This window comes from Platalea leucorodia (assembly GCF_965183815.1).
Source record: "Platalea leucorodia genome assembly, chromosome: 8".
In the NCBI taxonomy this organism is placed as follows: domain Eukaryota; kingdom Metazoa; phylum Chordata; class Aves; order Pelecaniformes; family Threskiornithidae; genus Platalea; species Platalea leucorodia.
Genome location: NC_138830.1, coordinates 20,251,379 through 20,488,602, shown reverse-complemented (window position 1 = coordinate 20,488,602; position 237,224 = coordinate 20,251,379). Strand labels below are relative to the sequence as shown.

Here is a 237,224-nt window from a genome sequence, read left to right as displayed (position 1 = left end):
TGGCTGCCTGGTATCAAACCTGCTCTGCACAGCTGGAAAAGGAAGGGCAGTTTATTCCTTTTCCTATTCCTTACTCTTTGAAGTCCCCCGGATGTCAGTTCTGCCACTCTGAGTCATGTCACGGGTAGGCGTATCCCTCCACGGAGGCTGACAGGATGGCGTGATGCAAGGCATTTTTATTTATTTACATTTTGTGTTTTCGTCGCAGTGCATGCCTGAGAAATGAGGGTGCCACCTGAGGCAACGCTTACATGAGCCCGGAGTTAAATATAGGTCATTCAGGAAAGGGCAATTGCTGTAAAAGGGAAGAATGTTTTGAAAATGTCAGATTCTGTAAGGTAGTAGCAGCGTAGTACCTCTGAAAGTTAGGCTGGTCAGCCAGAGACAATCTAGGTCCCGGTCGCCAGGGGACTGACTGAAAAGTTAGTGGATGAAATTGAAATCTGGGTCAAAACATGCCTTGCTCGAGGTCCCCCAGAGGAAGTACGTGGCATAGCCAGGAAGAGAATTTCTTTCAGGTGACTCTTAAACTGGACTCTGAATACCAAGACATCTTGTGATGCACATTTTGCATCTAGCTCCACTTACTTAACCTCTGTCATTACTGTTTTCCTACAGGTGCCTCTATGCAACACGTGCCCTCAGGGCATGGAAGCAACATACCTTCTCTGAGCTAGTTCGCCTTCCGTAAGAGTAATTTCACCGGTTTTGTCTTTTTGAGTTTGTTACAACCACTTCCCATAGGGACGATGCATGTTCATATACGACATAGTTTTTAATCTCCTGATCAGAATTAAGTATATACGCCTAGAGAAGATGTTATATAACAGCAACACAATAAACAATGATTGCAACATGACTATGCAATACGAACCAGTCCTTTTCAAAATTACAGTACAGTCAAAATGCAGATGAAACAAAGATGAGATGAGAAGGGAAAGATTGCCATTTGTTAATATGAAGAATACAGCTTCCACATTGTTTCAATATAATTTCAATCTTATTTCCCCTCCTAAGTACTTGCTTTGCCAAATGAGGACATCTCTTATCTTAATATTTTTTTTTCCATTCTGTGACAGTTAAGATCAAGTCATTTGAAAAGGTTTAGTTTTGACTCTTCTAAAAACAGTTTGCAAAACTAAAGTAAAAAGTAAATTTGTACTGAAACACAGAGTTTTTATTTTGAAAATGTTACAAGAGTACTTTTCAACAAATTTAGTGCTGTTTTCAAAAACCAAAACTTTCCCCACAAACTGTTTTTGAGGAACTGGTGTTTCTTCTTTCAAGAAAGAAGAAAAAGGACAACTTCTACTGTATACATTACTGCAGATTTCTCTAGATTAACTTCTCTAATTACTGCTTTTGTGCTTCCTCTGATACTGGCCTTATGCTTATGGCAGCCCCGGACCACCAGCCTCTTGCCTTCTCTTCATCTAAGTTGCTACTAATGCACATTTTTATCTAAAAGTTGGAAAAGTGCTGACTCACTCTTAGTTGCTGTTCAGTCTGGCACAGTACGCTCAACAAAAAATAAAATTCCTCTTCTACCAAGTGATCTCAGTTCTCATGTCAAGTAGCTTTATTTTACACTGTGAGCTTATAGCTACAACACACTAGCATAAATATACTGCAAGTTCTAACTTTGTTACTAAAAGCTGCATTTGCAGTTTCAGCCTTCTTTTTGTGCAGATTTATGACCCAGCGGGTATATCTGCTATACAGAAATTCACCTGTGGCTCCTCCCTTCATGTCTGACGTCTGTTCTGTGACTGTCCAAGGCAGAGACAATTACTGTTTTTTTAGTGCAAATTTTCTATTTCCATACATAATGTACAAAATGAAGTTTCACTAAAAATTAGCCTTTGAGCTTACACAAAGAACTAATTTAGAGGTTCGTTAAGGGCTTATAATGTTAATTCTAGGTGGGTCAAAGCCAGAAGGAAGACAGGTGGGTGGAGAAGGACAGATTAGCATGGGAAGAGTTAGCAACCCTGTTGCTTAACTGGGTCATCTCAGCTATCTCACATACATATCTTATGTATCTTCTGTTAGTCCGGCAGTGAAGTAACGGTTCCTGTGCAGAAGAATGGTCACCCTTGTTGGAAAGTTCACCTCTGTGCATTGTAGCAGCCTTAAACGCATCTTACACCAACCACAACAACATGCAGAGGTATGAAGGCCCCCAAAATAACAGGCTGTGCAGAGAAGAGCTCAGCATTACCCAAAGCAGTCATCCACTGTTTCTTTTTTTCTAAGGTCCTATCATCTGCTGTTTTTATAATCTGATTTAGCACTTACTTACTTACCTTAATCATGTGAGGGGTGGCAGGAATTTTAGAAGAATGTGAGGAGTACATTACATTAGAATCAATCTAAATTTACATTTTTATAATCAGGCCTTTAAAAGCAGAACATGGCTCTTGTTTAACTTACAGAAAAATATTCTCTATATACCTCTGAGAATATGATTTCTTTATTTCAAATGGTGACTTCTTCCTTGGTAAGGCTTGATTGTGCTCCACCAAAGCCAGGAACCAAGGGTGTTTTTTGAAAGTAAACATCACTTCCAAGGAATCATACATACATATTTTCAGGTCTTCCTTACATATTCCCTCACCCCCGCAACCATCAGTGCTATTTGACCATTGAAATACACAAACATAAAGAAAAAGAAGTATTTCTACAACAGCAGGAAACAGAATGACTGCATCCTGGTCCGCAGAGCACCTAAATGCCTGGCTGCAAACACAGGGGTAAGCATTTCACAGCTTGACCTCACTGTAAGGTCCTAGTGCAGAAAAAAAAAATTAAAATAGCATTTGCATATTGTGGTGGGAAAAACAGTGAGTTCTCTCCCTTTAAAGCCCAGAATCAGGGGGAGGGCTTTTTTTTTTGCCCTTTTTTTTTTTTTTCTTCAGTAAGTGCCTGCATCACTTTGCATATGATGGTTGCTTTCAGATTTGCATGAATGATATGTGACACAGTAACTGGATGTATAAGACAGTTCCCTCACTTTCCCATGTTATTATTTTGGGAGATACAGTAAATGAATCATTCTTTTCGTCACAATTTCTACAACGTGGGAGAAAAAAAATATTTTTTTGTGACAACACAGAGATATGCACCAGGAAAACAAGCATCCAATTAATTAACCACAGGATGTTTTTAAATAGATCGTATTGAGGATTCTGCCAAAAGTAGTTCTGCCAAAAGCAGAACTTTGCTCCAAATCACTGAAAGAACAAAGCTCAGGACAACCAGATAAATGTATACTTTTAGTGCCTTAATCCCTCCCTTGCAAATCAAAATGATAACTGAGTGATTTGTGTACAAGGTTCATAGATTACAATAGGTACAGGGACAATAGGGTTCTGTAAAAACCTGATAAATATTCAGAAACATGATTTACCAGGGCACTATTACATTTCTCTTCAAAGAAACAGAACAATTTCAAGGCACACTGTTTCACATTGTTTCTATCCAATTTGGGAATCTTTCTTTTCTTTCCTGCATGTCCTGGATAAAGAAAAAGCTTGTTTTTATCTTCCTCCATCACTGCTTCCGAGGACTTTATGGAGAGGTATAACTCAGCATAATAAAGCTACCAACATATTAGGTAGATCTGTAATTTTGGAGGGGTTTTTGCTCTCCTTTCTTCCTTCTATAGAAATAATGTCAATACTATCTTTTTTTTTTTATAAAAAAGGAGGACAATTGGGTTTTATTGTTTGCTTGGGTTTGGTTTTTTTTTCACATGATGGAAGCAGTGGCGGCAGCTGAGAGGCCTGGGGGTGCAGTGAAAGGCTGTGGAGGGGCAAGGCAAGATGGAAAACAGGCAGCATAAAGTTATTTGCTTGTTCCCTCATGGAAACTCGTTGCTTAGAACATTTGGCTGGGCTGTGTTCAAATTTAATTTCTGTTGCATTTAAATGCCACCACAAATAGAGTAAATGCTAAAATATGATAGTCTAAACAACAGTTTCAAAATTAAAACAGCCTAAAGTACTTTCAAATATTCTTGCAAGCAGGAAGAAAAAGAGATGTTGAGGTATTATCTCAACCCTATTTTCTCTGTTAGTGACTTGACTTAGCAGGCAAAACCCTTGCTGATGGGCATAGCTTAACCCAAGCTCTCCCTTAGAGCTCTGTGTATTGCTTTCCATCCCATCAGCCAACCCAAGAGCGGACTCCACCACCACCGTGTTGCACAAGATCTGCCCCTAGCGCCGGCGGACTCGGAGTGGACTGTTTACAGGCAGCGTGCTGAGGACTGGCAGGAGAGATGATGAGGTTGCTGTAATGAGTGTATCATGTAGTGGCACATTTTAAAAACAGGTCTAACCAGACAATGCACATAATAACCAAAATTAATGCTGTCCAACCAGCACTGGCTTCCCTTTCAGTACCTGACCCACTTCAAGACTGTTGGAATAATACATGGAATAATAATGAAGTCCTTAACAGACTAAGTCAAGTCTCAGTTCAAGTGCAAACTCATGTCTCTAATGCATGCCTTTGACAGTCATCTTGCACAATATGACTGCAAAATACACTGGCAAATTGATGGCCTGTAATTCATCAGCACTGCAGCTTCTCTTATGGCAGCAATTCCTGTAACTACTGTACCATCGGCTTCTTTCACACCCTACCTTGGTCTCTGTCAAACAAGAACTACAGCAGTACAATGTAACTGTATAAACGCCTGTGTCCTCACTACACTGCTACTGCTACAACAGGGGATGCTATCACGTTGAGAAAAGGCAGACTCTTATGTTACGCCCCATTTTCTAGCTGTGAGACCACTGCCTCACTGTCAAGTGGAGAGTTTTTACATGCTTTCAGTAGTGTGACAGGAGATTTCGTTGGAGCAAATCTTTTATGCAACGCTCACACTACAAAAAAAATTCGTGCTACAGCAGTTGCAACCAACAGTGAAAGCTGCAATGGTGTGGTTAGACAAATGGTTCAGGTTCAGAAATTTTTCCTACCACATCACAACAAGCTGGTCTTAGAGGGGAACAAGTGTGTACATAGTGTGTCAGAAGATGGCCTGAAAGAGCCAGATGCTTCAAAACACTCAAGGCAAATTTTCAGAAAAAAAAAAAAAGTTTCTGTTACAAACCATGGAAGAAAATATTGTGCACAAACTCAAGTGAAAGTTAAAAGGTTGCACCAGTACCATCATACTACCAAACACCTACCAAAAGGCTAGGGGTGACCTGATCTTGGTGTATAAAGCACCCACGTGGGAAAGTGGTTTCTGAGAGCACTGCCATTTGAATCAAGTAGGAAAAGACAGCTCGACAAAATTGTTGGAAAGTGAAGCAAGATCAAAAACAATGCAACACCAAAGGTAATTATTCCTTAAAACTATTTACCTACAGATGTGACAGATCCTTCATTATTCAACCTGTCAAATGAAGCTCAGTAACTTGCTAAATACCAAGTCAGAGTCCAAACGGGGCAAGTTTTGTCAGGACTAGCTAACGCCGCTTTCTTCCAAAACAGAAGCTCCGGACTTACTGAGGCACTCACTTCAGCAGTAATACCATCAGCAGCTCTCGGCACCATATACAGATGGGGGTGGGTAATACAGCTATTTGGTAGCATTCACCCATGGCTTTGCTGTGGCACACACGGTGCTGGTGGAGAATGTGTGCTCTGAGGCGGCTGACAAATTTTTATTCTTATGAGAGCTAGTTTTTTAGTATCAACTCAGTTTCTTTGGGACTGGAGGAAGTTGTTTTGAAAGTTGGGGGAAAAACACGTTTCAAAGTTTTCACAGTTAGACTCACCAGAGGTTACTTTGTTTGTGGCTGTTACTGACTTTCATGCCTCAGCTATTTTGACGTTTCCTGTTAGCTAAGTGACGGAGAATTGGTTGCCTTGCATACTTAAAATGCCTGTACATTTGTGGCCTTTCCACATTCAGGTAAAAACTCTAGGTTTCCCACGTGGGAATTTCCTCCTCCTAAAATATATGCATCATTTTAAAAGTTACTTCTGCACAGGAGGAGTCTCCAGCGAGCTGTAGTTTGCATACTTTCCAGGTCCTTTACACTGCCATGGAAAGCCTTGAGCAGCGAAGTGACTAATCTTCAGTCTCAGGTCAGGTATTTACTGAAGAAGCAGCTGTGCCAGTTTAAGATGTGACTGACATCCAGATGTTTGTCATCGCTCCGCAGCAGCTGTACAGTCAGCCCTATTGCATAGTGGAGAAGACTGTATAAAAAAATTGGTGTTTAAATTCCAGCGCAAGGTCAGGTGGGTAAACTGACATCGCTCCTACCAGCTTACTAACCTGCTGCCTTTGTGCTGAAACACATGAGGAGTGCCCAGATGATTTATTCTGACATCTGAACTGTACCAGGAAGAGGGTAATTTCCAGTTTACGGGTGGGAATGGACGTCTTCAAGTGCCATAAAGCCATTTCTACAATGACCGCGTGACTGTAGCCTCAGAAAACAGTCGTTATTTTAGAGACTGCTGGTAAACATCCTCTTCCAGACCTGGCTCTGCAGGCTAAAGATGCCAGGCATCTGGAATAGGCATTCCCAGAAATCAGGGCTCTTCCCATAGCCCCATAAATTGGAATTGTGCTGCTGCTGTTTTCCTAATCTGCCCAAGACAAAGCGTGCTGGTTAGTGCAAGCCTGCCTTTGTCAGCTGTTTGAACTAACCCAGCAGAACTTGCCTGAAGCAGAGTCGTGTGCATTTATTCCCCTGGCTACACCTTTTTGGCAAAGTTGTGCCGGTGGTAACTCCTGGCTATGGCAAAAATGCAAAATTGGAGGTAGAGGGAGGAAGACTTTCAGCAAAGGTGTTTGCGAAGTGTTAATGGCACATGACCACCGAGTATTTAAGCACGTTGCACAGTACAGCTGTCCATCTCTTTAGTTCTGTGTAAAAAATGGGAAACATCCATGAAAAACATAACTATCCTTCAGCCGTTAAACAGCTCTCAACTCACAAGGTTGAGTTCAATGCAAAAAGTGATCTTTTAACAGATTTTATACCATAACAATAAATTCAGACAAGATGCCTCTTTGAACCACAAGATTATTGCTACTATCTTTACTACACTGTTATCTAAGGTCCAACAAACAAGACTGATATCCAGCACCAGACAAGCACAAAAAAATAGATGGTCTTCTACAAAAAAGCTTGCAAATGATGTAGATACAGCAGGTTATGGGGAAGGTGTGGCAGGAACAAAGTGTGTTTTCACGAATGGGATTATGGTTCTTGGGCTTTCAGTCTGAAAGGAGGCCTAAAGCAAATGAGAAACAAAAAAATCACATACTCAATATCTTGAACCTGCTGTGAACATGCATGAGATCACCTATGTATGCATATGTCTCTTGTGCAGAGTCCAGTGGGCTTCGTAAATCAGGCCCACATGTGCCAAGCCTGGCTTTTTGAACAGTCATGACATGGATGCGAGGTAAGGATAAGCTTTTGATGCCAATGAGTTATTTGTTTTACCTTCAGGAAATACCTAAATAAATAATGTCCTGGTGAGAGGGCATGGTATGTTAATACTTGGTAGCACAGACCCACTCCCATGAAATGGCTACAGCTTCTCAAGACATTGAAAGACAAAGCACAGAAAAAACAAGATCATAATGGATGAAGAGCTACATACACTAGAATAAAAATCTATATGCAAGACCATTTTTCCCAGGATGGGCGTATCAGATGTATGGCAAAATCTTCCTAATGTAAATGCAGCGTATATTAACAAAAGTTCATCGTTACTGATGTACTTTACACGAGCCTGCTGTGCTGATAAAAAAAAATAAAGATATTTGAACAAACAGTAACAGGTTTTCCAGGTGGTACTACTCAGGTTGGCAATCGCATTTCTTAGTGTCTGTTTCTGACCCAGATTCTTTCTAGGGATTGAAATCAGTTGTGGCCAGATCTCAAGGCATATTTGGCTCCAGCTACCTGTTTAGGGGATGTTTTATTCATGTCATTACTAAAAACACTACTTTGATTTAAAATGCTGTTAGAGAGTCTACAGATTCTGCCCATATAGCATAAGGCAAGCAATATTCCTCAGATGAGCTACGTTGTGCCTAGCACTCTTGAAAATCATTTTTTATTGCACATACCCATGATATTCCTTAATTTGAGCAAACAGCAAGTTTGATACCACTGTAAAGAAAATCTGAATCTGTAAAACACTTCTGTTCAGTATGGAGAGAGAATACTGGTAGTAAATTTAAGACCAGCAATAAGAATTATTTCTGGAATATAATTTTCTTCTTAGTTCAGTGGGATCCTGCCATGTCTAGCTGGGAGTGGAGGGATAAAAGAAATCCTGCAAATTGCTTAGCTATAATCTCCCTTTCCTGCCTTTCTGTTTCTTCTAATTGAGGAGTTGTAACAACTAGGAATAGGTACGTGCTATCATCAGAAACCTTTTTCAACTGCTAATATGGATTCAGTTATATGCTTCATTACTTTCCATTGGTTTCAGGACTGTAATATAAAAACAGAAAGGAGGTGAAAATACAAAACAATTGCAATATTGTGACATTTTCAAAATGATACAATTTCATTTTTTGATCAATATTACTTAACAGTTCCTTCAATTTTAGTTTAAAGGCCATTGTAAGGGATATTTCTGATGTCTCCAATATGCAGGACAACTGTATGTATACACATATATTAGAAAGACTTCCCATTTGTTTGCCTGTGAAAAAAGAGTGTTTATTGCTAAGGATCCAGCCCCTGTTCCCTGAGTCACTGAGCAAATATTTCTTCCAAGTTCAAGAGGTGCAGCAGCAGGGCCGGTCCCCTCCCGGGAGGGCTGTCGAAGGAGCACCGGGACGGCGGCAGCACCCGTGGTCGCTGACTCGCCGGGAGGCAGCAGGGCTTCCTCTCCTGGCACCCCTCTGCCCCCGGAGCCTTGAGTCCTCTGGCAGGGTGCCAGGGGGGCTGGCACCCCCTGGGCAGAGGGGTCCGGCGCCCCTGTCTCTCAGCAGCAGGTTAGCAGAGGAAGGGCCACCTCCGCCTTCCCACGGCCCCGTGCAAATGCACCCAGCAGCAGCAGCCACCTGCGGGGAGAGGCCGAGCTCTGCCAGTGCCCTGGTTTGTCTGCCACCATCTCTGCTCTCTGGAGGGTCTGACCAAGACCAGGCTGACCTACAAGCCTGGGAGCCGGGTCTCAAACCTGACCATGTTTGAGCATGTCTAGTGCCAGATCCAGGCACCAAACGCTTTCCAGATATACACAGGTACTGAGCAGGGTTACATCTTTTTTTCCTTTCATTTTTTAGAACATAACCTTTGATCTAGGCATGCAGAGTTCCCCCCAAAAAAGTCCAGTGCCCTTTTGTGACTTTGCCATCAATCCGCCTGCCTTTAAGAAGGCTCTTCGTTAACTTGCAAGGGTTTGGGTTCACCTTAGCTAAAGACCTTCAAGAATTCTCCTCAAAGATTTCCAATTTTATTTTATTTTTTAAATCAAGTAGGCATGTTAGCAGAACAAGAATTTAACAAATGTGTGCATTAATGAAATACATGTGGGATGAACGTTAACTGCAAACCTTGTCTCTAGTATTGGATTGTTCAGAAAAATAAAAGCAAGTAAATTCTAGGGTAGTCCCGAGGTGTTTTAGAAATAACAGGAGCAACACTTGTGCTATTTTAGCCATTTCATTGTCGAAATGCTATCACAGTTTAGCAACTCCTAGACATCAGGCAATAGTTCAGCAAACCTCACTTAGTTTGCAGATTTCTTAAAACGAAGAATGCCAGGGATTCTTCTTCTGCCAAATTAGGTGAAGTCAGCCAAATGGAAAGGTGTAAATCCTCTCCTCTTGTGTACTCAGTGCCTCTAGCCGTTCTCAGGACCTGGCGGAGATTGAAGTTGCCTGCTATTAGCAACTAGAAAAAGCACAAGGCAGAATGCCAGCTTCTAAATTAAACAAACAAAAATCCTTTTCTTGTCAACTTTTAGAGACATGTATATTTCTTTCACACCTAGCGCTCAATACATGGTCAAGTTTAAGTGAGTGGCTGGAAAAGTACCAAAGACTTATATATACTTATATTGCTAAAAGAAAGACAGCATTTTTGAATGCATCCCAAGGAACTATGAAGACATCCCTCGCTCCATCTCCAGGCCAGCTGGACTGTTAGGAGTTGGGAAGATTTTTGATCAGAGTGGGAAGTCCTAAAGATCATTTCACAAGCCCCATCAATCAGCCTAATGCTGGCCCAGTTGCCGTAGCAGAAACATGTCTAAAGAATTTTTCAATTAGTTAAAAGGGTGATTCATTTCGTTGTAGATTTTCACTCAGGGAGAGTGGCATGGTTTGTTGTTGGGTTTTTTTGTAATTTTTTATTTAATGCTGCTTTCACATTTCAGGACTGCCCTGACTTCAAAGACTTATCCCAATGAACAGTCAGACATTAAAAAAAGCCCTTCTTCAAATACATCTGTTACCCTTAGTAACATATTCCAAACACTTCTTCACCATGGGTAAGAGAACACATGTATAAATGCACTTCTGAAAGGGGGAGAAATGATTAAAAGTGACTTGTTTATTGCAGTTTTGTGTAATGTATAGCTGGTACATCATATACAGGAGCTGTGGTGTTACTTACCACGTACACTCGGGTCCCAGTAAATATAGTACTGGGCTGTTTAAAGAGTGACATATGGTGCTTACTAACAAGAAAAGATGTATAGATGCCTATGAGAAGAAATGCTATGATATTCCAGAGTTCCTTTTTAGTATTTGTAGGAAAGCATCCAGAAAGAAAAGAGGAGCATCAAAGTCTGGCTCTGCATACCTTCTGCCAAACTCCTAAAAAACTCCCTAGGAAGCAAGTATGGTCTGAAGAGGGCTAAATAGCTGAATAAAACATGTGGTGAAATAGATGCAATTCTTTCCGTAGGGAAAATTAATTTTCTAGTCATATCTCTCCAGAGGCCAAACCATTAACATTCTCTGTCTCTCTCTTCATGTCCTCTTCCACCTCTCCTCTCTTTCCTAGATATTCGCCACCAAAAAAAAAAATCCAAGCCAGCCTTCCCTGCACAGAAATCTACACCATACCAATCAATCCTTTACATAACCCGCCCAAGCTCTTTCCACGTGTGTCAGCATTAGCTTATAACATTATTTTTAGGATTTTCCCTTCCAGTTGAAACTCTTTGCAGCAGCCTCTGTGACTGCCTCCTCCCGTGCACAGCTGCCCCAGCCATCAAGGTCTTCGAAACTGCCACAGCGCTGAACGCAAACCGCAGCAAGGCAGGAGGCCCTCATTGCTGCAAAGTCATTACTTGTGCCAGATGTCTTTCTTTAAAAATATACTTTTATATATATATACACATGCATATATATACATGTGTATATATATATTTTTTTATTCTCCGTAAAGAGTTTTACTTTGCTTACCAACAATACATAGCTTAAGACCTACCTCCTCATTCATAGTAGCATACCTATTACTAACACATATCTTAAGGAGGCCTTCTAAACTTGACACTTACACATTTTATTAAAAATTAATATGCCTTTCAGGCCTACTTGCACATGAAATCCATTGGAGCCCAGCTGCTGCATGCGGTGAGGTGGTGCCAAGCTGGCTGTCAGATGGACACAGTGCTTGATCAGACTCATTGCTGACAGTAGCCAAGGTCTCATTTCTGCAGCCATAAGGAAAAAACACATCTAATTTAGGTTGGCAGGAATTTAACCATTAGAGCAGGATTTTTACTCACAGTGTTTTCTCCTTGGTATTACGCGATGGGTGGAATGCAGAAGATTTTGCTCTGTGTTTTAATGGAGACCGGTGGTAATGGCAGAAATTGTCATTCAAGGATTTCCCATTCCCATGAGAATGACTTGGCTTGAAGGACTGTGTGTCCAAACACACAAATTACCCAATAAAATCTATTACTTTCCTGGTGCTCATCAGTCCTAGTCCTATGATCAAGAGCTCTGTTGGGTAATCCTGCGTCTTAATTATATTTTGGTGACATGCATGGATTTGAAAGATTCTTCAGGATTACTTTGACCACAGAGTGCTCTGGTGCCGGATAGCTGTTCAAACAGCTCTGCCTCATCTTCCCTTTGTTTAAGCATTGTGCAAGGAAATATTTCCAATGCACAAGAAGATGCAGGGGTCATAGGAACAACCCTGAACGTAGGACAGATTTTCAGACAGTTATACCATAAGCAGTACTTGTCAGAAGAGCCCAAAGCCTGGGCAACCCGCAGGACAGCAGCGACCTTGCTGCTCAGGGCCAGGCGCTGTTTTGGCATCAGGGTATTCCATTGCTATTCCCATCTCTTATCCCCAAAGCATGGGAACCAAGGCATAAAGGCACATAGCGGAGGGTGTTAGCCTATGTTAGGAAAACAGCCTCAAAAGGTAGTCTAATATTTCTTACTCAGTTAACAATTCTCTCACTTTTGGTGCGGAAGCAGGCAATGATATCTTCTCTTTAATGCCCATACTGACAGGTGAGGTGAGAGAAGACATGTTGCCCTAGAAGCCCCAGCAAGTTCCATACATAAAAGTGCATTACAATTTTTGGTAGCTGGATGTTGCCACAGGGCAAAAGGAGGAATGAAGCTGGTGGCTTAGGGGCAGCAAACGGATGTCTGGTAAGCAGTGGAAGCCAATGTAACTTAGAGTCTGTCATCCCCATGGCCAATCCTTTGAAAGACTTGTTGCTATAGATTTGGGTTGGCTTTACCTGTGGTATTCCTTCCTGTATCTCTGCTTTCAGCTGTAGTTAAGGTTGTAGTAACTAGCCTATACACGTTACTGGACAGCAGGATTACTGTTGTTTTTAATGTATTACACCATCAGGCAAGCTGTTGGGACAGAACACCTGGACAAGTTGGAGCTAGCCTCCTCCCAATTAGCTGCTTGGTGGTTCTGCTTCTCAGTTAGAAACTCGCATCTCTCCAGTTTTACATTTGTACTTGCTTATTTCAGCTAACAAAAGAAGGCCCAGAGTACAGATCTGATGGCCAGCAGCTCTGGAGTTATATGCTGGATCATCTCCCCTATACCCCGTTGCACGTTGCACTGCTTTTCTGTTTTCCCTTAGGGAAATGTGGACACCACCATTCACCTGCATTACAGGTATCACTTGTATGGGGCTTTGAAAAGGTGGTACAGCATACTCTGGTAACTGATGTTTACTTTATACAGTGTATAGGCCCATCAAGCAAAAATAAATTAACATTTTAAAACTAATTTACAAATTAGTTTTAATTTATTACTTACAAATGCTGCTACTGGCAAAGGACCGTGAGGATGCCTGGTCCTTCGGGCTCCTCACCAGCCTGGCAGTCTTTTCTAGCAGCTCGTGCACATTGCACGTTGTGATGGCTATGCTGTGTGGCACAGATTTTCCCAGTCAAGGTTCATTTGGAGCTCATTTGTTTGCATTGCAGTGCTTCAGAAATACTCAGCTTTCCCTTTCCCAGAAGGCTATTCCGTCAGAGTAGGAAAAAGAAGTGAGAAAAGAAAGGGGGAAACTAGCCACGCAGCAACAAAGGAGGCGAGCAAAGCCACAGCACGCACGCTCCTTCAGGGGCTGCAGGCACTGCTGGGCATGCAGCAGAGAGGACAAATTACTCCAGCAGCAGTGTGATCCTGCACCCTTTGAAACAGTTACATGCACACAAACAAATTACAGCATGCTTGCTGGCCACACAAACAAAACGCAGTGCGTTTGCTGTCTCCGTATTATTTCACGCAGCCAAAGTTAGCATTGCACCTCTGAGCTGTAATTCTTATTCTCTCCTGGTTTACATGTGCATATACACATCATCCCACCATCACTCATTCCACAGCCATGTCCATCCCACCCTTGCCCTTGTCCCCCCGCTCCATGAAAGACCAGGACTTGGATTTCCCTTACTTTCAGCAGTGAATGCAGCAGTCCTGGTCAGGAAAAAAAGGAGCAAAGCTGGCACACACACAGCAGTAAGGGGTTAGCTGCAGTTGCAAACAATTTTTTAAAAGGCCGATGACCTGTCCAGATTTGGGCAGCTTTCTGCGACGTCCATTGTGAGGACAATGCCAGTTTCCTCCAAGTGTGTGACAAATCTGCACTGGAGCGTGGGACCTGCGCACACTAACGGGCCAGTTCTGATCCTGCTAGCGGCCTAGAACTGAGCTCAAGCTATTTAGCCCGCTTCTTGGACAGCTTTTACAGTCTTTGTCAAGTTCTTTGTAGCTACAACTAAACTGCTTCATCCAGCTGGGGCAGAACAAGTTCAAACGAACTAGAGAGGGGCGCAGATACACATTCTTATTCTAAAGAAAATAGCCTTTCAACAAAATAATTCATCTTAAAATAAGAGAGAGACCTTTATTCCCTCGCCTCACTCAAAGACACACTATATAGAACCATTTTTGATGAAACCAAGATGGTCCAAGTCAAGAATGGAAAACACTGGGTTTGGCAAAACAAATTATCAGAGGAAAAATCAATCTCAAGGGGAATTGCTGGACATCTCAAATATATGTAGCTCCACATTTAATATTAAAAACCCCCTCAAAATCTCAGTTGTATTATATCTAGCATTCATATCAGTGCAAAACCAAGCACAAATCCAAAACCATAACAAAGACTGCTATTGTCCCTGAATTAACCCGTAAGAGCTATTGGATAGCCACAGTACATTATAAACAGACCAAAAAGGTGCCGTACATTTTCAGTAGCTAGTCTGGGCTAGTAAGGCTTTTCTTTTTACTATTGCTAGTTTACAGAAAGGTACTTTCTGTTCCTGAGGATTAGTGTAATCAGCCACAGAAGAAGTCAGACCAACAGTTTAAACCTTGGGGTGAATCTTTTTAAACATCTAATGCTAGCTGTTTTGGCTATATTGTCCTGATTTGTGGGGGAAGGACCTTCCTGCATATACAATGCATTGTATAGAGATACACAAGGAAGACAGAATACACAATAAACATCAGAAAGTGCATCAGAGGGATCATTCCTCAGGTTTTCTTGGTAGTGTAGAGCTTAGCTCTTCTCCACTCTGCACATCACCTCAGCAGACTGTGCCTTTCAAGTTTGTTCATCGTTGATTGGATGGAGGGGGTGGTTTAAGGCTGAAAGGAGAATTATGGAGATTTTGGGGTAATCCTCTGAAGGGGTTCACCAGGGTTACAGCCACTCCCCCATTGCACGATGCAGCCGCACTCGTCCCTACCCAGCCCTCCAAGGACAAATGGCTGGCGAGTCAGGTGCTGGTTAGATCATCAGCAACACCTACAGTTTCGAAAGGAGAGATCAAAAAGGAGATTACAGTTGTAGGTGGAGATGCAGAAAACACAAGGCTACCTTCAACTGCCTCTTACTACTTGCTATCAGCTAGTCTGTATCTGAGTTTCTTATCCCACCAACTCACCCTACCACAGACAGACGGGTCACTTTAATCCTCCAGCTAAGCCCTTATCCCTTGTAGAGCCCATTACAAAAAATAAAGCTGCTCTAACAACTAACCAGCACCTATCGCCTTCCTCATTCCTGATCACAGCATTTCTCCCTGTGCAGGAGGAATAGGAGCCTTCATGCCACTGTGCCTTTAAAGACCCACGGGCACACACTGGACACATGCTGGGCAAGCACTTAATCATAGAATCATAGAATGGTTTGGGTTGGAAGCGACCTTAAGGATCATCTGGTTGCAACCCCCCTGCCATGGGCAGGGACACCTTCCACTACACCAGGTTGCTCAAAGCCCCATCCAGCCTGGCCTTGAACACTGCCAGGGATGGGACATCCACAACTTCTCTGGGCAACCTGTTCACTTCCTTCTTTCAGTCTTCCTTTCGCTTCCACTTCACTAGAATCTAAATTTCTTCCTTAGAACTTACATTCTTTTAACTCGTTAGCCATCCTTGCTTGGACATTTGCAAATTCCTGGTTAATAGCCCTTCTACTTGACAAATCTACAGAGTTTCCTTAGAGCTCCTTAGCCGCCTCTCTCAGCCCTTTGGGCCTCTCTCATATTACCATCACAGATTTCCTCCTGGATCTTCCAGAAGAGTTTACTACTCCCTATTTAGCGCTCCCTAATTACTTACAAACTTTACTTCTCGTGCTTAAGCAAGGGAAATTTTTTGTATACCTCCTCCTTTTCCCAAAGGGCATCGCTGTCAAAGCTCAGGTTCAGTTCTTCTTGGGGATCATGGGAGCTGTAGTCCTCTGAAAACTGAGACCGTGCTGGGCTTGTGCCCCTTCTAAAGCTGTAGAACAGTTGGTCCCTATCGACAAAAAAGGATGTTAAACTTCACCTTTGCACAGAATGGATCCAAGTATTTTTCAGTCAAAGATACCACACGGAATATAGCTCACAGATTCAGTTCAAATGAGGAAAGCTAGAGTAAACATGTATTTGTTAATAATGGTATGAGAAATCTAACCATGCTGTATAATTAATACTATTGCAAAATATTACTCGGAGGAGTAAAAGCAGCAAGGAAGCTGAATGTTACATCTAAAGCACCAAGAGAGCAACTGTGGTAGGTGGTTTGGTGGGAAAGGGTAGCCAAGGAGAAAGCTCACTAGAAGAAAGAGCTATTTGATTTGAACAAGGCTGGATGTGATGGAGCTGGGGCAGAACTCAGACAAGAGGAAAGTAAAACCATCAGCATATTCAATAAGATTTGCAATTTAACAGTTACAGGTCTAATTAAGATCCACAGCCACAGGAATCCAGAGTCCACCTCTTAAGAACAAACCCCCAGATATTTAATATGCCACAATGGAGGATAGCTGGATTATGATTTCCAAGAGTAAAGCAGCAATTTCTCACAATATGAAAGCCAAATAAAGCTAGTGCCAGCATTTACTAGTTATTGGTTTGATATTATTGGGGATGTGCTGCTAAATTGCTAAATTGGGTTCTTGAACTGGGCCCTTGGAGTTTTTTGAGTTACATAGCAGATGATAGGTGACATGAATAGTACCTGAAAGGCCCTCTTTTCAAAGCACACAGAAGGGGCGCTGGTCGGATGGAAGAGAAATATACCACAGACCCCTCAGACACACCCTTGTTTAACAGCACAGCCTCCCCAGGCTGGTATTACGCTGTTTCTTCGTTTGACACGAGCACCTTAAAGTTTGTAGTTACTTTTCCAAAGGAACAAGACACCAGAAAGCAACCAAACAGCCCCATATGCTAATATGTTCGAGCTATATGGCTCAGAGTACAATACAGATGTAATAGCACAGCACCAAAGATTGATGAGCCTTGGCTTTTACCCATTTTTGCATTATTCTTGACTGCATTCTTCCAGTCTCCTGGATAACTGTGCCGCCTGTGAGCTGCAGAAGTGAGCCCGGCCCAGGCAGTCCAGACAAATGATTCTTTATAGCTCGTTGCAGTGATGTTAAAGCTGGAACAAATTTCATTAACTAGCAATCAGAGGCAAAAATACAAGTAATGAGCTATTTTCCATTTAGAAAACAAAGATATTGGATGCTAGCTCTTGAATGTAATCAAGAGCGATACAAGAGGCAAGCTAAAGAAAATACCCAGAGGAACATGCATAAAGACTTTAACCAGAAAGTTTCACGCAGCAAATGTACCCAGCAGGGCCTGTTTCTCCTTTGCATGACACGTATTTTCACGGATGCAGGCCTGACTTCCCCAGCTCAGAGCAGGTGAGCGCCTGGGAAGGGAGGCGCCAGGGCGGGTCGCGCACGGGGAGAGAGGAGCTCCGCGGCAGCACGCGTGGAAAGCTGGGGGAGAGGAGCGATGCCAAAGGCCATCCGGCTCTCAGAGCAAATCATTCATTTCTTCCATTCCCTCCCCATCAGTGTGGTAAAGGGCACTTGTGAATAGGTTTTGGACCCGAGCTGGTAACTCTTCCCAACAGTTTTGCAAAGCCCATTTAAATACTATTGACCCAGCCTCCCATCTCCAGCTCAGCTTAACAGATAACCAGGGGAGCTGGGGTTTTGAAAGCTTTCTTGAGGGTAAAGCCTGCCCTAGTCCAATTTCACTGCTGTTGAGTTAGTCTACATTAACGACATTTAAATTTTGCCCAGGGTCTTTAAGTATTCAAATATAACTGTTGGGGTTTTTAAATATATATTTCAAAAATTGGAGCCATCCAAACTATGCAGGGCAGCACATCTTCTGTGCTTATTTTTATTCCTAATCTAGACCCTACATCAGCTGTCCTCATGGTTTGGTAGCGGCAAGTACTGGAAGCCTACCAAGACGTATATATAAAACTTCCTTTTTGGTTCCCATTGGTAGAAGGACAGATTCTTTTTCTCTTTGTGTCACTAAAAAGTCACTGTGCAGGCTAATTCAAGGCAAATGTGAACACATGATATCTGAACAACGGATGTGAGGCTGCGTTTGAAGGAAGTATGCTAAAAAGGACTGCGTCCTCGGGGTCTTCAGTAGGAGAGAGTGCTGGCAACCACTTGGAGAAAGAATTCTGTTACTGCTGTGGTATTTTGGGCTCCAGACTGCAATGTTTAGAATGTGCTCTGCTCAGACGGTTATGGGAGCAGCCCCTCCACCATGGCAACTACCATATGGCTTTGCATTGTTGCTAATAATCACACAACAGAAAGAAAAAGAAGAAAAAAGGAGGACGGCCTTGCATACACAGACTATGAAAGTCTATGACTGCATTCTCCAAGGCTGTAACCAGAAGTTATAAATTGCTATATTGCATATTTTCAACTCTCATCTAATTGAAAAAATGGTATACAGTTTTTGCAGATAGCCCATTTATTTTGCTGAACTGCCTAGAGCCCAAGGATGCTGTTTAGTACTAGCGGGGTACAAGCATAACAAAAGGCCAGGGGAAATTGGCTCTTGATATAATTATTTTTGTCAGGTATGGATGAGTATCTTTTTTGCAAGGCCACACCACCCCCTTTCCGAATTAATGGATCTTTTGCCACAAAGGCAGAAGAAATGTAAGACACGCTTGCTCACAAACCGCTGGGAAGGTTGCAGAATTGTACAGGGTTAGCAGCACAGTCCTTAGGCTGCTGTTTGGCTTCCAAACACATCACTTTTAGCAATTTATAAGGGACCGATGCACTTGATCAGTAGTTGACCCCATCCTCAGCACTGGACACCGAGCTGGTTATGGCTGTGCACAGGTGAAGGCCACAGAGGACTTTTCAGACATACTTCAACTGAAGGTATCCTGTGCCCTTGCAACGAGGCTCAGCCTCACAGGGTGGAGCCCAGGAGAATACCAGTGCGCAGTTCTGTCTGAACTTACCCCCTTCCACCCTGTGCGTTCTGGGAAGCAAGAAACCCTCTGAAACTAAAGACATCCCGCTCCAGCCTCGCCTTTACATACCCAAATACACCTGCTCCCCTGCCCCTGCAGCAGGGGGCAATTTGTGTCAATGCCAGACCACGGCAATGGGGTCCCGTATAGACTGAGAGACCTGAATACACTGCGCAAGAGAGCCCATAATCACCGTCACTGGAGCACAGCAACAGATTGGGAAGGGGAGTATTGTTGTCTTCATTTTACACAGAGTGGGCCGAGATACAGAAACATGTAGGCTGTTCTGTCTTTGATTAAAGACTGGTGATTATACACGGAAATAGCTGCTGATCTCAAAAGTCTAGGAAGCACTGATTACATTGTGCCAAAGGAATAAAGAAATTTTAAAAAGAGTCACACCAGAAGTGTGCTATAATTTTTCTCTCTTGCTTTCTGTTCTCTTACTTGGAAGGCTTCTGTTATCCAGCTAGAGGTGACAGAGGTGGCTGAGGGCACATTGTGGGCCACGGACTGCGAAGGGTGAGCAGCCCAATGACCTGCACACAAACAATCCCGACTTGAAGATTCTTTATGCAGTTTTCTCTCATAACGACAAACTGACCTGAAAAAGTAGTAGGATCAATTCACTAACCAAAGAAGGGCTAAAGCAAGAACAATAAATTCAATTCCAGTATGAATTACCCTTGTGCAATATAGATTTAGTATACAGGTATTAATTTGAATTTTGGATAGCTTATCTGAATTGCATCTCCAAACCTTTTTACAGTTGCTAATCTTCGTTATTAGAAATCATTGGATTGCTTATTTAGGTGTCACGTGTACAATAAGAAAAAGATACCAAAGTACTAGAAGAGAGGTTACTAAAGTACTTGCTTTATTTGCAAATCCCTCCAGTGATTCAGGTTTTATAAATCTGAAAATCAGTTTTATTTATGTATAATAGATATTAATTTATAAATTGAAGGCAATAAGCAAACCCATACAATTCTTAGATTATGTGGTGTTTATTCCTCTTCCATTTCTTTTAGCTTTATCTTCCTGATTTGTCACTTCTGGTGTCAAATTATTTGCCTTCAAGTCAACAGCAGATTTACGCGGGTAAAATTTGCACACCAAAAAATCAGTAACCTCATAGTGAGTTACATTTGCATTGATGGCACTGGCAGTCATGAACTCCTAATCCGATTATTTTTAGTTCCTTCTGCAGCCTGCGAGCAAGCAGCGAGCCCGGCTGTGCAAGCGACACGCTATTTTTAAGGTAACTAAAATAAGGGTGTCTTCACCCTTTTAGGGGAGAGCCGTACGTCTGCACGGAAAGCAGCTCCGCTGCCGCGGGCCCGGCCCCGGCCGCGGCCCCGGCGAGGCCCCCCCAGGGGCGCCGGGCGGGCGGGCGGCGGGGCCGGCACCGCCGCCGGCGGAGCTGCCGGGGCAGGGACGGTGCTTCTTGCAGCGGCAGCACCCACGGCAAGCTGCGAGACGGGGCATCATCTGCCGCGCTGGCTGAGGTTTAAATGAATATTTGATATTGTCCAGGAAGTACAGAGGGGTTTGCATACATATGTCTATGCTAACATACACGCAGCTGCGGGAATAGGGCAGGTGTAGGGGCTTTCATTATTTCTCTTCTCCTGAGCCTGGCTCCCACCAGCACTTGGCTGAGAAGCCAGCGTTTGAGAAAAAAACGTGGTTTCTTGATCAGTGAGATCTCGTGAGAGTCACTAGCGCCTGCAGGATGGAAAGAGTGAGGGGAGCACAGGGGATGCGACGGGGCTGGCGGGAGGGCTGTGATCCTTAGGAAAGCGACACCCGTGCCCCGTGCCGGGCTGCTGCCGGGTCTGGATGTGCTTGCTGAACATGTATGGCACCTGTGAAGAGGACTGAGAGATCGGAGACAGAGCAACGTGCACCACATCTCAGAATCACCACAGCATGAGCAAAAGTCTCCCTGCCAGGCCAGCACAGTGCGTGGGCCCCGGAGCGTCCCACAGCCCCTGCACCGAGCAGCAGCAACAACCCGGGTGAAACAGGGCTTCCACCACCCCCAGGGCTGCGTGTGCGGCTGACAGAGACCGAAACTCGCCTTTACTGGGGGGAGAGTGTTTTTCCCCAAACAATTCTTCATCATGTCCTCTCAGGAGTCACTCTCAAAACTGACCTACAAATAATTCTTCCAAAAATAAACCTAGGAAATAAGATAACTCTGCCACCCACTAAAACTCATTAATTCATGGCATCTGAACCTGGTCACTGTATTCCTGCTAACATCCCCACTGCTGTGCTCTCCTCTCAGGCTGGTGGCTCCAAACACTGCCTGGATGATGGGCAGTTGTGTGCAAGTGGCTTCATCGCCTGCTTCTTGTCAGGCCTAGGGCAGCAACGCACAGCTCAGCAGCATCCACCAGCCAAACGGAAGATGCTTCTCCCAACAACCTTCCTATCCTTGGGCAAGCGTGGTTATTGACTCCACCGTTACTGTCCCTGCTCTGCTAAGCGCAGTTTTAAGAAAGCCTGGGAAACAGACACCCTCCTCTCTGGTCACCCTCCTGGCCACTCGCCCCAGCGAGGCCTCGGGAGGCTGGGACCCGGTGAGCCCGGCTGCACCGGGCAGCGTCCGGCCGGGTCTAACCGCACCGTGTCCCGCCTGGCTGCGCCGCAGGCTCCAGCAGCCATGACGGCCGTGACCTCCAATCGTGTCGCCGATGCCGTTTCACCGCGATGCTCTTCGGCATCACTCGCAATTCCCGCAACTACAGAAAACGCGCGTTTTCTGCCGAAAGCCGGGCCGGGCGGGCGCAGGGAGCCCCGCACCGCGCCCTGCTGGGCGGCTCCGGGCGCCCGGCAGCGCCTCTGCCCGCGGCCACCGGCCGCCGCCGCGCGGGCAGCCGCGGGCGGGAGCGGCGGGGCCGGGCCTGGCCGTGCCGCCGCCCCCGGGCAGGCAGCGCGGCGCGGCGCGGCGGGCGCGGCGGGAGCCGGCGGCGGCGCTGAGGCGGCTGCCGGCGGCGGGGCGGCGGCGGCGGCAGGATGGTGAGCGGGCGGCGGGGCGGCGGGAGCGGGGGGCGGCGGGGCCGGGCAGGTCGGACCCTCCTGCGGCCCCGGGCGGGGCCAGGCTGCCCGCGGGAGGGGAGCGGGGGCGAGTCGGGACGGACAGCGCCTGCCGGGGACAGACAGCCGGCTCCGGCCGTTCGGTCCTGGCCCGAGGGAGCAGCCGGCTGAGAGCCGCCCGCCTGCCGCGCCCGGCTCAGCAGCCCGCGTCGCTTTGCGGGATTTGGACCACGCCATCCTTAGGCTGCTGCTGCCGTGACGGCGCCGGTTACGGTTGTCCTTTTAACATTTCCCCCCATCTCGTTCGTCAGAGCTGGGGCAAACGGTAACAGGGCACAGCCCAACTCACCTGCCGGTGCTGCGGCCGTGCGGGGCTGCTCTCCCGCCGCCGCAGGGGACGTGCCCTAGGCTGCATCCCTGGCAGGACGGGTCCCCGGCCGGCCTCTCCGGGTCCTCACCCGCAAAACAAGAGGGAATGTGTTTGCTCTGTTTTGCGGAATGCTTGTGAAACGCCGAGGTAAAGGCTATGCTGTTTGCTGAAAGACATAATGGATGTCAAACATTATTACTTTCCTTTTTGCAATATAAAATTAGCAGTGGAATCTTAAATACAAAAAGGTGGCATTTGGGCTGCACTTTGAAAATCAGTATGTCTTTTCCATGTTCATGTATTTGCTTTTGCAGTATGGATTTATAAACACATGCCTGAAGTCTTTGGTGGTTGAAAAGTATGGTGAAGAAACATGGGAAAAATTAAGGTAATGTGTTCCCAATAAATGTGGTATACGGAGGGAGAACGCTCAGGAATTTAGCAGCAGAGGATTATAATTTCTCACTGGTAAATGGCAGCTGATGGGTATCTCAAGTAATTGTTAGAAGTAACTAGCAGGGCAAAAGCAAGAGTTTCTTACCTTGTAACACTTCATACTCTGATACTAATTTGTCCCAATTAATTTGTTATATCAGATAATTAAGGATGACATTTAGTCTTAAAGACAACTGTGCAATAGGCTCACTGTCTCACTGTGACAATATCGAAAAGTAATTACACTGAAAAGATGTCATCCTTGATATGAAAGCAGCTTAATTCCAGTACCTTCAGAAAAGCAGCTATATATATCATCTCTGTTTTTTCCTTACTTAATGAGCTTTGTGGCATTTCCCAAGAGAGAAAGATATAAAAATGGTGCTTACATACGTACATATAGTAGCCACTGAAGCCAGTATAAAAATTCAGCAAGTTTTTGGTCAAGCCTGTGGGGACCCAAGAGCTTGATATTGCGGCCACATTGAACGACAAGCCAGTAGACCAGAAGACAAAGTAAGACTCCACTTGCTCTAGCCCCCCGCAGTCTGACACCCTAATCCTTGAAAGGGTTTACCATAACACCATAATGTGAAACAGCAGAAATGGAGAGGTGGACAGCACCATTCAGCCATGTTAAAACAACACTCTGAAACCATTCGGGGAAGCAGTGTGTTCCATATAACACTTGCAGGAGGCTGAGGAGTGGATGAACAGCAAACAGTGCCTAATGAATGCCAGTTGGGTCACCCAAGCATGTTATATTTACAGCACTGCTGAGACAAGAATATTGTCTTCTCTGTTGCAGATTGCAGGCCGGAGTCCAGGATTCTTTCTTGACTTTTGAGGTTTACAAAGATGAGATCACAATGCAGCTTGTTGATAAAGCCTGCAAAATGTTAGGTATGTGTCACCGTGCCTCAAAAATGAACCGTCCTGGGTCAAGCCTGAGACTGCAGCCCAGGTTTTAGTCTCCTGTGCTCTATGGAATGCCCTCCCTACGTTGCAAATTTTCTGCGTTCACTCTTAATCCTCCTGACAGCATTTCAAGAACTTCCAAGCCTTTCTTATTCTTTAAGGTATCTTTATTTTGCTAGGTGTTCCTGCTGACGTGGTTCTGAGAGAGTTTGGAGAGTATTTCTTTGAATTCTGTAAACGCTCAGGCTATGACCACATGCTGAGGACACTGGGTGGAAATCTCTACGAGTTCATAGAGAACCTGGATGCATTGCACAGCTACCTGTCCCTTTCTTACCAGGCAAGTTCGAGTAGTAATTACTGAGCAGGTATGGGTGGACTCTGCCAGAGTTTGCAACAGAAGGAACAGCATCTCATAGGTGTGAACGAATAATAGAAAAAGATGCTATACCAGGCTCTCCTATGTTCTGAAATGAATTACTCCAAAATGTTAGGACAATTTTTTATAATCGTTTTTTTCTGAGTATTCCTCAACATTAGATATTATTTAGTACGTTGTCTCTAATGCATAGTAGATTTTCCTTCACAAATGAGCATATTTGATTTTCTGTATTTCAGCTTATTCAGATTACTGCTTCTTTTATTAAGACACGGGATGGTTTTGTGCAAGTGGAATTCACCAGCAAAAGATACTGAAGTTTTGTTTTTGTTTGTTTTTCCTCAGGAGATGAACGCCCCATCTTTTAGAGTAGAAAAGAATGAAGACGGGTCAATGCATTTACATTACTATTCAGATAGAAGAGGTCTGTGCCATATTGTGCCAGGTAATCAGATAGAATACAGAGTACAGATCAGCTGGTAATGCAATATATACGCAGGGTAATCATATATTTGCAGATATACTTTGCTCCGGTTTCAGAATCTTTTTTCAGATGAGGACTGGCCATGGAATTGAAGCCTGGTAGAGTTTAGTCACCAGACATCTGACCTCGGAATTTCCCTGACTGCCTGATCACTCCTAGCTCCCAGTGGCTTCATCAAGATTTACAATATGACAACCCAGGCCCTAAGTGTCTGTTCCTCCTATAGAATTCCTATAAAATTCCTTTCCTGGAAGGAGAATGAAAATTCGTGGTGTGTGTTGTGTCTACCTGTTGATTAGTTCTCGGTAACTCATGCTCCTTAAATTACAGTGAAGTACAAATTACAGTTGATTTGAAGACATCCATCCATTGTGTAATAAATACTCCTGCAGTACATGCAATCTGTAAAACTACTATTGAGCCCTGCGCCAAACTGATCTTTTTCCAGCATTTATAGGAATCTCCACAGTTGTACTCGTGCAAGGGTTAAACAGCTGTAAGTCCGTAAGAGATGATCATATTCCTTTCTTTCATAGGTGCTGCTGAATTTAGAAGTTTATCAAAACTTCCCCCTTTGTCAAAACTCATTTCATATTCCTATTGAAGCACAGAACTATGTGGAATTTCAGACAGAGCTTTTCATGTCATTGTCCAGAATTTCGCCTAAGCAGAAATGAGAGGACTGATTGTGCATCTTCATGAAAGATATTTCTTTCCTTTCAAAAGAAAATATTCTGCAATGACTGAAATAGATTGTTAGAGCAGAATCTCTTTAGACCCCCTGCATTTTTTGGGTTAATGGGAATTCATATTATTGCTATTTATGACTATTTGGACACATTCTTCAGGTATCCTGCTGAGCTTTTTCTAGTGAAAATAAGCATTGTCATCAGACAAGACAAAAGAAACAATAACTTTAAAGCTTATCTCCTATGCACATATTCTTATCATGGCAACGGTAGTAGGAATGACATAGGTAACAGCAGGTTGATTTCTTCTTCCAGAGTCCTTCAGAAAAGTGATTTCTGAAACAGTGAAATTCTACTGTGGGCCCTCTAAAAGGGAAAATGGAAAGGGTTTGTTCTTGGCAATACTTTGTCTTTCGTTTCTCCTTCAGGAATCATTGGTGCAGCAGCCCTGGATTTTTTTAACATTGAGATTTCAATGGAAATAGTCAATCAAACAGAGGAAGAAGAAAGAACTGGTAAAAAAGAACATATTGTTTTTCTTGTCACTCAAAACCCTGTATTTTCATACAAGGAAAGAAATAAATTTTCTTCCTCACCTCAATATCTTGCTGACTCTGAAAAACAAATTGAAAACCAACTGAATAAAGAGGTATTTTACTATTCATTATCACTATATCATTAAAATATGATTAAATTAGAAACACCTTTGAATTTCCCTTTGGATTTATTTCAACAGGACCTTGAAAAAGCCAAGAATACAATTAGAGACAGAGGAAGCTCTGTTTGTCCTGTCAAGAAAAGTCACTGGAAAACACTAAGAGGAATAATCACATTAGGAAAAGGTGAGAGATCATGCAGAGGGAGCTTGTCATCATTTCTGAGTCTCTTCAAGAAGAAAGTCAGTAAACCTCCCTATCTCCACCCACCCATCCATTTTGAAGTTACCATTCATATTTCCTCTGTGTCTTTTCAAAATGTTTCTGGTTACGTTTCTTTTGTTTAGACACTGGTAATCAAAGAAAAATTGCAGATAATAAGCATGCTTAGTAATGACAGATACTTAAATGGAATATGACCTGTCACTTTTGTCTCTTAAATAGAGTTTTCTTCTGAAAAGTATTCTTCTACAAAATGTCATTGTGTGGTACATTTGATACTTCCTTCTCATGTCACTTGGTCTAAGATGATGAATTTAAAAGAGTGGTTTTTAACTTGGTAGCTGCAACTCCTTTCCAAATTTATCAACTGTAGTAAATTCTGAAAGCCAAATGATACCCTCCACTACCAAAAAACTACTGCTAATCTAGCAATCTCTGTTTATATCTTTATATATTATATGTTTATAATCTCTGTTTATATATGTTTATAAAATGGAAGGATTTTTGCAGTTAGGATCTTTTGATTCCTCAAGAGGAGGAGAGTCCAGCTCAGTATCGCCAAGCTGTCTGGATTCTGGGAGGAATGAAAAAACGAACCTGATATCATCTGGTGCAATGCTGCATGCATTACAAGAGCAGATATATTAAGTAAGAAATTAATATAGATTCAAAATAAAATTTTAGAGTAGCATTACTACTTAAAAAAATATAATCCTTTAACAATAAATGCAAGAGTTATCAAGAGCCAGACTTTGAAAGATGAAAAACCCACACTGACTTCCCCTGAAGCAGTGAGAGGTCTAAAAGTTGGGTTCTAAATTTGTAATCTTTTTCAGCAGTCTCCTAAGTGACTTGAGCATTTGTTATCAAGCAGAATTTACTAGAGTAACTGTCATAGCCACCTTCTGGTGGAAGGAGATCACTTGAAATAATCATCCTTTTGATTATTGTGGGTTACTGGAGAATCCAAGCTTGTACTGGGAAGATCAAAGGCTTTGGGTGCTTCAGTCTTATGAGCGCTTTTGACTATTTTACCCATTTTATTCATTTTACAAAAATATCTGTTCGCTAGCAAGCACAACCTGCTCTGTAGATTTGTGACCATTCTGAAAAAAACTCAGGATAAGTAAAATGGAAACCAAACTGCAATTTGGTCTCTGTGCCATGGACTAGAGTTCTTTGTATAGGAGACTGAAACCCAGATCATGCTGGGTTTTTCTCCATAAGTGTTCCTTAGTAGCTGGCAAAATATATTAAATCCACTTCTGCGTACATTTTTGTGGGATATAGCTGTGTTATATTGCTATGACATCTGCAAATTCAGAGAGCAGAAACATCTACAGTTGTTCATCTATTCGTATTGTTTCCACATAATTTCATGCATCTAATGCTCTGTGCTTTTTGTGTGGTTAAGTTTTAAACTCTCAGCCAACTCAGTTGCTAATCAGCTGTGTATTAAACTGTGGAGCATTTAGCACAGATGTGTGCACATTTCTGGACCCACGCACTGTTTACTTTGTCTTCATTCATTATGATATAGGGTCCTGTCTCACTGAGTGCTAAAAAGTAATGCTGACTGCTTTATGAGGTGCAGCCTGATTAAAAACTACACATTTATCTTGCCACAGGTAAGCTGCTGAGAGGATTTGTTCCTGTTTATCCCAAGAGCCTCTGGATTGATACAAAAACATTTTGCAATGGACTTCCTTTTCATATGGTTTTTGACAAAGAGGTAGGACAAGCATGTGGTAAGGGCATTTACGTGCATAAACCATATAGTAATTTTCTTCTGTTTTGACTGTCCTACACTTCACGGCTGCGTGTGCTCTGTGTACAGTGCGCACTCATTTGTAGCAGTTACAGAAGTGCTCTGTACAGAGACATGCAATAAAAGTCACTCATACCAACTGGATCTGGATCATTTCAGATAGGAATCTCCTTTGAATTTATTGAGATTACCGTGTCTGAAACGGCTGCAGATATGCCAGCAAGGTTTATTGCAGCAGTCTATCTGTTACCAAACACAGAACAGAATTATCTGGGTTTCTGGCCACCTTCCTGTCTTTGGATGTGCCAGAGACACAACCCATCCTTTAAACTGATAGCTAATCACCCTCTCCTCCCAGTTACCAATCTAGCCAAAGGCTTTTGTAAAGCTTTGCTAGCAACTGAGGCTCCACATGCTTCCTGAGTCTACTCCTACACACTTCTGCTGGGAAAACCCAGCTACCTACTAAATCAGGCAGCATGCAACCCCATCTAGTAGGAACTAGACCCCCAAAACCGCTTTATCTTCCAGGGGAGGACTGAGTCTCCACTCCCGTGCACACGTACTCTGCAGCAACGGAATTGCCTTTCCCTTCGCAGGGACTGCTCTGTGGCTGGTTTCCAACTAGCCTGGGTTCCCACCAAGCTATAGTTCCTCTTGCTCCCAATTCTGTGCAGAGAATATTAGCCTATGACAGGAGCAAAGAAAGGAGAAGCTGAGAATGGGACAGCAGAAGAAAGCTGAACACAGCCACTCAGGGAATGTGTTCTGGCATCACACTGATAGAGATTCCGGAGCATGTAGTCTGCTTCGTGCCGCTGTCCACATTAGCCGAAGTTCAGAGTTTTAAACCTTTCAAGACATCCAGTCAGCATAATTTGATAAAATTACTAGTGTGGAAAAAGGGCAAGTCCTGCACCCATTATTGGTAGCTAGGTCAGAGCTTCAGTAACTCTGATGACAAGCAGCGAAGGCATGGTGGACATTTCTGCAGGAGTTAAGAGCTCATATATGGTCATTAAGCTAAAAGAGAATGACTAAACCTTTACACAGCAATGGTTAAGAGAAGGTAACCCACAGCATCCATTAGAAAATTAATATTTGCCAAGACCTTTTGTGCCACACCTATTTTCTTTTTGGAATGCAGGACATGCTCTCGTATCTCTAATTTTCTCTTGCAGCTACCCGTAAGGCTATTTGTTAGGCCTACACAAATGCAAGCAAGGATAATAGCAGATAGTTTTAGTTTATTTTAACAATTGATGGGAAGAGCATTTGGATAATAACATTCCTTTCTGGGGGCTTTATCTTGCTATGAAGGACACTCATTCAGAGCTTTGCAATAATATGCTAATAAGATAGAAACTTTGCTCAGAAATAAGCCATGTAGTATAGCAAGGCTAAGTGTGTGTACATGTATAAACAGTGATCAGCTATAGCTCGGCCTGAACCCAAACAGGATATGAATTATAACATGTTGTCCGTATTTTGTTTTTAAGCTCAGAGTGAAGCAAGCTGGGGTGAGCATTCAAAAGATTGTACCTGGCCTTCAGACCATGGGCATCTGCTTGGATCACTATTTCAGTATTGTTCACCCAGAAGTACCCTTCACCATCTCTAGCATTCAGAAATTCATCAACAGCCAATTTGTTTTCCAGACTAGAAGAGAGATGATGCCAGAGTCATGGAAAAAACGGCCAATGCTAGAGCTGAGAGGTACTTCACTGTTTTCAGTAGCATAAGTGTTCGTAGTAAATCAGGAATTATGCTAGAGTTGAACTAATGCCTTTCTGTGGACTCCTGGCTTCACGTAAGTCCTGTAAATGGCCTTGTCTTTGTGCTGTGAGGAGAGGATTTGATGGTTCTGTTTAGAGAAACAGTACTTTAAGATGCTTGTAGGCAAATTCTGCTATTACCTCACGAGATTTTGAAGGCTTTCAGTCAGAAATAACAACTGTGCTCCCATTTGAAAGGCTTGGAAAGACAGTGTTTTTCTAATGCTGCAAACCCCACATCTTTGCAGGTTTCCTGAGTAACAGGGGCAAGGCCAAGGGAGGATTAGATTGTTTTCTGAGCCACCTCTAGTCTCAGTTATTCACAGTGTCACAGAATTGACTCAACTCCAGTTGAGTTTGGAAGGGACCTCTGGAGATTGTCTAGTCCGTCCCCCTCAAAGCAGGGTCAACTAGAGCAGGTTACTCAGGACCATGTCTAGTTGGGTTTTGAGTATGTTCAAGGGTGGAGACTCCACAACCTCCCTGGGCAACCCATTCCAGTGTTTAACCACCCTTACCGTAAAAAGTTTTTTTCTTACATTTAAATGGAATTCCTCCATTTCAGTTAGTGCCCATTGTCTCTTGTCCTTTCATTGGATACCACTGAGAAAAGTATTTTTTACTCCCTCCTATCAGGTATTTATACACATTGGTAAGCTCCCCCTGATGCTTGTCTTCTCTAGGCTGAACAACCCCAGCTCTCTTAGCTTCTCCTTATATGACAGATGCTCCAAGCCTTCCCAGGTCCTCCATCCTTTACTTTGAAAATAGGAGTGACTTTTACTTTCTTCCAGTCCTCAGGAACCTCCCCCAGTCACCATGACCTTTCAAAACTAATTGAGAGTGGCCTCGCAATGACACTGGCCAGCTCCCTCAGCACTCCTGGATGCATCACATCAGGTCTTGTGGACTTCTCTCACATAAAAGACAGCTCCCCCTCCTTGCCTGCCTGTCCTTCTTAAAGAGTCTGTGTTCATCCTTTGCAGTAGTCCAGGTGTGTGAACTACCCCACCAAGCCTCTATGATCCCAATGGCATGGTAGCCCTGAAGCAGCACACAGACCTCTAGTTCCTCCTGGTTTTTTCCCCATGCTGTGCACACCTGTGTGCAGGCTCCTCAGAGAGGTGCCCAGTCATGCCTGTTTCCCAGAACAGGTATGAGAATTTTCCCTGTACTGCTGCCCTGTGTGTTTTTCTTTGCAGAGGTTAGAACCAAATATGTAATATGTAAGGCATTACTCTGGGGCAATTCCTGCAACATGGTTGTATCGTCACTCTTGGTTTTGGTTAGGATTCAATGCCAGTTGCTCTGTGAATCTCCCCAGCCCTCAGCTCCGGCCACCTGCTTCACTGGGGACCTGTGGAAGGGACACAGTGCCAGCCCTCAGAACCAGCTTCTGCTGACAGAGCCACCAGGCTCGGCATGGAGATGCACTGAGCTGTGTAAAAGTAACCGGCCATGGCTCACCTCCCCATAGCTCTGCACGTCAGCCTATGCACCCAACACAGAATCGCTTTGCACTGCTAAGAATTTTCTTGTCAAAGAAATTACTGCTTTGTACATGGCACAACATTTGAAACGCAGCCACCCAGCACAGGCAATCCCCGTTCACAGATCTTGGGTGGCATCTTTGGCACAGACAGACAATAACGAAAACGCGGGGTGAGCATTCCCGCAGTAACACACTGTGAGGATACTCCAGCCAGTACGCGCGTCCCGTCTGCCAGGCGAGGGGCGAGAAGGGCAGGGGACGAGGGAAGCGCTTAGAGACAAAGTCCTGATACCATTGCTACAGCTGGAGCAAAGAAATGGCTTCCCCTGTGCCTCCATGCATTTTGATTCCTAAAATGTGAATACATGATTCATTCTTAATTTATGCCTTTGAGGGGAGTTATTTGCTACTGGCTGGGTTTCAAATGGGGATAAAAATAGATTAGTTAGCTGTGCTTTTATTTTTTGTAGTCACATTTTCACATTCTGATTTCTGTCTTCACACCCCCCCCCCCTTACATAAGAGTTTACCAGTTAAAATTATTTCAGCAAAAAAGATATTTTAATTGCTTCATTTTTACTGGGAGGAATTAGTATGGAATGATTTTCTACTTCATGTAATTAACTATAATGACATTTGGTTTAAGTGTTCTGTGACCTCAATTTTGCTTCTCTGAACTATGTAATATGACCTAATTTTCCCTTCTCTCCTTTCACCTTTACATAATGAGTGTCAAATCTGGTATTCCTGAGATTCAGAAAAAATTAAGAGTTTAGGGATACCTTGAAAAAAGTGATGTTACCAAAACAAGGAACTTCCACTAGTCACAGGTACAATTTTACTTCCTCTTATGCTGTCAGGGTTAATTCACATGGTATCTCTGATATCCCAATCCTGTTAGTCTTCAAGCTGTTCATCCACTTGCCCTGGGGAGAGGGTGAGAGAAAAAGAAAGAAATAGGAATTCCTGGATTGCTGTTCAGAAACCAAGAATACTTATGAAGCAAATAAAGAATAATAATAATTTAAAAATCTTTGAAAAATCAAACCCACAACCAAATCTCAACAAAGGAAACAAAAACTCAATCCCCCTCCGCCCCCCCAGATCTCTTCTACCTTTCAGGCATTTTTGTACCTGCTTATTTAGATGATCATAGTGACTGAAAGCTGCAGCTTCCAGGATGGAAAGGTCCGTTGACTTTACTGGGCCCACATTTTACCCACTGTGAAATTAAACAGGAGGGACCTGAAGCATGGTTGGGCTCTGCCTAGCAGCTGCAATGAGCAAGTGACTGCTTTCTGGGTCCTGAAATTGTTTTATTTGCCTAGAGTACCTCATCCAAACAAGTCTACCTCTAATTCCAGGAAACAGAGTAATTGCTGTGATCACCCAGACCCTACAAAAAGCCACTGTCCTTAGAACTCATCCCCTAAAATTAACATCAGTAATACTGAGCATCACGTGAGAGTCCAAGCTGCTGAAAACGCTTACTGATGCTTGTTTCAAACAGGCCAGATGATCTGGATGGAGTCCCTGCAGTGCATGCTCTATCTCTGCTCACCTTTGCTTCGCACTTTGCATGAACTGGAGGAGCGACAGATGCATATTGCAGACATTGCACCTCATGACGTGACCAGGGATTTGATTCTTCTCAATCAGCAGCGACTGGCAGAGATGGAGCTCTCTAACCAGCTGGAGAGGAAGAAGGAAGAACTGCGGATACTCTCGAAGCATCTGGAGGAAGAGAAGAAAAAGACTGAAGCTCTGCTCTACGCCATGCTTCCTCAGCATGTGGCCAACCAGCTGAAAGAGGGGAAGCAAGTTGAGGCAGGTGAATGAACAGGATCCATTCATCATGCATGATTCGTGCTCCAGGTGATGATGATAGAGAGACTGGGGTGCTAGCTCTCTCTCGACTTGGTGACATTCATGGGAGGAGGACCACAGACCCTTCATCTCACTGATAACAAAGCTTAGACTATTCTTTCAAACAAAGCTGTTTGCCAGAGTTGTTCCCTAGGAGGTGAAAGGCGGTAGCAGGTGCCGATTCAGGGAACAAAATTCAGTGTTTCCACAGTAAACTAAGATTTTGTTTTTAACATGGGTATCCAGGGAAATGAGGGCTCAAAAATGAAAGGAATAAAGAAATTGGTCTTTCCTAGAAAATTCTCCTAATTCCTCTATGCTATCTATAAACCTAGAGTCATCGTGATTCCCATTTTTCTTAAGGATAGCAAGTAAGAACATGCTTAAATTCCCTTTAGTAAGCCCACATATAGAGTTAGGGGTACAGAGCTAAGTATATCCTGAACATGGGTGGACAAAGGGATGTATTGAGATGTCTGGATTGTTTGAGATGTGTGATGATTCTTATATTTGATATACTCCTATATCAACATCTCTCTTTCATATCAGCACCTGTATATGAGTATTGCAACTGATAGGTCATATGTCCTAAAAGAGTGACAAGAAAGAAATCTTTGCAAACAAATCTCAAACAGATGTCGTGATTGTCCATCCATTACAAGTACTTACTACTGGTCTTTCTGCTCACAGGAGAGTTCAAGGAGTGCACCATATTGTTCAGCGATGTTGTGACCTTTACCAACATTTGTGCCCAATGTGAGCCTATTCAGATAGTTCTCATGTTAAATTCAATGTACCTGCAATTTGACAGACTGACCACAGTGCATGATGTATACAAGGTATGTACTGATCGATAAAGGCTGTAGAAATAGTCTGGAAAAAGATTTTGTTGTTGCTGTTGTTGGTTTGGGTTTTTGTTTTTAAATGCACTTAAATCCTCTTCCCCCAGCATGATTTTTGATAAACCATAAAATATTGCGTATTTGTAGTGGCCACACAGAGAAACTAAAGAACAGGCAGAGGTGTGATTAAATATATTCAAAATTTTCGGACAGGAATGTAACTTCTATCACGGGCTAGAGTCTCTTTCCACAACACTTAACACCAGAATGACTGTTCTATCATACATCTCTCTCTCTCCTCTCTCAAATACCTACCTAACATGACAGGATATCCTAGTTTATGGACCAATTTGAATCATTTTCCTAGTTCTTTTGTTCCAACCTGTTGTAAATAGGTCACCATATCGTTACGTGTCTCCTTTAGTGGGAAATAACATTATAAACAATACCCAGATAATACCTAGACTTTGTTTTGCCTCATGGAGATCTCAGGCGGTGGTATAGATCTCCTGTTGACCCCAAAGAGCATTGATTAGATCTAGACTGTAATGTACGTGTTGCCTCCAAACCATGCTGGAAGGATCAGAGCCCTGCTTGACATATAATAATAGCGTTATTAACATCTCCAGAGCTACCCAGATTTGACGAGCTGAAGAGCAAGTCCTAAGTTTCTGTCTGTCCCCAGCACATTAAATATTTAGGAAGGCAGAAATAGTAAAGGGTGAAATCCAAATCTCATTCATTCCTTGCTCAGGGAAGGCATGCAGTTCATCCCACAATAAATTGTACTGGGAAATCAGAAGCGTTTCTGCCTTGGCAAGGAAACTGTATTCAATAATTGAAGCATCCAGGATATGGCCCACAGATTTTAGGATAAATTAGCATCATATTCCATCTAAATCATCCATCATGAGTAAATTATCTGTCACTATAATAATCTCCTTTTGATGCCTGTATATAACTGCTATTAATATTGAAGGAGGTTACTAGGGTACGAGAGGGAGGATGAGATTACTATTTCAGGGAATTGAGAAAGAAATGAAATATTGAAATTGATGAAAGAAACTTGGCCCAAGCTTATAAACATCTGAAGTTATGAATAAATCTTGTTAAATTAAATCTCTTACCACGGCCGAAAAATAATTAGGATATCTATTTGCATTAGTAGCTTTTTACAGTTGTTTTTAATTTGTTACAGAAAATTGCTGGCATTACTGTAGGGTTGGCTATCTGATAGAAGGCAGGTACAGGAACACATTTTTCGAGACTAATGTGCTGAACAGTTTTAAGTCATTATGTTAATGAACAAACCCAAAGATGAAATTATGTTCCCACTCTCCTATTGGTATTCATTTTTAGGAAATCCAAGTAATCTAATTTAAACTGATCTCTTATTTACTGATGGTGAATGTAACAATGAAACCTCATAAGAGCAGTTTAGAAAATTTCCTTACTGCTTAAGTCTTTTACCGTGAATTTTACACATTTGAGAATTCTCCGTTTCAAACAGGCCTATTCTATTCTCAGTGAAATCTCTGGTACAGGAACAAATCCCAAAGTAATTCTCAGGTGCCTTATCATGCACTTCAGGGAGACTGGATGCTTGAAAGAGGATGAACCCTTCAGCATTTGCCTCACAGGCTGCAGCATGTTGTGGGGAAACAGCTGGTTGTAAGGAAGGATGCTCCCAAACTGTTTAGTTCACACTTTGCATTCTCTGACATCCTGGAGATTGGAGGTTTCTTAATTTCATGTGAACCCCTTAATAATAATCACCAGTGAATAGACTCCCTTGGTTTATTGTGACTTTTTAAAAAAGAAATCTTTTTTAAAAAAAGAAATACGCTTTTAACACCAACTGTGAATTAGAGCTAATTAATAGCATTCAGCTATCCGATAACCTCCTGGCTCAGGAGTCTGTGCCTGGGGATAGCTCTTTGCATATAGGTCTGCCCTGGATAAGAGGAAGGCAAAAAGTCTGACACTTTCACAGCATCCCTTACTCCTTAGGGTCTCTCACACTGATATCTAAAATGGGTCGAGTAAGCAGGGACAGAATGCACTGAAATTTTTAGTGTGGAGCCAAGGAAAAGATCCCCATCTCAAGGAAACTCACAGGTGCTACAGCTTTTTAGTGATTGGAAACATCTTTTAGAAGAAGGGGGGAGTTGGTGCAGGTAAGAAGAGCCCCAAACAGCAAAGCACTAATGTAAGCAAGATATATATGGCATGCTCATATGCTTGTCCCTCTGAATTAAAGGTGGAGACAATTGGAGATGCCTATATGGTAGTAGGTGGGGTCCCCGTGCCTGTACCCACTCATGCTGAGCGAGTTGCTAACTTTGCCTTGGGGATGATAATAGCAGCTAAAGGAGTACAGAACCCAGTTTCTGGAAATCCTATCCAAGTAAGTTGTTAACACGGAGATGCATGTGTGTCTGTCTGCTTCTTGGGTTGGGCTTCTGGTTAATGTATAGCAGAAGGACATCAAAGAGCTTCTTCTGATTCCTCTGCGACTTTGGGCAAGGCCCACATGGGTACATTTTTCACGAAGAGCCTGTCTCTGTGGATATTTGATATTTTACTGGTGTCCAGTGTTGTGTTAGGATGAACTTTTACGTGGCTGGATAGCATTAAGAAAGATGTTAAATAACAAGAGACATTTTTGGGGGGTGTTTTATGTCTTTGTAAAGATTAGAGTTGGGATCCATACAGGTCCTGTCTTGGCTGGAGTTGTTGGAGAAAAGATGCCTCGCTATTGCTTGTTTGGAGACACAGTGAATATAGCTTCCCGGATGGAGAGTCATGGTGTCCCGAGTAAAATTCATCTAAGCTCCAGTGCCTATCAGTGAGTAACTGTGATGGAAACTTTGCCTGTTGAAAGCTGTGCTAAAAAGCATTGCCTTGACAGCTGCAGCTTTCAATGTAGATGATGCTGTCTTTAGTCACTGATTTATGCAGCTTACTTATAAAGAAAAATCACTGCTTGTGAAGAGTTTTATTTGCTCTGATTATTTCAAATGCACTTGTATATGGAGCCAGAGGTTTGAGAATCTCGATCCTACAGAGCAAAATATGGGAAAAAAAAATTGTGATAGCTTATTTGGAAGTACTGGTAGAGTGATATACATGCTAGAAAGACTGTCAGAACATTTAATTTGACATCCTGCATAACAAAAGCTTTAAAATCTCTCTGACTGAGCACAAAAATTTGTGGTGAAACAGTTTGAGTTGCACTTACTAAGGATTAACTGCATAAACCACTATCCTATTGATGCAGTGAGTAACATGCAAGAGGTGGAAGTGAAGACAAGCTGCAAAGCAGGAGTACAAAAACATTGTCTTGGCACACAGGAATGATATGAGGAAAGCCAGGGCCCAACTAGCATTGAAATGGGCAAGGCAGGCTCAAAGGCAGTAAGAGGAGCTTCTGCTACGTTAGCAGAAAAGTATAAATGGAAACATGGACCTGCTGTGGCAGGTGATTTGGTGACAGTGTCCTGAATAAAGGCTGAGTTACTCAAGGCCTCTCTTGCCTCAGTCTTCACTGACGAGGTCTTTAAGGTCCCTGCACATAGAGTCAGGGTTCAAGGAGTAGGTGAAGTACCAGTATTGGAAGAGGATCAGATCAGGGGTCTTTTGAGAAATCTCAATCTATAGCAGTGTAAGGGAGCAGATGAGATGCCTCCAAAGGTAATGAGAGAGCTGGGTGATGGCATTACAGTGCTGCTGACTGTCATCTTTGCAAGGTCATGAAGATCAGCACAGTAGCAACTGAAGAACACCAGATGTTACACCTATATTGAAAAATGGCGAGGAGGACAGGCTGGGGCACTATAGGCTGGTCAGCCTCATGTCAGTCCCAGTAAAAAGCAAATCCTCTTGGAAGCCATTGTTGGACACATGAAGAAGGCAATTGGGAACAGCCAGTCTGGATTTACCAGGAGTAAATCATGCTTGACAGGCCGTACTGCCTTCTCTGATGAAATGACTGGAGATAGTTCTGTCTAACTGATATCGGCTGCCTCAATTCTTAATTTCTATTTACTGGCCAATAAGAACCCTCCACCATACTGAAGTATTTGACTGTGTGATCCATTGATTTTTGATCAGGCTGTACGTGTAAAGCTATAAAAGCGCAGCAGGCTTGAACAAACAGTGGAAACAAATCCTCAGTTGTTCACGGATCAATACTGTTTTTACCAGACTGTTGTGATTTGATTACTTAGATTACAATAGCTCTTCTAAAACATCAGTGTCATTTTTGCTAATCTTGAATTTTCATGTGTCATTTTGCTTCTGATATTTTAGATGCCTAAAATACAAGAATTTTGAGATGACTGAAAGAGGAGAAATAGAAGTAAAAGGCAAAGGGAAAATGCACACATACTTCCTCATTAGAAATAAAACAGCGACTGAGAATGAGATTATGGGAAGGCCAATGAAAGACTTAGATTCTGGCCATGAATCGGTTCAGTCCTTCCAAGAAGGCAGGGCTGAAACAATACCAAGTTGTCATCAGCCAGGTAGAGTCAGCTTGACATATCTTTCCCTCCTTGAACAAAGGAACGTTAATACACCTCAATTCAATACCCTTTTCTGTTCTTCTTTCAGTTACTCAGGCTCAGCCAGAGAAGGACCAGACCCCAGCCATTGCAATGAAGTATATCGATGGCCCCACAGATGCACAAAACAGCCTCAAAAGAAGAAATAAAGAGAAAATTGCAGATTTAACAGGTAATTAATTAGTTACCATTAAGCAAAGACAACAGAACTAGGAAGTAACTGAGGCTTAATCTTGCAGCTTCGTGATATTCCTCTTCTGAATAACCATTGTTTGACTCAAGCCAGAAATTCATGCCAACATATCCATGTTGGTAAAACTAACCATTCTGCACACTGTTTAGGGCCAAACAAAATCACCTTCAGAGCAATCCCAGGTGCTAACTGTGCACTAGGGAGAAAGAAGCTGACATAGCTGTCAAACCCCAGAGCCCTTCTAGCAGTGCAAACAGAACAGGCAAATGTTAGACAGCTCTTCACATGGACAGACCCAATTGTTCATGTACACATCTTTTCCTAGAAAAGCTGGCATTATTTGTAGTTATGGGGAAGCCCTTATCGACTCGAGCCTGAGAAAGAGAGACCTCACTGGCTGTGCAGCCTGGCAGTCCTCAAGCCAGTCTCCTGCAGGAGTCAGAAGGATTTATTGCCATGCCTATATTCTGCGACGAAAGTTCATTCTCCTTTGAAGTAGCTGACACTGAAAGAGAGATAACTGATTTGATGCCATAACAGTCTAATCTAATGCAGCAAGTCTTGTAATTCTATTTATGTGTTTTGTGGATTTTATACAGACTGAATATGTTGTCCCTGATTACTAGAAAATATTTTACTCCCTTCCCTCCCACCTGCTTAGACGTGGTAGTTAATCTAGACTATGGTGTGCTGACAAACAGAAACCTGTATGGTCATTAAAAACTCGCACTGAAGGAGTGTTTCCTTTCAGGCAAAACTTACGATTCCAAAAGCGATGGGAGTCTCCATAGCAACCAGCATGCAGATGATGGTCCTTGTCCTCTAAACCGGGGAAGAGTCAAACCTGCTACCGAAGAGCCACAGATTAGAAATGTTCGCTCTAATTTTTGCACTTTACTCTAATTTTTACTTTTTACATTAAACAGAGCAATTTTGTTATGATTTAGTGCATTTTGCTGTTGTGGGACTGATTTTGTATATCAAGTACCACATGATTTTGTAAAAAAGAAAAAAAAAAAAGAAAGAATACAAAACCCCAAGGGAAAAAAAAAAAGAAAAAAGACATTTCATCACAGTTTTCAGCAAAAAGAAAACAATAGAGGATATTTTTTTTTAATCAATCTACATGTGCCATATAATCTCCCACAGGAGAAGGACACCACCGCAAGATGCTTTGAAGATGTATTTTTCACTCTGCCATGTCTTTGAACATCCCTATGTAAAAATCACTTTTTGGTATCTCATGCAGCAATTGAGAACGAGGTGACTCATCCAGCTAGAAATATTCCTACTCAAATGAGCACTTGCCATAAAAGAAACATTCCCTGAAGTGACCATCTGTCTTGACTTCAGCACAGCCAACAACTTCCCCATGTAAGGTTAGCAGAGTTCGATCTACATTTTAACTGCGATGACAGTTTAATCTCTTAACAGGTCTTTTGTTGGGTAAAGGCATTATGCAGTAGAAGTGCAGAATAGATCTAATACAACTTGTATTTTTCCATCCTGAAGAAGAAATACTGTGTACCTTATAGCACCCAACAGTAAAAAAAGCATCTGCAACCTTTGAACCAGCTGTCCACGCTGTGCTTAGATGATCATAGAAGGACATGCACATAGTGGAGTTACATAGCATCGAAGTCATCGTAACACTGAAGACTGTTCAAGGCCTGTGAACTATTTGAGACCTTCAAACAAGTTGCAAGTTTAATTCTCATATTCTCACCCCATCTAAACAAAAATAAAGTTTCAGGACTACTGAGGGAGCCTGTCAGTGCTGGAATTAATGTTGTTAACATCATGGAAAATAACAACTTTAAAGTCAACATCACTTACCTGGTGTCAGAGGCTCCTCAGCTGAATTACTTCCATGCTGCTATATTCTTAGATTACGCCTGATCAGAAATGGCAGAGAAAAATTGAAGTTCAGTTGTCAGAGCTTTAAGATGCAGGAGCAAAAATACAATGGATATAAAGGTTGTGAACAATTTGGCGCATCATAAATTGTGCTCTCACTCCTATAAACGGAGCTCGGAGTAGGTGGAATGTGCTTGTACTGGGTGACTTTGACAGGAGATGTGCCCTGCACCCCGATTTATTACCTTTGGGCGTGGATTCGTTGCCTAAGGATGCAAGCATGAGACCCATTTGTCCACACTGTAGGTATTTCAGAGGGCTTGCTAGTGTGGTCCCACGCACTGAATACCTGTTAGCTTTTGGAGCACCTTATAAGCCCATCCTCTGACTTAGTTTCATGCAGAAGACATCCTTTTGTGTGCTTTGAGACCACTCCACAATGTGAAACAAAGTACGGTAAGTGGGTTTGACCAGGAAATTCACTCAGGAGGGTACTCCTGACTCTGACTGAAACGCTGATGTAGACGCACCCTTTAAGATTAGCACTTCCCACGGTACGGCTGAGCAGCACCACTCTGGGAGAGGGCAGTTTTATGAATGGCAGGATTCATTTATTTATTTATTTGTAAGGATTTTGCTATCTAGGCACTGTTCATTATTTTGGCGAGGGCGAGATATACTGTAGGTTGAAGATGCATCTAAGGATTATTAAGTTGGATATCAAGATTTTAAACATTTGACTGTTGTCCTACCCTCAGACACACAACGTCTACATCTCACCTTCATCCTTAGTAACTCCTCCTGACCAGTCCAGTGCTCATGGCTTTGCGCTTCTGTACGATGACCATAGCTTTAAGAAAACTTTCCCAAAGAAAGATAATACCCAATTTCTCTCTCACTTACAATGATGTAAATGTGAAGTAACAGTTAAATCGGCACTATCCCACTGATGTAAGTAAGAATCAACTCTGACGAGACTTTTTTGTCTCCAGCCTAGAGACGCGTTTCACTACTCTTGACTAGTCGTGCTGATGGAACAGAGAACACATAGAATCATAGAATCCTTTAGGTTGGAAAAGACCTTTAAGATCATTGAGTCCAACCGTAAACCTAACCCTGCCAAGTCCACCACTAAAACGGTGTCCCTAAGCACCACATCTACACGTCTTTTGAATACTTCCAGGGATGGGGACCCAACCACTTCCCTGGGCAGCCTGTTCGAACGCTTGACGACCCTTTCAGTGAAGAAATGTTTCCTAATATCCAATCTAAAGCTCCCCTGGCGCAACTTGAGGCCATGTCATAAATAGCAGCAGTGAACTCCGTCTTTATCGGTATTTGCTATGGAGATAGAAAGCCACTTAGCCCCAAGCACAGGTGTGACACAGGCACGTACACCTCTCGGTGGCCAGTGCTAATGCAGGAGCGCACCTCTTGCTGTCTCAGCTGCTCTTGCAGTCCCGTACCTGCATGGCTGAATACCACTGACCACCTCTCTGAAAGGAAGAATTTCCAACTGGAATTGTCCAATAAGCCTGGCTATCAGTGAATAGGGTTTAGTATATATTCCAGGGTTTAATATAGATACATTCCAGAGTGGTTTGAGGTAGAAGCCCAGAACTCCTCTGAACTTGTATGGATCCTCTTGGGAAGGAGAAAGAAAAGGACCACGGCTTAATTGTTGCCTGCATCTCTGTCCAAATTTTAACACTCGCTTTGCTTATACCTGCCCTTTTTGCACTGAACAATCTATGAATGTTTAATATTGGAATGTTTTAATTGCCAGTAAGTGCTCCATGGTAAGTTACTTCATGCTGTACTGTGGTAAAACTGATGTGCTCAGTGGTTTCTCTGTCGCCTCTGCTACAATCTGGTGCTGCTGGAGATGCAGAGATAGGTCAAATCTGCACAACTGCTTTTAAAAATTAATGTGCCTGTGCATTACCATGTGTTCTTAAATCTGTGGGCACTGCTAAAGACTGCAAAAATATCATTCAGAAATAAATCTTTCCATTGATATACTGACTGCTGTTTGTCAATGACTAGTTTGATTCCTTTCCCTCCTTTCCCTTCCACCTTTTCTGTTCTTTTTCCTTGTAAGTATACAAAAGTTTAAGACCATTATACCTCTAATAAATGTCCAGGGAGTTTAATTTCTTGACCATACACAAAGTTATATGTATTTGTGTGACATCAGAATCAGCAGCCCACTACAACTGACATTGTCATATGCTTACTAATACGCAGTCTTAGTGTCAGTGACTTATCTACATTGAATTGACACAAAAAGGGTGGGAGAAGAGAATTCCCACTGCTGCTTCATGGAAGCTGAGGCTTAGAAAATTTAAAAGTTGAGACTTTTGGAAGCTGTCTGAAGCATATGGATTCCCAAATCCCATTAAATCTGGTGTTCAAACATGAATTGTCAAAAGCTTGGGTACCTTAAAGGTCTAGGGGCCAGATTTTCAAAGGTGATTGTTGTTACATTGCTAAGTGAAATCAACTGGATTTAGGTACTTAACTGAACACATATGCAGTGTCTAGTTTCTGACAATGCAGCTTTCTTTAAAACATTTAAAAAGCACTTCCCTGTAAATGCCTCCTAAAGCGAGCTGTTCAGTAAACTTTCCAAACTGTAACCTCATTTGGTGGAAGTCATCGAGTCATTGCTTCTGACATTACAATCAACTCTGTATGGACCCAAGCCGAACACAAAAATCCACAAATAAAATAGCAGTGAAACTGAAATTATTACTTCATTGGTGAGAATATATTAAAAATGTACTTGAATATACAAAACATGGTGAATTTCAAAATGAAAAAAAGGAGCACAGGTTTTTATGCAAGTATACAACATCACGGAAAATCCAGAAGGGATTTTTTTCCACCGGGTCTCTGCTTTCACTTTTGAAAGCTCAAGAGTTTAAGAGTAGACAATGAGATGAAAATCTTCCTTAAAGTTATTGGTACAAACATCTACTGCTCATGCATTCTCTGTACAATATTCAATCATCAGTGCGGCCTGTACATAAAGAAATAGCAATCTGCAGTATTTTGGTTCCATAAATACTTGTAATCAAAATAAACATGTGGGACCCTATCTTTACTCATATGGCTAGAACTAACAAGCACTTCTCATTTTTTACAAGCTGTTTGTAGTTCTCTCACGTTTGTTTTGCACCTGTTTTCTGAATTTCTGCTAATGATTTTTGATCCGAGCTGTGCTGAGAAGCCATTCCTGAAAAATTCTGATATTCACAATTCCTCCTCCTTTAACTTGGTGTACAGCCTTTAGTCCCCGGCTGCAGAAACAGATTTGTAGTCACGTTTTCATACTGATTAGTACCTACTCTCCCCTGCGCTCCCTTAGAGGTGAACCCCAAATGGACACAGTCATTGCCAAGCTGCAGAAATTCAGAGTAACATTAACTGACTCTGTAACGCCCTCGTAACTTTGCTGTATTAGTACTGTTAAGTTTTAAAGTTTTACATATAGAGAAAACCTCACAGGCTCTTTAATAGCTCTAATTTTGTCATTTGCATCAAATACCTTTCTGGCAAGGGAATCAGCAAACACAAGCGGTGGCATGGTTTCCACTTTTTGTGACAAACACATCAAAACCAGCTTCAAAACCTGTTTACAGCAGTCCTAAGGTAAGGGATCCTTGAGACATGTTGCGCAGAAGCTACTTTGTGGAGGTACCTTTGCTATCATGTGGCTTCATCATGGTGTATGGGCTTCCAGCCGGCTTTGTTGTGGCTTCCATTTCCATGCTAAACATCGGGCCAGTGACCCGAAACACAGGCTGGGTGATTCTCTGCAGGCATCCTGCCAAAGCGTTTTGCAGGAAAGGAACCTGAGACACAGCTATCATTTAAGGCCAATTTATCTTGAGAATCAATGGGCCTTTAAAAATTCACCAGCTCACATATCCTTTTCAGCGATGGTGGTTAACTGTTTTGTGCTCTGATTCTGTGGGCTTTTGAGGGAACCTTGCTTTTCAGCATATGATGACATATCCATTGGTAAGAAGAAACTAACGGCCTTTACTTTACCCCTGGAGAAAAATGAGAAAGCATTATAAGGATTACAAATGTATAAAACGTGCAAAGAAAGTAAAAAAATAAAACCCAGCAAGTAAAAGGCAAATGCTTTCAGCACTTGCACACTGCATGGAGGCAGGATTTCATGCCCTGCTGGGACAGGGTTCGTACGGTCTTCCCAAGGGACCAAGCATAGTGTTGTCTGCCTGTCTGCTGGAAGCATCTGCCTTTTTCCATCGAGCCTCGCATCTCTCTGTCGGTGCCCGATGCGTGTATATGTACGGAGCTACGCGCGTACAGAACCCTTAGGGTGCACGTGTGCCCACATGGACCCAGGGCGTCCTTCAGTGGCTTTATATTTGTATGCATCAGTACCCAGCTGCTGCAAGCGGGTGTGAGAACAGTGGCTTCCAGGCGGTGAGTGTGTACATGGTAAGTTACACCGGCTGCGAAAGCAGGGGGAGAAACGTGCTCTTTTATGTGTCCCAAAACTAGTTGGTTTGGCAAGTAAATGGATTGGGTTTTGCAGAGCTTTCGTTTTCGTTCTGACTGTCCTCTGCGGTTGCTGTCAGCTCACTCAGGCCCTTGAGGAGCATGAGAAAGGAAAATCATGAAACTATGAAAGTATTTATTGATGGTTACTGGGGGGTGTCCTGCAGGGCAGAGGACCGCCGCCATTTCCTTGCCCCTTCTCACCTGCCAATTAGACCTCTCCCACTGGAAGGTGGAACCATCAAGCCTGAACACCCCAATAGTGACATTCGTACCAAACAGGCCTTGTAGCTTTTACTATAATAGCCCTGAAAATAGTTCTCAGCCTCTCTTATCCTGCCTAATGAATTCAAATATTTAGTCTTCTTTTTCTTCACCGAAAAAGTAGGAATTGAGGTATATATAATGCTTTAGCATATACGAATCAAAATGTTGTAGTCATGCAAATTAGTGATGATTTGTTAGCAGTGCTGTTATTTTATTACTGGGATGCAACTGCACTCTAGACAAATCCAAGGTGATGCTTCTACAGAGTTAATTTTAAAGCAAAAATATTCAGCATCACATACAGGATTATAGCTTTGGAGCAAAATGTGAGAAAACTACAATAAACAAATAATAGGAGAACCTGACATGGACCAGCATGCTGGGAAGCAAAAATGTCATCGCTGTAAAAAATTGAGCTTAATTAGCTGCTGAACTCATTGCCGCAAATTATCCTACTAGTTAAAAGCTTACTAAGATTGCTGTCTGTGTTAGACCTTTGTGTATATAATGGAAACATCCACCATTATGACCAGAAAATATACTAAACTTTTTTTTGCTATAAGAAACACAAACCTTCATGCTTCAGGGTATCAGCCAGTCTACTGAGGGTTAGGTAAAAAGCTCTCTCCATAGCCATTTCTTCTCCTAAAGCAGCCAACACTGAGTGGACGTGAGTCACGGTGTCACGCTCGCTGCTGTTCAGAGCTGACAAAGCAGCTCTAAAGATAGCAATAAAATAATCATTACTGTTCCTTTGGCCGCTGGGTAACTGGTGCTTTTAAACCTGTAGGTCCCAAGGCATTAGCTGTATAGATCTACATTGCTATTTTGATTGCTTTGAAAGCTCTTTTCCCCTTATGAGAAAGCAGCAGCGTTTGCCGTTGCTGTCCCTGCTCCTGCACGCTGACCCTGTGTTTCCTAACACGCAGGCTTTCCATGCGAGCTGGCTTCAGGGCAAACCTCTCAGAAGCGTTTATGTGCACTGAGAGTCTTAAGTTTCCCTGAACCCAGCGGAGCATATGCTGAAATCCAGAGTTACAGGGTCAGGGTGCTTTTGAAAATGATACGAGTTCCCTACCAGGGACTAAATTTAGGTGTTTAAATGCTGTATAACATCTGACCCTCAAATGTCCTTACAAGAAAACCTAGGTACCTATGAAAACTTGACCCCGTTGTCCCCTCCAGCCTCTCAGTGAGGAGCTGGGCTCCTGACTGGGTTTGCAGGGGGAGCGCGAGGGGCTGCGCTCTGGTCTGCTCTGAGTACGCGCTGCTGCGCGAGGGGGGTACAGAGTAAAAGCTGCCGTGCCGTGCCATGCGGACGGGCACGTCAATGCAGGCAACACAACCCACTACAGCCGTGCAGCCCCTGAGCAGAGGCCGCTGGAGTCCTGCCCCGGGACACGCGCGGGCAGGCAGACCCATGGACTTGTCCCTGTTCTCCCTGCTCCCACGCTTTGGGGCCACTTGGACTCTTTTTCTTTTGAGCACGCCATGATCAGCACTAAAACCAGCAATCTACATGGATTCCCAGGGTGCAATATCAGCATGAGGAGGTGACTGGGGCATTAGTATATCAGTCTCATTATTGGTGCTTCTACCTTTGATTGTTGCCCCGTCTTGGAAAGCTTCTCATCAATGAGCAGAGACACTTGGGGCCTGTCCAGCAGCCCTTTCACTTAATTTAGAAGCCGTCCTGAGAATATTTTTCTCAAGGCTGAAAGCATTAACTTGTAATGCTTCAATTACAGGGGAAATATGATACAGTACATCTAAATCCATGAGCCATATTAATCACACTTTCAAAAGCACAGCTCAGAGTTCCTTGATATCTCCATGCTTTTCATTCAAAGTTTAAAAATCCTTTTCAAACTTAGCTTGTCAGAACAATGCATCAATCTGCACAACTTTGCCTGGCTTTAATGGAGAGAAGATTTCAACCCCCTTCCCTCTCCCCTCAGCCTCTCCTTTTGATAGTAAATTTAAACGGCTAACGCTGGCCATCCTCACACATTGCAAGGAGGAGCAGGACAACTTACCCAAAAGAGGTCTCATGCCTGCTCCACGTGCATATACATTCGAACAAAGATTTTACCAGTAACGAACTAAAACGCAAAGCAATGTCCATGTATGTTCTGAGGTGAAACCTGCAACCAGCCCAGGCCAGTGATGCTGTGAAGGCAAACTGAACCTACCTGCACTTGTAGACATGCTCCTGAAACAGCTTCATTTTGCTGGAATGACTGTAGGAGAGACAGTTGGCCGGGGTGTTTTCAAGCCCTTTCTCCTCTCCGCTGGCGAGCTGCGGTGCAGCAGGAGGGGCGGGTGGCGGGGCACTGCCCGGCGCGCCCGGGAGCCCATTGCTCGCAGGCCTCTTGCCGGCCCGGTGAGACCTCGCGCTGGAAGGAGCGGGCGCTGGTGAAGCGGTGGAGTAGCGCCGCACTGTCATGGTGGCATCTGAGTAGCAGAGACAAAAGCAGAGCTACGAACAATAACAATAATAAGGAGAATTCAGATATCCTCGATGTGTTTTTAATCACTTTCTTTTGGCTCAAAAAAGTTTTGTACGTGGGGAGGCTGAAAGGCAGAGGAGGCCAAACAGCCCCTTTGGATCCCACCCTTTCCACTAGAAGGCAGATGGAGAGGAAAAGCCACCAGGTTGGAAATCACCTTGCACATCTTTCATGCTCACCAAAAGACCAGTCAGCTATTCCCAAGCTGGCGATATCCATAGCCACCAGCAGCTCCAGTTTAAGAGACCCTCAGGTTGGTAACCTGACCACTGGGCGCAGGGGGCTTGGCAGTAGGCGTTATTCGACTGCAGCACTCATCTAGCTTCACGTGAATCCACTAGTACTGGTCAGCCTCTCATCTCGTTCACTTTCATAGACTTGTCTCTGTCAGAACTTGTGGGGGCATTTCTCCACGGCCCGGACCTCTCCAGGGGGCTGGCTCAGAGCTGAGGCTCGGTCAGCCATCAGACCTGTGGAGCACGTGGGCTGTAACGGCAGCTGCAACTCGTAACGCACACCATACTGATGCCAAGAAGCTGTGTTAGTGAAGCAGTTTTCCAGCAGACTGGACATGACAGACACCAGACAAGGAGGCGACAGGCCTCAAGCACAGACGATACCTAACAGCCTGATCCTGCCAATAACCGCATCCAATTCTAGATAACTACTTCTCACCAAACAACATTTTGCTCTAATTCCTGCTTCATTTAATCCTCCAGAAGTCCCAACCAGACTTCTATAACTGAGGAATATTTCCATTTTTTCCCTCCGATAAAACCATGAAGAGAGTGTATTCCTACACATTGCCCCCCTTCTCCCTCAGCCAAAACTAACTGCATTATCTGCAAAAAGAAACTGCACATCTGGTGTGAGGTATGCAACCCATCACTATTTGTTACTATTTGTAAAGATTTTCTCATCTTTTACTAAGGCAAGAGAGTTTACATCATGATTACAGCTGTTGGTCTTTTTCTGTCTGGAACAGACGGGGGACAGGCACGGGCAAGATGGTAGTCCTTGCCCATGAAAACTCAAAGCAGTAAGTCAGATTCGGCTTAAACAAAGGCAAACTGAACTCTTGGAGTTGAACTCTTCGCTTGAGCAGCAGTGAAATACTCCACTAAGCTCAGCTTGGGGGATGCAGGTACCCCTCCTAAAAAGATCACAGAGTGAGACACCCGGTTAAGGTCATTTTGGGTGTGGGCACTGCAGGAGGCCAGAGCACTTCCATCAAGTTAACCAGACAGACAGCTAGTGGCTCATCTCCCGTTCCCTGCAGACACATAACAGCCGGCTGGGAGATCCTGCACGGGCAGCACACGTGGGTGCCATGGACAGCCCTGGCTCTTCGGTACCTGTCTGCTCCTTTGGTGCCGGAGCAGGATTGGCCATGATGCTTCCATGCAGGAATGCTGGAGAGCCAGCTGGTCCTTCCCCATCATTGGCAAGGCTCCTCACGCCACCGTTCCCACCTCCTCGCGCTGCCTCTCTCTCTGGTGGCACAGCTCTCTGCCCGCAGACCTGCAGCTCTCCCCTCAGGGCCCTGTTTTCCCTCTCCAGCTTGTTGATTTGAGAACGCATCTTGCGGATGACCTGGAGGAGGTGCGCGTTTCCCTCCATGGTCCCACGCCGCGCAGCAAGGCTCCCCGCTCCCCCACCAAAGCGCCTGCCCTGCGGAGAAGCTCCTAAGCTGGCGGCGGGCAGACCCTGCCCTTAAAAGCCTCTGGACAATAGGAGTCCCTCCCCGCACGCAGGGCTCGGGCCAGCTCCCGCCACCGGGAGGGCTGGACTGAGTTGTCAGGTTACTAAGACAGGGCCCATGATTTATTCATTCAGGGTCTCGTTTTTCAGAGCAGAGCTGGCCTCTTACACGCTGCACAAATCACTGTCAACACAATATCACTGCATCATCGGAAAACCCTCCCGCCCCCTCGCTTGCCTCAGGCTTTGGTTTTCTCCAAAAGGACCAAGGAGGACAGAGCCCATTTCCTCTGGTTTACCCGAAAAGGCCAGCGATCGCCTCCGTGGCACAGAGGGAGGGGCTGCCCTTTGCTGGGCAGCAATTCATCTCTCCCTTAACACTGGCCGAATTACTCATTTTTGCTCTGCGCATCTGGAAGAGAATTAGCAATTTCTCAAAGGAAAATTAAATTTCCAAATGAAAGCTGATACAGTGCAAGACCCCTGCTATTAAAAAAGTACACCAACTGCTGTGATGGACGAGCAGGTAACCTAAAGCGCTCCTGAAAGGCCGCAGCAGAGCCTGCTGCCCCTTCCCAGGTGCCCAGGGAGGCTTGCTGGAGTGGAGCGCCTGCACCAGCATCCCAGGAGTGTAAGGAGAGACAGACCGGGCATGAATCTTGCATTAGGAAGGGAAACACAATCCTCTGTGCTGCTCTCATCACCTAGTCCCTAAAACCATCTTTCTGCTGGCAGTAAAATGCAAAAACCCATGGAACATCCTCCCCCCCTCCCTCAACTTACTTCAAAATACAAAACTGAGAATGCCAGAAAGCCAGCAGGAAAATAATTTAACACACCTTTTACTTTGAGACCATTCACTTTCCAGTAGCTCAACAGTGACTCGGGAATATCTTAGAAAAAAGGCCTTTCGGCTGCATGCACTTCACCGCTTTGCTGCCGGAGGCTGGGGGAAGAAAGGAAAGCTGGTGTGGGATGCTCAAAACAAGAGATGACTCAGTTTGTTTTTTCCAGAGGGTGTCAGAGGAGGGCTATCGTGAGGAAGCCATCGGGTCTGTGAGGAGGCATTGCTGCCCAAGCAGCTACCGGGAAGTTGGGCAGAAACTGCTGGAACTGAGAGAAAAACAGGGATGCAGGCAAGGAGCTTTGCCCTCGGGCATGTTCCCGTGTGGGCAATGCTGCCTTCTCAGGAGCAGCATCCTCAAAAAGTGCTTCATAAGGATGAAGTCGTTCCTGTAGTTCACGCTGTGCTCACTACCCCCCTCTGACCTACAGCAACACGCTGTGCCTAGCCAGGGCAGGTGGAACTTGCTGTAAGACCTGCAGGAATATGCAGCTATGCTGATTTTTCCAGTGACACAGGCACAAGTCTGGGGACCGGGAGCCGCAGGAGTCACAGGTAGCCCTGCTGTCACCTCCTGGGAGCCTCTCTCAATTCGGGCTGCATGCAGAGCGGTGAAATGAATTTGAGTTTTCAGGCTGCAAACAAAGCCCACAGCATCCATGATCTCTCATGAGATCACAGTGCAAGAGGAAGAGCACGTCAGGCCCTGCTGTGTTTCCCCTGCCCGCTGCGGGGCTGGCGGCAGCCTGGGCTTGATGTGCTGGCATTCATTTCGGCAAAGCTCCTGGTGGGTCGTGGCTGTACTCTCTCCAGCCCATCCTGATTGCATCAAGAAGCAGCAGCAGCTTATGCTGAGTTTTTTCCTTCCCTCCAGCGAGGTGCATGTTGCTGAGGGCCTAACAATGTACAAATGGGAAGGAGTGGGCAAAGCTGGGCTCAGAAATGGGCTTGGACCCAGGCTTAAATGTGCAGGTGTCCCCGTGCTGGGGACAATGTGTGGTGAGCAAAACTGCTGGAACCAAAATACAAATCCCCTCCATTTTGGAGTCAACCAAGGACTTAAAACATAGCAACAACCCTCCAGTGTTGGTTTCAAATTTATATTTCTGTTTCTCCAGCATGTGGATCAGGTACTGGAGCAGTGACAGCACTCGTGTAATTATAATATTGCTGCTGATCCCGCAGCTGGCAGGTTTGGATGGGCAGGGGCTGCTCGCCAGCTCAGCAATGAGCTTACCCCGGCTGCAACTGAAGACATCTGCTCCTCTGATCCCACGCCCGCCGCTCCACTGTAACCGGACCAGAGCGGGCACGGACCTTTTGTTGTAGCAGAGACTTCCGAGGAAACGGCGTTTGTCTTGTAACCTCGTACTGCTGCTCTTGCTGAGATTCCCTCCCAGAGACCGACAGGCAGGGGGAGGAGATGGGTCAAGAGTTTTGGACAATGAAAACCTGGCAAAGCTAAATTTGCTGGCTGTGCTGGTCACCATGTTCACCATATGCAGACAGAGCTCCATGCATGCAACTTTGTATTTGTAAATTTGGTGGGGTCCAAAACGTGTGCCTGCGCTGCCGGACCTGCAGGGCCACTAGCCCGGGGCAGGGCTGGGCAGCTCCCGGGTGCTGCCGCTCCGCCTGCCGCAGGTGGGAAACACGCTCCTGCCTCTTGGCTGCGGCACGCTCGCAGGCTGCAGATTTTGACTGGCCATATGTTCAGCGTACCTTCCTGTGCCTACAACAAACAACTATAGCTGTCTTGTTTTCGCTCTGAAATACTTCAGCTTAACGTCATTTAATAGAAAGGACAGAGCTTCTCACACCTGAGCTGCTTTGGCAAGTTGTGCTTTGTAGGATATTGAACGAGGTAAAGTTGTATTCACCTTCAGCCCTGCCCAAACCTTTTCACCAGGAAAAACACCCGGCCACAGAGGTGGGGTTCCTGGCAGCTGCCGGGCTCAAGCAGCCCCCCAGCAATACCTGCATGCGAGCGCCGGAGCACGTGCTGTGATTCAGTGGACCGTAGGAACTGCATACCAAGTAGCGCTGCAACACAAAACTTGTGAACAAAATGCAGAAGCCTTGTGGAGCAGCTTCATACAAAACCGGGAGGAGCTCAGCTCTTTATCCTGCCACTGCCTGGCATTCTGCAGCTCCCTCCCGCTGCCTGGCACGGCGACGTGGGACACTCGTGCCTGTATGTGGCTGCGGCAGGGGGTCCCTGGGGAAGGGGCTACGATGCGAGCAGAGAAGGCACGTTGTGAAACCTACCATCAGCAGAAAATAACACCTGCACAGCTACTGCCATTGCTGAACAGCTTTTCTAGCTGTCTCACTTGCCAAATCTGCTTTCTTGCTCCCCTGAAGGTCAGGGAGAAAAAAAAACAGAGAACTCGTTGCTACTCCAGTAAAACCAATTTTTTTTTTTTTTCTTTTTTTTCAAATCACAACATTTTGTCCTTGAAAATCCATCAGCAGTAAGTGCATGGATATTTTCTAGACATGCTGCAGCTGGATGTGTATCGTGCCTCCCAGTGACACAGGAGCCTCTCCGCCAGAAGACTGAGTCTCCCCTCTCTGCAGCTAAACCCGACTGGCAGAGCACAGGTACCAGGCTTCAGCTTCCCACAAAGCTGGGCAAACACAGCGCTGTAACATCCGCACCCTGCACTAGCACGGCGGGGGCTGCTGCCCCGAGCTGAGGCTGCCCCTTCCCACAACATGGGCTGCTCAGAGCGTGGCTGGGCTGCCACAGGTTTCAGTTTGGGGGAGGAGAAGACGGAGGCAGAGGACGAAGGCTGAATGTGCCTGGAGGTGGAAAGTCCCTTTCTGATAGTACTTTGCAATAAACCAACACCCTTCCTTTTTGCCTGGCATCATAACTCCTCCTAACCCATAGACTTCCATCCTTATGATGCTCTGCTCCCCCTCCGATGCACCTGCTAGCTGCTGCGCCATCACCCCTGCCTGCCGCGAGGCACCACATCACGTTGCTGAGGACCAGCAACGCTGCATCGCATCTCCAGCCTCGCTGGGAGGGGCTGGAGGAAAAGCACAGCAGCCTGCCCGCCCTGACGCGTCACTCGGGGTTACCTGGGGGTGAGCGCGGCTCGCAGCTCCATCATCCCTGCACCAAGCCCAGATCTCCATCAGGGCAGGAGTCTCCAGGGAAGGTTTGCTATTAGCAGCCACGAATGTCAGCAATGCTGGATTTATTCATCCTATAAAAATAACCAAGCGAAAGCGTAACAGCAGCACTACTCAGGGTCAATGCCCAATTCTTCCTGTTGCCACTGCGCAAGATCATTGCCATGCCCCGAGTCCTTGCTCGATTTCTGAAGGGACTCAACAGGTGTAATGTCAAAATTTTATCCCATATTGGCCTTCTCCTTATTTAATTCTCAGTGGCTGCCCCATTTTCAGCAAGAGGTAAACCTATCTTTTTCCCTGTTTTCGATTTTAATTTCTCCACTTTCACTCTGCTCAAACTTTAGACATTTAGACATCTAAATTGTCCATAGTCTATATATGCTTTACTTGGCCAGTCCTATTGCTTGAGGCTCAGCAGAAGGTTTGAAATCAATGCTCTGCTTGATTGATGCATTTTCTTCCCAGCACTTGAATAGCAGCTTGAACGCGGTGGGACATGCGACATGGGCTGCAAGGCTCTTGCTGACCCGAGTCCGGCGTGCTGGCAGCTGCTGTAGCTGGCATCAGTGTCCTGCAGGTGCTGCTCTGCCAGGCCAGGTCGCACCTTGCTTTGAATGAATTTCATCTGCAAATGCTCAGCCACGCAAAGAAATGCATCCTTGTTGTAACGGAAGGGTTCTATAGAGAGGATGTTGCAGCACAAATTGAGTGTGTTCCAATACTTGGACAAAACAGCTCAGCCTCTAAAGTTTGATGATAACATCTGTGATACAATTTCCTAACGTGCCCTGGCCATGCAGTCCCCGGGGAGAATGCTGCTGTCAGCCCCATCTTGCGTGCCCCCACCTGAGAGGTACGGTCCCGTGGGGCCGCCGCTCCTTCCTTGGGTCAGCCTAGGCTCCTCGCCAGGGCTGAGCTTCCAATGCGAAGGCAGGTACAGGAGCTCATACAGATTTCTACAGCAATGCCTCAGGCCTACACCACAGCAATCAGCTAATTACTGATTGGCTAAATTCACTGTGGGGCTGTTTGGAGTGCCCCCAGTTTTAGCTGTGGGAATACCTCCACCTCCTCCGAGCTGGCATCGCTGTGCAGCCGAACAGAGGAACCCAGAGGCCCATTTTGGTATGTTCCCACAACTACAAATGTTGAAAAATTTCCATACTTACTCTGAAAAGTGTGAATTTTGGCTCCAAGCTATTGCACAGTTGAAATCTGCTATTCCTAAGCCCCTTCTGAAGGACGAGGGCAAGGTATGCCGGTGCTGGGGCACCCATGTGAGTGGGGTGCCAGTGCTACCATGCCAGCAGGCAGGTGGCTGCCCTCCCTGCTTCGGGATGTCCCCCAGAACTGGAGCCCACCGGCACTGTGAAGGAACCCCCTTTTTCACCCATCCAAAAGGGCCAAGACGGTGCCCTCGCACACGCGGCTCTGCAGGGGCACAGCAGCAGCGCCCATAAAGCTGCCCCAGCCAAGGGTGAGATGCTCGGGCGCCCGCCGGCACATCTGCCGCCTGCGCTGCAGCCAGCCCCGCCACCCTGCGCGGGAGCCGCCTTCCCAGCCGCCGCATCTCGCCAGGCCGGGAACAGCAGCTGACACGTGTCGCTTCTGTACAAAGCTGTTTTTTTGAGCGCGCTTGGGCAGCAACTTCCCAGCAGAATGAAAATTACCCAGTGGATTGGCAGGATGAGCCCGAGAAGGTGACTGCAAGTCTGCATCAGCGCTCTCCTCTTGACATTGAAGTGGGGAGAAGTGCGGCAGCAAACGGTGTGGGAGGGGGACACGGGCGGCCTCCGGGGCATGGATGCGACCAGCAGTGTTTGGAGAGGAAGCGGAGAGCGGTGAGGACAGACCCCGTGGAAACGTTCACTGGCCTCACGTGTAGCCGGGCGTGAGAGAGTATAAAGCTGGCTGCTTTTTATGCTTGAATGAAATCTTGCCTTACACTCATGACTAATTAAACGCTCCCTTTCAACCACGTCTGAGCGGTGACTTTTGCTCACGCTGGGTGCAGCGAGGCAGTTGTGGGAAGCGAGCTGCACAAGTTCCCAGAAAGAAAACAAGACGGCAAAAATCAATTAATGTTTAAAGCATTCTCAGGTTTCATAATCTAATTAGATAACGATGGCACAAAGAAAGTTATTTGATTAGTCTATTTAACAGGTAATGGTTTAACTTGTTAATGCCCATTAAACGTCCTTTTTCTTTTGCAAGGACCATTTGCCTGACTGTGCCTTAACCCCACGTGTAGGCAGAAAATCCCACACAAGCCCTGTTAAAAGGAGCCCCCACGAGCACCCTGCTCGTTTCAGCGGCTGCAGGGAGCCAAGTCCCTCTGCAACACGCTGAACCTCTAGCTTGGCGTACACAGCCCAATAATCTTACTAGCGTTGCTTTGATTTTGAGTATTTGAGGTTTTTGAAAGGGGTCTGGTTTCCAGCAGGGGATGCTCAATACTTTCCAAAAACCAGGCTTAACCTGAACATGGGAAATAGAAACTCCGAGATACATGAGTCACATCCGAAAACCTTGGCTACGGTTTTGGACTGGGCTGGCAGTGAAGCAAGGCTATAGAAATGTTTCGAACGTTTCAGGGATCACTTCAGGCCTCCGTATTGCATTTCCAGGCCTCTGGGTCTCTCTCCCTTTAAATGGATCCTCAAGTTAGTCTGGAATAATCAGAATTAATCTGTTTTATGCCAGCTCCCTGCAAGCACAACATATGCTACAGAGTACAAAACCATGCCTCATGCAAGAAAATCTATATGCCCAGCTGGGGATTTTCATAACTAGGAGCATGCAGCTGGGCCCATAGTTACCTGCACAGAGCTTGCGATAGCTTTCAAATTAAAACAAGCCATCGCTCGTGGGAGATAGCCTCATGATTACGGAGCAGCTCCAAGCAGAAAATCCATCCTCAAATTAAAAATAATAATTATTTCATACTCAGTTTTCTTTTCTCAAACAAGACATACCATATAAAATGTATGTGAGGCTATTTGTATCTATGTAGCTGTAAGATGTCACACCATATGCAATCTGTGCAAATACATCTAAAACGTGACTCAGAACTATAGGAACACTACGTGGCATTTGCAGGTCATGAAAACATATTGCAGGGCAGGAAACACCCTCACAGCTGTTCTCCGACAAAAACGAACGATTATAGCTAACTGAAACAGCATATGGGGAGCACAGCTTAAAAAGCACACAGAAAATGCATCTTCTATAAAGCTGGGGAGTAATTAATCGGAAGAAAGGGAAACGTGCATTTCTTTGCTGCTCTTCAGGGAGAGATGTTCATACTGAGAACTTCACGATCACTTGCTTTCGTGAGTAGTTAAGAACCACATGAAGAACCTCAACAACCTGGACAGAAAAGTCAATAATTATGATTTCAGTTTTGCATTACTGAGAATTTTCCAAAAATACCTGTACATTGTCAACTTAATGAAGTGTTACAAGCAACCCCACACCTATCCCATGTGGACCACGACTCCTGGGCTGAAGGACACTCATTACTCTTAACTCCCACCCCGCCGGGCCTCAGGGGTGCTCCCGAGGGCATGGGACGTGGGTGGCTGCCCAGGATTGACCCCAAACCTCTGTTAGGCAACTTCCCCGCAGGGGCTGCAGCACCTCCTCCTGCAGTGCCATGAGCCTGAACTGCTCGGGTGCCAATGTTTTTGAATCTTGAGGCTATACATGTAGAAGAGACATAGGACCTACTAACTAGGAGACTCAAATGTGCTTTTTACCATTCTGCCTTAAAACCGCTCATACTCTTTTGTCCTGATAATCTAGACACTGTGACAACCTTCCCCTAACCCTGCTGGTTTCACTGTACTTTTTATTTTTTCCCATCCCCACATAGTCCAACACGTGCCTGTAGGTAGGAAAGTTACTTGGTATTTTTCATAGCTAATATTTCACCCAGGAACCGTGCTGGACTTCTCTTGAAAAGAATAATAATGTTCTCATTTCCTCCCCGAGCTGCCCTGCGAGCCGATGGCTGCCCCGAGCCGCTCTCTGCAGGCTGCAAACAAAAATGTGCTGGAAGGTCCCTGTGCAGGGGAGAGCGGCGGGTGCCCGGGCTGGGGTCTGCGTGCTCTGCCGCTGGCTGCAAGCCCACCCTGCCATGGTGGCTGCCTGAACCACCACCCCATCCACGCAGGGGCAAACCCCGTCCAGTGTCTGTTTTCCTTCTGATGTACCTGCTGCTGCATGCACTGGGAAGAGGAGGGCTGGATTTTGCAGCAAGCCTTGCTGGGGTGAGCATCGCCGTCGGGGGCTGCCGCAGCCCCGTCGGGTGCTGGTGTGCCCAGGGAGGGCACGGCCAGAGGGACCAGCCTCATTTGGAGCAAACTCCAGCACATTCCTGATTTTAGTCATTTTGAAAGGAAGGCATTTATTTGGTCTTTCCTAAGGTTTTCCCTGCTTTTCCCAACTAAAATTATTTATTCTGTTCAGTTTGAATTAGCAAATAATTTCAGTTGTGTTTTCCAGTAAGAAAGATTATATGTTTGAAGTACAGGAGAGATCTGACCCAGCCCCGAAGGAGCAGCGGGAGCAGAGCTGTATGAATTGCCACCACACAGGGTTTGTAATGAGGCAGGACCTAACGACCTTGCGATCCCAATGCCCTGGCCTTGGCAGGTGCTGAGCTTGGAAACCGGACTGCTCCAGCATGTCTGATCTCTGGGAAGCACCGACCCACTGTCCTCAGCTTCGGGCATCTTTACATCTGCATTCAAGCTTCGATCTCTCTCATGAGCCTTGTTCTGTCCTGCGCAGGCAGCCCTGCTGTTCCCATCAGAGAGCTCACCCGGGAGCAGAAGCCAAGCGGGTGCTCTCCTGCAGAGGAGCTACGGCAATTTTGGAGCCCGAAAGACTCACAGGCAGGCTTTCTCTCCGCTGTTGCACAGCATGTGCTCACCGGAGCGGGAGCTGTGCCCTTTGTTGTCAGGAGGTATGTACTTGGGGCCACCACAAAAGCAAAAAAAAAAACCCAAACAAAATAACAAAAAGAAAATAATAGCCAAGAACGCCAGATTTCCAATTGCTCTGTTTTGCCTCAGTGGGCTCTTACGTGTCGGTATAGCTTGCTGTCCCTTTCTGTCTCATGGCAGCAAAGCTCCAGGATTTTCTCGTAGGGTTCGCTGGGAGATCGCAGCTCGGCACACTGCCCACAGCTCTGCAGGCAGTCCCGAGAGCCCCGAGCTTCAATAGCTCCTGGTGCTTTCACACCTTCTGTTTGCTCCTTAGTTTCTGCTGCAATGACGAGTGCTTTGTTTCATTGTTATTGTCGGCAGCGTTTCCAGCTCCTGCGTCAAAACGGGTTGGAGGAAATAACGCATAGAAACGGACAACACAACCAGACCACTAATCCCTACAACTGCAGGCAGTGCTACACGGCCCAGCAGCCCTTTGCGCTTCCGCAGCGATGCCCTGAGCGTGACTGACACCCAGCAACCAACAGCCCCCCCGTCAACTGCCCACTGCGCACCCCGTGTGCGCCGCAGCTGCCCCGGGAGAGGCAGCAGCCCTCCTGCCTTCTGGTGCGTCCCGAGCGCGGCCACGTCAGGTCCTTTGGCAGCCCCTTACTGCAAGGAGAGGAGGCGGAGGAGAAGCTCTGCCTGCTCCGCGCCGCAGCCTCCAGAAAGCAAGGCGAGGACAGCAGGAGCAGGAAACCTGCGTGGGGCCGATGGGTCTGGGCCCAGTGGTTCCTGCTCGAGCAGCTCGTGCTAAAGCAGAGGGGATGCAGCGATGGTGAAGCTGAAGGTCCTTCCTGGTCATGATCATAGTTCTATGTGGGCTTTGTCTTTTGGATTAATTTTATTTATCTCAATGCAATTCTCTTAAATGAGAAATGCATTCTAGTTCTGGGTTTTTTTGGTTTTTGTTTTTTTTTTTTTTTTTTTTTTTTTTCCTTTCTTTTTCTACAACTTTGGATGCTTTTCTCAAAATCCCATTTCTCTGTTCTCATTTGATATTTGATTTTAACGTCCTGGGTTCAAAATTCACTTCACGGCTTTACTTTGCTCATTGTGAATGCATAGCTGATTATTTTTATGATAATCTAAATATTACAAGAAAAATCTTTCACATACATACCAAACTTGTTAAAAATTGGTGAATGCATTAAAATCCATAGCAGATGCTTTTAAGATATCCTTGATAGATCATCTGTCTTGAAGATTCACCCCCCCATATTAGTTACAGCTGAAATACTGAGTAGTCAATTGCCAGTTTTAAAAATGTTCAAAACTGAAGTAAAACATACATGCAGCCTGATGTTTCTCAGGACACATGGGACTACGTTTTTCACACAGAGATCCAAAAATCCACGTTCAAAGCTATGCATGAATGTAATTTCACTTTTTCCCAGATCCAGGCCCGTGGCTGGGCAGCACAGGGGCAGTGTGTCTGGAGTACGAATGGTACCGATCATCCTCCTGCTTCTCATTTGGAAATTATTAAAAAAAAAAAAAAAAAAAAAAATCATCCCTGTTCAGATCAACATTACATTGCCAACGTAACATCTTTCCAGTGAATGTTAAGATATAATTACCCTGTAAGGAATGATTCCTATTAAACATTTAATACATCTCCCTCTAATTGAAATTTAAGCCTTTGGTTGTGGTTGGGTGTCACTAAAGAAGTGATTAAACATAAAATATGTATAATGCTTAACTCCTTTCAGGGTGTTGGGATAGCTTCCACTAAGTAACAAACATAAATAATTTATTTTGCACTCTAAAAAGTTTTTAAAGTATCTCAATTTGAGGCTGGCGCAGGAAGATCTTCCTTAGATGAAAGGGAATCTTTCACCAGCTTCGCCTACAGCAGTGGGGGGATGAAAGCCTCCTCGAGCTCAGCTTCGCCCCCCGCCCTCCTGGCCCTTGTATCCCGTTCCCTCGCAGGGCTTTGTGCTGCCCCAAACCTCCCCCTCTGCCACCTGCCTCTCCTCTGGCTCTGGCTGCCTCGCAATATTCCTCTTCTCTGTCATAGCTTCTCAGCCTGCGCTTAGAAGTCTTCTTACGCAGAACTATTTGCCAGGAAGCTATAATGGAGAAAAAAATGTAGATATTCCTCTTACGCAAGTAATCTGAATGTAAGAGAGCTGAACATGCTGGAGCATCAGCAAGGATACCAACAGTAGTCCTAAATCAAGCACTTGCACATATGCATGATTTTTTTACCTATTGTTAATAATCTTGCTCATAGCCTTAAAAATCAGTCCTTGTCAAAGTTTCATCTGTAAAGGTAAACACCTATGCAATTCCACGTTATCAAGAAGTCAGACAAAGACTTGAAGAAGCACCGGCAGTTTCCCTGTCCATTTTTATTTCTTTTCTTCAAGCAGCACAATTTGACTGCAACATTTCTCACCACCACCTTTGCCCAGTCCCCTGGGACACCTGTGCTCAGGCCACCGAGGCCCTGCCCATCCTGCAGTAAAAATAAAACCTATGAATGTCAGCAGTGGGAAAGCGCATCTGCTCTTGTACTTGTTTCCCTCCCTAAACTGCTCTTCTCTGTGTGTTTTACCTGCCTTGAGCTGATTGTTTGCACATAAAATAAGTGATGGAAAGTTTGTTCTGTGGTTGTTTTAAAATTGTCCTAATATTTGAAATAAAGCAAGTCCAGAGAATCATTTTCAAAAGTGACTGAAAAATAAACCCAGTGAAATAATTTACTAGAGAAAACTTCAGCTCCGAGAACAGCCGACCATGTTTTTGTGGTTGCCTTAGACAGAAGGAGTCTCAGAGTGGAGCTTTTGGCAGAAAAAAATTGGTGTAGACCTCATGTAATCCTAAGAGTTTGAAAAGCAGTGATTGTATGAAAAGAGCCCTTTCTTACAGCGCCTGCCCTGTGGCATGCAATGCCCATCAGGCACCAGCGTTTGTAACAGCGTTCAGTTCTGTGAGGGCTTCATAGCCCACAGATGGGGGTGGATGCAGGATTCAGTGCTGACACATCTCTCCTCTGCAGTTTTGGTCACTGAATTTTATGGCGGTGAAGGGCCAAACCCCATCTTTGTAATAATCCCACAGCCTCACATGCCTTCTGCATTTCTCTCATTCTCTCCCCTCAAATACTAGGCCAATCCATGGTTTAATGCTTTGTTTTGTCTCCCTGTTACTGCCCTGGTTCAAAGCTACTGTTTGCTAATTGCTATCATGCGACTATGCTGAAAGCGCTTGAACACAGCAGGAGAGGAAGAGCCATCTGGAGTAAGGACCCAGCTATGCTCAAGCCTGAGCATCTCTAACACCAGCAATAAGGTAACAGCCAGAATATGAGCTGGATTTTCAAACCCCCAGGGCAGGCTGCAGAGCTGGTGGCCTAAAACAAACCAAACCCCACAGCCCTTAAGACTTACCGATGAAACTCATTTCATGTGCAAGCTATTGAGAAAACAATCCAGGGATCTCCTTACCTCTGCTTTACAGACCACAGCTTGGCTTCAGACCAGCCTGGTGTCAGCTTGAAACATTCCCTAGGTGCAAACCATGCTTTTGCAATCTAGTTATTCCCAAAGATGTCCAACAGACTTAGTTGCTCCATTCTTGTGAACATTAATTAGAAACAGTCTGTCTCCAAATCACCTTGATGGCTTCTGAAGTACCCATCCACAAACACAAATCATAGTAAATGCAAAACGAGTCCAGTGAGACCAACAAACCGAGGGACAAGAGGGCTCGATGCTCAGACTCACCTCTGTACTGCGGATTCCTGCTGTCACCACTGATGACTGGTTCCTCCCATATATAACTTCATCTACTGCTACATATAAAGTACAAAGCAGGTTAAAATTTGGGCCAGAAATCATTCCTTTTCAGCAGACTATTGGTTTTGAACAGTGCAGTGTCTGAAGAGCCGAGCTGGGCTTTTCCAGGCGAGGATGAGGAAGGCGCCTGGCTCCCTGTCCAGCCGTGCAGTCGATGCTGGTGTGCAGCGCATAGGTGAGAGCTTGCGCTATTTTCAGTCACAGGCGCGGGCTTACACTGCTACTGCACTAACGCTGGATCAGGGCCCATCCCAACCCATGGGGTGCCCATCCCAACTGCTCCCCTCCTTCCCCTGCCAGGAAAGAGCACCATGTGGGTTTCAACCCTTAACAAAGATTTGTTCTGAAAAATCCCACATGTGCTGTTAGGGAGACACGGCAGCAAGCGCTGGGAGCACGTGCAGCACCAGCAAGCAGGCAGAGACTGGATAATGGCACTTTTACCTTGCACATATAGATAGGGTGAATTTAGAGGCCACCCTTGGCTCTTGCCTGCAGGGCCAGGCTACAAGTCTTGAGACTCACCAGTTGTGAACTGGGGGTGTCAGGGGAAGAGATACAGGGAAAGGAGACAGTAGGGCAGAATGAAGCAATACACTGGAAGAACCCTCCTGGCATCCCCACATAGGAAGACATAGCACTGGCCTCTGACCTGACCGAACACTCGTGAACCTGTAGAGGCCGCAGGGGAATCACCAGGGTTTCTCCAGGCAAAATGAGCCACAGCTTCATGGAACTGTATGCATAGAAGAAAGGGATCCAAACATACACACACGACGAGCAAGGACCCCTGAAAGCAGGGATTTTCTATGGGCAAAGGAATGAACATGAAGGAGTGTGGGAGCGCCGAGGTTAAAGGGAACTCGTAAGAGCTGGCAGAACTGCGCCACCTCATCCCAACATGATGCAGACACTGAAACAAACATCTCACTAGAGACAAATGGTTTCCCAACACGCCTCGGGCAAAATCTGGGACTATGAACTTCAAAGGAAGAACAAAGCTTCCTTGGCCTCAAGGAGGAGGACTACACCGAGCCCCTGTTTCCCAGCATGGCCTCAGTCTGGGGCTGTGGAGACAATCTGAAGCCACGCTCTGCAGATGGTCATAAATGTCCCTATCAGCAACCGCAACACAGCAGACAGCCGGGATGATGCAAGGGACATCCTGATCTCCACCGCTCTGAAAAGTGCCGACATGGGAATGAACCAATGCACAGACCTTCAAAGAGAAAACGTTATGGACGCTTCTATACACATACACAAATATTTTAATAGAATGGTAACTGAAATGTTATCCATATTCTTAGTACTGTCATAATTAACTAAAAAGATATTTTTTAAATTTTGTAAAAATGACATATTTTACACATCTTCTATTTACAATTGCAATATACTTAAATGTTATAAAACATCCACTCTGATCTTTAAAATACATGTGTACTAGGACTTAGTATTAGATATATTATAATTTATAGCAAACTTAGGGTTTGCTGTGTACCTATCTGTTCAATGGGAATTTCATAATAAGCCTGGCTTAATAAAGGCTGCTCAAAACCAAAAATCAACAACAAAAAGAGACAGGGAATGTGCAAATATTGGGGCAGGCAAAAAAATAAAAAAATATCAAGCTTGCAGTTTTAAAAAATAACAGCGTGAAGACTTCCAATAAATTAAAATCATAACCCACAAATCCTTTTCCTGGCATTGTCCGTGATCAAATTAATTTTCAGTACTATTAATCTAAAAGGAAAAAAACCCCAAACAACACCCCCCTCAGCCACCCCAGGTCTTCCCAAGGCCGTGTGTTCCCCACGCCGCAGTCAAGCGTCAGGATTTGCCGGGGTGGTTGCTGCTGGCACAGACGAGCTGGCTCTATTGACGACTCGTGAATAAGTGCGCTCCATTCCTTGCTGTTTTACTGAGTCCTCCTTGTATGCAATCTTTTCATTAAAAAACAGAAAAAAATATGCAACAGTGAGAGAGAGATGAATAGTTTGGGGTCTGAAGTGTTCATTGTCTAACCAAGGACTTCCCATTTTTTATTTATTACACAATGATACCAAAGATCTGACAGAGGAAAAGGACCTTTGCCCAGGGACAGCAGCGACAGGAGGCTGCAGCGAGAGGGAGGATGTCCTCTGAGCTGGGGGGATAAATGGGGCTGGGGCCACCAGCTTCTGCCAGGTGTGCTTCATGGGGTTCCCTGAACGCTGCTTCTCTAACAACTCTCATACAAACACAACTGAGAAGTCACCTACATTTTATAAACTCAGCAGACACCTGCACTAAGGCCAACTGACCGTGGTACAGACTGGCCCCAGCTCTGCCCACGCAGTCATTCGGGGCACGCAGCATCCCCACCGAGCTTCACACACACAGCAGCTGAAAAAATATGTCCATTAGGTGGGGTTTGGACCAATTGCCAGGCTGAGGCTGTAGGCAGAGCTGCATTCTCGGGGAGGAGCAGTGGCAAAAGCTTGCTCTGCCCTGTCCTACATACAGGCTTTAGCGAGAAGGAAGATTTTTTTTTTTCTGAAGAAGTTCTTTTTAGCCTTGGTAATAGCTATTTTTACTACTTACTTCTATAAATACAGACTGAAAACCTGCCTTCTTCCATGGGGCACTATGTTGAAGCACCCACAGCAGAGACATGGGCCATCCCCACTGACCACGCAGCCATCAGCAGTGGAAAAGAAACCTCTCCCCTTCATAAAGCTCCAGGCAAATCTTACACCATCAACCCATAGTTATCCCTGGCTGGGGTTGCAGGTCAACCACACCACATTTATAACTCGGGCAGATATGACCATGCTGCCTCCACGTACAGCTTTAGTGCCTGAGCCAGCAACTTCGGCAGCTCTGGGAAGGAGCTGCTCCCACGCTGCGGGTGGGCGGAAGAGCACCAGGACTCAGGCACTCCCTGGCAGCGCCCAGCAAAGCCAGGGAAGCTGCAAGGAGAGCAGGGCAGCATGGCAGGGCAGTCCAGGCAGCCTGCTGACTTCACCCAGCCGTGACTCAAATCCAACGCTCTCCCCAGGGGTGTCAGAAGAAGAGAGCTTGGGGCGGCTGCTGTTGCGCTGGGCTGTACCAGTCCTTCTGAACCGCGCGCATCTGGGTTTGCACGCTCTCCACTGCACCCCAGTGCGGCCTCAGCCTGCGTCCCAGTGTACGGCCACGGGCGGCGTGGTGGGCAGGGCTGTGAGAAGGGGACCACACCCATGGGACAAGGGGGGCTTGGCTTAATCAGTACCTTTCTATGCCATTTGTCCCTAGCCTACTACTGTCTCATGCTTTTGCATTAGGAGGCTCTTGTCGAGCTGCCCCACTGACTTCCCCAAGTTCACAACTAGGATCCTAAAGAACATGCGTCTCAACACTGCTCATGGACAATACATCACACGTATATCTTGTCTTTTTTTTTTTTAACTCCCTGAGCAAGGGAGTCATTAGGCATGAAACTAAACAAACATACCAAGTAGAAAAACCGACAAGTGAGGAAAGTACATGACATTAAAAGAAAAAATAGATGTAAGAAAAAACGAACATACCACTTTTGGCTATAGTATTGAGGGAAATGTTAGACAGGGAAGAAGAGAAGCTGTATAAGCAAGGACCATGACAGAGCTGTCAGAAAAGAAAAACAAAACAAAACAAAAAAAGAGAAAAACATACGGTGATGAAAGAGTCACTGTCAGTGGGTGAGCAAACAAAACCCTCTTGAATACGACAATGGGAAAGATGGCAGATCTTACCGGTGTAAAGCACACAGCACAGTTACCACAGAGCCTCAAGCTTTCCAACTGTGAGATAAACGTTTCAGCCACAATTTACAGCATGTGATTTCTCTGAGGCAACACTCTGCTCAGAAGTAGGGAGTTCATGCATTCATTGCAAGAGGAGTAAAGTTTTCCCAAAAAGCCACGCTGCCTGGAAAACTGGGCTGTCACTTGTAAGGCTGCCCCACCGTGCTGTAAGTGGGAGACTGGTTTTCAGCGTGGACTTCCAAATTCAGATGGTTTTGGCTGAACAGATGACGATTTTGACTTTTGCTGGATGAACTCTTAACATTACGTATTAACTTATGTACATGTAATTTTGTACTATTTAGTCTTTTCATTTACATGAAGAAAACTCAGAGCTCTCTGATATAAATACAGGTGTGAGTATTTAATAGAACTCACCAAATATGTTATGAATGCTGAAACTCAGGCGCTGCTTATGCCTCATTTAAGTTGACCATACATTTTCCATTCTCGTGGGAAATGGTAGCTCACACGAGACATATGGTACTGCCTATGCACATTGACTGGCAAATAACTTCCATGGGAGAGGCATGAACATTGAGTAACAAATTATACCCTTAATACTTACATACTTAATATAACAAACAGTGATAAATATTAGATATGATAAACTTACTGGAATGATTGAGGTTCACAAATCTTTATACACCTGAACAGGAAGGGAGAACAGAACAGCAACTGCCACTGAGCTCGACCCCCACCTGGCATACACCAAGCCTTCAAAGCAATTACACAGCTTTATACTCTGTGAAAAACTAGCTCGATTCCACAATAAGAATAACAATGGGCCAAAAAGTCTGGTAAATTCTTATCCTCTTCACATGTGAAGATGATTAATAGAGCATCATCTAATGGGGTGCCAATTAGACACTTCTGTGAGATGCCATCACTGATACCAATGGTTAAACAAAGTAACTTCTGCACACAAACAGTGCTTATGTATGCTATAGGCAACTGAAAATGCAGTGCAACTGCTAGAGAGTAAGTATTTCTCAGGTGCAAGCTAAGGTGGCCTACACACAAGCATGCAGAGAAATAATTAAGCATGATTTAATTTGCACTTTAGTATGCAGAATCACTCAATATTTAAATTAAAACAGAAAAAATAATAAAACATATCTGCATAGACACAGCCATAGAATAGCTGCAAGTGTGCACTGAAGTCCAGTTCAGTGTTTTGGGATGCATTTCATATAATGTAGCCATGCACCCTCATCCTTCTGAAGCTGCTAACAGCTGAAATAAGAGTTTTAACATGGCATGTATTATGACAGTGTAGTTAAATATAAAAAAGAAAGAAAGAACTCTTGCTCTGAAAGCTGAATACAAATAGAAACTATAAAGATATCTCCTCCAGTTATAAGCTAGGTCTTAAAAGCAATTTACTGTTTTAATTAAATACATCACAGCTGTAGGATAAAGCAAGCAAAGCATAAAACACTAGTTTAACTGATTATCTTTCTACGCCTCTAGACCTCAGTCTGCATTTAGCCTCACGAACATTCAACTTTTCAGTATGTAGCAAGACAGGTAAGAAGACCAATCTTTGTTCATCAATCAGATTCATTATACCTAATACAGCTACATTAAAAAAAAGGGAGGGCGTGGGGAAAGGAGTAACCTATGTTTTCTTAGTGACTGTTGCACTGCCAGGTTTTGCTTCTAGTATTTTGCTCTACAGCTTCATTTGTCGCTAGAAGACATAATTAGCCACCCCGTTCAGCCCAACCAGCAGCAAAATAAATGAACTAACCTGTTCGTTCATAACCGCAGACAGCTCGCTGAGCATATCCTTATAATGAGACTTCATCTCTCCCTGATATTCAAATTGGTCCTCCTTGATAAGGCGTTCATTGACATCAAGAGCATGTCCACATGCTTCTGCAAATTGCCTACAAGCACAAAACCACAAAGAACAACCATACAAATTTTGTAGTAATGAAAAATATCTATCTATACATATACACATATGTATCTATCTATCTTTACATATACTACTGTACCTCTTCGCCCCCTTGCAAATTATACCTTGTTAGAAGTGAATTTCAGAACTCATCCTCAGATCAAGAGGAACATAGGCTACCAGGATAGCCCAAAACTTCAGTTAATATTTTCTTGGGAATGACTTGTAAGATAGGGTAAATGCAAACGTAAATTAGCCTGGTTCAATTCAGCCTGATTTCATGTCACACCTACTCATGCTACTCATACTATGCAGAGGGTGGAAAGTCTAAACATAATGTTTACCTGAAGATTTCCTTCAGAAGCTTAACTTGATTATCAGGATATCTCTTAGCATTTGTCTCTTCAAGAAAAGCTCGAGCATAGGCCATTGGTCCAGCATTTACCTGGGGGAACAATACACAGCTTAGGTGCAGAGAACAAGCAGTTTATTGTCATTTTCTCGTGTTCCATGGCTTGGGGACTGGCCTCAGGCAACCGAGCCTGTGTGAAGAGCATCACTCCCTTTGTCACCTGAATGAAACCTGAAAAGTTTCACTGAGGAAAAGGGAGTTGGTCAGTCTTGCACAAACTGCAGATCTCTGCTGGCCTTTGAAAGTCCTCAGCTAGTTAACCATCTAGAAAGCAATACATTTGAACACATTTTAATGAGGGCAGCAGAAATACATGCACCTCTCACCAATCCCAACTTCTCTAAATAGGAAATGACAGAATTAATCCTAACAAAACTCCCTTTAAAGCATCTGCATGCTTGGCTGTGTGATGGGCTGTATTCTCAAGTGACACATGATCGTCTTGTTAGAAAGGTCTTAACATTTATTTAGAGAAGATCTGACTGAAATAGTTATATTTCCACATAAATCCAGCAGTCATCAAAACTTTCCATTCCCTTACATTTTTTAGAGTGGGCTCCAACAGCACTGGAATACAAGATATGACCAGAAATATAAAACAGACAAAACATGTCTGGAATGATGAAAATCAGAATAAAAATTTAGGTAGATGCACTGGAAAAAAAGGCAAATTGTCATTACCTTGACACTGACACTTCCTTGGAGTTTGAGCTGCAGTCGGATCATGTCCACTTCTTCCATTGTGCAAAGCTGATTGAGCTCTGAGACTTTTTTGGACATCTCATCAATTGCTACTTCGATAGGGTTCAGCTCTGTGCTGGTTTGGCTTATGACTTGAATACGCTTCTTCACATAGGGGAACAAGTGACTGGCTACTCGAAAGCAAGAAATGTATCAGAGAAACTCACCCAACAAGAATAGTATTTAAGAAAGCAAAACACTTAAGTCAAAGTATGAACTTTTGACTTTGTCAATCTCTTTATCAATCTATAGAAATTAAGTCTTAATCACCAAATAAGTGAAAGTGACACAGCAGGTCCAAATTGAATTTTGATGTACCTGGTAGTGGAAGAGCATGTCCTTTTGCATTAACCACTGTTTGCTACTGAGCTCTGTCACATCCACATGGCAAAAAGCTCTTACCACTCAGATTTTAGAATCCACAAATTTCCTCTTCTGAGTTAAAGCACCAAATGATAAGCCCGTACCAAACTTCAAACAGCTCAAAACATCCCATCAAACATGTTTCAAGTTAGAGGCAGGAGCCTCTAGTTTAGCTGAATTGGGTATTGCTCACCCACAAATGAACTACTATTAAAACAACATCCTTAAAGAAGTACGGAGTTACTTCTAGAATTCAACTTAAATACTGCTAGGGGAGCTGACAGGGGAATTATTCATCGTCAAAACCTCTTCCTTCCAGTCAAGACCTTTTCACAGATCTCAGGAGTCTGGCAAAGGTACAGTTACGGCGTATTAAGCCTGATCTAAGCTAACAATCTTTTCCCAATTGCCCCACACACTTTGGAAGGCCTCCCAAACTCCGTGTCTGCCCTCCTCCAGTGAGCATCTGCTGCCCGTCAGCTCAGACGTAAACGAGCTCCAGCTTACAGGGGGGCTGTCTCCTTGGAGAGCAGGAAACCCAGGACTTCCAGAGCTGGAAGCATGAGTCACAACCAGGCACGGCAGAGAGCCAGTGATCCACAGACCGCAGCCAGACTGCACTTGTCCTCTGCACAACGCAGGCAGCGGGCTCTGGAGCAGAGATGCTGAGCAGGTACCATTCCAGCCACCCAGTACCTCTGCCCAAGCACAATTAACTTCCAGTGTTCCTCCAGTCATACCGGTAAGCCTTGCTTTCTTCTCAAACTAAAAACACTTCTTCTTATGTAAGAAGCAACTGAAAATATATGACTTTATTCGGGGGGTGGGGGTGGGGAGTGGGGGGAGAGATGTTTCCTTTAGAGAAAAGCACTGAGGTGAGGCAGGTGCCAGAGGGCAAAGTAGGGGAGAAGAGAAGGTCATCAAACTTCCACCTAATGCTGAAGATGGAGCCAGGCTGAGAGCAGTGGGAGCTAGGGAAAATGTTCTGCAAGAAGAACAACCCTCTCTGTTTTTGCCAGACATACCATAACAGCTGCACTTTCAAGTCAGTGAAACTAGCTGCTTCAATACAGATCACAAAACACCTACTGCTGCTCAAGCACTTAAAAAAACCACACACAAGCTACTCCTCCTTTCTTCTTCTTTTAAGTAAAGCGGTGTCATGTAACAAGATGCCCCCAGACATCAGTGCCTCCTTCCTGACTTGCCAGAACAAAACTTTTAGGCGACTACGCCTGTACTGTAAGCAGCTTTCTTCACTTTGCCCTTTGGGGGAAGCAGATGCACTGAAGTTGGTGGGGAACTGGATTTTCTGTCACTCAGGAGCCTTTGCTGTGAACATCAGCCTCTCTGCTCACGGCTGCCCATGAGAATAACGCCTCCATCTCAGACAGTTTCTCATACTCCAAGCCAAAATTCAGACCGGTCGAGTTTCAGTAGTAGTTTCACGAAGGACGCCTCTTTAAAAAGAGATTTCAATGATGATAAGGAACTAAACATTGTCTGTTTAATATGACTCAGTAAGAACAGACATATCTAGTGCTCCTGACATTCCTGTCTTAAAATGCTGATTGTGACCAATGAAATGAAATCTTACCTCTCACTTAAAAAATTCTATATAATGTATCTTACTCCCCTTTGGAACAAAAATTCGTATCTGCTAAGTTTTACTCTTAGCAGGACAGGCACCTTACTTTGCTTTTTCTTTGACTTGTTTATTATTAAAAGAACAATGGTTCTGAGTGCTAAGCTGCCTCCAGCAGAACCACTCCCAAATTACATCACTGCAAGAACAGTTAAGATGTCAATAATAAGGAAGAATAAGACAGCTGATGACTCCACAAATGAAAATAGCTTTCCCTAGGATGGTCAGCAGGATCGTATGAAAGCACATACTTTGCCAACGGACACACTGAGAAGATTACTTATCCTTCTGCACAGCATGCTGTGCCCACTGACTGCAAAAAAACTGGCACATGAAACACATTGCTGGGCTTGACTGGTAGAGGTGGGATGAGAGGAGGGAAGCAGCCTGAGCAAACGTACTTGTCAGGATCGTGCGCCTCTTGCACTGCTCTTCTACACCTCCGTGCTTTTTTCCTGAGAGTGTGAAAGGTGTTTCAAACACAAAACGGTTGATGTTGTGATGCATCTCAAAGTCAGTCTTTCGATCTTCAGCTTCTTTCTCTTCAAAGAAAGGTGTGACGTACGTCACCTGGATATACGCATATTTTGGATCCAGGTCTTTGGGGTTGACCTGTGTAACAGTGGCAAACATAATAAAATTCTGTTAAGCACGATGAGCTTCCAAGGCATCCATTATATTTCTGATGCTTTTATCTATCATAGCAATACTGATTAAAACCGAGACTTCCAAATGTAATATTCAGACCACAGATTAATATAAAGATACTTAACCAAGAGGCCCCTAGGAACAGTGGGACTTTTGATTATAGCCCTTGGCAAAAGTGGATGAAAGCTAAATGAGAGAGAAAACAACCTGCTTCTGTGTTGCAGAAAACATCTGCATGCTCTCTGCAGGCATATGCTGGAATATGCTCTTTTCCCACTGATTGTGATGCTTTGCTATAACATTGTTGTTTTCATACAGCACCTGCCACACTGTAAGGTGAGGGTCATTTTTCTGTTGTAAAACTAGGTCACAGTAGTTTACACATACACTCAGTTCACATTCATTCAAAACACAGCTCTCAAAACATGAAGCGTGCACCGACTTCTCCTCCCTGCGCAAGAACCGCGCATCTTTTGTACCTTGTTGGAATCCTGGATGATCTTCACGTTATCTATTCCAAACTTGTCTGCATAAAGTTTCATCAGCCTTTGAGAGATCTCAGACAAGCCGGTTAATTTGGGTTCTTTATAGATATACTCTTTACCTTCCTCTTCTTCAAAAAAACCCTGTTTGGAAAGAAACGGAAGGCTACAGTGAACGCAATGGGCAGGGCAAAGCCTAAACAAGGTGTTTACATCAGGAATCAAGGTTGCCTGTATACCCACCAGAGCCTCCAGTGCCATGCCATTTCCAGCACCTAAGTTAAAAGCTTACCTCTCTCTACTCCTAGCAGACATATACCTAGAGGTCTGCATTTATACTGGCCTGGTATCTCCGAAGTTACCCAGGAAATAACTCATATACATTTATTCATGTAAGAGATCTAGACGTTTAAAGAGTTAAAGTGCTTTCTTGAGAATGCTGATGTGTGTATGATGAAAAAAACCCTAATGAATTCAAAACTGGACATTAAAATGTTTAGATTTTAATCATTTGGTTAACTATTTTGGAAGCACTATGCTAACAGAACATGAGTGTAACAGCTGGTTGCTGGATACGCAGCCCAGCTGGGGTGCATGCAGCATGCCACCTCCAGCACATGCTATCTGGGAGCTACGTGGGCAGGCAAAGGCTGGGCGCCGTGCAGGGCACTGCTGCCCGCGGCGATGTGCGCGCCACTCCTGCCCACAGCAACACGCAGGGCCGCTGCACGGGGAGCACCTGTGAAACTGTCTGCATCTGTTCAGGGCAGCTGACGAGGAACTCTGGTGGCATCTTGAAAGGCCATAGGGAATTGCAGCATCTTCAGAGACAATTAGTAATGATTTACATTTGGGGGATGGGGAAAGACACACAGACTGTGCTCCTTTGCAAAAAAGCTCAATCTTGTTAAGGTCATTCACTTATTACACAGGATGGACTTGGCAGAGCTTTAATAAAAGGCTCCACTGAAGAGCCGAACAAGAACCTGTCAGGCTTTAGAAGAAATGCCAATCACAGAAAATTAACACAGCATTGCATCATGTGCAGGTGAGACACTCAACTGCTACATGATGAACATGTCCGTCAACACTCCAGGAGAAGCTCTCCGAGCTGAGCAGAAAGCAGCAGGTGCCCCATTAAGAAGGACTGGATTTATCCCAATGCCATGAGCAGCACCAGCCCTCCTCCTAGCATTTCATATGCTGCTGATGAAATCTGGCAGTGTTAACCACTGCAGCTGTACCCACAGTCTCCTCCTTTCACCTTAACGCAAAGTGACCCAGAGGAAAATACCTGAAGCTGCAGGGATAAAGGGGAAAGGAAGACAGCATTACTGATGTCAGACCCAAGGCCCTTTAAACTTAACGCGATGTGGCTTGGACAGCTAATTCTACAGTATGCCTAGGCAAACTGGCATCTGTTGAAAAAGAGAGAGGCACAAATGAATGAAGGCAAGAGACACCTCCAAAGTCTCTTTGGAAGGTACTCATGCAAAATCCAGCCTTTTCATGTTGACGTGTATTTCAACTTCGGCCACCAAAATTATAGGCTAGGCGAATCTTCACAAAAATATACAGAATTAAAATAAAATAGTTGTAAATGTCAATGTTTGTTTAGGAAAAAACCCCTAAGCTTTATTTCAATAGGGATTAACAAATATGTGCATCTCTAGCTTCTCCGTCAGTGAGGACAAGCGGCAATAAAATTGTCTTTTAATTTGGCAAGTGCCAACAGCAACATGGGCATTACTGGAAACCAATGACGAATAGCAGCAACAGCAGCTTGTCTGATAGTATCTTAATCAGTCTCACAGTGACCTTCTAACATGGCACAATTTTTAACAATATTGTCAATTAAACTCCATAGGCATATGAAGAACTTTACAGGTAATTAGAGAACAAATGTAGAGCTCAAAAGCTGACACCCTATAAACATTTACTGAGCTGGACAGGCAATTGACTTTCTATTGATTTCACTGAGAAAAGATCTGCAGGATCGTAACCTGGTTTCTGATCTTGCTTCCACTGAAGCAAAACTGCTTTATGTAGGAAAACCCCATTAGTCTCATGCAACCATACTCATACACGCTACTCAGGATTGCTTCTGTCAGAAAACATCTGTTTCCTGTGACTATTCGATGTTTTCAACAAAAACCCTCATGTTTTCCAAATTAATCACATAGCGAACTAGAATATAGTTCATCCTCTTAAACACTGATTCTGTGTATGCTTGCACACTGGAACACAGTTTTTATATGTAAGCGCCAAATCTCTGTGCTGATGCTGCATGGCACACTAAGATGACATCTGTATTAATGGTTTTACTTAAAAAAACAAAAACAAAAACCAAAACCCTGAAAACAAACAACTAACAGATTTAGTCTTGTCTCTAACGCAAGATACATCATTTAAGTACATATTCCCTACAGTATTTCAGCTGACAAGTGACAAGCAGAAGTTAATTGTGAGCTATAATCGTGTCTGCCATACGCTATATGTCTGGCAAAGACTATTGAAAGTAAGATTAAATACTTTTTAGGAGCCAAATATCCTCCAATTTCAGGATTTTAAAATATTAAGCAGCCAAGGTCACATTATCAATGCATATCCCTAGATTATTTTCATACTGGTTGGTTTTGCCCTGCAAGAACAATGCAGCCTTACAGATGAAAATGATTACGCGGAGCAGCTGAACATAATGGAAGGGAGATGACCTCCCAGACAGCAGGTTATTGGTTTCCACTGAGCTCTGATGGGCTGTGAGTGAAGTTGTGACCCGGGACTGTCACTGTGGGAGCGCTGAAAAGGACCCTCTTCCTCCCCATACACCCTCAGTCACAGCCCTTGGAGCTCACAGTGAATCTGACTCTTCTCTGCCCTTTGCTAGAAGAATACACACTGTCCCTGCAGCTGATGTGCCGAGGTAAAGCCTTCTGAATTAAAAATTAAAATAAAAAATAAAAATTAAAGCAAGAATTAGCATTTAATGGATCCTTCCCTGTCTGTATCGAGTGAGCATCACCTCCTATGGTAAGTGAGCATGTTGCACTTTTTGGTGAGGAAGCTACAGCTGTTTTATCACATTTGGAAGAGGGGACACATCATCTGATCTTCAGACGTAAACCTGCAGTCAGCTTACCGCTATGAAAATCTGCCCTCTGACTTGTACAGCTTCTTGCACAGACAGAATAAAACCTCAGCTCTACCTAACACTGCTCTGAAAACAAGTCTCGAACGTCCTTGATTATCGGCACAATATGAGTTTTCAGCTATTCAACATATTTAACAGCTTTTTTTTTTTTAATTCAAGAAAGATCTTGACTTCTCAAAACACTTATCTGTAAATAAAATCACAAGCACTGGCTAGTGTGGCCACTTGGTGGTGCAATGAGATGTTGTCACCAAAGGCCCTTAACAGAGTCTGCAGTCTAAAACAGCAGCTGCCATGAGATGTGGCTGTCTGAGCTGGCAAATAAAGCTCTGTGGCGAAAACAACCGACTACATCCTTCCTAAGGACTACGTTCATTCAAGCCATCCTTCCAGAGGGTCACTGCAGCAATGCAGTAACCCAATACTGTCTCCACCTTTGCATGAAGAAGAACGATTTTCAGGTGCAGCTGCAGATTTTCTTTTTCCACTAAGAACCCCCAAAATTCTCCCTGTAAACAGTATTTGCAGTATTTTTTTGTCCTGTAGTCTGCTTTCTCTGCAGTTTTTGTTTCAGTAAAGAAACAGCAGTGTTCCATTTATACAAAACATATATATGTATATATTTATTATTGATACAATTGATAAAAATGTTTAATGAATAAATGGGTATGTGTAATAATACATTTTTTTGTATGTGTGTGCTTACATATGTATCTACCCACAGGTATTTTATAGACCAGTGTACGTCTAAGACTGAAAAGGAATCCCATACCTGCATACTGAGCATCCCATACCTTCATATCGAGTTTCCTTCTAGGGCACTTCCTTTGTAGTGGCCCAAGCAGAGCGATTCATACTGGTTTACACTGGTTTAACTGTGTAATACTAGTAAAACCTGCAATCATTAGCTTTTGGGAGGAAGTGTGCAAAGTCTGCCAGAAGCACAAAAAGAGGGAAATGCTTTTACTGTTTTAAATGAATTGGGCACTGAGACTGCTTTCAGCACGGAGGCCTGCAGTACTCTTGGCAACAGAAGGACGAAAAGGCCCCATACCTTTCCACTTGCACGGCCAAAATGGAAGCAAGTTGTACGCGGGAAAAATGGACTGACAGAAATACAGAAAGAAAACCTTCCAAAGGGAAAAATATGCAGGCACAACCTGTATATGGGAACAGACTGTTCTCTCTGACTCTCCATCCAGGTCAAGCTTCGTCTGTAGCTCCCACACCTGCCATGGTGGTTTGTGTACTGGTAAGCCTTCCTTAATCAGTTCTGCACACCCACCCCTATTTTCCTTGGTAAATGGGGCACAAATAATGCTGATGGGAATGATCTACCTTTAATTATTTGCACTGTGCCATACACTTTTGTCACTATGCCTCTGCAAGGAGCAATACAGAGCAGTCCCACTTTCTACCACATAACATCTCTTCTACAAAAGGAAAGGAGGAAGCTGTGCTTGTTTGCATTTAGAGCTCAGTGTCCGGGGGCACCAGGGAACAGACCGAGCAATACGCAGCTATGAAAAAGTCATATGCTTTAGAGCACTAAAGCTGTTTAAATGTAGTTGTCCTTGAGGCACTGGCAGCTGAAAAGTCATTGCACTGTAACAGAGATTTTAACCCAGTTCAGCAGAACTGCTGCAGCTAAATTACCCACTTACAAGTAGTTGCCTCTGGGAGAGCCCTGGCAAGAAGTTGCAAGTAGAAGAGTCCCATTTCCCCCTCTGCTGCCCCTGTTTTGAGGAAGGACTTGCCATTGCCCTCTGACTTCCAATTTGCTTGCTCCTACAAGGGACTAGCAGGCAGGTGGCTGCGCCCTGCCCAGGGCACTCCACTTACCACTGCCATACATCGTAGACTGCACAGGCCAGGAAAGCAGGCTTGCATTCAAACAGCATTAATGCTACACTGAGTTTTTCAACAGAGGAAGAAGGGGTCCAATCCCACTCCCAGTGAAGCCGAGAGAAAAACTTTCACTGAGATGAGATGATGCAGCATTGGGCCCCATAGTGCACACACAACATGGCAACAGATATAGCTTGGTAATTCAAGTAACTGAACAAACAAAAATTAGTTTGCAGGATGCAACAATGAATGAAACAATGTTATTTCATCTGCCACGAACCAAAGAATTGAGAGCACAGGAAAGTTAATGTTAAGTAACAGTACAGGGAAGGATGGAGGATGTGTGAGGAGAATTAAACAAAACATGCAAAAGAACTAGACTTACCACAGCCTTGAATAAGATCAAAAGGAGAAAAGAGCAAATTTCTGCATTAAAATCTAATTAGCAAACAGAATGATTCACATCAATCTGTTGTTTACACACCTTATTATTTTACACTAAAGGAGATTGTGTGCTTGCCAAAACCAGGTCTTACAAGAACATGCTGGATTGCTACACCGGTTTGTAGTGGAAGAAAGCACAAAATAATGCTTTGAGGATACTGAAGCACGGCAGAGGGAATAAAACTACTCTACAGTATATTGCACAGAATCAGAGGTGGCCTGAAAGCAGAAGTCAGGGTCAGAGAGAAACACAACAAAACATCTACCACATACTGCTCTGCTTTAAGCTCTATTTGAAGAGAGGGCCATATATCAAAGATGTCTTATCTGGTTTTATTTAAGTTTTACTTTGAAAAAAACCCGCCCTGCCTCAGTCTCAGTTTTGCTTGATGAAGTCAAGAACTAAAGCTGATGTACAGGTCTGTTCTCCATTACAACACTAAATCCATAGCAGCAGTTTAAGAGATGCAAATGAGTGCTCTCTCTTCTGAGTAAAATCCTCCTTGGAGTATGACCCACGAGGCACTTGCTACCTTGTGATTCACTGCCAAGTGTTTCCCCGTTTTAGCTTCCCTGAAATACATCAGGATTAGAAGAACATGGCTGAAATCTGGGAATCTGTGGAGACAAAAGAACACAAATTGACTTACCTGCCCATAAAATGCAACACGGTAATACCGCCCAAAGAGACGTTTCTCAGAGTTCACTACTTCTGCAACCTTCAGGTATGAGCGGTGGATGTCGTAGTACAAATCTGACAGTCTCTATATTAAGAAACAAGGAGAGCGAGGGGAAGTGAGAGAGCACGAGTACTTTGGGAAATGACACAATGGCTCTACGCAAGCATGGCTTGTCTTAACTGCATTACCAAACCTTTGCAAAAATGGCTGCACGTGCTAAGGTTTAACCTTGCCAGCAGTCTGTAAAGATTCATTTCAAGGTTCCTGTCATCTTCTGAGTACACAGCTTTGCGGCAGTGGGTGCCTCTGTGTACAGGGTCAGACAGAAAGGCAAGCATCCCACCACTAGGCAGTGGTAGGGGCCTACTAAGAGGTCAGAGAACCCAAGTGTCCTATGTGCAGGTGAGAGCAGGGTGCCAGTAACTCCAGTCAGCTCCCAACCCCATGAAAAGATATACTATCCACAATTACCACTAAAAAGCACTTTCTTAGGACAGTGAAACAAAATTTCAACTAAGTTTAAATCTGAGGACCTGGTACTTCAGCATACAGCTTATAGCTACCTACCTCTTTCCTTTTTTTTAAATTTAAAACCAGAAAAATGAGTAAATGAGATTATCATCTAGTTATCCATTATGTATTGAAATTGCCAAGTAAATAAGAAATGAAGAAACGCCGGAATGGTGAAGAGATCACCCAATTTATCAGCAGTTTCTAAACTTAAATACCGTGCAAATGTGCTTTTGGTTTAAAAGCACATGTAAAATTTCACATCCACTGGCTAACACAAGAGGTTTGTTTGGAAATTTTTTGTTCATTTACGGTTGTATGGATGCTGAAAAGAGGAAGGTAAGGTACCAGAGTTTTTAATTTACTCACAGCACAAAGCATTAAAAGGAGAAATTACAGACAGGAAGAAAAAAACATTCCTTTTAAAGAAAGCACTTTTTTTCCCTAAAAATTTTGATCTTTACTGTTGTATTAAGAGAATTTAAAAAAAAAAAAAACAAAAAAACCAACTTACTTTAAAGTCCCTCTGCTTCTCAAAAACAGCAATGATCGGCTTGTTAACCTCAGCAATAAGCTCATATCTCTCAGACTTCCACAAGTATTCAACACACAGCTCCAGCTGCTCCACAAGAACATTCTGCAATTCCACAAATTCAAGTAGTTCAGTAACTTGACAACTGGTGGCATTTAATTAATAGCAATGCAGCAAAAGGTCATACCCACTATTTCATTTTTGTTCTGTATCTTCTATATTAAGGTTTATTTCAATGACACAATGTTTAATCAGGTATTGGTGACCTAGCTCTTCCTTAGATAAAAAAACTGAAATAACAATAACTTGAAAATACTTGTATACTTGATGTCTCATTCAGAAGAAAGGTTTGCTTCGTGGGCTCCCCCTGCCCTAACTTCCAGCTCTGGTACCTAATGTTCTGGTTAGCTAAACACCTATCCCTGCTATTTAGTACAACAGCTATGACATTTCACTCAAAAGCTGCGTGCCTTTTAATACTGCATGAAGTACACTCTCACTATAATTTGCTGTAGCATGGAAAGGCATCCATTAGAAATAACACCCTCTGTTAATACAGAACAAGTATATAAATGTTAATGCTGCTGACCTCATTATAGGGAGTATCTTGCATCCCGGAATCTTCCTTCATAGCACCTTCTTCTTTAATGTTGGGGGTAATACTCAGAAAAGCAGGCCATCCCATGGAAAATAAGCCTTGAAGTGCAAGTCATAACAATGTCAATTAATGACTGAGTAACCAGATAATTCAAAAAGTTATTGGATGCCATTAAAACAGAGAGATTTTATGTGACTGGATCAGTCACTTTTTTCACAGCCCAAGTGATGAGAAGCACAAATGGAACTGACTGAATTTATGAGACTATTACACATTTTCTCTATGATGTAAATCCACTTGTCCAGGTAAAGGGTAACTATAACATTTTCCTGATGCAATCTTATTCCTCTCTTTGGCATTTCGGTTCCTTAGCTGTACAGTGCTGGCAGTCCTTGTAAAACTACAAGTGCAACACTCATCTATACAGAAATTACCGTTGCAGGCTGAGGCGAGACAATTTATACTTGTGAAACCAGTGCTGTGGCTCCTGGCCTGACCTACAGACACTTAACGCTACGTGCTGGCACCTGCACTCATCCCACCCATCAGGTTTCTTAAGCGAGAGGGGCGCAGTTGCCCCAAGCTCCCTGCAGCCGATGGGGAGACGGCAGCTCTGGAGCACGGTGCGCCTTCGCTGGGCTCGAGGACACCCTGCCAGTGGCTCTCCTTACCCTGCCCAGGCTCAGCAGGGCGACTGCAGCCCTAACCAAGGAACTCTCTTGTAGAAAGCTCAGGCCAGTGGCAGAAGCTGCTGATGGGAAGGCTCACAAGGGTTAAAACCAAGCTTACATTTAATATGTGCTAAGCTGGGGCATTACTGCAATGGTTGCACAAGGAACAACTTACACAGGCACTGCACATTACAGGCAGAGTCTGACCCACAAAGATTTTACTACCACTCTTGAACGGCAAAGGTAAACCTGCCAGTGGAGGCGATGAACTCCTGACATGGTTCGTGTTCAATTTAAAAGTAGGAAAATGCTAGTAAGGCACAATTAAAAAGCTAACCTTTACGCACTGAGACAGAGGGGCTCCTTCCCCTCTGTCAAGTTTTGAAAAATCATTTAAACATAGGTTTAAAATGACCCACAAGTTCTTCACTCCACCTACTGTGATCTGTTATTCATGCTAAGTATTTTAGCACTAGCGAACCATCTCTGAAATACTGCTCTTCACAGAAAGCTTCCTTCTAAAAGGATGCATTTTTTCATCTCACTCGCAGATGCTTCCGAGTGTATCAGAGAACCATGGTCTTTCCAAAACTAACAGTTTTCTCTTACCCATATTTGCCCTTGTCCCCAGAAATTGCTCTTTGTGAAAACTGCTAAAATATCTCATTCTGAGAATTACTTTGAAATACACATTTCATAAACTAAATAACCACTGGCATAGAAGCATTTAATAATACAAGCCTGCACTTTATTTCTCTAATAAGCATCACAGATTAAAAACAACCTTTATCTATACTAAGTTACATATGGATAACTGGATACTAATTCCACCCCCACTCCCTCCCAGCTTTGGCTAGTCAAGGAATTGGACATGGATTTGCGTGCTAAACACCAATTGACCTGAGAGGGATTTCTGTTGCCGACGGAGAGCAGACTGCTCTCTTGCTGAAAAAGCCCTTAGCCAGAGACATTCTGAGTAATTCATCAAACCATCCAGAGAGCATCAGGAAAGTAACATATAATGTTTCCGACATTACTTGCTTGCTATTACAGCCATCAACATGCACTATAAATATTTTCGCTTTGGTAGATACTTTTCCAGATCAACTGGAGAACAGTAATTTGATTCCCTACTTATGTTATTTGACCCATAAACAGGCACGGTTAGAGCACTCACTTCCTCCATTGTGAGTTGTTAGTAACACATTACTATCAGAGACTTGACCATCTTCCAGGAGCATACGTGAGGTACAAATCTTTTCCATTTTCCAGTAACCTATGATAGTGTAAGATGGTATTAGTACACTGCTACTGGTATGTGTTAATACATGCATATTTAATAACAATAGACTAACAAGTGAAGCATTCTCTTTTAGCACTAGCTTACTAAATATTTAATTAATGCTCTTTACACAAAACACACACTTTCACTGTTCCAGTGCTAAGACTAGCATTTACGATATATTTTAAAAACAAAATATTTGGGAAGAATTCAAGCAGCTTTAAGAATACTTTATATATAAGGAAGGAAAGCAGGACAGCCAAAAATTATTTTCAACAATAATGTTTACAGATACATAGTTGGTTTTGAATACATTATCTTACCCTTTCTTTTCAGGTACTCCGCAATGAGAGCAGCAATATGAATATAGCACATAGCAGCCTGTAATGAGAGACCAAGATACATGTATACATCTTACAGCATACATGTGATAAGGAGCACATACTTTCATCACTGTCAAGTCATGCTGCAGAAAAGGGAAGACAAAATTACCATAACTATTTAAGAAAATAAAGGTTTAAATGATGAAATCCTTTGTGAGTGTTAATTTCACTAGGTGTCTTGGGCAAAAGCATAGGTTTGCTCAAGAAAACCATGAAGATAACTTAATAAGATATTCCTGGGTTATGCACTGGAGTTTTGCATCACCCATTTCGTTTTTGATGAGAAGGACAACGCATTATAAATGAAGCTCCTCTCCTATGCCATAGTGGGGGAGAAGAAAATCCTTTATGTAAGTTATGCACTGCTCATAACCTCATCTACAATACACCTGCTGTGCCTGTTAGGGTTAAGCAGCAGAGATGCTAATGGGATACTGACCACAGCTTCCCCGTCAGACATTTTCAAGTCTTGCTCAAGCACGTATCAGGTAGTCACAATTAGGCAAACTGGGGTAATAAGCACATTACATCTCTAGGTGTTCTTCAAATCTGTCTTCCTCTAATTTCAAGTATATGAGAGACACTATGATTCTCTTAAATCACTACTGTTGCCTGTCTTTCAGAGCCCTTTTCATCGGAACATCTCAGGCTAAATGGATTTCCTATTCATTTATTTACATTACCTCTGATAAATCTCCATTTCTTGCGTGAATCTTGGCCATGCTTTCAAGCCATGTCCTACGTAATTCAGGTGTGCTGGCATATGAATTTGCTAGGCTGTACTGCAGATCCACGAGCATCTCAGGGTCTTTCTCATGCTCCTTCATCTGAGCTGTGGCCATTAAAACCGTTCTGATGCGTTTGGTCAGATCCTTCACCTCTGCTGGGAAATTAACGTTCTTTGGGAAAGATAAGCAATGCATCACTAAAACCATCCAAAGAGCCACATGCAGCACCCCCGAATGAGTGTAAGTCCTGCTTATGGAAGACCTTCTTCCCCTTCCCTAGTTCAGCAGGTTTCAAAGCAGAGTCACAGCTCCACAGTACATACACACTGTACACAAATCCTTGACTTTGTTGTTCTGATGTGTCATAGCACCTACTAGGTATCCCAGTCAGTCAGCTGTACCACTGTCTGTCTGCAGCAACTCCGCTGAAGTCAGCAAACCGAAACATGTGTTCCTCGGTTGCTTGCTGGATCCAGAACTGGATTCGTGTACACTTTCAGCTGACGAACAGCACCGTGCACTATAGATAGTCCTGCTTAACTACACTCACAGCGTGTTTCACCGCAGTGAATAAAGCACAACAGTCTGACTCCTGGCCTTCTCACGCTGCGCAAGATTAAAACAGAGTCCTTGTGTTACTCATATCAGCTGTTCTCAACATATCTAACTCAGCTCTGCAGTTTCTCTTTTTTTCAGATGGGCAATGAAATAAATTTCTATTTCAGACTTTTTTCCCCTCATTCCCTTTGTTTAAAAGTAAAAGCATCCAGAAAAATTAAATTAAATTAAATGCTCCCTCCTCTATGTGACACAGAGATGAGCGTGTTATAGAAGCAGTGTGACTGACTGCAGTGCTGGGAAATCAAAGCTGGACTTTGGAAACAAATATGACTGTAACTGTATCTTATTAAAAGAGACATCAAATTGCTTATGGCAATTATCTACCAATTTCCCTACACCAACTTTGTTATTAACCTCAGTGGAGATACCCTAAAGACACCTTCAGAGAAGGAAAAACACCTCCAAAGTATAAAATTCAAAATGCATGTTGACAAATGTTTCGGCAGGAATTGTAAAAATCAAAAATTGGAATCCTTTTCCAATACATTTAGTACAGACAATGAATATAATAGCAATGGTAACTAATCTAAGAGCTAAGTGCCTTTTTCAGGGGACTAGCAAGCTGTTACAAAACCCAACTGTTACGCATGTTTTTGCTACACATTTACTGAACAGACTAAAGGGACAGTTTGTTGACTAAAAATTGTTTGTCAACTACAATTGTGTTTCATTAGTCACAATGCATGACACCTTCTCTGACATCAGGCAAATGAACAGAATAAGCAGCGAATAACAAATAATACAATTTTCAAATAAAAATCTCTCTTTTTTGTTTTAAAAATTATTTTCAGTTATTAAGCCTCTGAGTCACAAACATTTTCATGAATTTCAGGCTGCCTGAAAAAGGTGCACTATGAATGCATAAATCACTGTGTAATAAAAGCCAGCAATTTTATTCACTGAAACACTTGCTCCTCTGAATTTGCTGACCTTTTGCAAGAGGTAGCGATTGACAAAAAATGTTTCTTACTTTCATCTGCTTGTCTCCATTAGCAAAATTATTTATAATTGCAAGTGAATGTTGAAAACGAGATCCGCCAATCCCTGCATCCGCTATCAGCTGGCTCACTGCTTTGATGAGCTGTATGGGGGGGAGCAAACACAGGGTGCAATTAGCAAAGCAAATCAAAGTTTCTGAATAGTTTTTAATCCCTATTTTAGTATGACTTGATATACCAGGCTAGCAGAGATGCACTTTTATACCTGTCTTAAGAAGATAACATATACAAACTCAAGGACTGTGAGTAATCTTTCCAATGTTTGTAATTGCTCACATTTTGCAGTGTAAGGGCATTGTTACTAGACTTTACATTTCTGTTACTATACGATCACATTCTCTTTCGTTCCTTCATCAGCTATGTCCTCACTGCTGTAAGCAACACATGTGAATCAAGAATAGCCATTTATCCGGCTATTTATTGGCTATGTGGCTACATTCACAGCTGTTGTCTCTCCCTGGAACAGAGCCGAGCAGCCCAAGAACAGCAGAGAATCCAGCCCAATGTCTTCAGACTTGGCAGGAAAATCAAGCTGCCACAGAGAACCGCCTGTCTGAGAACTCCAAAAGAATTGCTTTGCTACAATGCATAAAAATAACAATGATAAAAAACAATGCACATCAGCTAAATACTGATGATCTCACACTTCACTTACCTGTAGATGGGATCTGACTATTGATTTCTGCTTGTTAAATTCGAAGTTCTTTCTCATGAAAAAATAAAGAAGAGCAGATGCCTCTGTCTGAGTTGAACGTGACCTATGGTTACAACACTTCAGGATTTCATAGCAGAGTGAACCGCAGAGATCTGCTTGTCCTTGGAAAAATGCTGATGGGAACTATTGAAAAAAATGCATGAATATGTTTAGCACTACTTTCAGGCTTTGGTACAGTTATTCTGAGTCAATACTTTTTTCTGTTAAGCTTTCAGTAAAAACCAACTCTCTCTCCCATATTCATTCACACCAGGGTTTAACCACCAGCTAAACATAATCTCATGTGCAAATCAAGATTAAGTAAAAACTGCACACAGATTTTCATACAAACACAGTATGCAATGCAACAATCAAACTGCCCTCCAGGAAGTCCAGACAGCAGCTGGCACACAGCAAGCATAAAGGCAGAGCAGCCTATCTGCAAGGAATGCAGAACAGCTAGCCAGGAAAAGCCTGCGTGGGGTTCTGCACTACTACAAAAGCTGTTCAGGAGAAAGAAAATACTTTGAGTAGCAAAGTCAGCAAACTGACCAACTACGAAGGGAGAATTCAAACCCAAGAACTACAGGATGAATGAAAAGGGCGATCCTGGATATTTACTCATCCTCCCCATTGCATAGAGTTCTTCTATTCCTGGCTGTAATTTAAAGCTGTCTGTGGATGGTTTACTTTATATTTCCCCCATGTCCTCAAGCTATGTTACTGGGAAAAGCATGATTTCCTCCTCCTTTCCCAAGATGACAAACAGAAGGGGGCCACATGGTTTAATCTCATCTACATTGTTGTGTTTCATAGAAACATCTGGGAGATCAGGCCAGCCTTGCTTATTCTCACTTCCCCAGAGCAATTGTTATCTGTGTGCTACATTCTGGTTAGTTTTAGGAGGATCTCATCTAAGTCTATGACTTGGAAATTGTGCAGTCCTTGCAGTTGGCACCAAGTGTCTAATTGCCCATGATCATTTACACATGTGCAATGCAAACAAATAAACAGTTTGACACATAAGCATGTTTTTGTCCAAAAACTCTTCTATGTTGAAAACAAGGTATTTGCAAAACTGTATTGATTTGGATGAACTTTTGGTGAAATGCATGGAATACCCTCCTGCTAGCTCCCCTGGGGACAGCTGTAACCATTCACCACTGGATTCCGCAATCCAGGTATCTGCCATGAAGACCATGGACCTCTAGGGTTTCAAGCTTTCTTCCACAGGTGGTAAAAGTATGAAAGCCAATGAGACAGCCAGATACCACAGACATGGACGTTACTTATCTGTTTACAAGTTTCACTTTCTAAGTAATTTTTTCGTTTTCCAAAACAGAACTAATTTTTCAGATACTGTGAACTTCTCACTTTTAATCAGCAATAAACCAGAACATCTTTGTCAGGAATGAGCGTTAATACAGTGAAGTTCAGAACTCTTTCAAAGTACCCAACTGTCCTCAAGCTGCATTTGCTGTAACATATTAATAGGTCAGACTAACAGAATAAAACCATAGTTACCTTGCCTACAAACAACCGTAGGGCAGCAAAGACGTGTTTGAGAGCTGCTGCTGACTGGTTGATTTGCAAAAAGAGCATGTGTGTGTCAAAGACTTTCTTCATCAATGCATTCTGGCAATCAGATTGCTGGAGCTGCCTCTGAAAAGTTCACAGACAAGACAGGACATTCTGGTTATTAAAGTGAATAAACAGAATAAGGATCTGCTGGACTTTAAATGAGAGTGCTCCTAGGGAGATGCTTTTTTCAATGTAAAATCTCTGCGGATGAGGCATTCCCAGCTTGCTGCACGCTCTCTTTACTTGCTGTTTTTCAAGGACAGCACTTTCCTGTGTCCGTACTCCTGTGGATGGTATACACTAGCTTTAAGAGCCAGGATGGCAGAAAGGAGACGCTAAATCTAAAAGGAACTGCCTGCTCTATTGTAGCTGTGAGACCTTCAGCAAGTCATCTGGGCCAATACTCACAGAGCAATTTTTAAAGAGGCAGAGGATCTACCTGCTGACTTGAAGAGATATATATGATAAGCAGTTTGGAAATCTTTTGTCTAAAATCTCTGAAATCTAGTGGGATAAGCATGATTCAGATAAGGTAACATATTAGTAGATGCACAACACTTTGACGCAGAGCAGGGCTGTACATAGCCCTGGATACATAGGATGCTCTTTGTCCACATCCTTCTATTCAGTTTGGGTACTACAAGTCAATTCCTTCATAGAATACCTTCACTAAGGACTGGCATATCTTATTTCCCTATCCTGCTGTCTCAGGCATTTCAAGTTTTCTGTGTGCCTGCTCCCCCAGGCCTTCTTTCCACCACATATACCACATGCCACCAGTTCAAGCAGAAAATGAAACAGCAAAACCTACCTGGTGATTCAGAGTGTAAAGACATAACAGGTCAAGGATTGTGAGAGAAACTTCTGTAGCAATGTTTGCCTCTGTGTCTACATACTGTACAATGTCCGTTTCATTGGAGCTGCCTGCAACATATAAAAAGCAAGATGACAAACAACCTTCCGAGTGTAGTTGCAGATGATGTAATCCTGCAATCTGGTCATTAAGTCTCAGGACAGTAGAGATGGGGTCCTAACTGCACATCTAACCGAAGGGGTATTTTGAAGAAAACTGCTCACAGGAGATCAAAGGGGAGGGAATTTGAGTCAACTTCTACCAGCTGCATCAGTAATGTATATTGTTTCAATGTTTCTGTTCGTCCTCAAAGGAGGAGAGAAACCTAATTGGAAAGTGGGATAGATGACTTCGATCTCATCATTTAAAGAACCTCCTGTCATGAAAAGGTCACTTTTATTGCTAGATCTAATAAATGTAATATTTCAGCCAGTGTATATCTGCTTGTACAACAAGGTACATAACCATAGATGCAAGAGATGCTGGGAAGTGCGGAATAACTTGTCATTAAGGCTATTTAATATGTCAGGTTACTGTAATTAATTTTATTTCTAAATGAACTTTGACCAAATTTAAGCTCAGATTTCTTAGTCTCCTGAAAAAAAGCAGATCTATTTATGTTTAGGGTCTTCTCTTCAGGTTGTCTTTCACTGGCACTCATGAAAACAGTTAGTTGTATAAAGCCTGATCCAAACCCCATAGAATTCCAGAGGGAAGTAAATAATTTTTTGTACTTACTTGCAGTGCTGCTGTCTATCATCTGCAAGAGTTTGGGGTTAGAAAGTGCATTTTTGCCACGGATTATTGGTAATGTTTGAGATCTGTGATGCTTGTGGCCATCGTGACTAGAAGTAGAATGCATCCTGAAATTGAAAGGTACCATTAAAAAAACAGAAACAAAGAATAAACTATCATGCCTATTCAGAATCTTTCCGTGTCAGTTAGAATTTCCTGCAGTACTTCTCAAAGGCTAAGTTAAACAAAGTGATGCAAAATTTTTCAGAGAAACAAAGATGAAGAAGAAAGTCAGTGAGGTGGACAAAACATAGAGATGTGCTCTGATTTCTTGAGAACACAGGAGACTAAACACTCATTGAGCACTGAAAAAAAGCATCAGCTGAAATAGCTGGCTGATGTTTGGAAAACTGCCTTTGGGCGAAGAGAAACTGAGGTAAGTTCTGTTAACTCAGTACAAGAAAAATGTATCCTGCTCATGAAAGAACTAATACAGCTTCTATGAGGGGAAAAAAAATTATGACAAACTGACAATGACAGTAAAAATATGCACATGTGTACGTGTGTGTTCTTTTAACCCTCTTTGATGCTGACAAACACAGCATTAATTTATGATAAGCTTAGAACTAAACCACAAATGCTTATCATAATTTTGGAAAGGATTTTGAATTTGTAACCACTATAGAATTCAGCAAGATTTAACATCTCTCAAAATTCAGATCAGTTATTAAAATACACTTCTATTTCATTTCTTTAAAAAAATGTAGCTTCCTAAATTTGCATAATTTAAAAATATTCTGGGACAGAATTACTTCCTGCACCTAGCTAAACCCTCTTTTATGTTAGTTATTTTTCAAAAATAATTTAGGAAATTAAAAAAAGTTCCCAACACAGGCATGGAGTTGATGGCCAGACTTTTACCAATCAATGTGATAGTAACATGTGGAAATTTGTTCTCAAGGCTTTTTTTGTGGTGTTTTTTTGGGTGAGGTGTGGAAAGTCCGGTTTCATATGAACATTTCAGCAAACAGGAATACATAAATGTAAGTGCAAGTTAGAGCTGATCACCAGCAATAGTTCAACTCTCAACTCATCGTCAAAAAATGCTCTGCATTACAACAGGCCGAAGAAATAGCTATTTGGACAACAAAAAAATCTGTGAGGTGGTAAAGTGTGAAGGCCCTGGAGACAGCAGAAATGTGACTTTATTTTCTGGATTGCCACCACGTTGGTTCATCTGCAAATGTGCAACAAAACAACAGTCTCCTAAAGGCCGCTTGCCAGTTCCAGCTGAGGTAATGAAATCAGTGCTGCTTCTTGAAAACTGCACAGCAGAGGAACAAAGAAAGAAGTATGTCAGGGAAAGCATCTTTTTTCCCCTTCGTTCCATGCCAAGATACATGCTCAAAATGGTGAGCATATTCTAGCTACACATAAATGAGAAAAGTCAATGATCCAAGCTCATGAGGAAGGGGGACTTTTTCAGCATGTTCTTAGATACAATCACAAGCTGCACAGAGTCCAAAGTTAGCTTTCTCTCTAGAGTTTTGTATTATTAACATGAAATGGATCCCACTTTCCCCTAAAAGGATGAAAAAGATTATTAAAGATGTGCTGCACCTGCAGCTTATTACCATGTAGTCCATGAAAACGGTTAAATCTTGCAATGTTCAGACTAGGAAGATGGAGGGAAAAAAAAGACTAGGAAAGAAAGATTCTCTAACTTGCAACATGGACATAACAGTACAGGACCATGCTACACTTAGCGGCATGGACGTAAAAAGACGGGTGTCAAGCAAACCTACTCTTAAGTTTGACTCTGTGTTGCTAGATACAACTAGCAACAAAGGTTGCTCCTGCACCCCTGGGTTATTGGGGAGAAATGAATCCCGTGATACTCTAAGTGCATCCATAGGTATTTACCCCTACAGCAGTATGATTCCATGAAAGCATAAGGTTGCAGATCTATGAATTCCTCCAGGCTGGGGAAAATTGTGGATTATCTTTCAGATAGGGATCTGAGACGAAAACCGCAGCTATGGTTTCTGTAATACTTAACAATATTGACAGTAACCACAGATTCTTCTGAACATAACATTTTAAACAACAGCTTATAAGTCAAGTTGAAGTTAAAGGGACTTAATTCTTTTATGGTTTACGGCTTTGGGGGCTCTGAAATGTGTTACTACATGTGTTAACCTCTTTTCAGTCAACACTGTGACAGTGTACAAGGGCTGGAGGGTGACAACAAAGACTGTGGTTTTATAGGAGTTAATACAATGTGTCATTACCATTGCGAGAGCAGACCCGATGCCTGGCCGGAGGAGTTCGAACCTTTAAGGGTTCCATTATTCTGGGTGGCCTGAACAAACTTAAAAGCAGCAGCAATTTTCCTGTTAAGAGAAAATAACTGTTAATCTGTTATGGAACGTGACATTGATTTTGCCATGCCTTTGAAGAGTAATACAGGCCTGACAAAACCTGCCATGGAGCATGAACTGGTTCATCTGGGGACCTTCGTTTTCCCACAGTATGACATATAGACAAGTTCACAGTAGTAACATTAAATTAAAAATGAAACATCAACTGAGACAAAGCGTGCATTTCACATTTCACAGCTGGAACATGATCTCATGCTTTTTCAGAGAGTGGGCAGAGACAGATTTTTTAATTGCTGTGGAAATTTATCTCTGCCCATTAAAACTATTCTTTCCATTATATGGATGGAATATACAGTGTTCAAATTCCTTTGTTTGGCATATGCACAGAAATACGGTTGAGAATGGCCCAGTATTTTCAGTTATAAATGCAATAGTGGTTATCATATCATCACACACAACTCATCTTTTATACCAGGTATGTACTCAGATGTCCGGAACATCATGATAACATTGTTTCACATAAAATAAAAAATGAAGCATACATTGGCTTCAGTATGTCAGACTGATGCTTTCAGAAGGAAACTGATAGATACACTGTTAACCTCATTTAAGCCTAATGTAATATTTAAATACTGTAACATACGATCTATAACTAGAGAATTACCTTACAATATTGCGTTTTCCTAGATATCTGAAATTTTGCAGACAAACCCTGAAAGATAAAACAACACATTTTATGTCTATTAATGGCTTCCTAATGATGAAAAAATGCTGAATCTGAGTACCTCGAAGAGACCTGTGGCATATGCACCTCCTAGTAAGCAAACAGAAAAGAATGCAGCAGTTCCCAGCCTAGGGATGCACAAGATGTGACACCACTTTCCACACCCTTGTTCCCTTTCTCATGGTTGAAGATTCCTGCTTGGTGAGGAGGCAAAGTCAAAGGTAAAGACTTGGCTGCAAAAGCATTGCTTCTTCACCAGTTGAAGTTAAGTAACTCGCATTTCACTTATGAGACGGTGAGGAAATTCTCAAAATAGCTACCTGCATGTATTCTGCAGACATGCATAGACTGGATTGAGCAAAGCACCTTGGCGATGTGAAAAGCAGGTAATCCTACATTACATAGCTTTTCTTATGGTTTGGAAGTTTTGGGGAGCTAAATTCTTTTCTCAAGGGAAGAACAGAATCTCAACCCCAAATAGGGAAACTACTCTGAAAATCTCTTTTCGGAGGAACACCCCAAGCATTATGCCCCCTGTTCATGGAAATGACCAACATATTGGAGGATATGGATTTTTTTAGTCATATCTCATTACGACTTTGGAAGATTATGGCAAAATAATCTAAGATAAAAGAGCTATCTCAGCCTGTTCCACTAGGTGGACAAACCCAAAGAGAAATTATTTGCAGCAGTCACTTTAGAACATCATCATTTAACATGAAATCAACCAACCACAAAGTGAACTTACTCTAAAATGCTGAAAAAGTCTGTTATTTCTGAGAATGGTGCTCGCAACCAGTAGGAAATCAGTGCGTCTAAAGGAAGATATTAAAATATATTATGTTTCTGTTACAGGGAATTAAACTTGACCCAAAGCCTGTAAAATACACTGATAATTATTCTACTTTAATGTTTGTTTGGATTCAGCATTCACAATATCTTACAACAACATAAATTAGGTACTGCATGCACATGTTCTTACCTTCTGAAATGGTTTTCATAATGTGAAGGAAACACATAAGAAGGCTTCTAGTTTCAGCTTGATCCAACTTGTCAAAACGAAGAGTTGATCCAATCAAAGACAAAGGTCTCATGATCTGTTGAATTAACAGCAAAGGGCCTTGTTAACCATAGCGACAGGTTTCCACCTCTAGTAACCGTTTTCAGCATTTGCACATGTACCTTTTCACACGTGTCAGTTCTCTCACTGTTTTTTTCATTGGTACTTGGGTTAGATTCAAGACTTGCTAAGGAAGCTCTGGAGTCAGCATGGTTTGCTGCAGAGATAGCTATTGATGAAAAGGCTGTAAATGAAAGTCATAGCAAACATGCTAAATTAAAACATTTATGGATACAAAAACTAACAAGAAAAATGGAAAACTTAAAATCTGTCACATGCTGGATTGACACTAGTGCTTTGAACTTCCAATAGCAAAGCTATTGATGGGTATGTTTAATATTGAAAACATGCAACAAGTTGGAGTAAAATGATTCAGTTTGCTGTTATTCATGACATTAAAATGGCCTGTTGCATTCTGTAAGGCCTGACCTAAAGCCACAAAAATCAGTGGAAAGATGCCCATGCACTTCCTTGAGTTTTGAAATGGGGTTTGGAGGAAGTGAACAAAGTAGATTGTGTTCCTACCCTTCCATTAAGCCTGGAAAAACTAAGAATACTTGCCTCCAAGAGACTTCATGAGTTTTCACGAGAAACCTTGGAACTATTTTAAGTCAGGCAGAGACTACAAGAATGAACTAGGGCACAGGGATTTGTGAGAGCCTGAATGCTGGCATCGTTCCAAAGCAGGAGAGTAAGTGAAGCTGTGGAAGAAGAGCGGCTTCACAAGAGAAATCAATCCAAAAACACCCAGAGGGAAGAGAAACATTGCATCCCATGTTTCCCTGAATATCGTATAAAATGGGTTAATGATATCCTCCATGAATACTAAGCAGAAAGCACGATGGATTGAGATACACAGAAATCTACCTGTGTGCGTCTTCAATCTGTCATTTATACCTGCTATAGAGTTCAGAACATCTTTGGAAAAGGATGTGTCCACAGAGTTTGCATGTTTCATTGCTGTCTGGCTCTGAAATCCTCCGGCTGTGCTCAAGTCATCCCTAGATCCCTGTATTTTGAAAAAAACCAGAACAAACTCCAGTAAATGCTTTTACTCATAACTTTCATAATGACAGCACACTTGATAGGCTTTTCTTAAGACACTGAGCTTGAAAACCTACTTTCAGTTGTTTAGACATGACAGCCTTAAAAGATCAAGGCTTGCCATAATACACCAAATAGTTACCTGCGGTATAAAACCCCCTCATAATTGAAGTTGTGAAGGACAGATCAAGTCTAACTGTGTTTGCTTCTTAAACACTAGCACAGCATTGGGAAAGGAGCATTAACTGCTGTTAGCAATGATCAGATGAAACAGGCTTGTTTGCTGAAAGGACTGAAAGACACAACACTCCTGCAGAAATCTCTTTCTAGTTTTTAAAGCAGGGCTGTGATTATAACGTATCTAATCTTTTAAGAAATAAACAAACATGCTCCTCCACATGCGCAATTCATACAGACATTTTCTGTGGTGGTAAAGCTGTTTTACCTTCGGCTGGGGCTGCACGGCTAGAAGGGGCGTCCCCTGGGTGGTGGATAGGGGATCCCTCTCTGGAGGGTGCACCGGATAAAATTGAAGAAGGTGCCGCGAACCAACGCAGCCTAAGGGAAGGCCACCCTGACAGAAAAACCACTGGCCCTCCAAGTCATGGGGGTTGGGCAGGAGGCCAACTACCTCCTCCCGGGGGAAAAAAAAAAAAAAAAAAAAAAGTTGCAGAAACGACGAGCATCAACTCGAGATGGAGATGGAGAAAATCAGTAATGAAGTGAGGAGGAGGAGATGGAACTGGATCGGTCACGTCTTGAGGAAAAAACCAACAGAAGACTGCGCTGTGGCCCTTGGGACTCCAGAGCACGCAGCCGCAGACCGATCGAAGTGGAAGAACGATGTTCGCGCCTTGTGTGCCTCCTGGCACTGAGAGAATTCAGATTCAGAAAGCTGTTTTATGATCTTTCTGTACCCCTTCCCTCCTTCAGCTAATTTTATGCATTCCCTCTGCCTCCTGGTATAGTTCATGGTCACTCTGTTGCACCAGTGAAACTGCTTGTAGGTTCATGACGTAACCCTGCAAAGAATCTGTGGGCGATGGGAGTTTTTCTTTACAACAGTGTCTCCCAGCCACCTGCCCAGGGACCTGCCCAAGGACAGGGTCCTCCACCTCCCACCTGCAGCACCAGGGCAGACGTACCAGACGCACTGGCTGGGGCTGCAAACCTCTAACTTTGAGTTTCCAGCCTCAGAACAGCCAGTGTCCTGGGTCTGTTCCAGACCCACAGTCTGTACCCTGCCAGTACAGACTCCCGGGGCCCTGCAGGTGCTCTGCAAATCGAGACCTTCCAAATTAAAGATTGCGGGTGCAAACAAATCAGCATTTTCAGAACTGCGTTTTGTTAGCTAATTTGTGACCAGCATAAACTTGGACCTCTTCCCACCAGATTCACTGGGTCAGACCTCAGTTTGATTGTTTCAGCGTTCTGAAAAATCACATAAATTACCTGATTGGAAGTATTGATATTGAAAAGGAACATATCCTTCATGTAAATCCTTGGCATATTGTCCAAAAGCATTCCATACAGTGGCATGTACAGGTTTGCAATTTGTGCCTGCTTTGCCTAAAAAATAAAAGATACAACATAATCCTGAAGAAACTAATTAACATATACTAGTGGCTAAGGAAGTTGCATATATGTTTAGCTACTGTATGAACAATCAAATGAAAAAGAATAAACAAACAGTTTCTTTACCGGCTCTGCATATCGATCATCAAATGAGTGCTTTGCCATTAAGTTTTTAAGCACAGCCAAAGCTAAGTGCCTAATATCCTGGTCTTCTTGCAAGGCAAAACCAACCTCCCGCAGCAGGACTCCGATTAGAAAATGTTTACGGCAAAATTCATTGGTCAATGTGTACTCTGGAATATCTTGGAATAGAATGGACATGAATGTTTAAATTAATATATAGGTTACATACACCCCACCCCCCCTTTTCCAAATTTTCAATAACTTTTATTGATTTAATTCACTGTTAAACCTTGATTTCCTGATCTGGCTGCTCCATTCTGCTCCCTCACTTGCTAGAATGAATTAATCTAATATTATTTCTCGAAATCATGCAGTTTTTCCAATTTAATAATAAAAGACAATTTATATACACATTCCCATATGAGAATCTCAAATGTTTTGCACATAATAAGACTATTCACTTCTTTGAGGCACGGAGTCCAAACTGTTGCTCCCATATTCTATCTAGAAGGGTTCTAAAACAGAGAGATCCAGACTAATTCCGCTTTTGAAAATGGTAAATAGTTTTTGCCTAAATTTGCCACAGGTCAGTGGCAGAGGTCAAAGTAAATCTTAAAGCTCTTGATCCACAATTCTGCTTACTTCTTATGCAGTCATTTTGTTCATACCTGATGTTCGATATTCCTGTGTTGATTCTGAAGGCGTCACAGGGTCTTCATTTTTCATAAGTATAAAACAAAAACGGTCAAAAATCATGCATTTTTTTTTTACTTATTAAGTGTAAAAAATGTATTTGCTTTGTGTCTTTTTTTTTTTTAATTTGACTCAAATTTGAATGAAACAGCTTCTACTGTTAAAGAAGGCTATGAGCGTCAGAACTGAACTCACTTTTTGGTGCTGAAAACTGAAGCAAAAAGGAGACAAGGGCCCACAGTCTGAGAGATGCTGTGTAGAGAGATAATTTTGCCTTCCACTGGAAGATACCTTCTACTCTCAGCAACGTAAAGGACCACATCCCAAGTGAACTCCCCAGAAAACTGTGGCAATTGTGCCCAGGGCTGAAATCCCAGCGCCTTTGAAACCAACAGGAAAAGCACCCAGTACTGGGCACTGGCCACGAAGTTAGGTTCGAAATAACAAATTTCAATGCACGAGATGGAATGCATGGTGGCTGCTGGCTTTGGGGTGTGGGCAGGGTGGATTCACTCCTGCGGTAGAGCATAGGCAAAACCTGTTCACACTTCTCTGCAAAACATGGGTTATACACAGTATCCCCTGCCTTGAGAAGCAGCTCAGGAGGTATTACTAACAGATTCTGAAACGAGCCTCTCTTGCCTCACTGCTCTAGGTAAAACACTGCAGCATGTGGTGACCATGTAAAGCTCAGCCTTGCCACAGGCCCAGAAAGTAAATGCACTTGGGAGAAAAGGGCTGTTGCATGGGACCTGCTTGCCAGCCCCAGAGATACTCCGGAGGCAAAAAGTACCAACAGCCTATTATCTGAGAGATGGATGTTTCCAAACTCCTGCTGCATGCCCAGTTCAGATCTTCCCCACAAAGGAGGGGCTGTCACATGGACAAGCCATACTCCCAACAGCAGCAGGAAAGCTTCTTCCCAAACAGTAGAGTTTGACAATACCCTTATCACTGCCTCAGCTTCTTCCCCTTCCTGCTGTACCTGTTCAACCCCTTCCCTAGCTCACCACCCCCCAAGGCTACTGCAGCTTTAGTAATTAGTCCTCACAAATAGTCCAGTTCATTCACCTCAAAACTTCCACTGAAAGAATCACCTCCCACCACCTAACTGGGCTGTCAGGGGTTGCATTTATTTACAAGCATACCAAAATGATGTTATTTTTAATCATGCTGCTTATGTACCACACCTGAAAAGCCATTTGGGGCTTCTGTGCCTGAAGTGCAGACATGATACTTCAGAGTTAATTGTTATCTGCTCTTTGAACTTCCCGATAATTCACCATTGTACAGAAACCCTTTCGGGGTCGTGCCTTACCAGGAATGTTTGAAGACCGTATGGGCAGGCACAGAGGGATAAAGTGCTCATGGTGACAGACTTCTTGGAGAAAGTCAAATTTGAACTGATGTAAAGTCTGAAAATCACAACAGGCAACGACTCAGTTCACATTAAAACAGGGAAAATGGTATGACAGAGCTGCACTACTATTTACCTCTACCTCAAAATTCATACTCACATCCAATAATGAAACCTTACAGCTTGTTATATCAAGCTGCATGAATAATAAACATTTGGTTTTTGTCTCTGTTATCAAATGAACTTGTCACAGTCAAACAAGCTTTTTGGATTCCTGAACTATGATTTTTCATTGAAGATGTACTGATAAATATAAGCTTGATCCAAGCTGAATATTTAAGGTATATTTAAAGCTGCACTGGGTCTGTTGATGGTATATATTGTAGCACATAATCATAGCAAAGTATCTTCTCCGGTTCACATAAATTTGGGACCGTCATAATTATTATGCCTTTCTTGTAATTTTTTTTCCCCCCTTCCCCCCCCCCCCCCTTCTGTTTTTGGTCAACCAAATACAAAGTTTCAGCCACACAGGCCCAATCCAAAACTAACTGATAGTGGTGAAAACTTCTCTATTGACGCCAGTGAGTTCCAGCTCTGAGGGATTTGCGTATTACATAATTTTGGTATTATTTCCTTAATATCTCCTTCCCAAGAAGCCATCTACTCTCTTTTGTAGAGCCTTGCAACTACCTCAAGAATTTATCATTCCCACTATAATGACGTGCCACTGAGATATAAAGATAATACATGACATCCAGTAATACATTTTTATTTACATCTTCTCAGCTCACTGTTCTCAGTAGCAGAAAGCAGTCATTCAGGACTACCAGTACGACACTGCATCGATCTAGGTCAAACACTTGCCCTAGCATTAAAAAGTAAAGGTCTTCTATTTGCCCTGTGTTAAGTCTGTCAGTCCCTAAAATGCAACTGTAGCATTTCTGTTGCCACCATCAGGCTAGGATACCTGGAACATGCACTTTTCAGAGTCTACCGAGTAATGGATGGTGGGGAATTTTTCCCTGAAATGTTTTATTGCACTGTAGTACCTCATCAGGAATACAGCTGGACATGCAATTCAGGGTCTAGTGGCAAATAAAGAAATGAAGCACCTGAAATGTGTTTCCCAAGAGGAACCGTGACATTTTGAGGGAACACAACAATGAACTGAATTCTAATGAGGTATTTCAACTTTTGAATTAGTATTTCTCAAAACAATGTTTAAATGTCAAAATATGGAATACTGTGAGGGATTTTTTCTGTGGAACAGAAATTATGGTGCTTCATTCACAATTACAATAAATTCAAACTGCAATATTACAGACTGACATACCTACAAACTATTTATTCAAGCAGCAATATACACTGTTAAATTTTCTGAAAAGAGAGGTCAGATTGCACTATCATCTTTTTGATACATAAACAATCCAGTTAAAGAAGCAAAAGGCACACAGAAAGAAATCCTGCAGCACATTTAAATAACTGACTCTTGCTTAGGCATCTGACTGAAAATGAAAACAGTGCAAGGCCTCTCTCTTCTTGAGGTCAGAAATCTCTGATTCTATTTTGTGGCTACTGTTGTCAAGTGCCGCAAAGCCTGTTCCAGTGGTACATCTGTCTCAGCTCTGCAGTGATTCCGCTTCCATGCATCCTGGCAGCTGGCTCTGGAGGGATGCGGGCTGGCTGGCAATGTGCATGCACTTACTGCCAAGGAAGTGCTAAGTTCTGCCCTGCACACTGACTAATCTCAGGCTTTTCTGCTGGCCATTAATTGGCTTTTTTAATTAAACATCTGTTTCTGTGGTTGAACGTATTTAGGGAAGTTTGAAATGTGGAACCAATTTTCACATTGCATAATACTATTTACAGAATTATAGACTTAAGGCTATGGCATTAATGCTGAGAGACTCCATTTTACATCTGTTCCAGAGATTAGGTGAAAGACCCCAGTGCAGCATGAAGTTGGTTTTAGTATAAAAGCAAAACAGACCTGGCGTAATCTCACTCATTACCTACAAATGCCCAGATCACCGCTAAAGAATTATAAAAATCTAATGGACAAAAGTTTTGTAAGCTTTCTTGGGAAAGATGAGTCATTCAAAATGTATATCTTGAATACATTCTGTTATCTATCATCTTATATGCTCCGGTATGATAGCTCAGAAACTCCGTCATGGAAGACAAAAAGCCTGTGACTTATACTGATGGATGAACAGTAAAGGAGTCAAGCTGAATAATTTGGGGACCTCTTGCAGCTTGAAATTTATTGTTCAAACTATATAATTGACTATTACAGGTATTATACAAGAAATTCAGGCTGCAGGGAATTTTCCTCATAGCAAGCACAAACTAATTTGGAGCAGACTGGCTTTCTTGCATCATCAATGAGGTAAGAGCATACCATTCATTCGAAGTAACTGAGATGTTACATTCTCACTTGAGTTTATACAATGGTAACTTGTTCATATGCTCTTACTTTAATCTCCTCAAAGAAGATTACTGCCAATTGCTGCTGATATTTATAGACCAAACCACAAGTGTACTCTCCAAAGAATCAAAGCTTGAATTCAAAGAATTTCTGACTGGTCAGCCTTTTGCATGCTTTGGTCTGAGCAGAATCTGCTCTCGCAGGCAGGGCTCAGTGAGTACTTGGTTGGACACAGCTATTTACTCCCAGAAAAGTGGATAGATGGCTCAAAACCAAGAGGTTTTAACATGTATTTACAGTAAATGTTTTCACTGACTTGAGTTCCGAGCATGGTGAAGCCGTGGAATAGATCATAAATAGTTTCAATATAGAAATATTCTGCTAGAGTCACTTTGGAAAAAACAAAAACAAACAAACAAAAAAATCAAAACTATACCTTGCTATCTCCTGTTCCAAACATACTTATATAATTGTTGACCATCTTGAACACAAATCCACGATCCATAAATGTAAAACAGCGCTAAGAAAGGGGGGAAAAAAGAATTATTATTTTATAGCCCAAAGTCTATATACTGCTGTACATGGCCTCACTTACCTGGCTATTTGCCTTGCATCACCTATAAACTTGAATCATTTGCACAGGTGAAGTTACTCTTATAGCAGGGCAAGGAAAACCAGGGAACTGGTGAATCTGGCTCGATTTTTTAATTTATTTTTAGTAATAATAAATTGATCAAACTTTTTATTTTCACTGTGTCTACAGTCTAAAATAACTATCACAGTGTACAGTGCACTAGGAGAAAGCTTATCTAATGAAAGGCATTAATGTACTGCAATACTTAATCACTAGAGGTGGTGCGTGATGGGAGCTGACCTGAATATCTCCTTCAGTGACAGAGCAATGATTCTTCAGGAATCAATCCAGCCACAATACTCGCTGTCTATGAGCTACATTATCTCTCTGGGAGCAAATATGCCACTACATTACTTTACGATGAGAACACTGCTCTTGCTGACTGATGGGGCTGAACAGCCAGAAGATGTAAAGGTTTTTGGGGGCCTTGGTGCTACAGTTACTCCTTGACATTTTTCCCCTGCAGAGTCAGTCTACCAGATAGGAATGCAATCCTGAATTCCCCCCCTTCTCTGGTGTTCCTGAGCTCTGCAATACTAGCAGAGCCCCAAGCCTTCTGCCACACAGCATTCAAACAAGGCTGCTGCAATCCCAGCCTGGAGAAAGCCATATCATCTCTAACCTCTGTAATTCTTTCTGGCAGATTAGATTTGAAAAGAAATTAAACCACAGCCATATGCCATATCACATAACGCAACATACTGTCCTCCCTGTTTAGCTGAGTAACACATAAAAATAGCATGCAAATCTGCAACACCTCCACAGGTGCAACATCACGCAACTACTGACTTAAGCCCCTCCATCCATGCTCCTGCCCCAAACCAGCCTCATCTTCCAAATGATGTAACACTATGGATAGACATGGCTTAATGTCAGTATGCCAACAGCAACTAGGGCGTCCATACGGTATCAGCAACAGAGGCCAACACAGTCGACAGGAAGTTTATAATTTATTTCACCTATGTACAAAAGGAGAAAAATCCACCTTCAGTTTGTGGTTGTTTTCCTTATAACCTCACAGGAACTCTTCCTTGCTGGAATACTGCTCTCTCCTCTAATGCTGTGCTTCAATTTCTCATAAAAGATTTGAGCCTGGGTTTCAGTGTTCTGTATATCATTCTATGTAAGGGAAAGGGGGGGGTGGGTGGGTGTGTGTGGGGGTGGGTGTGTGTGCGCACGCGTGTGCGTGTATATATATTTTCAGCTTAAATCTAAATTAAGTATCTGGCCACACAACTTATTGAATGGCAATTTTCCCATGCTCCACAACTAATTCAATGCTGGGAAAATAAAACGATTGAGAAATATTAGGACAAAACCATAAAATGCAACCCCTTTTAGTGTCTTTTCCAAAGCACACATGTATTTTCTTATATTTGGCAAATGAAAGGGCATTACAGAGTTAATAAGGTAGGTTACAGTATTTCACATAATACTTGCAATTTGCATATTCTGGTTTGTAAAAGCTGCCCACTCTGGTTGTGATTAGGAAACATTAATCTACCCAGAGTCATTCAGAGCTATAGTATTTGAAGAAAAAATACCAGCTCAACTGTAACTACGGTTTCATTCCTCACCAAACTTTTTACCCATTTGAATGTAATGTAAGAATCTGCAAAATTTGAAAACTTGGGCTCTTTTAGAGAATAGATATAAATGAATCAGAACTGCTTTAAAGCAGACTTAGATAAAGCTTCTGCATTCTCAAAGACCCAAGGGCACAGAAAAACTGAACTGCAGGTCAGCAATACACTTGGAAATTGAGCCATAATTCACTCAGAATTGTTTTTATTCCCTTTGACTAGACTAGAATAGTCTCAAGTTTGCATTAAGTATGGGGAAATAAGTGTATATGCTGCAATGACAGAACATCTCACCTTGAGAAACTTGGCAGTGCTGTAGTTTGCATTCCTGGTTTCTTCAAGAGCATCTTTGTACTTCCAAACAACATGGTCTGCTAAGACCATCACAAGTGTATCCAGCTCAGTTTGAAATGATTCTGGAAACCTCTGAGTTCGAGAAACCTAAGCAGGGAATAGATCATCACTTGAGACTGTATGATGTCACACATTAAACGTGAAAATACATTCAGGCCAAGAATAAAGACAATAAAAGACAGGTCATTCAACATAGAACAAAAATATTCCTAGAGTTTCATGGACCTTTTCTGAGTATAAACCCGAAAAGGAAGAATCTGGTCCATAGGGAAGTGGGAAATCTTATCCTCAGATTCCAGTGCAAGTATACTAAGAGCATCTTTGATAATCAGGTAGAAAAGAGGTCAAAGCACTGATCTCCAGCTATGCAAGATTTGCTCAAAGCAAAGTAGAGTTTCTAGATCATTTATTTGCTGTCTGGCATAATCACCTGTTTGGGTAACCAGCAGAAATTAGAGAATTCTCATTCCATTCTAACCCACCCATTACAAAGCTGATGCAACTGTATTTTTGGCCCACCAGTTCTGTACAAGCAAGAATAGCTTTGAGCCTAGCAGGTAATACAATGTTTTTGTGGGTATAAACAATATTTTACAAAGTATAACAGTGGTTTTTTTTAACCAGTCAAGAAGAAAAGTCCAAGTATGTGTATTTCCCAGGATTCCGCATTTTATATTTTCCCCAAGGGAGTGATTGCCTACTTAATTGAGATCATGTATATATTTACCTTTGTTTTGTTTGTATCAACCAAGTGCTGTGCCATTGATTTTAAGATAACTGCAAAGAAGAACCAGGAATGCTGTTCAAAAGAAGGAAAAAAGAGATTAGGAAAAATGATTATCTGATAAATACTTTATGATGTATTACCATTCCTTATAGATGGATTGCATTTCTCAGTAATGCACAATGATAAACTCTCCGTGACAAATAAAGACCCCAAGTGCCACGTATTTGAGTAACACTGGATCATGTCCTTAAGAGAGCTGAAGCCATCTCAGGCTCTCTGTCACTGTGGCTCTGTGCAACAAGGAGCCCACAAACATTACTGCTACAATTCCGTTCCTGCTAAGCGCTTTGTTGTTTGTTTGCAGGTAACTGGCAGAAATGCACGATGCAGAGAACCTCAGAAAACAGAAGCTGAGAATACACTGCTTTTTTAGATCCAGGAGATTGGTAATTTGGCCCAGAATAAGATGGTACTTTTTTAAAAGATAAACAGAGTCGTTCTTCAAATACTATTTGTAATAGTGAACAGTGAACTCCTGTATCTCAGGAGATAAGTGAAACAAATCTGCTCAAAAAAGCTTACAAATTGCAAAAAAAATGCCACAACAAACCCAACTGCAAGTACTTTTGCATGGCCCAGGTTTCCTGCAGGCCAGCTTGTCTGCTTTTTTCAGCCTACTTTTGCTATTCCAGTGGCTCAGCACAGGAAATAGGAACTGGTTCATTCTGAACAGTTGAACATATTTTTGCCACTGGGAACTCTGGAGCTGGACTGGCTAGCTCTTATACCATAACTGACAGGCTTAGTAATGGGGCTTGCAAGTGCATGAATTTCTTAGACCTAGTTTGATATGAGAAACCTCAGGAAACCTCAATCATTCTCATTTTGGTCACTGTCAATCAAAGGCAGCAGCTGAAATCACATATAAATGTCCTACTTACAGATGAATATTCTCACTGCATCTTCCAAAATAAAAACTAAAACAAAGTATCCTAAAAGTAATTGTTCACATCATATTCTGTAAGAATTAGGTTTCTGACTCAGGACTGAGCTGTAACAGAAAGGAGCAATTTTATTATGCAAACCCCAGCATTCTCAGAAATGTGTTATGCTGAGAAACTGTAGCAAGTCTGGTAAGTCTGTTCTGTTGAATCATTGCAGGATGTGATTTGTGCAAAGCTCATACAGGGAAAGAGAAGAGAAAGAGAGGCGACAAGTGAGTTTCAGGAAGAAAACCAGTAGTAAAACTACAAATGTGCTAATTCAAGCTATCATTCACCTTTAAAACCTGTTTCACTGTTACTTGCTCATTTAACTTCAGAAGACCAGTCATATTCTTGGCCAGCTCCTCATGAACAGTCCTTTCTTCAAATGATTTGGTCCTGAACACATACTGAAGAAGCAAGGAAAAATAAAAATTATCAAAATGTACATTAAAGCAAATATAAAAAACCTCAGTAGGAGAAGATAAATTATTTATACACCACTAACAGCTGACAATCTTTGCCACCAAAATATCTTGACTGGACAATATACTCACACAAAGTTTAATTCCCCTAGCAGCAACGGCACAGCACTGCTCCCCTACAAAATCCCAGTTTTAAACACAACTTCCTGTTCATTTCAGCTTAATACAAACGAAGAGGAATTTCTCCTTAAATTCAGTGCTACAATTTATTTTTGCAATAGGGCATAGGATCTCCTCTAAACTGCCTTTCAAGCCATTTCACCAGGGGAAAAAAAGAATAAGCAAGCAGAGGAAGTACGGAGGGTTTTTCACCCACCTAGTCAGGACCACCTTTCACTTGCTCCTTTCTTCCAGTGGCAACAGCTAGTCAGAGCTGGTAACAACTCTTCATCCTGAAAGGCGTAAAGCACCCACTGGAGCTGACAGAAGGGGAAAACTATACCCCTTTTAGAAATCAAGCCCTCAAGAGAGGAATTTATCTACCATGTTGCTCAGAACTCATAAATCTAGTACGAGTTTTATTCAGCATTTTAAGCTAATAAGTTGGCACTGGGATCCATTACTCCTTCCCTAAAGCAAGAGCACTGCCAGGGCATCAGTTGGGATGAAATACCTTTTCAATTCAACCAGGTAGGTAAAAGAAAGGAATATCACTTGAAAATATCTTATTAATATTCAGCCTTGTTTCCAGAGCAGATGCCATAAGCTTCTCCCTATGCAGTTTGACACTGCTGGGTCCTGTTATTTAAGTCAGTGTAATTTCGCATTATTATTGCATCTGAGTGACTCACAATTCCCAACTTATTTACTCCCAAAACAGCATTTCTAAAGTAGGTATTCATTTCCTTACAGATGGATAAAAGAGATTAACAGTTATTGGCTTTTGACTGCTGCTGGAAATGGGAAAACAGGCTAAATGGACCTTTGGTGTGGCCTAATAATCACCTGGTATTTCAGAGATATTTAGCCGCAATGGGTGTCTATTGCAATTTTGAAAAGTTACTGAGCAGAAGAGGTGTTAATAGCCATTTAATTAACTACATTTAAATGTTACATAGGTTATTTATTTTGGAGCCTGAACAGTTCTGCTGGACCTCAGCAGAATTCCTCGGTGCTTAAATCAGAGTACTTCAGACTAAAATTTGACTACTAAGACGCTGAGATGCATCACCTGTAAACACATACTTTCATGAAGTATAAAAGTAAATCCATACCATAGAAATATCAACCAACAGTTGTCAACACTGAAATTAAAACAGTTTTCCCATTTAGTAACCTAACTCCTACCATATTTCCATTATTTTACCCATGAACATGCTAAAGTTTCAGAGTTCATCAGGAACGTATTTGCTTTAACTTTATTCCTAAAGTAAACTTTAAAAAAAACCCCAAACCCCCCAAAACTTATGTCACATATATTACCCATAATCCACAAATGCCCTGCAAGGTAGGAAATTCTCAGTTTAAGACCATTTCACAAAGACTGACGCTAAGCCTATGCTCCTAGAAGCTCAGTGGAAGTGCATTTGCACCAGGTCTTGCTCCTAAAATGTAAGCTCCAGTCATCAGCTGACTATGGGGAACTGTCCCTCCCACATCCCAGTACCCTTTAAGAGTGCACTGCTGCTTCCTCCTCCTGTGCTTGCTCAACTTGGTGTCCTATGGAAAGAAAGCTGCACCATGCAGAGGAAACATGAGCAGCCCTTTGTCCTCCTCAATGGAGTAAGGTTGCGAGCCAGGATGCAGCCAAGTTTGGTGGAGAAGGATGCTCCGTGCCCTTAAAGCACAGAGAGGCAGTGTAATTTGTTCAAGATGACACAAGAAACTTATGGCAGAGGAGGAGAATTCACTCAACCTCTTTCAAATCTTGCATTAGTTTCCTAACCAGAGTCACCCAGCCTACTAGTGGCAGAAAGCTACCATGCAAATGCAGAGAAAGCTACGAACAAGTACAACTAAGAGTAAACAGGGAAAAAAACCCACAAAAAAACCAAAATCAAAACCCCCCACATAAAACAGTTAACAGTATAACAGCAATCGTACCGTCACATAAGAATTTATGCAGTTGTCTAGTTGTTCTTCATGGCACTTAGCAACAATGTTAGTAAGAACCCTGGAAGATAAAAAAAAGAAAAAAAAAGATTGACCTGTTTTGTGTCATAAGGCAGAGAAAGTCTATCTGATGCATCACATTGTTCTGTTATTGTAACCTCATTTAAAACAGTCCATGAAGGATGTGATCCAAATGATGAATAGCGTGTGTAGAAACTGTCCCACCAGGAAAAAACAGTCATTCCTTGGGCCCTCCACGTGCATGGGTTGTGCTGTTATATATGCATTCATCTAACAAAATGCACCTAGTTTTAGTGATTATAACTGTACTGACATTACAACAAGAGAAAACTATTAACTAACTAGAGCTTATACAGACCTCGGATGATTAGGAATAAGAAAAATAAGAGTATGTTAATGAAACAGAGAGGCAAGAGCCTCTTTCTTGGGGAATGCTACTTGTCAGGTTCTCTCAGATCTTGGTAATTCTGTAAAGTTCTGATACTTTGCTTATGGTGGCACTGTTAATCAAAGACAAACACAAGCCTAGGCTCAAGCCCGAGCATACCTCTCTCCTACACTGTTTGCCCACAACCTCAGACTCAGCCCCAGCCTGAATGCCCAAGCACTCAAGAACAAAAGGCCAAGCACAGCACCCTCTTGTTACTGCGCAGCGGGGAGAGGCTGGACACCTGGTGCAACCACAGATGCCTTGAGCTTCTGCAGATCAGCCTGGTGATCAGCAACATGGAAGAAAATTGCCCAGGTCATGCCAGCACCCACTGTCACAACCTGAGCTTCTGCTAACAGCAGAGATGGCACTACCTGAGACCAAGTGTTTCAGCAAAGTTTTCTCTTCAATTTGTACCTGGGCCATCTTTGTTTGACATCATCCTGCTTCAGAAAACACAAGTCTGAGCAAGAAGTCTTCTTCAACTTAACCATAAGATTTCCTCTTCATTACTGGGATCTCGTTTTTTCAGGATACTTAATATAGAAAAGACTCTGCAATTTTATAAACTTATTTTTATGTTAAAAGAATTGGGAGGAAACAGTTAATGATTCTCAAATGTCAAAAATCAGTGAACTGTATCTGAAATTCAGGGGTACGCATAACAGTATGACTAAAACGGATTATTAATATGCCTGACTGTGGTCCACACAGAAGTAGTCGTTTTGACTAGCTTGGTGATTTGAGTGTTTTTTGCCAATTCTTATTATTGGATTCAAAAGCTTTGTAATTCTTTTAAGTCAGTATTTTTCATATATCTCATTTCTTGCTGTTAGTAGAAGTAAAACTTGTAGCAAAACACAAAAGCTATGACAAAATTAGTTGTGCCCATTCTGATCCTTCAGCCTTTATTCTGATTTGAAATTGAAACGAGTTCTGGCAAAGATGGGACAGAGAAATGATGACATGACTGGGCCCCCAGACAAGTAAATAACCATGAGAGAGTATAAAAGGAATAATGTTTTCTCCTCAACACATAAGCCAATCTATGCTCTCATTCTGTTGTTGTTGCTTTTAATATGTTCAACACAAGCTGCTTCAGAACAAAATACAATGTGTGTATATGTAGGACACGTCAATGAATGGCACACACCACAGACGTGCATATGCCCACTGACATCAACTCTACCAGCACAAAAGCTACCACACATACAAGAAAAACACTGAGAATCCTTCTTTTTTTTTTTTTTGAAAAAATTAACATTCTTCCATTTTTCCATCTAATAATTAAAACTATTTTTTAAACAGCTGCTTCTTCTATAGCATTTCTTTTCCAGTCAGTTAACCCATACCGAAATTCTAGCCTGGGACACAGTTCTTCATTCTCTCTATCTAGCCTTAACATCAGTTGATTTGTTGGCAATAAAGGGGTCCTGAACAAAGGTCTGGCTGCCTGCCTCCCTTTGAAAACAGTATGCAGGGATGGAATCACACATGTTTACAAGGAAAGCTTCTTCTAATCCTAGTGCCTAGGTGTGGTAGAACTGGACTTTGCCCTGCAAGGTGCCGTGATCTTTTGATAAAGGATATTGAAACTCTAGCTTTCTAAGGCTAAGATGAGGAATTCTGCTTCTTTGCTCCTTTAAGTTTTCCTAATTAATCTTTCTTCAGGAAGTAATTCTGAAGAACATTCTGTGGAAAGAAAGAAAATATACTGACAGCAGATTAGTCTAACAGGGTTGCTGTGGACAGTTGTCATTTTTTCCTACTAGTTGTATTGCGGTCCCCATGTTTAGCTGCTGGCAGAAGTACAACAAAAACACCACTATGGCCAAAAGAAAATGCACTGCAACTTTCTGCCCTCCTGCAGAGACCAATAATAATCTCTCCATTTTTTTTCCTGCTGCCCTGATTAACAGCATCAATAAAGGCAATTTCATTATGTGAGGGGTGAGAGACTCAGCAAATCATTCCAGCTGCTTGCCTGCTCACTGGAAAATGCTTCCATTGCTCTTCAGTTATTGCTGATATACTCTAATTAAAAAATGCCCCAGAACAATGTGACCTGGTTGTTCGACTCTGCATTGGATGCTGCAAGATGCTAAGTTCTTCCTATGCTGAACTCCACATCCTCAGACCCAAACATAAACCAAAATTGATATTCAGCTTTGTTAGGAAGCACCTAGCGTCTTAAAAATGAGACCTCTACCTACAACTGTGCCTCAGGGTAGAAAGACACATCCACCATGGTTAATGATTTCCTGGTTGGTATCAGAATCAGCCACATGATACCACGCTCTTCCATGCATTATTTGCAGAGCTCTATGTTAAAGGGGAAGCAGGCATTCTCACCTACTAAAGTTTAAATGTCATAGTCTTTGTAAGAGCAGCTGTAATTGGACAAACATCTACATTGGCACTCCAGAGTGAATTCTTTTCCTCATACAGAAAATATTCAGATACCTGGTCACAGCTGTTGTAACTTCATCATCACTGTTTTGCACCAAAACCCAGAAGAGTTGATTCAGGACTACAGGAAGAAAATTCAAAATTACATGGATCTTCTCGATCCTCAGCAAATTCTGTAATGGATGTGAGAAAGTAAATGAGAGATTTCCAATAGGAGCAATGAAAGTTCATTACTTGCTTTCCCAAAACCAATTTTCATATTTCACTAAGGATATGTATGTAAGAGCAATAAAAGAACTTAATTACTATTTTCAAGACGTGCATTTCCTAGTATTTTTAGGAAAACTTGTGCTTTTTATGCAGAGATCTGATAAACTGAACTTGTAGCTAAAATACTTATGTTAAAAGCACATTGGTAAAAAGTAGTATCAACACTCTAACCTGACTGGACTGACATTATATTATCTTCTCTGATCAAAGAGAATATTGAACTTTTAATTGGGGGAAAAAAAAAACAACACAACTCCTTTGAATTCCTCCTAGTTTTTCATTTCAGTAATTTCCAAATCATTCCAGAATTTCTTCAAAGGTATTAGTGATTTATAAATAAAAGCAAAATACTCTGGTGAAAATTACTTATTCCCTGGTTATGTTGCATAGTTGAACCCTTGTCACATCCAACATTGTCTCTATTTTCTAATAAAATTACTGAAATCTTTTTAAAAGGTAAACTACAAAGAGCAAGTAAGGAACAGTGCAATTCTGGTAGTTTAGGTAACTGACTTACTGTCTAGAAAGTTGTGAAGCTTTTATGGGTTCCTAAACTTTGTCCAATATGCTCAATGGCTTCCCAAAAACTAATAGTTAAGGACTTCATTCTGTAGAGGTATAACCTCTAAATAACACTGATGCTTTGATTTTTGAAAACATCCCTTAATCATTTCTTTAAATCAAAACAGCATTTAAAAACAAAGCAACCCCTTTCAGGTCTACCTGCATCTATCAACAAAAGTAATAGCCACCTTTAGGGACTTGCCCAGAGAACTGCCATGATTTATTGGAACTTATTGTTTGCTTATTAAAGCAAAAATCTCTTCCCAAGCAGCTTTATAAAAATCTGATTAAGGTATACTCAAACAGGAAAACATTAACAATGGAGGGAAGGGAGAAAGCACCTACATGACGGTTAACATCTGAACCCCAAAACACCTATTAGATTTTACAGACTGCTAAAAGGAAAAATAATAAATAAAAGCCATATGTACGATGTTTTAGAGCTAGTACTGTGGAACAGTGTCACAGCTACCCTTCAGTTTTCTTGCTTATCTTCCTGTTAAAGTTCTATAAGCAGATTGCAAAGCGAGAACTCTGAATTTCACCATTCATGAACAGGTAAAGAACCATGGCCCTACATTTACCTGCTGCTCTTCTAATTTGCTTGTTATACTCCTCCTTTCTCACAGCTTTTGACCTCTACTGAATACACTTACATTTAACGCAGTTCTTGCTTATTCGTTTCATCTCTGCAGAAAGGGTATGTTCTTTCTGATTTCAGAACTTGATAGGCAACAAGCACCCTTGATTTATACACGTAAAATACCCTGAACAGCCCTTTGGAGAGCATTCAGGTTTTTAGAGTGAAAGTACGAAGAGCCAAATAGGAGGTAAGCATACAATGTATCCAAGGCAAGAGAGGACTAGCAGGAATACTGCAGCTCTACAGGCTATGGCTCCTTTTCCTGGACATTCCTAGAGCAACAAAGCAACATTACACCATCCTTTAATACGATTTGAGGCTTAGCATAGGCTGGATTATCAAAGTTGATGGGGCAGGTGCAGCCATGCTCTAAATGAGAAGGGGTAGGAGACAGCTCTGTGACCAGTAATGCATCTGTCACATCAAGTAAGTCTAACTGAAGTTGTCATGGACCCACTGCCTCCTGGTAAATATGCCATGTTTAGAATAGTGCGTGATGGATCAGTTGAGAGAAAGCTCTAAATACAATTTTATAGCACAGTTTGTGCTGCAGATTACTTTACCTTACAAGAATTGATGAAGTTTGAGGTAGGAGGCTGGGATAGATCCTTTTCCCTTTCTTGGCACTGATGGAAAAAGTTATTCAGGTATGGATCCTACAATGATAAACATTCACAATAACGTATGTCATAGAAAGGATTAGAATTCAGCTCCATAAACTGGTTACAGCAATCGCCTGTGATATTGAAGAACACACTTGGTCCCTACCACCTTAGACATAAGACACAGAAAGACAGATCAACTTATTCAGCCCAACCCATTGGCCAGCACAGCTTGCTATGTACAAATTACTTCTAGGTGCTTTGACCACTCTTTTTTCAAGTGTTGTGAGCAATTTATTTTTTCCTCACAATCTAAGGGATTTCAATGGCCAGACTTTTTTTTATTCCTGGTGCTCACAATTTCTTTTGTTGCTATTTAAACTGATATTCCACAATTTTTCTGTTGGTATAACCTTAAACAATTTATATTTTTCTTTAAAGTGTGTATTCCATCATTGTCATCTTGCCCTTCTACGTTCAAATAACCTTTAAATGTTAGAGAAACAGATTAATACAAGATTTTAAAACATCTTTCAGACATTCCTGGACACTTTTTGTTTGTAGGCAGGTAACAGAGCTAAGAGGAAATTCGGCTTACCTGAGTATTTACTGTCGATACAACAAAAGTAGAGACTTTGAAAAGTGGTTTCCCACTATCTACCCATTTTACATCACAGCCGATCTGCTATTAAAACAAAAACAAAACAAAAAAAACATTTTCCCACTTATTTCCTGCTTATTCAAGTCTGCATCAAATTTTCACTGCACAGCTTTGCACATGTGTGTCCATGAACTGCTCTGGTTACTGTGCTTTCACAATTGCAGAAATATTGCAATACAAAACCAGTTTTCAGCACAAGCCCATGAACATTAACATTCAAGGGACCAACTCACTGCCCCACCCTGTCCTCATGAAAACAGTAAAACAAACACAATGAGGCAGAAACAATCCAAACTGGACAGGATCAGTGGGAAAATATGATATCACACCACAAAACTGGAGAATGAATCATGATCGTGGATCATGTCAGCTGGAGAATGACTGTCATATGGCCTGAGTTCGTGAAAAGAGTTCTTTTTGACCACTCTCATTAACATTTTGGAGAAGCTGGGTATAATATTGTAGAATACACAGTTATAAAATACACTTTTCCATATACACTTGTGAATTAGCAACATACAACTCTTGGTCCAGTGGTACGTATATTAGTTTATATACTCAGTGATATGCACGTGAATATTCTAAAAGATACCCTATTTATCTGGTCTCATGTAAAACATCCGCAAATAAATGCTCTGTGCCATTTGAATAATATGAAAGTATGAATTAATACCTTTCCACTAGTTGGTTCTTGAATGCTCAAGTAATTGGGAGGCAGACTGCTTGCCACTGGCACGTTATGTTCTTGGGAAGCTAACTGGGCATCTTTCAACAAAGGAAGCCATGCGTATCCCACTGTGCACAAGAACAAATCATTACGACTCTTTGGAAAAACAAGCCTCTCAAGTTCAAAGGAAGACAATAACATCCAGCCAGAAATTCTGCAATCCTTATTTGAATGTACATCATTTATATTTATAATTGAAAGTAATTCTACTACAGGTACCTGGTGTTTCCAGAGCCTCTTTCTTTTTGGCATTAGCTTTTGCATTTATGTCACAGGTGACATGATAAAATGAAAACAGAATGTGGTGTTTCTTATGGAGTTGAGTGGGAAGTTCAATTTTCACCTGAAATGTAAAATGTTACACCTCACTTTAGTTTAAAAATCGATTAAACCAGGCATCAGAGATGGTCTAAATGAGCGACATCTCTCTCTATACAGAGGTCTAAGTACAGCCTGCCTTTACTGGCTAATGTTTGTCTGCATGGGTAATAGATGCTCTCTTAAGGAAATTGTTTAGGATGATCATCCATCACCTATACTTAAAACAGCTTTTTTCCTCTCTGTCTTGTGAATGAATATTTACATTTACGATGAAAGCGCGTAAGATGAAAGAAGACAGAACTAAAGAGTGATGGACCCTGCTTAGAAGTGATCACCTGCACTGTAGCAGCCATAAATAGCCATCACCATCCCCATATTTTCAGGATGACCAAACCAAAACCTAAATTGACATCCCTGCTACTGCTTCATCATCATTTCATGGCAAAGACCAAGTAATAAAGGCTGATATGAGAATAAACTTTCATTTACGATTTCTGCTCGGTCTTAAATCCCATATCATGTCATCCATGAATCCCTACAGATTGGGTTTGAGGTATTATTAACCTATTGGAATAAAAATACAAAGTAATCAACACATGTTACTATAGGAACTAATAAAAAAGACCCCTTGCCCTTGTGAGCTATGATAAAGTTTATCCAAGGTAATCCTATGCTTAAAGTAATGTTTAGAAATTGTTGATAAATGCTTCCAGTGTTAAATCGGCTTATGGATAAGAATCTAATACCATAAACAGATATGAAATGGGCATTCAGACATGGAGATTTAGACAACTTTCTTGATAACATACTACATTCTTTTAAAGACTGCACTTGCTGTACTAGGAACATTTAGGACAGGTGCACACCTCTTCCAGCCAAACCAGCTATTAAGTTCTGAATTCAGCTCTTTATTCAAGTTGAAAGTAATCTGCTCAAAGCAGATGGCTCACTAGCATCACATGAAGGACATTTTCAGATGTGTTAAAACCCAAAACACTGCTCGCACAGGAGCAGTGGGGGGGGTTCAAGATGTCTGAAGATGCAATGCTTTAAGTTCCTCCTCAGTTCCTAAACATTAATCTTAAAATTGATACTTCACATGTAGTTGTACGTTATCTGCTGGTCTTGCCTCTGCCACTTTATCAAAGTAAATTTTAACTGAAAAAGGAAGTTTTTCCAAGATCAAGCCAACAGTTTGGAAAATGCTGCTACATACTAATGCTGTCTGCCAGCCTTATTACTACACATAAAGTAGCAGTGGAAAATCCAGAACACACACGCGATATTCACAGGCCATCAAACACACTAGTCACTGAAAGGGTGAAATTAAATTCACCTGCAGAAAGCCTGGGGAATCAATACTTGGTGTTGGTGAAACATAAAGATGCACGTGCGACTAACATTTGGCAAAGGCCAACGTATGAACTCTATTCTATAGCTGCATCCTCAAAAGCACCAGCTAAATGACTTCCCGCAGCCATTACACGTCACTGTACATTCTGTTGAGACCACTGGATCACCAAAAATGCCCCAATGCAGATCTTGTATCTCAGAGAGGGATTTGTTCTGACATTTGGCTCCACCCTTCATCATAATGTTTACTGTTTCCATTAAATCCAGAGATGCAGCTGGACCCTTAATGTAATCCAGACATGCATTTTAGAGAGCTAGACTGTTCCTAATTAATTCTACAGCATCTTAACTGTACTCAGAACATCTTACAAAAGGAAGGATTCATTGAGTTAAGAAAAAAAAAACAAAACCAAAACGTGGACTGTATGTAAATCTACATAACAGAGGCCCATCCAGATATACAAGCAATTGTAACAGATGTATTCTTTACACATACTTTTCTGTCTCATTGGCAAATATTTAATGAAAGAAAAAGCAGACTGACCTCATCATAGAAATCAGGATTCTGGGAATGATGTAGCACAGCGGTGTAGGCTGCCTTTGTAAATAATGGTCCACCTGGCTTCCCATAAATACACTGATAAAAGTAACATGCTTTAGTTATATTGTGAAATTCTGCTGATGATACTAGAATTAATATATCTAATATGCACGTACATTGAAAACAATATCATGAAAGATTGATAATTACTTTGATCAAATATTAAAAGAAATATTTTAAGTGCTCAAACCTGCAATTTTTTATACACACTTCCAGTAAAAGTCCATTGATTCTGTAAAAACTACCCTGCACTCTACTAAGCAATGCAGACTCCTTAGACTTCTTCCTTGCTGTTATCAATTTCAGAGTTTTCTGCAAAATCTTTACAAAAGCTATTTCACTGTTGTGCAGTTCAAGACACAATACAATGCCTTTACTGACTCTTCAATGTTATAAAAGTTACACAAGTTAACAATCTCCTTGCTGGCAGAGTCCAGTCTGGAGGCTCTTGATTATTGAGTGATGGCAACTTCATTCATCAGTGGGAAAACTACAGTACAACGATACTATGCAATAGCCCTTGGTCAATAGCAAAGTTAAGAATTAAGTCTAAGGTTCTTCTAATTCTGTGCGTCGCTCTTTTCAATCAAGTGTCCTGAGCTCAGTGAGAAATGTAGGGTAAATGGTAAATTTTAGAATAAGTGAGTTGCACTATAAAAAATGGTTACGTTTTCTTATATTGTCATCTTTCCCATCCACCAGTCAGAAAGCTGGCACCGCAAAATGGCACTGTGATCTGGAAACATCATGACCAGCTGGAATCAAAGAGAACCACAGTGCAAATATAGAAGGATGCATAACAACATTCACTCTTTAATTGTTCTGGGTTAGTATAGCCCCGATTCCTGGGTTTTACAAATAACGTCCTCAGAAACTATGTTCTCTGAATATACTTTTGTTGTGTCTCACCTTCAGTGGCTTCGCTCCTTCTTCATCAGAGCTTTTAAATTCAATGCACACTGTTATATTCCGTGCCTGAAAAGACAGGAACGTATTAAAGCTTAGATCAGAAATGGGAGTACCCATAAAAACAAAGGCAAACTATAAGGGCTGAAATAAGCATTTTCAAAATCTAGAAGAAACATACAGATGGTGTAACACCATTTAAAATGCCTTTAAGTCACAGTGATAACACTAGCAGTAATATTTCCAAGACGAACTGGCAAAATGCAAGCCAAGCCTCAAACTGACTGCGTAGAAGTAGATTATAAAGTGACCATCACTTACCTGTGTCTTGTCCTTAATTAATTTTCAATCACCATGAAAACGCAAGAAGTACTCAAGTTTCATTTAAGAACTACAAATATTATCCAGATTAATTTTACCTGCACACATCATTTCATTAAAATACAGCCCTTCTGAAAATTGTGAAAAAGCTATTGCCACATTATCTCTTTGAATCACTGATACAACTTAAAATTAATCCACAGATTCATTTCATTAAAATTGTACCGATGTTTTATGATTGCAAAAATTGAAAAAGATTAGAAGCCAAGTCAGTGACTCTCATCACGATTTTCCTCTCCTTTATGACGAGTACTCCTTCATTTCAATGAGAGCTCATGCAGTACACTACTACCCAATGTTGGCCTGAATTGGTCACATACTGTACCTTGTTGAAGTATTTTTGGCTATCATACTTGAGGTGTTTTGGATATATGTATATTTGGTTCTTGTATACTCTGTAAGGGCGAGAATATTTTGTTGATTCCTGTACAAACTCCTCAACTTCCACTGTAGGTTGATGCTCCTTTATGTCATTAAATGGCTTGATTGGAATAAAAGACGAAGTTACACAGTCTTCAAAAGAACAGAAAAGAAAACCATCACATATTATGTTTGTTCTTACAGTCTTACTACTAAGAGTAAGTAATATTGAGATGGAACAAGTAAAATACTGCCTTAACTTGAAAAGAATAAGTAATGCTGAGATGCAACAGGTCAAATCCTGCCTTAAATTGCATCCATGTTACCTCACAACAATTACAATATATGATCCTTCAATGGTTTAACTCACTTAAATTAAACAGTACAGCACTGAAAACCTCTTTTGACACACACTATATTTGATGGCATTTGATGGCATAACAGCACCATTGGTATATGGACAGTTTCAACAGTATACCGAAGTGATGCTGTTTCTAATTAATTTTACAGCTCAATATCTCAGTTAAGTTTTTCTATTATCTAATAACATAGTAAACAAAATTAAGAAACAAGTAGTGCAGAACTAGATTAAACATATGATGCAATTGGGATAACTGAAATCAGATCAAGAAACACAAGATGAAAATAAGCACTCTGTCACCCAGACAAGGAGAGACTGAAAACAGACAGAGTATACTCTGTCTGCCCGTGCCATTAAATCAGCGAGACATTTAACTTCAGCCTGGAGAACTGAAGGGCTGTTTGCACAAAAGCAGCTGAGAAGGGTCACCAACTTAGGGATGTCCTGAGCTATTTCTGGGAAAAGCAATTTGAAGGTCCTGCCTACAAGTTCATTTTTCAAACCCTAGAATAACTCACAGGAAAAGCCTACCAATTTGTGCTGAGGAAGCTGAAAGAAGCTGGTGATCCCTTGTATACACTATGCCCAATTTATCTTCCTTCTAAACTAGTACAAGAGAAAACTGCCACTTTCAGGATAGGGCAGGTCCTCCGCGGCCTAAGCAGGTGGGGGAGAAGTGGCTCTATGCCAGCTATAGCAGGGTGGTTTCTCGTTGCTTTCTTTCAAATAGACACTGGAAACTTTCTTCCCAGCCTGCTGCCCACCAAAATATGAATGTGTCTGATTGACTTGTACACCCAGCCAACAGACATAGCTCCCGAATTAAGCTGGAAAGATCCATATATGAAAACTTTTGTCCTTCCCAATCAAAATAAGCAGCATTAAAAGGGAACAGCTAAATTAAATCACTTGCAATTGTCAGCCAGAAGCGACCAACGCCTGCTGTAGAGAAGCCTTGAGAAGGTTTATTCTCCCCAGCGCCAGCAATAGCTCCCTGTAGATGATCACGCAAATTCCTCTGTTGGTCAGTGAAGATACTCAGGGTCACATACAAACTTTTAAAGGTTTGCTCTTCTGCTACTAACAGTCCCAGTACTTGGGAGACACTGCTCACTGCTCTCAGCCTACAAAGCTGAGATGGGCAGCTTTCTGTTTGGGCAAATCTCAGGCAACCCATCTTAAAATAGAGGATGGGTTATGTCCTGTAATTCGGCCAGCTGCCCCTCAAACTTGATTTATAAACATTCTGATTGTGTCCATTTCTTAACATCATTAACCTTGTTTTTCATTAGAGAAATCTGGGGACCAACCCAAGGCTTAGAATGCAGTGCTAAGGCCTCTCTGCAGAAGTCTTTCTGTGCCCTCCGCACACCTGCACTTCCAGTAGCCCGCAGAAAATCCACAGGGAAATAGAAATAGTGTTGAACTGAACACAAAAAGGGGAGTAAGTAATAAATGAAGTTTTTAAATACCAATAGCTCAGATAGGAGAGCAGCGATAGCCTGTAGAGTGTGAGAAGAGGCAGGAATAACAGGAAGAAGCCAGCTGGAAAATGAAGGTGCCTGCAGCCAGTTGTGAAGGTCTGGTCTCTCTGTGCCTCACTTCCATTGCACAGACATGCACGCAGAGGCAACAGCCCAGTTTGCTGCCTGCCGCATGGCTCTCAGCTACAAGCTACTCTCCGTGACTGCCCTCCACAGAACGGAGCCTCCCAGTTCAGGGTTTTAACGGGTATTTTAGGGGAGAAAGCAGGGGATGGAGCAGCAACAGTACCTGCTGCCCTATTGCCAGCTTCAGGGCCCCGACCTTCCAGCGCAAAGGACAACAAGCAGGGACCACGCAGCACAGGTGGGAGCTTCAGGAAGCTTTTTCTCTTTTTTCTCCCTTTGCAAGAGCTATGTGAGTTTGGCTTCCCCCGCATGCAGCGGAAAAGGCTGAAGTTTTGTTTCAGGTTAAACACTGTCAGACAACATCCCCTGATATACTACTGGCTCCAGTTCTTGTTGTAGCTATAGTAAATAAAGTCTTGTAAAAACAAAGATCTACTTCTGTTGTCTAATGCAAACTGATGCCAATGTGAAGCAGGGTAGTGTCAGTCCCTAGAGATACAACCGTACCAGCAAATTGTTGACAAGATCTTTGGCCAACTTCCTTTTCAGTGGCTTTTCTTGGCAATAAAGGATTTTGGCACTAGCCTAGCACGACTTATTTTGGGTGGGAAGAAGGTGTTAGAACAGAACTGGTTACTGCTATTAGAAGGCTTCCTTCAGAGCTGGCTGAAGTCGAGAAGAGTTTTCATGGAGATTTTAATGAATCCTACAGCATGGAATTTTTCTGGTACAGTTTTTAAATTATTTTACAGCCTTATTCAGAGTAAGACAAATTTTCCCCATACCAAAGAAATGTTTAAGCAGTTACTCTTTAGAGTGAGGGAATTTTCATTGACTTTCCACAGGAACTGGGCACTTTACTAGCACATACCCTTTAAAGCCAGACTTTCACTTGGCCACAGTGCACACTGAGTCAGGTAACAGTACAAGGCCCAAGCTGCTTCGGACCATTTTTCCTACTCTGAGCTACCAGCTTCTTTTAATTTCAAAAATAAAAATTGCTTTTGAAATGTCAGTGAAACTTTTTTTTAATCTAATACCATATGAAGAGAGTATAAAATGTGTGATGATAGACTTCAGAGGAATTCAATGGTCTTGAGTTTTTTGCAATAGAAATGTGGCCCTTGAAACAGAAAATTTAAGAAGAGATAAAAGGATCCAGTTAGAAGCATCTACCTTAGCAGTTGCTGCACTGATGCCAGAGTGGCCTCTAAATGAAGTCCTCCATTTACTCTGCATTTTTGAAACCTGCTGCGTGTCCCATATGTGCTAATTCACAGCGGATATGAGCATCGCAGCCCATCAACAGTGCAAGGCTATTAACCTCAAGCTACCGAAGTCCACTTGGCTCTTTGGCCTAATCCCTTAGAGACCAAAAAGTGGTCCTTGGACTTTCATCACATGTGGATTCAGCTTGTTGTGTTCTGTATTGCTGGGTTATATCTGCCCAAGTACAAGACGAAACAAAGAATGGTGCAATTAAATGAAAACAAATCAAGAACGCTCCCCTGCAGACATTTTTCTATACAACAACGGACACTTCTACCCGAATTGTCTCAAGGTAGCAATTATGGCTGGAAAGCCTATGACAACGTCCTATTTAATTATAATAATTAATTATAAAATGGAATCATACTTGGATGTTCCAAAGGAACACAATCAACTGCAATCTCCAAACAGCCAGGTATAGTCTGTATTTTGCTAATCTTCTCTGCTCTGCAATGACAGAAATGAAAAGATTTTAGAAAATTAGAACAAGGGAGATGAGACCCATCACAGGAATTAATCTCACATGAAAAACAGACCCTGATTTAACATATAAATATATATTAAACACATCTAACATACGCCTATTGGCTATTAAACTCAAATCAAGTGCAACAGCAGGAAAGAAAGTGGTTTGTTTTGTTGTTGTTGTTTTTTGGTTGGGGTTTGGTTTTTTTTTTTCTTTCTTGGCCTCATTCCTGCCTTCTCTTTGCAAGCAATATTACAGCATATTTTGTAGAAGAGGAAGAAACTGATGAACCAAAGCTTATGAGAATTAACTTACCCACCTTTTCTTTTTAAAATCTGAATCAAATGTTCTCTAAAAGGAATTCAATGACCATTGAGACAAGAGGAGTTCACAGCACCATGGCTTGTGCAAGTGCCATGCTGAAAAGGGACCAAGACATAATCCTTGTGCCCAAGCCATTTGAGAAGTGCTAAAACTGTGATGCTAAATTCCTTTTATCTAGGAGATGCTTTAGACAGACAAACCCAGCAGTGGCGACTCTAATAAAAGTAGTAAGAATTTCAGTAAAGTTTCCTGACCAGTAACAGTAAGATAACAGAAGAGATTAAAGGCCAATCCCTGCAGCTGACATTCAATCTTTCTATGATCTGATTTTATATACATGGAACAGGAGAAGTTAATCAGATTAATTCATTTCTAGGCACATGTAGAGTAGAAGGGACAAGAAGAAATTCATGGTTCAATTCTCATGTCACTTATCCAGTGTAAACAAAGACTCTGCTCTAGAATTAACCTGATTTACACCTGTGTGGAAGACTATCCAGCCAAACTGCTACTCACTAATTTACACACTGTCAAACATTTGGAGAAGTTTTTTCCTTCCAATGTGCACTCTGCAGTTTGTCATGGAGACTCAAACAAACAAAAGCAAGGAGTGGGGAAGCCATTAAAGAATGCTTTTTCATTTTTCTCTCTCTTCCCCCACCCCCCTTTTTTTTTTTCCCCTCTTGTTGGTTACTTCACCTGCATCGCCCCTGCTGGAAGCTAATTTAAGAAATCGCTATCTTTAGGTTATAATAACATTTATTAACGTGCCAAATGACATTTCAGTTTTCCTGGAAAGTCCAACCTAAAGCACTCTTTGGCAGGTAACAGGCTAATGTGAAAAACACTAATTTAATATGTCCACTCTGGCACACTGTGTTAAATGAAGAAAAAAAAGCTGTGAAAATTATTCTGCACAGCTTTATAAAGCCTTTACTCCTTCTCAAACCAAATTAAAAACTGTGCCTTACCTTCTGTATTCTGCTATTAGTTTAATCAAATCTTCCATGGATATCTTATTACTTTCTTGCCTGAATAAAGGTGAGAATCGTGAGTCTCTGTCAACATTTCCCTGATTATCTTTAAACACTGGTCTATAAAGAAAGAAAAACGACATGTTTAGAAACACTCACACACATACATATATATATATGAACATTTGAAATTGTCATGTAATCTTTTAAGAAGTTTATGATATGAATTCTTAGACAAATTCAGAGCTTTGGAGCCCTGCAGAGCTTCACACAAGAAAGCTCTTCTGAGCTGTACATTTGCAGGAGCATAGGCAATTTCAGTTTAGTTGCATGTGCAGTCCCAGTCCTGCAAAGACTTAAGACCTTGTTTAATCTTACATGATGCAGACAGTCCCCGCTGACCTCAGGTGCAGTGTGACTGCTCACAGTTTGGAGTTGCTGGGGTTTAATGCTAGAAGAGATCACCATCTAGTTCAGCATCCACCATTTTTACCCCTCTTTTGTAGCTAAGTCTCACTTGAGAAAGCTGGAAGTGTACAGCACCTCACTGGAGCTCGCTCTCCGCTCCCACCCGCCCCTCCATCGCCCTGGCTGCAAGGCTGCCTTCTCCAGGCTCTCGGCAAGCTCTTGGGGCAGCCCCAGAGAGGCCACCCTTGGCTGACAGCCACTACCCCTGAGCCCGACGGGACTTTATCATCTTGCTCACACATCAAGGACATGACTCCTCACTTCAACAGAGACTGACTCCTTATTTCAAGGAAGCATTTTGAAGAGTTCATTACATCGATAGGTAGTTTTACCCAAGAAGTTATTATCCAATGAAAATCATTATAATTTTATGTAACAGAAATCATAGCAAGATGTCAAATCCCAACCACTACATCTCATCATGTAAAGAAATGTATGCTTTTGTGGAACTAGGTTAGAGACCACTGCTGAATCTTCCTACATATTAAATCTGTTCTGTGTCCTCCAGGAGCATGATACCAACTCACTGGGGCTTACTTTTCCTTCACAAAACAAGTTTGCGGAGCATCGACTAAATTTTTGGTGAACCAGTTACAAAGTGCCAAATGAAATGGAAAAAAAGGATATCCATCTATAACTGGGAACAATAAGTATCAGCTGTTGTGCACACAGGAAAACATTCCCAGATATTTCCATTCCTGCTCATTGACACTTGTAGGACTTAATTAAGACATTCCAGTGCCCTTTGTATAGCCCCAAGGGTCACACACGCTGGCTGGACTGGATAATGTAACAGCTATCCAAATTAATGAACCTTGGATTCAACTGTAGTATGCAAAAACATTGCTTAACAAAAGTAAAATGTCTTGACACTAAGTGCTGTTCTGTGAATCATTTGGCCAATCTTGCTTCCTTAATTTACTTCTCTGTTCCACTGCCAGCGAGAAGAATTGATGCCAGCACAAATTGTTGCCAGATGCAAAATAATGGAGTAAACCTTTGGAAGAGGATCCCAAGGATAAGTATAAATGCACCGTGTCTTAACTTAATTAACTGAGAGAAGCACCACTATTTCATTTCTTTGTAACTGCAGAGAATAATCAACTCTCTTCTATCAGTTTTTTTGCCTCCAGCAGTTAGAGGGAGTAAGGTCCACACCAACATGCCATGTCAAAAATCTTAAGTTATTAAGGAGAAACCAGACCTAATTTCTGGCAGCCACCACTTACTTTACAAATCCTATTAAACGGCTGTGAGGAAAAAAAAAAGAAAGAAAAAAGATAAGATTTAATAATTATTACAGTATTGGTGACACTATGATATTTCTTGGACACAGCACTGCTTCCTTCTCCAGACTAACAGAGAGGACTAAAACATTCAGTGAGTGATTTCCACCGTGCCACTGGGCTCTGCAGCGTGATGCTGAGCAAACCCAGGCTCTGTTGGAACTTATTAACTAATTCCAGTGCAGGCTCTGACACCAAGCAAACCACTGCTCAGCACAGCAGGGTGTAGGGGCACTTAACAAGGCAGGGTTAGGGATGTTCATAGTGTAAAAGGAAAAAAAAAAACAAACAGGTCTGTGCTGGAAGTAGCTCACTCCGGGTCAGTAGTGCTGAGCACTGAGCACTGCCTCCTGGGAGATGCAGGGACATGGCATCGTCACCTCCTCCACTCTGGTCTGGAGTCAGAAGGGCTTTACAGAGTCCTCCTGCCTACAACCACTCCTCCCCAGCATCAGTGCTCCCTGGGCGTCATATGCCCTACCTCTAGAACTGCTCCTCATCAGTTCAGCAGCATATCCCAGCCTAAATAATACACCCAGGACAAAACTAAAGGCATGAAACCAGGTATCCGCAATACAAAACAGGTAAGTATTTTTATCCCTCCAGCTTACACACAATTGTCCATTTATGTAAAGCTCTTGCCACTACAAGAGCAATTTAGATGTCCATTGAAAACAAGATAACCCTTCTTAAAAACAGGTATGTTTTATGCACTCAGGGAAGAGTTAAGATGGCTTTCTGCTGGTCAAACTGTACTGGTGTCTCCATGCCCCTGGATCATTGAAGCTGAAGAATTGCCAGAGCAGCAAGTATTACGTGTATTATGTCTGCAGTTAGGTAACCACAACCCCACGTCTTGCCAGATCCTTTCAGGCTGCTGGGCGCAGGTGGAGCAAGAGTGCTCCTTGTCACAGTGAACATACTGAAGGCATTTGAGAATGACAACTGTCACATGAAAGAAAAGGAAACCTAATAAAACACTTCTACAATCTAGGAGTCCAATATTTGTCTAATATATTAATGATTCCTTACTGCCAGTTACTTATTTACCAGAGAGATTTTAATAAGAAAAAATTCACAGAACTAACATCCTAAGAGATTCTAAAGGTGTTAATTTAGGGGAAAACAAATTAACAGATTTCACTAAAGAAACTGAAACATCATCTCGGTATTCAAAGTATCGGTATCTCGGTATTCAAAGTATTCTACTGTTCTGACATTGTTAGCTGATGGACCACAATCATAACAATTCTTTAAGCATGGAAAACGTACTCAATGTTCATAATTCAACATCGAAAAAGCTGCTTTTTAAGTAGTGGCTTATGATTTGCGGAAAAATTGCTCACTTCCAGGGTTAGAGATTCAGCGTGAGATCTGCAGCTACTGTAACTCAGTGCAGCCCCACTACCTTCAGCTACATCAACCTACGCCAGCCGAGAACCAAACCAGCAGCTGCACAAGCTGTTGAAGGATTCAAATATTAGGCTCTAAAATGTGAAGTTTACAAGGGTGGAGAAGGTTTGAAGGAACAGCAGAGTGTAAAAACTAATCTCTGTGAGTGAAGTTTCCCCACATCTACAATATGTAGCTCAGGCACATATTTGCAAACTTTGGCAGTTCTGGCAGGAATATGAGAATGGAAGATGGGTTTGACACACTGTAATTCTAACACATATCATAATTATACCTGCGAGAGCATACAGACACCAGATCCCACCAACGCCAGCAAGAAATCAGGGAGGAACCCTGAGTCATGCTTTTGAATGATGCTAACAAACTGGATGCCACACAAGCTAATTAAGAGTTTCAGTCACATGTACAATGCTCAACTGTCAAGATTTTGGCTCACTGAATGTATACGTAAAAATCGCACTGTGGCCATCTGTAACTGCTTTAAGGGGGAAAATTTCCACACAAAACCAGGAGTGTGGTTAATGCCAGAATGAAATAACTGGAAAACACATTTCCAAACCCAGGGTTTTGCTATTTATCATAGCCAAACCATTTTTTCCCCTGTAGTGCAACAGCCTCCTGTGGAAACCTCTATTTTCAAGCTGTGAAAACAGAAATAGATTTTATAGGGCCAAATTATACTTTGCTTTTACCAAAGAGAGTCCTAAGTAATGTTAATACATAAAGAGATGTAAATGAGTGCAGCATTTGACCCAATGAACTAAATAAATTCCTTGTGCAACATCACTGATACCAACGAGTTCATACACTTGGTGTATTCGGTCAACGATTTTAAAACTATGCTTTCTCATAATATGATTTATAATGAAAAAGTTTAAGAGCTGATAAACACACCCAAGTACATTTTCTGTAATTACTCCTACAGATGGGAGCAAAGCTTTTTAATGTACAGGCAGTGAAGCACCGAATTAGGATGCTATCCAAAAATACTGCCTGCTGGAACTGAGGGATGTCCACAAACCCCAGCTATGTCCTCTGCCCATCTGCAGGCCATCTGTGTAATGCACACACAATAAGCCTGCAAAACGTTGAACTCGCTGTGCGTTTGCTAACACCACAAGCATATATTCCCGTTTGTATTTGGGATATATATCCTGTCCCTATATATATCCTATATATATCCTGTCCTAGGGAAAGCAAAAACACAGTATGATGCAGAGGTCTTTTCGATCTTATTTTCTAAGACTGTGGACTGCACATTGAAAAAGAAGCCTTTAATTTCAGAGAGAATACCCAGTCAAACAAGTCATTGCCATCTCTGAAACTGAAAAAGTATGGGACTAGAGCCGAGGGTTTCCATTGTCAAAAAGTCTCAATGAAACAGACTGAGGAAGGTTCAGACCCCCAGGTATTCCCATACCCACTGTACTGAGCATCACACGAGCAAGCTCCTCTCAAATGAAGCTCTATTGCTCTCATCCTGCCTTATGTCCTTTGACACATTCTAGCCTGTGCCAATTAACCATTCTTCATGGAATTCCAGAAAGAAAATTTCTGTTCATTTACCCAATACATACTGTTGGGTGCAGCAGCAGCAACTGCTGCACTCTTCTTAGATGAGTAGTTAAGCAGAGCAATCCATCTATGGAAAATGCTTCTGCTCACGTGGCTGTGGTGACTGGAAGCTGCTGCTATCACACAGCATGTTACCAGAACTCAAAAAACTCACATGCAGGTTTAAAACTGGTGGAGCATTATTTATTAGTCAAGCTTGATCTAATCAAGATTTTATTCCTTACTCCAAATCAATGTGGCCTGTTATTACAAAATAAATTTATGCAGTTATAATACTATGTCTGAGATGACCAAGGAGTTGCCAACTGGTATTTTAATGATAAAATATCTGAAATAACAGAGAACTGAAAGGAGAGGATAATCTGAAAAGCACCATTTTCTCAGAGCACTCTAGCTTGACAGGCACTTTAAGGTTGCTATCCACCTTACACGGATAGAAGTAAAACTTCATTCATGGCTGTTAGACTTCCCTTAGGCAGAGCAAACACAGACCTGCAGCTGCAATTCTGGGCTGAGGCACAGTACTACGTAAGGGGCTTGAGCAGTACAGCCACGGCACATACACAGCCCAGCATCTGCGTACCAGCATAGTACACTGCAGCCCGAACCCTGCTTCTGCCTACTCCTTCTCACCGAGAGGCAACTAGGGGTTGCCACTTGGAGAATCCTATGAAAGGGAAATGCACTTCCTTCATAATAAGGAGAAAACTTTTCTGTATTTTTTTTTTTTTGGGCAAGAAACACTCTGAGATAAGATTTGCTGAAGATGCAGAAGAATGTTTTAGTCTGCTGCACATGCATGAGTGACTAGCCAGACCCTTAACTAGTTAAAATCATCATGCCACCTAAAGATAGCTACATCAATGACTGAGTGGCAGGACATATCACTGATGGTACTGCCACAGACCACACAGGCGGGCAGGACAGAGTTAATAAAAAGCCTCAAGTCAGTCTGATGGCAAGCCTGCACCTCTTGCCATTGTACAGTCCATTACATGCTAAAAGTACCTCTGTCAACCCAAGAGACACCCATCAATATAACTCTGATGAATGGTCCTTTGGCTATGCAGAAGTAGTAAATATTAATGAGTATCCTTGAGCTTGTGATGACAGATCAGAACACATTATCTGCCTTTCTCTTGAGCATGCACGTACTTGTCCTGTTCCTACTGGATATTGACAAAAACGTATGTCAATAAAAAATAAATGAACTCTTCAAACAGCCATACCTTACTGTGTGTTTTCTCCTTTGCCATCTAAGCACCATATTCTAAAATCATAAGCTTTCCCCTACACACGGCAGGGGAAACTGTGCACTTCTGGTGGTCTGTACCTCCACACCAGAAGCACACAGCCACACAGCTGTCCCTCACAGTCACGGGCAATGCCACAACGTGACTTCTTCACCTAGCACTCGCTCCTCCTTCCTCGCTGCAGCTTCAGGCAGCTCTCTACCTGGCCTGCCACGGTCAGAACAGAAGCCACAGAGGAGAAGGAATGCTTTCACTCGGCAATTGACAGCTTTCCTTTTTATAGGGAATATAAAATTCTATATTCTCTGCTCTATGCACGGCAGAAAGAAGGGAGGGCTCTCACAGGGACACACGGGGGGGTCCCAGTCAGGAGTCTTTCTCATGCTAGGGTAGCAGTAACCTGACAAAATTACAGAAGACTGACAACGAAAAACCACAGAGGACAGAGAAAGGAATTACATGGAAACTTGAAGGGAGAACAAAGAGAAGAAAGCCGTATCTGGTTTTGTGAGCTAATCTGTTAGAAGGGGATCAAGAGGCACAGGGGTGCCTCAATCTTTAGGGTGAGACCAGCAAGAAATTATCCGGGAGGAGAGAGGGGAAGAACAAAAATCCATTACCGCTACTGCACTGACCTGCAATAAAACCCAACTGACTTGCCAAACAAGAAAATAACAGCTCTCTGTCACCTACTAACCACTAAAAATGCAAGAGTACCTGAAGCATAATCCCTCAGTATCACTCCCAAGGCACTGTTTTAGGGGCACCATAACCTCCAAATCCTTGGTTAGATTTTTCCTAAAACCTGACGGGCATCATAACAAGAACAGAGCTTCAAACTTGTGCACCTGTATTTTAGGTGGCCATTGCAACTCTCTTTCAGACCGTAATGATCTTTGTAGGAAATTCTTGTGAGAACTGTGACTTTGAAATCTCTTTTGTAATTTTTAGCATCAAATCACTGGTGGAGCTCATAAGAAATTGTTACTCTGTCAGCCACCTTTGCTACTCCCTGGCAACTTCACTACATACCTGAAGAAAAGATTCTACCACAGTAACATTTAATGAGAAAGTAACCAACGTTCAGATGTGTGAAAAATAGGGCAATGAAATAATAAAGCTGCAGGATCTCCTGGGGTCCTGGACCATGCAGAAAGCTTTGCTTAGCTTCAGGCAGAAAAAGTAGAAAAGAATAAAAGGATACAAGTCCAAGAGCAGAATAAGCTATAAGATGCCTATAAAATTATAAAAAGAATTAATACATACCTCACTGACCATGCAAATGGCATACGGTACTTCCCCAGCTTGCTGCAGAACTGTTTATTGGATTTTAACACTTTCTGTGCACACTACAAGAAAGAAAATATGAATTATTTCATCAATATCATTATAATATCTGAAATGCAGAACAGAGTACATCCAAGCACTCCTCTGCTGAAGAGGCTATAGTGTCCCTAAAATACTTTAGCCTGATACTGCCCATAACAGAAGGTTCTGGCTGGGCAGCAAAGACATCACAGATTAATATAATGCTGCTGATGAATTAAACCCCTTCACCATCCCTTCAGTCAGAATTGTGTTAGCTACAGTTACTATTCCAGTTTTCTGTACTATACCCAATGCAGATGCGCCGCCTGCTCTCAGAGAGAAACAGGTGCCTACCCCCACTTTGCTCGTATATGAAGTGCACTAACTCATAATTTCTAAAAGATCGCTGAAAGAGAGTTTCACTCTGCTAAGACATAACTAGCATAGGAATGCACATGAATGGATTCGTATGTTGCAGACAAAATGGTACTTCATTCAGTCAGTCAATGGAGCTTGGACATTTGCTTTCTTACACGTGGGCCTCCTGTGAGCTTGTCCTGTTCAACAATCACACACTGGTGAGATTTTTGAGCACAGTTTGTAACGTCTTCAGCTTCCAATAGGCTGAAGCTGACAAAGAAGGAACTGATGTTCCTGTTACCTTACCTTAAAAGAATCAGGATTCTTAATGTAAGGTTCAGCACTGCTGGCTATGTTTCCCGTAAGCACCTTTTCTATTTTTGCCACTAATACAATCTCAGAATGAGGATTACTTATGGAGAAGAGAGCCTGTGGATAAAAGAGAGAACAGTTAAAAAGTGTATATCAATACTGGAGAAACGAAATACAGTGCTCTGTTGATGGAAACAGTAACAAACCAAATTCAGAAAGGATTCTTGAGGATTATTATCGCTGCATATTCAATACAGTCAGATGGAAAATAAAATCTTTGTGCTAGCGCTGAAGTAAGCTTGTGCACATGCAGCACCTTGCAAACACACAGACTCAAGTCAAGCAGCAGTATGAGCACGTTAGCATCGCCTAACCTAACTGTTCCTCTTAGACAGCAGTTAACCGGTGGCCTAAATCAGTCACACTTCAGGTGAATGACAGGGAGAAGAAAAGGTAACCTATGGGGTTTTGGGGTAAGGCTTACAGCAACAGCAAGGATGTGGAAGTACTCTGAGATTAATGCAGCATCTGGGTGTTGCTTTGAGTTGTGATTTTGTTTGGCTGGTTTGGAAGAGGTCAGCAAATGAACCCAAAGAGCACAGGAAACATGGGTCGTTTCTCTAAATAACAGACACTAACTTTTTTCAAAGTTTTGATTATAAATGGTTTTAAAGTCTATACAGGGAGCTCAAAAATGAAGCACTGTATACAAGTATCACTGATACACAAAAAAAGAGTATTCTTGAAAACAGGAACCACTGGTAGTACAGATAAATTCTCTGATGAAAATGAACACTACTACTGAACTAAAATAAGTCACACAAGTCACTAAGTCATGCAAGTCACATGCGGAATACCTGTTTTGGGTATTTCAGCCATTCTTCTGGGAACCCCTTGACCTGTGGTTCTTCCATTTCATTTGAGTCTGTATTTTCAACAGTGCCATTTTCTAATGAAAACGAGGAACCTGAAATCATCTGTCTAACAAGTGTGTGGTTCAAGTCCACATGAAAATCCGCAGAGATCTTCCGGCCATCCCTGACATCATACAGCGCCACGCTCACAAAGAAAGGCTCTACCTGGAGAAAACACCAGAAACATAATACAGTGGTAACTGAGAGCAAGACAGTAAACTCTTATCTTTTAATAGGTTCCTGCAGCTAGAAAAAAAAGAAAGCAAACAAATATTATTTACAAATTATGAGAGTCACGAAAAACAGATAAACACACACCCCTGCCAAAGTTAGTTTCCAACCATGTGATTTTAGGGGCTTTTACAGGTAGTTTGTTAACAATGCGCCAGAACAGTAATTGGCAGCTAACTTGGAAACTCGCAGAATAAAAACCAAAAGTATTTGTCACAGAAAATTATTAGAGTAAATGAACAGACCCCCAGAGAAACTTGTTAAAGGATTTTTAAAATGTAGATTTGGAGTCATTATAAAAGAAAGAAGAGTGAGGGTGGGCTTTCCAGGGATTGTCAGAAATGTGGCACAAAGATGACAAATTTAAGTAGATGAAAAATGTTTACTGGTACAAACACAAATGCGTGGGTGTATTATTCTGTGGGAAACACATGTTCCATTTTGCTAGGAAACCAAGAGCATTCCAACCGCTCTGACAGTACCCATTTATTCTATCGCATAGTACCAGGGAATTAAGCCCTATGACTGTAAGTAACCTCCAAAGAGTCTCCATAATTCTGATGAAATAAATCAGTGTTAGAATAACACCTTCTGAGCTGTCCAGAAATCAAAATCTTAAAACTTTGGAGATAAGGAACAACACATGGCAGGTACAATATTCTATGCTTTTCCAGCCTCTGTAGTGAATTATTGCATGCCCTTGGTACAGTTATCATGACTTCATTTAAACAGTTATTCCAGTCTGCCAAAAAAAAGTATTGATTACATCATGCTGAATATGCACTCACTGTAGAGGTCATCTTCAAATGTGTGTGTGTGTGTGGGGGGGGGGGGAATCAATGCCTCAAATGTGATGTATGAAAGTTGAGTTGCCAGGACACTAATTTCTCAAAACCTTCCTGCTTCAGAGGAGAACTAACTAAAAGCTATGGACTGACAGCTACATCTTGCATTTCCCTGACCTTTTTTCTTAGAGTTAGAATAAGCAATATCTTCTGTTTTGTCCTGTCTTTAGCTGGGCTTTTCCACTAGATGAAGCATCCAGTCCTTTATATTTTGCCTTCTCTTCTGTAGTTTAACCTGCTTGGTTCTGGTCTCTCTCTGAAAAACAAAAAACCAGTTCACCAGCAACTGATATTCAGTTGCCTCCCTATATAGGTCTTGGCAGTTTAAACTTGTTCTTCTTATACCAATTATTAAGAATCCTCAAGGATTTTAACATTTTTAATTCCCCATTGAACTGTAGCTAAAAGTCTGCAATCTAAATCAGCTTCAAAATGTTTACTGAAAAGTTCATCAGTTTCCTTATTCAAAGGGATGGGCAGAGGAGGAGTGAATGCAGTATGCATGTGTGACACAGCTTTCCTTTTACCTTCTCTTTCCAAAGTAACAAGTGCACAGAAAGAGAGAAAAAAGAAAAAAAAAAAAAAGAAGAAAAAAAAAAAGGAGAAAAATTGCAGGGAAATAAGTAAAGCTTACATTGGTTGAAGGATCATTTTCATTTTCAGTAACACAGGCCTGGAGATTCAAACTGAGGGATTTGCAAGTTATCAGGATCCTCTTTGCAGGCTTTTCTTCAAATGGCTTGATCACCGAGTTTGCCCCTGGAAATTCCTTTTTCTGAGGATTCAATGACTGAAATAAGTTGGGTGATTTGTTATACATGGGAAAAGCATGGCATTCCAAAACTAAGTAAGCTTTTTAAAGGTCTTGACAATCACTGAAGCACCTGAAAACCTCAAAAAGTCACTGGTGATATCTTCACATTACTATAGTAAATGAGTGTTATTCCTAATTTATATATCAGGAAGCAAAGAAAAAAAAAAACTCCCTGAGGACATATATAATGCCAGAGGCAGGATTAGGGACCCAAGTTAGGTTTACTATAACTTTAGAACAGATTTTTTTCTTGTTTACTTACTGCTTCTGAAACTTTAGCTTTTAATTTCCTCATATAGATGAAACAGCCTCATATTTTCAGAGTATAACACCACATTTTAGGATTTCAGACCTTTCCCCTCCTTTCCTCTTACTTATACACCACATCACTATTTCAATTTGCTTAATATTTTTAATAATGGTGCTACAGTGACTGACAACAGGTTCAAGTTTGAATATATACTAAGCCCAATTTTACTTAAGTCTTCTTTTTCACTAAAATAAAGTTTTCAGTTAAATCACCAACAAATGTACATTCAGTGCAAGGAACAACATTCTTTGAATCATGAACTCTGACACTAAATGATAAGAAAGCTGAAGATAAAAAGAAAAGCAACCTGCACTTCCTACATTTCCAGCTAAATTTTTTTTCACATAGATAGCCTTTTGTACCTCCAACTGTACCTTCCCACTGACTTTTATATCCATCCACGTTTTTGTGGTCAACTTCAGTGTCATAAATAACAATAAAAACACCGTTCCTGTAACACCCCCAGTCCAAGAGAAGGTTCTGCTCCTGTAGTATTTTCAGTTTGCTTTAACGATTCAAAGCTTAACTACACTGAACTAGATGACCTTCAGAGGTCACTTCCATCCTCAACCATTCTGTGATCAGATATGGGGAGAGTCTATACAGAAATCTCTACAGACCAGAGATAGCTCCTGTCACTCTTCAAAGCTGAAGTCTCGGGTATACCCAGTTGCTTGCTGAACTCAAATCCACTCTGGTGGCTTAGCTAACCCAGTTAGCTCGGACCACCTGTATCTTAAAACTTCTAAGAACTTGAAAAAAAAAAATTCACTTACTACTATATCAGGATCCAAAGAGAAAAGATTTAGTCGCTCTGTATTTCGAGAGGCTTTCACTGTTTCTTCTGTTTCTGTGATGTACTGTGGTGACAGATAATAAATTAGTTTTCTGCACAAGAACAGAAATCCATAGAGTTGTTAAACTTCTAAACGAATGATCAATGTTTCACTTGTAACAACACTTCTCATTTCTGTAGTAGTTATCGCAAAGCACCTTCAAGCACTCTTTGAAGGTTACATGCTTGTGAAGCAGGGATTTTTGGGCCATGATATACTTTTAAGGAACACCAAAATAGATCAATTAAGGAATTCAAATTCATATATGTTACTAAACAACTCATCGTGTACAATTTCAGAACTGCGGATCACTGCACTAAAATCACTTCAGGGATTCCCAAGTTGAGAAAAACAACCCAAAACAGCCCCACAGAAACCCACTTGGGGGGGGGGGAGGCAGGGAGGAGGGCAGGAAAATGCAACTCAGCCTTACAGGTGGGCAGACACACAGACTGCAGTGTGTCAGCCAAAGGTAAGGCTGGGAGGCCTCGCCCCATCCATCCTTCTGCCACAAGGCAGGATCAGTCACACCCATTTTACTTCTGACAGACACATGCCTAAGTTCAGAGTAGGCTCTCTGATAAAACCAACTCAACTTCCTGAAGCCACCTGGTGCTTTCCCACCCTGCCTTTTAAAAGCTTATCCTTATGTCTAACTTTGATAATTTTTTGCCCACTATTTAAGCCCATTCATCCAACATATGAAGCATGCCCTACACATTTCCTATCCCTTACAGATCCCTCATGATATCTTTGAAACCTTTTTTCTCAGTCTAAACATGCTCAATTCCTTCAGTCTTTCTTTGCACTTTGTTTTTCCTAAATTTCTTTATTTTTCGATCTCTGAACTATTAATGGAGTCCACAACTTTCCTGGTTGCCCAAAACTGAGCACAAACCTTAGCTGACATGGTACAGGCTATGCGCTTGTTCAGGTCCCATTCAACGTTTTGTGTTTTTCGTAATAGCATGACATTGCTGGCACACATTAAATAACAAGCAGAAGCAGCAAAGCAAGCCCAAGAGCTTTATGTTCACTTCCTAACATGCCCCACCCATGGGCTGACTTGCAGAAGCAGGTCGTGATGTGTCCCTGGTGTACTGGTTTAGGTAAGGATGGGATCAGGAGATTTACCTGCCGTGGACTAGGGACAGGCCACAGATCACTGCTGCAGCCAGGCCTATAGAGCAAGGCGGGGGCAACAGGAATCAACCATAAAAAGGGCAATACAAGCATCACACAACATGCAGACCATCTATTTTAGCCTTGCAGGCCACCAGTGATCTTTGAGATATCTTTAAGATACCTTTGAGATAACTGCATTAACTAAGCCATTAGAAAGTATCTATCCACAGAAGAGATGATCAGATACTACTGTTGTCCTTAATACATAACCTCAGTTACATTTTATCTGGTTGTTTTTATTTTGGGTTTGTTGGGGTTTTTTAAATTCTAGGTGACCACTTCATATATATGAATATAACCTACAGAAAAATGTAGGCCAAATTCTGTCCTCATTTGCATATACAGCTTTTAGTTCAAATCTGTGGGAGTAAAATCCTCAAATAGGATTTGGCTGTATAGATAGATAGTATCTACTGTACATCTACAGTAGCTCACTGACAGAAGATTACAAACAGATCGTACATTCATTTAAGAAAAAGTAGTGAAATATTTCCAATCTAACTTTTCATCAAAAAGCTTCTTAGCACCGTCTATGATTATCTCATCCATGTGAAGCAGTTTATGAGATCCAGAGGACAAAATGCCTCCCCTGATACTACACACATCTTTCAATGAAATTACAGAAGGCCACGAGCAGTTCACAGTTTGTTTCCTTGCAAGTCACACTGGAAATCTTGGCTCTCCAAGGGCCAAACTCTTCTGAAATGCAGTTAAAAAGAGTAAATATTTCACAGATAACTGCAGGGACCAGACCCTTACTGACTTCACGGGTCTAAATCAAACCACTCTAGGGAGCATCTGCTTTCTTTACATCCAGTGGAGCTTTTCTCATTTAAACAAAGCCTTCAGCTGTTCAGAAAGAAAATTACTCATGTCATTTGTCATGGCTCTTAACAATCGCAACAGGCTGTGCTAGATTTTCAAACCTTTCACAATGTTAATGATCATCTATAGGCAGGCATTTTTCACCTAGGTAGCACTTGCCACTAAGCTTGTAAAGATAAATATAATATCCATTACTTTTGCAAAGTCTGGGTGCAAGGTGTTCTCCGAAGAATCAGTCTCTTCTTGAGAGCAATCATAATTCACCGAAACTTCTGCAGGGTCTTGAAAAGAAGAAAAAAAATATGCAAATGTTTTTATTATACTTGCTATTACCATTGGGTTTAAAAAAAAGAAAGAAAGAAAGAAAGAAAATCTATCCCCATGCTATTTCTTTTTATACCCTTTAGTATCATCAGCCTAACAAATGGGAGAGATACTAATGTAAACCTCTGACCTCCTCAACCTCATCTCCCACTGGTGCTTACTGTAACTTAGTCTATATTTAAGCTTTCAGACAAGAGGCCTGACTCAGTGAAATGTCTGACACATTAATTCATGGCAAATATTCATGCCCACCTTTGCTCTCTGGGTCCCTTCTGAGGCAACACTGAGGGTTTATGCCAACCGACAGATTTTGCACTCCCAGTAAAGGGAGTCTTCAGTGAGGCAGGCAGGACCTTACCCGCTCTTTGGGAAGGGGAGGGATGCAGTCTGGACTCCATGAGCTGCAAATCTATGGATCCAGAGAACAGCACTGTATAGCAACCTGTTTGCTTTACTTAGCCCACCAGGGACCATTCTGCTTTCAACTAGGTAATTCAGCCCAATGTGAAATAAGTCATTATAGCCATTTAAGGCTCTTCTGCCAAGAAAGCATCATGTCTTTTGACAAGTTAACTCCATAGCACATTCCTGTTGCTTGTTATCAGGGTTTTTACCAGTAGAGACTTCTGTTCTCCGTTAGCCTTGTGTCTTTGACCTTTTAGGCACATATTTCTTCCTGTTTCATTAATATCCCTTATGGGTGGGATTTTCAAAAGTAATTCTCTGATTCTGAAGTCCAAGTATCTTGTGCCTCCAAATTATAAAAACATCTTTGGTTACAGGAAGAGTACCCTGTCCCTCAAAAATCAGAATTTATTATAAACACCAGGCTAAAGCCTTCAATTAGCTCTGAACTTCTCCAGGATTCAGATGCGTGTGGATTCAAAGCTTTCATTCAGCTCACAGCACAAGCAGTTCAAATCTGTATTAAGGTTTCAAGTGTTTTCAGTCTTAGAATTTCAGCTGGGGTTCATCCAAACTTAATGTGGATTTATTATGTGGAGGAATGAGTTACTGCCACATGAAGAGTGCAGTGTAACAGAGCATCCAATTCTTTCTTCCACAGTGAAAGCATATTAATACGCAAACTCACAAAAGCAAGAAATGAAAAGCAAATAAGCTTCCAGGGAAAGAGCAATATACCACAGCTGGGATTTTTAAAGAAAACAAAATGCTGGAAAAAGAACTGATCTAACCTCTCTCCAGCACAAAACTCTTTAAAACCTTCAGACTCCCAAGACAGTAAAACACAAAGTACTAGCAAGATCACTGACAGAGAGGACTATATTTGAAAAAGAGCTGCATATGCAAAGCAGAGCCACATTGCTCCTGCTGACTTTGTGGGGAGCAGCTTTACCTCCCCCACAGCCTTTTGAAAATGATCTGTGGGGAGCTAGCTGACATTGTTCAGGGATTGACAAAAGACTGGTGCTGCTTCGTCAGAAATCAATAGGTGCAGAATCCATTACAGACTCAGGCAGTTAAAATGATTCAATAGTGGCATCTGAAGGTTCAATTTTTTGCATTTGATTAAAAAAAAAAACAACGCAAGAGACTATTCACTCTTACCAAGTTTCAGATCAGTGAGATCTGCACTTTTCCTCTCCTGAATGGTTCCCTCTGGATTTATTTGCAGGATTTTGTTGAGAGTGAAAATCCAGTCATCCATATCTTGCTCATTTTCAGCTGCCAGCACAAAGTATGTGAGGTCATTCATTTTCAACTCAAAGGCATGTTTCCTAAGCCTGTTATTCTGTTGGAACAAAAGGAAAAGAAAAATAAACACTAGAACTAACTATAAAAAGGTACTGAAAAAGGCATCCATAAGATAGACTTGTATATGGCCACTTCTTAAAAATAACATTCAAGCAGAATTCAGTGGCTGTAAACAAAATCCAAGTAGTGCGATATCAATGCAAATTTATGTCAATTTATTGTTGGGTCTTTGTGCATCTAAGATCTTCTATGGCCAAATATACATCTTCTATTTAGCCACAGAAATCTAAGACTATGGTCAATAACACTTCGAACTACAGTAGGGAATACCTCCCAAGTGGAATAATGATAGCGAAGTACAGCATTACTACGTGAGTCGTAGATGTCTGAAGAGAACACCTCTAAAGCCCAAGTGTCCTACACCTTACCAGCACACCAGACACTCAAAAAGATACTAAGTAGTGCTAAGTCATATGGCTATTTGCTCAGTGGGAACAGGACTGAGTTTAGCAAATTCAAACTAGCAAGCAAGCAAAGTCAGCACGTGGTCAAAGACTATTCCATCCCTGACTGCTGAGGCTGGACCTGAACAGGTCAAAGCTAATTGTGAACAATTTACAAAATCTTCTGTTTTGAGATATTTACAGATGCTGCTAACAAGCTACATACAGGTAACAATTTCTGAGCATCTAATGAAGTCAGAAACATGGTTAGGATGAGAACATTTCTCCATAATATTATTCTTTTTATATTTTTCTGAAAGAGCTTCTGGATGATATGCATCTAAACTTGGAATAGAGATTAACCAGTAAATCTCTCCAGAAGATTGCAATAGGACAAATTCCTCCATGTGAAAAGATTACAATGGGTATTTCCCACTGCCGCCTTTGTGTTAGAAGGATTTTAAAAACAACTAAGGCAATTTCAACAATTCTTAGCAGGAAGCAAAAGGTTAGGTATAGTGCTGTTCAGTCATTGCAATGCTATCCTTTTCAAGTATAGAATAAGAAACCAATGCCCAGTATATTGGCAACAGATTGAGTTCTGAGATCTGTCCTGTATCACCAGATTTTACCTGCAGTAGACTGTTAATCCATCAATTTCTGTCAAGAATTAACAGGCACTTAGTTACTGAACCAGCTCAATAAAATTAAACAAAGTGATGTGATCTAATATAATGTGCTTCATTCCTCAAAGTTATCAAATTAGTGAGGCTTTTATCTCTTAGTCTTATGGAAGCAGCTGCATCAATTGTCTCTCCTCCTTGCTTAGATCTGAAAGAACACTAATGTGTCCTACACCCCCTATTACTTCACCCAACTTTTACAACCACTGACTATGGACATCACTGCCAATGTTTCCTTTTCAATATTCCAGAGAATTGCCATCACTTTGTTGACACATCTAACCTTGGAGTGATGCTGACAAATGAAAAACAATTCATCCACCCCATAACTGGCCATTTCACTCAATTTTATTTTTATTCAGTAACAGTCTCAAATAACATGACAATGGTATCCTGTAGTTCTACACACTACAACTATTTCTCAGTACAGTCCTATATCAACAAGCTACTAAGAATAGTTTCTAAGCCAGATGGTGAGATGATAGCGATATTTTTATTTCAGAGGAACAGAGGCAAAATCTGATACTGATTAGCAGAGGAGGAGACGGAGAACCCAAGACACTGAGAATAAAGTTCCATGAACCTTTTTTTTCCAGCAGCAGAGATGATTTAGAAGATTCCTACCCAATCTGTTGTTAATCACTTGCTCCAGTCCTTATATTACATGTCATGACCCAGCTCAAGAACCAGTTAAGACTGAACAACTTCTTCTGGAGCTACTCAGGTCGTCAACAGTCAGTCAAATCTTGGCTTTTCACGCTGGCTTGGGATTGTGTGTGTGTGTATGTGTGTGCATGTGTGTTATTTTTTAGTTCTGCTACTGGAAATTCTCTTGGTAGGAAATAGTTTTCCTCTCAAGTACTTTATTGAGGTGAATATTCTTTCAGGGATATAAATTTTAGTTCACCCAACATAAGGTGAGAAGAAGGCTGGGTTTTGTAGCAACTGGTTTTCAGGTGTCCAATATTTTTCTTGATCCTGAAATCACTCGAGTCCTCCAATCACTGCATACATTCAAATTAATGTAAAACGAGGACTAAAATTTCACTGAAACCTGTTTTCACTGATACAACATTAGGGTTTGACCAAGAGCTAGAAGTTGAACAAAACTATGCCAAGAATCTTAGGTAGTAGCCATTCAAAACTTTTAAAGAGAGATTATTTGTGTAAGTGGATTACATGTACCAATTTATGCACAATCTATAAAGGCTACGTTTCAATTTCTCTTCAGAAAGTACAAAGAGCATTAAAAGGAATGCATTTCTTGTCTGTATTATGTACTTCCACTTACAGACATGGCCAAGACCTTTAAATCAGGTACTGTAACACTATTAGACATTATCTAATAGAGCAATACATCTCACATGCTGAATCTTAAGAACATTAGGGCAGGAAAACTTCAATATCCACTTTTCCATCTGCACTTCAGACTTCTGGCAAGCAGATGAGATCTACAGCAAAGTCTTTGTTTCAAATCCAAAGCCAACTATTTTCTTCCCGATCAGTTAACGGGGGTGAGGGGGCGGGGGTGGTGTGGAAAAAAAGTACCATTTCTCAGTTTGCTTCTCTGTAAGTCCTTCCATATGGTATGCGGACCTTGAGGTTGACTTGTAATCTTCAACACTTAATTTCAAGTTTAAAATTTCTTCCAGAAGGAAATAATGCAAGATTCAAAAATAAACTATGGATGAGCTATAAATGAAACATCAGGCTAAGTCTAATGCCTGCAGGGTCATTCTTCCAAAATAAAAGAATTGTTTTGGAAGTATTTTGTATTTTATCTGGAGTTGATTTCTCTGGGACGTTTACTACAACTTAGGTATTCAACCTCCACCAAACAGGAGCTCAAAGTCATTCATAGAGAGTTAAATGATTTATAGTAGTATTAAAACTCATTAAATTAGAACTTCCACATCACAGTTTTCCTCTAAAGCTTCAGTTTTATCCAACTCGTTCTCCACATTCTATGGTCTCCCTGTTTATGACAACTCTAAGCCAGGTTTTGTTTTTCAGCCCTATGATTCTAAGTTCATCACAGACTTTGATAGCTGATATTTCCCCTATTACCCCCTTGGCTAAGACTCTCACTTCTGGCTCGTGAAGTAGTTCATAAATTTGTGCATCCCATTCTAAATGTCAATCAAAGAACAATCATGAAAACTAGTTTCTGGGGGTAGGCGAGAGAAGGACATACAGTTCAAACAGTTTGGAACAATTTGCAGGAACACGGTAGATTTAGAAGGCAGCTGTCAAAGTTCAGAAGGAGGATTTCAAAGGTTTCTTGAGCTTTTTTGTCAGAGGTTAGTCAAAAAGGCCAGAAATCTTGCAGTCAAGACACTTCTGCTATCATGGAGTGTCATCAGAAACAACAGAGCAGAATAGGCACCCTCTGGGATAGCATTAAATCTGTACCTAAAACCACACTACAGGGACGTTCAGGGCTTAACTAGAGCTCTGGCTGAGACCCATCTTAAAAGAAAGCACACACTGCCAGCAAGCAGGAGCAAGCAGTAATTTCTGAACAGGATTTCTGTATAAGAAATCTCCTCTATGGCTTCTGCCACACTTCCAAACTACCTGTTAGGGTCTTTCAAGCCAATGGACTGACACAAGCAAACATCATTGTCCTTCTACGTATTTATCTCCATCCTGTCCTACACCTGTTTGAAAAAAGAAATACCCTTTTGAACTACACAGGGGAAACAGTCATTCCCTACAGAGCTGGGTACTTTCCTGGGTGCAGGAGTGAGGTTCTGCAGGGGGCTGTCAACAAGTATTTGTTCCCAGAGTAAATTAATCCCTGATTATTTTTCTTGCTCCAAAGGGCCTGTTTAGGGGTGAAGAGAGACTTCCCAACCAACAAGAGCTTGTGTTTATCAGGGGTCTTCCCTTGCGTTACCTGAAAGGCTTCTTTCAAAGCAACCCTCAAATCAGTCTGCATTAGCACTGTTACCAATCTTTACTGGTTAAGTAGTAAAGAATAAAGTATAGCTAAACCAAAAAGAATTTCCTTATGTAGTGGCACACAGGGCTAGACCAACCACAGTAACATACTATTCAAGATAACATCTTGTTTAGAATGGAAAAAAGAAAAAAAAAAGGAAAAAGAGAAATACATTAATAGAATTAGAGGAAAGGCAGAGCAAGATGGGGAGAAAAAGCTAAGAACTCAATCTTAGGGGGAACAAAAAGAAAAGGTGGTGCCAGACATTTCTGGCTATTTATTTTTCCAAGCTACAATAAACAATAAGGCTCTGTCCTACCTGCTGCCATTAAGACTCTCTATCACCTCCAAAAGTGATGATTTTCAAGGAGGCTCAGGATACAGGATTAATTTACCACTTGCCCAACAGTCGATGCTTTGTAACCTGAGTCTCTTTAACCCACAACAAGCAAGCATGCTCTTAGTAAGCATGAGGTAAAATCTGGCAGCTAAGAAAATAATTTCAGTGAAAAGAAACATTTTATGACATTTTTTTCTCATGTGTGCCATGGGCAGAGAGCATATGCATGATCTGCTACCATAATTCAACTGTGGTTTTTGTAACCTTTCAGTCTGAGCACTTGCACCAATTTAAAAAGCAAAACTAATGGTGTTTTCATTTCATGAAACTGCTAATGAGACCACTATTCCATTAATATATGTGTACTTCTACTTGCCTTTCTAAATTTATCTGACACCCAAACAATACAATGAAATAAACTGAAACTTACCTGTACGACTCCTGTACAAGAATCCAAGAAAATACATCCCTTTGGCTCCTTTGATATTTTTTCATCTTTATAAAAATTCATAATATATGAGTTATCCGACAACTGTGTCAGCTGGAAGTAGCGCTTTTTGAATGACTGAAGTTGGGGGGAGAGAAAAAAAAAGAATGACAGTTGTACTGCAAATTACTTTCACTAATACTTTATTCACAGGGCTGAAATAATAGGCAACTCCTAACTGCACTTCACTTGCACTATTTTGCAGACAACTGCAATATTGCTTTACTATCATTTAAAGCAATGTAATCAAACCTGAGATATAAACAGCTAAATGACAATGGCAAAGAAGTGTGCCTCTGTGGGGGATATAAATCCAACTGGAATAAAGAAAGAATAATGCTGTTCCCTTACCCGAACAGTAATGCTATTGTTTACAGTGCTGTTGAAATTCCCTTTATAAAGCCATCCAGACTTGTAAACTCCTGCTGCTAATCCTCCTCCTCCACCACCACCACCTTTTGAAGATGAGTGGGATGTTGTATCCTGTATGAAAGACATGATTAATATTGCATGGGCTTGCTTTTTGAATTCTAGGAAGAAAGAAAACTGTAATGTGTGAGTATCTGCTTGACAACAAATAATCATCCTTTCATTCCTTTTAAAATAAGATGTTATTAATATGCCTGCTGTGCACATGATGACATAAGAGACAAAGCTGTTCCACTAACTTCAGAGTTATTTAAAATATGAAATATTTTATAGGAGATAATGAGCCTCCATTATCACTCTTTATTTGATATTGAAGCAATAAAAAACTCTTCCCCAGGGAAAAAAAAAAACACCAAAAAACAGAATACATACTTCATCCTTATCCACATCTTCATGATCAATTTCAAAGGAATGTGATGGCAGTTTCTCTGGTCTACATTCATTTCTGGGAGGGGAGGAAAAATGTCTTTAATTTTTTTTTTTTTTAATAATCATGTACCTGCTATTTCAGGGAGGCAACCATCCCAAGTCCCCATGGCATCTTCAGTAAGTACACCTATTGCTGTGATCCTATTACCTCCTTTAAAAAATCACTACAGTTTCAAAATACAGCTTTTTTCTCAAGCCCCATATATCTTTTTTTTTCCAACACTATAAAGCTGAAACAGTTGTATACAAACAATGAAATACCACTTCTTGTTCTCTTCACTGCCCTTCCACCACAACAGGCAACAAACCCCAAACAATTTCCAAAGAGAGATCCCATTTAAAGCTGTCAAATGAATGAGAATGAACCCTTGAATAGCTTTTTTCTAACCAAGAACATTAGAACATTCAGCTTAAAGCTTTACATTTCTTCAATATTTCAAGATATTTTTTACTATTCAATATGATGAGCATAGCCTTAAAGTAATTTTTAAAAATACACAGATGTCTTTTTGATGTGGTGCCATTTAAGATCTTCATATTGTGGACTTAAAACCAAAACTGAATATGAAAAGGCAAAGCACCTAAGCACTTGCTTAATTTTAAGCACATAAGTAATTGTACTTAGGCCCAGAGTACTTATCATGTTGCAGAAGTAAACCTTAAGTAACAGCCAAATACACATGATAAAACTTCAAAGATATTTTTAAGTGGAGAAAAAATAGATTTTTCTGTGGCCTGAGAAATACCAACATTGTTTTCAAATTACTGAAGATTGCAAATCTCATCTTGGAAATCTTTAGTTATCATATGAAAACCTACAAAAGCTGCTATGCTAGAAGCCATCATTTATCAGAAAGACCGACTTTTCCAGAACTTACTTTCATCTACCCGGCCTGAGAATGGGAACAGAGCAACACTACTCTCTATCGTGCAACGAAGCAAATCCAAACAGAAGTTGAGAAACCACACGCTCCTAAGCTAGTTTCCTCTCTCAACTTAGTGAACTTAGCCCACACTAGAACATAATGTTAAATGTCACCAATTTAAAAAAAAAAAAAAAAAAAGTGGCAATTTTGATTCTTTTCCTTTTCTGTTCACTCATACACAAGTTACAGATTAGGAAGATTATGAGCAATACCTATCTCCTCTTCACTTTCCCCATTTCAAAGTCAGTGTTCTCATGACGTGACTACCCCACTGCAACCGAAGTCACATTTCAGCAGAGCCAGGAGAACCAAGTGCACACAGAACACCGGAGTGTTTTATTCTCTGTTTTAGTTTCTTCCAGTTTTGGTGTTTATTTCATGTAAACAACTGATCAACATTTTGAACAAAAGGAACATTTGCAATCTGTTGACATCTTTAACATCTGTAAAGGCATTAATATTCAGAGTATTTGTGATGGAAATCCACTGCAGGTTTTCCAATGCAACCAAGGGCACCTGTTAAAAATTCTTACACAAACACTCCCTCCCACCCTAAAAATCTCAAACTAAATCCCACCTTTTTGAAAAACACCATTCAAGCCTTCAGATTTTTAGACAAAACCCCTATTGGCTTATTCATTATTCAGAGCTAAAAGTGCACTGCAGTGCTCTTGGGATGATGTGTAGGGAGAGTGACCAATGCTCTCTGGCCACACATGGATAGATAACACCACTGCACACATTTGCTTGAGGATCTGTACCAGTAATAGGACAAGTTAATCAGCTACTGAAAAAAAAAAAGACAAAACAAAACCCCAACCCTAATGCCCTTGATGCTACTGGGGAGGGGAAGGAGGAGTCAGAAATCTGCTGGATTAGTGGGGTGCTGACCCCTCACCGTATGACACAGCAACTCTGGCCCGCTCTGCCGCTCCGGGGTCAGAGAGTGAGCCTGTCCCATTAAACCACAGCCCTTCCACAAGCCTAGGCACATGGTAAGTTTCTTTGAAAGAAGGAAATCCTTCTGTCCTCTCACCAGAGCTATAAGAGAAATAGAAAAGGACAGATCACTACTGCTTCAGGTGTCAGATCTCACTGACCACCCGTGAAACACTCATCCACTCAGATCTCTGTGTCATTCTCCACAGAAGAAGTTTTTCCCTTCCTTGGATGGGAATCCTTTTGGGCATGCTCCTCATCATTCTAGGGCAGGCAGATAAAGCGTGGTAAGGACATGATCCTGCTTGGCATACCCTCTTTTTCTCTGCCTACTGCCTCTTCAGATCCATATGAAGACACACAATTCCAAGGGACCAGACCTGAAATATCTACTGAATGTTCCAGGTTTTCTATAAATGACAGCAAAAACTTTGCTAATAACTATTTCTGTTCCCAGACACACCGTCACCACAGCACGCACTAAGGAACCCCTGTTCTTCCGCCACCCTTCCACTTGCTCAAGAAGCAAGAACACACCAGCATAAAGCATAAAAAATGGTGTAAAAAGAGGTAGTGAGAGCTCACAGAGAGGAATTTAAGGGGTAGAAAGACCTGAGAAAAACCTCAAAGGAGGAACACACTCAGAGAAAAACTAAAGCAATTGCTAAATCTTTTGGTCACGTTGTTGTGCACGTCGTTGAGCTCTTCCCTGGTGCCACAGCACTACTTCAATGGAATTGCACCATGGACACGTTGAGTCCTCATTGCCTGCCCCAGGTGGTCGGCATCACATTGCAGCTGCTTCCCAAACAGAAAGGGTCAGTATTCAGAAAGAGTAACTTTGATATCTGATAAAAATCTGCTACACCATGCAGCCATTACTTGACAAGTTGTATGACTGTGTGAAAAAGCACAGCATGGCCTCACGTACAAACAAGCATGAAGTCCACCAGGGCTGCTGAAGGCTGCTGAGTCCCAATTTGTGTGTTTCTAAATGGGAAAGCCCACAGGAAGGTTCAGCACACCCTCAGCAAATGGAAGTACTTTAGCCACGGTTAGATCTGGTACTGTAAATGATGTTCCTTTCTCATGATGCAAAGCTAAATGCTTAACACTCATCCAATCTTCCCCGATACAACGATTTCCTATAAAGGAACTGATACAACAATATGCTCAGATTTCTGATAGTGCGACAGCAGTTTTGCACAAATGAAACAAAAAACTGTGGAAACTGGGCATCCAGAGCTATCAACAGTGAGATACAATACTATGAGACAAGGATGTATCAAGCCAGTTTATTTTTAATGAGTCGATTTAGTCTAAAACACTGAACTTCGTAACATGCATGGGCAAATCAATGTCCATTGACGTTGAAGAGGCTGGAAATGGTATGGAATGAGGTGGACTCTGCCTAAGATATGTTAAGCTCAAAAGCCATGGCAACTTTCAGCAAACAAAATACAGACACTCCTGCTGTAACTTTGCTTCTAAAACAACAACCAGTGCTGCATCCAAACCATTCCTGAGCGCTATGTTCTGATACAAGACAAGATCTTTTGTTTTGTTATAATCCTCCATGCAAGGGGGGAAAAAAAGGAAGATGTGAGACACCATAACATCCCTGGAGTATGAACGCATGAAAGCAAATCATATTAAACACCATATTAAAATAACCTTCACAGAAGAGGATGTATGTAATGAGCTAAAATGTACTTTTGTGCAGAGTAATGCAACAATGTCTATCAAACGCATATTTCATAAGAGTGAAGGTGCTTAAGGTTAAACGGAAAACTGCTATGCTGCAAACATTTGTCTTGAGCACTAAATGCATTAATTTTCTAAAACAATCAGTACACTAGGTACTTAAGAAAAGGTATGTTTATAATCTCTGATTAGCACAACTGCTCTTAATGGCTTTTTGTACTACCATATTCACTGTTCATGAAAATACCAACATACAAGAGAGAATGCAGATCTGAGGGAAAGCTTGCAGCACAAAACCCTCTAAACACAGCATCTAAAGGCACCATAAGAATCAGTTTATTGATTCCTGCAACAGTATGTTTAGTTAGTACTGGTTTCCATCCAACCCAAGCCTGGAGCACCCATTCCTGTGTTATGTGCACGTAACAGCCTTTTTCATCTAGTATCATGATTTTAATGCATTGAACTCTAGGAGAGGAGGTGGTAACACAGCTTGTTCATTAACTACTCCCTAAAACAGTCCTCAGAGCACAGGATACAAACCTGCCAGAAAGAGGAGTGTGGGTAGAAACTCATGCATGAAGGAATGAGCACCAAATTCTGAATTTCTTTCCCCACTCAAGTCAAGGAACTTGTTCCTTCTCCTCCCAGCACCTTTACGCTGATTTTAATGTACTGCCTCCACGCACAGAAGGGATGCCCACTTACCCAGACACCTACACGTTTCTGCAGCCTTGTATCGCCAGTGCTGCACCAGTGTGTGCTGTACACATTGCACCCAGGTCTTCTGTATTGTGCAGCTATAAAGTGCTAAGTGAAATCCTACTCCTCTGTTACATAGGGTAACTAAAAGGAGAATTAATCCCAGTTAAAGGTGAGTGACATTTATGCATTATTAAGGAAAACGGAAAGCCAGCTTTCCTGTATCAACTGTGCTTTGAATACGCAAATACACTTCTAAGGATTTGAATCAGCACTAATAGAGTTTGTTGATACTAGTGAATTCTGCAGAGTCTTGAACTTTTGCTAAAGGACCTTTTCTTCCCCTTTTTAAAAACGCAAGACACTATAAATATGGTAAAACAAGCAGAGCATATAAAACAAAGGAAAGTGCAAATATGGACAAGGCTCAGCAAAATGACACAAACCTAATAGGAAAAAATAAAAAAAGAAGAACTTATGCTAGATCTTACTGTGGTAAGTGTCGAAAGTCTTCTGAATACTGTTCATATTTGTAGTTCACAACATGCCACTGGGAACTGTAGTATTTACAAGCCTGAAGAGAAAAAACACAAACAACAACAACAGAATTACTACAACTATTTAGACTTAAGAAGGCTTGTGAACTAAGAAAGATCTGAGGGAGTCCTTTGTGCCAGAGAACATATTCTTCTCTTTTATAGCTGGGTGCACAGTTCTTAAAGGAAAGTCTGTCATATGTTTACACATTTTGAAGCACAATTTCCCTTTTAAATCAAATGCACTGAATCATACAAGATCGAAGAGGGGGCTGAGAGCAATTTAACATGCTGTACTGATTCTCATCTACCTTGTAGGAAGTACCATTAAATTATATCGCTACTGCCTCAAAAGACACTACCTAGTTCAGACCTGACTTTCTCCATGGACATTAATTACACATTTTTTTGTTTGCATCCTGTTTCATTAACTAAGCCTTCCATTGTAAATACTTCTGCCATACTCTTTCTATTCTTCCTTGTTGCAGCACAAGCCCTCTACTTCTTGTTCTGCCCTTAAGGATTGATCTTTAACCTCTTAACAACGTTCAGGAATATATTAATAGTACTATTGTTTCTCACCAGAGTCTCATTTTCCCTTTGCTCGGTCAGCTCATCATCTCCTTCTACTTTTTATTTTCTAAAAAACTTCTTGCGGGTTTTGCATTCATTTTTTAAAATTGTTCTTAATATATCAATCTCCCTTAAATAAGGGAACTAGACATGAACAAAGATGATACCAAAGGGCTCTGCTATGCTGTCAAATAGACCAGAATAACTGTGCGATTTACTCGATGCAGAGCTTTTATTAATGCAATTAAACACAACGTGACATTTTTAAACGCAACAAGATGCATGAAATATGTACAGTTATTGATAAGGTACACAGCTACAATAAGAAAAATGACACATCAGAACTTCCAGTGATTCTTGCTACAGAGTGTAAAATGCAAACTGATACTTGTACAGTATGCTGAAGAATTTACCCCAGTATTGTATTATTTTCTCCCCACACTCCACCTGAACATTTGCGCCAGCCCATGTGAGATAGACAGGAGGAAAGAGAGGGATCAAGCCTAAACCTAACAGTAAAGGCTGCTGCCCAAGACCATAGGACAAGGAGGCATGTCAGGAAGGAAAATGGTGGAGATCTACAGTAGAGAAAGAAGCAGCAGCATTGAAAGGAATCCGAGGTGGGAATGGGAAAGACAGGCTCACAGAAAGGTATGGGAAGGATGAGACTCCAGGAGACAAAGCGAATGGAATAAAGGATAGATCAAAGATATTGAAATACCAAAAGCTATGCAGAGAAAGTGGAAGAAAAGGCAACGAAAGGACAGGATAAACTAGTACTCCTCTGACCGGTAGTATTCCCTCTCTTCCCTGCCAGCCTCTTCTGAAGCTCCCATGGGAATCATTGCTGACACAGCAGTCTCTGCCTCAGAGGGACAGCGAGGGGATTATCAGGCTGCTGGAGCAAAAACTAAGATGGGCTGAAAACTTAAAGGTGGTGCTTTCTAAATTACTCAGCACTGGCTTAACAAATCTCCTTTTCAAATCTTGTGTAAAACATGCAGAGTATGTAGCCACAAATTAATTTAGGAAGTCATCTTGGGTGTGGTCAGTCTTCTGTGACAGCTTTATTTGTTTTAGAGTATGGAAAAGGCGGCAAGAAGTGGATGCACATTGATAGGCAGGTCTCCCCCATCCTGACACTGAACTCAGCAGTTCAGCACAACCAAAGGCAGTCTGCAGTAACACATTCCATGTGGATCTAGCATCTACTTTCTAGTCTGACATAAACCCTCATTATCTTACAGGATGCAGAATAAAGTGTAACCATTAGACAATATAAAATAATCACGTATTCTCTGAGAATGAACATAATACTACAGCATTATAACTGACTAACTCTGCACCTTGCAGGGTCAGGTCCAAACCCTACCCCTGACAACCATGTTCCTACACCGCTCCAACATTGTTTGCACGTTGCCTTTGAATAGAGAAAAAAAACACAACTAAAAAACAACCTTTTTTTTGTGAATCTTCATAAAATGACTTGGTCACTCTTGTATTTGCGTGATCTAAGTTTTATTTAAAACTATTTGATAGTCACCTGGGCTGTAAGAATACTCTTACAAGAGCACCATATACTCTGTTCTACATGAACCAATGAAAAGCTCTTTCATTGAACGTTGTGAGGATGAGCACAGACCCTCCAATTCACACTTCACTTGCTCTCTACTTGGCAAATGTAAACCAACTGACCCTCCTACAGAAAGGGCCACTTTTTCCCTGTGGTACTTTCATTACTAAGTATTCTACTTAACAGATGCAATTAAAGCCCATGGAGAATTCTCAATGCAGGCTTTTATTGCAAACATTATAGGCTGATGTGTTCAAAAAAACAGTTGTGAATAACATATAGAGCAGGACACAGTATTTTAGCTTATAACTATAAAGGTTTATTGTGCTCCTCCAAGAAAAAGCTAATCAAAATAAAAATCAAAGGGGACAAACAGCACATTCAAATATCATTCAGTAAATTCATAAAAGGCAAGCCAGTTCAGTGCAACAGCTAACGCTGTTCTTGAACTAGCTTGCTGCAGCTATCCATTGTAAACTAGATCTAGTTAAAAAAAAAAGTTACATTTTCTCTTCAGAATACCCCAACTAAAAATCAAATACTTCTACTGACCGTACTGACTTTTAATGATTTTTTTTTTTTAATTGGAAATTATTATTGGAAGTTGAATTTTAGCAATGAGGAAATATACCTGCGAACCTGATTTGAGGAGCAAGAAAAACCCTTCTAGAGGCAGAGATTTCATCAAGAGGCCAGAGCTGGATCTTACTGTTCCTGGCAAAGAGCAGAGGCACCAGTGCAGGGGCTGTTGAGCTCAAGTGGACTGCGGGGGAGGAAAAATAATAGATGGAGAAATGGAAGCTTTGGGACGTGGGAGGGTTGGCACAGGTTTGCGTGAACTTTCCTACTGCATTGTTGACCAGGCAGGCTGCACAGCCCATTCCCAAGGGCCCTATCAAATTCAGGTCATTTCTTTTCTTTTTTCTTTTTTTTTTTGCCCAGCTGGCCTAATTTTTCCTTAGAGAGACAGGCAATCCTGCAAGCTTTTTCCACCTGTAACTTCTTAGCTCTGGTTCTGGCGATGACAGCATGATGGCTATCACAGTGAAAGAGGCACTTATAAAAGATTTACCCTGCAATGCAAACGAACCTTTTGGAGGAAAAAAAAAAAAGAGAAGAGAATGGGAAGTGAGAGAAACACAAATGAAGCAAACACCTTGAAACATCTGAAAGCACCTCCCTCACTTATATTCTAAGATAGTGCTAGGTATGTGATCTTTGGCAATACAGATGCACATATGATAAAAGTCATTCATGGAACAACTGGGCTTCTTGCAGAGGAACTGCATGCACAGAGCAATCCTGCTACCTCGCTCACCTTTGAAGAGTGGCTATTTCTGAGATGGAAAGCAGGAGATGTTGAATAGGGAAGGGCAAACCCCCGCAAGAGCTTGGAAACAGAAAGCAAAGACCTTCCAGAGCTAGATGTGGCCACAGTGCTAAAGGGGAAGCTGCAGAGACGGCTCTGTGCTCTGCCCTGTGACCGGGGACAGGCATGGCACTGCTCATAAAGCCTTCCCAACCACTTGTCCCTCCTGTGGCCTCTGCTGCAACAACCAAAGGCAGCCTGCAGGGATTTGGGAAGGCGGAAGGCAGTGTGGTCACCCTGGCTTGAAATTCAGCCCTCCACCCCAGGCCTACCCCTGCTCCCTTATGCCCATGACAAGCACGGCAGTGTCACGACTACCTGCTAGCAACCTGGACGTTAATTTTGGGGCTCTCAAAGCTGTTTCCAAATTAACACAGTTCACACATACAGTAAAGTCCAGTGACACAGCAGTGTAACAAACCAAAACATTAAAACACACTACTGTTTTGAAATATTAAACATTTTTAAAAAGTATTTACCTCTTGTGCTATCAAAAGACCTACTGTCTTTTAATAACATATGCTATTGTCCTGACATTACAGTTCTTTAAAGTACTGAAAGCACTTAAATCTACACCGTGATGAGCAGTACTAAAACTTTCTTTGTGACATTTATCAACAGGAGTTCCCATTTTAATTTGACTTTGAAATATGTAAGAGCAATGCAGATTAGCCTGTAAATAAAAAAGCCTCAGAAATCAACTTTATAGACACACAAACACTTTCAGTAGCTATACAGAAGGCTGTGGCTCTTTTAACATTATGATTAATAAAGCTCACATTTAATAATTACTTACAGATCCTGTAGACACAACCTGCAAAATCTCAAATAAAAAAAATCCCCCAGATGAATGGCGAGGGCTCTAAAAACTTACTACAAGTGACAACTCCAACTTTTGTATCTAGATAATCTACACAGGAAAGTTAAGAGGCATCCACACAAATATTGTACTAATCAGACAAAATTAGCTACATCATCCATCAATTGAAATTTCAATTCCATTTCTTACGCTCTTACTTCATTTTGATGTAGTGCTTTTCAGCCAGCATGGTCCCTACTGCTCTAAGGATGAAGTGTGAGGACTACAATTACACCCGCAAACGAAAAGGAGCCCACCTGGGGTGCAGGAAAGCTCAGTCTCAACAGCTCTCCCCAGCAAGCTCATTTCTTCATTGTCCTCATCTTTAAGAGTCATTTCCATAAGTTAAAACACCACAATTTGACATCAAATACAGAGTCACTAAACAGGTTTAAGTAGTGCTGCATGTGCAGAGTGCCATTAACATACTCCGTTCTGGGTCTAGCTCAGACTCCCTGACTCGATGTGCTGGCAGATTCCAGATGCCGCATGCAGGATGCAATCAGGTCATGCATGCCATTAATAACTGGCCTCTGTTTCCAGGCCTTTTCCAACAGGTTGCTGACAACTGCCTCGAGATCCGTGATTTGAAAGAAGCAATTGACTCTACAATTACTTTTAAAGCTACAGGCGTGCTCAAACATAGCTCAAGAGCGCCAGCAGATTTCTGAAGGAAACGGGCCTGACTTGAACCTATGCAAATGGGCCCTTTGATAATACTAACAAGCCTCAAATCAGCCCATCTGCACGACAGTAGGCAATCTACCTCAGTGACCAGTAACAAGTGCACAGCAGAACGAATGGTAGCAATAGGATTTTAAGAATGCAACGTGAACTCCACCATCTTTGGTAGAATATGGATGAGACCACCAGTGATGGCACTTGTGAGCTGACCCAAGGCCCAGCGAGTCACCAAAGGAGCCCTTTCCTGTAGCAGCCACCACCACCGGATCAGACTCCTGAAGCAAAAAGCATGGGTCAGGAGGTACCTGGTCTGCCTAGGAGAGAGGGATGAGACAGCTTCTCAAAGGCCCCTCTGGGCTTACTTTCCACAATTACACTGCATAACCTAGGGAAGCTTCTGCAGCAAGCTGCTCCGTCCTCCTTCTGCCCCTGCACAGCTGCTGGCACACCCCTCCTCATCCACGGGGCCAGCCCCTCTGCAAACATGCTGCTGAAAAACATAGCCATGTAGCACCTATCATCTTTGGAGGGATCATCTGGCTTAAACTTATTTAAGAAAGGACAGTTGACAGCTAATATTTATTTGCTTTCTGGATTTTTTTTCATATATACCTAAAATTTCATTCATATAGATACACACATACAAATAGTACGCGTGTGTGCATATGCATGCACACTTTCTGACAATACTGACTTGATGCAAACCAATATGCGATTAAATATGTTGCAATTAGATAGCTTAAGCTCCTTAAACTAAATATAACTTTGAATTGCAAAATGCACTATCCCCTTATATTTCTGAATGAAATGTGGAAAAATCCCAAGGATTGCCATTTGATCTGCATATTCAGGAATACAGAATTGGGAAAGGTGATATTATTATTATTATTATTATTATTATTATTATTATTATTAATACATGCAGCAGGCTCTGTGAGGAGTGAGAAAATTCAGAATTTGGGAGGAAACAGCATGGTACAGTACAGAATTCAAGGAAGTGAGGAATACTTAGAAAAAATAAACACCGAAGACAATTTTATTCTGGCTTTAAAAGTTTCTGGAAACTTCTCTTTTCTTGGAACCTAATTTAGTTACTCAAGCTCCTCCTGCCTAAGAAAAGTTAAGGTGGAAAAGTCCACAAGAAAAATATCCTAAGATGACTACAGTTATAGGAATGATTGATTCACAAAGTATTACCTTTAGAATATACCTAATAATTAGGTACAAATTAATAAAGGGACTCAGATATTAATCAAAAAATGTCAAATAATTATTCTCTTTGCATCCTACAGAAAATATTTAGTTATCAAAGGACTATTTATGTATTCAAATCACCTTAATTTTATTTTTTTAAATTTTCATTTTACAGTTTCAGCAGAAAGGAGAAGGTTACACATCTTATTTGAAGTAAATTCTGCTGCCTCACCTATTACCATAACATCTGAACATCACCAACAGTGCAAGTTTTTGGTTACTGAGTAATCTAAAAGCAGTACTAAGAGAACTGAATTAGACAACTAGACGCACAAACCTTCCACTACAGGTGGAGAGCATCAAATGCTATCCATATCAAAAGCTTTCCTCAGCAACATCAGCCTCATCTTTCTTCATCTGGCTTGTCAGCTCTTTTGCATCCATAAACCAGTACTGCACAGGCAATCAAGTCCTGGCATGCTTGTAAGTACTGTTTATGATCACTGGAGCAAAGGGAATCTGATCAAATCCCCAAGCTGTCATGTGTATGGATTTTGGTAAGGGCTGGGGAAAAAAACCTGATCCTCGAAGGACTTTAGCAATGAAAGAGCTAGAGGTGGAAGTAAAGCCTTCCTACAGTCACCAGTAGGAAACAAATGCCCAGGAAGAGACAGACAGGGTTTTAAGGCATTATCACAGACTTCTAACAACCCTTTTAAATGACCCAGCAGTACCTTATAGACAAGACCATCTGAACACCACCAAATGTCCAGAAGGATGAGACCGGAGATCATGGATCTGAGTTCTTGAAATAGTTTCAGTACCATGTTCTCACACTGCGCCATATGAAGAAAATCAGTTTTGCCTTCAACGGCAGACCCTTTATTTGTAGCTAGCTGACTCGCTCCATGTCTTCATGTCACAATTTGCTGAACTACTCAGATAGTGTAATATACACTAACGGTCAGAGATAGCCGTTACCACTTATGGGGAGCACCAAAATGGCTTCAAGTGAGATGAAGCTGTACATGGCCTTTGTATAGCTTCCCCAACAGTCCGATCAGGAATTAGACATTTGATCCTCAGTTGTAACAAGTCCACCTGACCAACAGATAGTCAAGTATGTACAAGATGGATGCCTCCCTGTTCATATCATAGTATATTTGTAGAAAGAGAAGACTCTTTCACTGAGTAAAGTGTTGGCTTTTTCACAGCTCCAAAAAAGAAGTGAAGGTCACAAACTCCACTCCTGCACATCTACCCAGCAGTGCTGAACACCAGCCTGGAACACAACAGATTGCTGCTGCATCAGTACAGGTTTGTGTAATTGCTGCAGTGGACTACAGTCACAGATCTTCAGAGCACCCCATGCTCAGTTTTACTTAACTTTGGACTAGAAACCATCCTCTTCCTGGAGCTTAATTTATTTTATATATAGCTTTTGGCTTTGTGGCAAAGTGGAACATATGCATTACTACTTTAAAAGAGGGTCTTATCCTGCTACTATTCCATGCACAGGCTTAGTTGTGTAGTACTGTTTTTTTCCACTGCTCTGCTCCTCTCTCCCCCTCCCCTTGGCTCACTGGTATTGCACAGAAAGCTAATAGATGTGCTCAATATGTATTTTACCAGGTTGTCATTAGCATCCCCTTGGACTACTCAGCTGTAATGATTCCCAGACACTGCGTACTATGTTCCATTTTTAGACCCACCACTTTCTCTGTAAAGCCATGAGCACAGTGCTGGCCTTGCAACTTGTGGAACCTTAAAATAAAAAGCAGATCCCAAAGTGCTGAAAGGAAAGCCAGGCTTCTGGGAAGGTAGGTAATTCCACAAGCTATGTTATCTTTTAACCCTACTGTCAGATTAAGAAAGATGGCAAAGTTCAGGCAATTTGAGCTGGCAGTAAGTTGTTATTGCTCTTTCTAGACCTGCTGGAGAGAAGTAGGGCCAGCGTGTAAAATGTCATGTCGCATACAATTCAACAGCTACATTTCTGCCTAATCTTGGATTTTATTTTTTCTAATCCCTGTGTTTGTCTGCAACTGACGTTTCCTCCACAAATTATCTTGCAGTTACAGTGCATATGGAATAGCCCATACTCATTCAAACCAGGAAGCCAGGTGTGAAAAATCCCAATCTGTGAAAAAAGGCAGAGAACATGCACATTAAGGGTTAACTGTAAGTGCTTGGAATTAAAACCCTTATAGAAATCCCTGGCTGAAAATTTGGTTTCATAAATTTGTTCTGTTAATGCAAATGATGAGCTATACTTTACATCTCTACTGAAAGATGGAGAAGGTTCAGGGAGCCAAAGTAACTTTCTTTGAACAGTGCAGCCAGCACCTCCAATGTCCTTCAAACTGATAAAACCAGTGACAACCTGAAATACGCCTGAGGTAGCAGGAAGAGCAATCTTCTCCTACAATCTGAGATCAGGTCTGGAAACAATACAACTATAGGGTTTTTTTAAAGGTAGAGCAATTAATCACTCCTGGTGGGGCTCTAACTGCCATGGAAGAACTTTGCTTGACTTTCTGCTATGAAGGTAGAACAGACTCTAAATACTGACAATAAATATAAATGTGTACACATCCTTCACAGTGCAAGTACTCCTCAGACAGTTATAATATACACCTCCAAATAAGATACATACCTTGTAATAACTCTAACAGTCTAAACCAGTGTCAAATAGTTATTTTTTTTTGGAAAGATATCAATATTTTCAAAGTGCAAAGCGCATTCAGATCACTAATGATTAGAACTCATGTAAAAATACCAACATCAATATCAGTGGACTAGTAGTGACAGGGAATGCAGCTGGAAAACAGTAGAATGAGAATCTGATTCAGTGCATTTGCAATTTTTCTAGATACAAACATCCCAGAATAGGCACCTGCAGATATGCTGTTAACCCTCCCCCTCCTTCTGGCCTCCAAAATTCAAACCTGATTCAAATCACCTAAACAACATTAAAAGAAAAAAGATGTTAATTATAATCATAGCAAGCCTTCCCCAAACCCTTGGTTTTATTTAAAATTAAAGGATACACACACTAGATATTTACCTCTTTAACAAATAAATTTTCTGCTTTTTGTTCTGCATCTTCAGGTACAGAAGGATACAGCGTCCTGATTTCCAGTGAAATTGTGTCTGTCTGACAATAAACAAAAAAAAGGCAAGTTAGAGTGACAGAACAGCAGTTTTGTCTCATGAAGAGGTTAAGAACCTTATTATTATGGCTTGCATTTTTCAATTTGTCATCCAGCCAATACACATGCACACCAACAACTACAAACCAGCTCCTGCCCACACATGCTATTCAATACTATCAGCTAAAGCATTAATTACAAGCAAGAGCAGTGTTCGAATAGATTTCTGGGAACAAACTTTTCCAAGAAAACTCACTTCGGTCTCTGAGGTTTCTGATAAAAAAAGTCATCAAGTCTTCCCTACATCCTCTCCCAGAAATATATGCCAAATCCAACAGCGTTATTTGCTTCCTCCACTTCCTTTCTGCACCCCATGCCTTTTCAGCAAGGAATGTGGAAACAGAACTAAAAGCTTTGACTCTTTTGGAAGGAGAAGAGAGGAGCAGAGAGTCTTCCCAATAAGTTGCAAAAGGACTGCCACAGGACAGCTCGATGGCTGGAAAGCAAGTGGAACCAGGCAACAGCTTCTCAGTGGGGCATTTCCACCTGAGGGTGCAGAGAGCAGAGCGGGATTAACATGGGACTCCTGACGCTTCCTGCAACCTCCTTTCAGACTCAACAGACGCTGCAAAAATTAAGCCCTTTTTTTTGAAAGCAGCTCCTGACTGAGCTGGCTTGTCAGGCCCGACAGCAGGAAACCACAGAGAGAAGTGGATCTCCAGAAGGTCTCCACAGGGAGCCAAGCTTCCCTTAGTTCCCACTAGGCCAACGAGAGGCCAGGGCCACCAGCAGTGCTCCTCTCTGTGACCCAGGGCCTCCATGCTGAGGTCAAGCAAGGCAGCCACTTTGCAAAAGTCACACGAGAGGAAGCTTTGGGGTATTTTGAATTAATCCACAGATCTGGCCCACTCATTTTCTCTGCCATAAAAGGGGAAAACAAACAAAACCAAACCCCAGCAGACTAGATTATGCTCTCAGTTACAATAGAGTAACTCCACCACTCAAGACAACGAAGGACTGAAACCAAGACAAATCTGATCTCCCAAGCTCATTTTCTCTTCCATTACAGAAAGACACACGATTTCCAGAGGAAGGCCTATGGCATACGACTGGTTTAGTACAAAGAACCACTGCTTACTAATACCATGAAGCAGCCTGCAGTATCTACTGTGCCCCTGGAGGATCTCCTCCCAGTCCTCAGTCTCAGACTAAAAAGTGATGTTTTTTCTCTACAAATTGAAGCACTCAGATTCTACGCGACAATTGCCTGCATATTACCGACTGCATTTTTCCTTACAGCTTACACAGACCACACTGATTCCCCCCCATCACTTTCCACATGAGTAATTATGAAAGAAAGGCATGTATCACCCAGGCAGATGCAAACATCATGGGATTCCCCAAAGTTTTGCTGTTTCATCTGGATACCTCAGCATACAACGTGATTAAAACACTTTGGCTTCCACAAATAACAATGGTGCCTCGTAGACACCACAAAGTGAAAAAACCACTGTTGTTCTGACAAACTAAGTGCAGTTTCCTAAATGTGGGTTCCTGGGCTCTACCCAGCTGTATTACCAAAGCTTGAGTGCAGTGGCGATTTACACAATCATTTAGTCTATGAGTAAAAGAGACAGCAGATAGAGAAGTATGAATTTTCAGGCCACATTTAGTAATAGCGAAGATGCCTGAATCCTTGGTTGCTTAGGGACTTCCCAGCAGTGCCCACAGTCTCTGGAATGAGCTTCACTACTTTTACTTCACACATACATGACATTTTCAGTCCCTTTTTTTAAGTGGGCCTGAGAAGATGCAATCTCTACGCACAGCTGAAAACCCACGGGTGCCCCTGGGGTCCATCATACGGAGTTCTTCCCAGGGCTGGGGCCCCACCGCCAGCAGCAGCAGGCACAAAGCACGCACACCGTCCTTCCATGATATCACCACTGCTAAAGATCAGCTGCTGTTTCCAGACTAAGGTAGAGTGGGAGGCCACAAGAGAAGAGACGTGTGATGCACTCTGTACCTCGCACTGACCCTGTCCACCTGGTGACTAAGCTGCGGAGAGACCATCAACCTCTTCTGCTTGCCTGTAACAAAACTTATCTGCCCCATGTATTATGCAGAAAATAGTTTCCAGTATTTTTTTTTTTAGTTAAGTCATATAGTAAGTCAAATTTTTTACTTAATACAATGCTTCTTGTCAACTGATATCAGCACACTGACCAAGAAACCTAACATTTGCCTTAACAGGGTCATTATGCCTCCCTTTCCTTACCCAGCTTGTTAAAAAGACTGTAGCTGAACAGGACATGTAACTCAAGCCCACTGTTTCGCCTGTGGTATGCTCCCCCACCCTCCTTCCCAACAAGACTGCACTTGAAAGAAAGAAACATAGTTGTGCAAACCAGAGAAATCAGGTAACTTTGGGCTTGTCACATTTGCAGGCTTTGCCAAAGTATATCACAGGTTTATTTACACAGAATTGGGACATGGAAAATCTTGTGTATTGTTATATTTAAACTTGTTTTAAAAACTACAAAGCACTTCCCTTCTGAGAATTAGTTATGTTCAACCACTTAGCTGCAAAAGCCTTGCCACAAAAACACTTCCTGTTCATAGCTGACTACTTCCAAAGTTAAATGCTCTTAAAGGCTGATCAGGCATAGCACGTATTCACCAAAACCTTTTTACTTCAGAAAACAACTAAATTTGAACAACAGACTAAGTGCTCCTGAAAGGGTCATCAAAAAAAAAACCCCAACCAAACAGTACTTTATTTACAGAATTCAGCATTCATAAATGTGCTTTGAATGCAGCCTAATTTTCTAACGTTTAGGCAATCATAGCAATTGTCTGTTCAAATCAGAGGCCAACTGTCTTATCATTTGTGCATGCAAACTGTGATAATCAAATAATGCCAGTATCAGCCTAAAAAATTAAATTCCATAATTCTTCTGAATTATTTTTTTAATCTATTTTATATAAATACCCTGTATCCAATGATTTCTGGCATTCAGCCAGGCTGCCTCATTTGCGTAAACTGTTGGCCCCAGGTGTTTGATTAGTTATAAGGTGCAATTTAATTAAGCACCCTCTCTTGCTACATCCACTTTCTACAGTGAAAGCCACAAGTTAATATTGCTCCTTATCAACGATTGATTAAGAATAATGGTTTCAGACAGCGGCTACTTCCCACTAACACGGTGAGTTTAGTATTTGAAAATGGAGTTCAAACTCCATTAGCCATTTCCAACATTTTCACTCTGAATCTATTCTAATAGCTTTTAGCCTGAAAGCATGTTACCAGTGGTTAAATCTTTAGACGGATGCATCAAAAATGATTATATTTACTTCCTGAAAAGGCAGCCCTTCTAAGAGAGCTAACCACATGGGCAGAAAGGTTCCTGTATGTTAGTGCTTAGATTCAGTCTCTCTAAAGAAAAGCTGCTCAGCCCCATTTTCATCTAAGTAAACAGATTTACTTAACGTTACCAAGCACTGTAATGAGTTAGTCCATCAAATTAAAAAGCAGGATAAGATGCAACTTTGCTGTACAAATACCACCGTGCAAATGCTGTCGCTATACGGGGCTCCCAGCAGGCTGCTGGCTGCTGTCCCAGCACAGACCTCGCTGAGGAGGTACGTGCGCGGGGGCAAAGCGAAAGGAAATCAAGCACAGAGCATGTTTAAAGGACAGTTTTTGCCCCATCGCCCACTGAATCATGTGTAGTGTGAGAAGCTATGCTTTGCCCACACAGTGTTTGCTTTGCTGACTGCATTAGCCCTCTCTATTTAAGTAGCTGGAGTGCACCTCTCTAAGTCTAGATACCTCTTGCTTTCCGGCTCCTCCCAGCCAATGCAAACTTGCACGTCAAGGATACCCATATCCCATTAGTCATGAAAATAATGGACTCGATTTCTGCTCCTCTCAGGATGAGCTGATACTGCCTGTCACATGGCAAAGTGGGAGATAAGTCATGTGCTATTGAAAACAACCCATGATCTCACCATCGTCTGATCTTAGAAAGAACAGTCAGGTTTACAGGGTTATTTCTGAGGAGGCTTTAAGTCCTGTGCTTAGAGCTGCCCCTATGGCACACATGCTCTGTTTCATGTGAAGAGGCAGTGTCGTTGCCTACTCTTGCCCTCTCCCCTTAAAGAAGCATCTGGTTGTGTTGCAAACTTCTGTATCCGAACAAGCAACTTTTGTCCCTGAACAACATTTAGACAGCAGAGGTTTCACAATCTGAAAAATAGGGAGATTTTGGCTCTTCCTTGCTCAGAGCTAAAAAAAAGAAGCCTGGAAACAGTCACACCTGCAGTGATGGAAAGCATCAGCACTGCATGAATCAGCCCCTCTTCTAAGGCCTCTATGATACTTGGAGGGCACCCGGGTGGCCTTTCAGAAGCCCAGAAGAGCCAGGAGCACATGTCAGACTGAACTTCAATAGCTTTTGCACTACACAGGTAAGCTTTGCCATCTTTCACCTGTCCTAAATTTAGGCAATGAATTATTATTTCTATTGCAGGTTCAAATCAGACATTCAGGCATATTTATACAATTAGTTTAAGAAAGTCAGAGTTCCACTTTTCAAACAGAGTTTTAGAAGTCGTACGTGGGGAGAGAAGGAGGAACAAATTTTCATGACCCAGAGGGTTTAATGTGCTTTTATACCATATCAAATTGAAGTACCTATTAAATACTTTCAGCTACCTTTTTATGACAATTAACTTATATTTATCAACTTTTTTTTAACATATATTTAGTTACTAAACATCCACACAAGCAAAGGTATTAGCAAAGGGGTGCTGAGCCTGCTGCCACCAAGGAGGGCACCAATGCTTCTATGCAAGACTCGAGATCCTGGAGAGATCTGAAAAGAGACTGCTGGGGGTTCAGGGATTTTCCTAAGGATGGTGACATGAAGAAGGGATGAAAAATACTTATGAAAGGATACAGCAAGCATTTTGCTTGGATATATGAAGGGGCTTAGGAGCAGAAGTACAAATGTGTGACAACAAATCCATGCAAGACTAAGATGTGAAAGGTTAAAGGTGAGAGGGAGACCAATCTGAAGGAAGTTGTCACACCTTTTTTCATCGCCTCCTTTCCAGTAAACACGTAGGAGAAAAGTGAGAAACAGGAGTGCCAGACAGCAGCAGTTCCAGTTGTCAAGGAAGAGTGTGGCCAGGTCTGGGGAACAGAAGGTGAATGGAGCCCGGTGCCCCAATGGTGAGGATGCAAACCCACCAGCATCGACACCAAGCACGCGTTTCTATGAGTGCGACAGGAAGCCCATCAACTCCCACTCACTACCACCAAGAAGCACAGTGCAAGCTTGTACTCCTGTGACAGGGAGCTCCTGTGAAGCTCTGCAGATCCTTCCTCCACACAGCTGCTGTATTTGCTGCAGAAATTTCCACTGGCCATTATTGCACAGCACAGCAACAGAAGGGTAATTTGTTCACAGGATCCAGGAGCAGGTGAAAAATGAAGCTGAGCTGACATACTTTTTCTCAAAGGGAAATTGGACTTCAGGCAGGTAGGAGAGTTAGCAAGCAAGGCATTGCTAGGAAAAGAAGAAGTGGAACTGATGTAAATCAATGACTATTTTTTTAAAAAGGATTATTAAGCACAGTTACAAAACAGTGAAGCATCTTTTCCCTGGTTGGGGTAAAACCAGAGAATGCATCTTTGTAATATATACATCTTGTATTCTGTTGAAATACAGGGAAATGGAGGAATATCGTCTATCAGGTTCAGATTGATACCAAGAGTTCTTTGCTGTTCCACAGACTTCTTGTAAGATGGTGGAAATGACCAACAAAAGTCTTGTGAGAATAACTGCATTCTCTTTGAATCGCATGTGAAGAGAGAAAGCGATTCTGAGGCGAAACAGAAGACCGGAGAGTACAGCAGCTATGATGATAATTGACCCATATCTGATGCATGCAGTGAATACTACAGATCCAGAAATTGGAAGTCATTATTAAAAGCAGAATTTTCTCTTACGCTCACTACCTCAGCTAATTCTTTTGGTGAGGTTTCACTCTGAAGAGAGTTTTGCCCATAGCATGTGCTAACACATAGGCCCAAGCTGGGGCTGCATCAACACTGAGCCACAAAGTCTGAAGCAATTGTAATCATGAGGAGTTAAACAGTAACGTCCACCATTTCCTGGGGCATAATCACATTAAATAACACTCAGAGCCAGCCTGAGCACCTCCTAATTCAGTCAGACATGGATCTCTTTCTACTCAAATGGCTGACCCAGACTTTCGTGCACAGGTGATACTTCAGCAGGAAGGAGCAGGGCTATAAATAGATACTCTGCAGCTGAGAAACCTGCCTGCTATGAAAGCTCGGCAGTCCTGTCTGGTGGCAGAGGCTCTTGTTACTGCAGCTGACTACAACAGAAGATAACAAAGAGACGAGACAGGTTTATTGCAAGGACATGGACCCTACCTACCACTGCCTCTGCTCTTCTGTGAGTACAGGCCACCTCTACTACGCAAGTACCTCTCTCGTCTGTCTTAATCTTTTTTTTCCTTCTTCTTTTTTTGATTTAAATAGATTATGCAGAATAGTTGCAAAGCATAACACAGAGGAAAGAAAATAGAAGTAGCTACTCAAAGCCAGGCAGCAACTGCTCAAAATGAAATTAAAATACGGATACGAAAATATGGTTTGACAGGCAGAGGTCCTGAGCAGTAGGACATGATTCTTCTTTCGCTGAGAGGGTCCACTGACTTGAGCTCAGTTACTCTAAATCAAGGGGCTCCAGGGCCTTGTGACAGCACACAGTATGTCTAGTCAGCTTTATAATCCTAAATTTCAATTTCATAAATTCACAAATGTGCAAAACAGATAACGGAATTAACGATGATGAGGAAATCTATTCTGTTTAGTTTTCCCTCAATCCCATGAGCACATTAACTCAGTTAATGCCACCAAGGAAACAGAGCCATTTAGTAAAACAAAGCAGTTGATTAGATTAAGCCGGCCCCACAGGACAGTAGCAGTGCCATGAGCTGATGGGAAGGGCCCTCACACAGCAGTTACAATTGGTCACAAATTGAAATGTATTTCCATTAGAGAACGCCTATTCATCAAAATCTAAATGTTTTACAGAGATGGGCCGATTTTGAAGAAGTTGCTATAAGATGCAGGCAATCTGCCAGCTTACTTGCCTGGCAGCACACCTCCCCAGCCGCCCAGCAGGCAGCCCCTGCCCTCCCGCGCTGCCCCATCACTGCTGCAGACTTCCAGGTTCTCAATTTCTTTGCAGCTTGCCAGGACAAGGAATGGGGAACCTGGGATGAGGTCAGACAGCTCCACGGCTGCGGGCTCCAGTATCCACTGCCTGTCAGCATCCCACCATGGGATCCTGCCCCAGCACTGGGAACTCTGCCCTCCCCCCCCAACTCAGGATACCAGATTTCAAAGCCCACTGGAGGAGAATTTAAGACAACCCCAAAACAAAACAAAAATCAAGTCTGTTTGGATTTATCTTTCTTGTGCAAGATAATGTCAGCAACAGCACAGCTTGGAAATACGTCACAGCTACCGTCTAAAAAGTCTGACTTTGAGCAGAAGGCCAGGAATCATGGGCTGTCCGATTCTAGTGGCCAAATACATTAAACAGAATAGGATCAGAAAGTCAGAAAGACTAGATATAAGTTACGGAAGTGTGATTAAATTAGATTATAACAGTAGGGAGAGATTCCAGCACTGACCAAACTACCACTGTGCTGAGCAAACAGACAAGAATACGTTATGGAATAACATGTTTTCTGAGTTCCTGAAATATATTTGGGAACAACCGGGGCTTCGAACTTTATCTAATCCTGAACAGTAAATTCACTCATATACAAACGTCAGAGAAAAAAAATCAGAGTGAATTTGGTGGAAGGGAAGTAAAGCATTATGCATAAATTAAGAAAATCTTAGAGAGCCCTTGGGCAACTTCTGGCTTTCCCTCTAGCAATGAAGATAAAATAAATAAATTAACAGACAAACCTAAGAATAACACATAGTTGCCTTGTACTTACTGAAAAGTCATCGTCAGGGAATAATATCAGATCCTTAAACTGGTCATCCCCAATATTTTTTTCAATCTCTGTGATAACAGCTTCATAATCCAAAGGCTCCAAGAGTTTGGGTTTTTCCTGCTGTGGAAATAAAGAAAAGATCAGGTAATCTCTCTACACTCAAATTTGCCTTCCTCCCCCTTCATAAACTGAGATCTGCTGAATTTTTCCTTTTTTACACCAAAGCACAAATAACTTCTTCCCCCCTGCTCCATTCTTCCCAACTTGTTGCAGCTGAGGTCATGCAAGAACAGTGGAAGTGAGGAAGTTGGGCCAGTTGTAACAGTCATTCTCCATCTGATAACTCAAGAGCCATCTGTCAGCTCATTACAGAGACCAAAACCACCACGTTAACTTACCTGTCATTCTCAGAACACTCTCTCTCTTTTTCCATAAATAAATGTAGGCAAATGGACAGACGGACACAATTTGAACTGAACATAGATATGACTTTGAGCTAATAATATGTTTCAGAATAAGTAACGTACTAATTTCTTCACTGTCTTATGCAGTCCCTCCTCTTAGACTGCTGGTAGCTTGTGAGTGCCACCACATTGTTTTACTTGGTAATAATCCAAGGTTATTCTCCTGGAATAAACTATCTGGCACCCATCCCCAAGGTTCTTCTTGTCAGAAATGGGATTAGTATCATCGTAATAGTACTATTATTGCTCAAAACAGCAGTAAAGTAAGACACCACCATGGGAACAGCCAAACAAAAGTCAAGTCACACTCTCTTGAAATACAACCAAAAACAGAAAAAGAGAAGCCCATCTGACATGCTAGAATACATTAAACAAATGAAGAGTCATGTATTAGAGTGACATTTGCTTAATTCAAAGACTTAAGCCTCAGAAAGAGTAAATGAGAAAGGGAAAGAGAACTGCTAGAAGGGATGGAAAAGCAGGTGATGAGAGAGAAAAAGGACACTAGTGGAAAGCAAATACAGAAACACTTCTGCAGAACACGTTTTCAGTCTGATGCAACGGTGGACATTAAGTAAGTTGTATTTTACCCACTGTTCCTGCACTGTGCTATCCAGAATAATATCAAGTTTCCCTCCCTCCCTCTTCCCTAAACGAAAACCATGGTTTATTGGAAAAGAAAGCTTTCACATCTCCATAAAACAATGGACAACCTCATAATTTTCCATCATATTTGATTATATATATACATCATTCACATATGGTCCATTACACATATAATGGTCCAAATATACAAGTCTCTCCCTCTTTTGACTTTGTTTTCGAGAGTTCCTGGTTTTTTCAGTAATTACAGTCATTTCAAGATTTCTTCCCAGCCCTTGTGAACACTGTTTCCCTTCTATATGAAGTTCAAGACTCCCTTTGGTATCAAATGCATCTATGAAAAGTTTAATTAAGTATCAGCAACACAGCCACAGAAAGTAGATTAAAACACTAGGATACACATGCTCCTAGAAAGTTATTCAATTGCTGAACAGCTTATGATAGAATCACAGAATCAGGACCTCTGCAGGTCATCTACTCCAATCCCCTGCTCAAAGCAAGGCAAGTTGGATCAGGCCGCTTGGGAACTTGTCCAGATGAGTCTTGAAAACCTCCAAGGATGGAGATGCAATTTAAAAAGTTGGAGCTGTTCCTTCAGCAGTTCAGTGTATTAACTCCCTTCTCAGTCTATTAACTCTCTTACTCCCGTTTGCCAGCTTAAGAGTTAATAAACTTCTAAAAATCGTTAGTCTTTAGCATTCACAGGCGAAAAGCACTATCCACTGATGCCGAGACAGAGACTTGTAAAAGATAGACAAGATCAACACATAACAGTAATCAACAGAACTATTTTGAAAGCTCCTTCCGAAGGAAACTGGTTCATGAGTGCTGCTGTGGGATGTGAGGGAGAGGGAGGAAAGAGAAGCAATACTTGACCTATGTAAATATGGCGTATCTTTAACTACCAACTCCCAGGAAACCACTAAAAGATCTGTCTCTATCAATAAAATAAAAAGGGATTCTGACACACAGATGCTGTGCTAGATTCCTTTCTAGATGAATCTGGAGACATACAAGGACAGTTGTCCATCCTGCCTTAGAGTTATGAAAGGGAGATTGAGTTAGAAATAAAAGTCGGGCTTGTTTAAGAGAAAAAAGAAACCTATCTAGAGGAAGGCCACTGTAAAACACAAAAGGCCCAAATGGGAAGAAACAGCTTTAAAGTTTCATTTAGATTCTGTGACAGGACTGCATACCAGTGTGTGATGTTCAGGTAAGACAAGGCACCCTACTGGGACACGTGAGCCTTCATATTAACCCAGCTATGTTATCTTAGACTGTCCCAAGCTGGTACTTGGCCCTGGCCAGCAACAGTTGACACATTAATATCCAGTCCTGCTCAAGAAACACTCGGGTTGAGTAGCAGCCATATTCTTTAGTGAGGTTTCAGTCTGCCTTTTACTGACAGCGGTTCCCCACCGGAACGTAATGGGCTTATCCAATCATCTCACCATGCACAGCTCGCTCTCGTTTCCTTTCAAGTTATGTTGAGTCACCGCAGTATCCTTTAGCCCTGAGTTTTAGACTCTCCTTCATTCAATCTACCGTTGTATCTATTTATTAAATATTCCTACAGAGACATAAGCTCCAAGGAGTTAAAATATGAAGAGAAAACAGCAGTGTACACTGAGTGTACCATCTCTGCCATACCACTCATTTTGGGAACGATGCCCAGGTCTGAACAAAGTTCACTCAGTCCAAGGTTAGCAGAAAGCAAACTTGTGGTAGTGTAACTGTTACCTTCAGTAGGAAACCTTATAGCAACCACTTACAAGAACACTCAAAAGTGAAAAAATACATGCACTGACATTTATGAGGTGTAAGTGTTTCATGCAGGCATTTTTCCCGTGTAGCAGTTTCAGTAAAGCATGTACCTTTTCTGCAGAAAGTTTGTGACACTGACTACACTGAGAACCCTCGCTTCCTACAGCAGATACTGTTAGGATAGGTTTTGCAACAATCTCAACTTTTAGTTAGTCAGACATGCCACCAAAACCATGAATGTCCATTTTTCAAAACCAGAGATGTGTCAACACAATATTAATCTAGGTCAGATGCTCCTTGGAAATGTCATGAGCTTTCAAAATCTCTTAAAAAAACATAAAGTAAACAAATGACCTAAGTAGCCACCTTCCTATTGAAATAACAGACTAAGAAAGAACTGGGAAATCCCACAAATCTTGGGACTTCTCTTGAAATACGGGGGAATCCCATAAAAATGTGTGGCATTTGCAGGTTCTCTACACCAATGGAAACTACCCTTCTTGCTGGGGCTGGCAGAATGAAGAGGTATTCCTTCTTCCCCCTGGAAATCCCTGCGATGTTGGTGTGAGCATAGCTACATCCCCTTCAAAATTAGCGTCACACAGATGTTCAGCTGAAGGTTGAGGAAGAGTAAGCTGCATCACATTGTCCTCTCTTTTCTCTTCAGAAACTGGCAGCACTCAGAAAGTCACTCCTGATAGCTGTCTGAAACACTCCAGAGGAAAACTTCTCCTTGACAGCTGCAAGGTCATTTATGTGAAACAAGCATGCAACTCGAGAAAACCCTGAAGCAGAGAAACACAGCGAGCGTATGAACACAACTGTTCCCACAGCACTAATTCTCTTGCTCTCGGTTCTGCAAAGTGCACGATCTGATGGAAACATTTTAACAGATGTTAACAGAGAAGCCTTACGAGAAAGTTTACACATCTGAAATGTAACTAAATGTAAGTAGATGTGACATTACCAAAACTACTACAAAACTTTTCAGTGAAGCACTTCAATATTTATGATGATGTTTTTCTATTGATGCAATGACAAATGCCATTCTTCCTTCTATGGCATTACAGCAAAATCCTGTATAAAATGCAGTACTGTATTATGCCAACTCCTATAAATCAGCAATGCAAGTAATAGCCCATCCTCGTCAATACACCGACTGCAGAGATAATCTAGTCCATTCCCTGCCAACATCAAGCACGACAGTATAATAAACATGACGCCTCTCTATCAATTCTGCATGTTCTTACAAACCTTAAGACTACGCGCTGTGGATACCGACTCCATCCTCTGTGGAGCCAGTACTTTGGATCTGGCAAAGCCTAGCACTGCAATACTTTGTATTGCATTTGTGATGGGAAGTGGCAGCTGATTTAGTTAGCAGTTTATCTCTAGAAGGCGTGGAATGACTGCTCAGTTTTCTCGTCACAGGCAGACAGAAGCAGCGATGTTGGGATTAGCGAATTTCTCCCTGCAAGCACTAGCAGAGATTTGTAAATGAGTAGGGCTGATTTCAAGCTAATTTAATAACCATAGTGCTGCCTCTTCTCAATTTAACTTGTCTGTTCTTTTTGGAAACAGACCAACCTAGCCATCTGTGCCAAGATCAAATTATGCTGGCTTGGATTTTTATAATGCTTTTTATATTCTCTATCTCAAGTGAGTAATGAATTACATTTACTTGTACTGAAACGCTTGTGAATACATCTAGTTAAAAACTGCCCTCCAACCACCCTCCGACTCCTCGCTGACTACAACAATCACAGCAGTACCATTTACTTCACACCCTGACAGTGTTGTGGAGCGCACTTCTGCATGCTGTTGAGCCAACTTTTCCAAATTCTTTTTGAATAGTGAAGAGATCTTTAATGAGCGCCGGAGCCAACACCACTGAGGGATAATCACTACTTAATTTCACATGGGTGAAACAGCCCAGATTCCACCAGTGACGTACGGCTTGATTGCCATCATCTTCTGGTCTAGGTACAAAAGCATTATTTTTCCCAGTAATAATGACCAAAAATATCCACATAAGTGATTTTACAGAAACAGATATGGTATCTGGCTTGCCTCCAGCTGCACAGACATTGTGCACTGATGCTAGAACCCATCTTCTCTTCATTATTATAGGATAAAATGACTTATATATCGTCCTCCTGAAGTCGTATTTCTGTGAACACTCACTAAAGGAGGAAATGATGTAACTGAGACCAATAGTCTCTGAATAGTCATCCCAAGCACTTCCCCATTCTAAAAATAAACTAGACCAAATGCTATGATTTTCTAATGCTTTAAATGACCAAATCCTGCGTATCTAAAATTTATAGAATTTAATACAGATGTTTAAATGACTTTCTTCTCTTCCCCATGCCAGGAAGAAGAAAATTAAAGAAACAGGTACACAGAAAGAATTTAAGCTGATGGACTTCAGTTACCTGGACTAAAATATCTTCATGACAGGAGGATCCACTGCATGTTAATAAAAAGAGTCAAAAGAATTGTGATGGCCAGATTGGTCAAGATCAAGCAGGACTCTAATTTTATATTTCATCCAAGCTATGGCTTGCCTAAAATTATAATTCATTCTAGCATACGTTTGAAATACTGAAATGGGTAGATTTAAAAGAGAAAGGGCCACTTACCGAAATAACAGCATCACCTTCCTTCATTTTTTATAGACTTCTCAATGATACTATTAACCCAGCTCAATCCTACTAAAACTCACAACAGCAAATTAAATTACTTTCTGGGATGACATCAATGTGAAGTGCTTCTCACACTTTTTGTTCTTCCTTTCCTTTCCCCAGTTAAATACTGTCTCTGGCATAATACGGTACTTTAGATTTTTTTTATATGGTTAATATATGTAGTTAATTTTATTCCACTAGGGTGGGCCAATTTAAATTAAATATTTCTTTGCCCAGCCTGTCCAAGCTGAAGCTAAAGAACAGTCCAGACTCCATGACTTTTGCAGGAGGCGTAGCATAAAGGCTGAATTTAACCCTGTCTTCAGACGTGCTAGCAATACAGACTGCCCAGCAGCTCTGAGGCGTGCTAGCCACAGCTGCCTGAATATTCAAGGAGCTGAAGCTGAGGCTAGAAAACCATTTACTTTTTATGGAGTCACCAAAACTTTCGCTTTTTTTAGGACCAACGTACGTCTCTATTCACCATTAGGCAGTACAGCAGTTTGATGCCTGGGGTGATTTCCACGGGAAGGGTATCTGCATTGGGTGCACCTTTTTCCCCCACCAGCTCAGATCATGGGTGAGCAGCCAGAGGACCCAACGCGCTCCTGGCAGCGAGTCCCATGGCAGGATTTGTACCCAGCGAGCAGAGACAGCGCAGCCATGCAGGGATTATGGTGTCCCCAACACCCGCAAGCAGCTGAGCTGGGAGTGCCAGGTCTCACCAACCCAAAATGCTTTCACCCTGCAGGCCTGCCCTCTCTCCGCTCCCAACACACTCCGCATCATGCTACGGATTTTCTTTAAGGAGAGTGAGTTTTGCATTTCAAGCACAGGGCAGGAAATTCAGGGTCTGCAAAAGGCATCTGGGGAAAGGACTGGGAAGCACAGCCAGAACCAGCAGGCAGATGGGCCCTCCTTTTATTTTAGATCTCACCATTTTTATGATTGCTTGGCCTGGTATGCACCTATTTACAGTCAACAGACTCTCTGGCCATGTTACAAAGGCTACATTTGGCTCAGTATGTGATCCAGTCAACAAATTTGTTAAAATTAGTGGTACAAGGAAAATTATCTGTGACACCCCCTCCCTCCACCCTAGAATACATTCACTTGTCAGGTCCAAAATGTTTGGTTTGTCATGTCTTTCAGTAAACCTTGGAGAATTGCACTTGGGAAGAACCCAGCCAGTCTTTCAGGGCACAACTGATACACTCTTTAGTGTCAGTGCTGAAGCCAACATGCCAATAAATTCATTGAGGGGACTGCCAGTTCCCACAAGATTCTGGTACAGCGAAAATCACAAAGAACTACAAAAAGATTCAAACCCCCAAATTCCTAGCGATTCAGAAATTAGTTTACAAAACGTTGTAGTACCTACCGGCTTAAGCAGTGCAAAAGCAGGGAAAGCTGTGGAAGATCCTTCAGGAAATACAGAAAGTGAAAAGTCGTTTTCTTTCATTAAAGCCTCTTTATTCAAAGAAAATTCCAATTGACACCAATAAGGGATTTGCTTGACTAAATGAGACTTACTCCGTACAAATACAGCTGGGATGGGATGAATCCTAATTGCTTACATTGGAAATTACCACTGTTTTGTGGATCAAAATCTGTAAAGGTCTACTTTGCATATTTTCCAGCTTTAAAAGTTACTGTAAGAGAATTCAGTGTGTTAAATATTTGAAAAATGGAAACACCTCTAATCTGGATGAGCTAATTCAGATAATCTTCATTTTAACTGATGGGCCAGCTGCAGCCATCAGAGACTTCAGTGGCACTCAGGTAACTTCTCCAGCAAGCCGACCAACGAGCGACCAGGGTTAAGACCACCCAAACCACAGAGACCTGTTCTCAGGCAACTGGGGGAGATCTACTCTTTCTATTACTTTTTATTTCTCAATTTAGAATTTATCGTTGCTTTCGTTATGAATTTTGAAAGCGCTAGGCCTCGTGAAACTATCTCACTCATGGTTAAAATGTGCAAGCCACACAGGACTGTTGGTTCAGCAAAGCATCCATGCTGGGGGGAGAGAGGGGATCCTTCACGCTACGCTCAACCTAGTCATAAGTGTTTCCTGAATTCTGTTTCCCAACCATGATTATACACATCTGGCATTGCAGCCTTGCTGCGGTGCTTTCTGAATCTGGAAGGTATATGCATGGGCATGTACGCATGTGCATCTTCAATGACTACCACTTGCCATGTTAGACATCAGATAAAACTACCAATATAGTCTGCAAAATATTCAGGGTAACAAGAAAACAACTTACGTGTCTTCTGTGTTTATGCAGTAGCTGGAAACCCTTTTAAGGAAGGGGATAAACAAATTTCATGTAATCAGAAAATTACTAAAATCGGCATTATCATGCCACTGACAACATGACCTCTAAAGAAACTGATAAGTTTTAAAATTAAATTTCATGTATTGGCTTTCAAAATGTCAAAAATGACAGCTTCTAAATAGCGAGTATTTCTGAAGCCTAGACTAAATATTTGCCCATAGGTCACTTCAGGGAAAAAACAAGAAAGTCTTGTAAAACATCTTAAGGGTTTTTTTTTTTTTTAAGTTTAATTTACACAGACCTCTAACCTGGCAACACTCAGCCACTTCACTCCCCTTACCTGACCTTAGCCAGAAAAAAAAAAAAAGTGCAGTTATAGCAACAAAAGGTTTTCTTTAAAGTTACCACGCTGAAGCTATTCATAAAGAAAGCAAGCAAAAGCCGAAGATGCGGTTCACTCATCTTCATACAGACATCTGAACAGACAGGTAGGATGCGCTGGAAGGGGATTGGGAAGAAGGGGTGGGAGCTCTGGGGAGCAGAGAGGACCTGCCAATGCAGAGCTGGAGGGCTCAACCCAGCCACTTGCCTCATTAGCGATGACTTCATGCCAGGGAAGAAGTGAATTGTCCTGCCCTGGGCACCACAAAGGGGATGCTGGAGTGAGTCTAGTTCAACTATTCTGTAAACATTCTTTGCTTCGTGTTTACTTTTTCTAGCGTGGTCTCAGGCTGGCAGATTCATGGTCACAAACAGGAACGTTAACAAAACCACCCTGCAACCTGCACGTAGTGGATTTGACCAAAGCTTTTAAGCTTCCAGTACCAAGTTTATGTAAACAGCACTTCTGACTCTGTGTCTGTTACACATATATAACTTCACATATAGAGAGATAGTCATTGTAGTCTAGGGAAAATCTACATTAGAAAAAAAGATAGAATTTTTGCCCTTAAGTGGCACCCAAATGATCCTCATAGCAAAGGCAGAAACCCAGCTCTGACACCTACAGCATCTATACAGCCATAATAGAACTGGTTATAGCAACAAGATCAGAGCAAACCAGTCCCCTCCGTTTGTGCAAACTCGATGAATAAGAGAGATGGAGCGACCTACCCACGGCCGTCTGTGTACAGGTTGAGGGGAAGGACAGAGGGGAGGGCATGCCAGGTGTTCCTAGCTCACCCGCTTCTCCACCAGGCTCATCTAGCACAAACCTGCTGCTAAAACAGGGGTGTATGTTACATAACACCCTGCACAGCACAGAATTGTCTTTAAAAACGTTATTTACTTTGAAAATAAAGGTTTCTTTTTAGTAGACCTTGTTTTTAGAGGACGTAGGAGCCTTTTTTTTTTTTAAGGACCGAAGGGAAAACTCTACTGTCTGTTCTTTAGATCATGCTCTGATGCCAAAGACTTTGGTCACTATTGTAAGTCTGATGATGAAGTTGCAACACAGCACATAAGCAAATTACATTGCCTGTTTTCACTTAAATACTAAAATTTAGATGTATGAAGTCCTAGACCTGTAGACTGAGCAAAAAGCTTTTTTGAAAGAGGCTCAACCACTTCAGAAGCCCCTGAAGCAAAACCAACTGACAAAAATGTTGGCATTAGCTCTAAATAAACTTCTCAAAAATACCATTTGACTTCTAGAGAGTACTTAAGTAATAAGTCACTGTCCCGCAGGGCAAATCTCATATATGCTGTTCCACTTCATTTTACTCAGTGAATATCTCCCTTTTTTTACCTACACTACGATTACTTACCTCTTCATGAGTTATAGATATTTTTCATGCTACATATCTCAGTAAATAATTGTAAGTATTTCCACAGAGGCTTAATCTCTAAAAATTGGTACCATCTATACGTGACCATTATAAACTCACAATGACGTTAAAATTATAATAATTTCCTTGACATCAACTTCCCTCCCCTTATCTAGCTATCAAGTCATTTACATACACATAATGTAAATGAGAGCAAAGTCTGGTCAACCACACTGAGCTCAATCAACAACCTACAATCAATTAAAACTAATCAGATCATAATTAGTGTTACAAAAAAAGGAGTTTCCAGCAAATAATACAAGTCCATCTACAGAAAATACAGGTCGAAATGTAGCATATTAAGAAATGCACTCTTTGAGTAAGGTCCCCATACACAAAAGCCTTTACAGCCGCAGTGGGAGCTAACGCCACTTTGAATTCTGCAGGATCGGAGGTGCGGAGGACTGATGCATGAAGGAGAGACTGGCTCTTGGCTGATAGCAAAAAGTGCCCATAGGCCAAAGATTTAACATGCTCCAATTATGAAATATTGGGTAGAAAGACACAGGTCATAAGCCACAAAAGTAAAGCCAAGTGTGTCTGCGTTTCCTAAGGGCTAAACAAACTATTGAGAAATATGTTTGCAGAATAACATGACACAGTGACCCCATCTTAGTCTATCATATGTCTGAAAAGAACAGAAATCAGAACGAACAGATTCCCCCGGAAAGCCGAGCTCTGTCCCCGACGTTACAGCAGCCAGCCGCTTCACGGGAAGCGCCGTGTGAATCACAAACCGCTGATGAAAAAGGCACGTTACCTATTTCCAGTTAAAGGCAACAGGCACATGGTTACAAGCGCTCGAAGTTTTAGGTCAGAGTACGATACATTTTACTGACTCTTAGAAATGACAACAACTTAAAGGTTCTTTGGCACCACTAAACTGAACAGACTCTCAGCTTCTGTTATCTGAGGATACAGGCAAGAATGAACAAATACATTCCTCTTTATCTGCAGGGAGGCTACTGATTTATTGTTACTATTTGGGCTTTGTTTTATTTCCAGCCATACTTTCCTGTAAGGCATCAACCAATTCTGGTGAGCATTTTTTATGTATAGTTAGGATTTGTACAATAATGACAAAAATCCCTCCTAACCAGGATTTAAGAGGGTAAGTCAAGCAGCAGTGCCTACCTCCTACCAAAGTCTTGTGAACTGCCAGGGCTAGATGCTTTCAGCAGCACCACCAGCATTCATTCTTGGGACCCAAGACCATGAAGCTTAAACTTGGTATCTTTGACTGTTTGCCAATAGCTCAGGGCAGCAGGAACTACACTGTAAAGCAGCCTTGTCAAAAAGATTCATTTCCATATAAAATATCTATCCACAGTGTCACCTAGCCACAAGCAAAACCCAAACACTCTACTAGATGAACCACAGACCATCTTAATCAATCTGTGACCAAGTGTTACAACTGCGAAGTTTTCCTTCCTATTTAAAAAAGTTAATGAAAATAATCACCTTCAGTGTATTATCACTGATTCTTTGTTACACTGGGTGTGTAGCTTCAAAAGAGCCTCTAGCACGCGCACGCAAACACAGCTTGTAACTGAATATAAAAAACTACAGAAGAAAACCAAACACCTCTTGCCATGAAGAAAAGGATCCACTGTCTCCAAATCATTCTCAGGGAAGCCATTAAATGTTTGACATCTAAACTAATTTCTCAAGTTAAAAAAATACCCTGAAAACCAGTACTTGCCTAAGGCTTCTCAACAGCAGGCTCTAAGCGTTTTACCTAAAATTGTCTGCAGTTTCAATTTCAGTCAGGAAAGCTTAGGCACGACGCAGTTAACATGAGCTGCCCAGTGTCACACAGCAGAGTTTCGGAAGGCGCAGTCCTGGCCCAAAGCCATCACTGGCAAAGCTGCCGTCTACCTCGCGGGGCAGAACCTCACTCCAGCTTTCCACCAAGGGCTCTGGAGCTTTCTCCATTTGCTCCCTGCACTGCGGGAGGACAGTGGCTTTCTCCTCCTCCTCCTGGCCTCGAGAGGCACAAATCGCCTATAGCAGATCACGAGATCTGAAATAGCACAGAGTAACTTTTTACTCCAGAAGCAGCATTATGGATTTTCATGGAACTAGCAAGCATGTGTTACCAGGCGCCAGAGAGGCTATCACACAATGCTGTTAGCAGGACGTGTCTGATCGACAACGCGATGCTGTACAACAGTTTCCCTAATGCACTTGAGTTCTGTAAACTCCTGAACTCCCCGTGCTTCATTCTCAGACTTCAGTAATCATTCTCTAATGTTCAGTACATCACCACACAGATTGACGAGATTCGATCAATCCTACATACACACCAGGGAATAAATCCTACTCTCTCCTACATGTAGTCTGAAGAGTGTTTGACCTGTAATGTCTTAGCGATTTTGTAGAAGAGATGGAAGAAGGGGTGTATACTCACGCAGCTTAATCTGTGAATTTCTCCTTGATTCACTCGCCTAATGGTCCTTCTCTTCCTCCGCAGTTCACTGGGCTCCCTTCTGAATCTCCCGCGAAAGCTCATTGTATCCGTAGCAATCAAGCAGCAAACAAACCTCTCTTTAAAAACTGTGCTCCTTTAACCTCTTTCCTTCAGCAGCTTCAGCATAACAACTGGAAGCTGCGTATACTGTTCAAGGAGGAAGTATGTCTAAAACTTACGGCTGTATCCACAGTAACTGAACAGAAAGAAGAAGAAAACCAGCAATAACTCACTTCTTCCGGTGAATAATATTCTGCTATTAAGGCGAGAGTGTCTCATTAAACCATAAATACACCCAGCCCCCACCTCCAATGCAAATAAAAATAGGAAGTTGTAGAAAAAATGCTTGCAACTGAACATTTATCTTTGTCTCAAAACCCATTACATCCTTTCTCCTCACCACCCTACCCGATTTGAAAGCCAAACCAGCTGCAGTCTTACTTCGTGTGCACGTATGGCTGCAAGCTCAAAAAAGGCATTCACAGAAAAAAGGCATTCACAGAACAACCACCTCCTACCGAGCCCCTCGGTAGCAGACCTCAATCACAGAGCATGCAGCAACAGGTTTGTGTTGCCGGGGCCCAGAATCATCTCCGCTTTTGGACCAAGGTAACAGTTCCCCTTTCAAAGTGGCATGAAACATCGATAAGAGGAAGGACCCTGCAAGCTCCTACATCTGCAGACAGTTACAAAAAGGGAAAAGTAGAGAAATTTATATGCTAATATCCGAAATACATTTTTGGCTTGTAAAAACCTGGTTTAGAAGTGCACGTCACCTGCCAACTAAGCAAAACCACTGCTTGCTTGAACCCTGCTCCCACCTCAGGTGAGAGTAAATCTGCCAGTCAGAGCCAGCTCCCCAGATGCCCACGCAGGGGCGACCACAGCAGCTCCCCCACCCCGCTACCCCACGCGGGGGCAATCACAGCAGCACCCCAACAGGTTAGGAGCCCCCCACTCTGTGGCAGTGCCTCAGAACCGCAGTGGCAGCAGTGACACGGGCAATCAAACTACTCTTAATTAAGGTAAGGAGACTCGCCCAATGCTCAGCTGTCTGAAGGCTGGCAGGCCACAAAGGTCTTTTAAAACTGAACAAACCCCCTCAGTGCCCACATGTGCGCACACACACACACACACACACAGCGCCCCTTTTCTTCTTTGTTCCAGCTGAGGATTCATCCTGCTGTTGCAGCAAAGCTGCATTCCCCTATGCACATAGTCTTTATGTGGTGTGCATTAGGTGTTTTATTTTCACTTAATATCATTGTGCATAACTAAGACAAATTGATAGTTTTTCTGCTTTTTCATTCTGGATTTTTTGCAAATTGGACGATAAGCATCTTTTTCACAACTTGTTTCAATTAAGTACTCTGTCTTGAGATCTGCAACTCTACTCTGAGTGCCATTTTTTTTCCTTTTTCTTTCCAGCAAATAATTCTGAGTTCTATGAACTCTTTCAGCATTAGTAACATTTGATCCAAAGTAACAAACCTCTGCAAAATTTCCACGATTGTTCCACATGCTGGATTTCCATGCCAGGAGAGCAGTCACACCGAGCCTAGCGTGTCTGACCTGAGCACTACAAAACAACGCATTGGTCTGATTAGTTTGCTTTTGTCTTCCACAGTTAAAAACATGGTGCAACTTCATGAATTAAAACCCCATCTCATTATTATCTTCATCATTTAGCTTTGCCTTTGAGAAGATCACCTCCTTGAAACTGTTACCAGCCTGCTGTGTGACTGCTTAAGGCAGATTTCACTGTACTCCTACTTAGTGGTGAAAAGCATCTGTGCCTGGCACTAGAAAACAGAAAAGACAACAGAAACCCTTTGCCAAAGTATGCAGACATTTCAAGTGGCTACCAATATAGCACCACAACATTAACCGAGTTGGAATCACCCTTGTTTTCTCTCTAACCACCACACTATCTACACTGAGTCCCAAGCGCCTCTCACGTAACATAGTGAACGCAGCTGCCAAGAGAGGAGGTCGTTGCCAGAAGTTAAATTTAATGCTGGATCCATCAGCTTTGCTGGCTTCACTTTAAGCAGGTATCAATTCCTCTCAGAGGCTCCTTCGCCTACTGACTCCTTTCTGTAACTGTCAGACAGGGCGAGCTGAGCTCCATCTTTCCTTTCCTCGGGAAGGCTCTCTCCCAGCTTCCTGCCTCCAGCAGCACCGAGGAGCCCGTCCAGGGCGTCCTTTCCACCAAGATAAGAGGCACCACCGCTTCCTGAAACTTTGATGAACTTGTGTTTGTCCCAAATAATACAAAAGATGAACTTAGGTTCAAGTTTCCAGCTGGTCCTTATCCATTTTACTCCACTGAGTATCTTTTGTCCAAAGGATTTTCATTCCTAATATTATTAAACCTCATTTATTTCCATATCTCTGACAGCCAGTCTTCAGACTCAATGCTAAAAGGCACTGAGCATTATATTTTCTCAACACCAAGGCATTAAAAGGTTGAAGTAATGAAATAACAAATAAGCTACAGCATTCACACAGAGATATAAACAGAAATAATAGTCAACAACTGCAAATAAAGATTCCACTTTCTTAGATCTGTTTTGAATGCAAATCCCTCTACACTTGTAATAGGGAATAACATCAACAGTCAAATGCCTAATAATGCTTTGTCCTGTAGCAGAATTACTAAGCAAACGTGATTAGCATCAGTGTGACTGTAAAAGATTTCCTAATTTTTCCTCAAAGACTTCTCTACCTCTTCGATTAAAGATATCAGGTACTTTAAGATGATCATAAAATTGCTTATGTTAACATGAATAAAGCTCCTGTGCTGCTTTTAAATTCAGAACTATTATGTATAAGGTGAGAAGTATTATCTATACCTCTGGTTATCCCAAGAAAAGAGCTGTCTGGTCACAGGAGATCCACAAGCCTTGGTTTACATTTGTGAACTGCTGTATCCGATTCATACAGTCAAAATACGGATGTTGAAGCACTTAAAAAAATGATAAAATATGTAAGGTAGTCAATTCAGTGTTTAATTGCCCTCTGCCCTGCTGTCTTTGCTGAACATTTTCATCTGTTCCCAACATTTTGAAGAAACTTATTAATATCTAAATAGGAAAAATAATAACAGTTGATACCTCTACTCCTGTTAAGAAACAGCTATGCATTCCCCTTGCTTCAGAGCCACTAGCATTCAGTTTTCTGATAGGGGTCACAAGTTCTTTAATAACTTTTTAATTCTCTTTTCCTACATTTCTTCTAGAGCCTCTGTCCAACTTAATTTATTTCCCTCTTAAATATATTCATTATCATGCTTCACTGACTTCAGTTTGAATCTATGATATACAGCAATATGTAAAACTGTATTGCTGGACAAAACTAATCCACTGCTACAGTATGTCATGTAATCACTGGAAAATGAATTTCACTACTGCTTTGCTAGGAGCCATACAAAGATACAAAAATTCAGTCCCTGAAGTATATATCTTCAACTAACATAAAAGATATTTCAAAACAGGCTAAATATTTGAGTTGCTGTGTAGCAAATACTGAGTTCACCACACTGTCCTTCTACAATAATATAATGTACCAACTCCCACCAAGAAGGATCGAGAAATAAAGCTTCAGTTAGCCACGCTAGCATTTTTTTTTTCCAAATGTAGAGAGCAGAAAAAAACCCCAAAATTACATGCAAAGATTGAATTCATAGCGAGTTTCAGGGAATGAATGCTTCCCTTCAGCTCAGGACTTCTGTCTAGGAGCAATGCTGACATGTACAGAGTGTAAGTCAAAAACATAGTCTTGACATATGCCCATGTATATATAAATAATTGCACATCCATGGTCATTATGCACCAAATTCTGACTCAGGCCTTTTGTGTAACAGATTCGAGAAAGATAGTTTAATTAACAAGTAAGAAAACTCCTTTTGCTGGAACAAGCTGCATCAACTGTGTATTGTGCCTCTTCTGAAGTTAAATTCTGAAATGAAAGACAAACCTCTCATAACAAAACTTGCTTCACTTATAAACTAAGACCACTGTGATGACAGTGACACTATCATTCAGGCAGTCTCTGCAGCGTAGACCAGTACTGAGAAATTTGGCTGACAAACTTAATGCTTCACCGCTTGGCAGAGTACAGTACAGATAAGGTATCTGCACACCTCCCTTGAATGGCTTGTGGCGTTTCCAGCACGTTAGAGTTCTTGGTAGAACCACAGCAATAAAGTCGTTGAAGAAAAACCAAAGGATGCCAGCCATACCCAACACCCAGCCTTTGGAGCAGAAACCGAAACAATTCTGTACTGTGAGACCATGATGTTAGCACATGGCCAGCCAGCAGCTATCAGCTCAGGTATCGGTGAGAAGGAGAAAAAATATGGTACCCCGGAGAGGGTCACAAAGGGCTCCCTATTTTTTTTTTTTAGTTTTTACATTTTAAGATTTAAAAAAAAAAAAAACAAAACAGAACAAAACTTACTCCACATAGCCTTCCAGCCTTCTGTATCCCATATTATGGATGTAGGGTGCAGAAATCACAAAACTTGGAGACTTTGCTAGCATACTCAACTACTGAAACCAATAACAAAGAGATTAACGCAGTTGTTATCCCACAACATGCAGGCAGTGACAGTAGACAAGCTATATTAATACACACTGATGCTGCTTTTCATCTATTCCTCACCTGGTCTTCGATTTCAATCCTTCAGCAAGCCCACCATCACTGTCTGTCACACCCCGAACAGTGCAGCAGGGCAATGCTGCCAAAAGGCAGTTATGCATTTGGACAAAGCAAGCTGCATCAGATACAATTTTGGTCAGAGTGCTTGCTAGGAAACTGACTGCAGTGAGTGGCAACACACTGCATGTGTTTTCAGATATGACTGCCAAAAATCTACTAATGGGACTGTGAGACTAAAATTGAGGTGACAATGACTGGACACCACACGTTCAGCTCATCTGCATCTTCCAGGCACTGGGAACAGCACGTGCTCTGTAGTGGTTTGTGAATGCACGTAAAAACCGCACTTCCTAAAAGCTTCGTGTTAGCCAGGTAAAGCAGATTACTACACTGGGACCAGAAACAGATAGGTGTTTTTCATTAGCACCTACCAAAGAAGACAGAAAGCCCTAGTGACCTCCACCCCAATCCCTTTGTCAAAGACTGAACATTCCCTCCCTGTCCCCTCAACGCGTCCGTGTGTCGTCCCCCCCCCCCCCCCCCCCAAGAAGAGACTGTCTTTTGGAATTAAATGCTCATCATTGATCCATGCTTTGAAAATGTCTTAAAAAAAAAAGGGGGGGGGGGGAATACAAAACCAAAACAATTTAAACAGAAAGGTAAAACAATTTCGTTAGGAAAAACTACATATGAAGCAACCTTTTGCAAAGTCACTCTGGTATTGAATGAACTGGAAGCAAATGACATTGTTTTTAGAAATATGACTCCACCTATGGTCTAACAAGTTAAGCTGAAACATCAACCTTCGCATATAAACACTCCATAAAGTCATTAGAATAGCTGATGCTTGCATTCTGCCTACACATCCATACAGCTAGCTCTGACCAGGCAAAGGGCTGGGAACCCATCACAGGTAGAACAACATCAGCACACAAGGTGAGCTCTCCAAGGCGGGGGGACAGTGTCCCTGCATAAATACCCATGAAAAGAAGCCCCTTATATTTGTCAGAGCTCTGCTAACAGATCTTTCCAGACAGCAGTCCCCGACATCAGTGACTCCACCTACGTCAATACATTTCTTTTCTTCCTAGCCTGACAGTGCGCTGATCCCAGCCATTCCCTCCTCTGTGCCTTCACCTTCACTTCATGCCCCAGATATCAGTGCACTCATGCAGAACAAATCTGTGAGAGGCTGCTGTGTGAAAGGCTAAAACCCACCCTCTGGTTGAACCGGTGGCGCCAGGAGCCGTCCACAGGCCGCACTTGCCAGTTTCTGTGTGCTGCCAGAGCCGATCAGATTCATCTGTGGCTGAAAGCATCCCCCGGGGGGTGCGAGGAGAAGGCCTTGGGGAGGGCCGTTTGGCAGCTCCCAGCCTGATCTCACCCACAGCACCCAAGGGCCCTTACAGCACATGTATTTCATCACCTCAAAATGGTCTTGTCAGCACTCACAAGAGCTTGCTGATAATGTCCATGCTCCAAAAGCCACTTACTACCCCTTTGCTGATTTTACAGCTCCTAAAGAATGTCTTGCTGTTCTCCCGTTTGGGAAGCTGAGCCGGCAGCAGTCCCTCCCTCTCCCACAGCCAGGGAACACCGCTCCCTGTGCACACACCTTGCCACTCTCTCCTTGCCACAGCAATGTTTATACCAGCTAACCCTCCAAGAAAATACTCGAAACAGCCGCATCATTTCAGCAGATTTCCAAGCTGGAAACCCACCTGCACCTGGCACGAATATAATATATTCTCTTGCCACTCAATGGAGACCTGTTGATGCAACTCCAAAGGCCTCCAGCTACGGCCACACAGTATCACTTACAGAAAACCAGTATCGTGGATCTCATGGTTGCAGCCGTTCCTCATCCACCCTTTCAGCCCTCTGGAGATAGCAGCCACTTGGGGAGCAAGAAGAGAAGGGGTACTGTGCCGTGGTGCTACCAGCTGGTCCTCTGCAAGTGTGACAGTCCCTGTTGCACAGCGGAGCCGCAGACTTGCATACAGCACAGCTGAGCTCATTATCCATGGGCTTTTGTTCTGGGTATCTTTGCACAGGTTGGATAGAAATAGGGCTATACTTATTGTCTTTAGCAAACAAAATGCTGCTTCTTACATCAGCAATCAGGTTGGAAGAATAAACTTTCCATTAGCAGTGTTGTCCTGCTGATGTGTACAGAAACAAAATATGCAATTACTTTAACTTCTTCTTTAGCTTGATCCATTGGGAAATTTCAAACAAACATTACCCTTTTGTTTTCATCTACTTGGACTGGAGTCAGCCCTTGATAACAAAACACATAGTGATGAAGGGCCATAAAAGGCGATTAAATAATTTAATCATCTAAATTTACTATCTCCAGACATGTCGATGCGGCTGTGATTTTGGCTTCCGCTGCATGCTTTTCTGATTGCAGTTCTAATACTTGTTATTCATGTCTGTACTACGTTGCAGAGATGATTTTTCTTTTTCTTTACCAAGAAAAGCTCAGCTCAGACAACATATGGCTTATAAAGAGAATCCGCATTTTCACCCAATTTTCCAGCTGGAATAACTGAAGCAAAAGGAAGTCAGGCAACTCATTTATTTACTCAAGGTCACAATCAACATCTACAATGCCATAATATTGATACAAAATACCCTGGGATCATCTTCATTGTTTTTTCTAAGTACTAAAATATACTCCTTTCCATATGTATGCAAGCTGACTGTACAACCATTACTGTGTTTGATATCACATACTTCTAACATATATTCAATGTTACAAACTCCTGTACGTTCTCTTCTAGCACCTGTGGGTACCTTAAGCAATTAAGAAAGCAACTCCATATAATAATTCACCATCTGGATCCTATAATTGAAAGCTAAATAACAGCATATTGGAAGGGAGGAAAAGCACACAAATTTCAAAAGCAGATAAGCAAGATAATTTTCTTATTTCAGAAAAAAAAGGAGTGAAATATAAAACCCTGCAAGTCAGATTTACATTAGTTAAGTTTGGTATGTGGAAAAGAGAGAAAGACAACTTGCATCCTTTTGATATTCCCCTTCCCTTACTATCTCTTGGAACACAGAAGGCCAAACACTGTAGTCTAATAGATAGTGTCAACGCTTGATATAGTATTTCTCACTCTGACATAACTTTCTGTACACCCAGAGAATTGTGTCACTTTTCCAGGCTTTGTTTGTGATTTCTTAATTAAAACCTGCTAATCCTAATTGAGACTTGTAACAAATGTGCAATCTCCAGTACTACCAAAATAAGAAGGTAAAAAACTCTAGGAAAATACCAAAGTGGTAGTCATTCAGATCCCAGAATGAGCCCTACAGTTTGTGAAAGCCTGTGTAAAGTTATTGAAACTAAATATAACCCAAACCTCTGCGAAAAAAGAAATATAATACAATGCATCAAGTTCTACTCCTTCAGTTATCCCATCCTCAGAGCAAGGAACACCCAGTGGACTGCTGCAGGTCCTGATGCACAGGCAAGGTACAACACGGCCGACTCACACACAGGCCCATGCACAGGGACCATAACCCACAACGAAGGCAAAATAATTCACAGAGGCAGAGGCAATCAAGCTGACATACTTGCATGTGTAAGAGACAAGACAATGTCAAGTACAATACTATTTCAGTAGCAAGTAAAGTACCAAATGTTCACCTGGATGCCACGCTAAATTCCAGTTTATGTAAGCATGGTCATACCAGGTAGGATGAAAGTTCATTTAACCCCAATTTCTGCACCTGTGAGAATCTACAGATGTGTAGGTAAAAGTACAGAAAACAGTCCATATAATAGTATTTCTCCTGAATACTCTTCCAGTTTCCACTAGTGCAGGTTCCCAGCCTGAAATGGCATCTACATATTTACTAGTTCTCAAAAACTTCTCTCTCCTGAATTCTTCCAGGCATTCTTCAAACCTCTGCAGACACTATGGATGCTAAACATTTTGTGGCAGGGAAATCCAGTGTTAATATTCATTCTGTGATTTTTTTTTTTTTCCCCCCTCCAAACTTGCCCCCCATTAGTTTTATTTGATGATCCCTACTTCTCTTGTTGAGAGCAGAAACTGCAAGCAAAGTCTACATGTCTCTGACCATTATTATGACTTCCATCGTATCCCCTCAAAGTTATTTTTCAGGCCAGTCCAGGTCCAGTCTTTGTCTACATACGTAGTCATGGACTAACTTTGCTGATCCTCCTCACCCATCTCTGTGATTTTCCAATTCCAGCAAGTCTGTTCCGAATTGTGAGAGGTATTAAAGCCCTCCCAAGAAGCTGCTATGGAACTCTGCTATCCAAGGATAGATCAAAAAGCAAAATTTATTTATGATTTCTCAGTGAGCTGGAAAGCAGGACCAAAACTATGTCATTCTTAACACAGTAAAGCTGCTCTAAGCTTCCAGATCCCAGCCTCTGCAAGGCAGAGAGCTGAATCATAGTCATTCCTCTTCCTTCACCTTCTCCGGATGATTTTCTCCCATGGGATAAGTGTAAGCCAGTATTCCTGCCCTTGTGTTTCTCTCCACTCCCATGTCTTGCTCTTTGTATTCAACATGCAAAGACAAGCCCTTGCACCTTCACTCCTGCCGTATCATCAAACGTGAACTGGTCATTGGCAACCTGACTCTGTACCAAGAGTTTTTTTTTAATTTGGAAATTCTGTTTGGTTTTTTTTTTTTTAATTTGGAAATTCTGGGAAGTCCAGAAAATTCCCTCTTACTGTAGAAATAGCTGGAACATCCTGACTCTTATTTCTATTAAGCACCACTTCAGCTGTATACAGAAGAATTGGTCAGGAAATCAGAAGCTAAGAGGTTAACTTCTGATTTCCTACAAACACACGCTACAGCCAGGCATAAACAAGTGCCAGAAAAGGATGTGGATGGGAAATAAAGCAGAATTTGCTGCAGTTCCTCCTCACTCAGCTCCTTGTTCTGCCTGAAACACTGAAGACACAGCTGACTCAAGGAGCAAATCCTTTTGTGAAAATATTTCCAAGAAATACAGTTGTCTCTTGAATGCATTTTACAAAAAGCAATGTTTAGCCACCAATTCAGATTCTTTTTGCATGCTCATGTAACTTAAAATTGCCTTTGATTTCGTTTAAAAAAAGGAAAATTGGCAAGCACTTAGTAGTGCAAAAGCTTTTGGCAGCTTAAAAATACTGTGTAAAGAAACTTCTCAGCGGGAGCTGGTACAAACTTTTATGTCAACTCATCTCTCAAACATTTCACTTGCGCAGGTCCTTTTTGGTGCACTGTTCAAGAACTGGCTTTTTTTATATAGTGAAAACATTTTAGAATTACATTTTATTAACCAATATTTACAGTTTCATTAGATTCGGAGAAGTAAGGCAAAAACATATTGGTACAATTCCAGGCTTGGATTCACTTTTATCTTTTATGTAAAAAAAAAAACAGAATTAAGCACGCGTTAGTAAACATTTTATTACTTCCAAATAGTTCTTCAGTTCAAACTGTGTTCATGAATTTCCTCTATATTTCCAGACGTTCTGCTATAATATTTTGTATTTACTCAAGTGTTTGAGGAACGAGCATGCTATCTGTCAGAGCTGCTCGGTCGGCAGGTTTCTGAACAAAAGCAGGTGATGGATGCACAAACACCCCAATCACGAGTCCTTCCCCAACTGACTCCCCAACTTTGCTACGTTGTCAGCAGACACAAGTCAGGTGCTACAAGGCGCCAATGGCCATTACAAAGAGTCAGATGCATCATGAACAACAAAATATATTGTATATCTTCAATACTGGAAAATGTATTCATTAAAAGCCTGCACAGAAACAGTAAATGTTTCCTACTGGATCTACCAGATTCAAGGCTAGGATTACTTTCCCTGTATCTTCCACACATCTGCTGCTCACATTCATCTGAAGGCTGTGTTATGGAGCACATGTCTAACACCTGGGAGCAGACAGCACACGAGGGACTTGGCCTCTTTCGTAACCAGCCAGTTAAAAGATAAAAGGAGACCCAACTGCAAGGTTCTAAGGCCAAAGAAACTGGACATTCCTGGCAACAAACAAGCTTTTAGATAACTGCTTAGATCACTGCACCTCCTAAAGGCCTCTGCCCTTGCTTAAAACCAAAGAGCTAAGGGTGCTCGATAGCCAGAGGAACTCAAGCACAGCAAAAGCCAAAACAGAGTCACAGCCTGAATAAGCAAATTCAGGCACAAGCGCCAGCTGGCGGGTGGAGAGACCGAACAGGCAGCTGGATGCTCTGTGCCTGGTTGCTTTTTCTAGGGAGCTCTAGGGAGATGAGAAAAGGCTCCTCAAGCATGTGGGAGAACGGGTTAAAGACAGGGAAAGAGCTAAGGCACTGCAAAGAAAGAAGTGCAGATCAGCTGTGTGAACACTTTTTAGTCTTTACCTTCAAGCCACAAGTATCCAAAAGTGAGAAAAAACAGGCCTAATTCCAAGCTCCATTTCCCCCAAGAACTTGTCCTCCTCTGTAATCCCATTAAGATCAGATCTCCTATAGAGATAGCTGCAATGCATGTTTACACATGATTTACTAATGGAAGAAACATCACAAAAAGGACAGTGGAGCATCTGGTTCTAGGAATCTACATTTCACTAATTAATCTCTTTACTGTTAAGGCTTACCCTCTGAAAGAGCTAATTTTAGCACATAAGTTACAACCTGCGGAAAACATCAAAGTAACACCAAGTCCTTATTGGAACACCAAAGAAAGTTAGGAGTGATTGGTGACATGATGTGCAACTCCCACCATCCTAGTTTCATAGCTAACCACTGATTGATCCAGCAAGGTTGCACACATTTTCCACTCTAACTTCATGATTTCTTTTTTTGGAGAGAAACATGCAAGCAGCGCAGAATTACACTTCTGATCCATTTTACTGCATTAAGTCAAAAACCTATTCTGCTGGACATATAACTGAGAACTGAATTTGGCCGTCTCATCTTCAAGCAAGTATCAATACTAATGAAAAGAAAATGAGTACAGCAGTTGACAGATGAGAAGTGAGGAAAAACAAACACCAAAGGCATGAAGTGTTCAATGCAATTGGTTCCATACACTGTATTCAGAGTGATCCCTGAGGCAGAAAGAAGTCTGACAAACATTACAATGGCTATTTTTCATCGAAAACCACACACACAGAATCTATTATGTTTTAAGCTAACCACAAATTGGCAATAATTATTAACAGACTGCAATTTCAGAAGATATTGCACAGAAATTCTTTCTGTTTAGACAGAACATAACATTTTGTTCTGAACAGGCACCAAATTAACAGGATGAAAAAGTACATTTTTTTATAATATGTATTTATTTACAGAGTTCCCCGAGTTTAAAATAAGAGTCCTAGCAAAAGTGAAATAATTAAGCCCCAGAAAAATGAAGGAATCCGTTTCTTTCTGACTGGAAATGTGAGCACGTATGTACAGCTACCACACCTCAGCGGAGGAGATCACGGTCCATGGTCTGAGCCAGCTTCGGCTGGTCTAGATGTGGAATAGCGCCCTGCGATGATGTCAGACCCTTGCCACCCAAAACATCCTGAAGTATTCATGTGACATGCTTTTTGTTCTCCACCATGGTATTCCTCACTCCAGTCACTAATTCAAGCTGGAAGCCTTAATTATTCAAGGAAGGCATTCAAAAGCTAAAAGACCAGGAACTGTTTCTGTATTTCCTAGACACTCCATCTTCCTTAGCTCCAAACGCTCAGAAGACACCGTGCCTGTTTCTGTATTCTTGAAACAACAGTGCTGCAGTGAACAAGAGTTCAGTTACTTGAGTACTTTGGCAGAGAATTAATTTCTTGTTTCACTCACGAAAGCAGAGCTGCCAGTTAGTACTAGCTGACAGGTTCAAATATGCTGAAATGCTGCTTAGCCTTAGAAATGAAATCCTGTCTTTTGCCTTCACAAACCTTTCTTTGGTTAAGGGAACATCAAAACCATTTGCCTGTGTTTGTGCAGTTCCTCTCAAGTCACAGGAGGTATTGCAACCTGGAACTAGTCTGTATTCACCCACACACTGGCAGTCATTATCTAATAGTCATGAAGTGGTGATGCCTTCCGTCAAAACCTTGTATGATTCAGGAAATGTAATCTAGAAGTCAGAATCTCTTGAGAGTTTTTAGAAATCAGGTGGCAACCCCCTTGGGATGCAGAGATCACCAATGGGTGATGTGTAAATGTGTAAAACCACACTGGGTTTTACAGCACACAGTAATCACACTTCAGTTTACACCGTAGACGTACTCACAGTATCTACTCCTCAATTTATCTTTCTGCTGCAGCTGATGGTGGAATGGTTCAGCAGCTGCCATTAAGTGAAATGACTCCTGTTGCACGGTGCCATGTTACCCTGCTTTGCTGGCCAGAGGTTGCTGGAGAGGCTGCTGCACAACAAAGACTTTCCACATGCACTGAAACCAAATGGTTCTGATAGATGGAAGAGTATGAAGCGTGGAGATAAAGGCTCAGAGATGTTTCTCTTCATCTCTCATGAGCAACGAAACTTCGCATAAGGCTTTTGTCTGAAACGTGCTGAACTGGAATTCTGATTTATTTAAATTGGGTTTAGACCAAGTGTATTAAGATTACTGTTGTAGAGAAGAAACTTCATGGAAGTGAGGAATATCAGGAACAGTTCTGTCACACTCCATTCAGATTTCCAGTTCACCCAGGAAGGGAAAGGATTGCATTTATCCTGAAGTCAAAGCAGAAGACGGTTTTCCACTTTGGGAAGGAAGGGGTGGAAGAAGGGCAAGGGAGGAGGGATTAACATTGGTAGGAAGAAGTATACTCACCGTGAAGCAAAAACAAAGCTTTTGACGAGAACAAGGAGTGAGGAAAAAGCAGTATCAGAATATCTTGATGTGTCAACATAGAGTAGTGGTGGCTTGCCCTCAAAAATCAAGTCTTACCAAAGTTTAACAGCAGTGTGCCTAATTAATTTCAGATGAGAAGAAATGGCATTTTCCACTTGGCTTCTCTCTTTCTCATCACTGAACTCCTCCTCTCTTACACACCATCTTTGCCTCTACAGCTCTCCCTCTCCCAGCAGCTTTTACTTTGGCAGTACTTTCGGTTGGCCGTTTTTTCTCGGAGGGCCCCGGTTTCTTTATGGCTCCCTTCCTCACTCAGCATACCTCTCACAGGGCATAGCTGTTTCCAAGCTAAATCAATATCCCCGTGCTTGCAGCCAAAAGCCTGAAATGGACTGTAGGCTCAGCTACATGCATTTAAATCCGGATCAGCTCTACTTGGAGGATTCTGTACCTACAACAGCATGAAAAATAAAGCCCAGCCTGGCTCTCGGTACTGCAGCCAGCAGTGAGTTAATGCCAGTGAGAGGCAAGGGCTGAGGACTGGAACTGATACCATTTTCTGAAAGCATGAGTTTAATTTACCATTCCTTTGTACACTTCTTGAACCAGCTGCAGCTCACCATACTCAGCAGAAGAGAACCAGTCTACCAGAGCCTGGGCCAAGGATAGTGCATACGCATTAAGGCAAGCGCTGCCGCCACCACACTGCTGCTCACCCTCCCAGCCTGAGGCTCTCCAGCTGCCGTGTGTGGCGCAGATCAGTGCTCCAGCTGTGGATGCCCGCAGGCACACGCTCGATGGTAATGCAGTGCAAACACCTCAGCCATGCTGGGGGCGTGCATGAAGCATTGCAGGTGGATTTCTGCATCCTTCTGGCTCATACGCGCTGCCTGCGCTGCGTCAACCTGTCCCCGGTGAGCTGTGGACAGTGGTACCGCTAATGGGAGACGTGTTCCTGTAATGGAGCTTGAGCAGCATGCGATGACATTGCTTCTCAGCCAAGATATGGTAGCAGGCAGTATCGCTGCTTCCAGTCCATTTCTGTAGATATTAACTGTCCACCTAACCTACCCATACAGCCTGGTCACTATAGTGCCAGGAGCAGTCATGCACTCCATTACCAAAACCTCACTGTGGGAGGCAAAAGACCAAATTATTTGAACTAAGTTATGAGTCTGGAACTATGTGTGCAGCCCAAGATGCACATAAAAAGACCCAGAGAATGTCTCTGAAAACAGACCTAAAGGCTGCTGGTCACAAATACGTGTATATATATAAAAAAAATGTTTTATATTTCTGTCCAACACTACACTGTCTATCAACAGCATGAAACAAAATATCTCTACTAAATTCTGTGTTTTCAAACAAGAAATGCATTTCAAAGCATTTTCTTGATGTTTCCAGAACTTCAAAGATACTATTGTGGTTATTTTAGATAGTTCATCCTGTACCTAGCACTTGGCATTTAAACCTATGTTCACCTCTTTATTGTTACCCAGAGTTTATCTTTTCCTTATAATTTATTCAAGTATTTAATATTGTGATAAATACAGGAAAGCAGACAAACATAAATGGAAGATCTGTACTCATGGCTGATTTGGTGTATGAGGGCACCGCACCATGTAAATAGCTTAGGGTTCTACAACCATAACTCACCCAGGTCTAAAATCCCAGACCAGTCAGATCATGGGGATTTTTTTTCTTAACTCTCCTACCTTCCTCTGTAGGATTGGAATACTTGGACAAAGAAAGCACGGAGGAGGATCCAAAGAGCAAAACGGTCAAGGGAAACATGGAAAGCTGCCATTTGCTACAGCCCATCAGCGCTAGAGCCAAGCAGAACTGCAGACAGAGCATCGCAGACAAAACTGCGACAAATCAAGCATGTGTGTGCATACATTTGTTTATAAATGTGCTTATTACACAAAGCAGTGTGGCTGCAGATGGCCAAAGCCTGAGAAACCTGAAGTGGATCTGATTTTTCTTGTGTGTGTTTGTTTCTCTCTTTGCCTTCTTGGCTTTAATCAAATTACTTTGCCTTTCTATAGGTCAATTTTCTTCTCTCCCAAGAAGCATTTTGAACATGCATCTTAAATTGTGATTTTTGTCACAGGCATAAAATCACAAAGCCTTCCCAAAGCACTCCCAAGGGCTGCTACTTACAGGGACTTTTCTGTGCCCCTTTAATTTATATCCTACTCTTTCAGGTATGCATTGCTTACAAATAAATAGCTTGTTTCTCGTTAAAAAAAAAAAAAAAAAAATTTCCTCTTATGTAGGAGGATGTTTTCATCACTTTACTCTTCTGAGTCCACACTCTTCATAAGTTGTCATTCATAATGATTTCATTCCACATACTGACATACTACACACATTGCTGCAACACTAATAAGAAGTGAAAGCAATATAAAATGTTGTTGCTCAGAGTACTAAAGTCAGATGGAGAAGATTTGCTCAGTGGAAAAAGGCTGTTTTTAATGCCATCTCTTTTTCAACCCTATGCGTACTTTAAACGCTACTGCAACACTCTGAAGTATGAAAACAGATCCACATCTTGGGCTCATTCTCCTCTGTATTTAAGAAACTATACCCAGAGCCATAGCTGCTGCCTGAACTGGTAAAAGCCAAAACCAAACCAAACGTCTTTCAGCACAGAAGAACAAACACTGCTCTGAAGAAAAGAGATGGACACTGCTCCTCCTACGCTGCTCTGCTGGTGACGGTGCCGAGCCCCGCTGACCCCTCTGGAGCGCACACACCGACGGGAAGAGGCTGGCAACCGTTCCGCCGTTACCAGCAGGGCTGTTGAGCATTAGGCACAGAAGGCAAAGAAGTCACAAAGGTAACAACAGCAGTTCCAAAAATGGCTCTGAATTAGAACTGCATTTTGTGCATCACTTACTACTTTTCCTCTTTACAGTCTAATGTTATTAATTTATTCAAACATAGGCCTGTTTCTGTTCCTGCTGAGGTCAAGTACCGAAGTGGAAGTTGATTAAGGTCAAATAAAGCTACATATGTTTATTGTTGCTTAAAAATGTATTACACATTGAAGCTTCTGACTTGAGCTAAAAGATATGAATATTTTGAGTATTTCTTTTGAACTTCATAGCCCTGGGTAGTCTGGCTTTCCAAGGACAATCCCTCCTCCAAGACATCAGAGGAAGAGAACACCCTTCTCTTCCCAGAGTTCAGCCTCATGCCGACCTCCAAAAGCCGCTGCAAGTCCTCCCCATTCGGGTACACACAGACACATTCCCACCTACAAAAACAGTATGTCATGAGTCAGACATCTTGCAATTCTTAGAGCTGCCATCTATTAATAGAACTTATGCATATGGTACGAATTTTCAGTAGGTAAATACATACAAATGAAGAAATGAGTGCACCAAATTATTTCAACTAGAAACATAAAATTAACACAGATTGTGCAACAAAACTTAAGGAACACAATTCTGGAGGCAAACTTTAGTATTAGATGAGGAAAAATTCTCAAAGCCATGCTTTTATTGTTTCTACTGCTTTTAGAAGACTAACATTCCATTTACAAATTAAGTGACCTGAGAAGCAACTCGGGCAGCGCCCCAGCCCCGCCTGTACGCCAGAGCACAGCAGCCATCCTGCATCGGTGCAACAGGGGAGGTTCTCTTACTTCTTCTGTAACTGGAAAGAATAGAGAAAAATCTCTGCAACCTGTCTCTTTTCAGAGATTAAAAACTGAATAAATAGAGTACTATTGTCATGTTGCTGTTGCTGTGTTCAAGCTAACACGCCAGTTCAAGTTACGGTATTTTATTCAAAATGCAAAACATTTTACCACGTTTTTGTTTAGCTAGTTACCAAGGGCCGGTGGGGTGGTGGTGGAGAGGAGGATCATATCCTCAAATATCACGCTTTGCTTTCTCTTCCACACAAATCTCAGCTGCCACAATTCATCATAAATCACATGAAAAAACAAAGAATGACCTACTAGATAAAGCTCAGCTTCTTTTCAAGTCACAAGTTCCAAATGCAAAGCATCATCCTAAATGTTAGTGCCCCCACTCCAAACACCAAACAATTCCACATAACCCATGTACTACATTTTCTTCCTTCAGGCATCTTCCTCTTCTCCTTTTGCTTGCAGAAACAGCACATACAGTCATTTGCATTCACTCTACATAGGTTTTTAATATCTCAAACCTCACCATCTCATGGACCTATTTTGAAACCCAGCTCTTACAGACATACTCTTAAAGGTACAGAAAACAATAAGATGGTCTATTAAACGCAGACTTACTGAACACATTGATTCAACTTGTACATCTCGTTAAGACATTGTTTGGATACTTATTTTGCATGTCTCCAGCAACTCCCAGGATTGCGTCCAAGAGAAGATGACACACAACAGTCATTGACAAAGAACTTCCAGTTTTGTCTTTCTGACATCTCTCCCTGCTCTGTGGATCCAGCCAAGATCTAAACCTGATTATTAATCTGTCTTGCCCAAGGATAAAAGCAGATTTCTAAACTAACAAACTGAAGAGGAAAAAAAATTTCTGTGAATAAAGACATCAATCCTCACTTTCTGCAAGGACTAGAATGCTAGAAATACCTGCTGTGATGCCTAAAGGTTTCACACAGCGATTAGTAGGTGGCCATTAAGCAATAGCTGGAGGCTGTACTCAGGCCTTCTCCCTTTCTTTTCTTGTGGAGTGTACTCACAGCATCTCCCCCTAGGAATGTCACTGGCAAAGGCACAATTCCTAGAAGAATATCCTACAAAGATGTTCCCCTTCAGGGATTAACAAAGTAAAATGGGGCACATCTATAGAGCCGTATACTTACTGGAAGTATTTTAGGGTAGACTGCTGTTCTGTCTGTCCCAGGATTGCTTTCTGTATCAAGGCAACACTGAGATTTTACTTTTGCTTCACATAGGACAGGCAAACTTGCAAGAACAAGCAACAGAGCCTGGGGACTTAAAAAAGCCATTCAAAATGGCGGCACAGTTTCTCTCTTGAAATCAATACCAAATACTAACACTCTCAGTAGGGTGCACATAACCAGTGGCACACAAGTTACGAAGCGGAGAACCGTTTCATCTGAAGGCACAAAAAGATAAAATGCCAGACCTTCAGCTGACAGAAGCCCACAGCCTCTGGCGGTCGCACCAAGGCACATCAGTATATTTCAGATATTCTGCATTTGGGGATTTCCTTGCCCCTCTTCTTTGGGCACCCCAATCACTCACTGCCTTCAGACATGAAAACTCTGTGATCTTGTTAGGATCAGTTTACCTCCTGGCATCTGCACAATGTGCATAATGACACTGTGAACTAAACACTCTTTTGCTTGTCTACGTAGTTGTCTCCACTGTATTATCCAGACATAAACTTCAGTGATCTACAACAGACCAAGGGGAAAAAACATAATCTGTTAGGACCATAACACATGTTTTATTAAGATCCAGTAGCCTCCAGCCCTCTTTATCATGCTGCTCTTTCAAGTAACATGAATTCTGGTGGAAACAGGACCATGCATTTCTGCCACAAAAGCGCTCTGAAGCAGCACTTTCTTCTCATCTCGCCAGGTCTCCACATCATTACTAAGCCTAACTGCAAAGCTCAATGGCAAATTATTTTAGATAGTTACATAATTAATTGTTTCTAAACAAAAAGGCACAGTTAATACACATCCAGATGAGAAAGAAAGATGTGCAAGGGAAGTCCATTTTCCCAAGTCGTCCCCTGCCCAGTAGCATTCCTCCGAAGCGCCGGCCTGCACCTACACCAGCTTCATGACAGGGCTGAACTGCTCATCCTCCTCTTCTCAAAGGGACTGAGGGGCAGAAAACGATCCCACAGATCTCCTGGGGAAGGGAAGCCTTTTGACGTGACAAACACCAGTGCGTTAACTGCTGCTGTAGAAAACATAAAGCCTCCATCACTACGATGACTGGATGTGTTTGAGACCAGGAGGTGGTTCCTGAAAATGCACATCCAGCAGCAGGTAACAGACTGTCCGACCAGTGTGCCTCTCCTTTGGGTATCCCCAGCTCTGCAGGGTGGTGGACAGCTTCCACAGCTCCCTCCACACTGCGGTAAAGCCTCACTTCTCCGAGAGCGCAGTGACCTTTGCCATTGCTCTCGGAGCCCTGCTCTCTCAGGATTTACCACACAAAGAACTGCAACTCAAGCTGCTGATAACAGCATCTGGGTATGGGGAGATTAGTATGTTGTTTGCTGCCATAACACCCAAAACTACCTTTTTCTTCCAAGGACTGAAGCAAGCTGCACAGATCACAGAATCATAGAATAATTAAGGTTGGAAAGGACCTCTGAGATCATCAAGTCCAACCGTTAACCTAACTGCCTGGTCCACCTCTAAACCATGTCCCTAAGCACCACATCCACACGTTTTTTGAATACTTCCAGGGACCGTGATTGCACCACTTCCTTGGGCAGTCTGTTCCAGTGCCTAACCACTCTCTCCGTGGAGAAATTTTTCCTAATATCTAATCTAAATCTCCCCTGGAACAACTTGAGCCCATTTCCTCTCATCCTATCACTTGTTACTTGGGAGAAGAGACCGACACACCTCACTGATACATACTTGGACATGCTGCAGTTTCTTCCAGACCCTTCTCACTTCATTATGCTTGGAATTACTACCAGGAAGGAGACAGTTATTTGTTTAAATGCCGTTGAGGTTGTTTATTTAACCATTAAGTGGATAAAAAGTAAAAAAAAGTTTATTTTGTAGATACTGGATTTTAAAGCAAAAGAAGCTTAAACATCAGCTTCAAGTTGATGAAATCCATCCCCTTCCTCCTTATGACCATTAGCCTCCCCTGTGCACTGGATAATACCCTGAGCTGGTACATAAAGCACCACTTGGATTGGGTCCTAGCTACAATAGTTGCCATGACTGCACCACACACCTCTCTATGGGCAGCAATGCTCTATTCAAACCACTTCTAGATCTCATGACAGCTATTAAATTCTCCAATTACAACTTACAACTAAGTTACTGCCCTGTGTGACAGTGGGGTATCAGGGGGATGCACTCTGGACTTCGTCATAACACACTTCATGTAAAAAAAAAAAAAAAAAAAAAATCTCTACCACTCCAATGATATACACGAGTGCACTGACAAACTGGCAAAAATACTATTTGCAGTGTCTTGGTAATATTTTTATCAAGTGAGAGCCACGCAGTACCAAATCATTGCCACCTCAGACCCAAACCACTCCAGGGTTCTGGAAACACTCACCATACATGTATCTGGCAAGGAAGAGCAGTAACTAAGCAGTGAGTGTGTTCCACATACTGAGACAGTGATTTATAATGAGGAACAACCCTGTGACTTACTCCTAATAAACCTATGGTGCTTATTATATTTCCACCACAAAATAAAAATAATGCAATTTAATTCAGAAAGAAAATGACTCTCAAAGACCAAGAGCCTTTTGAGCCCCCCTTCACGAAAGAACGGAGGCAACTCACTAAACCGGAAAGCGGTGATCCAGCAAACATTTTACTGCTGCAAACAGTTTGCAGCAAAGATATATGGGAGTTTATTTGCATGTAACTGATATAAATTCCAACTGCATCCTAGGTGAAAGTAAAGCTTTTTTGGTTTGTTTTGTTTGTCTTTTGGGTTTGTTTTTGTTTTTATGATGAACAGACTTAGTAAACATTTCCTAAACTGTCTGCTGTTTGGAATTCCAACTCTGAAATAAAACATAACCACACTACTGGCTCCAGTGCTGCCTATCTCGCAAACAGCAACAAAACCCACCAACAATTCAGTAACAGAACATTTACTTTACAGAGAGCTTATGTGTAGCTCACAGTTTCACCTATAAAGTAACATTTCAGCTCTGTTTGACAACAGAGACAGCAAATCTACCAGCAAGCTAACCTACAGTGACAAAGAGCCTGTCAATGCTCTTTCTCTACGAATACATATTACAGGAAAAAAAACCCACGTAACATCTGTAATAATAATTCTGCCACCTCTCCCTGCCAATTAAAGTATACCGTACCATTATGATGAGAGTCCTGGGTCTGCTCATTTCATCATCGCTATCCAGCGGCAGAATTTCATGTGACAACTCCTCTCGTCGTCGTCGCCTGCAGATATGTGGACAGTTCCTCTGTACCACAGAACGAAAGGCTTGGAGCAGAACAATGCTGGCAGCACAACCCATATCTGCATCCTGAAGCCTACAAAATAACTTCTATGTTTATGCTATGTTTGAAAAACAGTGGCTCCTTGTCCCTGAAAACAGCCTACAGTGCAGCTGCAGCCAGCTCGCTCTCCAATCGCTTCCTTGAGCTCTGATCATCTGATCACAACCAAATAGCTTGGATGCAGATAGAGGAAAGATTTGATCCACTGAAACTGAAACATACGCAATATTACGATGCTTTTTTCTCTCTCCCTCCCTTTCTGCTTCTGAATTCACATGAGAAAATGTGCTCCCTCTCTTGTACAATCAGCCGCCTCCTCTGATTCCAGTTTCATGGAACTGAAAGTATTAAAATTCCTAGTTCAAAAGAGCCAGCTGTTCATGAAACACACACACACACACACAGAGGCATCCACAACAACTGGCAGGATCAGTTTAAATACCTTTTTAAAAGAGTCATATGTAGCAAAATAGCAAACATCTGGAAAGTTATTAGCTCTCATTATCAGCACTGCTGTTTTTAAAATACTTTGCCTTAGGGTGTTTTGCCACAGCAAGAGAGACATATTTAAGCTCACTGAGGGATTTGGGCTGTAATCTTTTCACTTCTTGCGATTTTCTGAAGCACAGCAAGCTCATTTGAGTTGTAAATGTAACAAGTGGTAAAAAAAAATGTAGAAATCTGGACCGCTTCATCCAGTTCATGCTAAAATAGCCGTGGCTCAATGAGAAACAGCAGTGTGCAGCTCTGAAACGCTTTTCAATAGTGTAGTTGTTGTGTGTTCCCACACATGCATGCCTTCTGCAGAGTAATACATTTTTTACATCTACATAGGAGGCTTGTGTTGAGAAGGGTCTCTGCTGACAGGGTCTCACACTAAACCAAACACCGATGACCTTCCAAGAAGGGTAAGAGGAAAGTGTTTTAGTGTTTTATCAATCGGGATCCAGGCAGGGAGAAGCAGCTTCTGACAAGTCATTCAAAAAGCAGGCAGGGATGCTTAACAACCACATGACTGACCTGGAAACACAGCAAGCGCTAATGGTAGAGAGTGTAAGATAATAGCACTTGAGAGGAAGTTAGCACTAAAAATATCTACAGAAAATGGATTTCTCTTACACATTAGGAAAACTAAGAATTTCCAATAGGGTTTCCAGAGAAGCTGCTTTTAAGCTAATATGTATAACTTTATTATATGTGCACCCAAAACCGAATTTACCTGGCATCGAAAGGCTTTGCTTTCTAATGAAGGCCATGAGAGTTTTGTCATCAGTTCCCACGGGGGCATAAGCAACCTTATAATGTCTGTTAATGAGATCTTTGTAAATAATACTCCTCCTCACAATCTCAATCAGGAATTGCCCTGAAAACATTCCGTGGAAATACTTTCTTCTGGGCTTGATTAGGGTTTAATTGCTCAGCGATCTGGCAAAAGACATCATCATTTTAATGAAAGCATTTGCCAGAAGAGCTAAAGCCTTTAAATTTGTCCTTTAGAAGCAGCAAACTCATCGCCATTATTTGCCTTTGTTTCTTTAGAGTAAGCTGCTTTGAGTGCATAGGGAAAATAGTTAGCAGCACTGGCAGGCACTGCACAAACTCACCCACAGCTCTGCCAATGCACCTACCCGGCTCTTCCCCCTTGGATCGCACCGGGCACAGACTTCACACGCTTACGTGACGTGCCTGTCTATCCACCGGCATACACTACCGAGGGGGCCTCGTACCATGCTTATTAGTTTGACTTTTCTAATGCGATTACAAGAGCGCAGTGGCGCAGCTGGGTAATTTCTGCACCAAATCAGCAATCCTGCCTGCTGTTGCTACTATTGTTTACGTTTTCATCAGTCCCCTGCCTGCTCCAGAACTGCGACTGACACCTCGGCCACACAAAAGATGCACTTGGCAGCTGGGAGACCTACGTTCCTACTCTAATTCCAGCAGCAGCAATACAGGCCTGGATTACGTCTGTTGCTGGCTGTTATGGCAACTGCTCTGCTACCTTGGGGGCTGCTAACGCATCTCCTGTCTGTCTGTACAGCATCTTCTTTTATTCACCAGTGTTCAGCTGGAAGAGCTGGCAGGGATTTTTATGAAATTGGTTTCCATAGCACAGCCCAACACTGTCACACATGTGTGAGTGCGTGCATGCATACATGGAATGGCACCCTAGGGCTTGACCCAAAGCTTCGCTTTGCTCTCAGTGAAGAACCCCATTCATTTCAGTGGTCTTTGGATCAAACTATTCTCTGCCAGTGTCCCCAGTGACTTCATTACAATTATTTGTGGATTAAGCTATTATTAGATACAAGTAGGAATGACATAATCTTGGCACTTCATCTCTTACAGGAGAAAAAAAATGACACTTGGTCCAAAACCAAGTAAACTAACCAGCCAAAGCCAGCTAAAAGTGGCCTCCAGGCCTTGATCAAAATTTGAGAACTGAAAAAACAGCTAATGCACAGGGGAAAAGAAACCACTAAAGAGCTAAAAAAACCCTTCTGTTCTAAGGAAATCTCACAGAAGCATGAACTATCACTGGAAAGGAAACCTCCCAGCCCACTAAAAAAGCCTGGACACACACACAGTACCAATAGCTTTGCTTTTCAAATGTAGGGGGTCTCATTAGCATACATTATGCTTATACACCAACTATCAACAATGTTAGTTACTCCTACAGTGCAGCATCAAGCACTATTTTGTGTTAATTAGCACTTCAATCCAGAAGCTGAATTCAGTGAAACACCCTGAGAAGCAAAATACTCCTTTGTGCAAGTAACTCCTTAAATCCCCATTATGAAGACTTTGGCAACAATGCTGGGCTAAGGAATATCTGCACTGGAAGCCATCCGCTGCCCACTCTCACTCCATTTTTAACCACAACTTGTTTCAGCTGTGCTAAGTAGCCATGTAACACCAGCATGATGGTTTACAGGAACAAGCTGGAAAGCAGACCACTAAAGGTACCCTAAAGAAAAAAAAAAAAAAATTAAAAAAAATGGAAGAGGCAAGACAGTTGTTTTAACCCAGATGACTTCAGTGACCCAGTCCTTGGCCCTCCAAGGGCTGGGTCTGTGCAGCAGCAAAGCTGTGCAAGAGCAGAAGTGGGTCACACTTGCCATGTGTCCTGGTTTTGGCTGGGATAGAGTTAATTTTCTTCCTAGTAGCTGGTATAGTGCTGTGTTTTAGATTTAGGATGAGAATAATGTTGATAACACACTGATGTTTTAGTTGTTGCTAAGTAGTGCTTACACCAGTCAAGGACTTTTCAGCTTCCCATGCTCTGCCCGGTGCACAAGAAGCTGGGAGGGGGCACAGCCAGGACAGCTGACCCAGGCTGGCCACGGGGCTATGCCGTACCGTATGGCGTCATGCTCAGCATATAAACTGGGCCGGAGGCCAGCAAATGCTGCTCGGGGACGGGCTGGGCATCGGTCAGCAGCTGGTGAGCAACTGCATCATGCATTGCTTGCTTTGTATATTCTTTATTATACTTCATTTTATTTCAATTATTAAACTGTTCTTATCTCAACCCATGAGTTTTCTCACTTTTACCAAACATTTGCTAACGCTCCTATTTCATACCTCTTTAGCACACCACATTAAAATTTCATGTTTCCTTCCCACAAGCTTTCTTTATTCCATTAATTTTCCTTTCTCTTTATGTCATTTGCATTCATGTCATCTGAATAAACAGGATATAACCTATTGGTATGCTGGTCTTCAGCTGAGGGCTTTGAGCAGGAAGATAGAAAGGCAGCTCTCAGAGGAGATCCTTTAGTGAGAGGATGACTTTCCAAGTGAAACACTGACCCCTCCTTCCAACCCCAGAGGAGGCTGCATTCTCCTCAGGCAAGGAGGATGGCTGCAGGTCAGAAGAACCCTTTGCCTACACTTGCTCAGCTGTCAAGATGGCATGCACAATTTTTTATTTTTTTTTTTAATTATCTGGACAACAAGCCCTCTTCTCCAAGATGTGTTTGCATTAAATGCATTGAGAAGTTATGGAGAAGCTCTTAAAGTGTGAAGATCCTAAAGCAGCAATGACAGGTGACTGCAGGAGCCATCCACAAAACCAGGAATGCCTCTGATACTGCTTGTGACAGTCTGTTCAGTCTGGCCCACAAAAGCTGCAAGCCATTAACAGGAACTAAAGAGAGAATAACAGTACAAATAACAACAGTGTTGTTACAAATGATAATGCTCATGCCACCATTACGACTTACCAAAGGATGCTCAGTATCCAGCTGAGCAGAGCACTCACTGGTGTAAAGCAGGTTTATACAAAGCTACTGTCACAGAGAGCAATTTGTTGGCACTCTGAAGCTGACTCACAGGACTATTTACCTAAACTAAACATGGTTAATAAACTGGCAAAACAACGTCAATTCACTAAAAATCCTTCATCAGAGATAGTGTAACATTTGCCAGGTGAGCTATTTATCTCACATAGCTCAATCAGAGATAGCTCAGGATGGTTCTAGTCCAGGTGCCGTACTGGCACACACGGCCACACGCAGCACTCTGCTAAGCACATCTGAGCACTTCTGGAGTCAGACTGCCCCGCAAGCCCCAACCATTTTAAAGCATGAAGTGTTCTCTTGGGAAGAGTAGAGTGAGTCTTTCAGTTTTTCATGGCTATCCTACCCGAGTTACTGTTCCACATACATCATCCTGGTACAGGTGATGAGCAGCTCCCAACAATGCATAAGCAATGTGGCCAGTGGCTGTTACTCACAGCTCCACACATAGACCCACAGTTATAGTAAAACTTCTGTAAAGGTCTAGCCTATACAAGTAGCAGGCAAGCATATTACGCAAGATACAATAACAAAATTACAGTCTCTACCTTGATGCAGATGAGGATCACTCACGTATTGGTGAGCTTCTGTGTCATCTCTCAGCACCTTGTAATTTATCACTCACATCACCCTTCCAAAACAAAAAGAGCTGATAGACATTATCTTCTTAGCAAAGGGAAGTTTCCTCAGAGTCATCAAAGGTCCTTGTCTCCAATATTTTTCATAAAGGCTTGGAGGCATTTGCAGGGAAAGCAGAGGGGAAAAAAAACATACCCAACTTTGAAAGTCTCTCTTCATGCTCTGCTACTTCAAAACAAACAGTGGAATCCTAACCAGCTCCTGAGGAACCAGCATCAAGACCCGGACTGGACGGGTAAAGTACTCCAAGAGGTAGTCTTCATGGCAGTCTGCTTGATGACAGAAACCCTCTTTAACTTGCCTCCTTTCCTTGCATGTTTTATGCCTGAGGAATAGTACAAACTCAGATCTTTCAGCGTGCTTTGTCTAATGACTGTGTCCTTAAAGCAACATGGTGGATACCACGTTATAGTGGCATCTCTCACTGCCACAGAGGCAGCACTTCCAATACCACCTCCTGTTCTCTGTCTGCTGCCAGGTTGCTAATGGAGGTCTGGGGGACTGAGAATCCACCTTCAGGAGCAGCCCTGTCTTTTCTTCCAAAACAGTTATGTCCCAAAGCTTTCACATCTAGCCCAGTGGCCTACAAGAGGCTGTGAGGTGCTAGGCTGAACCACTGCTATCATATCTCTTGGAAAAAAAAAAAAGCTTTAAAGTGCACACAGTAATCATGCACTTATTTCAAAGAAAGCTTATGCACTCGCAGTTGCTAAAAGCCATAAAGAGCATCTGTGCCTTCCACTAGTAACATACCCTCTTACAGTCATTTGAAAACATTCATGCGCTGTATTTCAAGGCGTTGCTTCAAAACAGTTAAATATCAGAAACACTGAGGTCTCAAACCGCAAAGCAGGCCCAAGGGTCTGGCCAAATGTGACTAAGACAGTCAGAAGTACATAGGCTTTGTATTTCTTTAGTTTCTACCAGCTGCTCCTTACTGACCTGGGAAAGCATTTAATGCAGTACCTGGTCAGTACAGGTCCTGAATGACACACAGCTTTTATCTTGAAACTGCATTCCTTCTCATGAAGCTATCATTGACCAACACAAACAATTCTTAACTGTACTAAGTTACAGTCAGTGCAAACTCCCCAATTCGTAGTGTACGGTTATAACCATACAAGAGGGGCTCAAATCATCCACCAGCTCATTTCTCATACCGTACCTTACAGCAGCAAGCAATCTTACACTAGTGCAACATTCAGGAGATACCTTCCCAGTGCTGCCACAAAACCACTGCGATGTCACCTGGCTACAGAGCAAATAGGAGGACTGCAGAAAGTAAGTGTATGGCACCCTCTAGGGAGTAGTACATGAAAGACAAATTCACCACCAGACTCAGCCCTCCTCACTGGGTATGACAAGTAACATAGATTAAATGACTGTGTTTATAAAATCTTCTCTTTACATAAGAAAAAAAAAAAAAGAAAGTAACTGCACTATCCAAAACCTTTAAAAATGAGTGAGGTCTTCTCCACCATAGCTAGGGAAACAGCCCAAAGGAAGGGCTGCAGGATTAGGACTGCTGTTTATAACTTTTCGAAATAGCACATAGTTCAAAGTGAATGACAAGTTAAGCACAGACCTTTAAAAAAAAAAAAAAAAGTGACCACCTGAAGGCTGCCTACGCAGCACAGTGCTACACATGACACAGAAAGACCGAGCAGGCTACGAGAACTTGAGTCTGCCCTACGAGCACCCTTGTGCAAACTACGTGGCAGCGTGCTACCCGAACCACCGGCTGCTCAAGGGGGAACGCGTACCCGGGATGGGGAGCCCAGCCAGGGCTGCGCAGCAGCAGACACGGGGCTGCTGGCCAACGGGCAAGCTCATGGGAGCTCATGCTGCAAAACATATTCTTACAACTCTGCTGTTTCTTGACTTTACCTGCTGAAAATGGAAACCATCACGTACAGACATGGGGGGCGAGGGGGGGGGCAAGTCTGATAACCACAGAAACAGGCTATCCGGACTGCATGTGCTAATGCCACCTTTCTCTTCTCAATATTGCTTTTTAACCTCTTTCATGTTGATGTCTGGTGAAAAGTACTATGCAGAAGTTGTGTGGAGTACTCTTAATTACTACCACACTGTACATGGCCAAAATACAGAGGTTTCCCCCCATTAAATCCCACAGCAGTTCACTAATGACACCAACATACTGCAACCATTTAACAGATAAGGAAAGAGACAAAGGGATAAAAAAGACTGAAGTAAGCATTTCTAACAGACTAATGACAGAAGGTGGGCTAGAACCCACATCTCTGGAGCTCCAACACCTAAAGGGGTTTCTCAGAATATTATCTTCATACAAAATGAGAAAAAAATTTTATCACTTGCATGCAAATAACTGCCACATTCTTATTTCCAACTCAGGTGAAGCACCCTGCTGATTTTCAAGAAATTTCTCACTTTGACAGGTAGTTTTCTACCATTACAGCCTCTGTGAGATCACTGGGATTATTCTCAGGTCTTAGATTAAGTAAAATGGGAGAACGGTAGCCTATGGGCAGTGATGAAAACCTCTTTACTTCAATGCACTCCAGTGGTTTCTGGATCTAGCACTAAATATTCTAAAGAGCAGCTAAGAGCATTGTTGTGGTTTCCTTAAACATATAACAGGAAAAATAAATATTTAACTTCATATGAGGAAAAATAACCACTTAACTTATAAAGCAAATGTTTGTTTGCTTGTTTTTTAAAAGAACTTTTATTATCCCATAACATTGAAGGACAATTAGTTGGAGCTACCAAAAGTCATCCCTTCCCTGGCACAGTGTTAAATAAAAACATGTATTAAGATAAACTCCGGAAAGAATTTTCACCAGAAGTTACAACTAAGTCTGGGCTCACACTTTTGAAGGGAAGATTGTGTAAATGAGCCACAGCAGAAAAAACAGGCACTACCCTGTTGGTTCCCAAAAAGAACTGGTAGCAAATCTTTACTCTCTTTCTGAAAAGATCCACGTTTGACTTGCACACAGCCCCTCAAATGGCATTATCAGCAGCTGGTCCTGCTTCCAGAAGACTTCCATTTCACTAACCCAATGGGAAAGAGTCTGAAAACTAAAACTGGCATAGAGGGGGGAAAAAAAACAAAACAAAACAAAACACACTAGCTTCTTTTCACTCTAATATGTTATTATTTATGACAGATCTTACAGCTCTAACAGAGCACAGCTGGTCTGTTACCTTGCCAGGGTTCAAGATTTCCACGACACGCAAAAACTCCAGACTTTTGTCTAGATGTTTCACAAATTAATTTTTAAGAATGAAACACACCCAGCTACAAAGAAAGCCACTGTTCCCACACAGGAGCAAATGCATTCTCCATTTGCTGCCCTGGCACTAGCCCTGCTGCTTACAGAAATACTGGGAAGAGAAACGAGCAGCTCCAGCGACCAAGGAGGAACATCCCTCAGCCGGTTCTCCCAATGGCACATTGCATGGCTCTAAGAGAAGTCAGTCATCAGCTGCTAATGAGGTTTTAAGAATAACATGTGGGTTTGGATGAGGTGCCATTTGTACAGCAATGTTCTCTATGTTATATAGCCTGAATATGGGTTGAATAGCACAGTGCTTTAATGAACTACTCTTTCTCCTTTAAAACATGATCAAAAGCCTACCAAAACACTGGAAAAACTCTCACTGACATCAACAAACTTTGGACAAGAGCCATAAAAATTGGTACTGCTGACATCGCATCTTCAGGATGTACAACCTAGTCTCTATTTCTGTAAAAGCCACAGCTTGCCACAATCCAAAATTAGCATTTCTGTTCAAATACAGGCTAGAAATACAAAGCAAGAACAAATACAGAGAGACTAGAGTTACTTTCAAAAAGAAGCCACTCAAATCTGGAGTAAAGCAGAATTTTAGCACGGTGATATCTTGTTAGAAAATGCATTTCTTATTCCAATTTGCTTCCAGTCCAAGCCAATGACATCTTTCTACTCACAACCCAGCTAAGAACAGATAACAAAAAATAGAACTGCTCCACACCCAGACCACTTTCAGCCTCTAGCTCTTTGAAAAGATGATCTCTCTCTTTCAGCTCAGGAGAGAGCTTGCAAGGGAAGGTATCTCTTGGCATGCTCCTATCTACTCATACACTGCTTTACTTTTCAAACAACTCACTCGAGCAGGAAAACACATACACGACTCACAATTTGAGGTAGGAATTTAAATGAGATAAATGAATTCTTTCTTTTAATGTTTCTCATATTATTTAACAGAGAAAAACGTTAACTGTTTACCATCACAAAAGAGTGGAATTGGATACTAAATGAATCAGTCAGGCTTCATACACAAACCCTAACTGCTTACACAAGACAGGTACAAACACAGGCCCTACCAGATAAGCTAGAGAAGCAGGACTCTGAAATGCAAATGAACACAGGGTAAAAATATGTAAGGAACTGGAGTATGTCAATCAATGGCAGCTTGCATGGCATGTGTCAAGGAACGGCCACAAGCAAGATGATGGAGAGGGGAAAAGACTTTGCTCTGCTCTCCTTCACTAGGACCCTGAAGTCCGCACACAGAGTTTCACCAGCTCCGCAGACCTCCGGTCCCAGTCTCTACCAGGGATTGCAGTAACTTTTTCCCCAGCACATCGCTGTGTCTCATGCAGAAAACAGTTAACTTTGACAGCATCTTCACTGAGGTCACAGCTTTCCAGCACAGTCTTCCATTCTTTAGCATGTCAGCCTTTAGAACAAACACCTGGGAGCCAAGTGCATTTTTTATTTGTTTGCATTAAACCCCCCCCCCCCCTTTTCCTGCCTATGAAGTCAGGCCCGAGAGGTTAAACTGGCTCATCTCCTGCCTCCCAGTTTTGGTATCCTTCCTCTCTCCCTTCTTTTTCTCTCTCCCAGAAGCCAGACTGACAGGACAAGAGTAGCAGCCAACACCTTCGGCCTCTGAGTCGGACTACGCACGTGACAGAGGTCAGCAGCGATTCCCACCTGGCTCTGCACAGGCCATTCGCAGGAGGCTTTTGGATTTTCAAGCCAAGAAACCCCTTTCCAAACTCCCTCACAAGAAAGATGGACTGTCCCAGGGAGCCAGGAGTTTAGCTGCCTAAATCACTCCAGGTTAATTTAATAAATTTTTAATTCAAAATATCAAATGCCTTGAAGATAATAATTTCTACTGCAAGCTGGGAGTTCAGCAGCTGAAAACCACAGGAAAGGTGTAAGACCTGGAGGCAATGGCCAGCAGCAGAATGATCATCAACTACTGATGCGGCACCAGCATGTACAGAGTTCAACATAGTTCTGGACATAATGCAAGGTATCTCTAGCAAAGGAAGCCTTTGTACTACTATATTTAATAGTAATAACACGAATACCCTCGTGAGACATCACCGAGAATATATGTACAGGTCTGTCCACCTTGAAGGATGAACCAGTCGCAGAAAAGGCCTGCTAACATGACCAGGGAATTAACCTGTTGAAGAGTATCGGGGTTGATGTGTCTGGTTCTCAGATTCCCAGTACAAAACTGACACACTGGATTGAGCCCTGTGGAAAGTCACCAAGACAGACTGGGGCTGGAGGACACAACATATGAGGAAAGGCGAGAGAAATATATTTGCCCACCCTTAAGAAATGAGAGCCGATGGGAAATCTTGCCGCTGTCTTCAATTACCCAGCAGTAGGGTATAGAAAAGACACACCTAGACTCTTCTTGGAGATACATTGGCAGGGGATGGGATGCAAGAAGTTGCGACAATGGAAATACCAATTACTTACAATACAAAAGGTTCTTCACCATGAGGGTGGTCAAACGTTGGAACAGGGCACCCTAGAGATTGTGGGACCTCCATCCTTGGAGAGTCTCAACACTTGACTGGACAAGGGCCTGAGCAACCTGATTTAGTTGGACTTGCTTTGAGTGGGGAGCTGGACTTAACAACCTCCAGAAATTCCTTCCGAAGGAAGTTATTTCGTCATTGTGTAAGAAGACAGCTTATTCAGCCTAGCAAACCTGAGCCTGAATTTGTGCCCTGCCTGGGAGAGCCCTAAACACAGCCAAAGCAGAGGAGTTACTCAAGCCAAAGGCTAACACAAAGACAAGAACAAGAGGCTATAAACTGACCATTTAGGCCATACAATTTTACTTTGCAGAAGGCTCTGTTTCTAACCTAACATAAAAAGGAGCAAAAGAGGCTCCCAATCAGGCTTCTTTCAACTCAGTCAGCTGTATAATCCCTGCTTATTTTTTCAAGACAATTTCACTTTGAGGCAGTCTCCATATGCAAAGAGTTCAGCCAGGAGCAAGGAACAATCTCACTCAATTTCCGAGCATAAGCTTCTACAGCTGGAAAATGAGGCACAAAACGTGGATAAAGTAAGAAAGGAAATGCAAAGTAAAATTTGTACATACAGTGGCCAACAAAACCTGTGTTGTCTCAGGTGCTGATGTCCTATCACCCCACTCCCCCAAAAAGAGCAGCTGCAGATGTATCCTTTTATCTGACAGGAAAAATCCCACAAGAAGAATATGGATTACTTCCACCAGCAATATAATAATGTGGCTTTGGATCCTTTTTTTTTTTTTTTTTTTTAAATCAGTGCCAAGAATCCAGCGGCAGTTTTTCCCAAAATAAAGAGAAGAATCAGGAGTCTAGAATTTTTTTCAGGCTGTAAATATTAAGGAAGGGTCTTGGGGTTTTTGTTTGGTGTGTTTTTTTTTTTTTTTTTTTTTAAATGCTGCTCAAAAAACCCCCCCAAAACCAAATCTGATAGCTCCAGGGGAAGCAAACCAAGCAACCTTTTCCCTTTTGATCATGTCATGTATGTCCTAACCATGACACTTCTAGGGCTAAAGCACATGGGGCAAACCATGAATTTCTACACAGAAAACCACCTACACAGAATCCTACTGGTGTAACAGAAAAGGGATCTGTGGGTATGTAGTGCCAGCTACTATCATACAACAGAAGTTATCCTCTTCATTACAATGAGGGGTTGTTAGCAGATCATATCGCCCCTCCTTTTACAGTAGCCAGAAAGTCCAAGCTGCATAATGCAGCAGTGAGACCACCCGTACAACAGCAGGCCAAAACCACGTGGTTCCTCAGAGCAACAGTCCTCCGTGGGATACCACAGCCCTGTCAGAAGGGCTACACCTGGAGTGACTCCTACACAGCTCCTCTGCTACCTCTCATGCCCTGCCTAAGGAAGAGCCTGAAAAACCACAGTTTTGCCCTTATCACCACGGAAAGGAAAAAACAAAATGCATCCTGCACTTTTTAGAAATGATCTTGCTTTGCTTCTTTCACAGCACAAGAATGTGATCACAATATCAAACTGAGTAACAGCTATTTTAGCATCTAATGAGCGACATTGTGGTGTTCTGTCCCCTGGACAGCTTTTCTGTGCAACATCTGTTTTTCATTTCATGTCTCTTGTCAGGGTTTCACTCCCTTTCTTTTACTTGAACTCTAGAAGAGAATAAAATTGTACAAACCCCAAAACTAACGAACCTGCATTGCTGGTATCAATTAGCATTCACATCCACAAGGCTCTTTATTCAACTAAATACAAAATTAGCAAAACCAGCCCAACTATAAGTTGTTTGGTCTATATTTGCTAAGCTGTAACACAGTCTCTAAAAACATATGTCTTCTGGTTGGTATTTCAGGCAAAAATCTTTAGAATAATAGTATTTTTATTAGTAACATGTGTGTTTTGAAAGATTAATACTGAACTCCAAAAGAGATTAAAATATGAGTAGAAACTATGATCTAAATACACATATGTGCAAAGAGTTTTCATTCTCACTGCCTGAAATGTCTGGGTGCAAGTCAGTTGATTTTGTTATTAAAGCCTTAATCGTGTCGGTATTTTTTTTTATTAATTGATATTTATTAAAAAATCCTGTTCTCGTAGAACCATTTCAAGAGCATTACTAAGAAAAACTTGATCTACTATATAACAGAAGTGATGTCATTCTCAATTTTATTATGACACATCTCAAATGAACTTCAAGGGGATCCTAATAATTTTAGGTAGTACCCAAACATTGACCTCTTCTCTATTTAGTCTTCCAGGAATTCTCCACCCGAGTAGTAAACAAAGAACAAAGCAGCCAGAGAGTGCTTTTCAAGAAATGGTAATTATTTATGCTTACAAATGGATTGATTTATTTCAGGGAAGCAATCAGTTCTCTAATTGTGCTGAACACGCAATTAGATTTTTAAATAGATGACCAACTTCCTGGACCACCCCCTCGCTCTTCTGCTAGCAGCTGGGCATTCAACAGGCTTATGTTCTTAAGTAACTCCAGCTGCAAAAGTGCAAATGCCTAAGTAAATAATTTAAATGTTACAGACTACATGCTGGAACTTTAACTGTGCAGATTGTTTTATTGTTGTTTTTTAAGAAAGTAAAACACTGGTTGTCTACGCTCCCAAAGCTTTAATTAGAACACGTGATATCCAAGCAAATATATTACCATACATACAGAATTTCCTTTAAACATACCCCCTTTTCATATCAAGGAAAAGTATTCTCAACTTTCTCTTAGAATTCTGGCAGAAATTAAAATACAGAGATAGCAACTGTTCATTTCTGCTGAAATTTACTCCAACATATAAATAGTGCTCTAATTAGATACAAGCCAGAAGTTAACAAACATTTATCACTTATGTAATATTACAACGATTTCATGCTAACACAGAATTGCAACCAACAGAAGAGCTCTCACCTTGCTGTCATTTATGCTTTTAACAAGCAGCTGAGCAAATTAGGAACAGTTACATCCAAATAAAGATATATACACACAACTAAACACAGACTGTCAGGCATAAGGCTGGAGCTGGTTACAATTACTCGCTCTCAGTATTAGTGTCTTACTCTTGATATGGTAATGCTAAATTCAACATGACTACTCTTCACAAAAGATCAGGTAGGCAATTTATTGAGGAGAGAGCCGGGGCAGATTGTCGGTGGCACACATAAGCACTGGGAAACAGAAGCCACAGATTTCACGTGAGACACCTAGGGAACGTGTCCTCTACCCAGCACAAGCTTATCAGCCCATCTCACCACTCTGTGAAGCAGCACCCTCTGGCTTTCAAATATCATATATCAGCATCTGATTTGAAAAAACCGCAAGCTTGAATGCCAGCCATAAAAGACTGCTACACCCTGGTAGGAGGTACTACCCTAACTAAGTAAAGCCATCCTGCTGAACCAACATTCACACGACTGTCAGCCAAGAGAAACAGGTGCAGTGGAAGGTTAAAGGAGATTCACCGCTATCTTGGTATTGCTGCTACCCCTGGACTGTGGATAGCACTTGCTTGGGGTTTCAAGAGACAAGGGAATAATTAATATCAGGAAAATAATGCAGAAGATGCATCCACCATTCTACTCCACATGTAGATTTATCTGATGATCTGGGAAGCCCATCATCAAATGGCACTACAATTATTATTTTGACTCAGGAGTGCTGAGGAAGCCAGCATCTGCCTATGACACACAACTTCTGGAAGCTCTAACCTGATCCAGAAGACCAAACCACACCAGTATGAGATCACGCTTTAAACGTAAATCTAATCCTGCTTTCCAACTATGACTATCTATGCAGATAGAAATCTGAAGATGTTCCACTGCAACCAAAAGAATTAATGGGATTTTTTTTTTTTTTAACCAGAATCCACTCAATCTATTTAAAGCAACAAAGATATTTAAATTTGACTGTTATTGACATTACTCATCCCACTGTAGCAACAAATTTTGAAGCCCCAGATGGGTTAATATTTATGAGACAGTCAACAGAACATCAAAGAGAACAGGAAGCAGCGTTTCCTGCCAAACTGCCTCAAAGCAGTCGTACCATCAGCACTTGCACTTCACTAGTTTTCACTACTGTTATCTTACAGACAGACATGAAAAAACTAAAAAAATCTCCTAAGCTGAGCCCATGATAATAGCAACGAGAAAGTATTATTCCTTAGTCATGGTTCAATTTTCATTTATTTTCATACCCTTAAGACAAACATTTTTAAAAAGTCCTTGTTAGCTAATGACAGGAAAAGCTGTTTGGCATACTGGTTACAGGGAACACCTGGAGCTCTGATACAGGCAAAAAGAGTCAGACCACTGTCATTTTCCCTTATCTTTTTTGCCTTATAAATTAAAGTTAACTATAAAGTTAACTGAAGGAAATTGTAAGCTGCCCGTTACTTCCATGCTTTTTTCTTCAAGAAAGGAAAAAAATCTTCGTAAACAAGAATTAGAGGAGAATAGTGTGCTAATGTCTAGGCTTTTGGTACTGAGGGCACCCATCTCAGTATGGTTCCCCTTGAGGCAAGTTGTGCCAGTACACTAAGTTGCGAAACCAAAGTCTAGCATTTAACTGGACTTAAAACAAAAACTAACAAACAAACAAACAAACAAAAAAAGGAAAATTTTGTGACAAATCCTGGGATGTTTTCCTCTCTTAGAAAGAGACACATGCTCCAAAACATAACACACACCCCCTCACTCACATACCCAAAGAACAGCAAAAGAAACACAAACAGGCAGATTTCCAGGCAGCTCCAGACTTTAGTGATCTGAAGGTTCACCTTTAACAGGCACAATTAAAAGACAAGGAAAAAAGATGATCTTCTTGCCCCTAAATATTCCCATTTAATATCATCCACCTAAATACTGTAGCATTACATGAAAATATATCTAGTTCCACTGATGCAAGCCTCCATGCAAATAAAGAGGGAGGGAGGCAGGAAAAAAAGGGGAAGGAAACACATGAGGGGGAAGAGTCAGAGTTCTTTTTATTTCTTTAGTTTTAATTCCTGTAATTCTCATACTTTAAACTATTAATAACCACACAGATAAGGACTTCTTGTTTTTAAAAGTTTCATCCTTTTAACTGTCAACAGGCAGTTGATACACAGCCTTTTGTAAAACTGCAGCTGTGTTTTTGGGGCAAAACAGCAAGGTCCACTTTGCTGCTTTTCCTTGACAGCGATCTTCCTTTTACCACCACTCTTAAAGCCACCTCTGCGACTCCACTGCTTGCACCTGAGACTTACCAGGGGCAATGCACACTAGAGATGGATCCGCTGTTAGACCCAGAGCTGACGGCGTGGTACACAGCTGTACTGCCAGCACACGAGGAGCGATGCCTGTGAGCATCACCTTCTGTGTCTCTGTCTGAACGTCACTGGTGCACTCCTCTGCAGAGATCATGCTTCTGAGGACGTCTGGCTATGTGTTCCCCAGTGGTAAGCACTTGCCATTCCCAGTTACCGCATCAGTTAGAGCCGTGGGTGAGCCACACCACATTAAAAAGCAACCCCTCATTGCTGCAGCATACAGGTTTTACACCTCAGCTTTTCAAACTCCAATCTAAGAGTCATTTGCTGACTCCCATTCTTTGTCACACAGACTTCCCCAAAATAAAGAAACTCACATAATCAAATCTGAATCCCTGCCAGACCCTTTAGGATTAGGAGTCGGGCTCTTCTGAAAAACACACCGGGAAATAGTGATAGGAAACAGAAACCCTGAAGTGTCGGGGCACAACAACCAAGTATAGTGGCCCTGACAGCTCATTCTAGCACATCTCAATATCCATCAGCGTGGAATTTAAATGTCAAGTATCTTTGCTTAAAACCCCAAAAAACATGCATGCCACATTATTCCAAGGAAACAGATGTTAGCCCTGGCAGCTACTTATTTACTTAAGTTTATTTAAAAAAGAATACAAATCTATCGATATATACACACATCAAGATATTCCACTGTCTTCCACACTGTACTGAACAGGGAGCCACTGATACAGAAATGCTTTAAGGAAACAGACATAGCTGAGAGGTTCTTCTTTCAAGAAGAGTCACTACCTATTATTTGAATTATATTTTATCTAATGAACAGTCATTCAAACAGCAAGTATTTATACAAAACCATCTGTTTAATGTAAAACTTTACACTAAAGCTAGGAAAGAGGCTTCTTACCAAGCCCAAAGACTTTACACTGACAGTATGGAGGTGAGAGGCATGGCTAGACAGAGCAACACAGGATAGCTGTTCAGTGAAGAGAAAGAGCACAGAGATTATCAGTTCGAAGAACTGGCAAGCAGAATTCCTGGAAGAAGGGTTTAAGATGACGTGGATGGCAAGCAAAGATAGGTGCCTGACAGACAACTGACATACTGTTGTTTCCTGCATACAGAGGGGCATTAACGGAGGCTGAGAGACCAGTGGGAGAAAGACACAAAGAGCAGCAAACACTGAGGACTGGAAGGGGAGAGGGCAGCAAAGCAGGGAGTGGGTAGGTAAGAGAATGAAGAATTAAGAGTAAGATAACATTTAAGTGCAAAATACAGGCCATGCCTAGTAAATTTGAAGGGTTCTCATTGCAAGAACAACTTTAAAAAGAAAAAAAGGAGATAAACCTCACACCGAGGCACGTCAGTTGTTGTGTCCTGCTGTAGTACTGCCCATCCTGCTTACTGTGATTCAAGTAACTTGTAACTTCCACCTGAACCCGGTCTGCAAACGGTTATCACCTCACCCTTTCTGGAGAAAGGATACATAGAAGGCAAAAAGTATTTTACTGCCAACATCCACAGCAAGCTGGAACTAGCGTTCCTACATAAAAAATCATCTCATCTTCCATTTCCAAAATGAGCAGACTTATACCACTTTGATTTCCTCTGTTTCATGAGCTCCAATTCTTTTCCAAAGTCTACAGAAACATGCGAATGGTTGGGTACGTATTTGAAACATAAAAAGGAGGAACAGGAGGTTTCTGAAAGACACCTGAAGAAAAGTTATCATCTACCTAGACTGCAACTTTTTTTTGTGTATATTACGGATTTCCTAAGGTTGCTGTTAAACCACAGGTTATTATTACTTGACTAGGAAAGAAGATAAGCTAAATTTCTGCTCATATATCTCCTGAATTTCTGTTTGGTAAGTTCTCCTAACTAACCTCCAAAACAGTTCTCATTGATTCTGGGGAAGCTACGAGGATAAATTCATGCAGCACTGAAGAGACCAGTATCATTCAATTCTACTTAATGTTCTGTGACTTAGTTTCCACCAGTGTTTGCAATTTTAGCTGTTTAATGAAATGGTGTCAGCAGAACAGAAGCAGCGTACCATCACACAGCTCAAAGAGAAAAACAACTGTTACTCATGTAAAAGGCAACTGATGTTTAAAGTGAGATGTGAGCTTTGGAACAGGCAGATGCTTTTTAGTAACTCGCTTTCAGATGAGAGCTGTGTATGATATTTCACTTCTGCATTGTCACTGTAATTGCTCTTTATCCACTGCTGGAAGTCCACCTGCTACACATGAATGGAAGGAAAAGAAGTGTGCCTATATACTGACAATGGAGACATGATAGCTCAGCACATATTTTAGTATGCATTGCAAATATGTGAATACAAAAGATACAGACCACATGATATTCTGGAATAAATATCAAAGTCTGCTCATTACTGTTTTTAATACTTACTCATCACTCCCTTTCTCTCTGCATGCAGAATCAGAGGTGTGACCCAGGACTTGTTTTCCCAAGGTCTCTCCCCATCAATGCACAGTTGTTCTGTACCATGCACTCTCCTGTATTTTGTTTAGTGTAGCTTAAAAGTTCAAAGCCATGAAACAGTTCCATCCCAAGGATGGCCAAGTTTTGGCCCCTGAAAACTTTTGAGACTTGAGACCACTTTTGAGGCTCTTCTAACTAATAAAAAAGGAAAAAAAAAGAATCCAGGAAAATGTCTGTACACTTCTATCTTCAAAGAGAGACCAATATTGCTACAAATACCACAAGTTAATTTATGGCCTGTGAAATGTAACAGAGGCATTCCTAACAAAAGACATCAAGCCTGGCACGTGCCATAGTACTTGCACAGCAATGGAGAAAGCTCTTTCATGGGACAGACTCCAAAGATGATTTATTACCTAAACCAGCATGGTCCAACCAACAGCCCCCAGGCTGACTTCAGCCCATCACTTTCACTCTAAAAGACTCAACAAGCTCTGAATACTTTCTTCTGCGCCTACTCATAGCATGGAAAGGAGTGCTGTATTTGCTTCCAAAGGGGCGAGAAGGGAGATACGGAGGACTGGCCTCCTTCCCTCCCTCAAACTGCACATACATTTTACACGGTATCTGGGCATAAGCAGCCTTTCTTTTCTCTGTTCTGCTGGCTTTTTGGCTTGGACTCTCTGCTGGGGCTGCCAGAGCTTGCACAGGGCTAAAAGGGCAAGGCGGCAGGGGGTGGAGAGAAGATAAGGAAGAAGCAGCAACAAGCGTCTCACAGCAGAAGAAAGGATGGAAAAAGTACTTTCAGAATTAGAAACCACTGAGGCTCCATTACACGCCACTATGGCCAGAAGATACCACAACAGTCCTCCCTGACTCTCCTCATGTCCCTTCTCCCAGAATACTTGTTCTGTCATGCACCTTAGGGGACACATCATCTACAAACCAGAGCACTCCACTGTGTTCATTTCCCCCACCTCCCAGCTGCAGCAGCACTAAGCACAATGAGGAGTCAGGAGCCTGCAAGGATCAGGATGAAGATGCTTACTCACGCTCAGACACGCCGTGAGGGAGCAGAAGGTCCCAAATTTCTTCCCCTACCCCACTCCCCGGCAAGTACCTGCACAAGTATCAAAGGAGTTTAAACACTCTACGAACACATTTAACACCAAACGACGCCATCGTAGATGCCAATGGTGAAATAGGTCCAGTATCCCCCACGGCTGCTAACCTTAATGCCCCAGGAACAGACACGCATCATGTCTGTATCAAAGCTGACAGGAAGTAAGGGAGGTTGCTTTTAAAATAGATACACAAAACTTTTTTTTAGTTTCAAACCATCTGCACAGTGGAGAGGATCTGTCTAAAAATCCACCACAAACTAGACATAAGAGAGAACAGAGAGAGGGTCTGGGGCAGAAAGGGAACAGCAGGGGAAGAGCTGATGGGCAGGAGGGAGGGGGACCAGGGCAAGAAATGGGGAGGTGTGAGAAAAACAAGGCTTGTGCCCAGAATCACAGACACGCAGGGACAGCGTCCCATGTTAATCCCAACTAGGCTGTACTTCAGAGCTTTCAAGTGATAAGCTTTGTACTGGTCCTATATTGCATTAATTCTAGTCACAGAGCAAATGTAGAAAATGGACCAGGAGAAAGAAAGGCAAAAGGAATTAATTGTAATATCAGGAAGTAGTACAAAGAAATTGGTAAAGGTGTCACAGGCCAACTGCTGGTAGCCACCCAAGGATTTCTCTAACTCATGCAAAATACAAAACTCTGGTTTGAATTTTAATGAATACTTTTTTGGAAGTCAGAGGAATTTGAGTGGGGAGGGCAGGATTTGAAATCCAGTAAGGTTTACAAACCCCTCAAAATTGTCCCAGAGCCTGGCAGAAACTCAAATCACAGGAGAAGCTTCTCACACTTTAGATGTAAGTATGTTTTCTTCAAATCATGTCAACCTCTCCCCCCAAAACAAGAAAAAACACGATCTAGAACAAAGATCACTGAGGAACTTGCATCAAAACACAGACACATTTAACCCATAGTTAAAGCGTTCCAGACAGTTCTCGGATAAAAGACGTTTAGAAGTCTTGTCTCTGCAGAACCTTGTGCTCCCCACATGGTGAGCCTTTAACTTAGTCCTCAGAAAAGCAGAGGCATATGTTATGAGACAGTTGAGAGTCCAGAATTTCATTCTTGCCAATAAATGAGAAGTACACTCCTCAAAATCAGCTGACATACATCAGCCTACTCACAGTTGCAAAAGCAGGTAGATCTAGCAGAAAACATACATGGGCAAACAATGCATTTAAATGATGACAGTTTAAAAATTAAAATCCATTATGGTTAACCAAAGCCAAAGACAATAAACAAAGAGTTCTTTCCTTTTTGCTATGCTAAGTCTTTTCAGTTTCAGAGAGAACATTTCTGTACTACTCTTGTTGATAAATAGTAACACTTAAGAAAGGAAGCTTTCTTTCCCCTCTAGCATATCCAACTCCATTGCATTCATTAAATTTCATTATATCTACATCATTTAATTTAGGTCAACATGTCAAAGTAACCTAGAATCATGTTTGCTTTAAGTCAGCCAACGTTACTGTCAAAGCTGAAAAGCCCAATTCAGACTCAGTGATAGAACTGCCTTGTACTTCCTCCACACACGAAGTCAGAAGTTGAGAACTACACTCAGAATTAAGAAGATCACTACAATGTTGACAGCTTACTAAATTTCTGGACAATGCATATAATACCAACTGCACAACAGCAATAGTGGGAAGAAAATCTAGTAGTAAGCTAATTGTTAATTAATAATGAATGAATTAGTAATTTAAAATGTAATACAGTGTATTTTTTTCAATTTTTGAGGTGGGGTTTTTTTTGAGTCTGCAGAGATAAAACATTGTTTCACAGAGGCAGCAGAAGACTCTTGGAGGGAGGCATCCACCTCCATTTCCCTATATTCGCCCGGGATCCTAATGACAGCAGCTACAGTTCACACTGCTGTCTGCACGGTATGAACCCGCGCATGTCACAAATGTATCCAGATTTCCTCATCTGATGCATTTTTATACAAGCTTAAAGCACATGTACATTAGGTCATTTCAAAACATTACACTGTGTTCCAAAACATGTAGTATTTGGGTTCCAGCTGAGAAGTAGCATTACAGTACCCAAGCAAAGAGGCTGGATGTTAACTCCCAGAGTACAAGTCGGGGAGGAAAGGCTGGGCAGCACAGTCCCCAGTGCCCCGAGGGAACTCCGTCCCTGTATTTGTAAAGCACTGTGTAAAATTTAAGAAAAAAAAAGCAAAATCAACCTCTTGCCTTTGTGTATCATGGGGGAAAAAATGGTACCAGAGATGACAAGTAATCTACTAAAAATATATTTAAGCAATGTGTTTAGGTTGTAATTATGTATCATTGACATGGAGGGGAAAAAATAATTACTGCATTGTGAGCCCAATCTAAAAAACAAAGGAGAGGAAAGGGCTGCGAAACAAAAAGAAGAAAAAACGTCCTGAGTTTCTCCTGTAAGAGAACAGCTCCGGAACAGTTCACTGACACACATTACCATTAAGCATGAATGCAGCTTGGTGCCCTCTTATTACACTGCTATTTGGAGCCTGCTTGTGTTCTGCCCAGAAAGGGACAACGTGAGGAGAAGGCATTCACGCTAAGCAAGCACACAAAGGTCAGGCAGATCTCAGTTCTCTTACATTTTACAGGAGAGGGAAAAAATTGGCCATGTCAGCAACGAGAACAGTGGGGCAGACTATGAAACAGTCTTAAGAGCCAGGTGAATTATTCAGCCGTATGGGGCAGGATAGCCCATCATGGGGATGAACTCAGAGACAATCGTTCTGAGGTTCTTACTATAGATTTATTGCATGATCTTGGGCAGTTAGCTCCTGGTGTTTTGTTTTTCTTATCAACAAAAAGCAGGGATAAAGTTGGCATTTGCTAATATAAGAATACACAGTTGATATAATACAGACAGCAAATACAATCTAGCTTCAGAAAATTACTGTTGAGTTTTGTGAAATGCAGGCAATCCTGAAGTGGAAACATTGCACACACTGCAAGTAAGTCTTTGTTATTTGTGTAATAATCACATCTGTGTCACTATTTCATAGCTTTTTGACCTTGTGCTAGGACAGTTACAAACATGTTTTGACTTCTGGAAGTGACATACACGCCGCAGAACCGCCTGTTATAAACCACAACAATAGTAACACCTTCTCTCTGCGCAACCGTCCTCCTCCAAAGCCAACACAAAGCTTAATTTTTCAGATTCTCCTTCTCTTTTCTACTACTGTTCATTCTCTCACTCCCCAGACCACTTATTTAACCTTGTAAGCAAGGGGAAAAAAAGTTAATGTGGCTTCTATAAACTGACAGCATTTTGAGTTACTCAAGCTGACTCACTTCCCATGAATTTAAAACAAAGCGTTAGTCAAGTGACAGATTCAAGACAACAGTAAGAACTCTGCATTTAAATCCGAGTGCCTAGGTCTCCCTACCTACTAAATTACTGCCCAGGGTTGCATATTGAGGACTTATCTGCATGAGTTATTCACCAACCTGACAAATCTTTCTTGCAGCTCTCTTCATTTCTTTCCTTCGTTTTATTGCCTTCTTCAGCCTCTCTTTCCCCACAAAGTCTTTTCTCTTTTCCCCCATTTTCTCCAATGCTTTTAACTTCTTTCTAAACCGTTTTCTTCCCTTCTCTGCCTCCACCCTCTCTGAGGCTCTCTTCTCTTATCTCCTTTTCCTCATTTCTGCATCAATTTAATCCCCGGTACCAGTCTCAAATGAAGTTCCTAGAATTGCTCAGGAGAAAACTTTGGCCCTTTTGTCCGCCTGCAGAGGAGGCGGCCTAGCAGCTGGAGAATGTGCAAGCGGTGCATTCTTCCCTGTGCCCTTTGCTTGGTTTGCCCTTACATCTGGGCTCTAGCAGCCAGCTGAAAACGGTCAGATCCTTGTCAGGGCCACATCACTGCAAGCGTCCTTGGGATACCCCAACTGAAGAACAGCTACAAAATTACATGCCGGACACTTCAAAACAAAAACATTACTGAGAAAAGAGGTTACTTGCAAATAATGTAGGCCTTGTCCCTGAACAAGTAAGGGATGTGGCACAGGATATTAATCAAAGATAAATTTTGGAATACAGATTCATGAATAAGGTTCACAGGTAAAATACAAATATAATCAAGTTGTTTAATACTTCAATTTTGCACTGCATTCACAGAAGGTTGCTAATATCCTAAATAAGCCTGACAAGTTGTCCACCCTGAACAAGCCATAACTTATCTCAAATGCAAAGGCTCGCAAAAGCAGAACGTTCACCAGCTCTAGACTACAGATAATATTCCCTTATGCCTGTGCCATGAATAAACTCTCTCTCTCTTTCTTCAACCATCAAAACGGGACGAGGCTTTCACTCTATGCACGTGCTTTTAAGATTACTTCACCAGGCTATCACCTCAGCCTTAACCAAAGAAAACATAAAAATACATTAAGAAGTCTGCAGGGAAATAGACAAAAATCTAGTAGCTGGCCTGTGAAGACTGTGCATGTACACATATGTACAACCACACAAGAGTCTATTTTACGTACAACACCATGATATATTCACTGTCTGTATAAATGCCTTTCATAGTCCAGTTTCTGTCTTTGGAACACCTCAGTTAACACCATACCTTCCAGACAGATGAAGTTTTCAGTGTCATTTAATTCATTGGCCTGATTCTCAACATGGAAGTCCAATTCAAGCATGGCCATGTAACAAGAAAAGGCCACACAACACGATCCTACAGTATAAGCACAGTCAAAGCTCTATTATTATCCAGGGAACCAAGGCAGTAGGTGTTCTCTGTGAGGCTGTGAACAATACACATTACTCTTCTTGAGAGACTTCAAAATGCCACTGGAGTCACAAAAAAACCCCACCAACAGTTCATTACCTACTCAAAACTAGAAATATACAACTACAATATAAATAGAGACTTTATTATTTGTAAAGAACATACCACATAAAATATACATTGGAAACAAATGGAATCTATTCTTTCAGGGAGGAATTATAGCGGCCTCAGGTAAAATAACAAGGAGAGAAACCCATTTGGGGGGGGGAAGAGAAAGCTACGTAATCCAGCCTTCCACTCGAGAGAGAGACAGCCAGTACGAGGTCATTGGACACCACAACTCTCTGTGCTTGGCTGCGGTGTGATGGAAAGAAACCTCTGCCAAAAAAAAAAGACGTGTGGAGCAACAGCCCAATCCCAGATTGTTGTTAACTTGTTTAAGTATGGAAGAGAGATGAGGAGCAAGACCCCCCGCAGCTCTTTTGTAAAAACAGTGTCACAATACTTTATGTAAAGGATGAGTACTTCAGCCAGCAGTACTTTGCCAAATTGAGATCTAGAAATAATAGCTTAACGTGAAGTTTAGTATTAGTTAAGCAGCTAGCAAGCTGACTTCCAGGAGCCCTGACTGGCCCATTCCTATTTTAAAAACTTCCAGTGAAACATTGCTGCAGGTACAGAGACAAACAAAGCAACAAACATATTAATTTCCCTTTCTCGTGCATAGCTATTCAGCTTTCCTGGGCAGTGGCAGCAAGCATTCATAAAGCAACTTTCAAACAAGCCTTTTCTATTAGAAGAGACAAAGAATTTCACAACAAAGTTTCAAAATACAATAAATTATTTACCTTCTAGATGATGCTGATCTATTTCACTGACTAGTTTGCCTTTTCTACATGAAAGCTTAACTAGGCACTTGTGGAAACAACCTGAAGTATTGCCACACACCATTAACACCTGATAGCACCACTCCCTCCCCCTGCTGAAGAGTTGGGTAATTAATGTAGAATGTGTTACCTGTGCTGAAACACTGCAGGTACTACCCCCTACCAACAAGATATACACTTATATTCCACCTTCAACCTTCGTTTCCACTTTCTATCTTTCAGGGTATTACAGAAGTTCCTCTCTTATACTGTACAACACCAAATGATAAACATCCTTACTTCTGCCATCCTCTTTCCCCTGATTACACTGACACTTTTTTCTTTCTACAAACAGATTTTTGTGCTGAATACTAGCAACTGTTTTTCCCATATTAAATGAATAAAAATGAGCAAAAGGAAAGGTAAAGTACACAAAAGAAAAAAAAATATATTTGAAGAGAGCCAAGAGCTAAAAGACACAACACTTTTCTCTAAGACAGTTAATGTCAAACAGGCATTTGATCCCTAGGTTCTTACCAAATTGCTAAGACACAAACGACCCCTACTGCAGGTGCTGTTACAAATCCTGATGATGACAGATCCTGATGACTGAGGCCCAGCTGCAATTCAATACAGGACATACACAGGCTTAATTCTTTACACCTTTATGCTTAATTCTGTACACTTGACACCTTTACACTTTCCCTACTTTGTAGCAGCCAGTTATTTGGAGGCTCTTGACAGCAGATGTGCCAACTTTCAGGACACTCGGACACAAGTCAGATTTAGTATAACTGGAATGTAAGGTGCTGATACATCCAGAGCAAGATGCGATGAGAACCGATGCACCTCACTGAATACACCAGATTTTTCTCTTCTGCAAGAATATTCATTTCTAGTACAAAAGTCAGGTCAAGTTCAGCCAGAAATTTCAGGTCCTGCAGGACTTTTCTACAATAGCAACACAACAGCCTTACCGCAACGACTGCGCCACTGCAGCATCCTCCGTGTGCAAGGCACATAGGCCAGAGGAGCTTCCCTGGAAAACAAGCCTCAACAGACCTTCCGGCCCCGGCACTCTGCCTTATGGATCCAGCAACGATCGCTGCCCAGCACAGAACATCGCAGCTCCAGGTGGCAGCCCCAAACCTGGCTACGGACAACCAGCAACCCCAGTTACGGCTGCCAAGGGATCTTCTGCCTGTTAGCCAAGATACAATGGTTAATTCTGCTCATTCTTAGTTGATGTAGCTAGAAAAGATTGAACCTGAAGATAACAGCTTTGTACCCTGGCATGAGTCCTCAACATTTTATAAAAATTTGCCTTTCACAGACAACATTACTGGCAACCCAAAAAAGTATGGTAAAAAGATGGTAACTTTATTACGCTTCCCAGAGCCATACATATTCAACACAGCAAGCAACCCAGACTTCAGAACCATTGTGCCTGCTGGTGAATAAAACACAACATCTGGAAGTCCCTAAGTGCTCCCACTGAGCAGTATAACTGAAACCAGAATTTGGCCTGGCGTCTTCAAATCTTAACTTCAGTATCTTTAAAAGCCCATCCTTCCAGATCTGACTGCATTTGCCTCAGATATCGAATCAAAAGCCCTGATGAAATCCAGCACCGGTACGTTTCATCAGTCAACAGGAAGTCAGGCTCACAGCAGCGGTAGACAATTTTTGCCGCCCCACAACTGAAGTCTTGATGTTTTAAAGACAGACTGAATAAAATATAACTCAAATGCACAAGCAGTAATTAAATACTGTACTCCTAAGTTAGCAGTGTAAGATCTGTTAGCAACACCTTAAAAAACCACTCTCCTCAAGGGAACCAGACCATCAAATTCAGATTTTCTTCATCAATCTCATTCTCTATTTTTTTGCATTCCTGCAGCAGAGACACAGCAGAGTAAAATATACTTCTAATAGAACTTCATTTATAATACTTTAAGATGCAATTAGACAATACAATAGTTTAGCTGGTATACGGACTTAAACACACTCTCTTAGAGGATGACTACTCAGCAGTGTCTGGACGGAGCCCAAACCAACAGTGATGGTTTCTAGAACATTTACACCAAAACTTCATCGGCGGGTATTCTGTGTATCCTGTTTGACAATGGGCCAAATTCTGATCTCTATGTGCCCAGAGGGCAGGACCGTGCAAACCTGCCAGCGGTACAGTTGTAGAGACACTTTAGGATTTGACAAGGGCTGACAACACATACAACCTTTGTGGGAAGTCAGAAGAGACAATTAAGTTTCTACCAAGCTTTCACATGTCAGAAGCTTGAAATGCTTTATGAAGACCTTCAAAGCTGACTGCAAATCTAGTGAGGTAAAGAAAACAACTCGCGTTTGGTGTACAGACAGCTAGGAAGCATGAACCGGCTGCTGCCTCCAAGCAGAATGGCTGTTTCAGTGCCGCTCTCCATTTCTAGTGGGCAAGGCCCCTCAGATGACAGAAACAGCTCACTAACTTTACGGGAACATGGTTGCAGAATTATTTCCTGTTTTATGCAGAGAGAGAGAGTGCACTGCATTTAGGCACTGGCGTGGGGTAAATTTTCATGAGTGATGACATTTCACTTAGAACTTTCCCTCTTTCAGCTTTTTAGTCCATGAACTGTGTTGCCTGAAAAACTAGAAAAGGAAAATATTTATCTGAATTACATGATTCACAGAAATGATATGCTTAATCATCTAAGAGGGAGTCATTTATCTCTCATAACACATAGCTTTAAGTCCAAAGGGATCTTAATATAAAAACGGCTAATAAATGACTCATAAATGGTTAGTGACTGAAAAACGCTAGTGGACATTTCTCTGTGAACCCTAACAATTTGCTGCTCGTGCCTATCAGCTAAGTTCTTACACACAACCACGTAGAGAGGAAATACTGTTAAAGCAGCGTGGTAACAGTTTACAGCCCTTTTGTGCTATTCCTCTATTGGAGAGATGGGGATTGAAGCCTCACGCAACGCGTTTTAGAAGCAAATGCTACTAGGAAGACCAGGGTCCGTGTTTCTGCAGCACTTCAGGCCCCCTTCCACGGGGTTTCCAGTGGAAACCACCAAGATCGCACACGCATCGCAGCAGTTATGGTTATACACCAGCATATGGGCTGTGAAGTACCTAAAAATCACATGACTGACAAGTACTGGGAGAGCCGGATGCTCGGGTCCCGTCGCCCCAGCGCACACCGGGCTCGTCCGGCACCGGCAGCGCGGTCTTCGTGTTTCGCTTCATCTGCCCGTGCAACGCTCATCCAAAAGAAAAGAAAACCGGCGAAACTCCTCAGGAGAGGAAGGCAGCCAGCGCGCTCCCGCAACGAGAGGGCCATCAGCAGCCGTCTGTGGCACTGAGCGGCGAGGCGCGGGCAGGCGGTGCCGGCGGCGACCGGCGAGCCGCCCGGGCGGGCCAGCGCTCGCCCGCAGGCTGCGAGGCGCGGGGCGGCGGGGCCGCGCGGGCCGGGGACGCAGCGCGGCGCCCCCCCCCGCTCCGGTCCCCACGGGGCTGCCCGCCGCGCCGCGCCCCTCCCCGGCTCCCCAGCGCGCTTCGCACCTGGGCCGGTGCCCGGCGCCCGCTCCCCGCCGCGGCCGCCCCGGCCCGCTCGGCGCTGCCCCGCCGCACTCACCCGCTGCTGGAGCCGCCCGCTGGCGGCGGCGGCGGCCGTGGCCGCGCTGTGCCGCAGCTCCGCCGCCTGCCCCGGCCGCAGCAGGCTCCGCGTGAAGCGCCGCGTCCGCTCGCCGGCCATGGGCGCCGGCAGCCCCGCGCTCCGGCCGCCGCTCCCCGCCCGGGCCGAGGCGCCGTCAGGAAGCGGAACTGGGGGTTTCCCTCCCGCTCCCCCCGCGCGGGGGAGGTGTGCGGGGCGGGGGCCGCCCGCCGCCGGCAACTTCGCAGCCCCTCCCCGGGGGAGCGTCGCGCCCCCGCCGCCCTCGCTGGCCATGTGCGCGGCGGCCGAGCGCCGGCCCCGGGACGGCGCCGCGGGGACGGCCCCGCTCCCGCCCCGGCAGCTCCGAGGCGGCTGCGCGCCGAGGGGGCGGTGGGGGCCCCCCGAGGGGGCTGGGGGCCCGGGGTGCGGGAGGGGGCCCGGGGTGCGGAGGGGGCCCGAGCCGGGCCAGCCGGGGCCCCCTCCTGCGTGCATGCGGTGACCAGAGGCTGCTCTTCCAGGAGGGTTGCCGGGTTGGCTTCGGCAGAGGAAGAGCCGCTCTTGGTGTTAACCGCTCACCAGGGTGGGAACGTCGGGTCACCGGACGAAACGGGAGCCTGGCCGCCAGGTTTCACGAGAAGTCAACTCTCTGGTCAGCCCCGCCACCCTCGGAGCTGGTGGGAAGCACTTGCCAAGCAGCAAGAGCTGCTGCGGCCCTGCACCGAGTGAGGCTGGATGTCTTCCAGTCCTTCTGCCAGTTGGCGTGGCATCCCTCTTTCTTGCTATGGAAAATCCACTGATGCACAATTAAGTTTAGCCATTTAAGCCCACGGAAGTTACGCAAGAGTCACAGCTCTGCCCCCCAAGTAGAATGATCGTATCTTCTGTTAGTAAATACAGCTTTATGCCTTAACACCAAGCTGTAACATGGAGAATATAGGATTGCTGCGAGAGCTGTGTCTGAATTTCTTCACACAAAAATACTTAAATTCTCCTCTGTGATGCTGAATTTTCATAATTCAGTTACACTGGTAGGCGTGGGAAAGGAGGCAACCGTGCGGGATCACACATCTGGGTGCATGGCAACCCCTGTAAGACAAAATTGAAATAAAACCTGAGGAACTTGAGGCGTAATCCCTGACAAGGCAATGGTGCTGCTCAAGTGTGAGGGCAACATCTGAAGCTGCAAAGGCGCAGAGGCATAAAACCCAACAGTGGGTTAACATTTAGTTAGACTGTTGTATCAGGGAATTAAATGTTGCAAGAACTGCTGGCTTACATCCTCACTGAGGAGCAGGCTGTCTGTTTTGAGGTTGCTGGCTGTAAGTCACTGTAGGTACTGGTGTGCTATGAATTCACTGCAGCCTATGCGTAGCTCCCAGCTCTCTACTCCAAATTTACTAAAGATACCAAGGGCAGCAATGATAACAGGACATCATAGCCCAGAGTTTAAGTATTCCTCTGCAAGGGAAACATTTCCCAGTAAGGCAAATTATCTGAAGTGTGTTAAGTGCCCTAGAATTGGTTTAAAACAATTAAAGATACCAGTCTAGATACTTCTACAATTCAGCAGGCGTTGTCTTGTAATATCTTGGAGATCATACTTGTTTGAAGCTAAAGCTCAGTAAGAAAGTACTACTGGATTGGAAAAGTTTCCTTGCTCTTGAGAAATTTGACACAAAAAGCCACTGAGAGATGGAAAAAGGAGACTCCATTCACTTCACAAACAATCCAGATAAGGCTCATTATAGGAAACTGCAGCCTGATGTTGCAAAGAAAGAAAAAAAAAGAAGAGTAAGTAGCCTCAGTGGCTCTAAGGAAGCATTCTGCCTCAACACAAAGATATAATTTGTGATAAATTTGACTGCAATTTGTTGCAGACAGCACAGAAAACATACGCTGCATCTGTGAGAAAGAATAAGAAAAATTAATGATTTCTTCCATTCAGTATGTGCACGTACATTCTGGAAAATGATTTTAAGAAAATCATGACCATCATGCAGGTCAGGAAGCTGCAGCCATCCCTGGCGTTGGGCACAGTACTGTTGCTCCTGCTCAGATGTGGTCAGCTCTGTGGTCAGGCAGTAATAGCCCGTGTTCCACATTACTTCTCTCTTCGCAGCTATACACGGGCAAGCTAGGGGTTGAGTGAATATGCAGATACTTGTCAGAAAGCAGTTGGCTGCTTAAATCTATTAGTAGACATCAAGAAATAAGAGAGCCAGCTGTTTCTGCACCACAAACATTTTCAAGCCTGCAGGAAAGCAAGAAATATCCACAAATACTGAAATAATGAGCAAAAAAGGCAGTTGGATTAAATATAACGCATTTTTTATCATCCTCTTAAGTAAACATTGAGCGATAGTCTGGGCAAGGAGCTTTGTCAAAGAAGAGCCAAGTCTGCTGCCTCTGAAATTGTCATGCATAGTGCAAAGCACAAGTGTCCAGGATTTTACATGCATATGGTTGTTTACCAAATAATTATTACGCAAAATTAATTATTTTGGTTTGTCTCAGAGTTCCTCTGTATTTCAGAAGTTTTTTAGTTTTCGGATTTCAGTCAGTTGTTACACAGGGCTACTGTGCTTTGTAAGAGTCCTTCCATTTGATTTCCAGTATCCCATAGCGTAGCTCTAGCATGACTGCTAAAAAAAAGTATATATGGTATATCCTGTTAATTCTCCACCCTTAAGAAACTGTTAGCTTATAAACATGTAACTAGCATTAGTAAAACAGCAGTAACAGCAGGATTGTAACTTTGGATGATCAGTAAGTCTTAGGCTGGAGATCTGGAGTTGTAGAAACAAGCCATTCTTAAAACATGAGTTTGAAGTCTATTCCTGCAACTACTTAAGACCGACCCTAAGAGTTGGATGATTGTAGCATCACTGATGGAGAGCCATTTTAGCACTGCATACAGTGTCTGGCAGTAAGCGTTTGGACTGGGTTTCCAACTTAAAACCAGCTTTGGATCTGGAACAGTTTTTCTCAAAGTTCAGGAACGCTTGGAGCAATTTTGTTTCAATACCATTGCTCATCAGAAGCAAAATCTTGAATTTGCTGTTGCATTAAGTAGCAAGGCCATATGAGTTTTGTCTCTTTTTAGCATGAGCATGAAAACTATTTTCATTCACAGCTGTATGTTAGCTTGGATAGAAATTAGTTCCACTTTCTCACAAATGCAATGAAGAATTGCCTCCCCCAGTAGACATTTCCCACAGGCATATAGCAAAACAAAAGATACACCAACACTCAGTTTAGGTTTGCTTCTTTAACAGGTTTGGTAACCTAACATTTCTAGTACTGGCTTTTGAAGTAGATTACAGGAATCTGTCATTTTATATACCTGTACTTGCAAGCTTGCCCTGTATATCGTCTTAATTTTCTAGTGCAGAGAACTAGTTCCGTTGTCTGGGGATTCCAGATCATGCCAAAAGGTTACTCAGGAGTGTGTGTTTAAACATTTTACCTAAGTTTTCTTTGTCCCTGAAATGGTCATTAATTTGATTAGTGAAAAAGTTGTTGGTTTTCTTATATCTCTAAGCTGATGCACACAAATTTCAATGCTAACATTTTTTCCATTGACATAACACCTTCCCCGCTTCCCCTCCCCTCTGCCTCTTCTGTCACTGTTCACAACCTCAGTTCTGTACCATTATCAGCACACCCTAACTGCAAAGTGAAACTAACTGCTGTGGTTTTTTGTTATCTGAGCTGCAAAACCAGTGAACATACTGTATAATGTAGCTTCATTTTCTCTTGGGCTTTGAATTTCTTCCTGTGTGCAATGAAATGAATTCTCCTGTCCGTGCGGCCTTCCATAGCTTCTGGTACAATTTTAAGTTGTCACTAACTGCTCATGCAGCCGTTTGCAAAACATGGAATTTAGCAATCTCCATCACTATTGATAGCACAAGAAAGTTAACTCTTTTAATGTGATTTTAAATGCAAGTGCCTTTTAAATTGGTCCAGTAATTCAGTAAGACCTCACTATTCACTTCCCAACTAGTTCCCACTCTGTCTGATTTACTACAAATGACAGCATTGCACAATCTTTAACGATTCTGCTACCTGCAGCACATGGCACACAACCAGCCTGGAGGCACCTACCTTTTACAGGACAATTACAATTGCTCTTGAACACGGTCCAGTCTAGCAAGACAGAACGCACCCCCACAGGACTGAGGAGTGCTTTCTCCCTCTGTGGCTGCTACCTGCACTGTGTCTAGGTTACTCCTCCAAGACTTGACTTCCCTTTGCATTTTCATTTGACAGCAAGAGAACTTGCCAAATTCAAGGCAGTACATCTATTTGAAGTTTTAAGGCAGAGCCAGTCATGTCATAACACAAAGTAATAATAGAAGGAAATGAAAACATGCAAACACAAAATATCTCCTTCAACACTCAAATTAAAAAACTACAAAAGTAGTTTACTTGCAAATACTCTTGCAAATGCCTCCAATATCTATATTTACAGGTCCACTTTACTGCAAAGGTTATACTTGGTAAAAACAGGCTTTTAGCTTAATGGCTATTAAGAGAAATAAGTTTCCAGCCCTTCAGCTAGCCTTTCTCTAAGGGACCAAGTGGGGCATAGCTGCTTGAGTAGAAGCATCATTGGCATCAGTAGGGCTATTTTAGCAAGGCAGGTAAGAGGGTCACAGAGTGGCTCTAGATATTTCAAGATTCCTGCTATGGCCTACTCCATGTATGGTTTCTATATAAATTGAACTATTTCTGCTAGATTTGTAAGGATGTAAGTTGATCATTGAAGAGCTACAACTGACTGATCTGAGTGGAACTATTCATATTAATCAATTAACATATGTATGTCTTTAATGAATCAGGATCAAGTAGGTAATTAAGTGTAAACCTCAAACACCACGCAAACGTGTATCCTTTTTATAAAGACTTATAGAAAGACTTAAAGACTAGAAATCACACTGCTTGCAGAAGACAAGCTTTGTACTTTTTTCACAAGTTCATCAAGGTCAGAATATTTTTCCTTAATTATGGAATACCAGATCTGACCTCATATTCAGTTACATTGCTGGGTCAAAATTTTTGTCCTTTTAGAGTGTTAAATATAAGAAGTTGATGAGAAAAAAAACACTGCAGGAAAAAATGTGCTATATTGAAAGGACACCGTAGTATTCAAGTACACAATTTCAATGAGAACAAAGACGTATACGTATTTAACGGTATCTCTGACCAGGGCATGCAATCAGGTAAGTGGCCAGAAAAATTAGTATGTCATGTGGATCTGACCTCATCCATATTTTTAAACTCTAGAGATACACTCCTCCCCCACCCCAACCCCCAAATTTTATACTGCAAGAAATATTTACTCATCCAAACCAGTTGCTTTTGGGTAACTTGGCTTTGCCTTGTGAATAGAATGAGGCATAAATTCTGCATTGAAGTCAGGAGAAAAAAACCTTCTCCCTCCATTGGATCAAGAGCAGGCATCCCTCTGGGAAAGAAAAGGAATTATTCTTATTCCATTGAGGATCATATATTCTTGCAATAACACAGCAAGCAAAGTCACCTGCTACTTGAAGCTACACATGCAACATGACAAGTGACCTAAGTCTACCTACAAGTGCCTCATGGGACAGGCGGAACTGCTATTTTAAAAGATAAAACTTTTTACTATAGGGGACAAACAAGGAAAGCAAAAAAATTAAGGGAAAATTATTTTTATTCACCATTATAATTGGTGTAAGAGAGGTAAAATGCGAGGTTGCCTTGCAGTTATTTCATGACAGGCGGCACATTCAGCTGTATGGCCTCCAGCTTCCCCCTACAGAAGCTGTAATGTTCAAGCTGCATCTGTTGAAGACTTAGTATTTACTGACAGTTTGTATGCGGCACCATTTGCATGGTCTTAAACTTGTATAACGTTAAATGTAAAGGGGGCACTACCTAATAGTTAAGGCGGTAGTCTGGACACCTGGGTTGATTCTTATTCTGCAGAATTTATCTTACTCTGTTTGACTTTCCTCTGAAAGATGGGAAAAATAGCACTTTGCTACCTCATCGTGGATGTAGTTTAAAGGTGTTCAAATGTTTAGTTCACAAGGTCCAAACGAGTAATAAGGCTAGATATGGCTGTACATAAATATTTTTAAGAACAAAAGGAATTAATACTAATTTAATGCTAATTATTTTAAACTGTTTATCAGTCTCATTCAGATCTGGAGTTTCACTAAAAATTTTCATCTAAATACTGTATTCCAGTTTCTGGCCAGCTGTATAATTCCCATTAATCATTCTCCCCAGTAAAAAGGTTTCAATACTTTCCCCTTCAATATGGTAGAACTGCAAGATCAATATTGTTTATGAGACATTCAGACACTACATTAAGAACACCATTATAAATACCTAGCTAGAACATGAAAAAAAAAGTGCTTTCCACTTCAGCTGTGCAAAAGAAACCCCTTGAATTTGCAACAGCTGTATTAGTCTCTTAGGAGATTTACACATGTATTTATGCACCTTTATGGAGCAGAAGCATTACTCAGTGATTCAAAAGACACTCGTCTTATCCTGTAAGTGCTCTGGCACCCACAGGACTACAAGCATCTTTAAATACAGAGTGCCGTTCCTAAGTATGCAGAAAATAACAAGTTTGGTGTTTATACGTTTAACTCTGTTACGAATTCTCAGGCATGGCAGCACTGAGCAGTGCGGCCCTTCTAAGACTCATTCTTCATGTCCTATCTCTGCCATGTCAGTAGGTCCATTTTAGAAATTCTCATGAAATTCTAACATGGAAGCTGCAAGGAAAATCATGTCAAATCAATTTCAAGTTTATCTTAATCACTGGATGACTGATGTGTTCTCAATTTCAGAATATTTCTCCATTATCAATTACATTAAATATACATTGATGAGAGACTCCATTTGGTATGACTGATACAATTTTATTCATGATTTAATTGCGACAGCAAGCCACTTGTCAATAGACTGAGATCAGTTGTCATGACGAATACATATCCGTGTCATATTTTGCATCAGTGAAATTGCATATACTCACACAAATAAAACTATAGGTCAAGCAGGCTTTACCTTTTAAAGTAGAAATTCTACCTGTTCCACATAGCACTTGACAAGTGTGCATCATTATAGTTCTCTCTCTAGTTTGAAAAAGAGGCAGAAAAGTTAAATATAAAATAACAGAAGCTTAAGGTAATTCCATGTGGTCACAGTCTTCATTTAGGAATATTCAGAGCACCTTGAAACTTCTAGGAAGACACCACCTGCACATTTTTCACTGTACTTACAGATGATACTAAAGGCACGATTAATTGTCTTCATGCTATTAATTCTCACTTTCATGTCCCGTACCTCCATGGCACATAGTCTTCTTCCACAGTAAACATATTTTACCATTTGTGGAAGTCAACCAGGTCAAGATGCCGACCTTTCCATTTTTAAATGCTGTTTTTCCATGGTACTCTATACAAAGTGTACTTGGCATTGAGGGTTGCATTCCATGAGACTTCTTTTTCTTTTCTAAACACACAGTCCGCTTGATTTTTCTACTGCCTGAAATGATTAGTAGGATGGGTCTCATGACCTCTAAATTTTATTTTAAAATGTATTTAGCCTGCTACCTCACAGGTACAAATTCCCAATGGAAATGAACTGGGGTGAGTGCTGAATGCAACCATAATTGAATGGGTAGCCCTCCTGGGTGAAAGCTGGATGCTTTGCCATATTTTCTGTTTTACAAGCAGATATTGCACAAATGAAAATGCAGAGCACATAGACTATTAAGGTCTATGGTATAAAAATAAACAGTAAAACTAGCCAACCTCTCTTTACCTCTGCCAAACCTCTTGGGCATTGCATATACACAAGTGCAGCCAACTCCTTTGAAAAGGGAGACAGTAACCATAATCAAATAATGAACCAGACAACACAAGGAAGGCAGAAAGGCCAGTATATAGTTCAGTCATTTTAGAAAAGCTGGAAGCAGGTTTCAATAGAGTATAGGTCTAGTTCAAAGCAGTAGAAGTAAAGCCTGAGCCCACCATTGCCCACTTCATGTGGTGGCTGGTTGGGGTGCAGAAGGATGCTTATAGCGATGTACTGCTGCCAGGGCCAGGAGCAGTGGTGGGAAACGGCTACCCTGGAGACTGCGAATTCTGCATGGCAGAA

At 42.1% G+C, this 237,224-nt stretch overlaps 3 protein-coding genes across 9 annotated transcripts; 1 reads left to right on the top strand and 2 right to left on the bottom strand.

Annotated features, from left to right (window-relative positions):
- Positions 1–21,967: 21,967 nt before the first annotated feature.
- On the top strand, positions 21,968–39,867 carry LOC309594644 (guanylate cyclase soluble subunit beta-2-like; the record flags this gene model as incomplete). The annotated part of the gene is given in 18 exon segments (XM_082320846.1): positions 21,968–22,052; positions 22,055–22,131; positions 22,133–22,303; positions 22,995–23,068; positions 23,924–24,018; positions 24,213–24,373; positions 24,758–24,857; positions 26,014–26,234; positions 26,322–26,427; positions 28,092–28,195; positions 29,731–29,947; positions 33,009–33,329; positions 34,055–34,203; positions 36,467–36,613; positions 36,900–37,054; positions 38,518–38,732; positions 38,821–38,943; positions 39,716–39,867. Coding segments are annotated over 18 exon segments (2,673 nt in total).
- A 4,879-nt stretch (positions 39,868–44,746) lies between these two features.
- CCDC195 (coiled-coil domain containing 195) lies at positions 44,747–49,754 on the bottom strand (the record flags this gene model as incomplete). The annotated part of the gene is made up of 3 exons (XM_082319051.1): positions 44,747–44,879; positions 47,817–48,078; positions 49,490–49,754. 3 exons carry the CDS (start codon positions 49,752–49,754, stop codon positions 44,747–44,749), a joined length of 660 nt encoding a protein of 219 aa, XP_082175177.1.
- Positions 49,755–63,996: 14,242 nt separating this feature from the next.
- On the bottom strand, positions 63,997–229,163 carry DOCK10 (dedicator of cytokinesis 10; the record flags this gene model as incomplete). 7 transcript variants are annotated; one of them, XM_082319276.1, is made up of 57 exons in its annotated part: positions 63,997–64,560; positions 66,169–66,244; positions 68,177–68,315; positions 68,671–68,771; positions 69,420–69,610; positions 71,889–72,099; positions 72,615–72,761; positions 78,711–78,824; positions 79,765–79,887; positions 80,372–80,478; positions 82,229–82,327; positions 82,657–82,714; positions 83,400–83,615; positions 85,036–85,146; positions 85,719–85,901; positions 87,282–87,419; positions 88,150–88,262; positions 88,930–89,054; positions 91,218–91,319; positions 91,972–92,019; positions 92,780–92,846; positions 93,014–93,128; positions 93,214–93,335; positions 94,049–94,160; positions 95,648–95,764; positions 95,897–96,072; positions 96,562–96,606; positions 97,905–98,001; positions 100,811–100,894; positions 102,886–103,032; positions 103,673–103,744; positions 104,952–105,065; positions 107,184–107,253; positions 110,107–110,225; positions 112,093–112,185; positions 112,730–112,816; positions 113,466–113,587; positions 113,739–113,862; positions 115,738–115,830; positions 116,704–116,769; positions 117,407–117,594; positions 121,049–121,128; positions 122,443–122,565; positions 129,707–129,789; positions 130,415–130,537; positions 131,278–131,499; positions 133,045–133,200; positions 134,311–134,394; positions 136,576–136,661; positions 138,274–138,457; positions 143,261–143,395; positions 143,669–143,800; positions 144,119–144,191; positions 148,938–149,020; positions 158,302–158,391; positions 166,442–166,561; positions 200,060–200,224. In XM_082319276.1, 57 exons carry the CDS (start codon positions 200,222–200,224, stop codon positions 64,493–64,495), a joined length of 6,639 nt encoding a protein of 2,212 aa, XP_082175402.1. In that variant the 3' UTR covers positions 63,997–64,492. The 7 variants fall into 7 exon arrangements, with proteins under 7 accessions (XP_082175402.1, XP_082175398.1, XP_082175399.1 ...); XM_082319272.1 differs by lacking the exons at positions 66,169–66,244; positions 200,060–200,224 and adding an exon at positions 229,044–229,163; XM_082319273.1 differs by lacking the exons at positions 66,169–66,244; positions 200,060–200,224 and adding an exon at positions 223,249–223,372.
- Between the last annotated feature and the right edge of the window lie 8,061 nt (positions 229,164–237,224).